We start from the raw sequence: 208915 nt of genomic DNA on the forward strand, positions 1-208915 counted from the left end.
GATCTGCCAGCCACGAGAACAAAGCCACATGGAAGCTAAAGACACAAGGGCAGTGTCCAGTTGCTGGCTGGACATTCCTACACCTCCTCCTCTGATTCTCAATGCTCCCTGGGCCCATCCCCTTCCAACTCCTCCCCAACTAGCCCGGCACTGAAATGCCCTTGTTCACTTTATTTTAAATGGGCACCATTCAGAGGCTACATTCTCACAGTCCATTCTTTGCTTCCCGTTCCTCACCTGCTCCATGACCTGGGATCATGATCCCTTTCTTCCTAAAACTTTCACCCCTAGTTTCAGATATTTGACAGTTTTGCACAAATAGTAACATTTCCCCGTAATTACTGGTTTTTTTTTTCCTTCCTTATCAAAAGGGGCTGGTCAAAGCCAACCTTGTTCAATTTATGAACCCAACCCCTTCCTCCCTCAAGACTGGCACAGAGATTGACGTAAAGAGTACGCTCGTCCTGGTTAAATTTATAAGCACAGAACCGGGTATCGCATGCTTGTCCATGTGACTCTTTTTTTTCTTTTCTTTCTTTTTTTTTTTGAGACGGAGTCTTGCTATGTCACCCAGGCTGGATGGAGTGCAGTGGCGCGATCTCGGCTCACTGCAAGCTCCGCCTCCCGGGTTCACGCCATTCTCCTGCCTCAGCCTCCCGAGTAGCTGGGACTATAGGCGCCCGCCACCAAGCTGGCCTAATTTTTTGTATTTTTAATAGAAGCAGGGTTTCACCGTGTTAACCAGGATGGTCTCAAAACTCCTGACCTCGTGATCTGCCCGCCTCGGCCTCCCAAAGTGCTGGGATTACAGGCGTGAGCCACTGTGCCCGGCCCATGTACAAAATAAAGCACCCGGAACTTTGCACCTGGACGTATCAACAGTCAACAACCTTTGTCCTAGGAACTCAGGGAGTCCACACCAGGCTTTTAACACCCTTGAGACTGAAGGAGGGAAAAGGCTGTAACTGGCAGCGACAACTGGGCCTAGTATAACGCTAACTCCAGTTTTGGCCAAACCTCCAACACACATGTGCAAAGCCACATTCTCATGAAGAGGGGGCAAAACATTTGCTTTCTGGGTTTAACCTTCTACCATCTCAAACCAACTGTGCCAAAAATTTCCCTATTCACCAGGATTCATCAAAAAACGTACATTTCTATTTTCACCGATTTTAAGAGAATAATGAACTGCTCTATTTTTACAAAAAATACACAAAGTGATACAATCTAAAGACTAATCCTCAGACAAAATCAGTTGCTAAACATTGGAGGGGCAAAAGGGGAGACCACGCAGCAAAAGCACGGAGAGGCAACTTTCGGCACCGCGGGAAGGCCCAGACCACGCTGCGGCTCCGCCTCTCCTCCGGCCCCTCGTTCGGTAGTCCGGTAGCCCCGCGGCTCCGCGAATTCCCCGCCCTCGGCCCCTGCGGGCGCACCCTTCAGGCCCCGCCCCGGCCCCGCCTCATCGCGACGTCAGTTGTTATGTCTCGGCTCTGGCCGCGGCCGCAGCTGGTCTACGGCTGTGGAGGCTACGGCCGCGGCCTCCGGAGGTGTCGGGGGTGTTGGGAACTGGTGCTGCGACTGGCACCGCCCATCTGAGCGGGGCGGGCATTGAGTGGCCGGGAGGCAGCCGGGTAGCCGCCTGGAGGAGCAGTCTCGGGGCCTATTTATTGGTTTTTTCCCTCCGAGACCGATTCCCTCTGCAGAGACCGCGACGCCCCATCCTGGGCCGGGCCGCGGTGCCCGCCCGCCTGAGAGGCGCCGCCCGCCAGCCGGCCCGAGCGAACCTGGAGCCGCCGCCGTGCCCGCCGCGCTTCTCGCGGAGCCTGGGCGGTCGGCGGGGCCTGGGGCCTGGGCTTCGGGCGCGGCGTTGCGGCGGCCGCTCCTCTCCGCGCAGAACACGCTGGGCCCCGGGCCTGGCCCGGCCGAGCGCCGCGCCCTCCTGACCCGCGGCCGCGGGAGTCCGGCCCCCACGGCCCCTCGGGCCCCGGCCTGCCGCCCGGATCCCCGCCTCCTGGGCGGATCTGAGTTATTTTTTGGTCTTTCCCCCTCCCCCTTGAGATCGCGGCACCGGAGGGCCGACCCCGCCACCTGGGTCAGTGCCCTCGCCGGGGGAAGCGTCCCTCGTTTTGTTCTTCCCCGCGAGCTCTCCCCGCGCCCTTCTCCTTTCGGTGCTTAATGGATGGGGGTTTTGAGTTTTTCCCCTTTATTTTTGTCGCCTCTTGACTGGGAGGCCCGGCGCGAGGCTCTGCGCCTCTGCGTCCCTCGTCGCCGCCTCACGCCCGCGCGGATCCCGTCACCTGCCTCCCCGCCGGGGATGGCCGGCCAGTGACGGCGCCGGGTGGCCCGCGCGTGGACACGGGGCCCTCGCCCAAGCTGCCACCGAGCCGCGGCCCCCGCCCTCGACCCTTCTCTCTCGCGTATTCCGAGCCCTCTGGAAAGAGAGGAGACTCCAGGGAAGATGTGGCTGAAGCTTTTTTTCTTGCTCCTCTATTTCCTGGTCCTGTTCGTCCTGGCCAGGTTTTTTGAGGCCATTGTGTGGTATGAAACTGGCATCTTTGCCACCCAGCTGGTGGATCCGGTGGCGCTGAGCTTCAAGAAGCTGAAGACCATTTTGGAGTGCCGGGGGTTGGGCTACTCAGGGTTGCCCGAGAAGAAGGATGTCCGGGAGCTGGTGGAAAAGTCAGGCGAGTATCGGGCTTCCCCTAGGGTCCCCTCCACCTGGGAGAGGGGACGACCTGTACCTCATGGTACCTGGCTGTTCCCCCAGAGTGAGGCCTCCCCTGGAAGCGTTAAAGCTGCCCAGGTTTCTTCGTCCAAGCTTTCTACAATCAAGTATGCGGATCCCAGCTTTGAGGAGGAGGCTGAAATTATTTGGAGGAGTGTTGGTGTATCCTTTTAAGGTTATCGTAAAATGACAGTTTAAAGTGTGGCTTCTTAGCATTGTTTACTAAGTTGAGTGATTTTCTCAAAATTCGGGAATATCAACTAGTTACAAACTGGAAAGCATTATTTGTCAGTTGAAGTTCATAAAAACGTAAGAAAAACTCCAAAACGTTGTCTGTCAATAGCAATATTTGTCACGATAGTAATAAGATACCCAGAGTGGGGACACATCTTTGGAATACTTACTGTCAGAGGCACTTGGGCCTAGGATTTAAATGTTAAATCATGAGTTTGAATATAGACAGTGTACACCGTACAGTATTAGCTTTTCAGACTTTAAGTTTGGTGAAAATAAGGCGAGCATTTTGTATAAATGCCTGCCATGTTCGAGTTTATGTTACATTTCTGTTAGGATTTTTAAAAATTTGCATCTTGGATGTAAAAGAAAATTTTTTTTTGTCTTCTGTGTCACAGGTACCCTTGCATTGTTTAATGGGTTGAGAAATATACGTGAAATAGTGCTGAGAGAATATTCAATGTCTTAAAGAATGTGTTTTTAGTAATTGTTGGTTTTGGTAGGATTGGGTGAGAAATATGGTTAATTTTTTTCACTGCTGCACAAAGTATATCTTTGGATATACTTCCTGAAAGTGGAATGTAATTTGAGAAAGGCTTTCTGCGTTGCTGTAGGAAGCAGCTGAAACTGATGGTTATCTTTTTTGTTGTTTCAAGTATTTTTGTCAGCTGTATCTTTTACAAGACAAATCTTTTCCTTCTTTAGTACCCTATAGACATGTAGCGTGATAGACAAGAGTATGAGCTCGCTAGCAGTTTAACACTTGGATATTTGTAGGCTGCGGGTTATAAAACTCATATCTCATTATTAGGGTAGAGGAGAGGAACACACTCTGCAAAAGTGATAAATGTTTCTTTAGAGAAAATATAAAATCGTGTATTATTCTTGCCCCTTGTTTGCTGACTGGTTTATGGTGATTCTTATTTCTACCATGGGGGAAGAAGTGGAGTAACTAGGGTAAAAGATCTCTAATAAATAAACTCTCTTGGTTTAGAGATGAGAAGTGTCTTAACTGCCAAAGCCATCATTTTTTTATGGAAAATAATTTGATCACACATTTTTTTTTCTTTTGACTGTTACTTATTATTGCCTTCTTTTGGGCCTAAAAATACTTGGCACATTGAATGTACTGGGAGTCCACATTTAACTTTAAGACGCACAGCCCAGTATGACTCAAATCACACATTTTATGGCAGAAAAGTCATGGTATAGCAGTTTAAAATTTAAGTGTTTATTGTGAATGGTGTTGCTGCTATCATGGTGCAGTACTTGGTTTCTCACTGTTTAATATTTAAGGCGGAAGTTAAAATAATTTGACTTCAGTGTTTTCCTTTCCTTTTTGTTTAACGATACAAGCTCTAAATTTATACTGTAAATTTGTATATGAATATGGAGTTTGTTCTGTCTATCAGGTAAAGTTCTAACCTCCAAGTCATACAAACCCTGTTGCTCTTTTAAGCAGGGCTGATGGCAAATTCTGTGAACCCAATTCTACATCTTTTAAGTAAGAAGCATATAAGCCATACTGTTTAAAAATGTATATGAAGCCTGTATGTGTCATTCATAAAACTAAATAATTATTAAAGTGGTGCCTTTTTGGAGTGGTACAAATTTGGTAATTTCCTAATAATTATGTGATAACCCCTCTAAAATATAAGCCCTATTCTATAAGAGATGGATTTTTGTCTATTTTGTTCACTTTTCCCTGACGCATAGGAAGTTCTTACTACATACTTATTGAATGTATGACTCCTGAGTGGGTATATCCAGGTTTTTCTAGTGGTTCTTGTCTATAAAATACAATGAAAGTACAATATCATGATTCTTAACAGTGTAAAAAATGGAATTACTGAAATTGGGAATCTAGGATTCTTGCAACCTTATTAGTGTTATTCTTTTCCTTTCTTCAGGTGACTTGATGGAGGGTGAGCTCTATTCTGCTCTCAAGGAAGAAGAAGCATCCGAATCAGTTTCTAGTACCAATTTCAGTGGTGAAATGCACTTCTATGAGCTTGTGGAAGACACAAAAGATGGCATCTGGCTGGTTCAGGTATGAAAAGCAGTAATAATTTGATAACTTGAGAACCCTAAAAAAATTATTTTTACTAAAATAGTATGTACCAGCCAGTGACACTTCCGTGTACTTGTGTCTTGTTTCTCACACGTAACTCAGTTGTCTTGGGGAGGCTCTAGTATCTTCTTAAAAAGGTTTTGGAGACTGAGGAACATGAAAATTGAGTAGTGGGAAAGAGAAAGATGGGGGATGGGGGTCAACTTTTTGTTTAGAATCCCCAGAAGCAAATCTATTTTAGTTATTGGACCTTTGTTGAATTGAGAAATACACATATATATCCCTTTTATTTAGTGATTTGCACTGTTTCTCTTAGTTTTCATTATCTCCAGTTTTTAATTCAGTGGCCTGAATAATTTTTATATGTAAGTAAGAACCCTAAAGTAAAAGTAAAGAAATCATTGTATTAGGGAAATAGCCAACTTCGTGACTATAGAGGAGCTGTTGTGGAAAATGGTGGGGGTGCTCATTACGTAACTCAGGATGATGAGATTGTAATTTTTAACCCTTGTTTTTATGATAGCAAAACTGTGAGACTTAATTAGCATATTAGAATTTTAGAGCTATGAAGGACCTTAAAAATATTTAGTACTTTCCAAGATGTAATTTGTGGTGAGTGGGCACGCATTATCATTTACATATTTTAATGTAAATTAGAAAAATTATATTAACATAAATTTCATAAATTTTGCTTAGGACAGGACTAAAGTTATTTACATTTTAAAACTGTACATTCACTTAAAGTGACATATCAAGTAAATTAACAGCATGAATGTGGCTACAATTATTAATATAGTCTGTGAATGGCTGAAGCTTGGAAATTATATCAGACTAACCCTTTCTGAGACTCTGAGAGGTGAAGTAGCTTGCCCAAGGTCATGGAACTAGTTGGTAATATTGAACCAGGATGAAACCCAGGTCTTCTGATTTCTTGACCGGTACTCTTGTCATTTCGCACTGGAGTGGGCAAAGTTTGATTCAGGGCATGACAATTAAAACCGTTTCTTCATATTTCTTTCTGAGAGTAAAGACTGCAAAATATGGTAGGAAAAGCTATGAGTTCAGAGACATTAGTTGCAGGTCTGGTACTGTCACTGTTACAGGTCTGGTACTGTCACTGACTAGCAGTATGATTGTGAATAGGTATATTTTTCTGTTGCACGTGGCCTCAAATAAATACATATACATCTAAAAAGGATAAAATAGTACCGTAGTCCGCTGTGCTAAAGGGTTGAGGTTTGGGAATTCTTCCAGAGATTACATTGTTCATCCGTGGCCTTTCTTTATTGTATCCTTCCTATTGCATTTGTCCTTTTACCTTCCAGATAATCTAATTCAGTAATTTTTAAGTTCAGCAGTGGGAGAGAATGTGAGAGTATGGGTGTAGTCTATACATTATCTATTTAAATTTTAGTTTATTTCTGTGTCAGTTGGAGTTGAAAAATAAGGTGTAGCTTTTTTAAAGCTTTAATTTATAAGTATATTGTTATTCCATTTCTTTTCTCTGGTACTTATTTCTGATAGTCTGATTGAGAAAGACATTGGTTTTGATAATTTTAGATTTTATTACTAAGGATGAGTTGAATAGCCAGTCCCATTGCCCTGCGTTCAGTGTCTAAATGTCACCCACATTGACTGATCCCATGGAAATAAATGGTGAAGATGTTGCACACCTTTGAAACTTGGAAGGGCCATGTCAAAAGTCTTGAGTTCTTTTGCTATATAGGCTGCTGCCTATAGACAACAAATACATTCTGGTTCAATAGTTAGCATATGTTCTTGGCTTGTAAATGATCTACTGTTTTTGATGTCCTGTTAAAGATATCCATGAATTAAGCTCCTGTAATAAATATGTGACAGAATTCATCAAAAGTTTATTCAGTTGTGGGTGTGCCAGGCCCTGTTCTGGGCCCTGAAGATATACCAGAAACACACACCAAGCTAAGGCCTTGCTCTGTCAGGCAGCTCACATTCTAGTTGGGAGAGGCAGACACCAAATAAATAAATATTTAATATAACGTCAGTTAGTGGAAAGTAGTAAGAAGAAAAATAAGCAGATTAAGGAGATGAGAGTGGCAAAGAATTATCTGGTAAGGTGACAAATGAAGTGAAGGACAAATAATGATAGTAAATGGTAGCATTGTAAATTCTAGTTGCTAAATTTTTTTTCTCTGAAAATATTTTTAAACCTCATAGGTATTAATAGTTGAAAAACAACTCTTAAAAAATAGAATGTATTTCTGTGGTTTTTCTATGTATGGAAATAATGCAGTAGGACACCTACTTAATTTTTCCAGTGATGCTCAAGGTTTGTGTTGACCACCACTGTCTGGCTTGTGTTCCTTGAGGCCAGTGGCTTACATCTGTCAAATGGCTGGCCTGGTCTGAAAGAAAATCTCTGGCAGGACAACTGAGAAGAATGAGATTGAAACCCTGTCCTTGGCACTGTGAACTAGCCAGCTAAGCCAATCAGCACAGCCACCTTGGTTTAAGCCCTTAAAAGAGGGTTGTATTTTTTTTTTTAAACTATGCTTAAAATTGAAAATATCTACTAGAAACAGAAGAGAAATATTGTCTCCATTGTTTGCCATTCTTTCAGCTCAGATCATATATATTAATCTATTATAAAGGATAACTTTCAAGAATTCAGTTTTTAACAATTTGAATTGTTGTTATTTTCTGTTTACAGTAGTCCCCCCTTATCTGAGGGGGATACGTTCCAAGACTCCCAGTGGATGCCTGAAACCGTGGATAGTACCAAATCCTATATAGTCTATGTTTTTTCCTATACATACATACCTGTCATAAAGTTTAATGTGTAAGTTAGGCACAGTAACAACAACAACTAATAATAAAAATAGAACAATTATAACAGTATACTGAAATAACATTTATGTAAATGTGGTATGTCTCTCTCCGAATATCTAACTGTATGTAGTATTTTTGGACTGCAGTTGACTGCAGAAAGTGAAACTGAGGATAAGGGGAGACCACTGTGTTTTAGAAGCTGACTAATTTGTTCTCTGTCATTTGTTTTAAGTCTATGAGGAGTGTTTTCATAGATGAAGATGCACAAATGCCAGCCAGTTCAATCCTCTTCACATTTTCAAGCTTTTCCAGGTCCATTTTATGCATGGTCTCTGTAATGTGAACAGAATTTATTTTAGTTTTCAAGGCAGCAACATACATATGACATCTTTACCAATGACACACTATGAAATACATGAAGAACCAAGTGCTCTTTTTTCTAAGTTATTTCTAACATTGTTTTTCTCCTTTGTCCCTAACCCAAGCTCATATCTTTCAGTAGCTATTCATTTAACAGTTTTGTGGATTCTTTGGCCCCAGTCTTCATAGCATTACAAATACAAGAGGGTTACTTTTCTTTCAAAAGACCCTTGGTCAGAGAGGCAGATGGCACAGTGGATAGGCTTCTGAAGTGGAGAAGTTAGCATAATTTATGGGTTTTATGGATTTATCCTCCTCTTAACATTTCTATTTCTCTGTTTTGACTTTTGTCATAGTTCAAAGAAGGACATATTTGTTCCCTACTGGCTGTATTACATCATACGGAATTTAAAGTCACTGGAATTGAGGTAGCAGTGAGAAGCATCATATGATTTAAAATAAAGCTTTGGGTCAATATTTACTGAAGTATTACATCAATATATTTCCTGTATGGCTGACAAGAGTTAATAGCTGATTTTAAACTTGTTTATCTTTGCTCCTAGACAATAGTTTTGTTCGAGGAGATTCTAAATTACGTATTTCTTTCTTGATACTACTATGGAGGTGAAACACATAGCAAGCCACTTTATCTTATATTTTGTATTGGTAAAAAAATTTATAAATTCATAAAGTAAGAATACAAAAAAATTAGAAGACCACTGTTTTGTTTTTGTCAATCACTTGTCCTTACTCTTAATGGTTTTATATAGTTTGCATGTATATACTAGGTTGGCTGATGATTTTGAAAGTAGAGACTCCCTATTATAATGAAATACTGAGAATGCAGAAAACATCATAGCACAATACTCTAATTGTTCCAGGGAGTTATGTTACTTAACTAAACCTGGATGTCGTTGTATGGAGATTAACAATATTAAAAGGGGTATGCCGCATGGTTTGATCAGTAATAAACCTCACCTCTAAACAATGGGCGTTTTAAAATGCACTGAATTAGACATCTTTATGTCTGACTGAGGTCAAGAACATTAATATGCAGTTGCTTAGCAGGGTACTATTTATGCTACTGTTTGTCCAGAAAACATCTTGGTACAGGTTGCTGGGGAAGGCACTTTGATTATAACAGAAATCAAAAGCTTAAGAGTCTTTCCTTTAGCGACTCTGTGTAATCAGAACTAGAAGAATGAGTTATTAAACTGTAAGAAGCTGAAATTGTTTAGTTTGACATAAATATTTACTGAGCACCCATGTGAGTTGGGTACTATATTAGCTGCAAGGACTACAGTGGTGAGCAAGTGTGGGGATGCCAGAGGCAGATACCCTGGGAAAGGGAATGGAAAGATTGCTTCACTTCTAGCCTGTGTTGCCAGGTCTGTTCCAGACCTGGAACTCAAGCTGTACTTTGTCCAATTTTTTTATAGTCTTTGAAAATGTTCCCCATGTACAGTGTTCCTTCCTGAGCTGCTGAGGAAAATGTCTCCCCTTTTAATGAGACCAGCCATATGAATCCCACTCAGAATCATCATGCATCCTTCTAGGATATGAGCTATAAACTGGGGACTCTTACTGGTATGACATAGTGTGTGTGTGTATATATATATTATATATATAATATATAAGGCATATATATATTATATATATAATATATAAGGCATATATATAATATATATATAATATATAAGGCATATATATATAATATATATAATATATAAGGCATATATATATTATATATAATATATAAGACATATATATATTATATATATAATATATAAGGCATATATATTATATATATAATATATAAGGCATATATATTATATATATAATATATAAGGCATATATATTATATATATAATATATAAGGCATATATATTATATATATAATATATAAGGCATATATATTATATATATAATATATAAGGCATATATAATATATAATATATAAGGCATATATATAATATATATAATATATAAGGCATATATAATATATATAATATATAAGGCATATATATATATTAGGCTGAAAATATTTTGTTGTGCTGTGTGACTCAACCAGATGAGTTATTTTGTGAAAATATTAGCATTTTTATAGTGGTTGGTTAATTTAAACTCCACCAAATTTAATTTATGCTAAACCTTCAGTTGAATTATATAACTATGTAGGACATTGGACACATTTTTAATTGCATAAATATAACTATAAAGTAATATAAAATGCTTTCATGCAATGCCTACAAGATTTTTCATTTTTGTGTAGCTCTGTCAGTCAGGGATCCTTAAACTCTTCAAAACCAAATGCTAGAACAGGTTGCTGAATAAATAAGGCCCTGGCATTGAACATTGTCTGGTACCTGCCCCAGGTATGTTCCCAACTCTTTTCACTCACTTCTGCTATCTCCACTGTAACCAGGAGGTACCTGGGAAGAACCCCTCTCATTCCTCCTTCTTTTCCTAACATTGGAGCTCTTATCACATGTCTCAAAGATAACCTGCGCAGTGAACAGGATCTTCACTGAAAGATGCCTCCAGACTTAGAAACTAAATATTTACACTGGCGAGGCAACCTCTAAACTCCTTGGAGCAGTGTCATTCTGCACACAGACCTGAAATGTTTGGGTTATTTGCAACCTTGATCAAGAAATGGGATAATGCCTGAAAAGTGAGTTATTTTTAAAAGAGGGCAAAGAGTGGAGAGTATGGTAGTATGATTGCACAGATACTTCTTAATCTTCCTAAGGAATCTGAAAAATAAGTTAAACGTGTCTTTGATTATTTGACCAAAAGAACTACCAGATTGACTCTTAAGTGGTAGCAGTAAAAATAAAAAATAAAAAAAAGAGGGAGCCAAGATGGCCGAATAGGAACAGCTCTGGTCTACGGCTCCCAGCGTGAACGACGCAGAAGACGGGTGATTTCTGCATTTCCATCTGAGGTGCTGGGTTCATCTCACTAGGGAGTGCCAGAAGGTGGGCGCAGGACAGTGGCTGCAGCGTACCGTGCGCCAGCCGAAGCAGGGCGAGGCATTGCCTCATTCGGGAAGCGCAAGGGGTCGGGGAGTTTCCTCTCCTGGTCAAGGAAAGGGGTGACAGACAGCACCTGGAAAATCGGGCCACTCCCACCCAAATACTGCGCTTCTCTGATGGGCTTAAGAAATGGCGCACCAGGAGATTATATCCCGCACCTGGCTCGGAGGGTCCTACGCCCACAGAGTCTCGCTGATTGTTAGCACAGCAGTCTGAGATCAAACTGCAAGGCGGCAGCAAGGCTGGGGGAGGGGCGCCCGCCATTGCCCAGGCTCCCTTAGGTAAACAAAGCAGCCGGGAAGCTCGAACTGGGTGGAGTCCACCACAGCTCAAGGAGGCCTGCCGGCCTCTGTAGGCTCCACCTCTGGGGGCAGGGCACAGACAAACAAAAAGACAGCAGTAACCTCTGCAGACTTAAATGTCCCTGTCTGACAGCTTTGAGGAGAGCAGTGGTTCTCCCAGCACGCAGCTGGAGATCTGAGAACGGGCAGACTGCCTCCTCAAGTGGGTCCCTGACCCCTGACCCTCGAGCAGCCTAACTGGGAGGCACCCCCCAGTAGGGGCAGACTGACAGCTCACACGGCCGGGTACTCCTCTGAGACAAAACTTCCAGAGGAACGATCAGACAGCAGCATTTGCAGATCACGAAAATCCGCGCTTCTGCAGACACTGCTGCTGATACCCAGGCAAACGGCGTCTGGAGTGGATCTCTAGCAAACTCCAACAGACCTGCAGCTGAGGGTCCTGCCTGTTAGAAGGAAAACTAACAAACAGAAAGGACATCCACACCAAAAACCCATCTGTACAACACCATCATCAAAGACCAAAAGTAGTTAAAACCACAAAGATGGGGAAAAAACAGAGCAGAAAAACTGGAAACTCTAAAAAGCAGAGCGCCTCTCCTCCTCCAAAGGAACGCAGTTCCTCACCAGCAACGGAACAAAGCTGGACGGAGAATGACTTTGACAAGTTGAGAGAAGAAGGCTTCAGACGATCAAACTACTCCAAGCTACAGGAGGAAATTCAAACCAAAGGCAAAGAAGTTGAAAACTTTGAAAAAACTTTAGACGAATGTATAACTAGAATAACCAATACAGAGAAGTGCTTAAAGGAGCTGATGGAGCTGAAAGCCAAGGCTAGAGAACTATGTGAAGAATGCAGAAGCCTCAGGAGCCGATGTGACCAACTGGAAGAAAGGGTGTCAGTGATGGAAGATGAAATGAATGAAATGAAGCGAGAAGGGAAGTTTAGAGAAAAAAGAATGAAAAGAAATGAACAAAGCCTCCAAGAAATATGGGACTATGTGAAAAGACCAAATCTGCGTCTGATTGGTGTACCTGAAAGTGACGGGGAGAATGGAACCAAGTTGGAAAACACTCTGCAGGATATTATCCAGGAGAACTTCCCCAATCTAGCAAGGCAGGCCAACATTCAGATTCAGGAAATACAGAGAACACCACAGAGATAGTCCTCGAGAAGAGCAACTCCAAGACACATAATTGTCAGATTTCCCAAAGTTGAAATGAAGGAAAAAATGTTAAGGGCAGCCAGAGAGAAAGGTCGGGTTACCACAAAGGGAAGCCCATCAGACTAACAGTGGATCTCTCAGCAGAAACTCTACAGGCCAGAAGAGAGTGGGGGCCAATATTCAACATACTTAAAGAAAAGCATTTTCAACCCAGAATTTCATATCCAGCCAAACTAAGCTTCATAAGTGAAGGAGAAATAAAATACTTTACAGACAAGCAAATGCTGAGAGATTTTGTCACCACCAGGTCTGCCCTAAAAGAGCTCCTGAAGGAAGTACTAAACATGGAAAGGCACAACCAGTACCAGCCGCTGCAAAATCATGCCAGAATGTAAAGACCATCGAGACTAGGAAGAAACTGCATCAACTAATGAGCAAAATAACCAGCTAACATCATAATGACAGGATCAAATTCACACATAACAATATTAACCTTAAATGTAAATGGACTAAATGCTCCAATTAAAAGACACAGACTGGCAAATTGGATAAAGAGTCAAGACCCATCAGTGTGCTGTGTTCAGGAAACCCATCTCACGTGCAGAGACACACATAGGCTCAAAATAAAGTGATGGAGGAAGATCTACCAAGCAAATGGAAAACAAAAAAAAGGCAGGGGTTGCAATCCTAGTCTCTGATAAAACAGACTTTAAACCAACAAAGATCAAAAGAGACAAAGAAGGGCATTACATAATGGTAAAGGGATCAATTCAACAAGAAGAGCTAACTATCCTAAATATATATGCACCCAATACAGGAGCACCCAGATTCATGAAGCAAGTCCTGAGTGACCTACAAAGAGACTTAGACTCCCACACAATAATAATGGGAGACTTTAACACCCCACTGTCAACATTAGACAGATCAATGAGACAGAAGGTTAACAAGGATGTCCAGGACTTGAACTCAGCTCTGCACCAAGCGGACCTAATAGACATCTACAGAACTCTCCACCCCAAATCAACAGAATATACATTTTTTCAGCACCACACCATACCTATTCCAAAATTGACCACATAGTTGGAAGTAAAGCTCTCCTCAGCAAATGTAAAAGAACAGAAATTATAACAAACTGTCTCTCAGACCACAGTGCAATCAAACTAGAACTCAGGATTAAGAAACTCACTCAAAATCGCTCAACTACATGGAAACTGAACAACCTGCTCCTGAATGACTACTGGGTACATAATGAAATGAAGGCAGAAATAAAGATGTTCTTTGAAACCAATCAGAACAAAGACACAACATACCAGAATCTCTGGGACACATTCAAAGCAGTGTGTAGAGGGAAATTTATAGCACTAAATGCCCACAAGAGAAAGCAGGAAAGATCCAAAATTGACACCCTAACATCACAATTAAAAGAACTAGAAAAGCAAGAGCAAACACATTCAAAAGCTAGCAGAAGGCAAGAAATAACTAAAATCAGAGCAGAACTGAAGGAAATAGAGACACAAAAAACCTTTCAAAAAATTAATGAATCCAGGAGCTGGTTTTTTGAAAGGATCAACAAAATTGATAGACCGCTAGCAAGACTAATAAAGAAAAAAAGAGAGAAGAATCAAATAGATGCAATAAAAAATGATAAAGGGGATATCACCACCGATCCCACAGAAATACAAACTACCATCAGAGAATACTACAAACACCTCTACGCAAATAAACTAGAAAATCTAGAAGAAATGGCTAAATTCCTCGACACATACACTCTCCCAAGACTAAACCAGGAAGAAGTTGAATCTCTGAATAGACCAATAACAGGGTCTGAAATTGTGGCAATAATCAATAGCTTACCAACCAAAAAGAGTCCAGGACCAGATGGATTCACAGCCAAATTCTACCAGAGGTACAAGGAGGAACTGGTACCATTCCTTCTGAAACTATTCCAATCAATAGAAAAAGAGGGAATCCTCCCTAACACATTTTATGAGGCCAGCATCATCCTGATACCAAAGCTGGGCAGAGACACAACCAAAAAAGAGAATTTTAGACCAATATCCTTGATGAACATTGATGCAAAAATCCTCAATAAAATACTGGCAAACCGAATCCAGCAGCACATCAAAAAGCTTATCCACCATGATCAAGTGGGCTTCATCCCTGGGATGCAAGGCTGGTTCAATATATGCAAATCAATAAATGTAATCCAGCATATAAACAGAACCAAAGACAAAAACCACATGATTATCTCAATAGATGCGGAAAAGGCCTTTGACAAAATTCAACAACCCTTCATGCTAAAAACACTCAATAAATTAGGTGTTGATGGGACGTATCTCAAAATAATAAGAGCTATCTATGACAAACCCACAGCCAATATCATACTGAATGGGCAAAAACTGGAAGCATTCCCTTTGAAAACTGGCACAGGACAGGGATGCCCTCTCTCACCGCTCCTATTCAACATAGTGTTGGAAGTTCTGGCCAGGGCAATTAGGCAGGAGAAGGAAATAAAGGGTATTCAATTAGGAAAAGAGGAAATCAAGTTGTCCCTGTTTGCAGAGAACATGATTGTATATCTAGAAAACCCCATCGTCTCAGCCCAAAATCTCCTTAAGCTGATAAGCAACTTCAGCGAAGTCTCAGGATACAAAATCAGTGTACAAATATCACAAGCATTCTTATACACCAATAACAGACAAACAGAGAGCCAAATCATGAGTGAACTCCCATTCACAATTGCTTCAAAGAGAATAAAATACTTAGGAATCCAACTTACAAGGGACATGAAGGACCTCTTCAAGGAGAACTACAAACCACTGCTCAATGAAATAAAAGAGGATAAAAACAAATGGAAGAACATTCCATGCTCATGGGTAGGAAGAATCAATATCGTGAAAATGGCCATACTGCCCAAGGTAATTTATAGATTCAATGCCATCCCCATCAAGCTACCAATGACTTTCTTCACAGAATTGGAAAAAACTACTTTAAAGTTCATATGGAACCAAAAAAGAGCCCGCATTGCCAAGTCAATCCTAAGCCAAAAGAACAAAGCTGGAGGCATCTCACTACCTGACTTCAAACTATATTACAAGGCTACAGTAACCAAAACAGCATGGTACTGGTACCAAAACAGAGATATAGATCAATGGAACAGAACAGAGCCCTCAGAAATAACGCCGCATATCTACAACTATCTGATCCTTGACAAACCTGAGAAAAACAAGCAAAGGGGAAAGGATTCCCTATTTAATAAATGGTGCTGGGAAAACTGGCTAGCCATACGTAGAAAGCTGAAACTGGATCCCTTCCTTACACCTTATACAAAAATTAATTCAAGATGGATTAAAGACTTAAACATTAGACCTAAAACCATAAAAACCCTAGAAGAAAACCTAGGCATTACCATTCAGGACATAGGCATGGGCAAGGACTTCATGTCTAAAACACTGAAAGCAATGGCAACAAAAGCCAAAATAGACAAATGGGATCTAATTAAACTAAAGAGCTTCTGCACAGCAAAAGAAACTACCATCAGAGTGAACAGGCAACCTACAAAATGGGAGAAAATTTTCACAACCTACTCATCTGACAAAGGGCTAATATCCAGAATCTACAGTGAACTCCAACAAATTTACAAGAAAAAAACAAACAACCCCATCAAAAAGTGGGCAAAGGATATGAACAGACACTTCTCAAAAGAAGACGTTTATGCAGCCAAAAGACACATGAAAAAATGCTCATCATCACTGGCCATCAGAGAAATGCAAATCAAAACCACAATGAGATACCATCTCACACCAGTTAGAATGGCAATCATTAAAAAGTCAGGAAACAACAGGTGCTGGAGAGGATGTGGAGAAATAGGAACACTTTTACACTGTTGGTGGGACTGTAAACTAGTTCAACCATTGTGGAAGTCAGTGTGGTGATTCCTCAGGGATCTAGAACTAGAAATACCACTTGACTCAGACATCACATTACTGGGTATATACCCAAAGGACTATAAATCATGCTGCTGTAAAGACACATGCATGTGTATGTTTATTGTGGCACTATTCACAATAGCAAAGACTTGGAACCAACCCAAATGTCCAACAATGATAGACTGGATTAGGAAAATGTGGCACATACACACCATGGAATACTATGCAGCCATAAAAGATGATGAGTTCATGTCCTTTGTAGGGACATGGATGAAATTGGAAATCATCATTCTCAGTAAACTATCGCAAGGAGAAAAAACCAAACACCACATGTTCTCACTCATAGATGGGAATTGAACAATGAGAACACATGAACACAGGAAGGGGAACATCACACTCTGGGGACTGTTGTGGGGTGGGTGGAGGGGGAAGGGATAGCATTAGGAGATATACCTAATGCTAAATGGCAAGTTAATGGGTGCAGCACACCAGCATGGCACATGTATGCATATGTAACTAACCTGCACATTGTGCACATGTACCCTAAAACTTAAAGTATAATAATAATAAAAAATAAAACAAAAAAAGAGCAAGAGGCAACAGGAGCCTGCTTTGTTTGCTCTTCCTAATTTTCTAGGTACAAGTTTTTTTTCTCTTTTTTTTTGAGATGGAGTCTTGCTCTGTTACCCAGGCTGGAGTGCAGTGGCATAATCTTGGCTCACTGCAACCTCTGCTTCCCGAGTTCAAGCGATTCTCCTGCCTCAGCCTCCCAAGTAGCTAGGATTACAGGTGTGTGCCACCACGCCCGGCTAATTTTTGTTTTTTTAATAGAGGCGAGGTTTCTCCATGTTGGCCAGGCTGGTCTCGAACTCCTGACCTCAAATGATCCACCCGCCTCAGCCTCCAAAAGTGCTGGGATTAAAGGTGTGAGCCACTGTGCCCGGCCTTCTAGGTAAAACTTATAAAGTACTTTTGGACCAGAGAAAAATGTAAAGCTAGGGACATACTGGGTAGGGAAACTGGTGTGATCATCCTTCAAAAGAGCTTTCACCTATTAAATGCATGTCCCCAGATTGCCTTCTTCCTGGTTACTTCAACTGTCTGAGTATTTGAATAAATTGTATCTGCCTCAATAAGACCACTTATTTTCATTAAAAAGTACTATCAAAACCATGGTTGGGTGCAGTGGTTCATGCCTGTAATTCCAACACTTGGGAGGCCAAGGCAGGAGGAACCCTTGAGGCCAGGTATTTGAGGCTGCAGTGAGCCATGATTGAGCCACTGCACTTCAGCCTGGGGAACAGAGTGAGACCCTGTGCCTTAAAAAAAAAAAAATTTAATTTCAAACCATTTGCTTAATGCCTTAAATTGTGTATATGTATTCATTAAGCTTCAAACTTATGTGATAAGATGTTATGTATGCATGTGTGTCTCGGTAAGTATGAGGATGGTAGTGGAATGTCACAGAGGTTATTTGGCACATAAAGTGAACTTCAAGTCACTTGTCATCACCATGTGCTGTCTCTTCTGCTGCCCTCTGACATTTGTTAGACATTCTAGCACAGAGGCCACAGATGAGGTGGCTGCACCACCTCTTGCATCTCCCAAGGAGTTGACTGTCAGCACTCATTTCACACACCCACCTGCAACTTCACTTCCTGGAGGCTTTGTGAGTGTGAAAATGGTCCTTCCTCCCAGAAAAATTAGAGGCCCCCAGAGTGTTATGTTGTAATTTTGAATTGTATAGTATCAGTAATATAACATTTATGAAAATAAACTTGGCCTATATACCCTGGACTTAAACAGATGGTTTCATGATGACTTTAGACATTTTTGGCTTTCCTTTAACTTCCCATTTAGTTATTTTTATGGTCTTGTTTTTAATGTTTTTTGGTTTTTACTAGTATCTGCATTGAAATTCTGCCTTCATTAAAGGTAGGAAGATTAAGAGATAAAGGGAAAAGGTATTAATGATTAGAAAGGCTGACATTTATAAGAGAAGTCTTGACATATTTTGAAGGTCTTGCTCTGTCACCCAGGCTGGACTGCAGTGGCACAATCTCTACTCACTGCAACCTCCACCTCACAGGTTCAAGTGATTCTCATGCCTCAGCCTTCTGAGCAGCTGGGACTATAGGTGCCTGCCACCATGCCTGGCTAATTTTTGTATTTCTAGTAGAGACGGGGTTTTGCCGTGTTGGCTAGGCTGGTCTTGAACTCTTGGACTCAAGTGATGCATCTGCCTCAGCCTCCCAACATGTTGGGATTACAGGCGTGAGCCACCACACCTGGCCTCTTTTTCTTTTCTTAAGAATCTTTTTTTTTTCCTAATCCTAATTGTGTTTGAAAGCTCTTGCAAATTTGAAGTAAAAGTTCAATAATGTAAAATTCATTATGGTAATTCTTTTTGTATGTTAGAGCCATTCGTGATTAAGCACAAAGCCGTAGAAGCAGTAGTATTGATTGATTTAGTCAAAGCATCCTTTAATAGAAAACGTGTGTTTGACTCTTGGCTCCATAATTATACTTTTTAAAAAGTGAAATTTGAACTTGGTGAACCTACATGTGATAATTTTTAGTAAGCTCTATTTGGATTATTGTTTAAAATTTTCAGAGCAAAAAGAAATTATTCCAAGGGCCATTTTCTTCCTGTGTAACTTAATTAGAGAGAAGAGGCCACGTGGTGGAGAATGTGGCTAGCCTTTTAATACAGTTTTGACTCCCTCCCTCTCTTTATAACTGCCACAGAGTTTGGGAGAGTTTAATTTACTTTTCAGTGTTTTAAGTCTTTTTCCTGTTGAATAGTTGCTCCTTCTATAAGAATTGTAATGATAATGTGATGCTACGGTAAACAAGAACTGGGAACAGAATATCTTTTTTTTTTAAGTGAAATTATATTGTTGTAAACAGTTGGCTTGACTCCATTTTAGGTAATTCAAGTTTCTTTTTCTCTTTTTTTTGGGAATAGGTCATAGCAAATGACAGAAGTCCCTTGGTGGGCAAAATTCACTGGGAGAAAATGGTTAAAAAGGTGTCAAGATTTGGAATACGTACAGGCACATTTAACTGTTCCAGTGATCCCAGGTAAGTTGATTAGGCAATTCTTAGAATTTGAGTCCTGACTAGGATCTTTCTTATTTTAAAAAGGACAGTGATACTAGAAGCCTGCTTGAACTGAAAGCTTATTATAATGTGTAGCACACTCTTAGTTACACAGGTGCTTGATTAATAGTTTTTGATAAACTGGCAGCTAATGACTTTCACTCTAAGATCTCTCTCTGTCTTCTCTATCTCCCTCTCTCTCCCCGTCCCTTTCTCTGGCTCTTCTGTGTTTTTTCTATTGAAGATATCTCTTAAGATTGTGTCTTTAGTCCTTTTTGTTCCACCTTTCTTTTCCAAAGAGATCTCAGCACATTCATGGCTGTAGGTGACATCTCTGTGCTGATCTAAATCTTCTATCATTCTGACCTCTAGTTTGCATTTCTTTGCTTATTTCCATTTGCTCTGCAACTATCCCTAGATATATTCTTTTTCCTGAAACCTAGTATCTGAAATCAGATTCATCCTCTTTTTCTTTAATCATCCGTGTATCCTTCTACCTTTCTTTTTTCTGTCCGTCGCCGGTTTTTCCCCCCATTTTCTCAAATAAGAATCCTCGGAGGTGTTTTTGTTTATGGTTTTTTTTTTTGTCATCATTTCCAGTATTCAGTCTGTCACATTATTTCTTGTTTTACTATTCCATTATTTCTTCTTTGAAATGACTTTTTTTCCATTTCTCATGCTACCAAGTTATAACTTAGTCTCATTCGTTCATTTAATTTTCCATTTGGTGAATATTTAATGAAAGATTAGCATGTACAGCATGTTTTGTTTTGTGTGGAGGAGGAGGCATATATGTATATATATATATATATATGTCAAAAACCCCACAATATTAGCTAGTTTCTAATGTAGGTAGATATGCCTGACTTACATCCTTTGTATGTGTTAGCTGTAATGGGCAACCCATTGATTGTAGAAAACTCTCCTAAACTATTACTATACCTCCTTTCCTTAGCCTTACATTTACTTCTCTTCTGCTTAGAACCCTTGTTTTGCCCACTAGTAATATAGGGTGAGATCGATGGTAGAGTTCCTCTAAGAGTTGGGAATAGGAGGGAAGTTCCTGTATGTCTTAACTCACATTTAGTCTCCTCAACTACCTGCAAAGCTCTCATGCTCATCTTCACCACAGTCTTTTTTTCTGCTTTTTTTTTTTCTTGCGATAGTATTTGGTTCTGTGACTCAGGCTGCAGTGCAGTGGTGTGATCATAGCTCACTGCAACCTCCAGCTGATGGATGGGCTCAAGTGATCTTCCCACCTCAGCATCCCAAGTAGCTGGAACTACATGCATGCATCACCACACCTGGCTAATTTTTTTTTTTTTTTTTTGTAGAGATGGAGTCTTGCTATGTTGCCCAGGCTGGTAACCACAGAATCTTAATCACATCCCAATGTCTTTTGTTGAAATGTCCGAGATAGCTTAAGTCTTAATGTTCTTTTGAAAAGGAAATCATTCTGATCTCCATTCGTCATTTACCAGAGACTTAGGATTTGATCTGATTCCATCATTTCCAAATAGAGTCAAAGTGAAAGGTCTTTTTCTTCCTCACTGATTTTTACAATACTAGAACAAATGATAATGCTGATATTTTGATTTTTTTAGTTATGACAAAAGTCAGTATTCATATCACTATTTTCTTTTAAAATACCCAATGTATTTTTTAAAAATCAGTGGAACTAAATAATATATTTCAAACATTGTAGTTTATAAATATATTAGAAAACATCAAATAAAAACACATTTTAAAAATATATAAAGTTGAATACATTAATTAAAGTCTAATGTTATTAGATAATAAAGAATTCAAAAACACAAAATAAAAATAATCTGTTAAACGTGAAAAACTGAAAGAATGATTTGGTGGGGGCAGAGAAACCATAATCTTATAATCTTATCAATCAGAGTGCATCAGAAGTATCATAATTCAGTCCAGTGGATTTTAGTGCAAATTTATTTAGCTCTTCTTTTGAAAAGCTCTGATTCTGTATTAGCTGAGAAATAGTAGAGATACATATAAGCTAGCTCCAGATGTTTTCCTCTAAATCCTTCATCTTCAAATAATCCTACCTCTTATTTACAATTGAAGCAATGTTTTTTTGCGTAACTTTTTGCTTTTTTGTTGATTGTAGCTATAGTTTTTGTTATTTAAAAAAGTACTTCTACTCAGCTTCATCAGAAAATGATTTTGTTGCACAGCGACTTGTACCAGTTCCAATAATGTGCCCATGACTCCTCATTTGGAAAGTCCTCCAACTGGAATAAGAACTGTTCTTGCCATAGAAGCTATGCTTAGTCAGGGTCATTTTTCTCTTCTTTTGATGACTATGGAGATATAGAAGAACAAAATTTAGAGATATAGAAAAGAGTGTGCAGAATTTCAATGCAGGGTGTAAGTGGGCAGAGAATAGTGTTATTCAGGAAGTGTTTTAATCACATATTTTGAGTAATTGAGTCATCATCCTGATTTTGGAGTTTTAAAAATACCAAAACTCTGTGCCCCACTGTCTGTGCTGCATTCTTTGACTGTAGTCCCTTCTCTGGGGTGGCCTCTGGGGAGCTGGCTTCAATATGCTGCTCCCACTGTACAGCTATACTTTCCTGACCTGTTTAGCTCCTGCCTTAGTCTGTTTTGTGTTGCTGTATAAGCATACCTGAGGCTGAGTGGTGGCTCACGCCTGTAATCTCAGCACTTTGGGAGGCTGAGGCAGGTAGATCACCAGAGGTAGGGAGTTGGAGACCAGCCTGGCCAACATGGTGAAACCCGTCTCTACTAAAAATACAAAAATTAGCCAGGCGTGGTGGCGGGTGCCTGTAATCCCAGCTACTCGGGAGACTGAGGCAAGAGAATCACTTGAACCCAGGAGGTGGAGGTTGCAGTGAGCCGAGATTGCACCACTGCACTCCAAGCCTGGGTGACAAGAGCGAGACTCTGTCTCAAAAAAAAAAAAAAAAAAAAAAAAAAACCTGAGGCTGAGTAATTTATAAAGAAAATAGATTTATTTAGCTCACTGTTCTGCAGGCTGTATAAGAACCATGGTGCCAGCATCTGCTCAGCTTCTGGTGAGGCTTCTGTGCTGCCAGAACATGGTAGAGAAGGTCAAAGGGGAAGTGGACACATGTGAAGGGCATGTGGCTTTATGTCAACCTACTCTTGAGGAAACTACTCCATTTCCACAAGAACGAATTCAGTCTTGCCAGAGCTAGAACTCACTAACTTGAGAGCAGCACTAAGTATTCCGTGACCCAGACACCTCTCACTAGGCCCCACCTCTCAATACTGCCACACTGGGAAGAAAATGTCAACATGAGGTTTGGTGGAGACAGACAAACCATAACCAAACCAGAGCAGCTCCCTTAAGAACATTCAGGACTACCACTTCTGAGCAACTTCTGACTGTCTAGTTGTAGCAGCTTTAATTTCTTTCCCTATATACCCAAAAGGAGTGGCCTTGCCTGGCTCTACCTCTTCTCATTCCCTAACCAACAGATCGATTTCAGAGGGCTTTTCCTGTGAGGTTCATACTCTGTACTTTTTTTGAGAAAGTAGGAGATGAGGTGGTAATGATGTGTGGAGAGGGTTGGGGAGATGGGGATTAGTAAAGAGAAGATAGAGGACATGGAAATTGCAGGAGCTGAGTGGTAAACAGGAAGCCTTATGGCAAGAGTGTCAGGGATGGTGGCCTATGGAAGAAACGGGGAAGGAGAAGAGAAGGGGGGATTGCAGAGAGAGCCAGGAAAACCAAGGAGGCCAATGACCTTGTCTGAAAAAACAGCATATATAAATAGAAATGTTAAGATTTCTCTCTCTTCCTTTCTTCCTTTTTTTTTTTTTTTTTTTTTTTTGAGATGGAGTCTCACTCTGTTGCCCAGGCTAGAGTGCAGTGGCGTAATCTCAACTCACTGCAACCTCAGCCTACTGGGTTCAGGCAATTCTTGTGTCTCAGCCCCCCAGGTAGCTGGGATTACAGGTGCGTGCCACCATGCCCAGCTAATTTTTGTATTTTCAGTAGAGACAGGGTTTCACCATGTTGGCCAGACTGTTCTCAAACTCCTGGCCTCAAGTGATCCACCCACCTTGGCTTCCCAAAGTGCTGGGATTACAGGTGTGAGCCACCAAGCCCAGCTTCTTTTTAAATATAGCATGCCACATCAGCAACTGGAAGACCAAAACTCACAAGGCATATTTCCTATCATTTTTAGTCTTAAAATTCTCTAAGAGAACTCAAAAGGTTTAGTTTAAAAACTAGAGGATATTTTCATGGTATTGTCATTGAATTTGTTCAGATCATAAAAAAAATTTTTTTGAATTGGCAATAAAAGTTTTTATATTGATGTAAGGTAATACAACCTTATTCTATCTGGAATGATAAAATTATTACTTAGCTCTGAACTGAAAAGAAAGCACATAATATGTTTGTTTTCTTATATGAAGAAATGTCTGCACTTAGAACTTGTTCATTTTACAAAGCAAGTTTTCTGTCAGAAAGACTGTCATTTAATTTATGACACAAATCAGAGGCCACAGTAGGAAAATAAAATAGGTGGCCAAGAGTTGAAATGTGTCATCACAAATATCATATGCAATGAAAACATTAAAGATACTTGAAGATATTTAAGATATAAATAAGACAATTGTCCATATGCATTTGACTTGTTACTTTTTTGGGATAGGGTAAAAATAGAATTCATGTCAATCAATGAATTATTATTTTGCATTGAGTAGAAGATATTTATTTTGTAGGAATATGTACTTTTCAGACCATTTCAGTTAAAACAGTAATGATATTAATGGAATCTGTCTTATTAAGGTAGTGAATCAACTCAACAAGAAGCTAAGAGTCACGGTCTGTGATTTTGAGTCACCTAGACAGTTTTCCAGAGTCATCACTAACCTTGTCTTAAGACATAGCATGTTGTCTTCATTTATCTTAAACTATATCACAGAATCCCTGAGATAAAATTAGTCATATTATCATTATAAAGCCACATGCTACCTACGTCAAGACTGTTCTCTTCATCTGATCATATGATGTGTATGTAATATGCTTATTTAATAAAATATAATCCATGCTAAGTAAAGCATAACATCTATGACTTTTACATCAATATTCTGAGTAGCAAAATGGGAAGTCAGATATGTATTACTATGCATATACAAATCTGTAACAAATAAAACGTTTCCATGTGGTAGACTGTCTTTTTTACAACTTTACTGAGGTAAATTTTACTTAAAAATTTCACATGGTAGGTTTTGGAAAAAAAAATACTTTTTAAAAACAAAAGATTAACTCTTCTGTGTGGTACATGAAAAACTAACTAAAACCAAAAACAAAAGGCAGCCTGGGCGACATGGTGAGACCCCAACTCTACAAAAAATTATTTTAAAACTTAGCCTGGCATGGTGGCATGCATATGTGGTCCTAGCTACCCAAGGAGGCTGAGGCAGGAGAATCGCGTGAGCCCAGGAGTTCAAGACTGCAATGAACTGTGATTGCATCAGTGCACTCTAGCCTAGGTGACAGGGAAAGACCCTATCTCTTATTATAAAAATTAAATAACTAAAAATTAAAAAAAAAACAAAAGGAAAATATTTTCACTTACAATCTCTTTACTGGGATACAACAGCTGTTTTCATTTTTCTTTTTTTTTTTTTTTTTTTTTGAGACGAAGTCTTGCTCTGTTGCCCAGGCTGGATTGCAGTGGCGTGATCTCGGCTCACTGCACCCTCTGCCTCCCGGGTTCAAGCGGTTCTCCTGCCTCAGCCTCCCAAGTAGCTGGGATCACAGGCACGCGTTGCCATGCCCAGCTAATTTTTATATTTTTGGTAGAGATGGGGTTTCACCATGTTGGCCAGGATGGTCTCATTCTCCTGACTTTGCGAACCGTCCACCTTGGCCTCCCAAAGTGCTGGGATTATAGGTGTGAGCCCCTGCACCCAGCCTGTTTTCAGTTTTTAATATTTCTTTTCTCTCATTACCTACTTTTTTAAGGGAAGATGGATATCACAAGTATCCTAGCAAGAACCTGTCAATAGACAGGTTTCCAAAAGGAAGAGAGTCATGATCCTACTGGATAAATCTAAATGAATGATTGAATTTTAGTTAAATTCTTCTGAATATACTCTGCTGTAAAATGGGGATCATTCTTGAAGTGAACCTCTTAATCTAAATACTTCCTGTTTTTGTTTCCTCTTGTTGAATACTCCCCTTCATGATCTTCATTGAAGAAATAAGAGAATACAAAAGTATATGGGGCTTGCTGTTGCTCTTTTCTTGGTTGGCTTTTGTGCAGATTACTTTGTAGCATCAGGCATTGTGGTAGTTGTTAATTAAATGGATAAGCATGACTCCTACCCTCAAGGAGCTTGCACCAAACCAGTGACTCAGCCTTAGGATAATCTGTTTTCTTCTCTTTTCTCCATCCATCTGGAGGGTTCTAACCATCCTTCAAGACCTAGTTCAATTCCTAAACCATTCATGAAATCTGCACCAGCCCAAACTTTGAACTTCTTTTGCATTATTTAGCAACAGAATATATACAGTTTTATCTCTGTTTTGTCTCATTAATAGGATTTTAAATTCCTTCTGAACATGAATTATTTTCTTATCTTCTGGATCTTAGCACATAACGCAGTTGTAGGTACATGAGAGATGCTGAAGTATTTGCTGATTCCTTTGACTCAGAGGCTTTTCAAGATACACTTTAAAAAAAAAAAACAGAAATACAAAACAAACTAGAAAAACAGAGCTTGCTTTTCACAGCTGCCAAGTAGTGGTACCACTTTTTGATTATTTGGAAATTATTTGGTTTTGGGGAGAGGTGCTAAAGAAATTTATCAGGGAAGATAAATTGTTTGCATTACAGCCTAGCTGTTTACTTACAGTTTCCTCTCTTATAGATATTGCAGGAGAAGAGGCTGGGTCCGATCCACACTCATTATGTCTGTTCCACAAACAAGTACTTCAAAAGGGAAAGTCATGCTTAAAGAATACAGTGGACGCAAGATTGAAGTAGAGCACATTTTTAAATGGATAACTGCTCATGCAGCTTCTCGGATCAAAACCATTTATAATGCTGAACATTTGAAAGAAGAATGGAATAAAAGTGATCAGTATTGGTTAAAAATATACCTATTTGCAAACCTTGACCAGCCCCCAGCTTTCTTCTCTGCACTAAGTATAAAGTTTACTGGAAGAGTTGAGTTTATTTTTGTTAATGTAGAAAATTGGGACAACAAGAGTTATATGACAGATATTGGCATATATAATATGCCATCATACATACTTAGAACTCCTGAAGGAATTTACAGATATGGAAACCACACAGGCGAATTTATATCCCTTCAGGCCATGGATTCATTTTTGCGCTCATTACAACCTGAGGTAAATGATCTGTTTGTTTTGAGCTTGGTTCTAGTTAATCTTATGGCTTGGATGGACTTATTTATTACACAAGGAGCTACCATAAAGCGATTTGTGGTTCTCATAAGCACTTTAGGGACATATAATTCTCTATTAATAATTTCCTGGCTACCTGTGTTGGGCTTTTTACAGCTACCTTACTTAGATAGCTTTTATGAATATAGCTTAAAATTGTTGAGATATTCCAATACAACCACACTGGCTTCATGGGTAAGGGCAGACTGGATGTTTTACTCTTCACACCCAGCCCTGTTTCTCAGTACATACCTTGGTCATGGTTTACTAATTGATTACTTTGAGAAGAAGAGAAGGCGCAACAACAACAATGATGAAGTCAATGCCAATAACTTAGAATGGTTATCAAGTCTGTGGGACTGGTACACCAGCTACCTCTTCCACCCGATTGCTTCTTTTCAGAACTTTCCTGTAGAATCTGATTGGGATGAAGACCCTGACTTATTCTTGGAGCGCTTAGCTTTTCCTGACCTTTGGCTTCACCCTCTGATACCAACTGATTATATTAAAAACTTACCAATGTGGCGATTTAAATGTCTTGGAGTCCAGTCTGAAGAGGAAATGTCGGAGGGGTCTCAAGATACTGAAAATGACTCAGAAAGTGAGAACACAGACACTTTGAGTAGTGAGAAGGAAGTATTTGAAGATAAGCAAAGTGTACTTCACAATTCTCCAGGAACAGCAAGTCACTGTGATGCTGAGGCTTGTTCATGTGCCAATAAATATTGTCAGACCAGCCCATATGAAAGGAAGGGCAGGTCATATGGATCATATAACACTAATGAAGATATGGAACCTGATTGGTTAACTTGGCCTGCTGATATGCTGCACTGTACTGAATGTGTTGTTTGCCTAGAGAATTTTGAAAATGGATGTTTGCTAATGGGGTTGCCTTGTGGTCATGTGTTTCATCAGAATTGCATTGTGATGTGGTTGGCTGGGGGCCGACATTGTTGCCCTGTTTGCCGGTGGCCTTCTTATAAAAAAAAGCAGCCATATGCACAACACCAGCCCTTGTCAAATGATGTCCCATCTTAACCATGTGCAATTTGTCCTTTATAAGCTTTGAGTATCTTACAGCTTGCCTTTTTAATGTTAGTCACAATGTTTTTGTGGTTTGAAGTTTAGTTTAATGTTAGTGCAGTGACAGGAAATACACGTTATGCTAATGTTGATGACAGAATTTATTTGGTTGCCTTGTGTGTTAATTGAATGCATACTTAATTGTAAAATTTTTTTATTTACAACATTGGAAATTCAGAAGTTAATGTTTTTTTGTAAGCACAAAAGAAGTGTGATAGAAATTTATCCTAGCAAGACTTTACAAGATAGGATCAAATTCTAATGGAATTGAGCTGGTTTCTTATCCTAAATGTTTCCTCCCTTTTTACAATCTCTGTCCAGCACCTCTTGGTTAAATAATGTATGCTGTGAGACATGAAATTAAAACAGACCTATGAAATAAATTATTTTAAAACCAGAAGATTATAGATTTTCCAATGTTAAATTTTTTTGGTAAGGTGGCTGAATGATATAGGTGTTTTGCTGGTTTGTTAATTTCACAGGTAGATCAAACATGATTCTTGACTCACGTTGGGGAGGAAGATAAAATGTTGCTGGCACTTGCTAGACGTGACAGTTCACCTTTCAGCTTGGTTAGCTTTGATGGGAAAGAATTTCATGGTGGGCTTTTGAAAAAGTACTAAATAATTTATTAGTACTTAGCACATTCATCTAAATAAAATCAACTATAGCATATTAGCCACACATAAATTATGTTTTTTCTGACTTGAAATTTTTTAAAGCTACAGAAAGCTATAAACATAGTACAGTGAACAGCCATTTCTTTTTATCTAATTCACCAAGTGTTCACATTTTGTTATATTTGTTTTATCTCCTATCTCTTATGTGTATGTTTCTATTTTTTTTTTTTTTTGAGATGGAGTCTCACTCGATCGCCCAGGCTAGAGTGCAGTGGTGCGATCTCAGCTCACTGCAAGCTCCGCCTCCTGGGTTCACAGGAGTAGCTGGGACTACAGGTGCCCACCACCACGCCCGGCTAATTTTTTGTATTTTCAGTAGAGACAGGGTTTCACCGTGTTAGCCAGGACGGTCCTGATCTCCCGACCTCGTGATCCGCCCGCCTCGGCCTCCTGAAGTGCTGGGATTACAAGCATGAGCCACCACGCCCGGCCGCTGATCCTTGTGAAAATAAATTTCAGTCATCATGATGACTACTAAATATATCACCACATATCTAAGAACAAGGACATTCTTTTGTGTAACCACTATACCATTATGACACCCAAGAAATTAAACATTGACTCAATAATAGCTAGTGTATATAAAATCGATACTCCCCAATTGCTCCTGAAATATCCTTTATATCTAAATGTTTTTGTTTTATTTTTATTGTGAACTCAGACATAGTCGATACATTGTTTAGTCTCCTCCTTTTCATCCTTTCCTCTAGTGTAATGCCCCCTGCTGCCCCACCTTTTCTTTCTTCTTTTCTTTTTTTTTTTTTTAAGACAGTTTCCGTCTTGTTGCCCAGGCTGGAGTGCAATGGTGCGATCTCGGCTCACCGCAGCCTCCACCTCCCGGGTTCAAGCGATTCTCCTGCCTCAGCTTCCTGAGTAGCTGAGATAACAGGCACCCGCCACCACGCTCAGCTAATGTTTGTACTTTTAGTAGAGACGGGGTTTCTCCATGTTGGCCAGGCTGGTCTCAAACTCCCAACCTCAGGTAATCTGCCCGCCTCGGCTCCCAAAGTGCTGGGATTACAGGCATGAGCTGCGGCGCTAGACCCCTGCCCCCTTTTTAAAAAAGTAGACTCTTTGATTTATCTCTGGTGTTCTGTTTTACTTTTATTTTATCATTTTTTTCTTTTTTTGAGATGGAGCCTCTCTCTGTCGCCCAGGCTGGAGTGCAGTGGCATGATCTCAGCTAACTGCAACCTCCACCTCCCTGGTTCAGGCGATTCCCCTGCCTCAGCCTCCCGAGTAGCTGGGATTACAGACATGCACCACCATGCCTGGCTAATTTTTGTATTTTTAGTAGAGATGGGGTTTCACCATGTAGGCCAGGCTTGTCTGGAACTCCCAGCCTCAGGTGATCTGCCCACCTCGGCCTCCCAAAGTGATGGGATTACAGGCATGTGCCACCACGCCTGGCCAATGTGTTTTATTTATTTTTATTTTATTTAGTTTATTTTATTTTATATTTTATTTTATTTTATTTATTTTATTTTTTAGAGACAAGGTCTTGCTCTGTTGCCCATGCTAGAGTGCAGTGGCATCATCATAGCTCACTGCAGCCTCAAACTCCTTGGCTCAAGTGATCCTCCTGCCCTCAAGCGATCCTCCTGCCTCAGCCTCCCAAGTAGCTGGAACTACAGGCTCGAGCCACAATGCTAAGTTTTGTTTTGTTTTTTGTTTGTTTTGTTGTTGTTTTTAAGAGTTGGAGTCTTGCTTTGTTGCCTAGGCTGGTCTTGAACTCCTAGGCTCAAGCAATCCTCCTGAGTAGCTGGGGTTACAGGCACAAGCCATAATGCCTTGCTAGTTGCCTTTTTCTGGTACTAACATTTTTGGAGACTACAGGATGGTTGACTTATAGAATGCTCCACATTCTAGATTTGTCTGTTTCTTTCATGATTAGATTTAAAGGATATTGTCTGGAAGGTATGTACTTTACATTTGCATGGCATCAGAAGGCACATGTCAGTGTGTCCTATTGTTGGTGACATTTGGTTAAAGTGATATTTGCCTTTTCTTTCCATTCTAAGATACTTTTTCACTTTAAGAAGGAACCTGTTGAGACTATGCAAATATCCTATTCCTCAACAATCTAACCCAATGGCTTTAACATCTGTTGATTCTTTGCATCAATCAGTTATTAAATAGGAGTTGCAACATGGGAATTTCGTTTATTTATTTCAAGACAGGGTCTTGCTCGGTCACACAGGCTGCAGTTGCAGTGGCATGATCACAGCTCACTGCAGCCTCAACTTCCTGGGTAGCTGGGACCACAGGTGTGTGGCACCACATCCAGCTAATTTTTGTATTTTTTTGTTAGAGACAGGGTTTCGCCATGTTGCCAGGCTGGTCTCAAATTCCTGGGCTCAAGTGATCCACCCGCCTTAGCTTCTTAAATTGCTGGGATTACAGGCGTGAGCCACCGTGCCTGGCTAAGATGGGGGTTTTCTAATACCATCATTCATTCTACATTTATTGACTGACTTTTTTGTGAACAAGAACTTTCCATTTTTCTGTCATACTTTTGATTCACAGATTTTTTTAAATACCCTATGTGTTAGAATTTATTATTCTTCTTGATTTTCAAATTTCAGATTTGGCTAGAGGGAGCCTCTCTAAGCTGGCTCTTATGTCCTATTGACAGTCCCTTTAATCTGAAGCACTTCCTTGCTTTTTGACACAAGGTATCCTAAGTTCACTTTGTATTTTCCCTGAGCCAGCCCTGTAATCAGCCATTTCTTCAAAGTGCCCGTTTCATGGTAGACTTTTAAAATCCTTAATTGGATGCCCCCCAAAATGGCAAGAAATTATTTTCATTCTGACTTGCTGCTGACATTTTTTCCCCTTCATGATGCATTGTGTCTCACTTTCATATGCTAAGGAATAATAAGGCCTAGCAGTTACTTTGTATTAATATTTGGGAGTTTTTAAATAAAAGTGCAAGCACTGCTTCTTGTGCTCTAATTTTACTTTTGAAAAAAGTAATCATTCACAGTTCTCAAATATGAGCATAAAAACAAATTTTAAAAAAAGTTTAAGTGCCCATATTATTGTAAATGTTAGTGTTTCCCAAGATTCTGCCATTGGTTCATTGATTTTTTTTCTCTCTTCATTGGATGTCTCCTAAATCTACATATCTAAGCAAAGGCCCCTCCTAGATCTTCACTTTCATTTATAGCTATCTGCTGGACAGCTCCTCCTCATGTTTTTAAGTACTTAATAACCCTAAAAGAGCTTTTTTATTCATTTATCCCACCCCCAGTCATCCTCTTAATTAAGGTCCTGATTTCAATGAATGAAAAATTATATATATACACGTGTGTATATATATGTATGTGTGTATATTTATATACATATATACACACGTGCATGCATATGAAATATACACAAAAGCATAGAAATTTTTTAAGAGAATTAAAATTTCCCCGGTATTCCAAGGCACACCATACGTTGGAGACTACTAACTTGGAAGATAAACCAATCTCTAACACTGGCTTTCAAGGTTCGTAATCTGCTCCTGGCCTACGTCTTACACTCATCGTGACACTCTATGCTGCTTGTGGCCCAGGCTCATGCTCTGATTTTTCCCAGCTTGGTGCTTTGCTATTCCCTCTACCTGATATTCTCACCCCTTCCTCTCTGCTTTGCCTGGCAAAATCCCACGTTCTCCAGAAATTCTGTCCCTTCCTACCCATCTTCTCCTTCCTCACCAGGCTTATAAAGAGACAAAAATATACAACGGACACTCAGGTGAATGTCACCCAAGTGATCAAATTTACCATCATCCTACGTGTGCCTTTCCTCCATATCCCAGTGATACCATGTACATGCCTGTCACACTTCGCTGCATTGAATTAAAACTGTGTCTTTGGTGAGCTCCTTTATGGTAGGAACTGTTTTATTCGTCCAAGTATCCACAGTGATGGCACAAAATAGACATAATACATTTTCGACGTTATATACGCAATAAAAATACTACAATGAGATCAGAGGGAAAATAATTGCCAAAGTTACATGTCTCCAGGCGAGCTTGACTCATCACTTAATTGTCAAGCACAACAAGTAATAATGCTTTTGTCAGATTTTCCTGGAGGTGGAGCATTGAAGGAAATATTTAAGGTTGACAGACTGTAAACTTTAGCTGTGTTTAAAATAAAAGTTTGAATTCTTAGAACAACCTATCTCATGTAATGAGCTACGGATTTCAAGTATGTGGGCTATGTAGTTACTAAACTCTATGGTTAACTGTAATAGTAGGTAGGACAGATAATTTCTTCTGATCAAGAGTTTTTCTACTGTCTTCTCTAATAATTCCTTGTGTAGTCTTTTCTTTCTTTAAGGATGATAAGCTGAGGGCAGGAGTAACACTATAATCTACTCTTATATCCTTAACATATTAGACCCAGAGTAGATATTCAGTCAATAATTGTTGGCTTGAGCTTTAAGAATCTATTTTATTTTTTCCCTTTACCAAACTTTTATTTATTTATTTATTTATTTATTTATTTTTGAGATGGAGTCTCACTCTGTTGCCCAGGCTGGATTGCAGTGGCACGATCTTGGCTCACTGCAACCTCCTCCTCCTGGTTTCAAGTGATTCTCCTGCCTCAGCCTCCTGAGTAGCTGGGATTACAGGCGCACACCACTGCACCTGGCTAATTTTTGTATTTTTAGTAGAGTCGGGGTTTCACCATGTTGGCCAAGCTGGTCTTGAACTCCTGACCTCAAGTAATCAACCCACTTCAGCCTCCCAAAGTGCTGGGATTACAGGCATGAGCCACCATGCCAGCTTTTGCCAAACTTTTTACTATCCATTTAGAATAGGTGGAAAAGATTGAAGAAAACAGATTATATTTTTAGTGCCCATTAGAAGTGACAAAAATATTAATATTTATGGCCTGTTCCAAGACAAAAATCTTAATTTTTCCCCATAGTTACGTACTTCTTTTCGTCTATTCCTTACATTGTTTGAGAGCCTGGCAGATTATTTATGTGATCTTTCTCCTTACTCTCCCACGTTTTTCTCCTTGGCCATTTTATTATTCCTTAAAATTCTACCAAAGGGACGTGAGGTAGAGAAAGATGAGATGTTAGGTCCTTTTTGCTATTGGATCTGATTAAAAATTCAAAGAAGAATAAATTGAAATGTAATTGTTAAAATATTTTTTAATCATCTATGTTTTAGTTATTCTTGTTCTTTGTTGTCAAATTTATTGACATGATCAATTTAGGCAATCTTTTCATTTAATTTTTTAATAAATGTAATGATGTAAAATCATTACATTTTTTGTAATGATGTAAAATCTCATCAAAATATTTTATTGTTTTATATATACTAGATTATTTCACTTCATAAAATCCCTGTGCAACAGGTCGAGTAGAAGAATTCCCACTTACTAGATGATCAAGAACTCAGGACAATGCAGATAGTTACAGATGTGACTAGGATGCAGCTTTCAAATTTGCATATCTTCAGGGTCCCAGGAAAGTTTAAGTCAGGAGTGATGAGAGCAGAAGTGTGTATGCTCTGCCTTTAATTTTTTTTTTTTTTAGATGGAGTCTCGCTCTGTTGCCAAGACTGGAGTGCAGTGGCACGATCTCGGCTCACTGCAACCTCTGCCTCCCGGGTTAAAGTGAGTCTCCTGCCTCAGCCTCCCGAGTAGCTGGAATCACAGGTGCCCACCACTGTGCCCGACTAATTTTTGTACTTTTGGTAGAGACAGGGTTTCTCCAGGTTGGCCAGGCTGTTCTCGAACTCCTGACCTCAGGCAATCCACCCGCCTCAGCCTCCCAAAGTGCTGGAATTACAGGCATGAGCCACCACTCCCGACCAGCATTATGTCTTTTAAAATGTACATACCTTAATTTAAAAATATTTTATTGCTAAAAAATGTTAATGATCACCTGAGCCTTCAGCAAGTCATAATCATGTGCTGGTGGAGGGTCTTGTCTCAATGTTGATGGCTGATGACTGAGCAGGGTGGTCGTTGCTGAAAGTTGGGGTGGCTGTGACAATGAAGTTGACCGTATCAATTGACTCTTTCTTTCACAAAAGATTTCTCTCTAACATGCGATGCTGTCTGACAGCATTTTACCCAAAGACCTTTTTCAAAATCGAAGTCAGTCCTCTCAAATCCTGCTGCTGCTTCATCAACTAAGTTTATGTACTATTCTAAGTCCTTTCTTGTAATTTTAACAATGTGCACAGCATTTTCACCAGGACTACATTTTATCTAAAAAAAAAAAGGTCACTTTGCTCATCCATAAGAAGTGACTCCTCATCCACTCAAGTTTTAACATGAGATTGCAGCAATTCAGTCACATCTTTAGGCTCCACTTCGTGTTCTTTTGGCATTTCCAGCACATCTGCAGTTACTTTCCCAAAGTTATCCATGGGATTGGAATCAACTTCTTTCAAACTCCTGTTAATGTTGATATTTTGACCTCATCCCATGAATCATGAATGTTCTTAATGACATCTATAACAGTGAATCCTTTCCAGAAGGTTTTCAGTTTACTCTGCCCAGATCCATCACAGAAACCACTATCTATGGCAGCTATAGCCTTAAGAACTATATTTCTTAAATAATAAGACTAAAAATAAAAATTACTCCTTGGCCCATGGGCTGAAGAATGGATGTTGTCACACATTAGCAGGCATGAAAACATTCTCCTTGTAGAGTTCCATCAGAGCTCTTGGGAGACCAGGCACATTGTCAAAGAGAAGTAATATTTAGAACTGAATCTTTTTTTCTGAGCAGTAAGTCTTATCAGTGAGCTTAAAATATTCAGTGAACCATGCTGTAAACAGATGTGCTGTTGTCCAGGTTCTGTTGTTCCATTTATAGCGCACAGGCAGAGTGGATTTAGCATAAATTTTAAGGGTCCTAGAACTTGGGGGATGGTTAATGGCTTCAACTTAAAGTCACCAGCTATATTAACCCCTAACAAGAGAGTCAACCTGCTCTGTGAAGCTTTGAAACCAGGTGTTGACTTCTCTCTAGCTGTGAAAGTCCTAGATAGCATCTTCTTCCAATAGAAGGCTGTTTTGCCTACACTGAAAATCTATTGTTTAGTGTACTCACCTTCCTCAGTGATCTTAGCTAGATCTTCAGGATAATTTGCTGCAGCTTCTACATCAGCACTTACAGCTTCACCTTACACTTTTACGTTACGGAGACGGTCTCTTTCCTTAAACCTCATGAATCAACCAACCTCTGCTAGCTTCCAACTTTCCCTCTGCGGCTTCCTCACTTCTCTCAGCCTTCAGAATTGAAGAGAGTTGGGGCCTTGCTCTCGATTAGGCTTTGGCTTAAGGGAATTTTGTAGCTAGTTTGATCTTCTATCCAGACCACTACAACTTTCTTCATGTCAGCAATAAGGCTGTTTCATTTTCTTATCATTCATATATTCACTGGAGTAGCACTTTAAATTTCCTTCAAGAACCTTTCCTTTGCATTCACGAGTTGGCTGTTTGGCACAAGAGACCTAGCATTCAGCCTATCTCAGTTTTCAACATGCCTTCCTCACTAAGCTTAATCATTTCTAGCTTTTGATTTAATGTGAGACTTGCAACTCTTTCACTTGAACACTTAGAGGCCATTGTAGGGTTATTAATTGGCCTAATTGGAGATGTCTGGCCAGTGGAGCAGTCAGAATACATACAGCATTTATCAATTAAGTTCCCTGTATTATATGGGTTCAGTTCATGATGCCCCAAAACAGTTACGATAGTAACATCAACGATCACGGATTACAGATCACTGTAACAGATATAATCATAGTGAAATAGTTTGATATATTGCTAGAATTACCAAAATGTGACACGGAGACACAAAGTGAGCACATGCTGTTGGAAAAATAACACTGATAGAATTGCTTGACACAGGATTACAACAAACCTTCCGTTTGTAAAAAACACAGTATCTAGCCGGGCGCAGTGGCTCACGCCTGTAATCCCAGCACTTCGGGAGGCCGAGGTGGGTGGATCACCTGAGGTCAGGAGTTCGAAACCAGTCTGGCCAACATGGTGAATCCCTGTCTCTACTAAAAATAAAAATAAAAATAAATTGCTGGGCATGGTGGCACCCACCTGTAATCCCAGCTACTCGGGAGGCTGAGGCAGGAGAATTGCTTGAACCCAGTAGGTGGAGGTTACAGTGAGCAGAAATCATGCCATTGCACTCCAGCCTGGGTGACAACAGCAAAACTCCACCTAAAAAAAAAGAAAAAGCCCACAGTATCTGTGGTGCACAGTAAGGTGAAGTGCAGTAAAACAAGGTATCCCTGACACTTATTACTGTCAAATTCCCTTCGTTTATGTGCATAATGGGATAGTAGACTCCTTACATTAGATGTTAAATGCTTTTTGAATACTCTTATTTACTGTCTCTTTTAAAATACATTCTTTGTGTTGACATAGAGGATACTTAACTAAATTTATAGCCTATTTATCTAATAATGAAGAACAAAAGTAAGCTTGAAAATAGAGAAGCACCTAAAGAGATGTCAAAGGCATGCAGACGTTGTCTTATTCATAAGCATCTACTGAATGAATGAGGAGCCAGAGAGAATTTATTTTTACTTTGCATAGATTTCAATGAGCTTGTTGATCTGGCTTCCCAGTCTTCAGGAGTCACACCTATAGAAGCTGTGGAGTATGGGAGGGGCGTGCCAGACGCAGGCCAAAGAGGTCATAGTTACAACCTTTGATGTAAAGGATGGAAGTTATGAAGAAACAAAACAAAAGACAGTAGTTTGTGACCAGGTAGTGCAGTAACAAATAATGTCTTGAAAGAATGTCACTATCTTGCCGACAATGATTCTGTGTCACCAAGAAAAATATTTTACCAGTATCATCTGCACAAGAAGTCAGGAAGATTCATTTTATAAAATTCAAAACAATTAGCTTGGAAATGTTTTGGCAAAGTGAAAAGTTTCTGTTTCTAGGAAAACTCATTTTGGGGGGTGGAGGGAGAAGGACAGAAATCTTGTTCCTAGATTCCCTTATAAAAGGTTAATGGAGGCTGGGGTGGGCAGATCGCTTGCGCTCAGGAGTTCAATTCCAGCCTGGGCAACATGGTGAAACTCAATCTCTATAAAAATTAGCCAGGCATGGTGGCACGCATGCCTGTAGTCCCAGATACTTGTGGGGCTAAGGCAGGAGAATTGCTTGAACATGGGAGGAAAAAAAAAAAAAAAGGTTAATGGCCTAACAGTCTCACCAATTTTGCTTTAAACCATGCCATCAGTTGTATAATATAAAAATGATGTTCACGTACAGTGTGTATTTAGTGTCACTACTGTTCTAAAATTATGCGAGCTCTTTTCATTGGGGAAGTTGCTTTGAGAATGCTATTCATTGACAAAACAGAGTCTCGGGCCATGTTTTCAGATGTGTAACTTGGTTTTGTGAGATCCTTTCACAAAGATGAAGTAGTAGGGTTTCAGGCACAGCAAAAGGAAAATTAGAACTTCTTGATATTTTCAGGGTAGCTTTTGTTTTTATGGTTTAAGTGCTCTTCATTTATTTTTACTTAATTTCTGAGCCCAGTGGCTAAAACAGTAGGTTTCTGGAACAGAATTCCTCAAGCTGACTCCTAGCTTTGTTGCCAGAGGCTTAGGTAAGAGATACCTCTCAAAATGTCAAACATGGCAATATCTTGGAATTTTAAAACCATCTTGTTAAAATTATTTATTAGTTTTGAATGTGGTGGACTTGGTGACCAATCTTGACATATATTGCTTTGCTTTAAAAGCACCTAGATTTGTTTAGTGAGGAAAAAAAGAATGTGATTCTTACAGTTTTTCTGTTTAAAATAATAGAATCTGAGTGTCAGAAGCAAATGTGAAGGTCATTTAGTACAATTTTCTCTATGAATTTAGATTCTTTTATGTCCCAGTTACAAACTGGCACACTTACCATCTGACAAAAGGCATGCTACATTTGCAAAAATCTATAAACATTCCACCTGCCAGGATCCACAGAAAAGCGAGCAGTGAGCTGGCAACGCAGCAAGAGCAAGTGCTGAAAGCCCGGATCTGGACACTTTGTTGGACACCTCCCAGTCATCATTTTTGGGAGGCAGGATGAGTCAGGAGTTTATCTTTTTTAAAAAGCTAGTTCTAATAGAACCTACTTGCTCTGAAATATATTTCCATTATTCATCAAAATGGCTCATAGTTAACCAGGATTTTTATTTAGAGAGAAACCTGTGAATGTAAGATATTAAAGATCATCCTCATGAGTTCAGCGCTAAACTCATTTTACTACCCTGAACATCTCCAAAAAAGGGAACAGGAGAAAAGAGAGCAGCTTTCTTCTGCTTCAGCCAAGCATACTCTCTGCTGTTACTGAACAAGGGCAGATTTACACAGACTTTGCTGTATTTCTGTGGCTATGGGAAGGATGAGAAGTAATACTACCAAAGCATGAAAAGGATGAGAGGTAACACTACCAAAGCAAAAGAGAGTTTGTTGCATACTATGCACTAGATTGGGCTATGCAGAAATTAAAGACCCTTTACAATTTCAAAGATTTCTAAGGATGAGAAAAGCCTGCAGTAACTCATTCAGTTGTATTCCTTTAACCTAAGCAGGAATGTATCTGATTAACCTATTCTGGAAAAACATGTCTTCAGAATCCTAGATTTTGTTCAAGCAGCTTGGATTTTTTAGTCAAGGAACATGTGGTGTTAACTATAAGCTACATGTTATCTGAAAGTTATTCCACAGTCTGAATGGAGTAGTAGTGTTTTCTGAAATAATATTCCTATAGGGCAAACCACATGTAGGAAGTGGAAAGAGCTTTTGATGCCTCGTAGCATGTATTCATTAGCTAAAAAGGAGAGGGCTGGGACAGGAAAGGGATGGAACAAATGTGCAGCATCCTCACCAACTCCTGTTTGATCATTTCCAGATATCTAGGGAAAATACATTATTTTATTCCTTTAGTTAAAGCTGTCGTTGAAGGGAAATATGTCTTCTTAAAAGTATACAAGTTTCAAATATGAAGAATATTAATTTGTCACAAAGTCAACACCCTCATGTAACCCATCACCCAGATAAAGAAACAGAACAATTGTCACATTCAGAAGGAACCAGAGGGAGGTTCTACCTTCACATTTCTCCCCAAATGTAATCTCTATGATAACTTCTACATTCATAGATTCGTTTTGCCTCTTTTTAAATGTTATACAATTTAAATCATGTAGGATATAGTCATTTGCCTATAGTTTCTTTTATTTACAATTGTGAGGTTCATCTCTGTCATATGTAGTAGTAGCTTGTTCATCTTCAGTACTGTGTAGAATTGTATGAACACACCACAATTTATAGTTAGTCATTATATTGTGGTGAGCAATCTAGCTTATTTTCAGTTTTTGTCAATTACAAATAGTACTACTATAAATAAATATAAAAAAATAAAAACAACAATAAAACAAAAAAGACTACTACTATGAATATTCTTGTATATAATTTTGGTTCATATATATTCACATTTCTCTTGAGGGTGTTGCATTATTGAGTGTGTTATGTTCATTTCTGGTAAACACGAGTAGTGTTCTAAAGTGGTTGTACCAATTTACATTTTCTTCAGTGGTATAAGAGAGTTCCAGTGTTTCATATTCTTACTAACATTTGACGTTACATATATTTTTTCATATTAGCATTTCTGGTGACTGTATAGAGGTATATCTCTTTGTGGTTTTAATTTGCATTTCTCATTCCTATACACCAACAAGAGCCAAGCCATGAGCCAAATCAGGAATGCAATCCCATTCACAACTGCCACAAAAAGAACAAAGTAGTTAGGAATACAGCTAACCAGGAAGGTGAAAAATCTCTACAATAAGAATAACAAGACACTGCTCAAAGAAATCAGAGCTGACACAAACAAATGGAAAAACAGTCTATGCTCATGGATAGGAAGAAAAATATCATTAAAATGGCCATACTGCCCAAAGCAATATACAGATTCAATGCTATTCCTATCAAACTACCAATGACATTCTTCACAGAACTAGAAAAAAACTATTTTAAAATTCATATGGAACCAAAAAAGAGCTCGAATAGCCAAGGCAATCTGAAGCAAAAATAACAAAGCTGGAGGCATCACATTACCTGACTTCAAACTATACTACAGGGCTACAGGAACCAAAACAGCATGGTACTGTTACAAAAATAGACACATAGACCAATGGAACAGAATAGAGAGCCCAGAAATAAGACCACACACCTACAACCATCTAATCTTTGACAAAGCTGACAAAAACAAGCAATGAGGAAAAGACTCCCTATTCAATAAACGGTGCTGGGATAACTGACTAGCCATATGCAAAATATTGAAATTGGACCCTTTCCTTACACCATATACCAAAATCAACTCAAGATGGATTAAAGACTTAAAAGTAAAACCCAAAACTATAAAAACCCTGAAAGACAGCCTAGGCAATACCATTCTGGACACAGGAACAGGCAAAGATTTCAAGACAAAGATGCCAAAAGCAATTGCAACAAAAGCAAAAATTGACAAATGGGATCTAATTAAACTTAAGAGCTTTCGCATAGCAAAAGAAACTATCAACAGAGTAAACAAACAACCTACAGAATAGGAGAAACCATTTCCAAACTATGCATCTGACAAAGGTCTAATATTCAGCATCTATAAAAAACTTAAACAAATTTACAAGAAAAAAACCCCATTAAAAAGTGGGCAAAGGACATGAATAGACAATTTTCAATAGAAGACATATGTATGTCCAACAAGCATACGAATAAAAGCTTAATATCACAGATCATTAGAGAAATGTGAATCAAAACCACCAAACCATCTCACACCAGTTAGAATGGTTATTATTAAAAAGTCAAAAAATAACAGATGCTGGCAAGGTTGCAGAGAAAAGGGAACATTTATACATTGTTGGTGGGAGTATAAATTATTTCAGTCATTGTGGAAAGCAGTATGGTGATTTCTCAAAGAGTTAAAAACAGGACTGCCATTCAACCCAGCAATCCCATTACTGGTTATATATCCAGAAGAATATAAATCATTCTGCCATAAAGACACATGTTCATTGAAGCACTATTCACAATATCAAAGACATGGAATCAACATAAATGACCATCAGTGACAGATTGGATAAAAAAAAATGTGGTACATGTACACCATGGAATACTATGCAGCCATAAAAAAGAACAAGATCGGCCGGCACAGTGGCTCACGTCTGTAATTCCAGCACTTTGGGAGGCCGAGGCAAGAGGATCATCTGAGGTCAGAAGTTTGAGACCAGCCTGGCAAACATAGCGAAACCCTGTCTCTACTAAAAAATACAAAAATTAGCCAGGCATGGTGGCATGTGCTTTTAGTCCCAGCTACTTGGGAGGCTGAGGCAGGAGAATCGCTTGAACCCGGGAGGCAGATGTTGCAGTGAGCCGAGATTGCGTCATTGCACTCCAGCCTGGGTGACAGAGCCAAGACTCTGTCTCAAAAAAACCAAACCAAAACAAAACAAAAAACAAAAGAAGATGAGATCATGTCATCTGCAGAAACATGGATGGAGCTGGAGGCCATTATCCTTAGCAAACTAATGCAGGAACAAGAAAACAAATCCTACATGTTCTTTCTTACAAGTGGGAGCTAAATGATGAGAACTCATGGACACAAAAAGGGGAACAGCAGACACTAGGGACCAATTGAAGGTGGAGGCTGAGAGGAGGGAGAGAAGCAGAACAAATAGCTATTGTGTCCTTGTTAGTACCTAAGTGATGAAGTAATCTGTACAACAAACCCCCGCGACATGAATTTACTTATACAACAAACCTGCACATGTATTCCCGAACCTAAAATAAAAGTTAAAACAAATGGAAAAATTTGCATTTCTCCAATGGCTAATGAGGCTAAAACCATTGTCATGTTTATTAGTAATTTGTAAAACCTTTTGGGAAGTGCTTGTTAAAATCTTTTGCCCATTTTTCTATTGGGTTGCTGTCTATCTTTTTCTTATTGAATTATAGGAGTTATTTATATATTTTAGATATGAGTCCTTTGTCAAATATATGTATTGCAAATGTTTTCTCCCAATCTGTGGCTTTCCTTTTTTAGGAGGAAGAGGGTTTTTTAAATCTTTTTTTTTCTTGGGAAATTTCAATTATATACAAAACTAGAGAGATTAATATGATTAATTCCCATCTACTCAACTTCAACAGTTATCAACTCATGCCAACCTTGTTTCAGCTATATCCTCACTAAAAATCACCCTCTTCCATTGCCCTAATCTGCCCTTTTGTTTCCATTATTTAACTGTTAGGACTTTAATACTTAATTTAACAGTCATTTATTTATTCTTCCTATATTAACTGGATTATATCTAATTGAATTAATAGTTAAATCCAGTGAATGCATTTTCTTACTTATATTACCTTAGCTCTCTGCCTATGGTGACTCTATTGAGCACTTTCTCCTTGCAGTTCCTTTCCCTTGAACTTCTGCGGTACTACTCTACCTGATTTTCACCTACTTCTCTGATCTTTCCTTCATAATTTCCTTCCTGAAATTTTCTTCCTCCCTTGCTTCTTCAGAATTACTGTTTTCCTAGAGTTCTGTTCCAGTTTTTAATCAATTTGGGTGATTTCATCAATACTCATGTCTTTGACTCCCACGTACTGAATCTACATCTCTAGTCCAAAACACTCTATTCAATACCAGATCTGCAAATAGACTATCTGCTGGACATCTCACTTGGATGACCCACAGGCATCCAAGGCAGACTGCTGATTGCCTCCCCCAGCTCTAATCCATTCTTCCATTATACTAGATTTCAAAGTTTTTTTAAATTAGAACTTTTTTTAGAGCTCTTAGGTTCACAGCAAAAGAGAGAAGGTACAGAGGTTTCCCTTATACGCCATGCCACCACACATGTGTAGCCTCCCCGGTATCAACATCCCCCACAGAGTGGTACGTTTGTTACAATTGATGAACCTATATTGACATGTTATACTCACCCAAAGTCCAGAGTTTACGTTAGGGTTCACTCTTGGTGTTATACATTCTGTGAATTTGGACAAATATATAATGGCATGTATTCATCATTGTAGTATCATACAGAGTCGTTTTACTACCCTAAAAATCCTCTGTGCTCCACCTATTCAACCCTCCCTCCATCCAACCCCTGGCAACCACTGGTCTTTTTACCGTCTCCATAGTTTTGCCTTTCCCAGAATGTCCTGTGGTTAGAATCATACAGTATGTAGCCTTTTCAGACTGGCTTCTTTAACTTGCTAATATGCATTTAAATTTCTTCTTTTTTTTTTTTTTTTTTTTTTTAAGACAGAGACTCGCTCTGTCACCCAGTCTGGAGTGCAGTGGTGTGATCTCGGTTTACTGCAACCTCTGTCTTCCGGATTCAAATGATTCTCCTGCCTCAGCCTCCTTAATAGCTGGGATTACAGGTGCATGCCACTACGCTTAGCTATTTTTTTTGTATTTTTAGTAGAGGTGGGGTTTCACCATCTTGGCCAGGCTGGTCTCAAATGCCTGACCTCAAGTGATCTGCCTGCCTTGGCCTCCCAATGTGCTGGAATTACAGGCGTGAGTCACCAGGCCCAGCCATCTTCCATGTCTTTTCATGGCTTCATAGATCATTTCTTTTTAGCACTGAATAAATAGTTCATTGTCTGGATGTACCAGTTTATCCATTCACCTACTGAAAGACATCTTGGTTGCTTCCAAGTTTTGGCAATTATGAATAAAACAGCTATAAACATACATGTGTACATTTTTGTTTTCACCTCCTTTAAATAAATACTAATGATGGATCTTATGAGTGTTTAGTTTTGTAAGAAACCGACAAACTGTCTTCCAAAGTGGCTTCCATCTTGGCTTCCCATGAGAGTTCTTGTTGGTCCACATTCTCACCAGTGTTTCCTGTTATCAGTGTTCCAGATTTTGGTCATTCTAGTAGGTGTGCCGTGGTATCTCATTATTGTTTTAACTTGCATTTCCCTGATGACTTATAATGTGGAGCATATTTTCACATGCTCATTTGCCATCTGTATATCTTCTTTAATGAGGTATCAAAGTCTTTGAACTATTTCTTAATTGAGTTGTTTGTTTCCCTATTGTTGAGCTTAAAAAGCTCTATTTTTTTTTTTTTTTTTTTTTTGAGATAGTATCTCTCCATGTTGCCCAAGCTAGTCTCAAACTCCTGGGCTTAACAGATTTTCCTGCCTCAGCCTCCCAAATACCTGGAATTATAGCCTCATGCTACCATCCCCAACTGAGTTGAAAGAGCTCTTTGTGTATTTTGGATAATAGTCCTTTATCAAATGAGTTTATTGCAAATATTTTCTCCCATTTTCTATGGCTTGTCTTTTTACTCTGTTGATATTGTCTTTTACAAAGCAGAAGTTTTTTCTTTTAATGAAATTCAGCTTATCAATTTTTTTCCATGCATTGTGGCTTTGGTGTTATATCATCACCAAGTTATATCATCACCAAACCCAAGGTCATCTAGATTTTCTCCTATGTTATCTTCCAGTAGTTTTATAGTTTTGCATTTTACATTTAGGTCAACGATCCGGTTTGAGTTAATTTTTGTGTAGGGTGTAGTCTGTGTCCAGATTCCTTTTTTTTTTTTTTTCAATGTGGATGTCCAGTTGTCCCAGCACCATTTGTTGAAAAGACTATCTTTTCTCCATTGTGTTGCCTTTGCTCCTTTGTCAAAGATCAGTTGACTGTGCATTCAGCCCTACATATTCGTGGGTTCCACATCCATGGATTCAACTAAACATCGATCAAAAATATTAGAAATATACTGAACATGTTCCCTAAACAATGCAGTGTAACAACTTCTTTATTAGGTTGGTGCAAAAGTAATTGTGGTTTTTACCTTTGAAAGTAATGGCAAAAACCGCAATTACTTTTGCACCAACCTAATACATAGCATTTGTGTTGTATTGAGTATTATAAGTAATCTAGAGATGATTTAAAGTACCCAGGAGGATGTGCATAAGTAATACGCAAATACTATGTCATTTTAAATCAGACACTTGAGCATCCATGGGTTTTGATATCTCCAGGAGGTCCAGGAACCAATCCCCTGTGGATACCAATAGACTACTTTATTTATGTGGGATTATTTCTGGGCTGTCTATTCTGTTCCATTGGTCTATTTGTTTATTCTTTTGACATTATCACACTGTTTTAATCATGGTATTATTATTGTAGCTTAAAAATAAGTCTTGAAGTTGTGTAATCTTAGTCCTCCAACTTTGTTCTCTTTCAATATTGTGTTGACTATTCTGTCTATTGTCTCCCGCATAAATTTTAGAATTTGTTTGTTGATATTCACAAAATAACTTGCTGGGATTTTGATTGAAATTTCATTGACTATTGATCAAGTTGGGAAGAACTGACATCTTGACAATATTGAGTCTTCCTATCCTATAGAATATCTCTCAATTTATTTAGTTCTTCTTTGATTTTTTCCATCAGAGTTTTGTAATTTTCTTCATATAGATCTTGTACTTACTTTGTTAGATTTACATCTAAGTATTTCCTGGGGAGGGGTTGCTGATGTCAATGTTATTGTGTTTTAAATTTCAAATTCCACTTGTTCATTGCTGTATGTAGATGCTCCTTGACTTACGGTGGAGTTATGTACCAATAGACCCATGTTGAAAATCTTGTAAGCCTGAAATGCAGCCCAGAGAGTCTCTGGACAAAGAATCACCAGTGGTTAAAATCTGAAACTTCATGGTTGCCAATCACTGTTGCACCATTGTAAGTTGAACCATTGTAAGTTGGGGACCATTTGTATAGTAATGCAATTGATTTTCATATATAAACCTTGTATCCTGCAACCTTGCTATAATTGCTTATTAGCTCCAGAAGGTTTTTTATTTTCTTTTTTTTTTTTGTCAGTTCTTTTGGATTTTCTACATAGATGATCATGTCATGTTTGAACAAAGATTTATTTCTTCCTTCCCAATCAGTATACCTCTTATTTTCTTTTCTTGTCTTATTGCATTCACTGGGACTTTCAGTATAACGTTGAAAGGAAGGATAAGAAGGGTCATCCTTGCCTTGATTTTGATTGGTATACTAGAAATTTAGCTGAACAAATACCCAGTTGTTAACTATATTTCTCAACCCACATTGTAGCTAGGTATGGGCAATGTGACTAATTCTTGCCAATAGAATGTAAGCAAAAATAATGCATGCTGGTTTTGGGTTTTGACTTAAAACATTGGGTATGTGTGTTATTACTTTCTCTTCCTACTTCTAACCTGCTAGATATGTTAATAATGGATGCAACCTTGAAAGTTAGGTATGACTGGTGGACAGAGTTGCTTAGCCAGCCAATGTTTCTGCATGACTTCACAGAGCAGAGCTGCCCTACTATGGAAATTACTGGATTATTCCACAAAACAGAAATAAACTTCTATTTTATTTAAGTCATTGCATTTTGAGGTATCTGTTATAGCAGCTTAGCCTTTAACTATGACAGCATCTTAATCACACCATATCCAAAATTTGCTAGTCATCTTTCCACCTATATATTGTATGCTATAATGCCAGTCTGAGCAAAGGCTCCTGTAGTCATCTAATCTTCATTCTGCTCTCAACCCCAACATTCAGTTTTCCTAAGTGCAGTGCTACCTCTTAAAAATGACTCAGGATTTCTACTCGCTGTGATGGAGTAATTGGCACTGGACTAGTCCTCTTGCTACAAATAACTGTAAAACCAGACAAAAATACATGAGGTAGTTGTTTTCAGGCAATGAATAACAGGAAGTACAAGATTGAGATCTTTGAGAGAAAGGAAACTAACAGGGTAAGCTCCATAATTACCCAGCTGTCTGCATAGGACAGTTTCCTGACTGCAGTGCAAAAAGCTTGAGTCCAAGCAAAGCGTGGTGGTTCCTATGAGATTCAGCCATAATGCTGTATGTATCCCTAGTTCTTTCTTTAATAACTAATATTGTTGTATATTATATTGTATAAATATCCCACAATTTATGCATTCATTTTGTGGCTGATGAACATTTGTTTCCAGTTTTTGCTATTATGAATAAAGCTGCCTTGAATATTATTGTAGATGACTTTCAGTGGACATAACCACTTATTTATGTTGAATATATGTAAGGAATAGAATTGTTCTATCACAAGGTTTAATATGTTTAGCTCTAGTAGATTCTGCTAAAGAATTTTCCAATCTGATTGTACCAATGTACACTCTAGCTAGCAGTGTATGAGTCCCTGTTGCTCCATATCATTTTCCAACATTTGATATTGTGAGTGCTTTCCATGGTATTTCAGTATGGTTTTTATTTTTATTTCTCTGATGAATATGATGTTAATCATCCTTTCATACTGTTATTGGCACTTTTAATATCTTATTTTGTGAAGTGCCTATTTAAGTATTTTGCTCATTTAAAAATTATGATGAGTTATTAATTTGCAAGAGTTCTGTATTCTTGATATGAGTATTCTGTTGGAAATATGTTAACAGTCTCTGGCTTCTTGTTTTACTCTCTCTGTCTTTTTTTTTTTTTTTTTTTTTTGATATGGAGTCTCACTCTGTTGCCCGGGCTGGAGTGCGGTAGTGCGATCTCGGCTCACTGCAACCTCCGCCTCCTGGGTTCAAGCAATTCTCCTGCCTCAGCCTCCCAAATAGCTGGAACTATAGGTGTGCACCACCACACAGCTAATTTTTGTATTTTCAACAGAGATGGGGTTTCACCATGTTGGCCAGGCTGGTCCCAAATTCCTGACCTCAAGTGATCCACCTGCCTTGGCCTCCCAATGTGCTGGGATTACAGGCATGAACCACCACATCCAGACTTTTTTTACTCTCTTAATGGCATCTTTTAATGAATAGAAGTTCTTAATGTTTAAGAAATCCAATTTAGCAATTTTTTTATAGCTAATTAAAATTTGTGTTCTGTTTAAGTCACCTTTGCCTACCTCAAAGTCATGAAAATATTTTCCTGTTTTTGACGCTTTTTCTGTTTACCTGTCTTATTTCAGTTTCAATCCATCTCAGATTAATTTTTTTTTTTTTGAGATGGAGTCTTCCTCTGTCCCAGGGTAGAGTGCAGTGGTGTGATCTCAGTTCATTGCAACCTCCGCCTCCTGGGTTCAAGCAATTCTCCTGCCTCAGCCTCCTGAGTAGCTGGGACTACAGGTGCATGCCACACGCCCAGCTAATTTTTTATATTTCAGTAGAGACGGGGTTTCACCATGTTGCCCAGGCTGGTCTCGAACTCCTGAACTCAGGCAATCCGCCCGCCTCAGCCTCCCAAAGTGCTAGGATTACAGGCATGAGCCACCGCGCCTGGCCCATCTCAGATTAATTTTGTGTGTGGTGTGAGGTAGAGATTAATGTTCACTTTTTTCTTGCGGATATCTTTTTTTTTTTTTTTTTTTTTTGAGATGGAGTCTAGCTCTGTCATCCAGGCTGGAGTACAATGGCGCGATCTTGGCTCACTGCAAGCTCTGCCTCCCAGGTTCAAGCGATTCTCCTGCCTCAGGCTCCTGAGTAGCTGGGACTACAGGCACGTGCCACCACACCAAGCTAATTTTTGTATTTTTGGTAGAGACAGGGTTTCACCGTGTTGGCCAGGCTGGTCTCGAACTCCTGACCTTGTGATCCACCTGTCTCGGCCTCCCAAAGTACTGGAATTACAAGCATGAGCCACCGTGCCTGGCCTTCTTGTGGGTATCTAAATAGACCTAACAAAACTTAATGGAAAGAATGTCACGTCTTCCACTAAATTGTGGTAGCATTTGTTGTAAATCAATTGACGGTGTTTATGTATCTTTCTGCTACTCGATTCTCTATTCTGTTCCATTGTTCTCTATAATAATTTCACAACACTATTGAATTTTAGTTTTCAGAATTTAAAAATACCATTCATATCAGGTAGCATGAATCTTCTGACTTTAGTATTTTACATTTCCACATAAAATTTGTGAATTAGCTTATCAAAACCCACTACCAAAAGCACTTCTGTGATTTTAACTGGATTGCATTAAATCTGTAGATCACTTCTGAGGTGAATTGTTATCTTTACAATATTGAGTCTTCCAATATGTGGTATATTTCTCCATGTTTTTAGATCTTTAATTTCTGTCATCAGTATTTTGTGGTTGCCTGTAAAGGAGTCTTGTATATCTTTCTTTGAATGTATTCTTAGGAATTTGATTTTTCTCATGCTATTGCAAATGATAATGTTTTATAAATTTCATTTTGTAACTATTGCTTGTGTATGGAAACACTATATATATATATATATTTTACTGGCTTTTATCGGTAGAAATTATGTTAAACCTATACATGCCAATGTGGGGAGAATTGACATCTTTACTATGTTGCATTTTCCAGTGTATTAACATAGTATGTGTCTCTATTTTATTTAGATCATTAATTTCTTTCATTAGTGTTGTGTGATTTTTAGCATACAAGTGCTGTACCTGTTTTGTTAGATTTAGATCTAAGTATTTCATTTTTGAGTGATTGTAAATGGTATATATTTTAAATTTTGGTGCTCATGTATTCATTGCTAGTATATAGAATGATATATAAAATTTTTTTTTGTAAATTTATCTTTATTCTGCAACCTTACAGAACTCATCTTTAGTTCTAGGAGTTTTTGGTAGATGTCTGGGGATTTCTACATAGACAATCATATTGTCTTCAAACAACAAAAGTTTAATTTCTTTCTTTCTGGTTGGTATTTTTTTATTTCCTTTTCTTACCCTATTGCAGTAGTTAGATCTTCCAGCACTATGTTGAGTGGTGGAAGTGGATATTCCAATCTTATGGGAAAACTTTCAGTCTTTCACCATTAAGTTTAACGTTAGCTGTGTTTTTTGTAGACAATCTTTATCAAGTTGAGAAAGTTCCCCTCTGTTTCTATTTTTCTGAGAGATTTTTGCTTTGTTTTAATTATGAATGGGTATTGAATTTTGTCAAATGATTTTTCAGCATCAATTGATATGGTCATGAGATGTTTCTCCTTTAGTCCATGAATAAGGTGGCTTACACTTATTTTTTAAAATAGTCTGGGTGCAGTGGCTCACACTTGTAATTCCAGCACTTTGGGAGGTCAAGGTGGGAAGATCACTTGAGGCCAGGAGTTTGGGACTATATATACATATCTATCTATCTATCTATCTATCTATCTATCTATCTATCTATCTAGATCTATCTAGTTCTATCTGTCTATCTAGAGATATTTATCTAGATATCGGTATCTATCTATCTATCTAGATATCTATCTAGATATCCATTATCTATCTATCCAGATAGATAGATAGATAGATAGATAGATAGATCTAGATCTAGATAGATATTTCTAGATAGGTAGATAGATCTAGATCTAGATAGATATCTCTAGATAGATAGATAGATCTAGATAGATAGATAGAGATAGATAGATAGATGATAGATGATAGATAGATAGATAGATAGATAGATATAGATAGATAGATATATCTTTGTATCCCTGAAATAAACTCTACTTGATCATGGTCTATAACTCTTTTTCTATATTGCTGAATTCTATTTGCTATATTTTGTTAATTTTTATGGCTATGTCACAGGGGACTTTAGTCTGTAGCTTTCTTATTTTATACTGTTTTCTGTATCTAGTTTTGATATAAGGGTAATACTAACTCATAAAATGAATTGGGAAAGGCTCAATTTTCTATTTTCTGGGAGAAATTTTGTATAACAGGTGTTAATTCTTCTTTAAACATTGGTGGAATAACTATCTTGGCCTAAAGATTTCTTTTTGGGAGTTTTAAAATTATAAATTCAATTTTCTTAATTAAATATCATCTATTGTATTATCAATATCTATTATATTACATATTTCATATTGGATAGTTGTGGTAGTTCGTGTTTGGGGAAAATTAGTCCATTTCATCCTTTAGTATTCCTTTCATGTCTGCAGGATCTGTAGGGATATTTTATTTAATTCTTGATATTGATCATTTATGTCCTCTCTTTGTCAGTCTTTCTAGAGGTTTGTGAATTTTGTTTGTCTTTTCAAAAAATCAGCTCTTTGTTTCATTAATGTTCTTTGTTGCTTTTCTGTTTTCAGTTTTATTGATTTCTGCTCTTATTTTTCTCTCCTTCCTTCTGCTTGTTTTGGGTTTATTTTGCTATTTACTTTTATGTTCTTGAGGTGTAAACTTAGATTACTGATCTGAAATTTTTCCTAATATATGAATTTAGTACTATACATTCCCCTCTCAACACAGCCTTAGCTGTACCACACAAACATTGATACGTTATATTTTTATTTTCATTCAGTTCAATATGTCTTTTAAAATTTCCCTAGGGGCTTCTCTTTGATTCATTGATTATTTAGAAGTGTATTGCTTAGTTTCCAAGTTTTAAGGGGGATTTTTCTGTTATTGATTTCTAGTTTAATTGCACTGTGGTTGAATAACATACTCAGTATGATTTAAATTCTTTTAAATTTCTGGAAGTTTGTTTCATGGTCCAGGATACAGTCTATCTTGATGTTCCGTGGGCACTTGAAAAGAATGTGTATTCTTTCGTTGTTGGGTGGAGTGTCCTATAAATTTCAATTTGATCCTGTTGGTTGATGATGTTCTTCTATATCCTTGTGTATTTTCTGACTAGTTGTTCTATCAATTGTTGAGAGAAGGGTGTTGAGGCGACCAACTATAATTATGGATCTGTATATTTCTTCATTTCAGTTCTATCAAATTTACTTCACATATTTTGCAGTTCTACTATTGGTGTATGCACATTTAGGATTGGTGTATCTTCTTGGTGCACTGACACTCTTATCATGATGTGTATGTCTCTTTGTGTCTGGTGAGTTTCTTTCTTCTGAGGTCTACTTTATCTGATATTAATATGGCCACTCACCTGTAATCCCAGCACTTTGGGAGGCTGAGGCGGGTGGATCACTTGAGGTCAGGAGTTCAAGACCAGCCTAGCCAACATAGTGAAACCCCGTCTCTACTAAAAATACAAAAATTAGCCAGGCATGGTGGCAGGCACCTGTAATCCCAGCACTTGGGAGGCTGAGGCAGGAGAATTGCTTGAACCCGGGAGGTGGAGGTTGCAGTGAGCCAAGATTGCACCACTACACTCTAGCCTGGGGGACAGAGTGAGACTCTGTCTTAAAAAATATATATATATCTATATCTATATATATAGATATATAGCCACTCATGCTTTTGATTAATGTTTACATGATAAAGTTTTTTTTTCATCCTCTTACTTTCAACCTTCTCATATTATATTCGAAGTGAGTTTATTGTAGATGGCATATAATTGGGTCATGTTTTTAAATCCACTCTGCCAATTTCTTCTACTGTTATACTTAAACCATTTACAATTAATGTAATTATCAACATGTTAGAACTAAATATGTCTTTTATATTTTTATAAAAATATTTTATATTTATGTATTTTATATTGTCCTCTTTGTTTTCTTTCCCTCTTTTCTTGTGTGTAACTTGAACATTTTTTAGAATTCCATTTTGATATATCTATAGGGTTTTATAATAGATTTATTGAGAGATAATCCACATACTGTACAATTCACCCATTTAAAGCATACAATTTAATGACTTTTAGTACATTCACAAGGTTGTGTAATCATTACCACTATTTAATTCCAGAACATTTTCACCACCCCCCAAAATAAACCCCATATCTTAGCAGTTACAACCCAGTCTGCCTTCCCCCTAGGCCCTGGAAACCATCAGTCTACTTTCTCTCTCTGTGGTATCTATTCTAGATAATTCATATAAATGCAATCATATAATATGTGTCATTTGGGTCTGGTTTCTTTCACTTAGTGTAATGTTTTCAATTTTTCATCAGTGTTGTAGCTTGAACCCGTACTTCATTTCTTTTTATGATTAATATTCCATTATATGGATATACCACATTTTATTTATCCGTTCATCAGTTGATGGACATTTGTGTTGTTTACACTTTTTGGCTACTTTGAATAATACAACTATGAATATCTGTATACAAGTTTTTGTGTGAGCATACATTTAAATTTCTTGGCAGTATATACCTAGTGTGGAATTCCTGGATCATATGGTATCTCTATATTTAACTTTTTGGGGAACTGCCAAACTGTTTTCCAATATTACTGCAACATTTTACCTTCTTGCCAGCAGTGTATGAAGGTTCCCGTTTCTCCAGGTCCTTGCAAACACTTGGTATTATCCGTCTTTTTAAAAATTATTATACAATCCTAGTGTGTGAAGTGGATCTCATTGTGGTTTTGATTGCATTTCCCTGATAGTTAATGTCTACAGCATTTTTGAGTGTATGTCTTTGTATATGCTTTTTAGTAGTTGCTGTAGGTGTTATATTATATACACAAAATTTATTACAATCTACTAGTGCCATCATTTTACCAGTTTGAATGATGTATAGAAACCTTACCTCCCTTTAAGTCCCCTTTTCTTCTCCATTTACAATATAATTATCTTAACTATCTCCTTTATGTATTTTTAGAACCACATTAGGTAGACAGCGTTAAAATTTTTGCTTCAGTTGTCAAATGCATCTTAGAAAATTTGAAAGGAGAATAAAAACCTATGGTATTAATATTTATCCGTATTTTTACCTACTGTGTTCTTTCTTCCTTTCTAGTGTTACTAGGTTCCTTCTTTTATCATTTCTTTTCTGTTTAGAGAACTTTCTGTTTAGAGACTACCCATTCTTTTAGGGTAGTCTTCTGGTGACACATTCTCTTAGTTTACTTTTATCTGAGAATGTCTTGATTTCCCATCAGTGTTCTCCATAGCAATGGAATCAATAGGAGGTAAATTGATTGATACACACACACACACACACACACACACACACACACATAAATACATACATAGATGGATGAGAAGAGATTTATAAGAAAATTGGCTCATGTGATTATGGAGTCTGAGAAGTCCCATGATAGGCCATTTGCAAACTGGAAACCCAGGAAAGCTGGTGACATGACTCAGTCCAAATCTGAAAGCCTCAGAACCAAGGAAGCTGATGGTATAACTCTCAGTTCAAGGCCAAAGGCCTGAGAACCCAGGGAGCCACTGGTGCAAGTCCTGAAGTCCAAAGGCTGGAGACCCTAGAGTTCTATGTCCAAAGACAGGAGAAAAAGGGGTCCCAGCTCCAGGAGACAAAAAGAGTGAATTCACCTTTCCTCTGCCTTTTTGTTCTATCAAGGCCCCCAGTCGACTGGATGGTGCTTGCCCACATTGAGGACAGATTTTCCCCACTGAGTGCACTGACTTATATATCAGTCTCTTCCAGAAACAGCCTCACAGACACACCCAGAAATAATGCCTTATCACCTATCTAGGTATCCCCTAACCTACTCGAGTTGCCACCTAAAATTAATCACCACATTTTTCATTCTTGAAGAATATTTTCTCTGGATACAGGATTCTAGGGTGACAGTTCTTTTCTTCTAGTACTGGAAAAATATTGCATCTCTTCCTGCTGTCCTTTATGGTTTCTGATGAGAAATCCACTGTCACTTGAACTGTTTTTTTTCTGTAGAGGCAAGGTGTTGTTTTTCTCTTGCTGCTTTCAAGTACTTTTTTAACCCTCCCTCTTTCTTTTCTTCTTCCAGTTTTCTGATTGTATAAGTGTTACATCTTTTGTTATAGTCCCACAGGTTGCTGAGGCTCTGTTCTGTTTTTTGTTTGTTTGTTTTTCCAGTCCATTTTATTTCTGTTGATCAGATTGCGTGATTTCTTTTTCTTTTTTTTTTTTTTTTTGAGATGGAGTCTCACTCTGTCACCCAGGCTAAAGTGCAGTGGTATAATCTTGGCTTACTGCAACCCCTGCCTCCCCTGCCTCTCACGTTCAAGTAATTCTCTTGACTCAGCCTCCCAAGTAGCTGAGATTACAGGCACCTGCCACCATGCCCAGGTATATATATATATTTTTTTATTTTTAGTAGAGACCAGGTTTCATCATATTGGCCAGGCTAGTCTCAAACTCCTGACCTCAAATGATCCACCCACCCTGGCCTCTCAAAGTGTTAGGATTACAGGAGGAGCCACCGTGCCTGGTCGGTAATTTCTATTGTTCTATCTTCTACTTCACTGATTTTCTCCTCTGTCTTCTCCAATATACTGTTGAGCCCATCCACTGAGCTTTTTTATTTTGGTTATTGTATTTTTCAATTATAAAATTTTCATTTGGTTCTTCTTTATATATTCCTTTTCATTGCTGAGACTTTGTATTTTTTTCATTTGTTTTAAGCATATTTTTAATCGCTTATTAAAGCATTTTTAAAAAATTGTAGCTGTTATACCTTTGTTAGAATACAGTCATACGGAAAACAACAGTATAGAGGTTACTCAACAATTAAAAATAGATCTACTATTGGCCGGGCACAGTGGCTCACACCTGTAATCCCAACACTTTGGGAAGCCAAGGCCAGCCAATTACTTGAGGTCAGGAGTTTGAGACCAGCCTGGCCAACGTGGTGAAACCCTGTCTGTGCCTAAAAAAAAAAAAAAATAGTCAAATATGGTGGTGCACGCCTGTAGTCCCAGCTACTCAGGAGGCTGAGGCAGGAGAATCGCTTGAACCTGGGAGGTGGAGGTTGCTGTGAGCCGAGATCGTGCCACTGTACTCCAGCCTGGGTGGAAAAAAAAAAAAAAGATCTACGATTGACCCAGCAAACCACTATTTGATATATATCCAAAAAAATGAAATCAGCATGTCAAAGAGATAGCTGCACTCTCATGTTCATTGCAGCATTATTCACAATAGCCAAGATACGTAATCAACCTAAATGTCTACCAACAAATGAATGGATAAAGAAAATGTCGCATATATACACAATGGAATACTATTCAGACTTGAAAAAAAAACAAGGAAGCCAGGTGCAGGAGCTCATGCCTGTAATCCCAGTACTCTGGGAGGCTGAGGTGGAGGGATAGCTTGAGGCCAGGATTTTTGACCAGCCTGAGCAACATAGTTACCCAATTTCCTAAAAACAAAAGAAGGAAATCTTGTCATTTCTGACAACATGGATGAACCTGGAGGACATTATATTAAGTGCAATAAGTCAGGCACACAGATACACTGCATGATCTCACTGATATGTGGAATCTGAAAAAACATCAAATTCCTAGATGCAGAGAATAGAATGATGGTTACCAGGGATTTGGGGTGTGGGAAGGAGGATGGGGAGACGTTGGCTAAAGGATCCAAAATTTTAGTTATACTGGAAGAATAAGCTCAAGAGACCTATTGGACAATATGGTAACTGTAAGTTAATAATAATGTATTATATACTTGAAAATGGCTAAGAGAGTAGATTTTAGGTGTTCTTGGCACACACAAAAATGATACATATGAGGTAATGCATATATTAATTAGCTCAATATAGCCATTCCACAATGTATACATATTTCAAAATATTATGTTGAACACATAAATATATACTTTTTATTTTTCAATAAAAATACATTTTAAACATCTTTATTAGCTAATTCTAACATCTCTATCATCTAGGTCTTGTCATCTATATTAGTAAGAAATTACTATAAACTAGACGGCTTAAAATAACATCAATTTATTCTCTCATGGCTATTGAGGCTAGAAGTCTGAAATCAAGCTGTTCGCATGGTCATACTCCCTGTGAAGGTGCTAGGGAAGAATCCCTCCTTGCCTCATCCAGCTTCTCGTGGTTGCAGATAATCCCTTGGTGTTCTTTGGCATTTAGATGCATCACTCTAGTCTCTGCCCCGTCTCTACATGACTTTCTTTCCTGTGTGTGTATATCCAAATTTCCCATATAAATTCACCAGTCATATTGGATTTAGGGCCTACTCTAGTCCTGTATGACATTTTTTTTTTTAGACAGCTCTGTTGTCCAGGCTGGAGTGCAGTGGTGTGGTCTCAGCTCACTGCAACCTCCACCTCCCAGGTTTAAGAGATTCTCATGCCTCCGTCTCCTGAGTAGCTGGGATTACAGGCCTGTGCCACCATGCCTCGCTAATTTTTGTATTTTTAGTAGAAACAGGGATTCACCATGTTGGCCAGTGTGGTCTCAGATTCCTGCCCTCAAGTGATCCACCTGCCTCAGCCTCCCAAAGTGCTGGGATTACAGGTGTGAGCCATCGCGCCTGGCCCTGTATGACATCTTAACTTGATTTATCTGCAAAGACCCTATTTCCAAATAAGGTCACATTCACAGGCTCCGGGTGAACATGAATTTTTGGGAGACATTATTCAATCCAGTAAAGCATCTATTGATTGTCTGTTTTCATTGAGTTTGAAATCTTCCTGGTTCTTGGTATGATGAGTGATTTTCATTTGAAATCTGGACTCTCATGTTATGCCCTGAGATTCTGCATTCCACTCAAACTTCAGTTTCTGCTGGCTTTCTCTGATGCTGCTTTGGAGGAAAAGTTGGGGAGCCACCTTGTTGCTTCTAGGCAGACGAAGTCCAAGTTCCCTGCTTAGTTCCAGTGAGATCTAGGAGAGCTTCCTGCTTAATGCTGAGCAGAGGTGGGAGCTCCAGTTCTCTACACATTTTCAAAAGACACAGTGGTAGGGGTCCTCTCATTATCACTAGGTGATGGTGAAAGTTCTGGGTCTCCACTAGCCCTCTCTGACACCACCCCATGATTGTCTTGTTACTACCAGATGTGGTGGAAATCCAGGTTCCCCGATTTCCATTGTGATTTCTTTGACTTTTGAGTTATTTCGAAATATGTTTTTTTCTTTCTTTCTTTCTTTTTTTTTAGGAGATGGAGTCTCGCTCAGTCGCCCAGGCTGGAGTGCAGTGGCACGATCTTGGCTTACTGCAAGCTCTGCCTCCCAGGTTCACGCCATTCTCCTGCCTCAGCTTCCTGAGTAGCTGGGACTACAGGCGCCCACCACCACGCCCAGCTAATTTTTTTGTATTTTTAGTAGAGACGGGGTTTCACCGTGTTATCCAAGATGGTCTCGATCTCCTGACCTCGTGATCCGCCCGTCTCGGCCTCCCAAAGTGCTGAGATTACAGGCGTGAGCCACCGTGCCCGGCCTGGAAATACGTTCTTACATTTACAAAATATTTGTTTTGATTTCTTTTTTGTCATTGATTTCTAACCCAATTGAAATGTGGTCATGAAATGTGATGTGCATTAGAGTGATTTCTTCATTTCTTTTATATTCTAGTATGTAGTCAATTTTTATAAATATTCCATATGTGGTAGCTTATGATTTACTTGATGTGGGCAGGATGTGACAATTCAATCAAGCATATCTTGTTTTCATGTCTTCTCTGTCTTTATCAAATGTTTGTCTTCTTAAGCAATTAATTAATGAAAGAAAAATCTTAAAATTTCCCTTCATGATGGTGGGTGTTATGGACTAAATTGTGCCCCCATGAAATTCAGATGTTTAAGCCTTAACCCCCAATGTAAATGTATTTGCACATAGGGCCTTTAGAGAGGTAATTAAGGTTAAATGAAATAATAAGGAGGAAGCCCTAATCTGGTAGAGCTGATGGTGCCCTTCTAAAAGGAGGACGAGATTCCCACAGATCTCTCTCTCTCTCCCTTTGTGGGTACACGGAGAAAAGGCCATGTGCGGTCACAGTGAGAAGTCTGGGTCCTCTATCCTCCAGAATTATGAGAAAATAAATTCAGTGTTTGGTATTTTGTTATAGCAGCCTGAGAAGACTAATACAGTGGGTTTATATTTCTCCTTGAAATTCTGTCGGTTTTGCTTCGCTTTTTTTGAGACTACATGATTAGCATCTGGGTAAATTGAAAAATTTATCATTTTGTAATAAACTTTTTTATCCCTAAAAAGTTATTTTGCCTGAAACTCTATTTTATCTGATTAATAATATAGTTATAACAGCTTTATTTTGGTTAATATTTGTCTAGTAAATATGATTTTTCGTGTCTTTCTTACTTTTTTACTTTCAGTCTTGCTGTATCCTATGTTGTATGTGTGTCTCTTTGAAATAGCTTAAAACTAGATGTAAAAAAAATCTAGTTTGAAAATCTCTCTCTTTACTGGAGAATTTAGTCCATTTTATTATGAATCCAAATGTATCTTTAATTTAACTTAATTAATTTAATTCTGTAATTGTCTTTTGTGTCTTCCACTTTCTGTATTGTCCGTCCTACCTTATTTTGAGTGATATTCTTAATTCCATTTTTTCTCTACCATTTGGAAGTACTGCTTTTATTTTATCAGCTATCCTTAAAATTCTAACAAACTTACTTAATATATAAATTAGTCAAAGTCTTCACCTTTTCTCAAAAAAAATTAGAGTCCAGAATCATTTTAACTTCAATGACTTCTCATCTATTTTTTCATATGATTGTGGTAAAATGCTTTACTTCCATCTTTTTGGACTTCCCAAATTAGATAAGTTTTCTATAATCAACTTTTTAAATATCAACCACAAGTTCACTAAATTGTCATGATTTCTTCTTATATGTAAGGGCCTTTCTTTTGAGATCATGGTTATTATTTCTAAACTACATTCTTTAGAATTTTGTTTAGTGTTGATCTGTTGGATTGTGGGGTTTTTGTGTCTGTCATTAGGTTTTTGTCCCCATTAAAGATGTCTTTATTTTACTTTCACATAGGGGTGATAATTTAGCAGGGCATGACTGTAAGTTATTATTTTGAGGATTTTAAAAATGTTTTAATTTTTAATTATTGTGGGTACATAGGGAATATATAATTATGGGACACAAGAGATGTATTGATACAACATGCAATATATAATAATCACATCCTGGAAAATGGCATACCCGTCCCCTCAAGCATTTATCCTTTGTGTTACAAACAATCCAATGATACTCTCTTAGTTGTTTTTAAATGTACAATTAAATTACTACTGACTGTAGTCACCCTGTTGTGCTATCAAATACTTGGTCTTATTCATTCTTTCTAAATTTTTTCGTACCCATTAACCATCCCCACCTTCCCCAAACCCCTCACTACTTTTCCCAGCCTCTGATCACCATCCTTCTGCTCTTGATCTCCATGAGTTCAATTGTTTTGATTTTTAGATCTTTGGGGATTTTTTTTCCCCTCAGTATTTGAAGACGTTCTTTCACTTTCTTTTAGCTTCCATTGTTGCTATTGAGTAGGATGTTGACAGTGTGTGTTGTCTTCTTGTATGTATTCTATCTTTTCTCTCTGGTCGCTTTTTTTTTTTTTGAGACAGAGCCTCCCTTTGTCGCCCAGGCTGGAGTGCAGTGGCACGATCTCGGCTCACTGCAAGCTCTGCTTCCCGGGTTCACGCCATTCTCCCGCCTCAGCCTTCCAAGTAGCTGGGACTACAGGTGCCCACCACCATGCCCGGCTAATTTTGTTTTTGTATTTTTAGTAGAGACGGGGTTTCACCGTGTTATCCAAGATGGTCTCAATCTCCTGACCTCGTGATCTGCCCACCTCGGCCTCCCAAAGTGCTGGGATTACAGGCGTGACACACTGGGCCCGGCCTCTGGTTGCTTTTAAAATCTTGGTGTCTTCGATGTTCTGCATGGCCACTATAACGTGTGGCTGTTTGTATTTAACCTGCCTAAGATTTATGTACAGTTATGCATTGTATGACAACCTTTCAGGAAACAGTGGTTCTATAAGATTATAATATCATATATATTGTTCCTGTATCTTTTCTATGTTTAGATACGCAAATACTTACCATTGTGTTACAACTGCCAACAGTATTCAGTATAGTAACATGCCATATATGTTTTTAGCTTAGTAGCAATAGGTTATATAGCCTAGGTATCTAGTAGGCTATACCACCTAGATTTGCGTAAGTACACTCTATGATGTTTGCACAATGATGAAATCACGTAACATGGATTTCTCAGAACGTATCCCCGTCATTAAGTGATGCATGACTACTTCCTGAATCTTCAAGATTAACGTCTTAATAAATCTGGGGAAATTCTTAGCCATTATCTTTTCAAAATCTTGTCTCTTCCAGTTTCTCATGTCAATCTTTCTGGAACTTCAATTAAACACATAATTGATATCCATATTCTAACATCTGTATCTCATCTTCTTTCTTATATATTCATGTCTTTATATCTTTAGGCGTTATTATTTTGGATAATTCAGATCTATCTTCTGATTTACTTATTCTTTCTAATGTGTAATCTGTTGCTTAATTTATTCCTTGAGGTTTATTTAGTGACTATGTTTCTTATTTCAATTACTACATTTTTCATGTCTAGAAATTCTTTTATTTTTAATTTTATCTGGTCAATTTTTGTTTGTTTTTTCTTTTTTTTTCTTTCTTTTACTTGGTCATTTTTTAATGGTCTCTTGTTTCTTTCAAGCCTCTCTTTTATTTCTGTGAACACTTTAAGCATAACATTTTATACTCTACATTTGAGAATTGTAGTATCTGAAGTGCTTTGAAACATAAATGTGATGCTTTTAAAATTTACCCCTGGCCATTAATGTTTGTCTCATATATTTGGTAATTTTTGTTGGCCATAATTTGTAGAAATACTACAGTGTCTGGATTTTGAGTATGTTCATTCAAAAAGAGTCTGTACTGCTTTCGTCAGATCCCCAGGATGTTATAAGAACAGTTTAAATTAATATCTAGGCTTGGGATTTCCAATACCATGAAAGTAGAATAAATTTAGACTTATAGGAGGGCAGTCTTATGATTGTGGTTTTGAGAGGTGACAGTGTGCTGGCAGTCCTCAGAGCCCTCGCTTGCTCTCGGCACCTCCTCTGCCTGGGCTCCCACTTTGGCAGCATTTGAGGAGCCCTTCAGCCCACCACTGCACTGTGGGAGCCCCTTTCTGGGCTGGCCAAGGCTGGAGCCCACTCCCTCAGCTTGCAGGGAGGTGTGGAGGGAGAGGCGCGAGCGGGAACCCGGGCTGCCTGCCGCGCTTGTGGGCCAGCTGGAGTTCCGGGTGGGCGTGGGCTTGGCGGGCCCCACACTCGGAGCAGCCGGCCAGCCCTGCTGGCCCCAGGCAATGAGGTACTTAGCACCCGGGCCAGCGGCTGCGGAGGGTGTACCGGGTCCCCCAGCAGTGCCAGCCCACCGGCGCTGTGCTCGATTTCTCACTGAGCCTTAGCTGCCTTCCCCAGGGGCAGGGATCGGGACCTGCAGCCTGCCATGCCTGAGCCTCCCACCCACTCCATGGGCTCCTGTGCGGCCCAAGCCTCCCGGAGGAGAGCTGCCCCCTGCTCCACGGCGCCCAGTCCCATCGACCGCCCAAAGGCTGAGGAGTGCGAGCGCATGGTGCAGGACTGGCAGGCAGCTCCACCTGCCGCCCTATATGGGATCCACTGGGTGAAGCCAGCTGGGCTCCTGAGTCTGGTGGGGATGTGGAGAGTCTTTATGTCTAGCTCAGGGATTGTAAACACACCAGTGGGCACTCTGTATCTAGCTCAAGGTTTGTAAACACACCAATCAGCACCCTGTGTCTAGCTCAGGGTTTGTGAGTGCACCAATCCACACTCTGTATCCAGCTGCTCTGGTGGGGCCTTGGAGAACCTTTATGTCTAGCTCAGGGATTGTAAATACACCAATCGGCACTCTATCTAGCTCAAGGTTTGTAAACACACCAATCAGCACCCTGTGTTTAGCTCAAGGTTTGTGAATGCACCAATCAACACTGTATCTAGCTGCTCTGGTGGGGCCTTGGACAACCTGTGTGTCAAAACTCTTTAACTAATCTGATGGGGACGTGGAGAACCTTTGTATCTAGCTCTGGGATTGTAAAGGCACCAATCAGCGCCCTGTCAAAACAGGCCACTGGGCTCTACCAATCAGCAGGATGTGGGTGGGGCCAGATAAGAGAATAAAAGCAGGCTGCCCTAGCCAGCATTGGCAACCCGCTGGGGTCTCCTTCCACACTGTGGAAGCTTTGTTGTTTCCCTCTTTGCAATAAATCTTGCTAGTGCTCACTCTTTGGGTCCACGCTGCTTTTATGAGCTGTAACACTCACCGCGAAGATCTGCAGCTTCACTCCTGAACCCAGCGAGACCACGAGCCCACCGGGAGGAACGAACAACTCCAGTCTCGCTACCTTAAAAGCTGTAACATTCACCCCGAAGGTCTGCAGCTTTACTCCTGAGCCGGCGAGACTACGAACTCACCAGAAGGAAGAAACTCCGAACGCATGCGAACATCAGAAGGAACAAACTCCAGACGCGCCACCTTAAGAGCTGTAACACTCACCGCGAGGTTCCGTGGCTTCATTCTTGAAGTCAGTGAGACCAAGAACCCACCAATTCCGGACACATTTTGGCAACCACAAAGGGACTCGAACCCTCAAATCTTCTGATCCGAAGTCAGAAGGAACAAACTCCAGACGCACCACCTTAAGAGCTGTAACACTCACCGCGAGGGTCCACGGCTTCATTCTTGAAGTCAGTGAGACCAAGAACCCACCAATTCCGGACACAGTTTCTCAAGGAAACCTCTATTTTTATTTTTTCACCAGAGTTACAGCCTAAAACAAATATTTTCTGGTTGGCTCTCTTTGTTGGCAGGTATGTATATATTTTTTCCCTAGCCTGTCTTTTCACTGAGAATGAGGTCTTTAAAGCTCCCAGCTTTAGGGCATCTCAATTTTGCTTCACTATTTTGCCCAGCCAAAAGCCTTGCCTCTTGTTCCCCTGCCCAAACGTTAAAACCAAACACTATTTTATTTATTTATTTATTTATTTTTTATTTTCTATTTTTTTTTGAGACGGAGTTTCGCCCTGTCGCCCAGGCTGGAGTGCAGTGGCATGATCTCGGCTCACTGCAAGCTCCGCCTCCCGAGTTCACGCTATTCTCCTGCCTCAGCCTCCCAAGTAGCTGGGACTACAGGCGCCCGCCACCATGCCCAGCTAATTTTTTTTTTTTTTTGTATTCTTAGTAGAGATGGGGTTTCCCCGTGTTGGCCAGGACGGTCTCCATCTCCTGACCTCGTGATCCGCCCGCCTGGGCCCCCCAAAGTGCTGGGATTACAGGCATGAGCCACCGTACCCAGGCAACACTAATCTTCAGAGGTAGAAATCAGAATACTGGTTATCTTTTGAGGGTACTGCCTGAGAATGGGCATGAAGGAGCCAGTTTAGATTTAGAACATGTTTTAAATATTTACATAGTGCTTTTACACACATTTGTAAAAATTAATCGTGTTTTACACTTAAGAACTGTGCATTTTACTTACTATAGGCTTTATCACATCAAAAAAATTATGCTAACAGGTTCTGGGTTCCTGTTATTGGCAGGCATTCCTGATTTCTCTTACTTTTTAAAAAGAGATCATCCATGCACATAAAATAATTCTGGTTACGTTTTACCAAAATTCTGTGTTTTTAGTGGGTTTTTCATCCACTCTACCATAATGTTGAATGTGTAAGTCACATGCCACTCTTTTAATTCTGATACTGTTTTTGGAGACTTTAGTATTGTTTAAATATTCCAGTTGGATTTTTAAATTAAACTTCAGGCTTTTTCTCTGCTGTGGGGGAAATAAGGAAAGGTGTGTGAATCCTCCATGAGAGGACCTTTAGTGGTAAAAATCGTGCTCTACAGGGCAACGTGAGGCAGCCACAGTGATTTTTATGATTCCCGGGGGGAAGGTGCCACTTCTAAGCTAGGGTCAAGCCTGAGAGATCTACTTTCCCTTCCTGATCATGGAGGATAGAGGTCTGTTTATTTTAGAAGGATTCAGCTAACCATTCTCCCCTCACCCTCTATCACCCTCTTTTCTCTTTTCTTTCTTTTTTTTTTTTTTTTTTTTGAGATGGAGTCTCACTCTGTCTCCAGGCTAGAGTGCAGTGGCACAATCTCGGCTCACTGCACCCTTCGCCTCCCAGGTTCAAGCAATTCTGCCTCAGCCTCTCGAGTAGCTGGGACTACAGGCGCATGCCACCATACCTGGCTAATTTTTGTATTTTTAGTAGAGACGGGGTTTCATCATATTGGTCAGGCTGGTCTCGAAGTCCTGACCTCAGGATCCGCCGGCCTCGGGCTCCCAAAGTGCTGGGATTACAGGTGTGAGCCACCGTGCCTGGCCACCCTCTTTTTTCTTTAAGGTGAGGCACCCATGTGTGTCTATGAGGGTTGTTAATAGATTGAATTGTGACCTGTTAAGATTATGTTGAAGTCCTAACCCCTAGTACCTCATAATATGACCCTTATTTGAAAATAAGGTATAATAACCACAGATGTAAACAGTAAGTTGGGATAAGGTCATACTGAATTTAGGATTGGCCCTTAATCCAATATGACTGGAGTGAGACATATGGGGAGAACATATAATCGGGTTATATGTTCATAGCAGATTGGAGCGATGTAGCAGCAAGCCAAGGAATGCTGATGATTGACAGCCATCACTAGAAGGTAGGAAGAGGCAAGTAAGAATTCTATTCGGAGTGTCAGAGGGAGCATGGCCCTGTTGACACCTTGATTTTGGACTTCTAGTCTCCAGAACTTTGAAAGAATACATTTCTATTGTTTTAAGCCACCCAGTTTGTGGCATTTTGTTATGGCAGTCCTAGGAAATCAACACAAGGATTATTGTAAGTTTGGTGGAGAAAGGTTGGACATGGACAGGAGGTGACTCAAGGTCTGTCTTTGCCTTATATCAAGTCGTAAGTTGTGGGTTGGGAGCCCCTTGGTCCTGAAGTTTAGTCAGAAACAAAGATAAATCCACTCCAAAATTATTATATAAGTCATGGGAGGGAGTTCAATTTCCAAACATTGATTTATATCTAACATTTCCAGGGTCCATCTGTTGTATAAAACAAGGTGTATCTTGGCTTTAGAAAGCCAAAATTCTTGCCAGGAATTGGGTTATGATTTTCTTGCCCCAAGCATTTCATTTAACAATCTACCTGGCAAATGGGGAACAGCTGTGAGCCAGGAAGCTCCCTAAGACCGGATATCTTAGTGAAATGAGCAAGGAAAACTGGAAAGTGGAGGAAAAACAGTCTTTTTTGTTTTTCATTTCAAATTCAGGGGAGGATTTAAAGCATACGCATTGAAGTACCTCTGAAGGATACACATCTATTTATATTTTTCAGAGATCAGGAGGAGAATGCACATAAAGCCTTTGAAAATGTGTGTGAACAAACGTCTATGTGAACATATGGCAGGGGAGTGTGATCCTGTTAAACACTTGCTGTGTTTGGCAGGAGAAAAGAGCTAGAATGCCTGCTCACTTAGTTCTTCCCACCCCCTCAGATGTGTGAGTCTTAGCAGGTGGGAGGATCTGTAGCTTGCTTCCTGAGGTCCATGTAGGAAGGACAAACTTCAGCCCTAGCCGCAACTAAGGAGTGCTCTGTCCAATGCAAAAGCAGTATCAGGACACAAATGGAGAGTACATGTTACTCTAAAGATAGAGCCTAGAAAATGTGTGGAAGCAAGATGCATGGTGCAGAGGAACTGCACTGATGTGTTGATAGGGCTCTGTCAGTACCTATGAGCTCTGTACGACATTGAGAGGCCATGTGCCAAGTCAAACCTTCCTCCACACCCTGCCAGGCCTCTCTGCCATTGATGGCCAGCTTTAGAACAACTGCAGCTTTAGGATCTGAAATGGCTGTGGCCTAAATCCTCCACCCAGAAACTGGGAAGACTCTTTGGCACATGCTGTTTTACTCTGGATACTCTTCCTCTCTCTGCTAGCTCATCCTTCAGGTCTCAGTTTATTTGTCGTTTGCTCAGGGAAGAGTCACTGATCAGCACGTTCTTCTTATAGTCAGAATTTTGCACATTTGTAGTAATACAATTTCATCTATAACCATTGTTTAATACTATTGTCCTTATCATCAGATTGTAGGAGATTCTTTTTTGCTCACTGCCATTTTCCTGAAGCCTATAGAATGCCTGACATATAGTAGGCATTTGAGAAATACTGTTGACTAACTAATTGGCGATCCAGTATCCTCCTCCTTGAAAAAAATGCTTATAGTTTATTCTCAAAAAAAGGTGAAAGAGACTTAAAAAAATTCCACATTTTCAAAGAACTCCTTCACCTTTAAAATGGAAGGGAGAAAGGAAATAAGGGAAGGAGGGAGATAAATGGAAAATGAACAAGGGTTATGAAGAAGCAAGTCACAGAAGAAATTCAGATGACCAACAAATATATGAAAAGATGCTTATCCAGACTAGTAGTCCGGGAAATTAAAGTTAAAAACAATATTTTATGCCCTTAGATTGGCAAACATTTAAATATTGATAAAATTCACTTTTAGCATGGATTTAGGGAATAAGAGTGTTGGTATACACTATTGGTAGGCGTTCACAATAGTGCAATATATATGGAAGATACTGGTATTAAGTTTAAAATTTTTAACTGTGCCTATATTTGCAGGATTATTTACTAGGGAAAAACTAGAAACAATTTAATCTTATATAATAGGGAAGTGGTTAAATTATGGTACATTCTTGCTATGGACTGCCATAGGTATTGACACTGATGAAAATCTACATAAAATTTGCTTAAAAGGAAATTGTAGGATAACTTACATAACATAATATCAATAAGTAAAAATAGGGCTGGGAGAGGTGGCTCAATGTATATAATATAATCTCAATTAAGTAAAAATAGGCCCCGGGAAGGTGGCTCACACCTGTAATCCCAACACTTTGAGAGGCTGAGGTGGGAGGATCGCTGGAGCCCAGGAGTTTGAGACCAGCCTGGGCAACATGGCTAAACCTTGTCTCTACAGAAAAATTAAAAACACAGTGGGCGTGGTGGCTGGCACCCAGCTACTCAGGAGGCTGAGGTGGGAGGATCACTTGAATCTGGAAGGTGGAGGCTGCAGTGAGGCAAGATCCTGCCACTGCACTCCAGCCTGGGTGACAAAGTGAGACCCAGTCTCAAAAACAAATACAAATAAAAATAAAAGTATATTTTCCAAAGGAAAAGGTTTCAGAAGATTCACACTATATTTAATAGTTGGTGTGAATCCTTTGAGACCTTTTCCTCTGAGGAAGTGAGAATGAGAGTTTAACTTTTCACAATGAACAGGTAGTGCTTTTTTAAAAAGAACTTTATTGAAGTATGATGGACATAAAATAAATTGCACATAGTGTCCAACCTGGTAAGTTTTGATATTGTATACATCTGTGAAACCATCATCACAATCAAGATATTATCCATCATCCCCTTAAACTTCGTGTCTCTTTGTAATCCCTCGTTTCTGCCTCTTTCCCACCCCACTCCTATCCGCTAGCAACCGCCCATGTACTTTCTGTCACTATGTATTAGTTTGCATTTTCCAGAATGTTGTATAAATGGAATCATACGGTTCTGGCTTCTTTCGCTTGGCAGAATTATTTTGAGATTCATCCATGCTGTTGCATTTATCAATAGTTTACTTTTTTATTGCTCAGTACTATTCCTTTGTATGGATCAATCACAACTGGTTTATCCATTCACTTGTTGATAAGACATTTGGATTGTTTCCAGTTTACGGCTATTACAAATAGAGCTGCTATGAGCATTTGTGTACAAGTCTTTGTAAGAACATATGCTTTTTTCCCTCTTGGGTAAATAGCTAGGAATGGAAGGCTGGCTTTGTTTAGCATTTTAAGAAATTGTCAAAATGTTTTCAAAGCTGCCGAACCATTTTATGATTCCACCAGAGACAGGAGTATGGGGCTGAGGTAACGAATGGTCCCTTCACCATCCTCGGATGAGGTAATGACAGTAACCATAGCTCACCGTATAGGCCTAATCAGGAACTGTCCGCGCTAAAATGTGTCTAGTTCTCTTTAGTCAGATTCCTTTGAGAGTGTGATTAAGCTCACGGTCAGTGTGGCGTGTAGGACGGGACACACATGGACAAATGCTAGGCAGGAATCACCCACGCTGGAAAGGGCGATGGCCTGAAAAAAAACGACCGCAGTTGGGATGGAAAGGAGAGGGTTGAAGTTCAGACATACTGAAGTTAGAATGGTTGGGACTTGGTAAGAGGGGAGAGAGGACGACGCCTAGGGTTTAGTGACCAGGTGATGGTGGTGCAAGCAGAGGGGAGGAGTGGGTTGGCGGGAGGAAAAAGAGGTTATTTTTGGTTTATCACCTGTGAGTTGCCTACTGGACACAAAGATGAAGCTGTCGGGAAAGTGATGCTAAATGTACACGTCTGCGTGGAGATCCAGACTTCTGGTGCAACATCTAGGTTTAGGTGAAGTATCAGAAGCAGTTGTAGCCAACAAATTCGTATCTTTCAGAGCAATCATTTCTACACCTTACGAAAAGCACCAAATCCGTCGTCTCCCCCACACAGACACGCCCACAACATGTGCAATGACGTCAGCCTTTTTGACTAGTCTCCCACTCACTCAATTCTGCGCATGCGTATGGCGCATGCGCACCATCTCCTACTGCCGCCGCTCCCTACTCTGGGCGTTGGGACTACCTCCCTCTCCGTGGGCCCCGCCCAGGCGGCTGCCCGTGACCTGCCTGGGCGCGGGGAACGGACAGCCGGAAGGGGCAAGACGGGTTCAGTTCGTCATGGGGCTGTTTGGAAAGACCCAGGAGAAGCCGCCCAAAGAACTGGTAAGGGCTACAGCGGCGGCAGATAAGCGGGTGGATCTGTGTGGGGCGTACTGGAGTTGGTAAATGACAGGACACTCTTCTCCCCACCGCCTGCCCGATACCGCCCGGCCCCCATTTCCGGGGCCTCCCACTCGACAGGGGGGCCGGAGGAAGAGTCTTTAGGAGTCGGCTGTGGGGAGCGAGAGCTCCTGGTGCCACGGCTCTCGACCAGGTAGCCGAGGAGTGGATGAAGAGTTTCTCCACCTCGCCACTGAGCGCGTAGGCAGCGACACCGTCCTGGCCTCGGAAACTCCTTCCCCCTGCGCGCGTTGGTACGACCCGCCCGGAACCTTTTCCCAGCGTAGGCCCCACCCCTCTAGCCAGTCTGCGGACCACCCGGAGAACCTTGTCGTTCCCGGAGCGTTGTTTGGAGCGGGCCGGGTGGCGTCTGCCGGAGGAGCCGTCTGTTCGCCGTCCTCCCCGTTGTGTTGAAAAAGAGGCTCAGTTTCCTCTTTCCCCAGCCCTACAACCTTGTGTTGACCCTAGGCACATATTATAGCGGGGCAGGGACTCGACCCAGAAGAATGTTACAGAAGATAGTTTTGGACACGGCTTCGAACTCTCGTTACCTATTAATTGAGATAATACTGGGAGGCAAACAGTTGAAAGTGCCCTGCAGAGTCAGTGAACCTAAGTTTGAATCCTGCCTTCCCACATCTCAGCTCTGTGATTTCTGGAAAGTTCACTGTTCAGTGCCTTCTCGTCTGTCAAGCCAGAATAATAGTAGTGTCACCTCAGAGTAATTGAAGATTCAGGGATGTAAAGTTTTCATATTGGTAGTTAGGGCTAATTCTTTAAATACGGCACAGCCTTGCTACTGAAGTGCCAACCAGCAGCATCAGCATCAGCTGGGAGCTTGTTAAATCTCGGGCCCCACTCCAGACCCACTGAGTCAGATTTTGAATTTTGATAAGCTCCCTAATGATTAGCGTGCACATCAGTGCTTTGAGAAGCACTGCTCTGCAACACCTAGGCTTGTCCATAATGGAAAAAAAAAAATCCTGAAATCCTTTAATAAATGATCTTAACCTGTTCAGCTCTAGCAGGCACATTTTAAAAACTAATCTTATGCATCTTGCAATTCCTGGCACCTAAGGTGCGTTAATGTAAATTTGTTGTTGTTGTTAAAGGCCCTAGAACAGTAGACACTCATTATTTTCGTCAGGAAACTTACTCAATTTTGCTCCTTGGTAAAATAAAAATTGTGGCGCTTAAATGAAATAACGGTATAACATCACTTTGGAAACTATAGAACATTATATAGATGCACATTTTGTGACATCTGTATAGTCTAAGATTCTTGTTATTGTAGAAGTGTGGTAGGGAGAGATTATTTGTTGCCTTCAGTGTTTGGCCTTGGCATTGCCATTCGTAAATTGAGATAAGATTATGGAGAAGCAAAAAAGATGCTGGGGAAATGGTTGCTTTATTGTTTAAACTAGTCTGTAGTATATGTACTACTATACTACTCTAGTATATTGTACACTTAGGTTGTTTTTAAATGATAAATTGCTAAGAACACGATGTTGGTACACTCTTCAGTAGGGTAATCTACCTGAGAAAGCTGATTGACACTGGAAAATGGCAGGGTTGATGCATGAGATTGGTTTTTAAAACTGCTTGCCAGAGCCGAACAGGTAAGATCATTTATTGAATAAAAAATTTTAGGTTTTTTTCCCCCCATTATGGACAAGTCTGGGTATTGTAGAGCAGTGCTTCTCAAGCATTAGTGTGCACACTAATCATTAGGGATCTTGTCAGAATTCAAAATCTGATTCAATAGGTTTTGGATAGGGTCTGAGATTTCTAATAAGCTCCCAGGTGATGTTGATGCTGCTGGTCTGCACTTGAGTAGCAAGATTGTAGAGTGAATAAAGATTAGCCCTAAGTACCACCACCCTTAGCTAACATATTGAACCGGGCATTGTGTTAAGCACTCTGCAATGTTATGAGGTAGGAACTGTTATTATCTCCACTTTACAGGTGGCAACTGAGGCATACAGTATTTAGGTAATTTGCCCAAGGTCATACAGTTTGTGAATTACAATACCAGAGGTTATGTATTCTAAGGCCTGTACTTAGAATTATCATGCCATTTATGCTACCTCCCAAAGAGGGATTATAAAGGTGAAATAAGAAGCCAAAGAACTTAACTTCTAGCAAGTAAGATAAACATTTTAAGAGCTGGTTTGGATAGGGCACCTGATATGGTTTGGATCTGTGTCCCCACCAAATCTCATGTCAAATTGTCATCCCCAGTGTTGGAGGTGGGACCTGGTATGAGGTGATTGGATCATGGGAGCAGATTTCCCATGAGTGGTTTAGCACTATCACCCTTTGTACTGTCCTTGAGATAGTGAGTTCTCATGAGATCTGGTTGTTTAAAAGTGTGTAGCACCTTCCCCCTCATTCTCTCTTGCTCCTGCCGTGTAAGGTGCCTATTTCTTTGCATTCCCCCATGATTGGAAGCTTCCTGAGGCCTCCCCAAAAGCAGAAGCTGCTGTGCTTCCTGTACAGTCTGCAGAACCGTGAGCCAGTTAAACCTCTTTTCTTTTTTTTTTTTTTTAATTATACTTTACGTTCTGGGTTACATGTGCAGAACGTGCAGTTTTGTTACATATATACACGTGCTGTGGTGGTTTGCTGCACCAATCAACTCGTCACCTACATTAGGTATTTCTGCTAATGTTATCCCTCCCCAACCCCCCACCCCTGACAGGCCCCGGTGTGTGATCATCCCCTCCCTGTGTCCATGTGTTCTCATTGTTCAATTCCCACTTATGAGTGAGAACATGTGGTGTTTGGTTTTCTGATCTTGTGATAGTTTGCTGAGAATGATGGTTTCCAGCTTCATCCATGTCCCTGCAAAGGACGTGAACTCATCCTTTTTTATGGCTTCATAGTATTCCATGGTGCCACATTTTCTTAATCCAGTCTATCATTGATGGACATTTGGGTTGGTTCCAAGTCTTTGCTATTGTGAATAGTGCTGCAATAATTTTTTTTTTTTTTTTTTTTTTAGATGGAATTCACTCTGTTGCCCAGGCAGTGCAGTGGCGCGATCTCAGCTCACTGCAACCTCCGTCTCCTGGGTTCAAGGGATTCTCCTGCCTCAGTCTCCTGAGTAGCTGGGACTACAGGCACGTGCCACCACATCTGGCTAATTTTTTGTGTTTTTAGTAGAGAAAGAGTTTCACCGTGTTAGCCAAGATGGTCTTGATCTCCTGACCTTGTGATCTGCCCGCCTTGGCCTCCCAAAGTGCTGGGATTACAGGTGTAAGCCACCGCTCCCAGCCCTCTTTTGTTTTTATGAATTACCCAGTCTCAGGTATTTCTTTATAGCAATGTAAGAACTGACTAATACATTACCACATACACAGGTATAGGAGTTCAGTGGTTGGAGTGATTATCTCCAGGCTGAGATGATCAGAAACAGTTTGACCTTTCACTGTCATGTGTTCCATCCTCTTCCTGCCTATGAATGGGTTCTTGACTATTTAGTAGGATTTTTAGTGTTAGATGATCCACTTTATCTGGTGCTGGAGATACCCTGCCCAAGGTTTTCTTCAAGTTCCTCCTCAGTTCTTCAAGGTACCCCTTCAGTTTTGATGATATGTTTTAGTTTGTTAAAAGAATATCCATCCACTTTAGGGTCAGCTTCTACCAAGTGCTAGGCTTTCTCTCACACCTGTGACTTGTGACCAAAGAAAGTGTTTTGTCACTAGCCGTGGTTACTTAGCATTAGTCTGTAATTCAAGAAGGTGCCAATAAAGCAGGGATGGTGTATTAGTCAGGGTTTTCCAGAGAAGTAGAACCAATAGGATGGATGGATAGATAGATAGGTAGTTGAGAGGGAATTTAATATGGAAATTGACTGGGGATTATGAAGGCTGAGAAGTACTATCATATACTGTCTGTAAGCTGGAGACCAGAGAAGCCAGTGGTGTAGCTCAGTCCAGGGTTGAAGGCCGGAGAACCTAGTGAGTTGGGGTAGCACTGATGGAAGTCCCAGAGTCCAGAGAGTAGAGAACCTACAGTTCTGATGTCCAAGAGCAGGATAAGGGTATCCCAGATACAGAAGAGAGCAAGAATTTGCCTTTCTTCTGCCTTTTTGTTATGTCCAGACCCTCAACTGATTGGATGGTGCCCACTCACATTGGGTGGGGGCTGATGATCTTTAGTTCACTGATTGAAATGCCAGTCTCTTCCAGAAACACCCTCATAGACATATTCAGAAATAGTGCTTTACCAGCTATCTGGGTATCCCTCAACCCAGCTGAGGAGATACCTAAAATTAACCATCACAGATGGGAAATACTTTTTTCTCTGTAGAACTGCTGAGGCACTGATAAAGTATTGAGAGCTGTATATGAATAAGAAGCCAAGTAATGTTAGTTTGGCTTTTTTTTTTCTTTTAAGGGAGAAAGAAAATACTTAAGAGGCCAAGTGAAGGAAATTTTTAAAGATAAGAAAATGTTGGCAGAAATGAAAGAGGCATTAGAGAGAGAGGGAATTGACTAAATGCTGTAGTTTCAGCTGGGCAGTTTTTGAGTTGGGATAAACTTACAAGACAGCTCCTTCTGTTGGGGGCTGAAAGATGCAGGCATGTAGGTCTGGGTCCTGGCACAGGATAAGCAGAGGCCAGGTGTAGTCATATCACACCATGGTTGTCACACATGGTACCATTTAGGCCATGGTGACAGGTCAATTCGGGCAAGTAAGATACATTATGGGTGGTATCTCCAGAGCTCTGATATAATATGCAGCATACAGTGGGTGCTAAGTAAATGTTTGTTAAATGATGAGTGAGTATCAGAATAAGTTTTAGTAGGGTTTAAGGTCAGGTAGTCCCAAGATGAGCAGTGTTTCAAGGAACTCTCTAAGGAAACATTAACTATATTAGGAGCCTCTACAGACTAAAATCTTTGCCCCTGCACAAACTTCGGTGGAGACATCTTAGTGGTGAAAGCTATTGTGTTTTAAAGGATGCAAGTAAAGACCAGACTGGGCCTGCTGAGGATGAGGATGCCTTAAAATCCATTTAGAAACCTGTAACAATCTTGGGGTGGGATCAGGAGGACATGGAATTCTGCTGGAAAGAGATTCTTCTCTTAGACTTGAGGTTCTGCTGGGAAAATTGTTCTGTCTTACTTAGGGACTTCACTAATTTAGTCTTGGGGTAGAGTGCCCCCTTCTGTGGCATCAGAATTCTTAAATCATGTGACTCACTTATGTTCTTAGACTGGGTCATGACTCATGGTTGTGGGATTCTATCAGAAAAGGGAAGAAAATGAGAAAGGGAGATGGAGTTCATACAGCAAATATCGAGTGATTTTGGTGTGCATTGGATTGGAATAAGGTTTACAAAAATAAGATGATGATGACTTCAAAGAATATAGTTTACTGGAGGAGACTGACTTGTAAATAAACACTGTAGGGAGATAGGAGCAATAATTTAAGTATGTACAAAGTCTTTGATGCCATAGTGGAGGGAGTGATTATTCAGAATGGGCAATGGAAGCTGGTCAGGGAGGGTCTCTGGGTCTTGTCACAAGTGGCATTCACCAGGTGGATAGGTAGGTATAGGATCAGGAAAGGGGAGGCATCCCTAGCAAAGTGAACTGAATATGCAGGGTTTAGAAGTGTGAAACATATGTTAGAGGAACTAGGGAAAAAATTCAGAATGGTTGGAGGATGAAATGCTATTCTGAGTGGAATGCAGGAGGAGTGATGGTAGTGGTAAGATGTAACATTGGAGAGGTAGGTAGAGGGCAGATTAATAAAGGTCTGTGTGTCATGCCTACTAAAGATGAGGAGCAATCAGAACAGTGGGTTAGGGCATGAACTAGAAGGAAGAGATTTAGGTAGGGAGGCCGGTTAGTGGCCCAGGTGATAGATGATGTGAACCTTAGAATGGCAATGGGAATGGAGAGGATAGGATGAGTTTTAGAAATATTTAGCATAGATAGTCAGAATTTGCTGAACTACTGCATGTGGGATGAGTGCAAAGATGATTCTTAGGTTTCTGTTTAACCCTACCTCAGTCAAACCTGCTCATCCTCCTGAATGGCAGTGCCATGAGCTGAAATGGAGAGAATTCAGGAAAGGAGCAAGTTTGTTGCGAATGGTGATGGTGGAGGAGAAGGAGCCAGAGCTCAGTTTTGGACAGAATTTAAGAGATGAGAGAAGATAGACACAGGGAAATTCTGGAAGAATATTTTTCTCTTCTGCTTTGTGTCCTCAGCAAAATTGTAAACTTAAGAGCAAGGATTATGTTTCTGTTTATTCTCTATCATCCACTGGGCTGGCATAATCTTGAACTTTCTCAGGAAGAGTAAAGAGCTCATCAGGTACTTGTTTCATGGACAGGAGTAGGGATGGTGTGCCGGGTCCGACCCGCAGATCCTGGCCAAACGACGGATGAAAGAATACACCCAGACACAGGTATCCAGTGAAAAAGCGGGCTAGGGGAACCAGGCTGCTCACAGACCCTGAGGAGGGTGTTGTAGCAACCGTGGCCCTGACAAGTTGGTGCTGTGGGTATTTATTCAGTACAGATTTAATGACAAAGGCTTTGAGTCAACACACTTGTGGGTAATTAACATGGTCCCTCGCCCCCCTTCCCCGAGAGAGCAGTCCTGCTGGTGGATGATTAAAGGCCAGTTTCTGAGGCCTAAGTAAACTACTTATCTAGATCAGTTTCTTTACATCCCCTTACATCTCCCAGATAAGAGAATCTGGCTGCCTTCAGCCAAATCCTTTTCTGAAACTTTTGTAAAAACCTCCCTACCTTCCATGAAGGTTTGCATCTTTTTACAATTTTTCCCACCACCCTGACCGATCTCCTACAATGGTGAGAGAAAACACTTGGACATTTGAAATCTTGCATGATTGAGCTGCTATATACTCAGCTGACAGTGACAGGAATAGGCAGATTTTGATCTAAGGTCACTTGTATTTGTTGCTTTTGGCTGATTTCTAGTTTTATGTATATTTTAGATTGTCTTGAAAGATACACAAAATCCTAGATTGCCTCCAGGAGAGGAGCTAGGTAGCTGAGGGTCAAAAATGGGAGGGAAACTTTTCACTATTTGCCTTTCTATAGCTATTGAATTTGTACCATTAAAATGTATTATCTAGTCTGAAATTATCTTAAAAATGTTTTCTGGAGTCAGTAGTTATTTTCCTACTTTAAATTGATTTTATGTATTTTTGTATTTTAAGGATTTGCTTGTTATATTTTTCCAGTCCTTTAATTTCGCTCTTAAATATGTAAAAAAATCTTTAATATTTTAAATTAAAAAACAGAGGATAACATATCCATTGTGGTAGGCTGAAAAAGCTCCCCACCCCAGAGAGATCAGGTCCTAATCCCTGGAACCTATATATGTTCCTTATTTGGAAAAAGAGTCCTTGCAGGTATGAATAAATTAAGGTTCTTGAGATGGGGAGTTATCAGGTGGCTCCTAAATGCAATCACCTGTATCCTTATAAGAGTGATTTAGAGGGAGATTTGACATACACAGAAGAGAAGGCAATGTGAGGATGGAGCAGAGACAGTACTGAAGATGCTGGCCTTGAAGATTGGATGGTGAGACTGCAAACTAAGGAATGCTGGTAGCCATTAAAAGTTGGAAGGCAAGAAATGGATTCTTCCCTAGATCCACTGGAGGAAGCATGGCCTTCCTGCTACCTTGATTTTGGCTTAGTGATACTCAGATTTCTGGCTTTAGAACTGTGAAACAGTATATTTATTATTTATTTATTTTTTTTTTTTTTTGAGACAGAGTCTTGCTCTGTCACCAGGCTGGAGTGCAGTGGTGGATCTTGGCTCACTGCAATCTCCGCCTCCCGGGTTCAGTTTATTCTCATTTATGTTTTAAGTACTTTGTTATGGCAGCCTCAGGAAACAATACACTTATATACATGCTTACTCTCTTTATTGCATTTTCTTACATCAGCACACAGAGTGACAGTCACTGTCCTAAATTTGGTATGATTCCTTTCTGCTCAGTATTGTTTGTATATTTTGAAAATGAAGTTTATTCATACCAATATATGTAGATGTATTTCATGTATTTTAACTCCATGGAATTTGATTGTGTAAATTTATGACAACATATTAGTTCTAAGGCCGGGAACGGTGGCTCATGCCTGTAATCCCAGCACTTTGGGAGGCTGGGGCGAGGGGATCACTTGAGGTCAGGAGTTCAAGACCAGCCTGGCCAACATAGTGAAACCCCGTCTCTACTAAAAAATACAAAAATTAGCCGGGTGTGGTGGCAGGCGCCTGTAATCCCAGCTACTCCAGAGGCTGAGGCAGGAGAATCGCTTGAACCCAGGAGGCAGAGGTTGCAGTGAGCCGAGATCACCTACTGCACTCTAGCCTGGGCGACAGAGCGGGACTCAATCTCAAAAAAAAAAAAAAAAAAAAAAAAAAAATCTATACACACACACACACACACACACGCGCACACACACACACATATATTCTATTGATGGACTTCTAGATTGTTTCCTTGTGTAATACAACAATGCAATGAACATTCTAATACCTGTATGCTTGTGTATTTGTGAGAGAGTTTCTTTAGGCTATGTACAAGGGAAATTTTTGGATCTTAGGATATGACTTCTTTGTATAAAAATACTGCCAAATTGGTTTCTAAAGGGATTGAACTGCTTTGTACATTCACCAGCAATATATGAAAGTTGCTTGTCTTTACATCTTCTCTAGCACTTGTTATTAACTGAATTTTTGACTTTTGCCAGTCTTAGAGGAATAAAATGAATATCAGGCTTTTTCCTGATTACCAGTGAGATTGAACATCTTTATCTTCTCCAGTTATGTGACTTGTCATTTCACTATTGTGTATATTATCATAAAGATTTTGTCAAGTTTAATTTCTTCTTGAAATACAACACCTATGAAATGCCAAGTACTTTATTTTAAAGTTTTATTATGAAAATTTTTAAATTTTTAGAAAAGTAGAATAGCAGTGGTTAGTGCATTTGAGTTGCTATCACAAAATACTACAAGCTGAGTAATTTATACACAATAGACATTTATTTTCTACAGTTATGGAGGCCAGGAAGTCTGTGATTAAGGCGCTGACAGATATAGTGTCTGGTGAGGGCACTGCTTTTTCGTTCATAGATGGTGCCTTCTTGCTGTCCTCACATGGTTGAAGGGGCAAAAGAGCTACCTTGGGCCTATTTTGTAAGGGCATTAATTCCATTCCTAAGGGACCTAATCACCTCTCAAAAGGCCCCGCCTCCTGATACTGTCACTTTGAGGATTAGGATTTCAACATACGAATTTGGGGACATGCACCAACATTCATACCATAGCAGATAGTACAGTGAAAACCTGTGTAATCAAATGTTGATAGCACTTTGCTATCATTTGATATACATTTTTCAGCTCAGTCATTTTGAAGTAGATTATAAATATAACACATTTTGCAACATTTCATATTGCATCTCTAAAATATATGGAAATTCTGTATAACAAAAATACCTTCATATCATTGAATATCTAGTCCATATTTAAATTTTCCCAAGTGTTCCCAGTATGTTTTTTATAACTTTTTATAACTTAGGATTCAGCAAGGTTTGTGTTTGGCTGTTACTTGATTTTATTTAAAAATCTGCTGTTTGGGGTCGGGCGCGGTGGCTCACGCCTATAATTCCAGCACTTTGGGAGGCCGAGGCGGGTGGATCATGAGGTCAGGAGATCGAGATCATCCTGGCCAACATGGTGAAACCCCATCTCTACTAAAAATACAAAAATTAGCTGGGCGTGGTGGCGTGCACCTATAATCCCAGCTACTCGGGAGGCTGAGGCAGGAGAATAGCTTTAACCAGGGAGTCAGAAGTTGCAGTGAGCCTAGATTGCGCCACTGCACTCCAGGCTGGCGACAGAGCAAGACTCCATCTCAAAAAATAAAAAAATAAAAAAATAAATAAATATCCCCTGCTTTCTACTTATAGCATTGTAAGAATAAAGACTTGTTTGTAAAGTAGGGCATTTGTTTTGTAGAATGTTCCTTATTCTGGATTTGTCTATGTCTTGTGGTTAGTTTTTTTTTCCCCCCCCCCCAACTTTTAAGTTTATGTGCAGGATGTGCCGGTTTGTTACATAGGTAAACATGTGCCATGGTGGTTTGCCGTGCACATCATCCCATCACCTAGGTATTAAGCCCAGTATCCATTAGCTGTTCTTCTGATGCTGTTCCTCCCCCACCATCCCCCCAAGCTGCCCTCTCCCCGCAACCGATCACCACCCCCGGCTGACAGGCTCCAGTGTGTGTTGTTGCCCTCCATGTGCCCACGTGTTCTCATCATTCAGCTCCCACTTATAAGCGAGAACATGCAGTGTTTGGTTTTCTGATCCTGCATTAGTTTGCTGAGGATAATGACTTTTAGCTCCTTCCATGTCCCTACAAAGGACATGATCTTGTTCCTTTTGTGGTTAGCTTTTTTCTCTACCCCCTGTGTTTTCTATGAAATGGAAGTTGGATCTAAGTTTGATAAGATCCAGGTTAAACAATTTTAGCAAGAATGCCTCACAGGTTACCTGTGTACTTCATAGTGTATCACATCAGGAGGCATATAATGTCTGTCTTGTAATTAATGATGCTAATAACTTTGACCACCTGGTTGAGGTAGTGACACACCAGATCTTTACATTATGTTTTTCCTTTTTATGCTAGTAACTAGCCTGAGGGGTGATATTTTAGCACCATGTGAATGTCCAGTTCTTCAGTAATCCTTCACTTAGACACGTTAACATTTATAGGTGTCCCTTTCCTGAATCAGCTATTCTATGAGGGTTTTTAGAGTGGTGATTTTTCTAATTCTCTGTTTTCTTTTTCATTTTTAGCTGGCAGTCTTCTATAAAGATCTGTCCCTTATTAGCTGGGGCTATTTGGTTACCTTGACCTATAGTTTCTATTGAAAATGCAGGATAAGTGCTTAATGCTTTTTATTTAATCGCTAATATTTAGAATAAAGAATTGGTATAATAATATCCGGTGGTATCAACTGCATTATCTCTCCACCCGTGCCTCTCAGAAGCACCATTTTGGACTCATGGATTTTTATATATTTAGTGTGTTATAGTCCTAAACATTATTCTGTTTGATACTGAAAAACTTATACATTTGGTCAGTGGGAGCTATTTCAAGCCAGTTCCTATCTGCTTTCAGCATAACTTTACTAATCTTTGAATACTTCCTTGTTTTCTAGCATATATCCTGGTATGATTTGTGAATTCCTAGCCTGAGATCTGAAATCAGCCATTTCTCCAAGATGCAGTGGTTTCTTTTAGCGGGAATGCTATTTAGAAACCAAAATTTGAGTGCGCATGATGCTTCTTAGTACTCGAGTGTCCCTGCTTCTAAGCCTTTTTATGCAACAGAACTAGGAAACATGTTCTTTAAAAAATCATGAAGGTGTTTATAGACTAAGTTGCTTTGAACCAACCCTTTGCCAAAAATAACTAAAAGAGCTAAACAAAAAGTGTAACTATATGAAATCACTGAAAGCTACCAGGGCACTGAGAAATTGCAAAATCAAGATCTCAGCAAAGAGGGAAGCTCAGTTACATGAACCCAATCATTTGGGACTACCTTCCCCCTAAAGAGATCCTCTAATTCCTAATGCAGTGGCTGACAAATAGAATTTGAGTAGAGTTTTTGACAAACCCTGTGGTTGGGGAATATAAAAATTAGAGTTCATGGCCGGGCATGGTGGCTCACACCTGTAATCCCAGCACTTTGGGAGGCCGAGGTGGGCAGATCCCCTGAGGTCAGTTGTTTGAGACCAGCCTGGCCAACATGGTGAAACCCCGTGCCTACTAAGAATACAAAAAGTAGCTGGGCATGGTGGCAGGCATCTATAGTCCCAGCTACTCGGGAGGCTGAGGCAGGAGAATTGATTGAACCTGGGAGGCAGAGGTTGCAGTGAGCTGAGCTGGGTGACAGAGAGAGACTCCATCTCAAAAAAAAAAAAAAAAAAAAAAAAAATTGGAGTTCATAAGCAGATATTCAGGGCTTTTGGTTGGGACTCTGAAAGAATACCCCTTAGCAATAATAGTGACCTGGAGGTAGACTGGCTTTCACAAAGACTGAAGACCAGTTTCAAATAATCTCTATCCCCTGATAGGATTAATTAAGATTAGTTAAGAACCAATTGCCAGGACACTTAAGCTATATGTTTGCCAGAAGCAAATGTAATTCCTCTTTGGAAGACGACAATATCATTCAGAAACTTACATTATCCTGCAGATTTTCATATGTAGTCATTTCTCAGTATCTGAGGAGGATTGGTTCCAGGGTCCCTCCGCCCATACCAAAATCCATGGATGCTCAAGTACTTGATTTAAAAAGAAAAAGGTAATTGCATGTAACCTATGTACATCCTCCTGTGTACTTTAATCTCTAGATTACTTATAATACCTAATACAATGTAAATGCTCTGTAAATAGTTGTTACACTGTATTTAGGGAATAATGATGGGAAAAGTCTACATGTTTCATACAGATGCAGCCAACCATTCTTTTTTTTAATATTTTTGAGCTGTAGTTGGTTGAATCCACACATGTAGAACCCATGGACATAGAGGGCTGACTGTACAATATTGAGAATTCCATTCTTAAAAAATAAGTAAATGCCTTTTATTTATTACCATTTATATGATTACAAATATTATCTCCCAGTTTGTAACATTTTACTTTCTTAATGGAGTCATGATGAATAAAAATTCTTAATTTCAATATAGATAAAAATAACAAGCCTTTTCCTTTTAGTGGTTATTGCCTTTGTGTCTTAAGAACCCCTTCTCTAACCTGAAATCATAAATGTATTCTCCTATACTGTCTTCTTAAAGCACCACAGTTTTGCATTCCATATGTCTTCAGTCCACCTAGAATGAATTTCAGTGAAGGATGGAAGAGGAATTCAATCATTTTGTTTTCTATTTGTCTTAAGCTGTCTCTCAGCATTATTCGTGGAAAATAACCTCTTAATGGTGTTAGTTTCCTTTGCCTAGTTTGGCATATAATAGACCTCTGTGAATGAATTTGAATAAAGGATAATATTTTGGTGGTGTGAAACTCTATAGGTTCCTTGTGGTTTTCAAATATATTGTCTAATTTACTAGTTGATTTTTTATTCTGTACACCTTATGTTCTGTTTTACTTAATTATAAGGGCCTCTCATTTACTACTGAAATCCTATTGGCACTAAATAAATATTTGTCGAATTTTCTTTACATCTGTTTTAAATTTCCTTTTATTGTAGTGGTCTTTACAGTTATGAGACTTGCTTGATAAATTTTCTTGAGCTCTTTGTCTTAGACTGTGTTTCTTAACTCTAACAGAACATCATAGTCACCTGAAGAGATTTTAAATGCTACCTGTCATTTGGGCTCTACCCCTGGTCCAGTTAAATTAGTATTTTTAAAGTTTCCCAGTTGACTTTTGTGTAGTTCAGGTTGAGAAGTACTGGTCAGAGACATGACTGGATACTTTTGGTTCTTCAGATTTCTCTTAGGTAAGTTTTTCTTCTTTGCAAAGCCCCTTTTGATTTTATAAGTTTAGAAGGAATTTCTCTTTTTGACAGATTTTATGAAACTTTTACTCTTTGACATTTAAAAACATACATAGAAAGTTTCTGAAGATAGTTACATAAGTGTTATTTATGGTTGAAATTTTTTGTTCCATCACATCTTGTATTCCGTGCAATCAAATTCAACAGATATTTATTATCCTTTGTGCCAGGCATTACGCAAGGGCTTGGTGAATAAGAGAAGGTCTTTGACTTTCTGGAGCTTATAGTCGATACTTGTAAGTAATCATAAGTATAATGAGCTCTACAAAAGAGGTGGGGGTATAGGGTTCTGTGCAGTTGTACTGCCTGGAGGGTTGAACCTATTCTGTGAGTCAGGGAATGTCTCCCTGAAGTAACATTTAAGCTGAGACTTTAAGAACAAGTTCAGAAAACACATTCTTTAGATAAACTGGACTTTTTCAAAATTAAAAACTTTTGTGTTTCAAAGGACATTATCGAGAAAGAAGACTTTCTTGAATGGGAGAAAATATTTGCAAATCCTGTATCAGTAAAGGGTCTACTACTATCAGAAGGTATAAAGAACTCATAGAACCCAACAAACAGACAACTCAATTGAAAAATGGGCAGAAGATATGAATAAACAATTCTCCAGAGGAGATATACAAATGACCAACAAGCACATGAAAAGATGTCCAACTTCGGCCGGGCGCAGTGGCTCACACCTTTAATCCCAGCACTTTGGGAGGCTGAGGCAGGTGGATTACCTGAGGTCAGGAGTTCTAGACAAGCCTGGCCAACGTGGTGAAATCCTGTCTCTACTGAAAATGCAAAAATTAGCCAGGTGTGGTGGTGAGCGCCTGTAATCCCAGCTACTTGGGAGGCTGAGGCAGGAGAATCACTTAAAAGCTGGAGGCGGAGGTTGCAGTGAGCTGAGATTGTGCCACTGTACTCCAGCCTGGCCAACAAGAGCGAAACTCCGTCTCAAAAAAAAAAAAAAAAGTCCAACTTCACTGGGCGTTAAGAAAATGTAAATCAAAACAGTGAGATACCACTTCACACTCAGCAGACAGCTATCATAAAAAAATTAGAAAATAACAGGTATTGGTGAGATGTGGTAGAAATGGTAACCAAAAGTGTAAACAACCCAGACGTCCATTAACAGTTGAATGGATAAACAAGTTGTGTTATATACATATAAAGGAATAATATCCAGCCATAAAAATGACTGAAGTACTGATACATGCTACAACATGGAGGCACCTTGAAAACATGTTAAATAAAAGAAACCAGAAACGAAAAGTTAACACATTGTGTGATTCCTTTCATATTCAGAATAAGCAATCCCATAGAGACAGGAAGCAAATTAGTGGTTGCCAGGAAACTGGGGAGGGGGAGATAGGAAGAGATTATTTAAAGGGTATAGGGAGGTGGTGGTTGTATGACATTGTAAATGCACTAAATGCCAGTGAATTGTACACTTTAAAATGGTTAATTATATAAATTTCACTTCCAAAAACAGTACATAAACCTGATTAGATTTTTAAAACTTGTATGACCATACAGTTTTAAGTACTTAAGTATTTCTTCTGAGTGGGGTTGGTCAACCTAAATAACAAGCAGAGAGAGGTTCCCTAGAAGAAAATGATGGTTATTTGGCAAAAGCATTGCAGTGGGAATATACTTGCCGTGGTAAACTATGTATATATTCAAGGACGTAAAGGAAGACAAAGATTTTTAAAGGGAAAAGGAGGATTATGTAATTGTTTTAAAATGATTATGATTGGCTACAGAGGTCAATAACAAGAGTGATGCCAGTCCAAGGTTGGACAGGCAGTTGCTGGGCAGATGTCCTTGCGGAAGTATTTTTTATGTAAGATTGCAGTGCCTTTGAGCAAGCAAGGCTGTGGTTTTTGCAGAGTCTTTTGTGATAGGTTTTGTTTAGGTATACAAGTGTGAGAACCCTCTTAGCCTTTCCAGCTCTATATAGCAGATTTGTTAATACACTAGTGACTTCATTTTGATTCTGACAGCTTTCACAAATTATTACAATTGTTGTTGCATAATAAATATTTTACAGATTTTGTTCAATATTAAACATTAAAATTGAAATTTGTTGAAAATATATCTTCTAATGGTATGGACTTTTAAAAAATGCCATTTAGTATGTATGTCCATGGATGACTGCTACATGAATGAATGCTACATGAATGAATGCTACAAGGGTTCAGCATAAATTCTGTTCCTGTTTTATGATTTATTAGACTCAAGTGCTGAGAAACCTTGTTGATGTAATAAAATGGTAATGGAAGGAGTTTAGTTATAGCAGTGTCACTCAGTTTTTTGAGCTTCTGAGTCATGTACTAAAAAGCACATAGTAATTTAGCATAAAATTGACTTTTAATGATTAATTGACTCATAACTCAGGTTTTCCTTCAGTGTTTTTGAAACGTGAAGAATTGGAAAACAGTTCACTTGCATAACAGTTTGGTAACCGTTAGAGTAATTTACTACTTTCTCAACACCTCCACCAGCATTTCCAGTCCACCTTGTTTAGGGCTTCAGAAATTTTTGCCTGTCAGGGAACTACCATGGTAATAAGAGACATACGTTAGGGGAATGTTTTTCTTTTGTAAAATGGAAAAGCATTATTTTTAAAGGGAAAAAGGGAAAGATGAGTTCTCATGACACAGGCAGAGTAGTTTTTGAAATGCTCACCTGTGAAAGATGAAAATTTTCTGATGCTCTTAAATCTAACTGTGCACTTGGACCTCTTCAAATCTTTATGTACCTAGACAGTACCATATTCTTTCCGAGATTTTATGTAAAGTGCTGCTTACAGCCTGCCCTCAGCTACGAATCTTTGAATAACTTAAAACTCCTGTGCACTGTGAATGAAAAGAGGTGAAATTAAAAAAAAGTAAAATTTGACCGTAAAGCTCTGTCTTTGAAAATGGCTTTTTAAATTTTGTGTCTGTAATAAATGTGGAGTTAACACAAAATTCTAAATTAGATTGAGTTAGGAGTTTCGGCTTTTCTCCTCATTCCTTTTCTAAAAATTTTCCCAGGTCAATGAGTGGTCATTGAAGATAAGAAAGGAAATGAGAGTTGTTGACAGGCAAATAAGGGGTAAGTTATCATTTTTTGTCTTCTATTTTTCAGCCTCTTGGTATATTTTGCTTCAGTTCATAAAAATAAACTGCATTTATATATCATAAGACATAGTTTATTCCTATATCAGTTATTTATAGCTGTCTGACTGATTTTGCTTTTTAATTCTGTAATTAGTATAAAAAAAGATAATGAGCTAGAAGAAACTTTATATTTTGGAAGAGCAAAAGAAACCTCTTGCTACTTATAAAGAAATGCCTTTTATGGAATTCAAATTAAATAAATTGTACATAGTAAGAAATACAATTCCATTGTCACTGCTCTGTTTATCTTAGCATTACTGTAAATTGAGGACAGTATGTTTATAAATAAAGTTGTTTTTTTTGTTTAGTACCATTTAAGGTGATTTGCAAAGGGATGGTAATATTTAAAACTCTTAAGGTTTTTAACACTTTCATGATTGGAGAAGAGTTAATATCATAAAGGTATCCCAGTATCACTTTCTTTAAAAAGAATTGAAGAGGGAAATTCCACTCCCAGCCATGAAGGAGTAATTGCTTTTCAACTTGCATTCTCATCGTAAATAAAAATTTGGACAAAGCAAGAAAGAAAAAAACTGGACAAAAATCTGTGAAACAGCTGTTTTCAAACATTGGACAGCTGGCAGTACAGGGTTGTGATCACTGAGAGAATAGAAACAAAGACAGAGAGCCTTAATATGACCCTATCATTCTGCTTGGAGATACTTTCTGGATTATAGCCCATGGAAGGCCATTCCAAGCAGAGCATAGTGGTTTCACTGGGTTGAGAATAGAGATAAGGGTTCAGGGAGTGGCTGGAATTTGTGGGGCGGAGTATCAGAGAGAAGGGAGATACTCAGAGAAAGAACTTCAAATGTCTCCATAGGATCCATTGGAGTCTTTGGCTGAATACTAAGTTGTGCATGCTTAGAGTGAAATTTCAAGAGACTGGGCAGAGAACAATTACTAGGAACAGAACAACTACCAGGAAGCTGTAAGATGAATAATTCCTAGAGCTAATAAAGGATTGAGAAGTGGTTGAGCTCTGATCAGACACAGAAAACAGACTTTGTGGAACCTCTGGGATGTTCAGTAGAGACCTCAGAAGAGTCACACTTTAATAATAAGGATCAGGTAGGTGACTCAGAAGTCACACCTTAATAATAAGGATCAGGTAGCCTAGAAAAAAGGCTACCACAAGCCCATACCAACCAACTAACAAGACTTAAAAGACTTGAAGGCTGATTTGCAGGTAATTTGACTGCCTGCCAAAGTAAAGATTAACACTCTTTAAGGGAAGACTACAAAATTCAGACACCCAACAATGAAACATATACAGTGGCCAGCATCCAATGAGATACTATTATGAAGAAGCAGGAAAATGTGACCCCAAAACAGGAGAAAAGCCAGGTAATAGAAATAGATTTAAAAAAAAACCCAAAACCCCCACAAAAAAACAGATGATTGAATTTGCAGTCAAGGATTTTTAAGCAGCTATTATAAATATGTTGAGATTAAAGGATAACTTAAACATAATGAGGAGATAAATACAAAATACAGAAAAGAACAAAATGGAATTTCTAGAGTTGAAAGATCTGAAATGAAGTGAAATTAAATGAAGAATCACTGAATGGGTTTAACAGCAAATTAGACACTACAGAAAACAAGATCAGTGAAATTGAAGATATACAAAATCCAAAATGTTCAAATGAACATTTCCTTTGCGTATCCTGTCAGCAACCCAAATATTTCAGATTTTGGATTTCGGATTTTCTGATTAGGGATACACAACTGGTATGATGCAGAACATTCCAAAATCTAAAGTCTGAAAGACATTTGGTCCCAAGCATTTTGGATAAGAGATATTCAACCTGTAATACAAATTATCCGAACTGTAGTACAGACAGAAAAAAGAAAAACAACACAGAGCTTCTAATATCAAGTGAGCTAATGTGTATAATTTGAGTCTCAGGAGGAGAGGGGTCAGGAAGGATCATATAAAATTGTAGCTGAATGTTTTTCAAATATGATGAAAACTGTTAAGCTTGCAGATCCAAGGAACTCATCTCCAAATCGAATAAACACAAAACCATACAAAGGCAAAGCATAATCAAATTACTGAAAACCAAAAAGATAACCCCCCAAAAAGACAAATTTAGGTCCAATAAACAGTGATAAGAATGATTTTAAAATTCTTATCAGAAACAATGCAAACTAGAATATCTTTCATATGGTGAGAAAAACCCCACAAAACAACCCCATGTTATCCTAGACTTAAGTCCAATGAAAATAACATTCATAGGTGAAGGTGAAATAAAGATATTTTCAAACAAAAGCCAGAAATAATTTGTTGCCAGTACAATAAATGTTAAAAGAAGTTGTGGGCTGAAGAAAAATCATACCAGATACAAACTTGGATTTATATGAAGGAATAAAGCATGCTGGAAATGGTAAATATGTAAGTAAATGTAAATTAGTTTTTCCTCTTAAGAATGTTTTTAACTTACTGACTCTTGAAAGTAAAAATAATAATGTATTGTGGGGCTTGTAACATGTAGAGGTAAAATGTATGACAATGATAATAATTGATCAGTGTCAAAAATAAATGTTAGAAACTTCATAAGTTTCATTAGTGTCTCACAGCCTTGCATATTCCTTTTTTGTGCTATGCTCACTGTAATTCTTCTCACATCCGTAGCTCATTTTGCCTTTTAAATGATGATCTTCAAGCCCAATATCTTTCATGTATGTTTCCTGTTATTTGTCATTAATAGTAATTTATTAATTTACTCTAACATGATATTGGAAAAAGATCATGGATTTTGGAGTCTTAACATTACCAGGTTTAAACTCTGATATCACCTGTCCTTAATAAATTTCTTTGAATCTCATAGAATTGTTGTGACAGTTAAATCTGTGAATATGTGTAAAGTGTTTAGGACAGTACCTGGCATGCAGTAGAGACTTCACTACTTGATGGTGATACCAAAAAAGGGGATGGGGCACTTTGATAAAGTGTGACTATGAAGTAATGTGATTGCTTTAAATGTTACTTGTGAAAGCATGTGAGGATTTATCACAGAAACACTATCAGGATCTTTCATTTGGTTTTATGCTAGCAGTCAAGGTGAATGGATTTAAAAAGAAATACTAGTGTAAAAATGAGCAACTGCAAAATGAATTTATGTTCTCAGAAGTCAAGCTATTGGCTATGCTTATTGGGGGGGAATGGTGGATTAAAGGTGACATAAGGGGGCCTTGTGGCATGTTGGTGATATTCTTTTTCTTGATCTAGGTCCTGGTTACATGAGCGTGTTTAATTTGTGAAAATGTATATAGCTGTACAGTTATGTTTACTTTTCTGTATATATGTTATACTTAAATAGCAAGTTAAAGAAAAAAGCAACTTAAAGCAAAATATAACTATAGAGAGTTCTCAGCTTCTCATGGAAGATTTATGGTAGTCCGCATTTTTAGCTTTCAGTCAAATGTAACACATTTTGAACACTCATTATAGGCAATAATTTGAATGAATTTAGGTAATTAATTTCATCTGCTCCTCAGATGAAAATAGTCAGCTTGGGTGAGCACTCGTGACTATAAAGGTAGTTATACACATGTGAAAATGCAGAAAAGTGGAAAGTTAAAATCACCCCGAAGTTCGACCACTTAGAGATAACCACCACAAACACTTTGATGATCATGCTTTTCCAGATATATTTCTCTCTGTTTTTGTGTTTATACCCAAACATTTGTTTATAAGTGAGTCATACTAGTCTTGCTGCTGATTTTTATTTATTTTTATTGTAAAATTTACATAAAGCTGACCATTTTAACCATTTTCAAGTGTACAGTTCAGTGGCATTAGGTGCATTCATAATGTTGCGCAACCATCATCACTATCCATCTCCAGATCTTTTTCCTCATCCATACTGAAACTCTGTACCTATTGAACAGTAACTTCCTATTTCTCTCTACCCCCAGCCCCTGGTAACCACTATTCTACTTTCTGTATCTAAGTATTTGACGATTCTAAGTACCTCATATAAGTAGAATCAAATAATTTTTGTCTTTTTGTGTCTGGCTTATTTCACTTAACATAACGTTTTTAAGGATCATCCATGTTGTAGCAGGTATCAGAATTTCATTCCTTTTTAAGGCTGAGTAATATTCTGTTGTCTGTATATACCATATTTTATTTATACACTCATCTGCTGATGGACATTTAGATTGTTTCCACCTTTTGGCTATTGTGAATAATGCTGCTATGAAGATGGATGTACAGATATCTGTTTTGCTTTCAATTCTTTTCAGTACTTTTGCATACATAAATGAAAGTAGCATTACTGGATCAAATAATTAATTGTATCTTTAATTTTGGGGGGAACCATTTACTGTTTTCCGTGGCAGCTGTGCCATTTTACATTCCTATCAAGAGCTAGGCTACTCAAAAGTAGCTGTATATATGAGGGAATGTAAAAGTCACTGTGCGTGCCCAGGGAATGGTACAGGCTCATAAAATAGCTCAGAAGACCTTGAGTTTATACCTTGTGCTGATCTTTACTACAGACACCCTATGCCAATTTTAAAAAAGCAAAAAAGAAAACAAAACCAAACCTGATGAGCCCTGGGGAATCAGCATCTGATCTCCAGAGTTACCACATTAGAAGATTCAAACATTCAGTTTTCAACAACAGTAAAATCATAAGGCATACAAAGAAACAGGAAAATATGGCCTACTCAAAGCAGGAAAAAGTAAGTCACCAGAAACTGTTGCTGAGAAAGACTAGATGGTAGATTTGCTAAACAAAGACTTAAAACAAGTATCTTACAGATGTGCAAAGAACTAAAGGAAGAGGTGGATTAAGTTAAAAAAAATGTGAACAAAATGGAAATAATCAGTGGAAAGCTAGAAAACAAGATAAACCCCAAAATTCTGGAGCTGAAAAGTACAATAACTGAAGTGAAAACCTTACTAGAATGATTCAAAAGCATATTTGAGCAGGTAAAATAAAGAATCAGCAGACTTCAAAATAGAACAATTGAAATTATCAAGTCTGAGGAACAGAAAAAAAAGAGACTGGGTTTTGGGAGGCTGAGGCAGGCGTGTTGCTTGAGGCCAGGAGTTTGAGACCAGCCTGGGCAACATGGCAAAACCTCATCTCTGCAAAAAATAAAAACAAAAATTAGCCAGATGTGGTGGTACATGCCTGTAGTCCTACCTATCCAGGAAGTTGAGGCTGCAGTAAGCCATGATCATGCCACTGCACTCCAGCATGGGCAACAGAGCAAGACCCGGTCTATTGAAGAAAAAGAAAAAGAAAAAAAAAATGAGCAGAGCCTAAGAGACCTGTCAGACATCATCAAGTAGACCAATATGCATTGTGGAAATTTTAGGAGAAGAGAGAGAGAAAGGTGCAGAAAGATTATTTGAAGAAATAATGGCTGAAAGCTTCCTAGATTTGATGAAAGATAGGAACATAAACATCCAAGAAGTTCAGTGAACTCCAGGTAGGATAAACTCAAGTGAGATCTTGCCAAGAAAGACACATTATAATCAAACTGTAGAAAGCCATAGACAATGAGAGAATCTTAAAAGGAGCAAGAGAGAAACATCTTGTCACATGCAAAGGATACTCGTAAGATTTTAGAAGATTTCTCATCCAAAACATTAGAGGCCAGAAAGCAGTGGATTCAATACTGAAAGAAAAGGCCTATCAACCAAAATTTTATGTCTAGCAAAACTGTCAGATAAACAAAAGCCATGGGAGTTTATTACAGCTAGACCTGACTTGCAAGAGGTAATAAAGGGAGTCCTTCAGGTTGAAATGAAAGGACATTATACAGTAACTTGATGATGTATGAAGAAATAAGTATCTCCATTAAAGGTAGATTCATGGACAATTAGAAAGTTTTATAACTCTACTTTTTGTATTCTACATGATTTAAGAGACATGAATAAGAAATAAAAGGTAGTCTGTTTTTGGATACATAGTGCCTAAATGTAACATCATGACATCAGTAACTGAACTGGGAGTAGAGACAGAGTTTTATGAGAGCATAGTTTTCTTACTGCTTTTGAAATTAAGCTCATACAGGCTGGGCACGGTGGCTTATGCCTGTAATCCCTGCACTTTGGGAGGCCGAGGTGGGCAGATCACCTAAGGCCAGGAGTTCGAGACCAGACTGACCAACATGGTGAAACCCCATTTCTACTAAAAATACAAAAATTAGCTGGGCGTGTGGTGTGCGCCTGTAATCCCAACTACTGTGGAGGCTGAGGCAGGAGAATTGCTTGAACCTGGGGGCTGGAGGTTGCAGTGAGTTGAGATCATGATGCCACTGCACTCTAGCCTGAGTGATAAAGTGAGACTCAAAAAAAAAGAAGCTCATGCAAATTCACATTAGAGTGTTATAAGTTTAGGATGTTAAGCATAATCCTTGTGGTATCCACAAAGAAAATGGCTGTACAAAAGGAAATAAGAAGGGAATAAAAACATCTCATTAACCAAAAAAATCAAGTAAACACACAAGAAAACGTTAATGCAGGCAATAAGGGACAAAATAGCTATGACATGCAGAAAATAAATAGCAAGTTGGCAGAAGAAAATTTGTCCTTATCAATAATTCCTTTTTTTTTTTTTTTTTTTTTGGAGATAGGGTCTTGCTCTGTCACCCAGGCTGGAGTGCAGTGGCGTGACATGGCTCACAGCAGCCTCGACCTCCTGGGCTCTAGCAATCCTCCCATCTCAGCCTGCCAAGTACCTGGGACTATAGATGCATGCCACTGCACCAGCTAATTTTTATATTTTTTGTAGAGACAGGGTTTCATCATGTTGCCTAGGCTAGTCTGGAACTCCTGGACTCAAGCAATCCTCCTGCCTTGGCCTCCCAAAGTGCTAGGATTACAGGAATGAGCCACTGTGCCCAGCCCACAGTAATTACTTTGAATGTAAATGGATTTAAAGTCTCTAATCAAATTGGCAGAATGGATTTTACAAAACATAATCTTATATTTAAAACATATATACTGTCTACAAGAGTGAGACTAGATCCAAAAACACAAATAGATTGAAAGCAAAAGGATGGAAAAAGATATTTTATGGACATAGTAAATAAAAGACAGCAGGGATGGCTATGTTATTGTCAGATAAAATAGATTTTAAATGAAAAAAGATTATATGAGACAAAGAAGGACATTATATATTAATTAAAGATTAAATACAGCAAGAAGATAATACAAGTGTACATATTTTTGTATACAATAACAGACTGTCAAAACATATGCAGCAAAAGTGGACAGAATTGAAGAGAGAAATAGTTCTTCCATAATAGTTAGACAATACTGCACTGTCAACAATGGGTATATCAACTAGATAGGAATTAGGTAGGAAAACAGGGGACTTGAAGAATGAAGGCAGAGTGCAGTGGCTCACACCTGTAATCCTAGCACTTTGGGAGGCCGAGGCAGTTGGATCACCTGATGTCAGGAGTTTGAGACCAGCCTGGCCAACATGGCGAAACCCTGTCTCTACTAAAAATACAAAAATTAGCTGGGTGTCATGGTGTGTGCCTGTAATCCCAGGTATGGGAGGCTGAGGTAGGAGAATTGCTTGAACCTGGGAGGTGGAGGTTGCAGTGAGCCAAGATTGTGCCACCACAGTCCAGCCTGGGAGGCAGAGTGAGACTCCATCTCAAAAAAAAAAAAAAAAAAAAGAAATAAAGCAATTGAATCTAAAGATGTATACAGAATACTACCCAACAACAAAATACACATTCTTCTCACATATACACAAGACATTCTTTAGGATAGACCATATGTTAGACTGTAAATCAAGTCTCAGTCAAATTTAAAAGATATATAAGGTATCTTCTCTGACCACAACAGGATGAAATTAGAAATCAGTAACAGAAAGGATACTGGAAAATTCACAGATGTATGGAAATTAAGCACCACATTCGTAACCAATGGGTGAAAAAAGAAATCACAAAGGAAATTAGAAAATACTTATAGACAGGTAAAAACCAAATCAGAACATACCAAAAGTTAGAAGGTGCAGCAAAAGCAACACTCAGAGGAAAATTAATAGCTATAAATGCTTACATTAAGAATGAAGGCCAGGTGTGGTAGCCGTAATCCCAACACTTTGGGAACAGTGAGTTGTGATGGTGACCAACCTTGCACTCCAGCCTGGGTGATGGGAGTGAAACCCTGTCTCAAAAAAAAAAAAAAATCTCAGATGAGCAACCTGGCTTTCAACTTAAAGGAAATAGAATAAGAACAAAGTCAACCCAAATCTAGCAGAAGGAAGAAAATAATAAAGATTAAAGCAGAGACAGAACAGAAAAAGAATAGAGAGCATTAACAAAATCCATAGTTGATTCTTGAAAAAGACAACAAAATGTATACACCTTAACTAGATTGACTAAGGAAGAAGAGAAAGTTGAAAGTACTAAAATCAGAGTTGAAGGTGGAGACATTACTACTGATTCCACAAAAATAAAGATTATAAGAATACTATGGACAATTGTATGTTAATTGTGTAACCTAGATGTGATGGACAAATTACTAGAAACATAAAACTTACCAAGATTGAAACATAAAGAGATAGAAAATGTGAACAGACTTATACCTAGTAAGGAGAGTGAATCAGTGATCAAAAATATCCTGACAAAGAAAAGCTGTGGACCTGATGACTTCACTGGTGAATTCTATCAAACAGTTAAAGAAGAACTAACACCAATGCTTCTCAAAGTTCAAGAAATTGAAGAGAAGAAAACACTTCCTAATTCATTCTATGTTGCCAGTATTGTCCTGATATCATATCAGACAAAGATATGCTGCAAGAAAACTATAGACCAGTATCTCTTATGAACATTAGTGCAAAAATCTTCAATAGAATACTAGCAAACCAAATCCAGCAACACATTAAAATGAGTATACATCACGGCCAAGTGGGATTTATCCTGGAATGCAAGAATGATTCAACATATAAAATTTGATCAGTGTAATATAACACATTAACAGCATGAAGGGGAAAAGAAACTCACATTATCATCTCAATTGATGCAGAAAAAGCATTTGGCCAAATTCAGCACCCTTTCATGTTAAAAACAACAACTAGGAATAGAAAGAAATTACCTGAACATAGTAAAAACCATGTATGAAAAAAACCACAGGGACTATCAAAATAAATGGTGAAAGACTAAAAGCTTTTCATCTAAGATCAGGAACAAGGCAAGGATACCCACCTTTGCCACTTCTCTTTAACATGATACTGAACTTCTAGCCAAAGGAATTGGACAAGAAGAAAATAGTTAAAAGTATGTAAATTGGAAAGGAATAAGTAAAACTCTTCTGTTTGCAGCTGATACTATATGTATAATACCCTAAAGATTTTTCAAAAAAGACTTATTAGAACTAATAAATTCATTAAGTAGCAAGATACAAAATCAGCACCAAAAAAAATTGTATTTCTCTGTATTAACAATGGACAATCTGAAAAGGAAATTAAGAAAACCCATTCTCAATAGCATCAAAAATAATCAAATACTTAGGAATTTACTTAACCAAGGAGGCAAAAGACTTGTATAATGAAAATGATGAAATATTACTGAAAGGAATTAGACATAAATAAATGGAAAGACATCACATTTTCATGGATTGGGAGATTAGATATTGTTAAGATGTCAGTACTACCCAAAGCAATCTTATATATTCAAAGTGCAATCCTTATCAAAATCCCAATGACATTTTTTGTAGAAATAGAGATATCTGTCCTAAAATCTTATAGAATCTTAAGAGACCCTAAATAATCAAAATAGTCTTAAAAAAAGAAAGTTCGACAACTCACTTCCTGGTTTCAAAACTTGCCACAAAGCTACAGAGATAAAATCAATGTAGTACTGACATAAAGACAGACATATAAACCAATGGAATAGAAATAGGTATCCAGAAAAACTGTGTCTTTGTCAACTGATTTTTGACAAGGGTAGCAAGACCATTCAGTGGAGGAAAGGACAGTTTTCAGCAAATGGTGCTGGGAAAACTGGATATCCATATGCAAAAGAATTCAGTTGGACCTTTACCTAACAATGTATACAAAAATTAACCCCAAATGGATCAAAGACCTGAATGTAAGAGCTAAAAACTATAAAACTCTTAGAAAAAAACACAGGGTAAAACTTCGCAACATGAACAAACTGCTGGGCATGGTGATGTTTGCCTGTAGTCCCAGCTACTCGGGAGGCTGAGGCTGGAAGACCAGTTGAGGCCAGGAGTATGAAGCTGTAATGTGCTATAATCATGCCTGTGAATAGCCACTGCACTACACCCTGAGCAACATAGATCCATCTCCAAAAAATAAAAAAGAGTAGACAAACTGCATGAAAATCAAAAATTTTCATGCATCTTAAAAAGATTACCTGGCAGGGCACAGTGGTTCATGCCTGTAATTCCAGCACTTTGGGAGACTGTGGTGGGTAGATTGCTTGAGCCCAGGTGTTTGAGACCAGCCTGGGCAAAGTGGCGAAACCCCATCTCTACAAAAAACGAAAAAGAAAAATTGTATATTAAAAAAATAAAAAGATGTTACCAATGGAGTAAAAAGGCAACTCATAGAATGGGAGAAAGCATTTGCAAATCATTTATCTGACGAGAAGTTGTATTCAGAATATATACAGAACACCTAAAATGCCACAACAGTAAAACGACTTAATTCAAAAATGGGCAAAGGACTTCAATAGACTTTTGGAATTTCTCCAAATAAGCTGTACAAATTGTCAGTAAGTACATGAAAAGATGTTCAACATCACTAATTATTAGGGAAATGCAAATCAAAACGACCTCATACCCATTAGGATGACTACTATCAAAACAACAACAACAAAACCTCCAGGAAATAACCAGTGTTGGTGAGTATGTGGTGAAATTGGAACTTTGTATACTGTTAGTGAGAATGTAAAATGATGTAGCCACTGTGAAAAACAGTACAGCTGTTCCTCAAAAACTTAAAAATAGAATTACCCTATAACCTAACAGTTCTACTTTTAGGCATATACACAAAAGAAAGCAGGGTCTCAAAGGCATATTTGTACCTTCATGTTCTTCACAATAGCTAAAAATTGGAAGTAACCCAAGTGTCCATTGACAAATGAATGGTTAAGTAAAACATCGTATATACATACAATGCAATATTATTGAGCCTTAAAAAGAAAGTTCTCACATATGCTACAACATGGATGAAACTTAAAAATATTATGCTTAGTGAAATAAGCCAGTCAGAAAAAGAAAAATATTGTGATTCCACTTAAAGGAAGTACCAAGGGTAGTAAAATTCGTAAAGACAGAAAAGAGAATGGTGGATGCCAGGAGTTAGGGGAAAGGGGAAATGGAGAGTTACTGTTCAATGGGTGCAGAATTTTAGTTTTGGGAAAGACGAAGAGTTCTGGGCCGGGTGCGGTGGCTCATGCCTGTAATTTCAGCACTTTGGGAGGCCGAGGCAGGCGGATCACCTGAAGTCAGCAGTTCGAGACCAGCCTGGCCAACATGGTGAAACCCCGTCTCTGCTAAAAATGCAAAAATTAGCCAGGCATCGTGGTGGGTGCCTGTAATCCCAGCTACTTGGGAGGCTGAGGCAGAATCGCTTCAAACCCGGGAGGTGGAGGTTGCAGTGAGCTGAGACCGCACCATTGCACTCCAGCGTGGGCAACAAGAGTGAAACTCCATCTCACAAAAAAAAAAAAAAAGAGTTCTGGGTGGAGGTGACGGTTGCACAGCAATGTGAATGTTACTTTATTCCACTGATTGTACACTTAAAAATGGTTAAGATGGCATATTTTATGTATTTTACCACAGTTTTAAAAATTGGAGAAAACATTACTGATCATAAAGCATATAATAAAGACTTATCTTACCTTTAGCTGATGCCGGTACAAGACTTATAATATGTTCAGGCTTTCCTTAAGTTGCAGGTTTTTAGAAATGATTGGTGAGTGTATAGAAACTGTACTCTTATAATTGTGGGAATACTACTTATTGATTATTGGAGCAAGCTCTGGAATGCATTTACAGTAATTTTTAAAAAATTCTTAGGGCCAGTACCAACAAATGTTAGAAAGGTGTTTTGAAATTTTGTCAAGTGTAATAGGATCATACTTTTCTTTTAAACTATTTTGATGTTGTTTCTGGAAATGATGAATATTCACTACGTTATTTTGATTTTATGTATATCCTTCCATATGTTTTTCTATTTAATAGATACATTTAGATCACAATAAGAATGTATTTGGGTGCCAATAAACCTTATTTACCCTTGATTTTTGGTGTTCTGTTCTAAATTTAGATATCCAAAGAGAAGAAGAAAAAGTGAAACGATCAGTGAAAGATGCTGCCAAGAAGGGCCAGAAGGATGTCTGTGTAGTTCTGGCCAAGGAGATGATCAGGTCAAGGAAGGCTGTGAGCAAGCTGTATGCATCCAAAGCGCACATGAACTCAGTGCTCATGGGGATGAAGAACCAGCTCGGTAAGGCTGCACTTACCTTACAGTCACCTCGTAATGCCAATGTTGCTGTTATTATCAACACGGGTTCCTTGAATAGGAAAAACTCAACTCTGGTTTTCATTCTTTATATTTTCTTAGTGTTGAGTGTTGTACAAATGCAAAATATAATAATGTTGTTTGTTTTCTTTTGTTAGTATTTTCTAAATAATAATGAAATCTACATATAAATCTGCTTTGTTTAGAAATTAGAATGTATTGAACAGTGTTATCAAGTGACCTGAGAATTGAGTTGTGGAGTAAGAGGCCAGCCTAGATGTTTGAAGGGAGGATGAAGAAAAGAGCTTTCTACCTTTGTCCTAGGCCCAGAGCAGCCCCAGGCAAAATGTTACAACAGGCTGTGGGGCTTTGGTTCACCTCCTTTTCTGCTTCATCTCTGTCTACCTAATGCTTCCTCACATCTTAGGAATCTGTAGACCACATGATGGGTATTCAGCATACATGTGAACTGTCCATTTTAGACGACTTTTAGGAACTCATGATATTTAAAATAGGAATAAACATTGTTTCCTTTCAGTGTCCAGTACAGTACTGTTTGTGGTCGTTCATCTAGTTGGTTTCTTTTCTTAATTTCCATTAAATTATGAAGTAGTCCTAACTCAGAACTATAGTTCTTTAGTAATGGCAGCAAGTGACTGTCAGATATTTAGATTGAATACAGACTCAGAAATCATGGAGAGCCAGGCATGGTGGCATGCAGTTGTAGTCCCAGCTGCTCAGGAGGCTGAGCAAGGAGAATTAAGTGCTTGAGCCCAGGGGTTTGAGGCCACAGTGAGCTCTGATTACACCTGTGAATAACCACTGTGCTTGAGCCTGGACAATAAATATAGCAAGACTGTGTCTAAAAAAGCAATAAGTTATGGAGAAATTTTTCACTGAAGAATATTTTCAACTCTCTGTCAGATACTTCATTGATCACACTCAAAAGAAGTTAGAAGATGAAGTGTTTTAATTTATAGGATGGTGCCAAATGAGTTTCTAATGCATTATTTGGTTGTATTTCGTTCTGAAGTTTTCTTCACATTCAATTTTAACATTCGAATGTGGTTTTAAAATATGCCTAACCATGAATGTATCATTAGTTTCTTTCTCCAGATACTGAAGAGAATAATCATGGGCTGGGAAAGAGTAAAAAAAAAAATGACAAAATATTTGTACCACATCATCCTTTAAAAAATCTATCAAGATTATCTTTTATTTATTTATTTTTGCTTTTTTGAGATGGAGTCTTTCTCTGTCACCCAGGCTGGAGTACAGTGGTGCGATCTCGGCTAACTGCAATCTCCACCTCCCAGGTTCAAGCAATTCTCCCGCCTCACCCTCCCAAGTAGCTGGGATTACAGGTGCCCACCACTATGCCCAGCTAATTTTTGTATTTTTAGTAGAGACGGGGTTTCGCCATGTTACCCAGGCTGGTCTCAAACTCCTGACCTCAGGTGATCTACCTTCCTCGGCCCTGCAAAGTGCTGGGATTACAAGCATGAGCCACCACTTCTGGCCTATCTTCACTTTTAAATGCCATGTTATTACAGCCCTAAAGTGATGATTTTTAGGCTCTTGAAATACTGAATATATCACCTAGATATGCCTTTTGATCAAACAGTATCAGTGCCATAAAGAAATAGTTTAATCTTGTCATGATGAAAGCTCAAGTATTATTGTCTTTTATAGCCAGCTTGAAAAATTCAGATTTATTCTCAATTTTTCCTGCAACATGCTCAAAAGACACATGTTCAGTTGACCATGATAAGATTGTTTAAACATTTTTCACTCTTTCCTTATTGCTTATTTTGCCTTTTTCCCTCTATGAATAAAGCAGTGTATGCACAGCCTCTTTTTTTCCAATTGTGGAGATGAAAGCAGAGGATAATGTAATAAGTCTTTATGTACCTATCATACAGAACTAATAACATTTGTCTTTTATTTTTTTTGGTAGATACAGGGTTTCACCATGTTGCCCAGGATGGTCTTGAACTCCTGAGCTCAAGTGATCCACCCGCCTCAGTCTTCCAAACTGTTGGGATTATAGGTGTGAGCCGCTGCACCTGGCCCAGAACTAATAAAATTTAACGTTTTGTTGTATTTGCCTCCTTCTATATTATTAAAAAAAAAAAAGCGTATTACAAAAGTTGAAGCTCCTTTAATACCCCTTCACAGTTTCATTCTCTCCCAACCTCTCCAGAGAAAACCACTATTGTGAATCTTAAAATTTGTATGAATGGTATCATACTGTAGATACCATTCTGCGTCTTTTTGCTCCATTTATCATTGTTTTTGAAATATGTTCATGTGGATAAATGTAGGCAGGGTGCAGTGGCTCATACCTGTAATGCCAGCCCTTTGGGAGGCTGTGGCAGGAGGATCACTTGAGCCAGGAGTTCAAAACCAGCCTGGGAAACATAATGAAACCCTGTCTCTGTAAAACAAGATGGAACAAAACAATAGCAACCACGATAAAATTATCTATGTGTATTTTATATATATATATATATATATATATATACACACACATATGTAGAGAGAGAGAGAGAGAGAGAGCATGCTGTAGTCCATTGATTTGAACTACTAGATGAAATTACATTGATGTATCACATTTTATTTTTCTGTTCCCCTTTTGATGGATATTAAGGTTATTTTCAGTTTTTGCTGTGTGTAAAGGTTTAGGACAGTTGTATACTCAGAAGTAGAATTGCCAAGTAAATAGCTAGGTTTAAATTTTGCTAGAATTACAAAATTGCTCTCCAAAGAAGCTTTACTAATTTATATTTCCAGCAGCAGTTCATGAGTTCTTTTTTTCCATACCTTTTCACCTTTTTGACTTGGTATTGTCAGACTTTTTTACTTTTGAGAAGTGTTATCTTGTGTTAATAGTTCTCTCAGAGCTACTAAACTTGAGCATTGTCTTTTTTTTGCCCTTTCTTCTTGTGTCCTGATTCCAAAATACTTTTTCAGCCAGTTATTGTCATAGTAAGTAATCATTAGTCTGCATGGAAAAAACTCTTTTATCATACACTTTCAGCAGTATACATAACAAAAGCTCCCCTGTGCACTGCACATAAAAGCCTATCGTTTAAATGTACACCCATAACAATATGTTAAGTTGTTCGTTTCATATATACTGTAGCTTTACCAGAATTGAAAAGTAAAGTATTTGCTCTTTGGCCTCTGAATGTTAAGGTGTTTGAGGGCTCTATTCTAGATCCTCTGCTCCTTTCCATCTTTACTCCCAGTAGTTGATCTTATCTAACCCCATGCCTTTAAATGCCATTGAGTTTTATCTTCAGGGCTGACTTTATCTCTAAGTGCATAATTGGTATCTCCACTCAGATGTCTTAAAGGGTATTTCAAAACTGATATAAAAAAATCTTGATTTTCCTTCTCCCACCACTTTCTCTTCTTGTAGTCTTTCTACTATGAGAATTATTTTTTTATTTTAATTTTTGGCATCATTAAAAAATTAAACATATGTATACTCTGGGTTACATTATAATTGATGAGTTTCATGAGACTTCAATCCCCCATTTGCATTTTTGTTTATGAGGTTTGGTGTCAAATTTCACTGTGGCAATCCAGTGTGAAAAGAGCAAAACCCAACTTACTGTGTAAATGTCCTTGCTGAGGGAATCCCATCTTATGCAAGGATTTTAAGTAGTTTTTTTTTTTTTTTTTTTTTTTTTTTGAGACGAGGTCTCGCACTGTCGCCCAGGCTGGAGTGCAGTGGTGCCATCTCGGCTCACTGCAACCTCAGTAGTCTTAATGGAGAAAAGCGGGAAAGGAGTCACCAGACAGATAGATGAGAACAGTATATATATGCATAGTTCTCAAGTATTTTACCTGTAGCGTAACCCACATTATAAGTGGTGTTTTAGTTCAGCAAAGTATCACATGAAATTTACGTTGTTAATGTGAATTTTATTGATTTTGAAGTTTTTTGTATTTAATTTTGTTTTTGAAATAGTTTTATAATTGTACAGTTATAGGCATTGAGCATTTTTACCCAATTAGTAAAATACACATAATTAAAGCCAATAACAGAAAGTTATTGGTAACAGGGGAACTGTTAACATTTTATTTTTCTTCAGTGGAGGATTGAATCAGTAAATTATGATTTATTCAGGTTTCAGCATAGTATTCAGCTGTAGAAAGATGTTAATGATGCATCATTTAATAAGAAAGCAAGTTGCAGAACAGTATATGTAGCATGATAGCACTCTGTAAATAACTAGAGGATGTGTTTGTGTAGGTGTGTAAATGAATGATAAATGGATAAACAGAGGTCTGAAAAAGTTTCACTTCTGAGGAGAGAAGTTGGATTGTTTGAATCATCCTGTATTGTTTTCTCTTTAATTTCTTATTATGGAAATTTTAAGCATATGCAAAAGCAGAGTGAATACCCAAATGAATCTCTATGTACCTATCACCCAGCTTAAACAATTGTCAACTCTTGGCTGATTTTACTTAATTTATATTCATCCACCTAGTCCCTGTATTTTCCTCTGGGAATCCATATACATTTATCCCTCGGTGTCCACAGGGGATTGGTTCCAGGATCCCCACAGATACCAAAATTTGTGGATGCTCAAGTCCCTTGTATAAAATGAGGTAGTATTTGCATATAACCTACACATATCCTCCTGTATACTTTAACTTCTAGATTAATTATATAATACCTAATACAATGCAAATGCTATGTAAATAATAGTTATACTATATTGTTTAGGGAATAATGACAAAAAGCTTATACATGTTTGGTACAGACACAGCCTTTCATTTTCGTTGTTGTTGAATATTTTTGATATTGAATATTTTGTTGTCTTTGGTTGGTTGAATTTACAAACACTGAACCCACAGATATGGAGGACCAACTGTAATTTCATCTATAAGTATTTACATGTGGATTTCTAAAAGAAAAGCATTGTATCCTTCTATTCCTTGGTGCATCCTTTCAGTCCTGGGGACTTGTATCCTACAGTGCTTGGATGTGTGCATGTACATTGCCTTTGCACTGTATTTTCTGTTTCTTTCTGAAAGCAAACAGTCTTAGTTATTGGATTTCTCAGACTGTTCCTTTAATTTTCTTACCTTTCCCGTGTTCCATTTTGAGGATAATAATAGTTAGTACCTTCCTCATAAGCAGGTTGTGAGGCTCACTTCATTGCCTGGCACAGTAATTGCTGTATATATAGGTTCTAAATATTATCATCATTATCATGATCAATTTTGTCTGTGTAATCTTTCTGCAAAATTTCCTCAACTTTATTTTCCATTTTTTCTCATGAATTCTTTATTTTGGCTATCTTAACTTTAATTTTCAAGAAAGAGTTCTCGGTTTCTTATTTTTAAAAAAATCATTCTGTTCTTCCTCGTTGGTGCAGTATTGTCTTTTGTTAATGACAGTTGTCTTTTTGGAATTTTCTTACGTTCCATGTATTGTTTCTCAGAACTACTTCTCCCAATCATCCTCTTCTTTTTCCTATCCCACTTCTCTTTTTAAAGAAAGAGGTGGGAGGGAGGGAGGCAGAGGAGAGAGTGGAAGGGAGGAGGGTAGGGGAAGCTAGATTTAAGTATAGGCTTTCTGAGTACCTGCCCTCCCTCATCTTTTCAGGCATATAGACTGAGCTACAAAAACCAAAGTGTTAATTCATTTAATAAATATCTCTTTTAGCCCTATTATGTGCTAGGCATACTGCTGGGCACTGGGGTTAAAATCATGAATATTACAGGCACAATCACTGCCCTCTAGGTATGGGGTAAATTGCAGATGATTGAAGAAATATAATAAAAATTAAAAATAATAATAAATTTAATAATCAAATGGATATTTATGATTGCAAACTGTGATATGCACTAGGAGAACGTAAAAGAGAAATGTAGAATCAGGGATGGCTCCTTTCAGGCACTGATGAATCCTGAAAGAAGATGAACTATTAAGTTTGTGGGGTTGTGGGAAGCGGTGTGCCAACTTGGATGGCTAGCATGTGTGAAGGCCCTGGGGCCAAAAAGAACTGTGCATTCCCGACACAGAAGGAAGGTCTGGGAGGTTGGGTACCGAGCAAGTGGGAGGGATAGCTGGAGAGGATGGGCAAGGAGGTGAAGATGACAATTTTTACAGCTGTTAGGAGAGCAATGCTTTTCAAAAGACAAGTTCAAAATAAGACGTGCTGTAGCAATGCAGATAAAGTGCAATGGGAGTTAAGAGGAAAAGTATTTTGGGGAGAATCAGGGCAGCATCTGAGTTTAGAGGGATTAGGTATACAAAGGCACGGTTGAAATATTTCAGGCTATGTTCAGGAAACAGTTTGACAGGAATGCATGAAGGGGAGTAGTGGGAGGTGGGACTGGAAAGGTAAGTTGGAGTCAGAGTTCTGAGATATCAGGCTGAGGAATTTAAATTATTCTGTAGACATTTGAAAGCTTTAGCACATTATAAGCACAGAGCACAGGTGCAGGGAGGGATAGTGCAGTGTGATTGGAGGCAGTGGGACCTAAGAGGTAATGGAATGGAGTAGGGGAATGGAATAGGTTAGTCTAGTGAGAATGGAGTAGAAGACACAAGAACAGGTGCAGAGTGAAGGTATAAACAAGGCTGAGATGCTCTGAGCCTTTGAGCCTGGAAAGAGACTGCAGGGCCATTAACAGACACTGGAAACACAGGGAGAGGAACAGGTCTAAGAGAGGAGTCTTCACTTGGGCTGACCAGACTAGCCCCAGGAAATCAGTGGCTATTTGGTTCACCTGGCTTCTGCAGCACCTAAGCTTTTGCTGGCAGGAAGGATTCCTAGACAGGGTTGTCATGTTGGTTTATAGTGGAATGTTGCTTGTTGGGAGATTAAACACAGCAGAGTAGCTACGAGGATAGAACTTGGGACAAGGCAGGAAGGAAAAGGCTACATTTTGGGAATGGAAGAAGAGAAAACTAAGTGTAACCAAAGTTCCTGAGATGTCTTTGTCATCTTTCTATGGCCCCATCCCACCCCTAGCCTGTTGCTGCATTGAAAAGCCAAGATTTGACAAAGTCATTCCTCTTTCTTAAGATGTTCCCCTATTAAAATGCAGATGCCTCTGGGGAGGGGTAATCTATTCAGCCTTGTCACCTATTAATACGTTGTCATGATTAGGTGCTTTCCAGGTGACAGCTTTCTGACAGCACCTCGTTGCAGCGTAAGACAGATGATGAGTGTGTTTTGATTGGAAGAGAGGGTTAAGGGAGAGGTTCAAAGGTGGGGCAGGAAATAGAATTACCATATGCTCCAGCTATTCCACTTTTGGGATATACCCGAAAGAATGGAAGGCAGGGACTCAAATAGGTATTTGGATGCCAGTGTTCATAGCAGCAGCATTCACAATAGCCAAAAGGTAGAAGCAACCCAAGTGACCATTGACAGATGAATGGGTAAACAAAATGTGATATGTCTGTATAATAGAATATTATTCAGCCTTAAAAAGGGAGGAAATTATGACTTATGCTACAACAATATGGACGAATCTTGAAGGCATTATGCTAAGTGAAATGAGCACCTCAAAAAAGGATGAATACTACATGATTCCACTTATATGATGTACCTTGAATTCTCAAATGTAGAGGCAGAAAGTAGAGTGTTGGTTGCCAAGGGTAAGGGGAAATGGGTATTGATTGAGTGATGGTACAGAGGTTCAGTTTGGGAAGATGAGAAAAGTTCTGGAGATGGATGGCGGTGATGGTTACACAAAAATGTGAATGAATGTAGCTACTGCCACTTAACTATATACTTAAAAATGGATAAAAGTTACAAATTTTATGTTATGTATAATTTTGGGTTAAAATAATGTATTGTATGTTATGTATATTTTACCATTAAAGCAGTGGGGCAGGTGTGAGTGCTGAGCTATCGTGGGATTCTGAGTGGCAGAGATGCATGAGAGCTCCAAGCTCTTATATAGTGATGACAGTGTGTCTAGAGGGACAGGCCATGCAATAAAAGGGAGGCCCAGGTAGGATAGTACATCCACCTAGCTACCTTTGTCCTTTTGTTTTGTTTTGTTCTGTGCTTTGATTGGAGTACCTGAAAATGAGTTTGCAAGGTATGGATCTTTGGGGTCAAGCATAACATTTGTGAAATTTAAACCAATTTGTTGAATCAAAACACATTTTTAAAGACTTTTCTAGTATTTTTAACTTAAGTGTTATGGACTTTGATATGATTTGGCTCTGTGTCTGCACCTAAATCTCATGTTGAATTGTGATCCTGAGTGTTGGAGGTGGTCCTGGTGGGAGGTGATTGGATCATGGGGGTGGTTTCTAATGGTTTAGCACCATCCCCCTAGTGGTGTCTCATGATAGAATTCTCATGATCTGGTTGTTGGAAAGTATAGCACTTCCCCTATCTCTCTCTGTCTCCTGCTGGCCATGTGAAGATGTGCCTACTTCCCCTTTGCCTTCCACCATGGTTGTAAGTTTCCTGAGGCCTCCCCAGAAGCAGAAGCCTGTACAGCCCACAGAACTGTGAGCTGATTAAACCTCTTTTCTTTATAAACAACCCAGTCTCAGGTATGTCTTTATAGCAGTGTGAGAATGGACTAATATTGACATTGTTTTTTAAAATGCTACAGAAATATATAAAATAAAAGTAATTGTTCACCAATTTCTTTGTCTTGGCCTCAGCCCCCTTACCCACTGATAACTACTATTCAAGTGCTATTTGAACTGTCCTGCAGTTTGCTTTTGTTAGTCTAACATTATGTCATTTTATACATACCACACAAATTTATTACTCAGGTCTACAAATTTGAGCCATTAAATAAACAAATTTTGCATTTAATATTAAATTGTGATCTAGCATATATAAGATTAAAATTCAGTTTCTTTAAGGCTTGCTGAATAATAAGTAATCTAAAATAAATACATATCTGTGTCATGTGTTGTTCATGATGGTGTTTATTCAAGGGTTTTAAGTTTTCCACTCCAAAACTTTTACAGATTTAAATTCTACAGTGCATAATTGTCTTTTTCAAATGAAATATTTTCCCCTGCATAAACAAAATACAACATTAAATGAAATTTTTAAAGAGAGTGAAAATCATCTACCTTCCTCACAAATTGATTGTTTCATATTTTAGTTGTTATTCATATGAATGTTTATTTTATACTCTGTATGAATGTTTATTTTCATTATACTCATATGCTCATATGAATGTTTATTTTATACTCTGTAAATACCATATAAAAACACATCATTGGCATTAAGTGAGAGTGACACGAGGCAGTCTTCCCTCTAGAATTTTAAAGTCCAATTCCTGTTAGCAAGCTGGATCCTCAGAAACCCTTTTCCATCCTCCAGTTTCTTCCCACAGAAATGCCTTTGCTGAGCTGTTTTCATAGTATTCCTTTGCGTTTTTTTTTTTTTTTTTTTTTTGAGATGAAGTTTTGCTCTTGTTGCCCAGGCTGGAGCGCAATGGCACAGTCTCGGCTCACTGCTACCTCCGCCTCCTGGGTTCAATCTACTCAGCCTCCCAAGTAGCTGGGATTACAGGTGCCCACCACCATGCCTGGCTAATTTTTGTATATTTAGTAGAGATGGGGTTTCACCATGTTGACGAGCCTGGTCTTGAACTTCTGACCTCAGGTGATCCACCCGCCTCGGCCTCCCAAAATGCTGGGATTACAGGCGTGAGCCACCGCGCCCGGCCCTCCTTTGCTTTTTTATGGTGGATGAGAAACAGCCACATGGAGATTATTTCTATAACTTCTATACAATTAGTGGCGCAGTCAATAAAGATGATATACTTTAATATTCCTTAATATTAAAAGCCATGGAATAAATTTATCTTAGAACTTAGCCTGAAAAAAGTCTTTCCCAGTGAAACAGTGTTGCTTTTACCAGTGAGTGTCCTACAACCCAAAACATGATTAACTTTCATGTTTTAGCTGTTGAGATACTCACAGCTAAACTTAATCTCAGTTGCAGTAGCTTTTATTAGCCTAGGCCACTGATTCTCAACTAGGGGCATTTTTGCCCCTTGGGGGACATTTGGCAGTATTTGGGGCCATTTTTGGTTGTCACAACTAGGAGGAAAAGGGGTGCTGCTACTGGCATCTAGTGGGCAGAAACCAGGGCTGCTGCTAAACACCCTAGAATGCATAAAACAGCTGCCTCCAACAAAAGAATTACCCAGCCCAAACTGTCAATAGTGTGGTTGTTGAGATACTCCAGCCCACATTTATGTAATCAACTCACACTTTTGAGCTTTTTATCTTTTATTGTATCTGCCATGTACATCTTTTTAATAAACTGCTTCAAGTTATTTTTTTTCAAGTGGAGGCATGTAAGTCATAAATAAACGTGACTTTAAATTTTTAAAGTTTCTGAAATGTACATGGTTTCGATAGTCTTTTATGACATCCTTTTGGTTTTGGTTCACCATATTATAGAATGTACTATCTCCTTTTTCTTATAATTTTTATCTTTCTGTTCGTTATTATTATGTGTTAGAGATTTCTTTGGAAATCGTGATGTACCTTTTAACTTTTTTTTTTTTTCTTAACCTTGTTACAAGGAAAAGTTGTCTTACTCTCAAGGGATTTTTACTTTTGAGGCTCAAATGTTTTTAATATCCCTTCTCTGAGTTTTCATTTGTCATTATTGTGAAATGTCGTAAGATTTCATATTTTCTTATAATCTGATTCATTGTGTTTGTAAATGCCGGTTTTCAGTTGGCTTTTAAAACCCATACGGTTGGTCTAGTGTGTCAATATTTTTACTTCATTTTATTTTTGAGATAGGGTCTGTTGCCCAGTCAGGAGTGCAGTGGTATGATCATGGCTCCCATAGCCTCAACCTCTGTGGCTTAGGTGATCCTCCCACCTCAGCCTCCTGGGTAGCTGGGACTACAAGCACGAGCCACCTCACCCAGCTAGTTTTTTGTAGAGATGGGGTTTCACCATGTTGCCCAGGCTGGTCTCGGTCTCCTGTGCTCAAGTGATCTGCTTGCCTGGGCCTCTCAAAGTGCTGGGATTACAGGTATGAGCCACTATGCCTGGCCCTATTTTTATTTGCTAATTTTTTAAAAATTTAACTGTAATTCCCATGAGAGCCTGTGATGGGTAGAGAGAGTTCTCTGTTTTTGTTGCTTTCATTATTGGTGTCCAGATTCTTTTCAGAATATTTTCACTGGGTTCCACATCTACTGATTATGAAACTTTTTTTTTTTTTTTTCGAGATGGAGTCTCGCTCTGTCTCCCAGGCTGGAGTGCAGTGGCACGATCTTGGCTCACTGCAAGCTCCACCTCCCGAGTTCACGCCATTCTCCTGCCTCAGCCTCCCGAGTAGCTGGGACTACAGGCGCCCGCAACCACACCCAGCTAATTTTTTGTATTTTTAGTAGAGACGGGGTTTCACTGTGTTAGCCAGGATGGTCTCGATCTCCTGACCTCATGATCTGCCCTCCTCAGTCTCCCAAAGTGCTGGGATTACAGCGTGAGCCACCGCTCCCGGCCATGAAACTAATTTTTTAGTTATTTTGCTTCCAGCTTTAGTTGTTGATATTACAACATGGTCATATTTATAGCAGAAATTGTTTTATGCATATAATATCCTTTTTTCATTTGTATCAGGTGTGGGAATGTAATGTTACTTTATTTTTATATGCTTTAATGTTTTTTTAAATTAAGGTTTGTGTTTTTAGAAAATAGTAGACTCACATACATGTAGTACACCTGTATTTGCAAGAAATAATACAGAGAGATTCTGTGTACCCTTCACCTAGTTTCCCCTGATGGTAACATCTTGCAAAACCAGAGTACAATCTCACAATCAGGATATTGGCATCGATGCAATCAAACTACAGAACATTTCCATCAATACAAGAATCCGTCATGTTGCCCTTGTATAGCCACACCTACTGTCCTCCCATCTCCACCTTCTCCTTAGTAGCCACTAATTCTCCATTTCTATAATTTTGGTATTTTAAGAATGTTGTATAAATGAAATTATGTAGTTATGTAACTTCTTGGGATTGGCTTTTTTCACTCAGCATACTTCTATGGAAATTAACTCAAGTGTTTACATGTATCCATAGTTCATTTCTTTTTATTGCTGAGTGGTATTCCATTATATGGATATACCAGTTTATTTAACCATTCACCCATTGTAGGACTTCTCAGTTGCTTCCAGTTGTTGGTTATTATGAATAAAGCTGCTATAAAAGTGTACAGGTTTAAATTCCCACCAGCCAATGTATGAGTGATCCTGTTTTTCTGCATCTTCTCCAACATTTGTTGTTGTCACTGTTTTTTATTTTAGGCATTCTGATAGGTGTATGGTGCTGATTGTTGTTTTACTTTGCATTTCCATAATGGCTAATCTTTTCATGTGCTTATTTGCCACCCATATCTCCTCTTTGGTGAAATGATACTTCTCTACTTTTCTGTGTCTTCAAAATTCTCTTTGATGAAATGTTTAAAAGTGAACCCTTTTTTATTTCTGGTTTTTAATTTCTTTTCCTACATCAGTTGCTTTTTGTCATCAGTATGTGGATGTTCTGTCTATAATTTAAAACACTGGGAGAATGAGCTTCTGTTTCCTTCTCCCCGTTTTTTGCCATATGAATTCTTCTTTTTCTTTTTCTTTTTTTTTTTTTTTTTTGAGATGGAGTCTTGCTCTGTCACCATGCTGGAGTGCAGTGGTGTGATCTCGGCTCACTGCAGTCTCTGCCTCCCGGGTTGAAGTGATTTTCCTGCCTCAGCCTCCTGAGTAGCTGGGATTACAAGCGCGCACCACCACACCCAGCTGGTTTTTGTATTTTTTAGTGGAGACAGGGTTTCACCATGTTGGCCTGGATCTCCTGACCTCGTGATCCACCCACGTCAGCCTCCCAAAGTATTGGGATTACAGGGGTGAGCCACTGTGCCCAGCCAAAAATTTTTTTAAAATAAAGAAATGTTCTGGAATTTTAATGATTAATACAAAAAAGAAAAGAGAAAACATATTTCTGACCCAATACTAAATCTTTCATTCTATGTAGGAGCACTTGAGTCTTTATAAAACCACCTCAGTGTTAAATTCATTTATTGTTTTTTTTCAACAAATATTTGATTGTTGGCAGTTGGCTGTGTCAGGCACAGTGCTAGGCACGGGGAAATAGTGACTTGTCCTCCAAATAAAAGGAATCTAGTGGCTGGGCGCAGTAGCTTACGCCTGTAATCCCAGCACTTTGGGAGGCTGAGGCGGGTGGATCACCTGAGGTCAGGAGTTCAAGACCAGCCTGGCCAACATAGTGAAACCCCGCTTCTACTAAAAATACAAAATTAGCTGGCATGGTGGCACACACCTATAATCCCAGCTACTCAGGAGGCTGAGGCAGGAGAATCGCTTAGAACCTGGGAGGCAGAGTTTGCAGTGAGCCGAGATCGCGCCTTTGCACTCTAGCTGGGCAACAGAGCGAGACTGTCTCAAAAAAAAAAAAAAGAAAGAAAGAAATCTAGTGTTCTCTTGGGCAGCACATATACTAAAATTGGAACAATACTGAGAAGATTAATGTGGCCCTGCACAAGGATAAATACAAACTTCTGAAGCATTCCATTTTTTTTTTTTTTTAACTTTGTCCACGAAGCCTCTACAGTATGGAGCTGTCAGTGGGACTGGCACTCCACACTGAGGGAGGACTATGTGGAGAGACCCTGAAGTTGGAGAGAGCCTGAACCCAGAGAGATCTGCAGACAGGCCTGGAGTGGGGAAGGCATTTCAACATGCTGCCCAGTTTATTTCATATTCCTCTCTGTGTAACTTTGATCTTTGTTGTTTTAAATGTGGTCAACTAGCTTTTACATTACTGACTTAGTAATGTTTTCTGTAGAATTTTAACCTTTTCTGGGGGATGTGGGGGAGGTTTTATAATAAAATATACTTAAGAAAATTTGCCATTTTAACCATTTTTAAGCAGGAAATTTGGCATTTTAATTAACATTTTAATTAAATATATAACGATACTTTGAATGCTCTGGTCTTTTGAAGATTTTAGATAGGAATTTCTGTTTCAGTCTAACACATGCTTTCTGGGACTTTCTACCATTAAATAGTGCTTTATTTATAGATTGATTCATTTATTCATTCAGCACCTATTTGTTGATTGCATTCTATGCATTCAACATATTGTTAACGCAGTGGGACGCAGTCACTATCCTGATGCCATTTATATTTTAGTATATAATGTGTGTTCTTGGTTTTTGAATGTGGTATTTTAAGATTAAGCCACCAATGCCTATTTGAATGTGAATCCACTTTGGTCTTAATGGGTTTGTACAATCTATTTGAGGATAGTTTTAGTACTTTAAATAGCACCTGAGTTAATTAGAATGCTATCTGGCAACTCTGTGATTAGAGTTTTGTTCCGACTTTAGAATTAGTGTTTCATATACTTCATAAAATATAATGGATGATATTTTTGCTTTCTTTTGTTGTGTTAACTAAGGAATATGTTCAGCAGCAAATAACTGAAAACTTGACCACTGTGGCTTATATTAGAGCAGAGTGGTGGAACTAGGCCTCTTTCACCTCTCATTGCTTGTCCCCGCTTCAAGCTGGTTATCTTGTACATGGGACATGGGCCTTTCCATCAGTGCTTTCTCAGAGTCAGGAGCTGAGCAGCAGCACACCAAGGTGTGGTCATGCATCCTAACCAACTCTCACTCATCTGGGACATTCTTAAGATACATTTATAAACTGCTTCAGCAGTAGCACTTTATATTTGTATGTGTGTGAGAGTTTACAAAGCTCTTTGACATATGTGATCTCATTCAATCTTCACGAATAAGGAAAACAATTCAGCTTGCTGTAGATGACAGTGAGGAAATGGCGGAGCTGGGGTTCAAACCCAATTATCTCTAGTCTAAGTCATATGTGCACTAAAACAACCAGGCAGGAAAAAAGCCCAACGGCTCTCTGGCAGGTTGGTTTTGTAGATTCTGGAGGGAATGCCTGATGCCAGGTGTTGCTGCAGTGGAGTCCTTCCGGTCTCATCATACAAACGGCAATCTTGAATGCAGACGGCCCTTCTATTACTCTTGATTTCACCTTCAGGTATAGTTGTTTTTATTTTTTAGTAAACTTATTTTTTGAGCAGTTTTAGGTTCACAGCAAAATTGAATAGAAAGTACAGAAGATCCATGTACCCCTGCCCTCATACTTGCATAGCCGCAATCACTATCAACATCCCACATGAGAGTGGTACATTTGTTACAATCAGTAAACCTCTATTTATATGTCATTATCACCCAAAGTCCATAGTTTACATTAGGATTCACTCTTGGTGTTGTACATTCGATGGGTTTGGACACATGTATAATGATATCCACAATTATAGTATCATACAAAATAGTTTCACTGCTCTAAAAATTCTCTGTGCTCTGTTTATTCATCTTTTTTCCCTACTAACTCTTGGCAACCACTGATTTTATTACTGTCTCCATAGTTTTGCCTTTTCTAGAATGTCATATAGTTGGAATCATACAATATGTAGCCTTTTCAGACTGGCTTCTTTCACTTAGTATTATGCATTCTCCTTGTCTTTTCATGGCTTGAAAGCTCATTTATTTTTAGTACTGGATAATATTCCATTGTCTGGACGTACCAGTTTGTTTATCCATACACCTGCTGAAAGACATCTTGGTTTCTGACAAGTTTTGGCAGTTATGGATAAAGCTGCTATAAGACATCTGTGTGCAGGTTTTTCTGTGGACATATTTTTAATTCATTATGATAAATACCAAGGAGCACACTTGCTGGATCATATGGTAGGTGTGTGTCTGGCTTTGTCTTCCAAAGTGGCTGTACCATTTTGTATTCCCATTGATAATGAATGAGAGTTCCTGTTGCTGCACATTCTCGCCAGCATTTGGTATTGTCAGTGGTCTGGATTGGGCCATTCTAAGGGGTTTTTAGTGGTATCTCATTGTTTTAATTTACAGCCCCCAAATGACATAAGATGTTGAACATCTTTTCGTATGCTTACTTGCCATTTATATTAATATATCATGTTGGTGAGTTATCTGTTCAAGTCTTTTGCCCATTTTTAAGTTCAGTTATTTTCTCATTATTGAGTTGTAAGAGTTCTTTGTATGTTGTGGATAGCAGTCCTTTATCAGATATATCTTTTGCAAATATTTTCCTGCAGCTTGGGGCTTGCCTTCTTATTCTTTTGAAGGTGTGGCTATTTTTATTATGAAATAATTTTTACCTGCCACACCTTCTTTTTTTGTTTTCCTTTTGGAACATAGGAAATACATTTTTTTAATACCTGTCTTGGTTTCTTTTGTGCTGCGATAGCAGAATACCTGAGACTGAGTAACTTATTCAGAGTAGAATTTTATTTTCTGAAGTTCTGGAGTGTGGGAAGTTCGAGATCAAGGTGCTGGCAGGGTTGGTTGTCTGGTGGGGGCTGCATTTTCTGGGGGGTAGGCATGCTGTGTTCTCATATGGCAGGAGGAAGGGTAAGGGGGGATGAACTGCCTCCTGCAGGCCTTTTCTAAGGGCACCTAATCCATTCAGGAAGGTGGAACCTCATGGCCTAATGACCTCTTAAAAACCCCACCTCTTAATACTATCACAGTGGCAGCACCTGAATTTTGGAGGGGACATATTCAAACCATAGCAACCACCTTTGTCTTGAGTTTCAAGTGTCCAACATACAATTAGTCTGGCCTTTTAAAAATCCACTTACCTAATCCATTTTGATTGGTTATCAACTTGAGTGTTTTTGTAATAAGTTTTATTTCTAAGTTTATTTTTGTGTCCCCTTTTTCCTACAACATTGACTCTTCCTTTCTTGTACCTTCTAATAATCAGAAATGTATACCTTTTTCAAAATACAAATGATTCAGTGTTTAAATACTTCTCTAGTCACAGTTCTTTCCATGTCTCCCATCTGTTTACTTATTTTCACTAATTCAGCCCAAAAATGTTTATTGAACAAATACCATGTTCAGGTACTCTCTCTGGGTTACAGACTCAGGATGCAAATAATAATACAACTTATAATATGTATAAGGATGTATCAGGATGCAAATTATAAAATAATAATACAACTACAGGCTCATGTAGACATCAGGCTTTATAAACAAAACCAGATGGAATTTGCTTTATTTTTACCCTTTTCTTCCCATCTTTATATAATCAATAGTAATTTTTAACATTCTATAACTTTTTGTATCATTTTAATGGCATATGTAATTTATTGCTTATTTCAGCCTCACAGATTCTTGGCACTTCCTCTGTCATTCTACTAATATTAATAAATATTTTATTTTCCCATTTCAGTGTTAAGAGAAATGAAGTGTTCTCTGCAACTAGCAAACTCCCTTACTCCTTTAGAAAAATCACAGTGCTATAAATGTCAGACAGGCATTTCTCTGGTCACTCTTGTTTTCCCTTAGATGTGAAAGCTTCCTAGGGTCTGGATTCCACCAGAGGTAAACCTCTAGTGACTCCTGGTTTAGCCAGGAGGAAAGAAGTCTGTGTGCCAGTTTTAGGGAACAGCTTGTATATGACAGCTCTCAGAACTTCAAGTCTCATGAAATTCCAAAACAGGTTTAGATGGTTGCCAACTCTTTGGAATGTTAAAGACATTGAGGGTGGGGCAGTGATCTTTTGATACTACCATGATTTCTTATAAAGAAGATTGTAGTAGTCATACAATCTCAGACTACAGAAGGTTTTTCTCTAGTAAGGAACCACCTCACACTGACACACATACACATATTCACTGTGTCTGTCCTAGTTTCTCTCATTTTTCTGAGGACCAATGATAAGCTGGCTCCGTACTGAACAGACACTGTCCATAGGCTGGTGTGTGGGGAGCTCTGCTTGGGTCCTGAAGCCTTCTCTTTCCTAGTGTGGCCTTTACAAGGTCTGGAGCTCTTTCTCCCATTTGTGATTTTCCTGGGTGTCACAGTTACTCCAAGCTGGCTTCCTTTCCTAAAAGTCAAGAGTGGCTTCAGGCCACTCTCCAGATTGGTCATGTGGTGTGCATGCTCATTGAATTCACATCAGTAGTAACCCAGATAGCACACAATTTAGGAAAGTCAGTCTCTTGGTCAACTAGCACAGTAATTAATTTAAAGGCACACAAATAACTTTGGGAGTCCATCTGCTACTGCTGTCATTTATTGGAATGGCTCATAATTTGGCTGTCTCTCTTTATTCCATCCTGTTGAACAATTCTGACTGTACACATTCTCTTTCAGCGGTCTTGCGAGTGGCTGGTTCCCTGCAAAAGAGCACAGAAGTGATGAAGGCCATGCAAAGTCTTGTGAAGATTCCAGAGATTCAGGCCACCATGAGGGAGTTGTCCAAAGAAATGATGAAGGTGACTTGGGGCTAGCCCTGCTTTCCTTTCTAAACCCCAGAGTCACTCTAAACAAGTAGCAGGGGGCTAGGGATGAGGGTGGGTGGGGATGAACAGACTACACCTGCTAGACAGAATTAATTTTAAGGAGTAGCTGTTAACATTGATTGAAACCATTTGAGCTCAGCGTAGCAGAGGCTGGGTCAGATTGCCAGAGTGTTCTGTAGAAGAAGCAAAAGTCTACCCAGAGCTCTAGAGGAGGTGGGGGATCCAAGGAGCAACCATTTAGGGATCAAGGAAATAAAGTTTGCAGGGTCCAACATAGGCAAGGAGATGGAAAGAAACTTGATTTACAAAAACAGGCAGAGACCGTATTTGGCCTGCAGCAGCTGTAGTTTGCTGATCCCTGTTTTAAACTAAAAAAGGAGAGACAGAATCAAATAGAAAGTGCATAAATACCTGCCACCCCCAGGATCAGGGTCTGGCAAGGACCTGTACTCGTGGCCTTCAGACAAGGACAGGGATAAAGAAGGCATTGCTGCCGAGCCCCGGCAGCCACATACTGTCCTATCTTCTAGTCTGTTGTTATAGCCATCTTGAGAGGTAGGGATTTTTGTCCTCGTTTTACATAGACAGAAACTGAGCCTTTGGGTCATCAGGTAGTTTCCCTAAGGTGACCTTGGTTGTAAGTGAAGATCTGGAATTGGGGCACTGAGGTCTGACTTTATCACGTGAGTTGTCACAGAGGAAATGAGGATGGGAGGTCCCTCACACAGATGCTGTTTCATGCTTCAGACCTGTGGCTGACAACCAAGAGTGTACACCTCAAATTCTTGTATAGAGGCTGTGCATAGAAATCACCTCCCTTCCTCTCAGGGAATTTCATTTATGAACTTGAATTATGTACAGGGTTTAGGGCATGGGAGAGAGGGGCTGGAAAAGAAAATTGCAGAAAAACAACATAGAAAGCCCAGGGCCCAGGTTGTTTGAGAACTCCTTGGGCAGTAGCAGTAAGGAAGGAACTGGGTCAGGAGGGTATGTCCTTTACAAATAGCATGTAGGTGTCTTGCCCCCAAGTTGGTGATCACTGTTCATCTAGAACCAGATAAGAAGATCATTCTTGGAGTGCCTTCAGTCTTGCTCATTTTAACTCGGAGCCACCAGGATCTGAGAGGGAAGCCTTTTTCAGAATCTAGGATCTTTTTCATAATGGTTTCTGAATACTGGGAGTAATACAGATTTGGAGGAAGGCTTGCGTGTAGTACATTCTGAAGGCCCCAGTAGGGGCTCAGCTCCTCAAGGGCAGGAACACACCTTAGTCATGCTGTTTATCCCAGGCCTATTGTGTGGCACAGAGCAGGTGGATGAATCATTGCTGATTGAATGAATAAATAAATGACAGCTTCTACCTCCAGAGTGTGAAGGGCTATTACAATTAGGATTCTGGTGGACTCTTTTTAACCAGTTAGCAAGCATTTATTGCACTTCTTTTATGGTAGCCCCCAGTACTAAGATGATCCCATTCAGGAAGGCCCTAGGGTTCCACCTGGGTGAACATGAATGTGAATTTATTTGTTCATTTTGGTTGGGAAGAACGGATCTGAGGATGGGTAGAATAAGGTGGTAGTTAGATTCAGGCAGGCAGGATAGAGGGTTGCTTTAAATCTGAACCCTTCAGCATAGTCACTGAGAATTGTACCCTGGCTGAGTACAAGGGAGCCAAGGCCGGAGCTGCTACATGTGACCTTCTGCTCCTTGAATCACCAAAACATCAAGGTACAAAGCAAGGGACTTAGTTTTTTCAGGTGGCAAGACAACCAGGATTTTCTTTTTCTAGCAGCTTCTCAGAAACCTGAACCCATGCCCTCCACCACAGCCACTCAGCCCCCAAGTACCTGTTCTGCCCAGGGATGTCAGCAGCCCTCTTATTGACTTTGGAGGTTGCTGTTCCGACCCTTTGCTTCAGTAACAAACAAAGAACATTCAGTAGGGCCCTATCTGGGAGCTGAGGAACTGCTGAGCACAAAGATGGCAGGGCTAGGTTGGGTTGGGCCAGTGTTAAAGCCATTTGCTTGTGTCCTGCAGTGGTGCCGTGCTGCCTTGAGAACAGAGGAGGCTGACTGGCTGGCTCCTGCAGGCTGCCAGGCACGGGACTTCCAGAAAAGTGTCTGGCCTTTACCTTGTTGAGTCCAGAAATATTGTCTTAGTTCTCCTAGGAGTGGGTGATCAGATTTCGGTTAATCCTTGCAGACCTACCAGATTACCCCATTCTGGCAGATGTAACCTGGACAAGCTGGAGTCCTCTTCAGGCCTTGTTTGCCTTTTGCCCTGCTGTTGGCATTTTTTTATCACAGTGTCTACTACGGCTCCAACCACTTTTCATACCATATTCCAACCCCTGCGTTCACAGATTATATTTGCAGTGTTAGGGCAGATGCTTCCCAAAACAGCGCTGGAAATACACTCATCTGTCAGTGAGCTGTTTCTCAGGTGCTGCCATTATATTAAGTCTGGGTTACTTTAGGAAGCTCTGCTGACAGCCAGTAGTAGCACTCCCCACCCCTAGGGTGTTAAATTTAGAGAGCCGTTTCCCTTTGGGGCTTTTGCATTTCTACAGAGAGGACAACATCCAGTGTTTCCTTTGGCCAGCTGTCTTGTGTGTCAGCTCTTGAAAGTATGGACTGGACTTAGGCTAGAGCTCGGTCTAGGTGATGTGTAGGGTGTCTGATGGGAACAGATTTAACAGTTGACTGAAGTGACATATTTATTCTGTGTTTAGGCTGGGATCATAGAGGAGATGTTAGAGGACACTTTTGAAAGCATGGACGATCAGGAAGAAATGGAGGAAGAAGCAGAAATGGAAATTGACAGAATTCTGTTTGAAATTACAGCAGGTATGACTGTGAGATCCATCCTTTCTCCTCTCTTTTTATGGCCATTCATTAACTCCCTTCTACATTTTTAACGTTTTACAGTGTGCAGCTTATTTCTTGAAAAGTAAGCACAGTATGTATAACCATCTTTTAAAAAACACAAATAATTCTTAAAAATTTTTAGAGTTTTCATGATTTTAAAGGAAGATACTGCTCTCATATACTGCTGTTGGGATTTTAAACTGGTGTAGACTTTCTTGAAAGCAATTTGGCCATAGCCATTCAAAAGCCCTTGCCTTCGCCAAGTGCGATGGCTCATGCCTGTTATCCCAGCACTTTGGGAGGCTCAGGTGGGGGATTGCTTGAGCCCAGGAGTTTGAGACCAGCCTGGGCAACCATAGCAAGACCCCATCTCAAAAAAATATATATTAAAAAAAATATATTTGACCTAACAGATTGACTTCTGGGAGTTTAATGAAATAATTAAGAATGTGCTGAAATATTTAATTCAAGGATGTCTGTAGTAGCATTATTTATAAAAATGAAACGTTTGAAGGCCAGGTGCAGTGGCTTATGCCTGTAATCCCAACACTTTGTGAGGGAGGCTGAGGCAAGTGGATTGGTTGAACTCAGGAGCCCAGCCTGGGCAACATGGTGAAACCCTGTCTCTACAAAAAATATAAAAATTAGGTGGGTGTGGTGGCACACACCTTAGTCCCAGCTGCTCGGGAGACTGAGGTGGGAGGATTGCTTGAGCCTAGGAGGTCCAGGCTGCAGTTGGCCATGATCGTGCTACTGCAGTCCAGCCTGTCTCAAAAAAAAAAAAAAAAAAAAAAGTTCGAAACAAACTAAATGCCTAATAAAATCATTTGTGTTATATTTATTTTAATGGAGTACTATATATTGTGATAGATGGTATAGAAATATACTCATTAACATGGAATGATGTTTACAATATGTGAATAAAGCCTTTTTACTGAAATATACATACTTTTGTGTAAAAACATGTCTATAGAAGTCTGGAAGGGAGATGATAAAAATAGTAATCTCCAAGTGATGGTTAATGAGTTTTTAAACTTTATTTTTCTTTCTAGATTTTCTGAGTTTTATGTTTAATTAAAGAAATGGTGGGGTTTAATTTTTATTTGTTCATTTGTTGGTTTTAAGCTGTTGGGGAAAGGAAGACAGTTACTCCAAGAAAATATTTTGTGAAGATTTAGAAACAATTTAGTTTTATTCAGAAAGAAGATTTAAAGTTTTCAGTAGCATTTAGGAATTTAGATTAGGAGCTTCAGAACCAAGATTCTTAAAATCCTTACAATTATTATGACTTTGGTATCATTACAGGTAGCTATTTGCACATTTCCCAGAGTGAGTAAAACCCCCCAGAACAGCTTGCTTTACTATCCCATTTTTGTATCTGGTCAGATTGGTCCAGGAATGAAAGGCAGGGAAGATTGAGGGGCTGCTTCCTTAAGTCAATGTGGTGTTCATCTTTGCTTTTTCTTTTCAGGGGCCTTGGGCAAAGCACCCAGTAAAGTGACCGATGCCCTTCCAGAGCCAGAACCTTCAGGAGCGATGGCTGCCTCAGAGGATGAGGAGGAGGAGGAGGAGGCTCTGGAGGCCATGCAGTCCCGGCTGGCCACACTCCGCAGCTAGGGGCTGCCTACCCCGCTGGGTGTGCACACGCTCCTCTCAAGAGCTGCCATTTTATGTATCTCTTGCACTACACCTCTGTTGTGAGGACTACCATTTTGGAGAAGGTTCTGTTTGTCTCTTTTCACTCTCTGCCCGGGTTTTGGGATCGCAAAGGGATTGTTCTTATAAAAGTGGCATAAATAAATGCATCATTTTTAGGAGTATAGACAGATATATCTTCTTGTGGGGAGGGGAAAGAAATCCATCTGCTCATGAAGCACTTCTAAAAATACAGGTGATTGCCTGAATGTCGAAGACTCTACTTTTGTCTATAAAACACTATATAAATGAATTTTAATAAATTTTTGCTTTAGCACTTGGCCCCATTGTAGATTGCCCTGTGCAGTAAACTTTCCAGGTGTCGGCTGCCCCAGACTGCTTCATTTGCTGGGTGTGGAAAGAGTTGCTATGGCCAGGCATATGGGATTTGGAAGCTCAGCAGAAGTGACTTCTGCTCTGTGGTTGCTGCTCCCCGGCTTTCACAGACGTGGTATGGCAGCCATTCTTTTATCTATTTAACCAAGAGGATGCTTGGGAATTGTGCTGCTTGTCCTGTTGGCTGGTGGCTGTATTATGTCCTGGGGTGTGTGTGTGGGTCTATTTAGAGCTTCTGTCCCTTCCTTCCCATTGCAAGTTGCACCTAGATGAGACAGCTGTAGGACTAGGTCTCTTTCACCTCTCATTGCCTGTCCCTGCTTCGAGCTGGTTGTCTTGTGCATGGGACATGGGCCTTCCTATCTGTGTTTTCTCAAAGTCAGGAGCTGACCAGGAGCACACTAAGGTGTGGTCATGCATCATAACCAACATTCACTCATCTGGGACATTCTTAAGATACATTTGTAAATCATTTCAGCAGTAGCACTTTGTATGTGTTGAGAGTTTACAGAGCTCTTTGACATATGCGATCTCATTTAGTCTTTACAAATAAGGAAAACAGCTCAGTTTGGGAAGTATCAGAGCTGGGATTCAAACCCAGATCCTCTGGTCCAAGTTGTATGTGCACTGAACTAATCAGGCAGGAAAAAAGCCCAGCCACTGTCTCACGGATTGTTTTTTGTATATTGTAGCAAAATCCTGAAACCATGGGGTCCTTCCAGTCTCATCATACAAAATGGCAATCTTGGCTGGGTGCGGTGGTTCATGCCTATAATCCCAGCGCTTTACAAGGCTGAGGCAGGAGGCTCTCTTGAGAATAGGAGTTCAAGACCAGCCTGGGCAACATAGCAAGATCCTGTCTCTCCAAAAAAAAAAAAAAAAAAGTCTTTTGAGTCCAGAGGACCCTCCTATTACTCTTGATTTCATCTTCAGAGTGTAGTTAAAAAATTTTTTTAGATTTTTTAAATCGGTTGTAGGTTCACAGCAAAAGTGAACAAAAAGAAATTTCTCATATATCCCCTGCCCTCACACATGCATAGCCTCCCACCACTATCAATATCCCACACCAGAGTGGTACATTTGTTACAATCAATAAACCGCCATTGACCATCATTATCGCCCAAAGTCCGTAGTTTACATGAAGATTCACTCTTGGTGTTGTACATTGTATGGGCTTAGACAAATGTACAATGATATCTACAATTATAGAATCATACAGAGTAGTTTCACTACCCTAAAACTTCTCTGTGCTTCACCTGTTCATCCCTTTCTTCCCTAATCCCCTGGCAACCACTTAAAAAAAAATTAGGTTCAGGGGGTACATGTGCAGGTAAACTCGTGACAAGGGGGTTTGTTATACAGATTATTTAGTGACCCAGGTACTAAGCCTAGTACCCAATAGTTACTTTTCTGGTCCTGTCCCTTTTCCCACCCTCTACCCTCAGGTAGGCCCCGGTATGTTATTCCTTTGTGTCCATGTTATTTCGCTCCCACTTATAAGTGAGAACATGGAATATTTGGTTTCCTGTTCCTGTGTTAGTTTGTTAAGGATAATGGCCTCCAGCTCCATCCATGTTCCTGCAAAGGACATGATCTCATTCTTTGGCAACCACTTTTTACTGTCCATAGTTTTTCCTTTTCTAGAACGTCATATTGAAATCGTATAGTATGTAGCCTTTTCAGACTGGCTTCTTTCACTTAGTAATATGCAATTAAGGTTCCTCCATGTCATTTCATGGCTTAATAGTGCATTTATTTTTAGCACTGAATAATACTCCATTGTCTAGATGAACAGTTTATCCATTCACCTATTGAAAGACTTCTTGGTGGTTTCCAAGTTTTGGCAATTATGAATAAAGCTGCTGTAAACATCTTTGTGCAGGTTTTTCTGTGGGCATGTTTTTAATTCATTTGAATAAATACCAAGAGCTTCAGTGCTGGATCATATGGTTTGTCTTGTTTGACTGTCAAAGTGTACCATTTGCATTCCCACCGGCAATTAATGAGTTCCTGTTGCTCCACACCCTCACCAGCATTTGGTGGTGTAAGCATTCTGGGTTTTGTCTATTCTAATGGTTGTGTGGTGGTACCTGATTGATTGACATTTGCAGTCCCCTCATGACATATGTTGAACATCTTTTCATATGCTTGCTTCTTGGTAAGTTGTCTTTTCAGGTCTTTTGCCTGTTGTTTAATTGGGTATTTCTGATTATTGAATTTTAAGTGTTGTCTATTTTGGATAACAGTCCTTTATCAGATGTGTCTTTTGCAAATATTTTATCCCAGTCTGTGGTTTGTCTTCTCATTATCTTGACAGCGGCTTTCACAAAGCAGTTTTTATTTTTATTGAAATCCAGCTTATCTGTGTTTTTCATGGATTTTGCCTTTAGTGTTGTGTTTTAAAAAATCATCACCAAACCCACAGCCATCTAGATTTTCTCCTGTTATCTTCCAGGAATCTTGTGTTTTACATTTAGGTCTGTGATTTACTTTAATTTTTATGAAGGGTGTTAAAGTCTGTGTCTAGATTGATTTTTCTTTTCTTTTTTTTTTTGCATGTGCATGTCCAGTTGTTCACCATTTGTTGATGTTGAAAAGACTTCTTTTGAGACAGGGTCTCACTCTGTCGACCCATGCTGGAGTGGAGTGATGCCATTTTGGCGCACTGCAACCTCTGCTTCCTGGGCTCAAGTGATCCTTCCCCTGGTGCATGCCGTCATGCTCAGCTAATTTTTAAAGGTGTTTTTGTAGAGATGGGATTTCACTATATTGCCCAGGCTGGACTCGAACTCCTGGACTTAAGTGATCCTTCCTCTTTGGCCTCCCAAAGTGCTGGGATTACAGGCATGAGCCACTGCCCCTAGCCAAGACTGTCTTTTCTCCATTTTATTGCATTTGTTTCCTTGTCAAAGATCAGTTGACTATATTTGTGTGGGGCTATTTCTGGGCTCCCTGTTTGTTTCCAGTGATTATGTCTATTTTTTCACCATTACCACCCTATCTTGATGACTCTAGCTTTATAGTGAGTCTTAAAGTTGGGTAGTATCAGTCTTCTGACCTTTTTCTCTTTCGATATTGTGCCAGCTATTCTGGGTCTTTTGCCTCTCCATGTAAACTTTAGAACCAGTTTGTCAAGATCCACAAAATATCTTGCTGGGTTTTGAATGGGATTGCATTGAATCCACAGGTCAAGTTGGCAAAAACTGAGATACAGCAATGCCAGTTTATTGTTTTATGATAGCCTTAATCCAGCTAGTTTCTTCACAGGATGATGTTGGAAATATGGGATGCTCATAATCCCTGAGTATTTTTTATGTGGATAATTAAACTTTTTCTGGGTGGATGGTTGGATAGCCAGAATAGTGATAACCTCTCTTCCAGCCACTCAAATAAAATGATATAAACATAGGGTTGGTTTGTTTTAATTGTTGAGAGATCATGTTTTTTTCACTCTTGCTCTCAGGTAAGGAAAGAGCACTGTTGGTTCACGCATTCCTTTTTCCCTCATACACTTTGTTGGGCACTGATGTGGTTTGGCTCTGTGTTCCCACCCAAATCTCATGTTGAATTGTGATCCTGAGTGTTGGAGGTGGGGCCTGGTGGGAGGTGACTGGATCATGGGGGCAGATTTTCCCCTTGCTGTTCTCATGATAGTGAGTTCTCATGAGATCTGGTTGTTTAAAAATGTATAGCACTTCCTGCTTCACTCTCTCCTGCTCCACCATGTGAAGAAGGTGCCTTTGCCCTTCCGCCACGACTGTTAAGTTTCCTGAGGCCTCCCCAACCACGCCTCCTGTACAGCCTGTGGAACTGTGAGTCAGTTAAACCTCTTTCTTCATTAATTACTCAGTCTCAGGTGGTTTTTTATGGCACTGTGAGGACGGACTAATACAGAAAATTGGTACCAGAGAAGTGGGGTATTGCTATAAAATACCTGAAAATGTGGAAGTGACTTTGGAACTGGGTAAAGGGCAGAGGTTGGAACAGTTTGGAGGGCTCAGAAGACAGGAAGATGAGGGAAAGTTTGCAACTTCCTAGAGACTTGTTGAATGGTTGTGACCAAAGTGCTGATAGTGATATGGACAGTGAAGTCCAGGCTGAGCTGGTCTCAGATGGGAGATGAGAATCTTATTCGGAACTGGAGTGAAGGTCACTCTTGGCTGTGCTTTAGCAAAGAGAGTGGTGGCATTGTGCCCCTGCTCTAGAGATCTGTGAACTCTGAACTCAAGAGGGTATCTAGCAGAAAAAATTTCTAAGCAGCAAAGTGTTCAAGATGTAGCCTGATTGCTTCTAAAAGCCTATGCTCATTTGCATGAACAAAGAAATGAACTGTAAGTGGAACTTATATTTAAAACAGAAGCTGAGCTTTTATAAAAGTTTGGAGAATTTGCAGCCCAACCATGTGGTAAAAATAAAAAAGAAAAATCCATTTTCTGGGGAGGAATTCAAGGCTGCAGAAATTTGCATAAGAAGAGCCTCATGTTAATAGCCAAGAGAGTGAGGAAAATGCCTCCAGAGCATTTCAGAAACCTTCACAGCAGCTCCTCCCATCACAGGCATGGAAGCCTAGGAGGGAGAAATGGTTTTGTGGGCCAGGCCCAGGGCCCCACTGTTCTGTGCAGCCTTGGGACATGGCGCCCTGCATCCCAGCCACTCCAGCTCCAGCTCCAGCTGTGACTAAAAGGGGCCAAGGTACAGCTTGGGCTGCTGCTTCAGAGGGTGCAAGCCCCAAGCCTTAGTGGCTTTTATGTGGTGTTAGGCAGGTGTGCAGAAGAGTTGAGGTTTAGGAACCTCTACCTAGATTTCAGAGGATGTATGCAAACACCTGGATGTCCAGGCAGAAGTTTGCTGCAGAGGTAGAGCCCTCATAGATAACCTCTGCGAGGGCAGTGTGGAGGGGAAATGTGGGGTTGGAGCCCACACAGAGTCCCCACTGGGGCACTGCCTAGTGGAGCTGTGGGAAGAGGGCCACCATCCACCAGACCCCAGAATTGTAGATCCACTGACAGCTTGCACTGTGCACCTGTAAAAGTTGCAAGCAGTTTAATGCCAGCCTGTGAAAGCAGCTGTGGGGGCTATATGCAGAGCCACAGAGGCAGAGCTGCCCAAGGCCTTGGGAGCCCACCCCTTGTGTCAGTGTGGCCTGGATGTGAGACATGGAGTCAAAGATCATTTTGGAGGTTTGAGATTTAACGACTGCCCTCCTGGATTTTGGACTTGCATGGGGCCCATAGCCCCTTTGTTTTGGCTGACTTCTCCTATTTGGAATGGGAGCATTTACCCAATGCCTGTATCCCCATTGTATCTTGGAAGTAACTGACTTGTTTTTGATTTTACAGGCTCATAGGAGGAAGGGACTTGGCTGGTCTCAGATGAGACTTGACTTGGACATTTGAGTTAATGCTGGAATGAGTTAAGACTTTAGGGGGCTGTTGGGAAGGCATGATTGTGTTTTGAAATGTGAGGACATGACATGAGATTTGGGAGGGGCCAGGGGTGGAATGATATGGGTTTGGCTGTGTGTCCCCACCCAAATCTCATGGTGAATTGTGATCCTGAGTCTTGGAGGTGGAGCCTGGTGGGAGGTGATTGGATCATGGGGGCGGATTTCCCCCTTGCTGTTCTCATGACAGTGAGTTCTCATGAGGCCTGGTTAAGTGTGTAGCACTTCCCCCTTTGCTTGCTCTCTCCGTCTGCCATGTGAAGAAGGTGCTTGCTTTCCCTTCACCCTTCTGTCATGACTGCAAGTTTCTTGAGGCCTCCCAGCCATGCTTCCTGTACAGCCTGCAGAACTGTGAGTTAATTAAACCTCTTTTCTTCATAAATTATCCAGTCTCAGGTAGTTCTTTATAGCAGTGTGAAAATGGACTAACGCACGCATCACTGGAGACAAAGTGAGTCAGACACTTAGTCCTAGAAGGGCGTATGATGTGGAAGGCAAATAATGGTTGTACAGATGTGCAATAAAAGTTTCTCCATTTTCAGGTACTCAACTTGGATCCAGCAATAGCAGCATCAGCTCCCACCCACCCCATCCCACATCTCACCCCAAACACATATAGGATCTACTTGGTGCCCTAATAAAACCATTTATTCATTTCCAAGGGCACTCAAACTATCATTTCATACCACCATCTCATTTTTGTTTTGAAACATAGCTTTTTAAAAATCACTTTTCAGCTTGAGGTGGTCACCTAGTAGTTCATTCCAGGCAGGCTGTTTTCAGCTTGAGGTGGTCACCTAGTAGTTCATTCCAGGCAGGCTGTAACCTGACCATCTCTGTCTCATCTCCTATCAAAGATGTCTTCCAGAACACTTAGCAATTATACAGCTCACATGGCTTTAGGCACCTTGATTTTATGTATTTCCAGGTGTTTGTCTTGGAACTTCTGGAGAGATGGGGTTCTGACTCATTTGTTGTTTCCAAATAGTACTAGTCATGTCTGCTTTGGGCCTTTTCCCAATCCCACAACTGACAAATCATACAGCTTTCAAAGCTTTCATTAACTGGGACCATTTTTCTTGTCCTACTGTAGTGACAGGTGCTCTTCAAATGATAATCTTGATTATCAGTAAGAAAAGGATCTTAGACTTGGAAATGTTTGGTTAAAATAAACATAAAACAGGTTTTCTTTAGAACGTTTCTAAGGCTTTCATATGCTTTTTCCAAATTTATTTGACCAATACAGTTTTCTTTTGAGGCATCAGAATTAACATCCCCCAGCCACTGAACCATCTCAGAAATGCAGATCTAAGCCATAGTGGGGAAATACCTTGTTTTAGGGTAAGGAAGTTCTTTCCTGTACATAATTATAGTTTCAAAAATAGATTTATAGAATATCAGCAAGATGCTGGAGTAGACAGGTTCAAACACCCATCCTTCCAGAGAGGGGAACACCCCTGAACCCACTTTGTCAGAGCTCTGGAAAACAAAGGTTACTGTAAAGCAACCAAGTAAATCTGGATTAAGAAAAAGGAAACTCAATACTGGTAAGAAAGCTTTGTGTCATTTTTACTTGCCCCTCCTAGCATGGCAGTGGTCTTGAATACAGCAGCCCACAGACCCTGGTCCTTGGTTCCAGAGGGAACAAAGCAGGCCTTATTCACAAGTTATATGTGTCTGCCGTAAACCTGTCTGGGAGACTAACACAAGGTGCTCATCTCCGGTTTGCCTGAGAACCTCCTTGGCAGAAAAGCTGCAGGCATTGCTTGAAAACACTGTAAGGCAATCAGGAAAAAAGTGCGCCTTTTACCTGAGGGTGAAAGATTATAGTTGAAATATACAATGGACTGCCTAAAACCTGGGAAGAAAAGCTGGGGAGGTAAAAGAAACCATGGACAAATGAACTAAAAAGGAAACCAGGAAAACACTATGAATGAAATCTCAATAAAGAAACAAAGTATAAAATAGAACCACACACAAACGCTGGAGCTCAAATGTATACTAACTGAAATTTTTGAAAATACACTAGAGGGGTTCAACAGCAGGTTTGAGCAGGTACAAAGAGGAATCAGCAAACTTGAAAACAGAATAATTGAGAAAAATACAGTCTGAGGCTGGACTTGGTGGCTCATGCCTGTAATCCCAGCACTTTAGGAGGCCAAGGCAGGAGAATTGCTTGAGCACAGGAGTTTGAAACTAGCCTGGGCAACATGGCGAGACCCCATCACTACAAAAAATAAAAAATTAGCCAGGCATAGTGGCACACACCTGTAGTTCCCAGCAACTTGGAGGCTGAACTGGGAGGAGGATCACCTCAGCCTGGGAGGTTGAGGCTGCAATGAGCTGTGATCATGCCACTGCACTCCAGCCTGGGTGACAGAGTGAGACCCTGTCTCAAAAAATCAGTCTAAGGAACAGAAAGAGAAAAGAATGAAGAAAAGCCAAAGGACTTGTGGAAGCCCATCAAGCTCACCAACGTACACATTATGGCAGTATCAGAGGGAAAAGAAACAAAAAGACAATATTTGAAGATATAATGGGTGAAAACCTCTAAAATCTGAAAGAATCCAAGAAACTCAATTCCAAACAGGATAAACCCAAAGGGATCCATAATGAGACACGATAGACAAACTTAAAAAAAAATCTTTAAAGCAGCAAGAGAGAAGTGACTCATTATGTAAAAGTGATCCTCAATGTAATTTCTTATCAGAATCCATGGGGTCCAGAAGGCTGTAACGATAACATATTCAAGATGCTGGGGAGAAAAAAGCTGTCAATGAAGAATTATATTCCAGGAAAATTATCCTTCAAGAATGAAGGAGACTAAGACATTCCCTGAAAAGCAAAAATGAAGGGAGTTTGTTTCTAGCAGATCTGCCATACAGTAAATGCTAAAGCGAGACCTTAAGGCTGAAATGAAAGAACACTAGACTAACTTAAAGTCATACAAAAAAGTAATAAGAGCACTAGTAAAGATAATTCCAAGTAAATATAAAAGTCAATTATACTTCTGGTTTGTAATTCATTTTTTCCTATTTTTTGCCTTAAGGCAAATATGCATAAATAAAAATCAATGTTAATGGGCACAATGTATACAGATGTAATCTGTGACAATAACACTATAAATATGGAGGGATGAAGATGTATAGCGGCAGAGTTTTTGTATACTATCGCAGTTTATAAGCCAGGTGCAATGGCTCACGCCTGTGATCTTAGCACTTCGGGAGGCTGAGGTGGGTGGACTGCTTGAAGCAGCCCAGGAGTTTGAGACCAGTCTGGGCAACAGTGAGACCTCGTCTCTACAAAAAAATAAAAAATAAAAAAATTAGCTGAGTGTGGTGGCGCATGCCTGTAGTCCCAGCTACTCAGGAAGCTGAGGTGGGAAGATCACTTGAGCCCAGGTGGCAGATGCAGTGAGCCAAGACTGTGCCACTGCACTCCAGCCTGGGTGACACAGTGAGGCCCTGTCTCAAAAATGAAACAAGAAAAACTCCCAAAGTTTGTAAAGCTTACGATGTTAACTGCAGTTCCTGAGGGAATAACCAAGAAAATAACTTAAAAATATACACAAAAGGAAAGAAAAGGGGTACACTACAAAGTTTCAACTAAATATGAAATAAAGCAGTAATGGTGGGATTTTAAGTAACAAAAACCAGATAAAACATACAGAAGACAGCTAAAAAGCAGAAGTCAGTCATCTAATTACTCTAAATGTATTAAACTCCAATTAAAAGGCAGATGGAAGGGATAAAAAACATGATCTACCTATATGCTGACAATTTAGATACAAAGAAAAAAAGGTTAAAAGTAAAAGGATGGAAAAGAGCCCATAGAAATGGTAACCACGAGAAAGCTGGGGTTATCTATATAATTGTCAGACAAAACAGATTTCAGTTTAAGATTTCAAGACACCAAAGAAGGACATTATATGTTGATAAAAGGACCAATCCATTAAGAAGATATGATAATTATAAACATATATGCAATTATAAACATATATGCACCTAACAACAGAACTTCCAAAAGACATGAAGCAAAAATTGCCACAATTGAAGACAGAAATAGTTCTACAGTAATAGCTGGAGACTTCAATATCCCACTTTCAATAACGAACATGACAACCAAGCAGAACATTAATAAAGAAACAAAGGGCTTGGATGACATTATATACCAAATAGACCCAACAGACATACAGAATGACCCACCCAACAACAGCAATATATACATTGTTCTCAAATGCAAGTGGGACATTCTCCAGCATAAACCATATGGACACAAAACAAGTCTCAAGAAATTTAAAAAGACTGAAATTATACAAAGTATCTTTGCCAGCCAGGATGGAATAAAATTAGAAATCAGTAACAGAGGAAAACTAAAAAATTCACAAATATGTGGAAATTAACACAATCTTAAACAACCAAAGGGTCAAGGAAGAAATCACAGGGAAATTTGAAAATACCTGAGACATCGCTCATGCCTGTAATCCCAGCACTTTGGGAGGCTGAGGTGGGCGTATCACAAGGTCAAGAGATTGAGACCACCCTGGCCAACATGGTGAAAACCTGTCTCTACCAAAAATACAAAAATTAGCTGGGCATGGTGGCACGTACCTGTAGTGCCAGCTACTTGGGAGGCTGAGGGAGGAGAATCGTTTGAACCCAGGAGGCAGAGGTTGCAGTGAGCCGAGATCGCACCACTCCACTCCAGCCTGGTGACAGAACAAGACTCTGTCTCAAAAAAAAAAAAAAAAAAAAAACCTGAGATAAATGAAAACACAACATGCCAAAACATAGGGGATGCAGCAAAAATAATGCTCAGAGGGAAATTTATGGCTATAAATACCTATATTAAATGAGAAGAAAGATTTCGTATCAATAATTGTCATAGTCCATTCAGACTCCTATAACAATATACTTTAGACTGGGTAATTTACCAAAAAAAAAAAAAACAAATTTATTGCTCACAGTACCACAGATTTTCCAGAGGCTGGAAAGCACAAGATTTGGGCAGCAGCAGATTTGGTGTCTGGTAAGGGCTTGCTCTCTGTTTCCTGGATGGTGCCCTCTGGCTGTGTTTTCACATTCCCGAAAGGTTAGGGGAACTTGCTTGAGCCTCTTTGATAAGGGCCCTAATCCCACTCATGAAGGTGAAGCCCTCGTAACTTACTTTCCAAAGGCTCCACCTCTTAATACTATTACATTGGATATTAGATTCCAATATATGAATTTTGAGAGTCAACAACATTCAGACCATAGCAATAACCTAACTGTACACTTTAAGGAACCAGAAAAAAAGAGGAACAAACTAAACCCCAGGACTAGCTGAAGGACAGACAAAGATTAGAGCAGATATAAATGAAATTGGAAACAGAAAAATAGTACAGAAAATCAACAAAATCAAAAGACAGTTCTATAAAAATACCAACAAAATTAACAGGATGAGGGCAGAAGTTACTAAAATCAGATATGAAATAGGAGAAACCACCACCCACTTTACACAAATAAAAAGGATTTTAAGAGAATGCTATAAACAATTGTATCTCAATATATCAGCAATATCCTGATACCAGTTTCAAACAAAGATACCACAAGAAAAACTACAACAAACCCTTATGGTTACAGATGCAGACATCCTCCAAATACTAGAAAACCAAGTCCAGTAACCTATTAAGTGGACTATACACCACAACCAAGTGAGATTTATCTTAGGAATACAAAGGTGGTTCATCATATGAAAATTATTCAGTGTATATGCCACATTAATAAAATGAAGAATGGAGGAAAAACCACGTGATTTCTACTGTTGCAGGAAAAAAACATATGACAAAATCCAACACCCTTTCAGGATAAAAAAAGAAAACAACAAAAACTTAAGAAATAGAAGAGAACTTCCTTAACAGCATAAAGGCCATAGATGAAAAATACACAGCTAAATCACTCTGAAAGCTTTCCCCTAAAGGTGAGGAACAAGACAAGGATGCCCACTTTCACTACTTTTATTCAACATGGAACTGAAAATTCTAGCCAGAGCAATTAGGCAAGAAAAAGAAAGGTATCCAGATTATATACAGGAGTAAGTAAAATTATCCCTGTTCACGGATGGCATGATTTTATATCTATAGTTGCAAACTACAAACCAACACCAAAAATCAGTTGCATTTATAAATGCTAGCAATACAAAAAGAAAAATCATTTCATTTATCATAGCAAAAAAAGAATAAAATACCTAGGAATAAATTTAACCACGAAGGTACAAAACTCATGCAACTGAAAACTACAAAACATTGCTTAAAGAAATTGAAGAAGACACCAATAAATGGAAACACAACATCCCATGCTCATGGATTGCAAGAAGTAAATTGTTAAGATGACACCCAAAGGAACATACAGGTTCAATGCAATCTCTATTAATACCCAGATGGTGTTTTTTTGCAGAAATAGAAAAACCTATCCCAAAATTCATATGGAATTTCCAGTGACCCTGATTAAAACAATCATGAAAAAGAAGACCAAAGTTGGAGAACTCACAGTTGTTGATTTTAAAACTTACTACAAAGTAGCAGAAATCAAAACAGTGCAGTATTGGCATAAAGACAGATACACAGACCAATGGAATATGAGAGCCTAGTAATATGCTTTCCCATCTATGATCAATTGATTTTTAACTAGAATGCCAGGACCATTCAATGGGGGAAAGAACAGTGTTTGACAAATGTTGCTGGGAAAACTGGATATCCATATTCAAAAAAATGAAGTTGAATCTTTACACCTTATTTAATAATTAACTCAAAATAGGTCAAAGACTTAATTTAAGGGCTAAAATTTTAAAACTCCTGGAAGAAAGCATTAGAGCACATCTTTGACCTTAGATTTGGCAATGGGTTCTTAAATTTAATACTGATCCTCTGGCCTCCTACTCAGCTCACAAGTTAAAACTCAGGTTCTAGGCTTTGTCTATGTACTGATTTCAGTGTTTAATTCCTTTTTTTAAAGAAATTAAATGAAAGAGTGGCCTAGGAGAATCAGTGGGCTAAAGACAGGCGCTTCTGTGAATTTTTTTCCTTCACAGAGATGAATATTTTAGGTAGTACTGTCCTAGAACTTGTAATTTCATTTTCCTTCATAAACTTACATTATGAAGGGCCATAAAACGAAGTGTTTCATTACTTACCTTTTTAGAACCATTTAACCTGGCACTATTTGGTTTCTTGGCTAATTAATTCCTGTTTCTAAATTTAATTAATTGGTGGTGTTTCCTTGACAAAGTGTGACAGGGTTTCTACGTGGCTGAGCAGAAATTTCCATGTTAGCTTTGTAATAATCACTAAGAAAATCACTATAGCATCTAATTTCTTTCTTTGCTTTTAAGAAGAGTTCTTGGAGCAATCCATTACACCTGCATTTGAAGAAAGTTGTGTTGAAATTACAATGAAAGGATAATGCCAATAAACTGAGCCAAAATATTATATGAATATTTTAATGCAAAATGCTTAACACTTAAAATTAGCAAAGCTTCATTTAAATTAAAATTCCATTTAACTAAAGATGGTTAACCCCAAGAAATTGTACAGTAGTTGATTTCTGCTATATAATGCCAGTCCTATGCCATACAATAAGAACTGCAACATTAGCTGTCACTTCCTCCATTGCTCTTCTGGACCCTAAGGGATGAGGGAGGGGACTCAGACACAAAAAAAATACAACCCAAATAAACTGTGCAGTGATTCCTAATAGTTATAAATCCAATCTAAGTTGTCCAAACAGCTGAAGAATAACTGCAGGTATTGTTCCAGAGCTGATATGAGGTTTTGCTTTTACAGCCTGGTAAAAGTTCTGCACTAGGTGAGAAGTCACAGTTTAAGGATGCATGTTCTGTAAATAGTTACTACATATACACATTTACTGTCTGTAAACACTAGAAATATACATTAGACAGAGTACCCTCACAAGTTGGGTACAGTTTAAAAAAGAAGATGAGGTAACATGAATCTCAAAGTCCACAGGAATCCTGCCTGAAGAGTTTGAACAGCTGCCTGTAATTCATTTCCAATGTGCAGGGAGATTAAGGTTTGCCAAAACTGGATTCACTGGCTTTCAGCATAGCAACTGCATCTTTCACTGCATGGTAGATAACATTCTTCACCTAAAAATAATAGGAGAAAATATGGCCATTTTACATTTAAATCTAAAAACTGTCACTAAGAATAAACTTCCTCCTAACCAATTTTATTACCTTCTCTCAGAATTTAAAATTCAATATTCATATGAAATGTCAACATTGCAAAAGGTCCCTGGGCTCCTTCAGACCAGTATTTCATATACATTTTAAACCCATGATTTCAAGAACTCATTTTCCCCCTTTTAGAGGTTTTGATACCACGTAGACCTACTCACAGTGAGTACAGGGAGAGGCGAGTTCCAAGGTACAGCTTTTATTATTTTTCCCTAATTTTCCAAACATGAAATTATGTTACATAATTCATTACTGAAATCCTTTTGAAAATACCACCCCCTCAGACCTCTTTCAGTCTCAGAGATTCAGTTCTGCTCTACCTAAGAGTGATGAGAACACTGCAGCACTGAAGGTTAAGCACTGTGTTCAAGACTCCGACAGGCAGCTGGGCCAAGATCAGAAGTCACATCTATTCATTTTCAGTACTAAGGCCTTTCTCTGTGGGGACAGTCCCTTACAGATTCTAAACAATATCAAATCAAACCAAGGTGAGATTTCCTCTTGTTCCTCCCTCACTTAAGTAGATAGATAGTAGTACTAGATATAAAGCAAGTTCATAGACTCACTGCGTACTAAGTACGATATGGCCAAGTTCACTGACTCTCTTTATAAGGTAAAGCATGGGCCATGAAGCCATAGCCAGAGAATGCTAGGAATTGGTGCTATTTTTACCTGTAATTTATCTTCATGATTGGTATGAGTCTGTGACAGATATCGGAATTCCTGAGTAAGCCAGAAGCAGTGTTTAACATGCTCTGGAGAAACAAAATCTTCAGCCACTTTGATACAGCTATATAAGTTATGAACCTGAAAAACACCAAGTGATATATCAGTTAACAAACCCAAAAGTTCATAATATAAAGAGATTAAAGAAAAAGTAATGATCCTTGCCTGATGTGGAGCTCCTGCCGGGATAAACACCACATCCCCAAGAAACTGTACAATAGCCCAGCCTTGAACTCCATACTCTTGATGAAGACGCTTTCTTAATGATCGGTCTAAATACCAGCTTTGATCATGAATAGGATCATGGTCTGCTGGGTTTTCTTGACCTTGCTCTTCTGATACCTAGAATACATTCAAAATATTATGCAACTCGGTAACATGCTAAGGCCCAATAAGCCATTGTTTTCCTCTAAACAGTGTTGACAGTTCATAAATGTCAGGCCTTCTTCAACTTAAGTGCCCCCATTGGCAGAAAAAGACTAGTAGTATCAAAGACTTCAGCTGAATGAACCAACAGAAGAATGACGAAGAAAATGTGATGTCAGTTCCCATAAACCATGACTGACAGGCTCTGCATAAGTTTGTAAATACTGTATTTAAACAATATTTTAGTCTAGATTTTTAAACATAAGTAGGCTCAGGCTCCTTATAAATGAACTTGTTTTAAAGTTATTAGAAACCTGTCTTTACTTAATCTGACTTACGAAACAGTCCCAAAGACAGCTGCAGATTAGACTTGTTTATCCTTGATCCAGTAACTGGTAAAGCAGAGACTCAGAGTGACAATATCAAAAGAACAATATGGTGACCAAGCTGGTTTTCTGGAAGAGCCAAATGATCCTTAGCCAGAAACACTCTGATTCAAACAAATGCTTGTTAAAGACATACTTGGGGCCAGCTAACAGGTTAGGAATGTTCATATTCAAGACTCATGAATGACTAAAGAATATCAGCCAAAGACACCTGAGTTGCAACCGGCAGCCTCAGTGCCAAACAAGTTTAAAACTGAACACGACTCACCTTTCTAGTTGCCTAGAATTTCCACACATAGCCCTTGCCAAAAAAAAAAACCTGCCAACTACAGGGGAAACCTAGAATCTTCCAAATCCCTGCATCCCTTGCTAATAACAAGTAGGGCCACTTGCTACAGGACAGTGGACAAAACCAAACTTAGTAACTCACTCAGAACATGGTCACTCAGGGCCAAGGATACACGAACGTCTGAAGTGCTCAGATTCTCAAGGCAATAAAAACAAATATATGCTGGGAGATGATCAGATGAACTAACTTCTAACTTGAAAGCAGGGAACAAAAATCTCTAAATGCACTCTAACACAAAACACAGACATAAAAGACAAGGCCTGCTTTTTTTAGAAGTGTAACCCTAATCATTTAGAATCCTTGTTCCTTAGCAACCACCTTCAGCCTATTCAATCTGACAGGTACAGACTTAACTTTTCAGGTTGTGACAATTCCCCTAGCCAAGCCAGTCAGTTCACCACATGTAGTAACATAATATTGCTATTCTCTATGCCTCTGTTCACACATGCCATAAGAAGCACACCTTTTTAAGAAATTCCCTTATCTTCTCCGTGTCCTTTGCAGCATATATGTGCCACAGTGCTCCTGGCTTCTCTTTTCCTTCAATAAATCGCTTTATTGTGAGTTCGTCAGAATCTCCATCTTGGATGGTCTTAAGGACTTCTAGAGCAAGAAGAGAAAGCAAATATCAGACCACAGGCCCTGGCTCAAAGAGTAAGCTCTCCTTTTATGCTCAGCACCCTACCTTCTTCTTGCTCACACTGTCCTTTGGGAATTCCCACATAGACCATGACATTAGCTGCATCAGATACATCTAAGTGAAGATTTGTTGTTCCATATTTCCGATCTTCAGGAGTGATTAATCCTGCAAAAACAAAGTGCCTTAAGTTTATGAAAGACAACAAAGGCTGCCAGTCTTTCCACTACCTACCTGGGGGATGGTAGGTCCCTGATTGACTCTTCTGCTGAGAATAAAAATTCTGGATCAAATTATTGCAAAAAAATTCTTTAACCAATCAATGTGCTAGCAAGAAAAGAAGGAATACTCAGAAGCCAAAAACAGCAGGAAATGGAAGTGGTACAGCAGGAAATGGAAGTGGTAAAGCAGGCTTCCGAAGCTGGGATTTGCCAAAAGGACATCTGCTAGATCAAGTGAGCTCAGGCTTTGATTGTTGCCACAGCCTAGGAGTTCTGGGGCAAGAGACAAAGCCCCAGGACCACTCGAGATGGGGAGTCCAAGGGAAAGCCCCCACCCACACACACACACATAAACCTGGAATGTCAAATGGCTATCATGAGTATAACAAGGAACACTGCCCAACGCATTCCTTGGTTCTCTCAACTGTAAAAGAGGAGGGGTGAGGAGTGAGCCAGAACGACAGGTCCCCCGCAGTGTTCATAGTCTGTGGCTAATTCCTTGCTCACAGGAGAAGGCTCACCTTGCTCAACAATCATCCTGAAGCTTACCCTGCAGTCACCTTGGGCAACCCATTCTAACACCAGGACTCTGCTTCTTAGACTAGGCAGTAGGGAGAAGCACAGCTTGTAGTGAGCAAGCAGCGGCTGTTTTCTAACCTGCCAGCCTCTGAAAACGCCCCATAATACTGTTTTGGAGGAAGGCTTTATCTCTGGCTTGCCTGGGGCTTTGGTTTTAGAGGGTCTATACTTTTGAGAGGGCACATTTCTTCACTCCAGCTTGGGACCAGGGCCCCCAGAGCCCTGTTGTACTTTCTTTCCAGCTTGCTGAAATATCAGTCCTAGGAGTAGGTAAAGCATTTGGTATTAGGGTGAAATCATAGGATAGATGAGAGGATGATGAAAAAATATAAACAGAGAAGACAATGAAACAATTATGGCAAAAAGTTAAAAGCTGTTATATAACTGGGTGATGAGTTATATGGAGTCACTACCAGACTCTCAAGTTTTCAGTGTATTTGAAAAATAGTTCCATAGTAAAAAGCAAAATTTCAGAAAAAAGCAATTAATGTAATAGAAATAAAATGAATGAACACATGGATGATATATTATTATATGACAGCATGGATGAATATAAAAAATCTGATTCTATTTATATGAAGTTCAAAAGCAGGCTAAAAACTGAAAGAATATTGTGCAGGAATACAAATATATATGTTAACATTATAAATATAAGCAAATGATAAACACAAACTTGAAGATGGTGGTTAGACTAAGGGCAATAGGAAGAGGATGGAGCTGGGAAGAAAAGTAAGGAAAGGAGACTAGGAGGCAAAGCCTCAGCAGGACTGGCTGCCTGCTGATCCGGCCATTGCCACAGTGCAAAACGAGCAAGGAAATAACTGCTGCCCAGCCACTGGCCCAAAGTCCATCGGATCCCAGTCATGGGTAACTGTACATTGATAAAACCAGACTCTAAACCATGGTAAACTCAGATGAAACCAAAATTGTAAAAACATAATGGTCAAAGGGAAAGGAGTGCTAGACAACAAAACATCCTGAAACAAAACACCATGGACTTTTAAGGGGGAAAACAGCTGAAATAGTAGGGGCTGTTGGGTGATGGGGAGTTAAGAGTGGGGGAAGAGTAGGGAAATGGGCTCTAGCTTGGAAATTAGGAGATCTAAGTACTAGTTTCAGACCTGCCACTAGCTGCCCCTTGGAGATCCTGAACAAGTCAATGTCCCTTCTACTGTCCTCAAGTCCTGGTCCTCATTTGCAAAATGGGGGGTGTTGCAAGAACTGAAAAGAGGCTGGATTATATGATCTCTCCAAAGAGCCTTTGCACTTACTCTCATTGAAGAGTCACAGCTCAATCACGCAACCTTTGAAAAGACCACTCTAATGATGTTTACAATAAGATAGAAGGTGTTTGAAAATGAACACATCATTATTTTCATCCCCTGAATGCTTGCTTCTGGATGGGAACCATTTTGTCATAGGAAAAGCTTTTATAGAGTAACACTGCCATCTATTAGTGTCTAGGGGGAAAGACCTGCTGCCAAGCTAGTTAAACCATGCAAACAATTCTTTTGAAAATTTCTCACATACCCACCTTTAAAGCTTCAGGATTTCTATAAAGCATGGATAAACTATACAATTTATTGGAAAAATGCTCTTATATACTTAAGTTTGCCCAAGATCCCAACCATGCAGCTGCTTTAATCAGTCTCTGAGGGGCTCGAGGGACAGGACCTCGAGAGAGCACACTGCAGACCCACAGCACATGGAGGACTCACCAACTGAGACCTGAGATGTGAGGAACAGGCAAGAGGCCTTGTGCCCACTGGGTCTTCTCACCCACACACCATTTCTCTGGTACCCCTACCCTGGCAGAACTATCTTGGGCATGGAGACTGCTGGGAGCTTGCACACAAAAACACTCCCCTGTCACAACAGTCCCCAACTACACTCCTGGTGGTTCCCTGAGCTGACTCAACCGTAACAGAATTGTGGGGCTGGAGTCCTTGCCCCTCTTTCCCTTCTCTCCCCCAACAGTCTTTGGAGAACATAGCAAAGACAACAACAGACCTTGTCCTTTTTGAGAAGGACACCCACAGGTCTAAGGCTAGAAATGGAAAACAACATGGAAGTAATTATGGGAGGAAGAAATAAGTAAATTTCCAAGAGGACTGGAAAAGTAGGGGCCAAATAGTAAAAATGAGTAAATAAAATTCACTGAAATATTCAAACAACTAGAACTGCATTCAACAATACATACTTCCTTCAAAATGGCCAACTCGAATCCAGCCCTAATTAAAGGCCATGTGTAAAACTGACAAAGATCTCAGTTATAATGATGATGAAAGAAAGCTCTGGTAAATGGAGAAACCAATCTTTATCCCAGGCATCCTCCTTGTTAGACAGTTAGTATTGAGTCATGTCAAAAGAATAAAAGTCCAATTCAAAGGGTACTTTGAATCCTAAGTAACTAACTTCTACTCACCAACACAGAACACTGCATTTAATTGTAGCAGATGTTAAGACAGCTAGAATGCTAGCAGATTGACCTAAATGTCCGAACACAGAAATCACTAATAAAAGTACATTCTCTCAATGATGTATCACACGCCATTAAAAGTCATCTAAAGACTAGTAAGTAACATGTAAAGATTTTACAATGTAAAATTAGGTACAGTAAAGGGAAAAACACAAAATTGCATATGCCCTACAACTGCAACTATGAAAATGAAATACACAAACATTGGCCAGGGAACGAAAGGAAATATGTAAAAATGAAAGCTGTGGCTGTATTACGCATTAGGATTATGGGTGTTTTCCACCTCTCCCTCCCACAAAATCAATTTTCCAAACATTTTGAATTGTTTTATTTCCATTTTAAAGTTAGCCATCTCCTCCTTACCATAAGCATTATACATCTTGGGACCCAGATCTGGCCGAACAAAGTAGTTTGGCAGCCTAGAGGCCAAGTTCAGTTTGCCATCTCGCCTGGTGTACTCGGGCAGTGGAATGTTGGCCATCAGATCATCAAACCTAGAACAGAACCAGGAATTTGCAAAGTAAGATTGCTTTTCTAATTCATTATTGTGTAACCTGTTTTGTTCCTTCTGCACCAAAAGGAACAAATACATCTGTGATCATGCAGACTGAGAGAGCCATCAAATATTTAAGATTAGAATTACAGTAGTTACAAAGATGTCTTCTCTCTCTCCTACAACACACAAATGTGTCAAAATCAGCTGTAACCGACCGTTCAGACAAAAGATCTCAGCAATAAATTCTAGACAAAAAGTTATGCTTAGAGATATATCATTGATTAGTTGTGACAGCCTTTTCAAAGTTTCAAGCTCAGTCAGGAAAATAGATCTACCCAGTAGATGTCTTCTTGTCTAACTCAGTGCTGTGACTATATTGTCCTGACCCTGACAGGTCAGATTCCACAACTGCCTCCAAATCAGCCTTGTAAGAAAAAGTGAGCCTCTTCTCTAGCAGGGCCTACTATGGAAAATGTGTGGTGTTCCATTAGTCAGCCAGGCCTAAAAGCCAATCACTTCTTCATCTCATCTAAAAATAAACATGCCTCCAATGACTACAGACTAGAAATGAAAAATCAGCGGCAGTATAATTACAGAACTTTTGTTATTTCCTTGAAAACTGTTTTCTCATTACCTAAAAAAAGAATTTATCCTACCAAGTCAAGGACAGAATCATCTCTCCCCACCTTCATAATCATACCTGGAAGGCATCATATCTCTAAAATCTTCTCCTGGTGGCCAGTCCTTAAGTTTCAACACCATTGGTTCTTTTTCATTTTTCAAACGATCTGAAAGGTAACCAGAATGAACTGTTACTATTTATAATTCAGAAACAGACCAAAATAAATGACAAATTAGCATTTTATGCCTCAACAATACAAATAAAATATATTTATCTCTGCAAAATTTTCATAACCTGATAAATTTAGTATACAAATATTATTTTTCCTTAATTTTCCCCTCCTACCAACTATCCACCATTTTATTTCTGCAGTGTAAAGAAATCCATTTGTACCCAGGAGGCAGCAAGGTGCAGCAAAATAAAGATCACCAACTAATGGATCTGTGTCAGGGCCTTGTCTTTCCTAGAAGCTTATTAAGCTGCTACTCATTCTTGGGAGATTCTGCTGCTCCCTTTTGCCCACTGCATGTAGGTGGTGTTTCGACAGCTGTCATCGATCCAATCTGCTCCTCCTCTACAGTGTTCCAGAAGAAGTGAGCAGCATCCCAACTAACCAACAGCAATGCACATCAACCATCAAGGGTCACAGGTGTTTAGTAAACCTAGTTTTCTGAGGCCAGCATGCAACAGAAATTACTTATTCTGCTCAGAGAGAGAGACTGACCCTATCTGATGTTCTGTCCAGGGACAACAAAGACCAACAGAACAGGTAATAATGCCTCAGGGTTTAAAAGCATAAACATTGTAACAAGGAAGGGGAGGAGGGACGTTAATTTTAAACTCCAAAATCCTGGAAAATGCTGCGGCTGCCACTGATGGGTCTCAGACTCCTGCCATTCCTGTGTCCCCTCCTTTCGCATCCTCAACCCCCTTAAAAGATCTTTCATACATACTTGGAACGTCTTCGAATCCATCCCAGAAGTCTCCTACTGTGGCTCCTGTGATGATTTCATTGGTCCTACAATTAACTAGGTCTACTTCCTGCTCACCAAACTCTTTCCTGAAGGATTCAGGTTTCCAAAGTTCAGAGTTCAATTTATGATGCACTCCAGACACCATCACTGGCTAAATGAAGAGAAGGAAGACTTTAGTCTGAACTCTGGCAGCTCTGTCTCCACTCCCGCAGGCAGTCCCTCTTCACACTGCTATTGGTATATTTCCATGGAGCTGGTGCTCTGTCTCAGAGGGTGATGTGACAGTTTCGGCTTAGTTCTCTGAGCTCCCAAAGCACCTCCAACCTTCACCATTCATCTGCTACACACCCTTGCTCTCAAACTACATGGGTAAGCATCTAGGAGAAAGGATCACCTTTCCTAGTAAGATCTCATTACTCACAGCAAGACGGACCGTGAAGAAGACAAGCGCTGGAAGGAGTGTCCAGTGACACCAGTCACCAGTGAAACAGGGTGACTGACCCCAATGTACTTGAGCCTGTTATTGCCAAGCAGGAATATGGCCTGTGACACCCCTCACTACTACTGGCTGTGTGAGGGTGCCAAATCTTTTGGCTAAGACAACCCAGAAGCTCTAACCTTTACGTGAAATAGTCTAACATTAAAATATTGACAAACAAGAAAGCAAGCCTGCTGATACACTGTATTCAGCCCATCATTTTGTTTCTTGTCTATATATGATTAAATGAGCAAATCCTATTAGTACACTGGATGGAGAAAAACATTTTTGAAAATTTATTTTTGGTTAAACACTCACATCTTTCTGTTTGGCAATTCTCCCAAATTCTTGTCCAAGAGCAGAGTGTTCCTTTAGCAAAGACCCTATCTGGCCAAACAGAGAAGCCAAAGATCCAGAAAACAGAAGCAAAACAAGAAAGCACAGAAGCAGGCCTAGAAATTATCCTAAAGATATTAACCGGCACTTAAGATCCAACAACGCTGCCCTTTGAAGCAGGCACCTGGGGACTATGTGACACCACACGGCCCTAGCCCACCTAGAATTGCCTTCAGCACAGGCTTTTCATTCAGGTAAGAGGGGTGCATGATTTTGTACCACATTTTGTCTATCTCCCAAATCCCATCAGCCTGTAGTCACACTCTCACTTTCCTCTGCTGAGGTTTACCATAGGAATTCACCAAGCCTGGATGCCCTCATCAAAAACCCAACGGGGACTGGTAGGAAGCAACAAAAACCTGACTGGAAGTCAGCTTAGGACCATCTGCCTTAAAAAGTAAGACCCACGGCCACATCCTGACCTGATTATATTCACCCGAAACAATAAAGAATAAAACAGGAGGTGAAGGAGGGGGAAAAGCCTGGGGTGGGGTTGTCAGAAGTCTGCTAAAGGAACTGAGAAGGGGGTTCTGAATACGGCAGGAGGATGGGAGGCCTACATTACCTGCCCTTGTTTCCAGCACTCCCTAAACACATTCCAGTTGCTCTTATTGTTGGGGTCTTGCAAGCACAGCAAGCGATTATCACAAAGCCAATAGTGAGGCGTGTCAAAGCCCAGAATGCTGGGCTTGATCGTTAGTCCTTGAGGCCTCTTAGATAAATCAGAAGAAGTCTTATTTTGCACCAATGAGGCAAAGATGTCATCAAGGATTTTTGGTGTATTCTTGAGTCCATTTTCTGTCTGAATTGGAGAAAGAACAAAAGTCTCAAATATGTCATTCCCCTACCATCAAGAAACTCCATTCCCATAATGATGAGTATAGATACATATCCAGAAGATTCCAAGCCATGACCCCCCAGGCAAAGAGGTACGTCCCCTGTCCCCACTTGACAACTCATAGAAGTGAGGTAACAGGAGAAAGTGGCCCGGCCCAGAACTATAGTCCCATAAAATCCATCCTCCAGTGACTCAGCCTTCTGAACCCACAAAGATAAGTATGTGATTCAGTCTCCTTTCTACTTTCAGTTCCAAATTCTCTACTCTCTTCCTGTTCTGTCTTCAACTTTACAACATGGAGTACCAACAAACAAACACATACCTTTCCTGTAGAAGAATTCAAGAGATTCCGGAGGAAACCAGAATTGTTGTTGCTTACGGGTGTTAAAATTGTGCTGTTAAATGTATGAAGGACTGTGCTAGATTTGCTTAAAGGTGGGAGGGGTGGAAGGCATTTGATTTCATTCTTTAAAATTGGCATTGTTGGTTGTTTTTCTAAAATAAAACCAAAACATCCAGATGAAAAAACATTCTGAAAGGCAAATCCCTTATTAGTATTCTACTAGCAGAATTACTTTAGAACTTGCTTTCTATTTACTGAAACAAAAAAAATACTTTAGGGAGTAAGTATGAATGATATGACTTACTTAGACAAGGATTCCTCACTGATGTTAAAAATAGTAACTATCCAGTACAATAGATTTTTGTAAATTGACCTTTGTATCTAGCAACCCTGACAAATGTTTAGTAAATGTAGATTCTTTTGGATTTTTTGCATGTACTGTCTACAAATATTGGCAGCATTCTCTTTACACATTTTTTTTCCCTCAATGCACTGACCAGGACTTCCAGTACAATGCTTAATAAAGAGTGAAAACAGATATCCTTTGTCTTGTTCTTGAACATAGAAACTGTTTAAAAAAAAAACAAAAACAAACACCTCAAAGACCAGCTTGGCCAACATGGCAAAACCCCATTTCTACTAAAAATACAAAAGTTAGCAGGGCGTGGTGGCAGGCATCTATAATCCTAGCTACTCAGGAGGCTGAGGCAGGACAATGGCTTGAACCTGGGAGGCAGAGTGCAGTGTTGCAGTGAGACAAGATCGTGCCACTGCACTCCAGCCCGGCTGGAGAGAGCAAGATTCCGTCTCAAAAAAACTCAAAACAAATTTTTTTTAAAATTCAACGACTATTTATGATCTCTCCAGTCTTGTTTTTTGGTTTCAACTCTTGATTAAGAATGTTCTTAATTTAAGAAGTTTTTTGTAAATCATTAACAGGTACTGAATTTTACTTAATGTTTTCCTGCATCTTGTCCCATGATTCTTCTACATTTTTGAATGTCAGACTATATCTTCATTTCTGGAAAAACCTTGAAAAACTTGAATTCTTTTCCGGCCACTTGCTAATTGTCTTACTTCGGCTCAAATGAGCTGGTTTCTATGTGCTTCAGCTTCCTCATCAGTAATACAGAAATAATGAGCCATACTGATGATGAGGCATCACAGAGTTACATCACGTGTAAAGAGAGGGCCTGGACCACAACAGGAGTTTGAATATTCTTTTTCCTCTTTCTAAGGTATGTATAAACTCACCATCTGTGCTCTTGCCAGCTTTTCAAATTATTTTTTTTCTACAACAGTCATCTTAGACTTAATTTATGAGTTCTTTTAAGAGCTCCTTATCACATTTCTAAAGCTATATAAAGGTTTTTCCAGAAATTCAGATGTAGTCTAACATTCAAATATTCCTTCATTTACAGTGTCAAATTTGATTCATTAAAATTTTGTTCCAGATCTTTGCATGAAAGAAGTGGCCTGCCATTCTTCTCTTCTGTAACACAGCCAGAAGGTGGAAGTCCCTACATTTTAATGCAGCAAAATTTCTCCTCTTTGGTGCTGCATTTCAAAAACACTTTCATTTGTGGCAGGTTCCAGGATGACTCCAGAGAAGCACTTTCCATTCCACATGACTTCCAACCACTGTTCTCTCAGCAAGTGAGGTTGCCAAGTCCTTCCATGAATGGACTAAAATACTCAAGAACAAACAGGAAAGCAGGAAACACTCACCCTTGTTTTCCTTGTTGACATTCCCGCTGGTTAGGTCGGCCAGCCAGTTTAGAGGAGATGTGCTGGCTGGACAGGCAGGCTTCATGCCGCCGGCTGGCTTGGAGGCTGCCTCCCCACCCACAGCTGCTGGCTCCAACACTGAGGGATTCTGCTGGAGCACTGCACCAAGAGTCGGTTTTTCTCCAGCTAAAGAAGTCTGTGTTAAGCATTAAAGGACGATTTTACATAAGCTGAAGAATGACAGCTTCCTTATCTTTTCTTCTCTCCTAATAGCTGACCAACAAGTAAGATAAATATCCAGAACAAAACCACCTAATAGTTAGCCCTGGGTATCCGCACAGCTGCAGTAATCCCGCACTAATAGAGAATAACTACAAGGTAGGAGAGATGTTAGCAACTTAAACACAGCAAGGTATTACCCCCCGCACCCTTTTACCAGCCCCTGCTGGTACATATCCCTATTACTCTATGTACCATGCTGGTTTAAAATGACCAGTTTGTGCCTGTCTCCCCTATGAACTCATCCCAGAATCAAGGATAGGCACAGAAAACATGGTTGAAAACAAATAAATGAGGCAGGCAGGAAAGGTAAAGCTGTGACTTCAGAAGGAAATGGGATGCAGAGAAAGAGAAAATGCTATTTTGACTTAGCTTTAAAAATGTGATGAGGAGCTCTTAAAAGAACTCATAAATTAAATCTAAGATGACTGCTGTAGAAGAAAATAATTTTAAAAACTGGCAAGAGCGAGTTTATACATACATAAGAGGAGGAAAAAGAATATTCAAATTCCTGTTGTGGTCCAGGCCCTCTCTTTACATGTGATGTAATTCTGTGATGCCTCATCATCAATATTGCTTATTATTTCTACATTACTGATGAGGAAGCTGAAGCACATAGAAATCAGCTCACTTCAGCCAAAGTAACACAACTGGCAAGTGGAAGGAAATGAACTCAAATTCAGTTCTGACTCCAAATATTACAAGTCTTCTGCTCTCCCATCCTGCCTATGACACCACAGCTTTAGAGAAATGTAAATTTCTGATTATTAAACACAATGCGGCATACTGATTAATGGAACGAGGCGGAGAAGGGACAGCAAGACCTACATGTGATGGTGGGGAGGAGAGGGATGCCACCGAGGAGAGACATATGAGGACTGAGAAAATTAACATTTTTTACATAGCGTGATGGGCAACTAAAGGTTCATTTCGTCATTTCCTTCAACTCTTCATAAACATAAGCAAAATATATTTAGTAATTTTAAAAATGTTAAAGCTTATCTTAATTCTGCAAAATACACAAAAATTTTTTTTAAACCCTTTACACATTCGACAGCTACTTATTACGTAGACTATTTAGAACTTTTTGCTTTTTCAAGAAACAAAAATGTAAAACCTACTAAAAGAGGCCACAGTAGAGTCTACGAAAGTAATGTGAAAAGTCAGAACGGGTCTCTGAACTGTCACACGAACTGTACGAATTCTTTCTCTCTCTCTTTCCACTGACAGCTATCCCCAGGTTCCTTTCAAATGCACTGATAGAAATCCTTGGGTTATTTGAAAAACAGACAAATGACAATTACAAGGGATGGTGAATTTAACATAAGCAGTAAATACCTGTTTTAGGTCTTCCTTTGAGGCTGGCTTTGAAAAGAGTTTGAATTGCCTGTTTGAACAAGGGCAGTTTGCCTTTATTCCCCATTTCGCTCTTACAGAATGAACAATGTCTCCAACATCATAGAGTGCTAAAGAAAGGGCAGAGGCAAACATCTGAACAAGGGTATTAGGTACTTTCAACCTCAACATTACAGAGCAGAAGCTGGCATTCCCCACAGGATTACTTTTCCCACTCCCTCCTTTTTATCCTGCTCCAGAGGCCTTCCCAAAAATGCATTTTCTTTTCTACTACAAAACAAAACTTGACTCGAAAAGTGTTGGAGGAATTATTTAATATATTTCTGGACAACTTACAATACACACTAAAATAAACTTAACGAGCAATAAAGGAAAACCAAACTACCAGCCCCCATGAGTTAACCAAGACAAGGGGAAAGAAAATCACTGCAGCACATGAAATACCTTTTCCAGGAATGATCTGTGTGGGCATTAAGTTCTCTGGTTCATGTATCTGACTCTTCACACATTTTAGCCAAGAGAAAGTCTTGTAAGCAGCACCTGCAAATAACCGATTTGTAGTAACTGTTCTTTACAGACTCTGGCTCCACATGCTTCAAGAAACCCACCAAACACAAATCAACAAAACACTTGATTTAACTGTGTAGACGGGCTGGAGGAGAATCAAATCGGTTCTCACCCTGTTGGCAATTCTTTCTCTTCATCCGGTAGCAGTCCACACATACTCCAAACCCACACCGAGGACACACCCAGTGCAGGTTGAAGATGGTGGTGTCGCACACATCACACATTTCTCGAACACCTTTGACGGCTCGCTTCCAAGCAACCTGTCCTGCAAAAATCAGTAAATCACTTAGTCTTTGGAAGGAGAGGGCTTCTGAAACCAAAAATGAAAGGTAGGGGTTATTGTCATTCCTCCCTGTGACTAGACTTCAAATTAACTTTGTTCAGCCTTCATTGCAAATGCTGTCCTCCACCCCATGAAGTGCTCCTGGATCCCCTCAGCACTCCTAGTAACTTGAATTTGTACTTCAGATTCATGCCTCTTCACACTGTATGTATTCAGGCACAGTCTCACCTCCCTCTAGGAGACTGAACTCCAAGCAGAATCCCTATTCAGACTTTGCAGCAGTAGTTACACAAGTTGGAGCTCAGACACGGGTATCACACAACAGTGGTTCTTAACCTCTGAGTCATGAGTCCCTTTCAGAATTTAAAGGCAGCATATGTTCCAGGCTTTCTCCAAAGGAAAAAGAAAAATTTACTCAGATCCACAAACCCAGTAATCTGCACAGAGCATCAGGTTATTCAGATACCCTACATCCACTCAGACTGCCCATTAAAAATTCCAAGGTTCTCAGGGGGCCTGGAGGGAGTTGCACATTAACTTTGTGCAGGCACAATGGTCCAAGATCAGTTCCTTCACCAGTCAGTCAGAAATTCGATTTAGCCAGTGCCAGGAATGATGCAGGCACCCAGGACTAACTCACACTAACTAAACATCCAGCAGATAAAGGCACGACCCAGAATTCCACAAAGCAGCATTTTCTGTTCCAGTGGCCAAGACCTAATAACTGGAGGGAGAGGCCTTCCAAAACGGGATGGGCCATTGAACCCTTCCCCCAGATGGAGGAGTGCCAAATTAGGGAACCAAACCAGGTATCAGCAAGCTTTCAGAAGTGTGAGCAAAGAGAGGACATTTTTGTGGGTCACAGAAAAGCCCAAGGTCTCCTGACTAGGAGACTCCTGGCAGTCAGTCTGTCTCTCTCCTGAACAACACTGGATCAATGCTGCTGCACTCCTGTTCTATGGAGAACATCTTTTTCCCAATCCAGTTTGGGGTTAACTCATTCCTTCTTCAGACTGAACACAACCCAAATGACCAAGCTTTAGTTTATACAAAATCAATCCGACTGCTGAATGAACTTCTGCCATTACATTATAATGTAATAGCACAGCGCACAATTCATATAGCTTTAGGCATCTTACAAATGAGATTTTATGAGCTTCATCTTGGACACTTGGATTAGACTGTTTTATCAGAAAGTACTCTTAGATCTCTTAGCCACCCGTTTAATGATTATTTGTCACTGAAAGGACAGAATAAAAGTAGTAATAGTCGAGCTCTGCTCCCTAATCTCAGGATCAGAGGTAAACTCTTCTGGGTATGGTGGCATATTTCAGTATCACTCACAGTGAGTTTCTCTCTCCAATGTGACCAGCTTGTCACAGAGAAAAGAAAGAGCAACAGGATAATCAAAAAGGCAAGGAGGAAAGGTTAATCACATTTAAATCTTCAAGGAGGAGATTTAATTATGCTGTAAAAAATAACTGTGTCTTTTTCTATATAAAAAAACATTTTTTAGATGACTCATCTTTATCAAAGAAAAAGCCATCACTTGCTTAAAACAGCTCTGCTGATTCAGGAGCAAAGCTACTAATACGTTCCAAAAAAGTGTTTCCACATTGCAGTCATATATGTACCACTGCCAGACCAGTTACTTAGGAATTTTTCTTTCGATCTACTACTTTTACTTAAATATATTTAATAAAGAAACTTTGTATCTCTATTAAAAGTGGAAAACTAATATTGCTTGTCTTAAACAGACTACAGGCGTGAAAAGTATAATAAGACTCTTGACTTAGAGTCTCCACTACCCCAGCAGAATGAAGTAATTCTAAAGAATAACTCTGGTTGTCCCAGGCACTCGCAATTCCCTTTCTCCCAGGCAGCTCTGGATTCCTACAGCTGGGAATGACTTAGTCCTGTTCCTTGGACTCTGAGACAGTATCCGCATATATTCAATAAGTTATTTTTGTGCTTAAGCTAGGTTCAGTTAGTTGCTGGTAATAAATCAAAATTCTTAAGACTGGCATGGATGCTTGTATTCAAACATACTTGGTTAAGCAAAGTCTAAAAAGAGACATACCAGAGGAATAGAAAGGCTTCACTTTTAACTTTCAACCACTGGTAAAGATAAAATGATGGAAGAAAATATGAGGCTTACAAGACAGATGGCCCATGGTACTTCTGGCTGGATAACTCATTTCCACAGAGGGACATGGACAGGAAGACGCTGCACCATCCTCCAAACATCCTAGCTTGAGATGTCATGAAGGAGGTCTGGCTCTAATGTGCCACCTACCCTGATTCCTGTGGCTTAATGGGCTGCCAGATCAGTGTAAGAGTGCTCCCAAAGAGGGGAGGACACAAGCACATGCACATCTAGAACCTCCAAGTATTCCCTTCAAACCTTGACTCTAACAATCATTTCCATTCTGAACCTGTTCTCATTCTCATGTCTGGGACCCAGCCCTGCAGACTCTAACTCAGTAGGTCTAAGAGTCAGCCTTCCCATTCTTATTTTCCTTGAAACGTATTCATGATTAAGAACCATTGTTTTAAAATAAACCAATCTGAGACCTCATCCCCTTTTAGTGTGCCTGCACTGCTGGTAAGGCTATGCAAATTCCACCATCACTTCACCTTCACCTTTCCTAACAAAAAAGGAGTTCCACTCCTCTGTTAATTGGCCCAAAATAAACCCCAAAGATAGGTGGCTAACTCTGATCAAACCTGTTGCAAAAGGAAAAATGCAACCTCATTATACCAAAGTTATCTAAACTTCTGGGTGAAAAAAACCCAAGCAATTAGGACTTAGGTGTCACTTAGGAACAAAAATCAAATTGGGCTCAAAAATCCTACCCCCAAGAGATGCTCTTACTGTGTGGCTCAATAGTTGACATGGCTTCCTTTTCAGAAATCACCATTTGACAGAAGTGGTCTCCAATGTTGGCCAAGATGTACTTTGCTGTGTCCAAATCAATCCCCACGACATTTCTGGTTAAAGGTAACCACAAGCCAATTGCTTCACTGTCATACTTGTTTGGTGTTAAGAAGCCTTCTACCCGCAACACACCATGTTTGTTGAATTGTAACCTAGGGGAAGCAGGGGAAAAAAAGATATAATGTACACACACACACAACTGATTTACAACTTGTAATTACTTTTTTTTTTTTTTTTTTTTTTGAGACAGAGTCTCGCTCTGTCACCCAGGCTGGAGTGCAGTGGTGCCATCTCGGCTCACTGCAACCTCCGCCTCCCAGGTTCAAGCAACTCTCCCTGCCTCAGCTTCCCCAGTAGCTGGGATTACAGGTGCCTGCCACCACTCCCGCCTAATTTTTGTATTTTTAGTAGAAATGGGGTTTCGCTATGTTGGCCAGGCTGATCTTGAACTCCTGACCTCAGGTGATACGCCTGCCTCAGCCTCCCAAAGTGCTGGGACTACAGGCATGAGCCACCGTGCCCATCCACAACTTGTAATTACTATTTAAATCAACAAAGTCCTTCCTAGTTTTCTGTAATCTCCATGGCTAATCACAGCCAATGATTATTTGGCAATGTCAGTAGGAAGATTAAAAACACTTTTTCCCCAAAAGACAAGCTAGACAGGGGAAAGAGGAGGGAGGAGAAGGGGAAAGACGTATATTTTGTACTCAAACCAATATAATCATACTCCCTCCAGGGACAGTTCTTCAACTTGCTGGACTTGGCACTTAAGAGCAAGGAAAATCACAAGTTACTACAGAAGTAAGTCGTTAACAAACAGAAGGTGATAAATAACCTGATCAGATTTAAATACAACTACTGCTTCAAGAAAAAAGTTCAGCTAAATAAGGGTAACCCCTAGACAGTCACTGAAGCAATGACCACACTGGTCTGTGAGGTACTTGGTGCCTATATAAATTCCAGCTGCACGTTACTGTCCAAGCTTCTGGAAAGAGGGAAGCATTAAAATGGGCCTCAGAACCTAAGAAGTGGAACAAAGGGCAGAACATTTGTTCATTATTTGCCTTCAATACTGTATAACCCTTGAATGTTTTTTTCATAAGCTATGTATTAGTTTTAAATTTTTGAAACACAAAATTTTTTTTTTTTCTTTTTGAGACAGGCTGTCACTCCAATGCCCAGGCTGGAGTACAGTGGTACGATTATGGCTCACTGCAGCCCCCATTCCCAGGCTTCAGCAATCCTCCCACCTTAGCCTCTCAAGTGGCTGGGAAGGCAGGCATGTGCCACCACGCCCAGCTAATTTTCTTTTTCCATTTTTTGTAGAGACAGGGTTTTGCCCTGTTGCCCAAGCTGGTGTCAAACTCCTGGGCTCAAGCGATCCTCCCACCTTGGTCTCCTGAAGTGCTAGGATTACAAGCATGAACCACCATACGCAGCCTAAAAGTACAGTATTCTGGCTAGGCACAATGGCTCACTGTAATCCCAGCACTTTGGGAGGCTGAGACGGATTCAGTTTGAGACCAGCCCAGAGAACACAAGAAGACCTTGTCTCTACAAAAAAAATTTTTTTTAATTAGCCAGGCATGGTAGCACAAGCCTGTAGTCCTAGCTACCTGGGAAGCTGAGATGAGAGGATCACTTGAGCCCAGGAGTTTGAGGTTACACAGTGAGCTATGATCGTGCCAATGCACTCCAGCCTGGGCAGCAGAGCAAGATTCTGTCTCTAAACATAAATAAGTAAATACATACATACATACATACATACAAACAAATATTTCTAGTAGGAGACATAAGAAATAGATATAAAACACAAGGAAGTAGCCTGTAACAGATATCATAACAGTCATTAATTCTTATAAGAGCAGAGGAGGAAGTGCTGACTGCTGACTATGAGTTTTGTGGGCCAATATAACAAGGACTTCATGGTAAAGAGAGTAACTGAGCTTGCTTTGGCAAGAAAAGGTAGACAATTAGGTAAAGAAGGTATGTCCAAGAGACAGCATTTCATATAAAAGCAAGAAAACTAGAGGTGAACAGGGTGACAACAGACTAAATAGACTAAAGGGTTTATTCAAATAGGTAAGAATCAGGAAGAACTTGCAGAGGTAAGTTGGGGTCAATTGCTGAAAGCCTTCAGTATTTCATTGGGGACCTTGACTTTGCTAGGCACTGGGCAGCTATCAAAAGTCATCATGTGAGACACATGCAAAGTTGTGTTTTAGAAAAACCATTTGTCCAAAAGAGTGTAGAATAAACTGGAAGGACAAGACACTGTTACCTAACATATGCAAATTATTTCAAGCAGTCCAAATGAGAGATGCAAGTTTTTAATTTTTTAAGACGGTCCAAATTAGAGATAGTCATAACACAAAAAATTAAATTTGAAAGCATTTCAAAGTGGGAGGTAATGGCAATAGGACCTAGCAGCTGAGCCTTACCACTGAGACCCTACCCCTATTCCTATTTTATTTGCAGAAGAATTTAATGAGATACAAACTTGATGAGGAGGCTAATGACAGCCTCAATCTTCACTCTAAACATCAGGAAAAAAGTTAAATTATGATATTCTTTTACCAAGATATGAGTTTTTTCTAGTTTCTACTACACTGGCTTCTACTATGCAGCATTAGGCAAAGGTACTTTCCCCTTTAAAGAAGTCAGAAATGAAAAAAACAGCTAAGTCATAAAGTCAATGACTTCTAGATTTACAAAAATATAGTGGGTTAAAAAAAAAAAAAAGCTCTAATCATATTACAAAGAACAAAAGAAAGAAAAAAAAATTATCCCTTCCCTAAAATGCCTTTGCAACTTAAACCACTCTCTCATCCAATCTAGTTATACTTTTCATAGCAGAGGAGCCATAACTACATGAAATCAAGTGAATAGAAACACAAAGACCTGTACAAAGCATAACCATTTCAGTGTCTTCAAAATACATACACATACAAATGAATATGCATTGTAATACACTGTTTAAGAAGAAAATTCTCGAGAGGAAGGGAAACAGAGTTACCCTCTACTGACAGCTTATTCTGGGCCAGGCGTTTTTCAGAATATATTAATATATGCATATGTTAACACACGTTAACAGTATTACAGCTCTAAATGCTACCCCCATGCTTTATGATGTGCTTTTGCAATTTACAAAGGGATGAATTGGGCAAACTAGTACCTAAAAAACTCTTACTTCGTCAAATAAGCCTGAATCTGAAAGTTACAAGCACAGATATAATGATCTAAATTCCCTGTGCATTTAATTCGCTCATCAGCAATCTTTTAACTTAGATAAAACGAAAAGGGAGGAGGAGAATAGGAAGAAATTGAAATCAACTCTTCTGTGTATGATTAGAGTTAGTCCAACCTGAAAGTACCTAGATTTCTGAGAAAGTGAATTATATCTCAAGTTCAACTATACCAACACTGTTCATTTCTATATGAACAAAAAAGGGCTGCTTTTTTCTTCACTCAGGACAGAAGAATTTAAAGAAAATGATTTTGAAAAAAAAAAAATATATATATATATGAAAATTTTGCCTATAAAATTGGAAAAGACTTTTTAAAGATAAGCCTCTCCCTGCTGGCAATGGCACAGAGACCACGGGAGCATGCTCAAACCCTGCAGTGGTCAAGGACACAGGTGCGACCTTCCTGGAGGAGAACTTGACAGAACAGGTGTATCAAAGCCTTAAAACACACACACCTTCTGACCCAGAAATGCCACTTCTAGTAATCCTCCCAAAGCAAATAATCAGGGACATGGACAAGAAGATCATTTCTGCATTATTTCCAGTCACAAAAAATACAAAATAATCTTAATACCAACAAGAGAATTGGTGAAATAAATTATCAAACATTACTACAATGTGCTCTTACACAGAAATTCAAAAGTATTTAAAGAAAAAGGTTATGATCAAGAGGTTCCTACTATGTAATGGGAAAGTAAGATTCAAAACAGGGTGTGCAATATACCAACTAGGTATACATTTTATGATCATACAATGCACTGAAAAGTTAACGGTAGTTACTTGTAGTGGTTTTTCAGAACCTTCAACATTTTTCTATAATGACTTACTTTTTGAAATAGAAGTTTATATTTTTAAGCTGTTACTTTTTAAAAAATCAAAAATAAGAATGAAAAGTAACATGCAATAAGATCTAGATTCTCCAACCTAGAGATTATAAATGCAACATCTAGCACCTTTTTACTTCTAGATTTACTGTTGATAAAAGCGTAACAAAAGTATGCCAGATGATCTAGCATGAAGTATGCCCAGATTATCTGAACTTTTCCCAAAATGCCTCACCTCCTGAAGTGAAAGAAGCGGCAAAACACAGGTGAGTCCTTCTGTTGCTCCTTATCCTTGCGGAGACTGTCCAAGCGACACTCTCGGCACTTAGGCAACTGTGCCACGATGTTCACACAAGAATCATCCTGTACGAAGGCCTCGCCACTCTGTTGCAGCTTTTTGAGTTTAGCTGGGTCTGTCAAAACCGACTTCCTGGATGGGGCTAGGAAAACAAAAGATTAAGGAGACAGGACCTCAAATTTTTAAAAATCACATTCATATGTGACTGAATTCTATTCAAAAACCCAATATTCCCTTAAAGAGAACTCCCTTCTCAATTCCTGGTTCAACTGTAATTTCTAAAAATGGCTCAACAGAAGACAACTATCAGAATAACTGGGAAAGTTTTACTTTCTTTATAAAACAATTCTTATTTGCTGAATCCACTTGGCAACATAAAACCCCAAATTAAACAGCCAGACTCACAATTCAAAGTTAATGTATACTTCTATTCACAACCCTACATTTTAGGACGTTTTCAAATCAGATATTTAATTCAAACTCTCTTGAGGTTCACTTCCGCAGAGGCCTGACTTAGTGGACGGCCATTCTGTCACTTTCCAAATTCAAAAAAGACTGGTTTAAGGTGTGTTTTTAAAAGTACAACGCAAAAGCTAACCATTCTAAAAATAACAATAAACAAATCGCTTTCCTACGTAGCCCCTGGGTCTATGGAGTTAGAGCATCTTCTAAATGCCTGTCACTCGACTCCTGACATGTCTTCCACTTCTTTCACACATGTGGTCCATGCAGGATTAAGAGCACTGACTACAGACAGGATTATCATTCTAAGTAAATGCAGATTTTATGTTTTAACTTGTAATGGGCTGGAGAATTTGAAATGTTAACATGGTTTCTAAAGACAAGGTAGACATGTATCAGGAAAGAGCAATCACCGTGTCAGAGAAAATAAAGTAAGGAATCCATTTGTATGTCAAGAGCCTTAAGGAATATTTCATAGAGAACAGAGAAGACCTTTTCTTAGGGTCCAAGAGAGCTGAGAAGAGGGAAGTGGGTTTTTAGGCAAACAAAAGTCAAAAACCAACAGCTTCTGGGGAACTAGTTGAAAGAAGGGTGGGAGAGGTCAGTCTTGGAGAAAATTGGAAGATCCCAAACCAAAGAAGGTTTTAAACAAAGTAAACATCTTGAATAATTACCTTAGAGGTGATCTAATCTTACCTCTCTTTTAAAGCAGGACTAGACCACATGTAAATTTCTACATGATGCTGTCAGTCCTTGATCCCTTAAACACTCCTACTCAGTTATAGCGAAAGAGAAGGTAAAGTAAGAAAGGAGAGAAAATAAAGAGATTAGTAGTTCAAGGATGTAATTTTAATTACTCAGATATTGAAAGACATCCTTTGAGTTGAGCCAGGCTTCCACGGATCACAGGCAAGAAGGTTATCTTATCTGTTCTATCCTGGCTCACATGAGGAAATATCTAGAAACAAGAAAGTTCAACTGTCTAAATCTAGCTCTTTACTGAGGAGAGCAACAGGTGCTACCATCAGTGATTTTCTGAATTCAAAGCCAAGTCAAGAGAAAAATGCAATGCCCACTTCTGAGGAGCCACGTATCTATCTGAACAGAAAAAAAGGCAGCTGTTTGACTCCAGTTTGCTTTTGTTTTCTAGACCCAAAGTGGAAAAAGGAGCAGAAAAGTTTTCCAAGCCTTCTGTACTAACATGCAGTACTAGTGGACACAGCTCAGAAGTCCCGTAGGCTTCTGATCACACTCTCACACCTCAACCAAATAAAAAAGTCACAGTAGATAGCAGGATGTTCTAGTCCAGGATGTAAGTAGGTTTTTCACTTCTTTTAAAATCCATTAGATGGGGAATAGCTGCATAATATATTAAATGAGACAAAGCTGGACTCCGTAACTCACTTGTGTATCTATCATGTGCTTATTGCACTAGAATCTTTACTGTTTCTTCACATAATATTAAAGTAATTTGCTTCAAAAACTAGCTGTGTGTGAGAGCTGATGATTCAAAAAGAATAAATAGAACAAAGATATGGTTATGAATATGTACTTTCTTTTGAGTGTTACATAATTTCTGAGAACAGGATAATCTTATGCAATTAATTTTATGCAAATTAACAGCTATATTAACTTAAACCTCAATGAAGAAGCTAGGTTAGAAGTATTGCTAGGCAAAGAAAGTTCTTTCTATTCTTCCAATGCTATACTAAAAAGATTTGCAAGTCAAATCTAGCCATCTTGCCCTCTAATTTCACAGAGGCCTGCAGTTAAAAAGGTAGTGTAGATATATTCATTTTTACTGATCCAAATAAATAGATTGTTTTCGTATGTTGTTTTCGTTTGTTCGTTTTTTGAGCCAAGCTCTCACTCTGTCGCCCAGGCTAGAGTACAGTGGTACAATCATAACTCACTGCAGCCTCCAACTCCTGAGGTCAAGCAACCCCCCTGCCTCAGCTTCCCCAGTAGCTAGGAATAACAGGTGTGCACCACCATGCCCGGCTGATTTTTAAAAAAATTTTTTGTGGAGATGGGGTCTCACTATGTTGCCCAGGCTGGTCTCAAATTCCTGGTCTGAAGCAATCCTCCCACAGTGGCCTCCCAAAGTATTAGGATTACAGGTGTTAGCTACTATGCCCAGCCTAAAACATTAACAAAATCCATACCAATTTCCCACATAGCTAACAGTGATCAAAAGGCATCTTTAAATTCTAATAGCTCTAAACCTTTTGACATGCCGAAAACATTTTGTTCTTCTAACTCTAGTAACAGAGCTTCTGATAACTACCACCATTATAATGCATCCTCCAACTTCATATAAGTAGCATCAAGTACAACGTACCATTTTCCCCATAAGAAGAGTAGTTTTAAATTGTGGGTGCAGCAGGACCTCCCCTTAAGCAAAGAGACTCTTCCTGGTATTTCAGCCCTATCCTTAACATCTTTAACCCAAGTCCTTTTTCCAGAAATGATACAATTCTGCATCTTTTCTAAAATTTCAAATCTCAGCTACCTATCACAGATCACCTCTTCTACTCCAACCTGGATGTTACAGAAAGATCAGTGACAAGCTGAAATAAAGTAACCACCAGATTACTTTAGATTTTGTTTCAAAATTTTCTTAACCTAAAAATTGGGAACCACCTAATTACCCACCTAATAGGAACCAGTTAAATCCTATGGTAAATGAACATAATGGAATCCTTGCTTTAAAATACTAATGGACACCTACACTAATTCACATGGTAAAATTGTTGGCATGAACCCATTTGTGTAATACAGTTTATCTGTATTTCTATATACATGAAACCAGGTACACCAAAATATTAACAGTAATTGTTTCTAAGATTTGGGAATTATACCTTCTTTCAACTTTTCTGACTGTATAAACTATTTCTACAAAGTCATTTTCACATAGTTTCTCATAGGACCAGAAAGAGATATATATAGCTACCATTTCTTACCTTCTACCAATAAAGATATTGAGAAACACTCACCATTCTGGATTTTATTGTTGCTTCTTGTACAACAGCTTTCACTATCTACTTTCACTGAAGATTCCTTTAAATTCTGTGATCGGCAAGCTAAAGCTGAAGGTTCTACCTTTTTCCCTGAACAGTTATTAGGGCTATCACTATTGACACCTGCTTTCACTTCTGGTGCATTTGAAACATCCGATGGGGAAGGTGCATGTTCTAGGTGCTTCTGCAGTTCCGGAGGATTGGCAATTTCCAATTCTGCCTTAGAAGAAGCCTTTGTAGGTAAGCACTCCTTAGGAAGGCCAGTCAATGCTTGTGGAACAGACTCCAATCTGTTTTCCTGATCAGTGTTTGTCTTAGGCTGAGTACAGCTGCCTTTTGGCTCACTCAGAATTTTCAAGTCTCCAGTTCCAATCTGAGAGGACTTTGAGAGCAACCCTACTTTGCAGACATCTGGTTTTGTTCTCAAAGCTTCAGACTTTGTATTTAGACAGGAAGAAATTTCCTCTGGTAAACTCTGTTTATGACATCTGAAAAATATAATATAGAAAGCTAGCATCCAGGCCTCTTTTTATCTCTCCATTATCTTCCCCAAACTGTTTGGTTCCCTAAGGTAATGAGTATGAAAGAAAAAAGAAAATTTCTTATATGTTACAGAATTTAGGGTAGATTTCTGTGAGCTAGAGTTAAAAGTCATCAGTCAATGGTTCTGCAAAAATATCATAAACACTCAGAAAAATACAACCCTAAATTATGCCTGCATGTTCTCAGAAATGTTTAACTTCTTACGTTAGTTCTACTTCTCACAGCACAAAGAACCTTAGCTTTCCCTCGAAACAAAATATTGTATGAAACCAAAGAATATACTCAGCAGATAAGCAGCTCTGTGGTTTATAAGTATCAAAACCAGAAGTCTGTGTAGGGACAATTCTGAAAGTTTTCTTTCTCCTTTTTTTTTTTTTGTAAATTTCAGAGAAACCTCTGCTAAAACTCTTTCTTCTATAATGAAGATTATGTTTGAATTTCAAAGATAAAACTCCATTCTTGCTACTTGCCAAGAGTCAAAAATTGAACCTCTAGTAAAGGTCAATGTGTCAAGATAAAAATTATAAAATACGTATGTATATAAAAATGTTAGAAATCCCTTCAAAGATATTCACACAAAATCTAATTAAAAACTAACAATGGGCAAGGCACAATGGCTCACACCTGTAATTCCACGATTCTGGGAGGCCAAGATGAGAGGACTGCTTGAGGCCAGGAGTTCATGACCAGACTGGGCAAAATAGCAAGTCCCCCATCTCTACAAAAAAATTAAAAATTAGCCTGGTGTGGTGGCACATGCCTGTAGTCCCAGCTACTTGGGAGGCTGAGGCAAGAGGATCAATTGAGCCCAGGAGTTCAAAGCTGCAGTAAGCTTTGACTGTACCACTGCAACTGCACTCCTGCCTGGGCAACACAGCAAGATCCTGTCTCTAAGAAACCTCAAAAACCAAAAAAAAACTAACAAACTGGCAGCAGCACAAAACGCTTTTCTGCTATGAGCAACATGTAACCAGCCCTAACAGGGAATAATTTCATTCTTGTTTGTTCAGTGATCAGGACACACAGCAAATAGAATAGCTGACTGATTACTTGGTTATTCACAGAACGATTTGGTATTTTCCCTGTACATCTTACTAGGGATAGCCTTGAAGAACTTTTGTTTCTTAGCATCCTAGAGTTCTTTCTCCAGAAAAATGCAAAGTCCTTTTTTTCTATTATACCTTTTTGTTCCTGCCTCTACCAAAGGACTTCACCCTGGAGAAGAATTTTTCATTTAAACACTCAGATGAAAAATCTTTCCTTGGATATCACCGAACTTCCTAATGTTCCCTCCCTTTCTATTTTGAAGACTGCTCCTCCTCCTGTCTGACTGCCACATGGCCATCCTCCAAGCTCTATCCCAGACTAACTACTTTTTCCCAGTGAACCAGTGTGCTCAGCCACTTTCCCACCTTCCAAACCTACTTTCCTATACCACAGTCTCTCTGACCTATATCTTAAGTCTGTATCAACTGCCTGCCTACGCAGGCCACCACCACTTCCCAGAAGAGATTCTTCCCTTAAAACTACTTGCTCTGTCAACCTTGTACCTAACTTTAACTTTCTAGTGAAACTTTACATTTCGTACTCGTTTTCTTCCTCTACAAGTTAGTAACAGTTACCACCTACAGCTATTGCTTCCTCATTTCTATTATTCTTAGAATCCGCTCTACTGCCACATTTCTCAACTATACTTGGGTCAACTCATGTCGAGGCTACGGAGAATCTCTCACTGTAACCATGTCTCACTGCTTCTTCACACTCCCACTGACCTCAGTCTTCCATGTACAACCAACCTGTTCCCTTTTCCTTAAAAGAAGACACCTGTTTTACAAATGTCTGTACTATTTCAATTGATCATTCTCACTGTATCAAGACAGTCTCTTTTCTCATGCCCCCTTTCACTTCTATACCATTTTCCATGTTGCTCTGTGTGCCTTCTATACTTTTCACCTTCAAAAGCATCTATCCATCTTTTCTTGGAAACTCTAATGAAAAACCTCCCTGGACAACCAGGGATAAAAACAATGAGCCATGACTAAAATAATTTTTTATTATTATAATTAAACATCTTTAACAAATCACTACTCACCCTTGAGGAATTCTTGCTCCAAGGTTAGGTGGAGAGTTGGCAGCCTGGGGAGTACTTTGCTGTCTTGGGTCCTTACTAGGTGGAGTTGCTGCAGTACAGCCAAGCAGTATCTCCTTAAAAACTGTTGTAGGTACAGACTGCACAGGACACATACTGGGAGAGGCCTAGAAGATACCAAACCAACAGATATTAAAAGGAAGTCCCTAGTTAGGAAATAATAAAATGCTACCAAACTTAAGATCATTTCCTTAATACTAAACAAGCATAATACCATTGCCAAATAAAAAGAAACAGGAAAGTGAAACAAGTGATAAACTATCCAATTAAGGGCTTTAAGACTGTAAATAAATCACTCCAGCTTTTCACAAAACTTATGTCTTCCTACAAAGGATCACAAGCTTATCTTTTTCAGACCTCTGAACCATTGTGCCAGGAAAACAGTCAGGTGGCAATTACTTTAATAATGCAACGCAGAGGTGAACTTTTAAGTGACAGTTTTAAATGGTGGCAGCTTCACATGCATTCACTGTGGCATGACTTGAGTGCCCACCACACACTTACTGCATAGTTTGGCAGGAGACTAGACCACATAGGACTCTTGTAGGCAGTGATGCCTATTTGGTACCCAGATAAGCCTTTGCAATGCAATAAAAGTTGAGGACAGTTCTTGCTCTTATGTGGCTCATCAAGTCACAAGTCATCCCAAGCTGCAAAACGTATCAAGTTATGACAGGCCTGTGGGCAAAGTTGGGACACCTGTCCCCGTTCCCTTTTCAGGTAATTTTATCTTCACAAAAATGTAAGTATTGAATCCACTTCTTAACAGTTTATACCATTCACAAAAATAAACTTCCCACTATGAAAAAAGAAAGGAGAAACTCAAGACAACTAGTCTAAGGCTGAACCAGGTGAAACCAATTCACCCATTTCACCAGGCTCCTCACATGTGCTTAAATTTTTAAGTCATATACCTTAAATTTTTAAGTCATATACCTTTCTCAATCATCTTGCCTTACCACCAAATCTAAACTTGAAGAATCTCCAAAGTTTCTTCATCTTCTAGTTATTAACTTCTAAAGTTTGATTACAACTTCCACTAATAGGTTTTCTGTTTTGTTTTTTGTTTTTGAGACAGTCTCGCTATTATCACCCAGGCTAGAGTGCAGTGGCGCCATCTTGGTTCACTGCAACCTCTGCCTCCAGGGTTCTAGCAATTCTCATGGCTCAGCCTCCCGAGTAGCTGGGATTACAGGCATGCACCACCATGACCGGCTAATTTTTCGTATTTTTAGTAAAGACAGGATTTTGCTACGTTAAGGCTGGTGTCCAACTCTTGGCCTCAAGTGATCTGCCTGCCTTGGCCTCCTAAAGTGCTGGGATTACAGGCATGAGCCACTGTGCCTGGCCAGCAGGTTTTTAAAACCTGACAATTTTGAATATATTTATATGTACTCTACTCACGAATGCTTTTCTCAGAAATTTACTTGACAGCCTTGAAAAGACTAGCTAGCACATACTAAACAGATATATCTGAAAAATAAGAATTTAATCGCTGGCAAAGTTTTGGCATAGTTTCAACTATTTTTAGGCACTAAATTATCTGATCATATATTACACTATTTCAGTCAACTCAATTTTGGTTAAATAGTACCTTAATGTTCTCCAGAAGGTGTTATGGTTGGTTTTGGGTGTTTTTTGAGTTTCCTAATCCTTTAAATGAGGAAATTAGTTAAATAAAGTCCCTTTTGCTTATAATAGTTTATAATTCCCTGTTAATCTGAGGTTAATCTCCCAAAGCTTAATGCCAAATCATTTTGAAATGCTTATTCAAGGCTCAATTTTACCAATTATCTTTCCTCATATTGGTCACCTTCTTTATTCTGAATATGTTTAGAATTGATGCACTAATACCTTTCCTTACTCTCCCAAGAGCAACATACTTAAGAAATTTGGATTATAAACCTAAGCATAAATTTTTACTCTGTATAAAATCAAGCCGCTCAAGTTAAAAAAAACCCTCTATCTAATTTCCCATATGTAATCAATAAACCAATAAATCTTGCCTCTATCTGCAAAGTATGTATTGAATCTACCCATTTCTTTCCATGTCACTACTACTACCATCTTTCCCCTAAGCTACATATCTCCTAACCAACCTTCCTTCCATTCTTGTTGAATCCTCTGCATCCTACCCAAAATCTCTTCTACCACAGAGCAATCTCTGTAAAACATAAATCAAATAAGATCATGGCAGTCCACTGCCTACAAGAATCCCATGTGGTCCAGTCTCCTACTCACTCCTGCTCCTCCTCCCCCCATCTCTTTCACTGACCCCCTTGCTCACAGTACTCCGACTACACTTGCTTCCTTTCTCATCTCCTAGTGTTCTAAGCCCTTTCCTGCCTGGGCCTTTGTACTTGTTATCTCTCTGGCTACATCGTTTTCAGTGGCTGGTTGGTTCTCTCTGTTCACCCACAAGTCTGTTAATATGTCACCCTCTCAAAATTTCTGATTACTCTTTCTGAAGTAGCATCCCAAAAGCCGTCCCTTACTCTTTATCATTTTTCTGTTTATACCTTACATAGCCCTTATCACACCATGAAAGTACCTTTCACTTATTTATTGTCAATCTCCTCAAAATGGGACACACACTCTTTATGGGCAGACGCCCTGCTCTTGTGCCCACTGTTATAACCTCATAAAACCAAACATACAGTGGATGCTCAATAAATAAGACTGGTGGAATGAACATACGAATGAGTGAATGCTGTTAGCACGTAACATTTCTATATAGCTATAAATCAGTAAGTCTTATGAGTTACCTGAAGTGACAGGAAGTGATGATCACCACTGTAGATCAGTCTAGCATACACTAAATATGCAATAAATACTTGTTGGAAGGAAGGATGGAGGAACAGAGGGAAGGAGGGAAGAAAGAAGAACTCTGCTATTTTTACAAGGGTGATTCACCACACCAAGGAGAAGATTTGGAGAGCAGTGGCAACAGCACAGTGATGAAGAGTACTGGATTTTGGTGTTAGCCTTTGGTTTGAAATTCAGTCTCTAACACTTCCTAGCACTTTCTTCCCATGAAGTATATTTTACAGGGCTGTGCTTTTACCATAGTGCCTGGCACTGAAATCAATGTTAGAGATGAGCTGTCTTAAAGCAGAAAAACATTGCAAAAATTTTCTCAATTCTGTCACCACCATGTGTTAGAATTAGCACAACTTAGCGTGTTTTTCCTTTAAGAAACTCAAGTATTTCCTTCCACAACTTTCCTAAGGTTTAGCTCAACAGGAACAGGACTCCAATTCCCAAACCCACATTCACGAGTGCACCTCTGCACTGGCCTCTGACTCAACAAAGGGTCAAAGTTTCTTCTTACCTGAAGAGTTTTCCCTGAAGGTCTTCTATACCAGTCATGGCAATAGTTCCTCCCTGCCAGCAGACGGAGATAATATAATTGAGTGTATGATAGAATTCTAAAAAGGACACTGCCGGCTCACATTCCTCAGCAGACTCTTTCCCAACTAACCAGGCAACGTCGTAACTCTGAGGAATAGTCTGCTAGGCAGAGAAGACCTTCAAGGAGCCAGGTATCACTGGCAAACAGGTTTATCTTAACCAAAAGTATTCATCAAGACAGTCAAGAGTCTACCTAGTCCCAAATGCCTGTCTTCTAAAGACCACCCTAAAAGTGCCAGTCCAACACATCTGGGAAGTGCAAACACAGTAAGAATCGTGCTGAGTGCGTTACTGTACTCACCTTTCACACATTTTCAAAAACTTTCTTTCCCCACTGCTCCCTTTATCTCTCCAGCCCTCTTGAAATCTAGGCCAGGCCAGTGTATCCAAAACTCGTCTGATTACAAGAATCACCCAGAACGAAAGATATTTACCGATATGGAATAATAATTATAATACATTGCAAGGGAATCAAGGAGGCTACAAGAGTATGGTTTTTAGTTTTAAAAAACTAACAAAAAAAATCAGGTCTCTGTGATAAATAAGGGGGAGAAAAGAGACAGAAAGGAAGTATTTCAAAATGTAAACAGAGAGTCTCTGAGAAGTATGATTACAAGTGATGATTCTATTCTTTACTATACTTTTCCAGGTTAACCAAAAATTTTCAAATGAGATGAGCTTCATAATCAAAAAAATATTTTCAAAAACTTCTGAAACCCAGGTAAAAATCCACCTTCAACTTCCTTTAGAATGACATGACTAGCATAGAGCTCAAGAGCTGCAATGTACATTTTTAAAACACTTAATTTAGTTTATCATTTTAGATGCGGAAGTTAAGAAACTATCTCCAGGCTAAAGTGCAGACTTATTTTTTTAATAGCTTCTAATGTGCCCAACAATCAGCTCAATAGCACACATAGTATGGGCAACATGCTGAGAAAGATAAAAAAGTAATGCTTCCGGCCTTGTAAGAATTTGAGTCAAGAAGACAGGATCATATCATATATGTCTATATGCCCACATTTTACAAGTACCTCCTTGAAGGTTAGAAATTTACTTGCTCAAACACCTTTCCCATTGCTGACACACTCAACACTCTGAAGGCACCTTCCCCCAAGGGAGGTTCCCACTGACCTCAGTTCTGCTTGCACCCCAGATTGATCGCTCCACCATCCAACAGGATACGTCATTCCTATTCCCGACCCTTCTTCCTCAGCAAGTCTCACAGCTCAGCTCTCCTTTTCATCATACTCCCAATTTACACTGACACATTCCCCATGACAGGCAACATACAACCAACTTCTCCAAACTGATATTTACTACTTCTAACTCTAGATTGCCAGCAATTTCTCTAATGTTAAAACCTGACATAAAGAAATTATTATTATATCCTGTTTATCTCTCAGCTTCTAATACTATGGATTACTTGACAATATTGTCTCTGAGCTTGACATCCTCTGTGTAGTCCTGGCCACATTAATTACCCAGAGCCTTACTATCTGTTCCCTTCTAGACCAGGGACCCCTATTCCTCACCAGCTCAGCCCCTTTCTATACTGGGAGACTATATAGTATCATAAATAATTGCCTAACCATGTCACTTGGGCTTCCTAAGCTAGAACTGTCATGTTCTTTGAGGTAGACATTCCATTTGTTCTAGCTACTTCATTAGCTAGATTCCTGTGCTTCTTTCAGTCCTAACACCTAGTCTTCCACCAAATCCAACTACTGCTGTCTCCTAAATAGCTCTCCACCCCCTTAGCTACTGCCTCACCTCAAGCCTATTTATGATGTGCAATACAACTAACCTAATCAGTGCCCTCATTTCTATTCTCATGTCCTTCCCTCACCCATCATCTACAGAGCTTAAGTCAATCTCCTGAACTTAAAACCCCTGAACACCCCAGACATCCCTTCTTCATCTGCAGCATAAAACCCAAACTTCCTATCTCTGACCCTGCTTCTCTTTTTCCATGCCTCCTGTGCCCCAGCCACAATGAAACATTTGCCCTTCACCAAACAAGACATGTCCTCCCTGTCTGAGAGGCTCTGCCCAGGCTGCTTCTTGAGGCACCTGCAGAGCTCCTGCCCAGAGCACTTCCCCTGCACTTGTGGGAGCCCCCTGGAAGTCTGTCTCCCTCACTATCCTATGGAATCTGAGACAGGAACTCCAGATACCTTTCAATTTCCAGGACCAAGTATCCACCACACAGTGAGTACTTAATACAGTAACTGTGGTTTCTTGGATGGATGTACTTGAAATTACCTTGTAAACTTTAAGGCAAAAATGAAGGTATTAATTAACCTTCATTCCATAATTAACTCTTCATTCTTTCCTAAACAACCTGAGCCTCCACTCAAGAGGTCAAAGCCTATATCCTTCAAAGGAGGACAGAGACTTCAGACACTGGTTTACAAAGCTTTTGGTGAAGTATCAAAGTTCCTGTTGCTTGTATACAGGAAAGATTCAAGAAAGCCAATTAACCATCCTAGCTACATAGACTCAAGTGTTTGTGTGGCACAGTGCTAGCTTTGGTTCTTAGTCGATGCTGTAGTTCAGTCTGCCCTTAATCAAGAAACCTAGATTTATTCATTGGCTTCCCGGCCCACTCCCCATGCCATTTCTCCTGGCCTTGGTCAGTTTTTAAATTTTAAACTCCAGCCTGGGGCAGAGCACTATAAAGGAGTTTTTGATAATTATAACACAGGAAACTATCCATGTGACATTCAGGCATTTGGATTCCTAAGGTGCCAAAAAGTTATTTGTATTGGAATAGGTCCTAATGATTTAATTCACCTAAAATAGAAACAGTCTCGGTTCAAATGGTAACTATTTCAGAATAGAATTAAATCTGGTACCTAAACCCACAGTAGCATTCACAAAAGCCTATACTTTTCTGGACAGAAATTAGTAATGGCAAACCAATCACTTTCCTTGAAATACATTTGTTTACCCAATCATAAATGACCAATTAAATTCCTTATTATTGAGAAGGTGAGGGTCCTATTTCAACACCCAAACTACTCAGAATTCTAAGGCTCCTTCCCTCTTTTCATGCCAGGCATTGACACACACAACTCAATTTACCTTTAAGAACACTTCCACATGGTGAAATTGTCAAATCTATTGAGAATCTCCAGCAAATACCAAAAAATGAAACTTTTTTACATAAAATAGTGAACCATAAACTTATATTATCTCCATCTGCTTCAGTGTAGAAATTATGGCCAAGATCTGGAACTAGCAAAGAAGAGCAGACAGCAATATAACACTAAAAAAATTTGCCATGCAGCCAGGGGCAGTAGCTCACTCATGACTGTAATCTCAGCAGTTTGGGAAGCTGAGGTGGGAGGATCGCTTGAGCCCAGGAATTCAAGACCAGTCTGGTCAACATACCAAGACCCTGTCTCTACAAAAAACACAAAAATTAGTCAGGTGTCATGCATAGCACATGCCTGCAGTCCCAGCTACTATGGAGGCAGGAGTTCAAGGCTGCAGTAAGCTCTGGTTGCACCACTGCACTCCAGTCTGGGTGACGGAGTGAGATCCTATCTCTAAAAAAATAAAAATAATTAAATAAATAATAAAAAATAAAAACTAACCATGCAATGTTAGAGTTAAGGAAAGCTTTACACAAGTGACATAAATAAAGGTTACCTCAGAGCAAGATTTTGCTTGTTTGGAAACCAGGGTTCCATTATTCTCAGAAGACTTGCGTTTTACAGCTCCAATTCTTGCAGAATTACCTAAAATATTTAAAAATAGGTTAAGTTGGCTTCCCTGTTTCTCTTAATGTGAGAAGAACGGAGGAAAGGAGGAAGGAGAAGAAAGATTTTAATAACGTATCTTACCACATGTCACAAGGTTATCATGTACAACTTCAACATGAATCAGTGATGGATCAACAATTTTCAGTGCTGGAATCTTAAAAATAAATGAAACAAAGATACAGGAAAATAAAAAATGCTCAAGAACATACTGAAAATCAGGTTCATTAACCTAACAATAGGCGCTTCTTATGAATAATTTCTTTTTAAAACAACTAATTATTTCTACCTTATAAAATAATAAAGGTATTTAGTGCCTAGAAAATCATAAATGCTTTGTATAGTTATCATGCTTTGTCGAGTTATCTTACAAAAAGTTATTGTTGTCTTTACCTCCTCACAGTTGACTTGAAGAGTTTTTGATGCTGGGTTTCCATTTACAACGGTTGCTGAAAACCACTGAGTAGACGGGTCCAAGCTATAAATTTTTACTTCTGAACCAACTAAGTTTTTGTCACCTTAAAAAAAAAAAAAAAAATCTTAGAGCAATTTGCATTATCTCCCAATAGCAACATCATCCAGGACAATCTTTTCCTAAGTCTTTTTTTAAAAAAATGCAAAAGTAAACATTAAAAGAATCACTACAAACATAAGATGACTGACATTTCAGAAAAGCTAGGAGAAAATTTAAACTTTTTATTTTGTATCGGACCAAAGTAGTATTAGACAATTCATCAAGACCTCACTCACTGTCCTGTGTAGTTTTAGAGGAATCAAATTCAGGAACCCCAACAGAAATACTATGTCTGATAATCTAAAAAACACAGAAAAAAATGTATGATTGTAGAAACTCAGTAACATAAATGGGAAGGTAAGGAGTATCAAATTAATGCCTTATCCATTTTATATGGCTGATATTCAAAACATATCAAATTCCACATCAAAATATAGCTGAGCTTTAAAAATACCTTTTTTTTTTTTTTTTTTTTTTTGAGACAGGGTCTTGCTCTCACCCAGGCTGGAGTGTAGCAGTGTAATCAGGGATCACTAGCCTTGACCTCTTGGGTTCAAGTGATCCTCCTGCCTCAGTCTCCTGAGTAGCTGGAATTACAGGCATATGCCACCACACCGGGCTAAATTTTTAAAAAATGTTTTGTAGAGATCGGTGTCTCCCTGTGTTGCCCAAGCTGGTCTTGAACTCCTATCCTAGGCTCAAGCAATCCTCCCACTTTGGATGTCCCAAAGTGCTGGGATCACAGGCTTGAGCCACTGTGCCTGGCCCTACTTTACTGTTAGTTTCATATAATCCCTGAACTTTCCAAATTTCAGAGGTTTTAGCAACACAGACATTTTTTGAATTTTAAATTTTAAAATTCTTAAAAATTTATTTTAGAAAAAAAGTAAGAAATGGCCGGGCATGATGGCTCACACTTGGCAGGCAGATCACTTAAGGCCAGGAGTTTGACACTAGCCTGGCCAACATGGTGAAATAGTGAAACCTTGTCTCTACTAAAAATACAAAAACTAGCCGGGTGTGGTGGTGCATGCCTGTAGTCCTAGCTACTTGTAAGGCAGAGGTTGCAGTAAGCCAAGACAGCACCACTGGCACTCCAGCCTAGGAACAAGACTGTCTCAAAAAAAAAAAAAAGAAAAAAGAAATTTCAATGAGCAAATGAATGAGAGGCTAAACCCTAGTTTCTCACAAGCTAATTATTGGTCAACTCGTGAACTATCACCACTAGATAATGCGTATACCTTTTAAAAGATGGCTTTCATCTAAATGCTTCACAATCAAAGCTTGAAATTCTTTACTGACAATCTGATTATCCGTAAGAGAAAGTCGAAGACTGTTTACATCCTGAAAAATGAAAGATCATTACATGTTAAGGGTAGTGAATAAGAAGAGTTATTTAAATTCCAGTGGGCTATTTCAATTGGTTAATCAAATGGGTTAAAGTAGTGTCAACAAACCATGTGATAGCCCAAATCATTCCAATTCCAGTAAACCAGATGGCTCAAAAAGTCCTAGACCATCAAATGATCACAGCTATAAGGCAGACTGAAGTAAAGTCATCCCAAGCTAGAAGCATGAGAAATATTAAGAGGAGCTCAAAGCATAATTTTAAACATGACTAACTTTGGCAATGGGAAAAAAGTAAGCAAACAAACAGCTGGTCAATCCAAGTAAAAAACACTCTGTATCCTAAATACTGGGGATGGGGAAATCACAATCCAAATCCAAGGGACAAAAAACACAGATATGACACACAAGAGACAGATGTATATGGTCAATTCATTGCAATTACTGTCTGGGTTTTTTTTTTATTTTATATAACACACTGCATGTACTATATAATACACTGTGTAACCTACTAGCAGGGGTAGATGACCATAACTGAGAGTTAGTTTATTCATCAATCAGAAAAATGTTTCCTTAATCAATGTTCTCCAAACCTTTTGACACATTGTAAAGATTAACTCCAGAGGTACACATATCTCTTTCCACCAAAGTCCACTGATAATGGGCAGCCCTTTTTTCCATATTCCCATTAGTAAACCCATGGCTGTGCCCAGTGGCCACCCTGCGGATGAGCAAGCATGCACCCATGATGGCAATTTTAGGGAAAATCTTGAACCACATCTCGGCCTGGTTACCTAGGCCAAAACCCTATTTTCTAAGGCCCCTTAAAGCTGACCAAGCTTCAGCTCCCTTCCCGGTAAGAAACTGCTGTTTTTAACAACTTATTTCACACAGATTCATTTAACCTAACTAGTATTACAAATGCATTCTTTTTTACAAAAAGGGAGGTGGGGGGACAAACAGAAAATCTGAATGAATAGCCTAAGGCGTCAGAGTAAGCCAGTTCTGAAACATTCAATTCTTGGCAGCAGCTCAATTCTTGGCACTATTCCACAGTCTTCTGGCTTTCTGTGCACACCCAGTTATGATAAATGTAATACAGAAACTGTCAATAAGAATAACCTGCCAAACCGAATTCTAGCAGGGCAAAGAAAAAACAGTGCCAAACACAGAAGCCCTTCCAATATTAGGGCTTTATGCTTTTCTGCCACTGTGAAATGGATAGTGACCAAGAATGGGTCATCCATTTTTCCCACTGGGAAGGATAACTAGTCTGTTAGAGAAGCTGTGCTGGAAAAATGTATTTCTTTTGCCAAGTAACATTAGACAAACCTAGGGTCTCCATAAGAGATCAACATTAGTTACCAGAATGGGTTAGTTTTTGTTTTTTTTCTCATGCATGTATTGTTTATGCAATTTCAAAAAATTTAATTATACTCTCCAATTCCTACTACAAGATGAAAGTACGTATCAACGGAAAGAGCCGCAAAGGGCTTCAATAAAGTAGAAAAATATTAGGCTGCCTAAGAGACTTTAGGGCTTAACGAAAGTACAGGATAGTTGTCCAGATACCTTATCTTTTTCTCACCCACAGATAACTGAGTAAAATTCAATCTAAAGACGGATTCTAACTTTCAACTCCAATTTTTGCACATGCCAAATGATTTTCAGGTGCTCTGTGCATTATCTAGAGCAAGTATCCTACTGGGGTAATCACATCCCCCAACGTGGAATTTCGTACAGCCTACTGTGATCACCCATATCTACAAGATAATTCTCTGAAGTACTAAACTTTGAAAACTCAACATCACTAAAAGTCAAGACCACACATTATAGTTCTCCCAGTTAATTATATATTAATATTGTATTAATGACAACATTCACACTGATGGCTCACAGCCCCTCTTCCCGAGAACAAATATAAACTTACTAATTTAAATGTTTCTTTTTCAATCCCAAGAAACAAAACTAGGGTTCTACCTTAATTGAAAACCTTAAATACAGGAAAGATGTAAATTCAGAAAACAGCACTAAGAATAAAAAATTCCTTTTATCACTCAGTAAAGCAAAATATCCACAACCTCCCTGTATGTTATTTGATCCCTGCAAGCAAGTCAGTCTTCCTTTTAAGGCAGGAAAAATATCAAGATGGGTATAACATAAGAAAACTTGTGTCTGAAATTAACTAAGTGAAAGCATCTTCCTCTGGTTCCATTACTTAAACATTATAAAATAAAGTTCAGATTATGAATCCTGTTTTCACTCACTTTCCAGATATGGAAGTATGGATGAGACTCAAGCAGAGGAAAAGCCAGTGCTTTGGGCTTCCCAATACAGGCTCGGCAACCTGATAACCACTGACCCCAAACTACTTTTAGCAAATAGGTTTCATAGTTCTATACCCCAAAGAAACAAGTCAGGTATGAAGTCACAAAACAGAAGGCGGTAAAGAAGATTATTCAGCTTTAATATCTATTATTCAGCTTTTATAAATGATATCTAAAAGATGAATATTATTACAACGTGTGTGTGTTTGTGTGCGTGCGTGCAGTCTATTCCCATCATTTGCAGTAGTTATGTTTTATCAAGTTGCAAAAAACGTTTTATTAACAAATACTGAACCACTGCTCCTAGGGGAAATACAGGTGTAGGTTCCTTCAAGCCTCTGGTCACATTTTCATCAACCAATTGACACATAATCTTGTTTTATATGTTTCTGTTGAAAGACATCTTATTTAATATATACTGCTTATGCACTAACCTTGAATTCACAGCCAAGAGCACTATAACTCAGACGAACGAAGCTTATCTAACACATGTATTTTGTTCTTAAGACACATCATGGCACTTCAGCACTGCTTTTGGGGGCCATTTTAAACAGTGAAATCACCAAAAAAACAAAAAAGCACTAAAATGCAGCACGAAATAGACTGCAAAAAGCACACTTGTTTACAGCATAAGTGAAACAAGGTGGAACATCACCTTATTTAACCTTAGCTAGGAGGTGGGAACCTGCATCATGAAACTCAAATTATTTGCAGCTCTGCAAGTACTGGTGAATGACCATGAACCACCACAAGTATTGACTTGGGGTTACAAATACATTTTAGCAAGTAGGTAAATTCACAAACATAGAATCTACAAATAATGAGGATTGCTTGTATATATGTATGCATGAGTGTCTATGTATGCATGCACATATATGCATACAAACAATGGTCTACTTTTAAATATTATTTTCATATCACCTAAGTGTTTCCATACACACACACCATCAACTATAATACCCTTGTCCTTTCAACCGTAAATGGACAGCACTAACCCAAAAGCTAACATTGAGGAATGATGTCTAACACCTAACTGCTGATGGGATGGGTTTCCTGTTAGGTATTTAAATTAGAGCAATCAACATCAATATACAGTTGGCCACTGAACAACACAGGTGTGGACTGTGCAGGCCCCCTTATAAACAGATTTCCTTCCACCTCTGTCACCCCTGAGATTGCAAGACCGAAAGCCTACTCAACACGAAGACAAGGACAAAAACCTTTATAATGATCTACTTCCACTTAATGAATACTAAATGTATTCTGCTTATGATTTTAATAACATTTTCTTTTATCTAATTTTATTGTAAGAATACAGTATATAATACATATACAAAATATATGTTAACCAACTGTTTATCAAGGCTTATGGTCAACAGTAAAGCTATTAGTAGAGTTTGGAGTGAATCAAAGTTATATGTAGATGTTTTACTGTGCAAGGAGTAGGTATCCATAATACCCACACTATTTAAGGTTCAATTGTACTTTACTTCTCATGTTAAAGGAGTTCGTATTTCTGTTTCTAAGGTTTACTACTGTTTCTATGTTTTACCTGTATAGGCTTCAAAAGGTCTTTAGAAAGAAATACTCTTTGTTGATCTCCCAGAAAGCGAATAGAAGTTATGGATCCCAAACCAGCTTTGTCCAACAGAGGTTTGTACATCTAAAACAAAAGAAAACACTTTAGCATCATAACTGCTGTCAGCATAATTCTGAAAATAGAAACTGGCAATTTTCCACACACAGAGAAAGTGATAAAGCCACTAATTTTTTTTATTTACTGCAAGTTATCTCATAACAACTATTTATGCAGCCATAGATAATACAATTTTTATTCAAACCCAATAATTTAAACCAGATAGACATTTGGGAGTTATTAATATTCAAGACTGGGTCCACAGATTCATGGTGTCCCAAAAATTTATGCAAAAACTGTTTGTATGCACACTTTTCTGGGGAGACAGGCCTGTGTTTTTAACCAGTTCTAAACAGCTGGAAAAAAAAATACAAAGAGCAAAATAAAACTTTAACCACAACCCTCATCTCTCAAGAATCTCCATAGCAGCTCTTTTCACTCATGGCAAAATCATATCACAATCTGATCAGCCTTCAACCATTCTCCCGGCCTTTCCAAACTATCCAGATCCAACCTTCCCTCCTTGAAGCACCAGCTCAAGTGCTATAAAGACTAAAGTGCCCTCTCCAGACAGCGCTCACTCTTCTCTTTGATTGCACCACACTTTGCAATGTGGATATAACACAATCATATACCAACTTATAGTATCTTTAAAGCCAAAAAATATAATAATCCAGAGGGAACCTTAAAGATCATAAGATCAAGACTGGAAACCCTACAGAGAGCAAGGCAACAGCTACTATTCGGCTCCAGCCTATTGCTGCCATAAGGCTCCAGTGTTGCCATTATCTTGTAGATTTTTTAAGAGACAATGGAAATCTAGATTTTTAGATGTATTCTCCACATTTTTTAAAGTAGGCAATTAATTCAAATGTTTTGAAAGTACTGCAAGGGCCAAACCAAACAGATCTATATGTTTGCATATGACTGCCAGTTCCTGCCTTCTGACCTAGACATTCCCACTACTACCTCCATCCCCATTTGTCAAGTGAACATGAGGTCCAACAAAGTCAAGGGACTCGCTCAGAAGTGCAGAGTTCTTAAAAGGGCTGGCAGGAGATCCTGGAAGCTTTTCTGACTTTCTGGCATTACGTTTACATATTCCTTGTTTTACCCACAACGGATAAAATGCCCTCTTCTCGGGAGTTCAATAAGCCCAAGTTTTACTCACTATTGCAGGCCACTGTACAATTCGTTCAGAAATTTCAGGTGACTTTCGTTCAGCTAAAACCAAGTTATGTTCTACTAAAAATGCTCTCCTTAGAAGGCTGTAGACTTCTATCCATCTTCTTTTCCTCCAAGATTCCCCATCAAATTCCACACACACCTAGACAGACAAAATTGGGGGGTGGGGGAAGCAGATTCAATTTATTAAAATAAGCATTACAAATGCCCCAGTTGAACTATACCTTCATTATTCTATTTGAATCTTTTATTTGGATGTGCTTTCCCCCTTCCAGCTCCCTCACTTCCTGTCACAGCCCACAACACATAATCACACATGAACCAGGCTTTGGCTCCCAACTCACTTCGGGATGCAGAAGTCAAGGCTTTTTGGGCCAGTCTCTGTCCCTAAAGTAAACCCCTGGGAAGCCCAGAAACCAAACAACCCCTACTTATCAGGCGTTTACATACATTAATTAGACATCTGAGCTTTTGGAATTGGAAGACAAAAATTTGAAACTCAAAAGATGTACTTAATAAAACTGCACTGTAATTCTCTGTTGACAATATAAGTGGGCTTAAGACGACCCCCATCACCACAATCCACCACCTGCTTTTGAATTCCTCTGGAATGAGTAGAATTTAGCACAAGGCCTAATACATAGCACATCTTCAATATCCCTTTCAGTTGAATAAGCTAGGAAATTTACCACAGAATGTGGAGTCTAAAACTACTTGTTTGATGACACAGAAACAAGTGATTAACAAAATGACCAGAGTTTTTCAGAACTACCTCTAGCCTCTTACATGAAAGTTAAACTACCTTGAAATATTGTTTTCCAAGTAATTGTAATGTTTTCTGCTTCTGACCTGCGTAATACTTTTAACCCTAAGGCTACAACTCTTAAAATTTGTATACATATTTAAAGACATTTAAAAAATTCAGTCTAAAAGTGGGCTTCTGGGAGCGATCTATGAGTAGGAATTGTTTACAAAACCATAAAACTCAAAGTCATATAAAAGCACTGAAACACTCCAGCTTCCTTAAGCTATTACGAATATGCTACCCCTTAACTTATTCTAGGTTCTCTTTAATGCTTTTTGTATTCTACGAATGACAATAAACTCCCTCAATATTCAGTGTAAAAATTACTGACTTTATTTGATTTAAAATTCCTCTCCTTACTAAAGAGGTCTCTCATTTTGGTTTCCAGGAATTAGTTAATACATCTATCATCTATCAAATCTGTTCATCATTTTACAGACATCACTCATACATCCCTTTTCAACCTTCAGTTTATTAACTAGTTAACTTTATCTATCAGAACACAATTCATATATCCTTTCCTCAAACAAACCTTCCCTTACCAAAGTGCCTCTCTCTTCCAAGAGAGGTCCCCTTACTAATTGTACTCAAAGTTTTGTACTTTTCCGTCTTAGCTCTTATCCACACTTTGCAACATTTATTTGTGGTTAACTGATTGACAAATAAATTCTAATAAGTCAAAGTCTGTCTCTGCTTTTGCTTACCACTGTATATCACTGGTATATGGAACCTAATTGGCACTCAAATACTTGTTAGAATAGATTAATGAATAAATTTCCCTCTGCATTGGGTTCCTATCTTGTTTCTCTCATCTGCTTAGAAGGCACTAAATTCCCACATTAGCCCCAATCCCAAACCTTCTCCAGTCTACAGAATAAAAATAAACGAAATCTAAGATCCTACCCTTCTCAGCCAATAAAACATGCATCCCTAACTTCCCAGGCGACTTTACCTAGGAAACTACATATCTTCTTGGTATTCTAGGTTTTTAACTTTGCAGTTATTACTGAATACTTTCCAAATCAGAATAAATGTGAACACCCACATGGCAAGGCCCACATACGTTTCTCCCTGGTTATATGTTTTCTATCACTGTAATCAACCAAATGGTCTTTCATAAAGGTGGGCAGAGACTGCCCATCTTCCTTTCTGTTTCCTAGCCACAGAATCCATATGCTCTGACATCTCCCCTAAATTGGCTAGTCTTTCTGCTCCATATTCACATCAACCTCAAACCCAACCAAGCTTTAGGTAGGCAGTTTTCTTATTTATCAGCAATGTGGTATAAGAGGAATGAGCACACACAAATTCCAGATCCAGATTCAGAGATCTTGAATTCCCAGCTACACTGAATCTCTCTTAGAATGATTTTACATATATAAAATAAAATACTTATGATTACAAAGGAAACCAACTAACCTGCACCTCAGGTTAAGAACCCTCACTTAGAAAATCTAAGTTCTCTCAATGTTTTTCAAAATGAAAAAAGTAACACCTCTCATTGCATAGTTAGTCATATTTTAAAAGACAGTGTATGTAAAGTGTCTGGCAAGACAACTAGGTAGTTTTAATACCTCCATGGTTAATTCAAATCTTATCAAGGTATCACTTATTAAGTTAGGAGCAGGGGAAAGAGGGTCTTCAACACGATTATTTAATATCTATTCAGCAAAAAAAAAAAAAAAAAGTGCAGAATTAAGAAGGATTAAGATCTTAAGTGGTTTCCCAAAACTTAAGCAATATCACAGTTCTTACCAGATCACTATCTAAAGCCTAAGATAACCCTAAACCAAGAGTCAGACAGGGCCCCTTTTCATATCCCAATTTTTGAGTGATTTGGGGAAAAAAAAAAAAAAAGTTTAGCTCCTTAAAAACAATGTAAGTTTATGACTTTCAAATATTACACTGTATTAGCCAAAAATCACATTATTTTGGTTTGGAAAAAGATGACTTTAAAAAATATATAAGAAAACCAACAAGTTGTGAGCTTGCTTCAATATTGTTCAAAAGTTTCCTATCAAAACTATGTATGTCAGTCAGGCATGGTGACTCACACCTGTAATCCCAGCACTTTGGGAGGCCAAGACAGGAGGATCACTTGAGTCCGGGAGTTCTAAACCAGCCAAGGCAACGTGGGGAAACCTTGTCTCTACAAAAAATACAAAAATTAACCAGGAGTGGTGGTGCCCACCTGTGGTCCTAGATATTCAGGAGACTGAGGTGGAAGGATTGCTTGAGCCAAGGAAGTTGAGGCTGCAGTGAGTTATGACTGCGCCACTGCACTTCAACCTGAGTGACAGAGTGAGACCCCATTTCCAGAAAAAACAAAGCATCTTTCATTTGTGCCTTGAGGTCTGAGGTTTTACATTTAATGACATGCCCCAAAAAAGCCTCTTCTGTGGACATTTCTACAAAAAGACATTTATTTTTTGAGACAGAATCTTAATCTGTTGCCTAAGCTGGAGTGTAGTGGCGCGATCTCAGCTCACTGCATCCTCTGCCTCCCCGATACAGGTGATTCTCGTGCCTCAGACTGCCAAGTAGCTGGGATTACAGGTGTATGCCACCACACCTGGCTAATTTTTGTATTTTTAGTAGAGACTGGGTTTCACCATGTTGGCCAGGCTGGTCTTGAACTCCTGATCTCCTGACCAGATGATCCACCCGTCTTGGCCTACCAAATTATTGGGATTACAAACGTGAGCCACTGCACCTGGCCTAAAAAGACATTTAAATTCAGTAAGAACTAAAGTGACTTGATCAAGCTCATGCAAGCTGACAGATGCAACTAGTTTCTATTCTAAATTGTGTTATTTCACCCATGCTCCTTTGGCCCACAATGAGATGTGACTTAGGCTGTGTGGCTTCAAAGGCCAAAGAGTCAATTATGATTCACTACCTATAATTTTGAAATCTGCTCTTCTTTTAATGGGTATTTTGCAAATGTGTACCTTATTAGTACCTATGAAACACCTTGACCAAATGCTCGATATTTCAGATTTTTCAAGCCAATGTTTCCCCAACAGAAAATCTTTCTGATATGAATTAATATTATATCTAATAAACTAATATCAAAATCTCCCACTCTTACCATACTCTCATCTCACCTGACTATATGATTATAAAAGCCATCAGAAACACCAAGGAAAATGTTTCCAAGTTTAAAAGTAGGAGCACAGAATGATACGGTTTTTAGACAAATTTTTAATTACATGTCTATTTTATGCCTTGCACTACAATGCAGGATACCACTTAATTCACTACTCCACAAAGAAATTAATTCCTTGTGCTTCCACTTATGTCTTCTTATGCCTAAATGTTTGTCTAAGATCCCAAGGTCCAGCTTTCAATTAAAAGGTGTAAACAGTTTTTATACCGTGCTAGAAGTTTTCTCATTTTACATGGCTTGACTGGCAGCAGATTGCACTAACATTAAAGTTTCAACGGTGTGCAAAAATGAAAGGCTAGGCATTGGTCAAGGCACCCAATTGCTGACAATAGCAGGAAATGGTACATACAGATGGCAAGGACTAATTGCCTGCTAAGGACACCTGTAAGGACTAAGAAGGGGCATTAGACTCAAGGAAAAGGTAGGCTTCAAAGAAGAAAAGGACAAGTTAAGGAAGCAGGGCATTCCCAGCATGCATAATTATGTGAACAAAATCAGCTAGGAAGCAACTCATTTCATCCTCAAGTAGAAAGAGCAGGATAAAAATAAGATTAAAGCAGTCTTTATAGCCACATCTACTTAAGATCTGTTGTTATTCCAGATGAAGAGAATGCTATTGCCTCATCAGCAGATTCTTTCTAAACTGTTTCTCCATAGGAGAGGTAATAATTTTATGATTCCTTCACTTATCCATTCAAATAGTTGAGCACACACTACATGCCAAGCAGTGTTCTAGGTGCTAGGGATATAGAGGCTAGCAAAATAAAATGCTCTAACCTTACTCTATCTGAATATTAAAGCCTAGTGTTTAAGGTCTGGAGACAAACTCAAGCTATTTAACTTCTTTAAGCCTCAGTTTTTGACACTAAAAATGTAGTTTACCATCTAGGATATCTGTGAGGATTAAATGAAGTAATCGCCACATAATATCCATTTAATGATTATTTTTTTCTTTGCTAAATCCTGATGTAACCATTTAATCATAGTTATCTACTGTTATTATGTCTTCACCTTAACTTCTCTGTAACCAACTACTAGACATATTATCTTTTTGTTATCTAAGTGATTTTGTTACAAAGTCTCTCTAGGTGAAACAAAGTTAACAAGCCTTGGCCTCATTAATACCATCCATAACTATCTAAACAAGCCAGTCTAGACAGACTTGTATTTGTCCTAATAATAGAAGAATGGTTACATATTACTTGAATGTTATTTATTCACATTCATCTCAGCCCCTCGCCCCACCCCCATCCCACCCGCCAAAAACTTAATGCCCCTAAACCCTAGTGTAAGCATGGCCTTAGTTACTTGGTTCCTGCCTCCATCTCACCAAGCACAAATTGGTTTTGGTGTTTCGAGCCCAGGAGTTCCAGACCAGCCTGGGCAACAAGACCCCCAACTCTAAAATCAAGGTAAAATAAAATCCTGGTTTTTTTTAATGCAACATGGCCCCCAAACTTAACATCTGCTACTCAACTAAGGAATGTAGTGATAAATCATGACTAGAAAAGAGACATGAGATTGGCATCTTACATGAGGGTTGAGTTGTGATGTGTACAAGGCAAAAATCCAACCTAGCCAAAATTGTTTTTGACATGAATTCCCAGTTGTTTTCACGTTAGGCACCAAAGTGCAGTGGAGAAGACACTCGGCCCAATCTGGATTCGCAGCCTCCCTTAGCAGCTAATTATGCAAATCTGGACAAGATTCCTTTTCCTAAATCTATTTCCTCATTCTGAAAATGAAGATATCACCACCTCCTCAAAGGTTGGGGGCGGAGGGAGGAGATTTAAAAAATATATATACATGGGAAGTTCCTCCTAGATTGCCTGCCTAACCCAACAGGTCCTCAATCACTGCCAGAGAAGGGAAGGGAATGCCTAGTCTCTCAACATCTGCCAAAGAACTAAAGACTGGAAAGTTTAAATAAAATCTTGTTTCCATTCAAATCACATAAAAACAAATGCACTAGAGAAAATTTTATTTGGCAGGCGAAATAAACCACAACAAGCACGACTGAATCTAGTACACAAAGCCCATCTTACAGAAAGGTTATAAGCCCAAAGCAAAAGGGTTGGCCATTCTTGCACCACAATATATTATCTCTATAAACATCAAAACCTGATTTGGCAGGAGAATGAGTGGAATGGAGGAAAAAACCAAACCTCACAGCCTATGACAGGAGCTCTACTGTGGCACAGCTCTTGATCACTGGCCCGATGGTTAAAGAGGGCAGCTTCTGGAGTAAAACTTCCTGGGTTTGACAGAATACAGGCTATGTCAATTCCTACGTATGTGTCCTTGGCAAGATGCTTAATGTCTCTCAGGCACAGTAGTTTCATCCATAAAATGGGGGCAATATTAGTACCTACCCCCAATAAGTGCTATAAGGATTAAACGAGATCATAGTTGTGAAGTGCTTGGCACACGGTTAAATGCTCTTCGGTCACTCCTTTTCAACGTGAGACAAGGCACAACACTGAAGCTTTAAAACATGCCTAACAGCATACCCCTTTCCTACAACTCTTTGCAGATAAATACCAGTTTGGGCATACACTGTCACCCTGAAAGTGTTCAAATGAACAGTGTTTCAGAAATCAACATATAATCAACTGCCAATGCTAAAACTTGCTGCCTTTATTTGAACATAGTTTAAGAAAAAGCAAAGATGATGGCCAAGTGAAGATTCTGAAACACATCCACTACGCAGGGTGGAAATATCTTCTGACAAGCTTCCTTCAAGTTATCACCACTTTGGAGTCTTTGTTAGGAACCTTTTTTCAGTTATTTTTGCACAAAGGAGTCTTTGTTGGTACAATGGCTTCCTCACTGCTTGTTCCCAGACAATCCTTTCACACCAATACTTCCATTAGGGAGCACAATCAGAATTCATCTGTCTTTGAAAAGATCTAACAAAAAAAGGTTCTGAGTGTCATAATGATTAAAAAAAAAAAATCACTGGCCACACTTGTTCCCAATTCTCTCCCTCCCCTCATGCGTCCAAGTGCAGTATATCTAAGCCAGTCCTCCAATATACCATATATGGGACAGCTCCACCTCCATCCCTCCATATATGGTCATATCCCACACCCACCCACAGGCTCATCACAGACAACCAGGAACCCACTCCTGCCCTGACCCACCATATACGGACAAACACCCACCCTAATACGCCAAACAGAACTTAAGCTCCTCCCTCTACACTCACTTCATTTTTAACAAGTCTGAAAGTTTTTTCAAAAGTTGAGTGAATAAATTAACAGGAACAAACAAACAAAACCAGCTGAAAGTACTTCCAAGCACTAACCCTCAATTCTTAATGACTCCAAACGTCACTTACACGCCCAACTTAACGCTAACAAAAATACTCCTCCTCCTCTGCAGTAAAGATGAGACAGTCCTAGTGGGACACAGCACCGGCATTAATGAAGCGTGTCTGAACAACCCTAAGCCCACTATTAAAGCCAGGCAGCCAGGAGCTGTGGGCCAAACACAACTCGGCTCTATACAACCATTCCAAAGACTTTCAAGATCTAGCTTCCTGCACCTTCAGATCATATGCCAACTTTCTGGTCTCCGTTTTCAGAAAACGGAAGGAGGGAACCGATGGTCGCGTTACCAAGGTAACTGCGAAACGTCCGGCGGCAGAGGCCCGGAGCCGCCTGTACCTTCAGATCCTTCTTGGTAACGTCGGTGTGGGAGACAGCTCGAATGGTCCCGGAGAGCCAGGGCCACTCGGCGACGCGCTCCACGTCCCAGCTGTCGTGGCTGCCGTCGCTGCCGTCGGCTGCGGACAGACTGAGAAACCGCTTCCCCACCAATACCGGCCAACTTTCTCCGAGCGTGAGCACCATGGTTTCCACGCCCGCAGGAAGAGCTCCTCCCTGCAAAAACACAAAAACAAAATGCGACGGGGGCGGCCGGTGGGAGGGTGCCGGGCGGAGACAGCAGAGAGGGCGGGCGGAGGGCGCCGAACCCGCGCGAGGACGCGGCCTCGGGCGGACCCGCACCAAGCCCCCCTCCTGCGCCCTCCCGCCCCCCGGCGCCCTCCCCCGCTACACACCCGGGCCCCAACGCCGCGTGACCCTCGCTCTCCCAAGTTTGGCTTTTCTAACAGCTCAAACGCAAACGCAGAGGGAGTGAGGGAAGAATTATCTGCGGCTCGAGTGGATTTGAAAGTGCTCAGCCCCCAGCCCCGAAAAGAAAAGGCCCCTGGTGCACAGAGCCGGTCTCGGGCGGCTGGGTCCCCGCCCCGGGCGGCCCCGCCGGGGAGGGTGGGCGAGCCCGCGATTCCGCACTTGCCCCGCCGCCCCGCCCCGGCGCCCAGCTCCCCGGCCCCGACCCCCAGGCGCCCGTCTGCCGGGCCTGCGCTGCTGCCAACGGGCGGCGGGGCCGCGCGCTCGGCTCTTTCACCTTTCTTTCCCCTCTCCCCGCAGCCGAGGCCGCGGCGCTCTTACCCCGCCTCCCGCCTCCCTGAGTCACCGGCGGCAGCCGCCGTTTCCAGCCGCCTAGCCGACTCCAGCACTGACTTGGTTCAAGAGCTCTCACAAGACACGCACAGCCTCCCGGGCCCGCCCCCTCGGAGCCGCTTCCGCCGCTCATTGGCTGAGACACAGGAGCTGGGCGAGGCTCCGGGGGAAACAGACCACCACCATTGGCCTCCCGGGCGAGGGCGGGGCCAGAGGAAAAAACAATTCCTTGGCTGCCTCTTCCCTTTCCCCTCCCCCTTCCGACTCCCGGGCGACCCCCATTAGGTTAAAGTACACAGAGAATAAGCGAGTGATCCCTCCGCCACAGGCCCATTCTTTCCATTTGTTGCCTCACAGTATGCAAAAAAAAGTCCCGCGAAATCGGTTATCAACTTTGGGGCCCGGAGGAAAATTGCTGTGGCGCATAGATAAAACTGAATGGCGAGACCCTGAGCTATAAGTGCCTATTGGATTGTTCTTCAAGTGCGTAGGCTGTCGACCGAAGATGAGCCTTCCACTTGGCGGAAGAATCTCACAGGAAAGGGTGAGGGCGGTGCAGAGTTAGCGGGGGAGGGAAGGGAAGAGAACGTGCGGTTTCAGGCGTACTCAGCTAGAGGGAGGAGCGACAGTGCTCTAGAGGGTCGTGCGCAGGCGCCTCGCGGAGCTTAGGCTGCTGGGCGAAATGGCTGCGGGAGGCGCAGGCGCACGTGGTGCTGATCGTGGAACGTCTAAAGTCCGCCATTTTGAAGGATAAATGAAGAAAGGCGTGGGGTTACTGGGTAATGACGTTCATTAAATTTAGAGCAAAAGAGACCTTTAAATACAATGTATAATGGGATTTTTTTTCTCCAAAGGGGGATTGAGAAGGTGTTCAGAGACTTAAACAAAGAAATTTAAAGTAGTTGAAGGCCATAATGAATGATGCAAGAGATGAAAGAGAAGGTGACTTTGAAGGACAAAGGAGTTTAGAGGTGATTGTGTGCTCTGGACCTGAAGTATTTTGATTGAATGAAAAAGAAATGGAATGAAGAAATTGAAGACATGTTCATAAAGGCTGGTGTTTGACATTACATCACATTTAATCCTTAAGAAGAACTCATGCCTCCCATTTTACAAGTGTGGAAATGGATAATCAGAGAATGTTTGGAAACATATAAGGGATTATAGGTGCAAATTAACTCGTTGATTTTCAATATACATATTCTGAATGTGATTTTAAGTTTTTAAAGTTAGTAACACGGAAGAATTAAATTGGATTTATAATCTGCAGACCATTTAAAGGAAGGGGGCTGCTAAATGAGAAGAAAAAAACCTATCCAGCTGAACAGAAGGCAGAAATGGGAACAAGATAAGCAAAGGAAACCAGAACATATGGTAAAAATGTTTTTAATGTGAAAAGTAAGTCCAAACATCAGTATTTACAATAAATATAAATGGGTTAATTTCACTCACAAGTTTTAGAAGACAGTTGGGAATAAAAGGACAATCCAGCTATAAATTGACCGTAAGCAAACGCTTACAACACAGGAAGCTTGAAAATACTGGGCAAAAATATTTAATCAAATGGTAGCCAAATGAAAGCAATATAGCAATATTAATACAATTAAAAGTATCAAAAGAGAAAGGATTTTATATTAAAGGATAAAGTCCATGAAGACAATATCGTCTCCTGAACTGTTACGAATCTAAAAACATGGCCTATCCTAAGCTGACACTATGAATGATGAGAAATTTTACAAATTTGACAATTTGTTATCAGAGTAGAAGACAAATATCTCAGAAATATGCAATTCAAATTTAAAATATAAAGGAAGATATGGAGAACTTAGATTATGTAATTAAATATTAATTTGAAAACTCTTAAGGGTAAAATTCTACTGAACCTCAAGGAACATATTCTTTCTGTGTTGAATTCATTATTTCAGAGCTTAGAAAAGATGGAAAGATATCCAATGCATTTTATAACAGTTTTAAAACCATTTCACAAATTGTGAACCGGGAGAGTATAAGAAAGAAAAACTATGGTTCAATTACACTTAGGAACATAGATGGGAAATTCTTTTATAAAATACCAGCAAATTAAATCCAGCAGCATATCTTTTAGGTAATTGATATGATTAATTAGTGTTATATGAATACAAAGATACTTCAAGATTAGAAAATTACTAAAATTCACCATGACAGGTTAAAAGAGAAAAATCATATAGTCACCTTAGGGCTAAATAGAGCATGCAGTCACATTGAACACTTGTGATCTTAAGAGTATTTTTAAATTACATAGAAAACTAAGAAGATTATAAGTGCACACTTATATTCAATACCACCCATAATTTTTAAAAAATGTTTTTAAACCTTCTAAAAACCCAGGAATATAAGTTATGTACCACAGAAAAACAGCCACACACATATGAACAAGAAAACATTTTCAAATAACCGAAGTGTACTCCAGTTGGAGAAGGAATAAATAAAATTATTAATAATAGATGGAATGGAATGCATATATTGGAAAGATGTAGAGGATTTGTAAAGGAGTAAAAGCAGCTAGATGTTCCAATAAAGATAGTTACCAAAATACATTATGAATGAAAAAGAAATTTGCATTTGGTACTATTTCAAAATACACATACAAAAACAACAGCATATATGTTCTGTTAAATATGGTTATTAAAACTTACAGTAATGGTTACTGGTATTAGGGGGTGCACACTAGAATTAGGGGTGTTAGTCAAAGACAACACACATTATTTGTAATTCTAATTTTTTATAAATACACTTTTTTTGTATTTACATTTTTTCACCTTATTTTTAATTGACAGGTAAAACTATATGGTGTACAATATGATGTTTTGGTACAGATATACATTGTGGAATGGCTATATCACATTATTTTACATATGCATTCCCTCACATACCCATCTTTTTTTGTGGGTGAGAGCACTTAAAATCCACTCTTAGCAATTTTCAAATATACAATATGTTGTCATTAACTGTAGTCACCATGATATACATTAGATCATTTGAACTTATTCCTCTTAACTGAAATTTTGTGTCCTTTGACCAACATCTCCCCAATCTCCCCACTCCCTGTGATTCTCTCATTTTATAAGGTAAATGTACTCACATGTTACTTTTAAAATTTAATTTTTAATTTTCATTAATGGAATCTGCTACATTAACAAATTAAAGGAGAAAATACATATGATTATCTCAAGATACACCAAAAATTTTATATACTTCATTTTCGTTCATTATAATAACTCTTAGCAAACTATAAAGAGAAGAAAATTTTATAACTCTGTAAAGAATATCTACCAGAAATATACCTAAACATTGTACTTAATTGTGAAATTTTAGAAAAATTCCCATGAAAGTCAGGAGCAAGATAAGGATGCCCAATGCTGTCACTACTATTCAAGTTACAATAGAGGTTAATTGCTAATGTCATAAGACAAGAAAAATAATACAATGTAAACATTGGAATGGAAGAAAAAGCCCAAAACATTTGTAGATAAATCAAAAGCATCAGTGACAAATTATTAGAATTAAAACAAGAGTCAAAAAGATAATGCAATAAAAGATCAACAAATGAAAATCAAAAGAATTCCTATTCCTTAGCAAGCATCAATTAGAACACACAGTAGAAAAATAGAAATCATTAATGATAATAAAACACATAATACCTAAAAATTAATACATGAAATGAACACAACCTATATGAAGAAAGTTAGACTTTGCTGACATGTATAAAGAAGATGAAAAATTCTGTCTCCTTACATGATCTGATAAATATGTCATTTCTACTCTAATGAAACAACAAATAAAAACATCAAGACATAAATATATAAGTAATGAAGAGAACAAACAGACCCAGTGTATATTAAAAATTAGTTTGTGATAAACATATTTCTAGTGGGTGTAAAGAATAAACTATGCAATACATGCTTTGAGATCTATTGGTTATCCATTAAAAATGTATATATAAGCTGGGCACAGTGACTTACACCTGTAATCCCAGCACTTTGGGAGGCTGAGGTGGCAGATCACTTCAGGTCAGGAGTTTGAGACCAGCCTGGCCAACATGCTGAGACCCCATCGCTACTATAAAAATTAGCTGGATGTAGTGGTGCACATCCATAATCCCAGCTACTCAGGAGGCTGAGACAGAAGAATCACTTGAATCTTAAACCCAGGAAGCAGAGGTTGCAGTGAGCTGAGATCACGCCACTGCACTCCATCCTGGATGACGGAGCAAGACCCTGTCTCAAAAAAAAAAGAAGTATATAATGTATATATAACCAAGATTCCTACACCAACATTCACGAAAATAAGTTCCAGGTAGCTCAAAATGCTACATATTTTAAAATCCAATAAAATATTTTAAAATTCCCTCCTGTCTTCTACTTTTTTCTCTTTCCTTTCCTCTTTCTGAACATTTCAGTCTTGAGGCCATTAGGAGGGGCAGAGCAAGATAGGTGTTAATAAAGAGAGGCTGTCAGCCACGGGATGTTAGTGCTCTAAAGAGTAAGGAGTAATAGCTGGGCATAGACAGTCAGAGCCCAAGTGGGGTGAGAAGGGTAGACACACAAAAGGTTAACCCAGCCTGGGTTATCTAGAGGCCAAGTGAGGTGAGGAGGGTATCCATGAATGGGGGCAGCCTAGTGTGGTATGTTGGAGCCCAAACAGAGTGAAGAGACTGTTTACATGAGGAGAAGGCCTGGCATGAGTAACAGAGCTTGAGGAGGGGGAGGAGAGTGTGTAGGAGAGTGGTCTGACATGGATGTCAGACCCAAAGGAGGGTGAGGAGGGCATTCATGTAGGGACCAGCAGTGGGCACTGAAAAGACCAAGAGATCTCTTAGAAGCAGCAGGAGAACCAGGTGAGAGGTACATTCTGGAAACAAGCCAAAAAGAATTTCAACTTGGAAGACCATGCAGTAAGGTCAAAGGATACACTGAGGTCAAGACAGATGGAGGACTGAGCAGCAGGATATTGAAACTGCCAACAAATATGTTTTAGCCACTGGGTATTGCCAGAAATAACTTCCACTGGTTAGTAAAAATTATCCAAGCTCCAGCGTACATATTCCAGTCAAATCCTGACACTAACCTGCTGTGTCAACCCTAGCTCCAGAGGACATCAGAAGTTCCCAAATGCCTTAAGAAAGTTGGCAACAGAAAATTTGGAATATGCTTGACCTTGATTTCTCAATTTCAAAACAATTAGAGCACAATATTTTTGCCTAAATCTGCTTCCCTGAAATAGCACAAGAATAACTCGTGTTTTATGTGAAAATCTAAATGTCTTATGCTATTTCTGTTAATGCAAAGCACCTGTGAAAATTAATGAAGTCATCCCAGAGTGTCAGTGCTAAGCTCCTTGCCTCTGGGTATTTTAAAGACTTTTTCTGTTGAGGAATAATTTATATCCAGAGAAAAGCATAGACCTTAAGTGAACATTTTTATCAGCTTATGAATTACATACATCCAAATAACCTACACCCCATCAAGATATAAAACAGGGGTCAGCAAACTACAGCCACAGGCCAAATCTGTTCCACTGCCTAATTTTCTACAGCATTTGAAGAGTGGTTTTTACATTTTTTATTATATGAGGGGGAAGCGAGTACAATGTTTTGTGACACATTAAAATTATATAAAATTCAAATTTTATATAATTGGTGAGAAATTATTATATTATTATTATATTCTTTGTGTCTACAAATAATATTGTTTTAATTTTTATTTTATTAATAATTTGTTTAAAAATAGAGATGGAGTCTCGCCATGTTGTCCAGGCTGCTCTTGAACTCCTGAGCTCAAGTGATCCACCTGCCTTGGCCTCCCAAAGTGCTGAGATTACAGGCATGAGCCACTGCACTCAGCTATAAAGAATATTTTAATAGAACATAGCCATACCCATTTGTTTATGTTTTATCTATGGCTGATTTCACACTACAGTGGTAAACTTAAGTAGTTATAACAGAGACTGTATGTCCTTGAAAGCCAAAAATAATAATACTTTTGCTCCTTATAGAAAAGATTTGCCGAAGTCTGAGACAGAACATTTCCATGACCTCTAAATATTCCCTCATGCTTTTTTTTATATTAGTACTCCTTCCCAGAGTAACTGTTGTTCCAGTTTCTATCATCATAAATTACCTTTGCCTGTTGTTTAATTTAAATGCAGTAATACAGTATATACTCTTTTGTGTCTAGCTTCCTTTACTCAACGTGTTTTTGAGATTCATCCAGGTGATCACATCTATAGGAATTTTGTTGCTTTTCATTGCTGGGTAGTATCTCGATGTCTGAATATGCCACAGTTTGTATGTCCACCCTTGTTTTGTTTTATTTTGAGACAGCGTCTTGCTCTGTTGCCCAGGCTAGAGTACAGTGGCGTGATCTCAGCTCACTGCAATCTCTGCCTCCGCGGTTCCACCAATTCTCCTCCCTCAGCCTCAGCCTCCCAAGTAGCTGGGACTACAGGGGCATGCCACCATGCCTGACTAGTTTTTGTAGTTTTTTAGTAGAGATGGGGTTTCACCATGTTGGCCAGGCTAATCTCGAACTCCTAACCTCAGGTGATCCGCCTGCCTCGGCCTCCCAAAGTGCCGGGATTACAGGTGTGAGCCACAGTGCCCAGCCAGTATATCCATGCTTTGTTGATGGATGTCTGGACTGTTTTCAGTTCTTGGATACGATGAATATGTTTGGGTTTAAATATACTTCTTAGTGTTTCATTTGTTTTCCTTTTCTGCTCTTTATATTTTCCGACATTTTTACTCTTTCTGCATCTCTTCCTGAAAAACCAGACTTCCATCTGATATAATTTCCCTTCAGCCTAATCAGCCTTAAGAAATAGATTCATACCTTTTTCAGTAATTTAGATATCAGTAAGGACAAATAAAGGGAATAATAAAATAGTTGCTCACTGTGCATTTCTGCTCATTGGTAATACTAAGTCAAGAATTTGATATATATTCAACTCAGTTGCATTACGTGTTTCTATGTATATGATTTGATTAACCAAAAAATGTATGCAATGTCAAGGTTTTTTCTTGTTTTGTTTTTTAAAATAAGAGCAGTTCAACAGCACTGGGAGTTGTCTAATACAATACAGAGAGCACAAGCAAAGAAGTACAAAATGGCATTTAGCAGCAATGGCAAAACATCTTACTATGTTTATAATTAAGGATATTATTAATTTTGTGTTGTTTATGTTGTTTTAGAACATACATGAAAGTTATTGATTTGACTTTGAGGTATATATACAAGACATAACACAATTACATGAAAAATATTTTTCATAAGTAACATTACGTTTTAACATATTGGAAAGTGAATATCAATGTTGGTTTGTATTTTAACTTAATAGACAAAAAACGAACACAATTGAACTAGGAAGAGTTAATACTGATAGTAAAGCTCTTAAATATGTCTTCCTTTCCCTTTGTACTTACCACAGGCTATACAATGTTGTGAAAGGGTTCATTATGAAAAAAGTGTCAGTCACCACTTTGAGACCTTACTCTGGAAGAAACTAATGAGAAAGTCAATTGGAAGATGAGACTTCATCTTTGTTTTCAAATAAGTTGTCCTAATTTTTGTTCTTATGGAATAAGTTTAAATAAGTTTATTGTACATAAATCTAAACTATTAATTTTTGCAGCTTTCAGGTAAAGTCTAACTCTTATTTTACTCTAATGAACTTATTTTAGTATATCTTGAAGTTGAGACCTGCCGGAGATAAATTATTTCAGCTTTCATCTATTCAATAGGTTTTAATTTCACCTTCATTTTTTTAGAGACAGGATCTTGCTATGTTGTCCAGGCTAGTCTGAAACTCCTGGCCTCAAGTGATCCTCCTACCTTGGCCTCACAAAGCGTTGGGATTACAGGTGTTAGCCACTGCACCCAACCTCACCTTCATTTTTGATTTTTCATATTTTTGTGGATTGATTTTATATCCTCCAACTTTACTGAATTTATCGGTTCTAAGAGCTTTTTGTTGGAGTCTTGATTTTTTTATGTATAAATCATGTCATCTGCACACAGGACATTTTGACTTTCTCTTTTCCAATTTGAATGCCCTTTCTTTCTCTTGCATAATTCCTCTGGCCTGGGCTACGGCTTCCAGTAGTATGTTGAATACAAGTGGTGTGGGAATGTTTGTCTTGTTCTAGTTCTTAGAGAAAAAGCTTTCAACTTTTCTTCACTCAGTATGATGTAGGCTGTCGGTTTGTTATATGTGGCCTTTATTGTTTTGAGGTATGTTCCCTCCATACCTAAGTTCTTTATAGTTTTTATCATGGAGAGATATTGAATTTTATCAAATGCTTTTCTGCATCTATTGAGATGGTCATATGTGTTTTTTTCCATTCTGTTAATGTGGTGTATCATATTTATTGATGTGCATATGCTAAGCCTTCCTTGCATCACTGGGATAAATCTCCTACTTGACCATGATATATAATCTTTTGGATGTGCTGATGAATTTGGTTTGCCAGTATTTCGTTAATGAGGTTCACATCTATGTTCATCAAGGATATTAGCCTGCAGTTTTCTTTTGTTGTTGTTGCATTCTTGCTGGTCTTGGTATCAGGGTAATGCTGGCATTGTGAAATGAGTTAGCAAGAATTTCCTCCTCTTCAATTTTTTGGAATAGTTTGAGAAGAATTGGTATTAGTTCTTCTTTAAATATTTTATAGAATTCATCAGTGAAGCCATCCAGTCCTGGGATTTTCTTTGTTGAGAGGCTTTTTATTACTGTTTTAGTCTCATTATTCATTATTCATTATTCATCTGTGCAGGTTTTCTATTTCTTCTTGGTTCAGTTGTGGTAGGTTGTATATGTTCAGGAATTTATCTGTTTTCTCTATATTTTCCAATTTGTTGGCATATAGTTGTTCATAATAGTCTCTAATAATCCTTTATATATCTCTGGCATCAGTTGTAATATTCCTTTTTATTTCTGGTTTTATTTATTTTGAGTCTTCTTTTTTCTTTGTCTAGCTAATGGTTTGTTAATTTTGTCTTTCCAAAAAACAAACTTTTCATTTTGTTGATGCTTTCTAGTTTTGTTTTAGTCTCTATTTCATTTATTTCTGCTCTGATCTTTATCATTTCTTTCCTTCTGTGATTTTGGGTTTGGTTCTTGCTTTTCTAGTTTCTTGGGGTCCTTCATTAGATTGTTTATTTGAAACCTTTCTACTTTTTTGATATAAGCATTTATTGCTATGAATTCCCTCTTAGTACTGTTGTTGTCGTATCCCATATGTTTTGGTATGTTGTATTTCCATTTTCATTTGTTTCAAAAAATATTTAAATTTGCTTCTTATTGTCTTCATTGATTCATTGGTTGTTTAAGAGCATGTTTAAGAGCATTGTTTAAGAGCATTGTTTAAGAGCATTAATTTCCGTGCATTTGTACACTTTTAAAAGTTCCTCTTGTCTTTGATTTCTAAGTTTGTTATATTGTGGTCAGAAAAAAATAGTCGATATAATTTCAATTTTTAAAGATTGGTTGACTTGTTTCATGGCCTGACATCTGTTCTATACTGAAGAATGTTCCATGGGTGATGAGAAGAATGTGTATTCTTTATCTTTTGAATGCAATGTTCTGTAAATAACTGTTAGGTCCATTCAGTCTATTGTGCAGTTTATTTATTTATTTTTGAAACAGAGTCTTGCTCTGTTGCCCGGGCTGGATTAAGGTGGCACAATCATGACTCACTGCAGCCTCAACCTCCCAGGTTCAAGTGATCCTCCCGCCTCAGCCCCCCAGGTGCCTGGGACTACAGGCACATGCCACCACACCCAGCTAATTTTTGTATTTTTTGTAGAGGTGGGGTTTCACCATGTTGCCCAGGCTGGTCTCAAACTCCTGAGCTCAAGAGATCTGCCTGCCTCAACCACCCAAAATGCTGGGATTACAGGTGTAAGCCACCATGCCTGACCCTATTGTGCAGTTTAAATTTAATGTTTCTTTGTTGATTTTCTGTGTAGATGATCTGTCCAATGTTGAGACTGGGATATTAAAGCCTTCAACTATTATTGCATTGGAGTCTATCTCTCCCTTTATATATAATATATAATAATATTTGCTTCATATAACTGTAAGCTCCAGTGTTGGGTGCATATGTATATTTACAACTGTTACGTCTTCTTTTTGAATTAGTCCTTTTATCATTATAGAATGGCCTTCTTTGTATTCTTTTAGTTTTTGACTTAAAGTCTATTTTATCTGATATATGTATAGCTACTCCTGGTTCTTCTGGATTTACATTTGTGTATAATATCTTTCTTTCATACTTTTGCTGTTAGTCTGTATGTGTCTTTACAGGTGAAGTGAATTTCTCGAAGGCAGCATATGTTATATAATAGTTTGGCCTTTTAAAAATCCCTTCAGCCAATCTATACCTTTTAATTGGAGAATTTAATCTATTTACATTGAAAGTTATTATTGATAGGTAAGGACTAACTCCTCTCATTTGGTTAATTGTTTTTTGGTTGTTTTGTATATATTTTGTTTTTGATTTTTTGTCCTCTTTTTTTGTTTATCTTTGCAGTTTGGTGGTTTTCTACAGTGATGAGGTTTTATTCTCTTCTCTTTCTCATTTGTGCATCTGCTCTACCACTAAGTTTTCTACTCCCATGTGTCATGGTGTTAATTATCATCTTTTCACTTCAAGATGTAGGACTTTCTTAAGCATTTCTTGTAAGGCCAGCTTACTGGTGATGAATTCCTTCAGATTTTGCTTCTCTGGGAGAAACTTTACTTTTCCTTCATTTCTGAAGGATATTTGCTCTGGATATAGTATTCTTGGCAATGAGTTTGGATTTTCTCCCAGAGTATTCAGTATATCTTTCTATTCTTTCCTGGTCTGTAAGGTTTCTGCAGATAAATCTGCTGTTAACCTAATAGGGATTCTTGTACATGTGACTTAACACTTTTCTCCTGCTGTTTGTAGAATTATCTCGTTGTCTTTAATTATCTCTTGACAGTTTGACTATAATGTTCCTCAGAGAGAACCTTTTGTGTTAGATCTATTAGGGACCTCTGAGCTTCATGGATCTGGATATCTATGTTTCTCCCAAGACTTGGAAAGTTTTCATTTATTATTTCATTACATATATTTTATATGACTTTTCCCATCTCTTCTCCTCCTGAAACTCCCAAAATGTGTAAATTTGTTCATTTATTGGTGTCCCATAAGTCTTGTATGCCTTCTTTATTCTTAATATTATTATTTTTATTATTTTTGGTCTGATGGGGTTATTTCAAAAGACTTGTCTTTGAGTCAGAAATTATTTCTTCTGTTTGATCCAATCTATTGTTGAATCTCTCATTTGTTTTTTTTTTAATTCCAATCAGTGAATTCTGTAGATCCAAGATTTATGTCTGATTCTTTTTTATGAAATGTATTTCTTTGTTGAGTTTGTCTTTCAGATCATGAATAGTTTTTCTGATTCCATCAAGTTGCCTATTTGTATTATCTTGTGTCTTGCTGAGTTTCCTTAAGATCATTATTCTGAATTCCTTTTCTGACATTTCATAGATTTCCTTTTTGGGAGGTCTATTACTGGAGAATTATTGTGCTTATTTGGAGATATTATGTTTCCTGGCTTTTTTGTGTTTCTTATGTCTCTGCATTGATATTTGCACATCTGGTGGAACAGTTACCTCTTCCAATTTTATGGAATAGCTTTTGTAGGGAAGGACTTTTTTTTCTGTGTATTCTATACTGTCAGTTGGATAGGGTGCTTTGGCTTTGTTTCTGCCTGGGCACAGCAATGTAGTCTCCATATGATTTCTTTGGCTATAATTAACATCAGTGGTATTTGAAAGTGCATGAGTGGCCTAGACTATGAGCATTTGTGGAGGCAATCGTGTGGCTTTTCTGTGGGCAGAAATTGCCAGGTCAGCCAGTTCTCAAGCCCTGGGGGTGGAAGAGTGTCCCATGTCAGGTATGGTGGCTCTGCCAGTTTGAGGGGCAGCACAAGTGGAAGTAGGTGTCAAATCAGCTGGTCCTTGTTCCCCACTCCCTGAGGTGAGCTCTGCATGTAGCAGCTCCACCAGTCAAGGGATCAGAGTTGCTGGCAGTGGTGGGTACTAGATAAGCTAGCTTCCATTTCCTGGGGCACATGCTCAGCAGTTCCACTGGTCCAGAGGGTGGAGTTGCTGGCAGTGGCAGGGGCCAGGCAGGAGGTTCTCAAGCCCTGGGAAACACACACATTATCTCCCTCAGTCTTTGGGGCCGCCTCCCTGCTGTGTGGGACTCCCTGTTCCTTGGGGTGTATGGTACTATGTGGGCTTGAATTGTGCCAGTGCCATGGCTGTACTGCTGGGTCTAGCTGGGGTAGTGGCATTGAAGCCTTTTGTGTGGGCATTGTGGGTTGATGTTGGGTCCCCAACAATGTGAAGATGCAGCGGCTATTGAGACCCAGAGCAGGATGTACTCTAGCAGTGGCTGTGTTCTCAAAATGGCACTGTGCCTTAGTGACTTTGGTCCTAGGGAGTGGAAATTTCCTAGCATGGGTTTTTTTCTGGAATATTGCTGCCATGTGGACTCCAGGAAGCTCTTGGTAATGTGCTCAAAGCCCATGAGGACTGTGGGGTTCTCCTGTGGCTAGGACTGTTGGTAATGGGGGCTGCTGGGGATTTCCTGCTTACTTTTTCCCTACAGTAGGGTGTCCCACTTTCTTTTGAGCCAATCCTGGCTGGATGTTGCACTTCCCTCTCTATGCTGCCATCTTGACTTTTTGTGCTTCAGAGAGTTGTTGTTTCTTCCTTCCTGGACTCCACTGTTCTCTCTTAGGCACTCTACTCAAAGTGCAGTTATTTGTTGTTTTGGTCCTTTGTGGAGGAAGTGAGTGTTGGGCACCTCTAGTCAGCCATCTTGATGACTTTATAGATCAAGATTCTGGAGTCTGGCAGCATCTAGCTGTTCTCAGATGCTTGGGGATTGGATCTATCTTAAATTTATCGGCATATACTGTGTGTCAAATAACAGAAGAGCTTGGGGTAAATAATACATTCAGAAAAGGTGTATCTCTTCTTCTGTCATACTGTTAATGTAGTGGGTTGGGACAATCTAGTCTGAAATTGAATGAGACTGGGCTTTGTATATGTTAATTAGACTCAGTTTATTACGTACTTTGAATTATTGAGAGCAGGTCAAGGCCAGGACTAAGATGAGGCAAGTGAGGCATTTGCTGAGGTGCAGAAAGAGAGAAGATCAGTAAGGGCTATACCAAGAAATATTGAATCCTGAAGCAGAAGGAAAAATCAGTAAGACCATTTCTGTCTTTATTAAAACTTTTTTTTAATTAAAAAAATTTTGTTTTATTTTGTTTTTTTATTTTTGTAGAGACAGGGTCGTCCTATGATGCCTAGTCTGGTCTCAAACCCCTGGGCTCAAGCAGTCCTCCTGCCTTGGACCCTCAAAGTGCTGGGATTATGGGCCTGAGCCACCACTTCAGGCCTTTTTTAAACTTTTCATATTTTTCTCATCATGGACTTTTTGCACAAACTGAATTTTTAAAATATTGCATTAAAATATTATTTATTGATTAATTGAGTGTTTTGGCCTCCCCCTTTTGTGCCCAAGGCAAGTGCCTCATTCACCTTATTTGCTTCACCTTAGTCCCGGCCCTCTAATATCAAGACGTTTCTTTTTTTTATTATTATTTTTATTTTTTATTATTTTATTTTATTATTATTATACTTTAAGTTTTAGGGTACATGTGCACAATGTGCAGGTTAGTTACATATGTATACCTGTGCCATGCTGGTGTGCTGCACCCATTAACTCGTCATTTAGCATTAGGTATATCTCCTAAAGCTATCCCTCCCCCCTCCCCCCACCCCACAACAGTCCCCAGAGTGTGATGTTCCCCTTCCCGTGTCCATGTGTTTTCATTGTTCAATTCCCACCTATGAGTGAGAACATGCGGTGTTTGGTTTTTTGTTCTTGCAATAGTTTACTGAGAATGATGATTTCCAATTTCATCCATGTTCCTACAAAGGACATGAACTCATCATTTTTTATGGCTGCATAGTACTCCATGGTGTATATGTGCCACATTTTCTTAATCCAGTCTATCATTGTTGGACATTTGGGTTGGTTCCAAGTCTTTGCTATTGTGAATAGTGCCGCAATAAACATACGTGTACATGTGTCTTTACAGCACATGTATAGTCCTTTTAGCAGGGCTTGGAGTCTGAGTTCCTGGAGGATTTGCCTTCCTTCTTTTGATGTGTGCACAAATGTCAGCAGGTTCCATGTGACTGCTCCTCAGGGGATCTCGCTGAGCTCCCCCAAGCCATAAATGGCTGCTGCCTGATTCTAGGAGGTTGTCTCTCAGCTTATCTGTCTTTTCCCCACTGGTAGGCAATTGCTCCCTCATATTCTGTGTAAGGCCCAGATTGCTCCTCCATTCTCTTGCTTCACCCTCAGACTTCAACAGGTGCAGCACATCTGTCTCTCAGGTTTTTTACCGTAACCTGTTTTGTGAGCACTCATTGGAAAGTCCTATGGAAAAGAGTTAGCAGTTTGGTTCAGACTCCCCTGTGTCTTCACCGTCCAGGAATTCGAAACTGTCCCACATTCCATCATTACAATTGCATTAAAGATTCAGCTGTTTTTTTCTTTTTAAATTTATTATTATTATTATTTTTAATAGAGATGATGTCTCGCTATGTTGCCCAGGCTAGTTTCGAATTCCTGGGCTCAAGTGATCCTTTCATCTCAGCCTCCCAAAGTGCCGGGATTACAGGCATGAGCCACTGCCCCCAGCCTCAGCTGCTTTGTTATTGCATATATCTATGAATATTTTCTTCTGCTGAAGTTGCTGCTTCACCATGGGTCCATTCTTTCCTAGGAGGGCTTGTCAGTTCTTGGATTTTCATTCATTAGGTTTCTTTGCAAGCTCTCTAAGGGGCTTAAAATAGCTATGCTTCTGTACATACTTAACTCATTCTCATTATTACAGTTAGAACAATATTATCTTGAAGCTTTCTACATCCAGAGTAGAGGCAGCAGTCTCTTGTTTACTTTTATTACTCCTCTGATAACAGCCGGGCTGACTCTGATCCACTACTTGAAACTCTTAGTCCTTAGATGAACATGATCTCTGATGAACTTGCCTTTGACTCAACTTTGACCCTAATCTTTTTGTATTCCCTGCATCTGAACTGGGCTTGCCTGTCTTCTTATTCTAAGATTGTGCTTTGGCTTTTCAATCCTGTATTATTTTCCTTTGAATCTATAGTTACTAGCACACTGTTGTTGCTCAATAAATATTGTGCTGACCTTGGACAGTTTAAATCTATTGCTCACATATTCCTTCTCAATTCCTCTAACCTTCTATATTCTGAAGCAACATCCTTTTTTGCATAGTTCTTTGATTACCTGATTCCTTGCCTTTTTCTCTGTTTGTGTCGTCCAGGATCCATTTTGGCACATTGAACATGACCAGGCATGGCTAGGAGGGACAAGAAATACCAGCGTATCTATGAGATCAGCAAATATACCAGGCAGACTTAGCAGGTGAGCAGAGCATAACTAGAGAAAAACCTGGGCACATACATACCCATAGTAGAAAAGAATTTTAAATGCTTGGCATTCAAAGACAGGGCACAAATACCTGAAAAGAAAAAACAAGACAAAGCAAGACAATATACTTAAAGAAACCAGATAGAATTCACCATTGATGCCATATAGTCTTGTAGTTTTCTTTGCTGGGAGGTTTTTGATTACTGATTAAGAGATTACAGTCTCTTCACTCATAGATCTGTTCAGATATTCTATTTCTTCTTCATGAGTTTTAGTGGTTTGTATGTTTTTAGGAATTTTCCATTTCATCTATGTTATCTAATTTGTTGGTATACAATTGTTCATAGTATTCTCTTATAATATTTTTATTGTTATAAGGTTCATAGTAATATCTCCACTTTCATTTCCAATTTTAGTAATTTGAGACTTTTCTCTTTTTTTCTTGATCAGTCTAGCTAAATGTTTGTCAATTTTGTTGATATTGAAAGAATCAACTTTGGGGGTCATTAACTCTATTATTTTTCTAATCTCTGTTGCATTTATCTTCAATTTTTATTACTTCCTTCATTTCCTAGCTTTGGACTTTGTTCTCCTTTTACTAGTTTCCTAAGGTATACAGTTAAATTATTGATTTAAGATCTTTGTCTTTTTTTTAATGCCATGTTTCAGGTATGAATTTCCCTCTGAGCACTGTTTTTGCTGGATCTCATAAGTTTTGTTATGTTGTGTTTTTATTTTCCTTTGCCTCAAGATATATTCTAACTTCCCTTGTGATTCTTCTTTGACTCATTAGTTAAGACTGTGTTGTTTAATTTATACTTTGTGAATTTTCTAGTCTTCTTTCTGTTAATGATTTCTGGTTTAATTCTACTGTGGTCAAAAAGATATCTTATATAATTTCAATCTTTTAAAATGTGTTAAGACTTCTTTAGTGGCTGCTGCTGATGATCTGGAGAGTGGATTTTGTAGGCGGGTAAGTTAAAATGCTACAATGCTCCCTTACTAAAATGTAGCTGCTTCTTTCTTCATTTAGCATCCCCTGGTTGTTAAGTTTTTTATTATGTTCCAGATTTCTGTAAAAGTTGATTATGACAGCTCTCACTAACTTAATCATTACTTTAGAAGACAGACACAGTCTTGAACTTCCTTACTCTGCCATTTTCAGTCCTTTATGATATACTTGTTTTGCATTTTACTTTCACAAATGTCATAAACTCCAAAATACATTTTTATTATTTTTGTTTAAAGTCAATTGTCTATTAAGAGAATAAGATAATGAGAAAAAGTCTTATCTATTTATCCATGTAGTTACCATTTGTGATGTTTTTCATTCCTTTACGTAGATCCAGATTTCTATCTGGTGTCCTTTTCCTTCTGCCTGAAGGACTTTCTTTAATATTTATTGTAGTGTATGTGTGCTGGTGAGTTTAGGCAATTTGCTTATATATGCCTAGAGATAGTCTTATTCATGCTTTTATGCTTGAAATTATTGATTTTCTTGGACCTGTAGGTTTTTTATTTTCAAATGATTTGAAAATCTTTGGGTTCTTTAATATTGTTTGTTTTCTCCTCTCTCATTTCCTTTTGTTACTCATATTGGATATAGATTAGACCATTTGAAGTTGTCCCACAGCTCTTTGATGTTCTGTTAAATTATCTTTCAGTCTTTTTACCCTACGTGTTTTATTTTGGATTATTTTTTGTTGCTCTGGCTTCAAGTTTCCTAATTTTTTTCTTCTATAATGTCTAATCTGCTGCTAATCCCTTCCTTGGTATTTTTCATTACAGACATTGGTTTTTGTCATCTATAGAAGTACGGTTTGGGTCATTTTCCTTGTCTCTCCTTCATATGCTCATGCTTTCCTCTATCTTCTTGATCATATAAGATATATTTATAATAATTGTTTTTATACCCATGTCTACTAATTCTACCCTCTTTGACATTTCTTGGTCTGTTTCAATTGACTGATCTTTTTTCCTCCACATTTTGCATAGTATGTCTCATAATTTTTGATCAGATGCCAGATATTGTGAATTTCACTCTGCTGGGTGCTGGATATTCTTATATTCCTTCAAATATTACTGAGCTTTGTTATGAGATGCAGCTAAGTTATGTAAAAACAGTTTGATCCTTTTGAGACTTCTTTTTCACTTTGTTAACTGGGACAAGCAGCTATTACAATAGGGCTAACTTTACCATGCTGTTGAGGCAATTAGTTTAGGGCTTGTTTTTCCCTTCAGAGGACTCTACCCAACGCCCCCTGAGTTATGATGTTTTTCACTCTGCCTGGTATAACCACGGACTATTCCTAGCCTTCTGTGAGCTCTGCTGACTACATTCCATTGAGACAGTTATGTCTCTAGCTTTGAGTAGTTTACTTGCATACTGTGATCAGTATTTAGCTGATGACAAGGTGAATCTTTTACAGAATCTAGAACTTTCTCTTTGTGCAACTCTTTCCCCTGTGCCACTGTGTGTGTGAACTCTAGGTGCCTTAGACTTCCCAATCTCCCAACTCTATTCAATTCAGAGAGACCTCCAGGTCTTGCCTGAGTTCCTGCATACTACACTGTGGCCTGAAAACTCTCTCAAGAAAGTAAATTGCTCCATGATGGAACTGAGGATCTGAGGAAGGGAGGGAAAAAAAAAACAAAAAGAAAGTAAGCTTGGGTAATCATAGGGCTCACTTTATTTGCTTCGCCTTTCTTAGGGATCACTGTCCTGCCCCACTTGATGTCATGTCTGAAACCCATTGTTTCACATATTTTGTCTAGTTTTTCTGTTTGTTTGTCGTTTCATACAGGAAGGTAAATCTGGTTCCTGATACTATCTTTCCAGAAACAGTATCAGAAACTAATAGAAGTCCACCAAAAGTGCAATTCATCTCAGTGGAGGAAAAGATAAATTATTCAATAAATGGTGTCAGTACACATATTAATAGGTTCTAATTTGCAATTACAGGATAAAATCTGGGACAGTTTTAACAGAAAATAAGTATATTAAACATTATTAATAGATTACAAATTTTCCAGATGGGCCAGAGAGTTAGGCTTTGAGGTGAAGCATTTGGAAACTGAATTAGCCTGTCCAACTATTCAAAGGAATGACTGCAGCATTCTGGTGCTGGCAACATACTTCACACCATAGTTGTGCTGTTGCTGTTGCTAACTTCTCCATATTTTTCTGCTGTGCTTCATCACCCTTTTCAGGAACTATGTTTGGTAGTACCTGCCTTCTCATGATGTTTTTTCCCAAATCAAGATTTCATGAATGCATATCTAGTTGATGAAACCTAGGTCATGCACCTTCTTCAGAGCCACAAGAGAAGCTGGGGAATTGACTTTGTATCTGCCTTACTTTGATGAGACAGAATACAATTTTAGAACATCCACAAGTATAGAAATATGATTCAAATGACACTGGGTGGCTACAAATAGGACAAATAGTCCCACAACACAAATTGAGTAGTCATGTGAAAACAGGTGAAGTTGAATCCCTACCTCACACTTTATACCAGAAGGTCAGAGAAACTAGGAAAAAAAAAAAAACCATAAAGGTACTCAAAGAAAATTAAGAATTTTTAAATAACTCATTTTATTTTTCATATCGCTGTCTTCTAATCAAGTATCGAAGGGCTTATAGATCTAAAATAAGAGTAAAACAGGCAGTAAAGTGATGATGACCTGTGAAATAAACATAAATCCAACATAATGGCTCTGCCTTAGGTGTGGACTATAATAGTAGGATATGAGAGGTGTTTCAAAGACTCTGCAAAGCTTTCTCATCTGTATCTCAAAATACCCACAATCAGCTGTGCTTCTGGGTCTTGCCCCCTCAGATCTCTACTTTTGTCATCAGGTTTATCTCCCACAGAGTCCTTTTAGCCTTTAAGATCTTTCCTGGGGGTGAGGGGTCTTTCTTTTGGTGCTATTCATGGTGTTGCTGTAGGCTTTTAATTGCACTAGTAGAATAATAGACACAAGGAGAGGCAATTGCACAATGGAAAGAACAAGGCTTGACTCACAAGCCCTGATTTGTGCCCTAGCTTTGTCACTTACTGGATGATTGAGCACATTATCTAATTTGATTGGGGCTTGGTTTTCTCAAAGATAAAATTATTCCACTAACACCTACCACATAGGGTTAGATAAAATAACATACATTAGATAGATAGGCAGATATGAAAATATTTTAATGAAAGAAAAGAGGTTGTTTAGTTATGCATATTTTGCCTACATATTCCATCACAGTATTTATAAAATTGATTTAAAAATAGCAAAGTAGTACAGCATGTTCCTTTGAAGAATAAGAAAAATTATCCAAATAGATCAAGAAAGAGATGGTTCACTTTGTGAAATATGAAACATGTATGTAAGGTACAACGAGTCATAACTCTTAAACTATCCAGGAGCTCACAGTTGAACTGGTAAGATCAAGGGGTTAATAAAAGTGAGATTGTGTTAAGAAAATTCATGGTGAAAACCATCAATGAATTTTTTTAAGTCTGATAGATTATTTTGGTCTAGAGTTTTTCTGAACTCTATCTTATTTGCCTAAAGTCAGAGAGGCATTCTTCCCATTTCTTATCACAAAGCCCCAATAAATTAAAACTGATTTTATCCATTCTTTGAGTTTCATCCTTCTAGTTCCTGGTTTAACAAGAGCTGTAGAAAACCTAACCTTGGAAAACTGGGGAAGTATCATGAAAAATGAAGTAATTCAGAGATTACCTTAAATATTTCTCCAACAGAAAAATTACTATGACTATTTTCTCACCTCCATAAAAACTTAAGCATATTATTGGCTTATTATTGAAACCGAAAGCTTGTTTTGGCTGTTACAACCAATGACAAAGAAGATTAGAGGACATAGTCACCATGCATGATGTACTCTAGGGAAGTGGAATCCCCTCACTGCTCCCCTGACCTCCTATGTGTCATCCTCAAAACTACCAGAGTGGTCCTCCTGAAGTGTAATCTGACCATAGCAAAAACCCTTCAGTGGCTGGAAAGAACAATCTAAAGACCCTGGATGGCTTTTGAGCTCCTCTGTCCCTCTCCCCACTTGTTCCTCCTCTGCTCATATTAACCTTGATTAATGTGAACATAGCTGTACTTCTGCATCCCTGTGCTGCTGTTTCTTGATTTCATGATTTTTCTCATGCTTTACTGAGAACCCAGAATACCCGTCCCTTCTCCAAAGCCTAATTCCTGCTTGCCTTTGAGACACAGCTCCAATGCCATCTCTCACTCCCTGAGACTGGGCTGAGCACCAAGCCTTCATTATCGTTCTTGCAGGACTCACAGAATAGGGTGAGTAAGTGAGGTGGGGTGTGGGAGTAGTCGACAAAGTGGGTGGTGGATGCTATGATAGGGAAGTACAGTGTTCTGTCGAAGCTCCAGCCTTCTGGAAGAAGTGACACCAAATCTGTAAACCAGGCAAAGAGGAGATGTAGAGAGTATTTAATACCATGGGAAGAGCATGTAGGCCTACAGAAAAGAGGCTAAAGAGTTAGATGGTGCCCAGATGGAAAGGGTTTTTTAAGCCATGTTAAGGAATATGAACCATATGCTTAAGGTAAAGGGCAACCATTGAGGGAGCTTAAGCATCTCTGTGCATATCTGCATTCTGAAATATCCCTTTGATTAACTACATCATAAACTATAAATTGGAAGAGGTGAGAGCAGCAGGGAGATGAGTTGGGAGACTTTTCTTAATCTAGAGGGGAGATGATAGTGGCTTAATCCAGACTAGTGGCAGTCAGGGTGGAAGGACATAGAAGGGACTGGAAAACAATGAGGAACAATCATCAGGACTTGGTGATGCTTAGAGAGGAGCTGAAAGTATAGGAGGAATCCAGGATGATTCCCAGCTTTCTGGCTTGAGCCATGGAGTAGATGATGACACTATCCATGAGATAGGAGACTGATAGGAAAGCTGTTTTAGTTCCGATGCGAGTCCAGTCCAAGGATACTTACAGCTTAATTTAGTATTTCTCAGATATAGTGGAGAAATAGGTATAGACTTACTGAACACCTACTATGTGCTTGGCCTTGTTTCTAGGCACTAGGTATGCCATAATTAATAAAACAGAAAAAAATCTTCCCCTCCTGGAACTTAGAAGCTAGTAGGGATATGGCAAAAAGTAAATTAGTCTATTGCACAGAATGTCAGAAGGTAAAAAGTGCTATGAAGAAAAATAAAGCTAAGAACAGGCTCCTAGGTGAGAAGGTGGACCTCTGGGCAGAGACCTGAGGATGTGAGAGAACAAGCCATGTGGGTAACTGTGGAAAGAGCATTCCTGGCAGAGGGGCCAGCCCATGCTGTAAGGCAGGAGTGTGCCTGGCATGCCCCATGGAGACCAGAGTGGCTGCAGGAGGGTGAGTGAAGGGGAATGAGGTCAACAGGCCACAGAAGGCCAGTGTCAGTCCTTATAGACACTG

The 208915-nt window shown here is 39.1% G+C and overlaps 3 protein-coding genes, 1 long non-coding RNA gene and 1 other non-coding gene across 9 annotated transcripts; 3 read left to right on the top strand and 2 right to left on the bottom strand.

Annotated features, from left to right (window-relative positions):
• Positions 1-1478: 1478 nt before the first annotated feature.
• Positions 1479-124964, top strand: CHMP3 (charged multivesicular body protein 3). Of its 5 annotated transcripts, XM_024241911.3 has the most exons (7): positions 1479-2687; positions 4873-5012; positions 87139-87199; positions 99546-99725; positions 117976-118097; positions 120856-120970; positions 122463-124964. In XM_024241911.3, exons 1-7 carry the CDS (start codon positions 2462-2464, stop codon positions 122606-122608), a joined length of 990 nt encoding a protein of 329 aa, XP_024097679.1. In that variant the 5' UTR covers positions 1479-2461; the 3' UTR covers positions 122609-124964.
• Positions 7911-26814, bottom strand: LOC103889802 (uncharacterized). The gene is made up of 2 exons (XR_008522308.2): positions 26622-26814; positions 7911-8173 (listed from the first exon to the last, which is right to left on the bottom strand). It is a non-coding gene; the product is annotated as an uncharacterized LOC103889802 (long non-coding RNA).
• LOC112132142 (U6 spliceosomal RNA) lies at positions 113220-113324 on the top strand. The gene has a single exon (XR_002913955.1). It is a non-coding gene; the product is annotated as a U6 spliceosomal RNA (small nuclear RNA).
• Positions 124965-135925: 10961 nt separating the features above from the next.
• KDM3A (lysine demethylase 3A) lies at positions 135926-186936 on the bottom strand. The gene is made up of 26 exons (XM_024242499.3): positions 186860-186936; positions 186115-186330; positions 178459-178614; positions 177204-177314; positions 173219-173321; positions 171857-171981; positions 171548-171620; positions 171354-171442; positions 164229-164392; positions 161570-162081; positions 158049-158253; positions 153676-153890; positions 150630-150782; positions 150395-150490; positions 149933-150060; positions 148316-148511; positions 146567-146739; positions 145972-146208; positions 144512-144683; positions 143637-143724; positions 142804-142934; positions 139210-139329; positions 138988-139127; positions 137589-137765; positions 137370-137504; positions 135926-136607 (listed from the first exon to the last, which is right to left on the bottom strand). The coding sequence occupies exons 2-26, from the start codon at positions 186298-186300 to the stop codon at positions 136527-136529; spliced, it is 3966 nt and encodes a 1321-aa protein (XP_024098267.2). The 5' UTR covers positions 186301-186330; positions 186860-186936; the 3' UTR covers positions 135926-136526.
• On the top strand, positions 186352-191296 carry LOC129056423 (uncharacterized). The gene is made up of 2 exons (XM_054546708.1): positions 186352-187459; positions 187770-191296. The coding sequence occupies exon 1, from the start codon at positions 186352-186354 to the stop codon at positions 187198-187200; it is 849 nt and encodes a 282-aa protein (XP_054402683.1). The 3' UTR covers positions 187201-187459; positions 187770-191296.
• The last annotated feature ends 17619 nt before the right edge of the window (positions 191297-208915 follow it).

The sequence above is a fragment of the Pongo abelii genome, chromosome 12 (assembly GCF_028885655.2).
Source record: "Pongo abelii isolate AG06213 chromosome 12, NHGRI_mPonAbe1-v2.0_pri, whole genome shotgun sequence".
NCBI lineage: Eukaryota > Metazoa > Chordata > Mammalia > Primates > Hominidae > Pongo > Pongo abelii.

Excerpts from the sequence above, each read along its gene's own strand:
- KDM3A (XM_024242499.3), bottom strand. The coding sequence starts at position 186,300 with ATGGTGCTCACGCTCGGAGAAAGTTGGCCGGTATTGGTGGGGAAGCGG. Across the intron at positions 148,512-149,932 it reads CAAAGGAAGACCTAAAACAG|ACTTCTTTAGCTGGAGAAAA; the intron begins GTATTTACTGCT and ends TGCTTAACACAG. Across the intron at positions 143,725-144,511 it reads TGGATTCGAAGACGTTCCAA|ATCGTTTGAAAAATGAAAAA; the intron begins GTATGTATGAAA and ends GTTACCTTTCAG.
- CHMP3 (XM_063713228.1), top strand. The coding sequence starts at position 1,483 with ATGTCTCGGCTCTGGCCGCGGCCGCAGCTGGTCTACGGCTGTGGAGGC. Across the intron at positions 1,551-2,520 it reads TACGGCCGCGGCCTCCGGAG|GTTTTTTGAGGCCATTGTGT; the intron begins GTGTCGGGGGTG and ends CGTCCTGGCCAG. Across the intron at positions 19,721-26,638 it reads AACTGTTCCAGTGATCCCAG|ATATTGCAGGAGAAGAGGCT; the intron begins GTAAGTTGATTA and ends CCTCTCTTATAG.
- LOC129056423 (XM_054546708.1), top strand. The coding sequence starts at position 186,352 with ATGCGACGGGGGCGGCCGGTGGGAGGGTGCCGGGCGGAGACAGCAGAG.